The sequence below is a fragment of the Ursus arctos genome, unplaced genomic scaffold (genome assembly GCF_023065955.2).
Source record: "Ursus arctos isolate Adak ecotype North America unplaced genomic scaffold, UrsArc2.0 scaffold_22, whole genome shotgun sequence".
Taxonomy (NCBI): domain Eukaryota; kingdom Metazoa; phylum Chordata; class Mammalia; order Carnivora; family Ursidae; genus Ursus; species Ursus arctos.
In genome coordinates, this window is record NW_026622897.1 from 14,022,422 (window position 1) to 14,289,154 (window position 266,733).

At 48.5% G+C, this 266,733-nt stretch overlaps 7 protein-coding genes, 3 long non-coding RNA genes and 2 pseudogenes across 67 annotated transcripts; 7 read left to right on the forward strand and 5 right to left on the reverse strand.

The window, feature by feature from the left end:
• The first annotated feature begins 5,495 nt into the window (after positions 1-5,495).
• On the forward strand, positions 5,496-21,259 carry LOC130544596 (uncharacterized). The gene is made up of 3 exons (XR_008961007.1): positions 5,496-7,658; positions 13,043-13,148; positions 18,588-21,259. It is a non-coding gene; the product is annotated as an uncharacterized LOC130544596 (long non-coding RNA).
• Positions 21,260-23,014: 1,755 nt separating this feature from the next.
• Positions 23,015-102,746, forward strand: KMT2A (lysine methyltransferase 2A). Of its 8 annotated transcripts, XM_026505642.4 has the most exons (38): positions 23,016-23,497; positions 25,588-25,686; positions 48,872-48,941; positions 51,573-54,226; positions 55,832-56,009; positions 56,906-57,140; positions 58,907-58,971; positions 59,372-59,749; positions 60,100-60,173; positions 61,313-61,444; positions 62,002-62,115; positions 66,214-66,360; positions 67,094-67,189; positions 67,430-67,550; positions 68,628-68,750; positions 69,174-69,358; positions 70,251-70,424; positions 71,332-71,442; positions 71,748-71,821; positions 72,452-72,645; positions 72,975-73,081; positions 73,954-74,091; positions 75,100-75,258; positions 75,506-75,623; positions 75,746-75,824; positions 76,868-77,028; positions 77,218-77,400; positions 77,621-80,220; positions 81,019-81,863; positions 82,796-82,876; positions 83,668-83,726; positions 84,831-85,001; positions 86,746-86,820; positions 95,489-95,663; positions 95,831-95,938; positions 96,379-96,462; positions 96,879-97,008; positions 97,772-102,746. In XM_026505642.4, exons 1-38 carry the CDS (start codon positions 23,066-23,068, stop codon positions 98,045-98,047), a joined length of 11,205 nt encoding a protein of 3,734 aa, XP_026361427.3. In that variant the 5' UTR covers positions 23,016-23,065; the 3' UTR covers positions 98,048-102,746. The 8 variants fall into 8 exon arrangements, with proteins under 8 accessions (XP_044242539.3, XP_026361423.3, XP_044242537.3 ...); XM_044386604.3 differs by having other exon boundaries at positions 23,015-23,497; positions 77,621-81,863; positions 97,679-102,746; XM_026505638.4 differs by having other exon boundaries at positions 23,015-23,497; positions 77,621-81,863.
• Positions 102,747-103,365: 619 nt separating this feature from the next.
• Positions 103,366-107,818, forward strand: TTC36 (tetratricopeptide repeat domain 36). Its single transcript, XM_026505646.4, has 3 exons — positions 103,366-103,553; positions 104,913-105,101; positions 107,524-107,818. Exons 1-3 carry the CDS (start codon positions 103,436-103,438, stop codon positions 107,784-107,786), a joined length of 570 nt encoding a protein of 189 aa, XP_026361431.2. The 5' UTR covers positions 103,366-103,435; the 3' UTR covers positions 107,787-107,818.
• A 133-nt stretch (positions 107,819-107,951) lies between these two features.
• TMEM25 (transmembrane protein 25) lies at positions 107,952-139,562 on the forward strand. Of its 12 annotated transcripts, XR_006410245.3 has the most exons (15): positions 107,961-108,029; positions 108,550-108,637; positions 108,905-109,216; positions 109,649-109,939; positions 110,146-110,277; positions 110,605-110,635; positions 110,791-110,891; positions 111,027-111,113; positions 111,263-111,578; positions 113,472-113,670; positions 115,857-115,960; positions 116,441-116,533; positions 129,070-129,161; positions 132,418-132,537; positions 134,633-139,562. XR_006410245.3 is itself a non-coding variant. In XM_048217166.1 (9 exons), the coding sequence occupies exons 2-9, from the start codon at positions 108,574-108,576 to the stop codon at positions 111,334-111,336; spliced, it is 1,095 nt and encodes a 364-aa protein (XP_048073123.1). In that variant the 5' UTR covers positions 107,952-108,029; positions 108,550-108,573; the 3' UTR covers positions 111,337-112,615. The 12 variants fall into 12 exon arrangements, 5 of the variants coding, with proteins under 5 accessions (XP_048073123.1, XP_048073125.1, XP_057172966.1 ...); XR_006410240.3 differs by lacking the exon at positions 107,961-108,029 and having other exon boundaries at positions 108,433-108,637; positions 111,024-111,113; XR_006410241.3 differs by lacking the exon at positions 107,961-108,029 and having other exon boundaries at positions 108,433-108,637; positions 111,024-111,113; positions 113,478-113,670.
• On the reverse strand, positions 123,579-141,266 carry IFT46 (intraflagellar transport 46). 2 transcript variants are annotated; one of them, XM_057316984.1, is made up of 13 exons: positions 141,030-141,266; positions 140,228-140,324; positions 138,547-138,623; positions 137,377-137,456; positions 134,021-134,151; positions 131,074-131,148; positions 130,836-130,929; positions 130,288-130,416; positions 128,888-129,009; positions 128,481-128,547; positions 124,915-124,975; positions 124,535-124,620; positions 123,579-124,065 (listed from the first exon to the last, which is right to left on the reverse strand). In XM_057316984.1, the coding sequence occupies exons 4-13, from the start codon at positions 137,419-137,421 to the stop codon at positions 123,970-123,972; spliced, it is 906 nt and encodes a 301-aa protein (XP_057172967.1). In that variant the 5' UTR covers positions 137,422-137,456; positions 138,547-138,623; positions 140,228-140,324; positions 141,030-141,266; the 3' UTR covers positions 123,579-123,969. The 2 variants fall into 2 exon arrangements, with proteins under 2 accessions (XP_057172967.1, XP_026361430.1); XM_026505645.4 differs by lacking the exon at positions 138,547-138,623.
• Positions 141,267-142,378: 1,112 nt separating this feature from the next.
• On the reverse strand, positions 142,379-147,942 carry LOC113259990 (60S ribosomal protein L7a-like; annotated as a pseudogene).
• On the forward strand, positions 146,977-174,043 carry ARCN1 (archain 1). Its single transcript, XM_026505636.4, has 10 exons — positions 146,977-147,148; positions 157,088-157,351; positions 158,161-158,340; positions 158,469-158,674; positions 159,736-159,900; positions 163,471-163,636; positions 166,562-166,709; positions 167,042-167,150; positions 169,757-169,961; positions 172,249-174,043. The coding sequence occupies exons 1-10, from the start codon at positions 147,146-147,148 to the stop codon at positions 172,336-172,338; spliced, it is 1,536 nt and encodes a 511-aa protein (XP_026361421.1). The 5' UTR covers positions 146,977-147,145; the 3' UTR covers positions 172,339-174,043.
• Positions 154,744-155,511, reverse strand: LOC113259991 (60S ribosomal protein L17-like; annotated as a pseudogene).
• Positions 174,044-177,465: 3,422 nt separating the features above from the next.
• Positions 177,466-221,934, forward strand: PHLDB1 (pleckstrin homology like domain family B member 1). Of its 38 annotated transcripts, none has more exons than XM_057316995.1 (26): positions 177,466-177,679; positions 178,529-178,624; positions 184,032-184,112; positions 184,780-184,903; positions 185,861-186,031; positions 193,167-193,292; positions 194,855-196,203; positions 198,525-198,806; positions 199,216-199,356; positions 199,471-199,608; positions 202,213-202,341; positions 202,704-202,859; positions 206,178-206,288; positions 206,417-206,506; positions 207,102-207,245; positions 208,861-209,034; positions 209,461-209,601; positions 210,961-211,101; positions 211,256-211,358; positions 211,809-211,853; positions 212,445-212,739; positions 212,819-212,909; positions 214,169-214,315; positions 215,907-216,023; positions 216,283-216,385; positions 219,677-221,934. In XM_057316995.1, exons 3-26 carry the CDS (start codon positions 184,053-184,055, stop codon positions 219,937-219,939), a joined length of 4,641 nt encoding a protein of 1,546 aa, XP_057172978.1. In that variant the 5' UTR covers positions 177,466-177,679; positions 178,529-178,624; positions 184,032-184,052; the 3' UTR covers positions 219,940-221,934. The 38 variants fall into 38 exon arrangements, with proteins under 38 accessions (XP_057172978.1, XP_057172980.1, XP_057172979.1 ...); XM_057316997.1 differs by having other exon boundaries at positions 194,858-196,203; XM_044386597.3 differs by lacking the exons at positions 177,466-177,679; positions 178,529-178,624 and adding an exon at positions 180,771-180,879 and having other exon boundaries at positions 219,677-219,762; positions 220,635-221,934.
• A 180-nt stretch (positions 221,935-222,114) lies between these two features.
• Positions 222,115-236,914, reverse strand: TREH (trehalase). Of its 2 annotated transcripts, none has more exons than XM_026505634.4 (15): positions 236,738-236,914; positions 227,027-227,127; positions 226,750-226,894; positions 226,577-226,664; positions 225,749-225,849; positions 225,506-225,598; positions 225,275-225,391; positions 225,045-225,167; positions 224,785-224,834; positions 224,493-224,687; positions 223,711-223,928; positions 223,328-223,439; positions 222,865-222,977; positions 222,566-222,619; positions 222,115-222,318 (listed from the first exon to the last, which is right to left on the reverse strand). In XM_026505634.4, the coding sequence occupies exons 1-15, from the start codon at positions 236,818-236,820 to the stop codon at positions 222,166-222,168; spliced, it is 1,746 nt and encodes a 581-aa protein (XP_026361419.2). In that variant the 5' UTR covers positions 236,821-236,914; the 3' UTR covers positions 222,115-222,165. The 2 variants fall into 2 exon arrangements, with proteins under 2 accessions (XP_026361419.2, XP_057172990.1); XM_057317007.1 differs by having other exon boundaries at positions 225,749-226,206; positions 236,738-236,896.
• A 6,730-nt stretch (positions 236,915-243,644) lies between these two features.
• Positions 243,645-244,313, reverse strand: LOC113259787 (uncharacterized). The gene is made up of 3 exons (XR_006410198.2): positions 244,275-244,313; positions 243,976-244,029; positions 243,645-243,728 (listed from the first exon to the last, which is right to left on the reverse strand). It is a non-coding gene; the product is annotated as an uncharacterized LOC113259787 (long non-coding RNA).
• A 2,438-nt stretch (positions 244,314-246,751) lies between these two features.
• On the forward strand, positions 246,752-247,297 carry LOC125282443 (uncharacterized). The gene is made up of 3 exons (XR_007189574.2): positions 246,752-246,848; positions 246,998-247,090; positions 247,205-247,297. It is a non-coding gene; the product is annotated as an uncharacterized LOC125282443 (long non-coding RNA).
• Positions 247,298-266,733: the final 19,436 nt, after the last annotated feature.

The window sequence follows — 266,733 nt, forward strand, 5'->3', positions numbered from 1 at the left end:
ACTGTTACCTGTTTCAGTGTTTGGTCTGGTGAGACACGTAATTAAGCATGCAGTTACAACAACGTGAGAAGTGCTATAATGAGGGAAGTGGAAGGTATGCTTGAAAGAGTGTAACCCAGACTTGAGAAGGGGTTCAAGGGAGGCTGTCAGAGGAACCCATATCAAAAGTAAACCAGAAGAGTAAGAGGCAGCCAAGAATGGGGCATGGTATACTGGGCAGGTAGAACAGCCTTTGTGGAGGCTATTAAGTCAGGGGCGCCTGGGTGGCTCAGTCGGTGAAGCGCCTGCCTTTGGCTCAGGTCATGATACAGCCCTGCTTGTGCTCTCTTGCTCTCAAATAAATAAAATCTTTAATAAAAAAAAAAAAAGCTATCAAGTCAGAAAAAATCCCGCACATTGGAGGTTGTGAAAAAACGTACACGTGACTGAATCTCCAGGTAGAAGTAGCGATGTAAGATCAGAGAATGGGGACCAGATCATGAAGTGCCTTTTATGCCATACCAAGGATCAGGCTATCTTAAGGCCAGTGTGTGGAAAACCATCGAAGGATTTTGACAAGGCACAATTTCTGCCCTCCATTTGTCTGGTCTAACAGCAGCGGGCGTTTTCAATTCCAGGTAACAGAAGCCAGGACAGAAACCTGCATGGGGTGTATCTAAGAGCACAGGTGGCCAACCACTTTGCTCAGTAGGTAGGAGCCCAGACATTCTTAGCACAAGGCATCAGAGAAGAGGGGAGATGACAGCTGCTCAAGTTCAAGCCAATTACACATGTATGTCAGTGACTATGGTCTGAAGGTAGGATTTCTCAGGAAACCACTCTGTAAAACGTTTTTCCACATACATGTCAATAAATATCAGAGCCTTCAGGTGATGATCCCAGGGTCCTGGGATCGAGCCCCACATAGAGCTCTCTGCTCAGCAGGGAGCCTGCTTCTCCCTCTGCTGATCCCCCTGCTTGAACTGGCTCTTTCTCTCTCAAATACATAAAATCTTTTAAAAATAAATAAATATTAGAGCCTTTGATGAGGCTTTCATTTTAAGATCACATTGAAAGTGAAACTGTCCCCTATTGCAACTTAATTCTTTGTTCTATACACTACACACTCTCCTTGGATAACAGTTTCTCCTTTCTTTTCCACTCCTTTCTTATATACCTAAGTTTCTTCTACCCTGATTTCTGAGGATAGCTCAATGCAAGTTACTTTCTCCATATTTCATATTTGTACAGCACTTCACATCTTCAAAGCACTTGCACTGATTATCTCACTTCGCCCTCGACTTTCCCCTGAGGTACGTAGCTTAAATGACACCCATCTAACAGGAATTAAGCAGCAGAAACATTAAATGATTTGGCTAGGATCCCGAGTAGTAAGTGGCACCCCAAATTGGGCCCAGGTAATGAATGACCCCATGTTGTATTCTATCCCCTGACTTTAGGCCTGACCACCTGGCAGACCCTGTGTTGCACTTTCAGAGTTCCATTCTATATTAATGTTCCGTCTCTTCTCAGGCCTCTTTGGCCCTACTACCGGGCTACTTCAGCTTTAGTGCCCCATCCGATGTCATCCTACCTAATCTGAAGTGATACCTAACTTTGTGAGAATTATTTCCTAAGTAGTATAGTTTTTATTCCCACCAGAAATGCATTGGTCCAGTTGTGATCACCCAAGATAACTACAGTAGTAGTTCCTCCAGATGTTCCCTTAGCAGGGAACTCACACTGACCTACCTACCTCCTACTACGAAAATATTGCCATGGAAGACCCTTGATGATCTGCCTGCAGCCTTGCCTTAATCTCATGCTGCTACCAGTCTTTGCTTCAGCCGCACAATTTCCAAACAGTCCCCATAAAAGCCAGCTTTAAATCTGATCGTATTACGTACCTGCTATCCCTGATTGTTGCAGTTTATCAGTCACCAAACCATTCTTTCTTTTTTTATAAGATTTGATTTATTTGAGAGAGCATGCATAAGCAGTGGGTGGGGGTTGCGGCAGAGGGAGAGAATCTTCAAGCAGACTCCCCACTGAGCACGGAGCTCGACTTGAGGCTCCATCCCACGACCCAAGAGATCATGACCTAAGCCAAAACCAAGTGTTTGACACTAAACTGACTGAGCCACCCAGGCGCCCGCAGCCATTCTTCCTTTCCTCCTTCCCTCCCTCCCTCCTTTCCTCCTCCCCTCCTTCCCTCCCTTTATTAAGATTTTATTTATTTGTCAGAGAGAGAGGGAGAGCACAAGCAGGGGGAGCAGTAGGCAGAGGGAGAAGCAGGCTCCACACTGAGCAGGGAGCCCGATGTGGGACGCGATCCTAGAACCCCAGTACCGTGGCCTGAGCCAAAGGCAGACGCTTAACCGACTGAGCCACCCAGGCGCCCCCATTCTTTATTTCTTGACAATTTTTTTTCTCCTGGCTCACTGTCACTACAAAACTGCTTACATCTTAATAATTGGCAACTTCAACATTCACGTGGATCAGTAGTTTTCAAAGTGTGGTCCCTGGACCACAGCAGCAGCAATATCACCAGGAAACTTAGAAATGAAAATTCTCAGACTCAGACCTAGAAACTCCGGGGTAGGATCTAGCAACCTATGTTTTAACTGGTTCTCCATGTGATTCTGACACATGCCCAAGTTTGAAAACCACATGAATGAACCAACAAACCACATGAATGAACCAACAAACTAGCCTCTCGGCTCCTGTTAAAGTCCATTGATCGGATCTTTCACCTTCCTTGGGCACTCACTCCCAAGTCATTAGCAGTCTTTTCAACCACTCCACAGCTTGAATTTCATGCATCCCTCTCTGCCTGCCTGTATCTTGCCAGCCCATTTCCTCTAACATAGTAGTTTGGAGTCACTGTGACCATCAATAAATGGATGCTACCATCTCCCTCACCATCCTGATGTCTTCCTTTCTTTCCTTACCCGACTTACTATATTCCATGGTCAGTCACGATCACTCTCGTGAATATACCCCCAGCATCCTTGCCTCTCACTCACTTTGTTGTGCTCATTTGCCAAAAGCCACACCTCAGCTAAGTCTGTGTGCTCTGCACTTGCACCTGTGTAGCTGGAGAACAGCAAGTTGGCTAGTCTCACTGAAATAATATAAATTCCTTTTCAGAGCCTTAAGAAAGCATTTCATACTACCTGACAAGCATACTTTATTTCTTTGAGCCATAATTATTTCTGTCAACAGATGACCTTTCCTCCTACTTTACTAAGAAAATTGAAGCAATTGGAGAACTCCCGTTGACTCCCACAACATCATCTACTCACCACTATCCGCACTCATGCATATACTCCATCTTGCCTATACTGGGTTGTTCATGCTCCTTTTTTTAAAATTAATTAATTTATTTAAAGATTTTATTTTCAAGTAATCTCTACGCTTTAAAGATTTTATTTTCAAGTTATCTCTACACCCCATGTGAGGCTTGAACTCACAACTCCAAGATCACGACTCGCATGCTCCACGGACTGAGCCAGCCAGTCCCCCTTCATTCTCCTTTTTAAAGACATTCCCTCCACTCAATGTCTTTATGCCATGATTTCTCCCCTTTCCTACATCATTAATTTTCTTCCCTACTCTATCGTTCCTATGAGTGTATATACATGCTATTATCTAGCCCATCTTTTACTAAACCAGCTCCCTTTTGCAGCAAAACACCTCAAAAGTTACCAAGACTCGGGGTACCTGGCTGGTGGTTGGTTAAGTGTCCAACTCGTTTGGCTCAGGTTGTGATCTCAGGGTTGTGAGATGGAGCCCCAAGTCAGGCCCCTCACTCAGCACTGTCTACTTGGGATTCTCTCTCTCTCTCTCAAATAAATAAATAAAATCTCTTTAAAAACTAATAAAAATAAAATAAAATTTAAAAAGTTACCCATACTCACTCACTGTCTCCAATTCCTGTTCTCTCTTGAACCCCCTGCTGTCAGGTCCTCGTTCCCACCACTTCACTGGCCCAGCTCTCCTGACACATGGAATGCAGGAGTCCATTCTCAATCCTCATTTCATGTGAACTTTTCAGCAGTATTTGACTCCCCTGAATATCTCTTCCTGCTGGATGCGCTCTATGACACACTCGACTTCCAGAGCTTTCCTGTGGCCTTCCTTCTTCCTTACATTTTGCACTTCTCAGACGCCTGTTCTGGTTCCTCCTTTCTCTGGCTTCCTATCTTTGGAATATCAGAGATAAGGCTCAGTCCTTCCTCTATCTGTATTCATTCCACGGGTGATCTCATCCAGCCTCGTGGTTTTAAATAACATCTATGCGCTGATGACTCTCAGATTTCTCTCTAGTTCCTACCTCTCCCCTGAACTCTAAACATATATGCAACTGCCCCTTTGATATCTCCACAACCTGCACTTCTTCTTTTTTTTTTAAGATTTTATTTATTTATTTGAGAGTGAGAGAGCATGAGCAGGGGGGGAAGGGCAGAGGGAGAAGCAGACTCCCCACTGAGCAGGGAGCCCGATGGGGACTCGATCCCAGAACTCTGGGAGCGTGACCTGAACCGAAGGCAGACGCTTCACCAACTGAGCCCCCTGGGCAACCCCCCTGCACTTCTTTAATAGACATCTCAGACTCAACATGTCCAAAATTGAGCTGTTGATTTTCTTCCCCACTCCCACCAGAAACCCGTCCCACAGTTTTCTCCCTCTCAGCTGTTGGCAACTCCATCCTTCCAGTTGCTCAAGCTAAAAACCTTTGGAGTCATCCTTGACTCCTGTTCTCATATTCTCTATCAATCCATCAAGAGGTCTTGTTGGTTCTACCTTCAAAATATATCCAGAATCTGACCCTTTTTTTTTTTTTTTACCACCTCCCCTGCTAACACCAAGGCACTACCATCTCTCACCAGGATTGCTAGAATGATCTCTTAAAGGGCCTTTTGCTTCCCAGCTTGCCTGTCTACAGTCTATTCTTCATGCCAGAACGATCCCATCAAAATGTTAAGTCAGACCATGTTAGTCCTCTGCTCAGAACCCTTCAGTGGTTCTCACCTTACTCAAATTCAAAGCTAAAAATCCTCACAGCAGACTACAAGGCCTGCCAAGATCTGGCTTTCTAATTTGGGTCTAACCTCACCTTCCTGCGCTCTTCCCCTACCTTTCTCCTCCCCTTCATGGGTCTCCATGCTCTTCTTCAAACCCACCTGCCTCAGCACTGGCTGCTCCCTAGGCCTGAAATGCTCCTCCCTGACGTATCCCCAAGGGCTGGTCCTGCCCTTCATTCAGGGTTTTCACTGCGGGCTTTCCCAACCACCCTAACTGCGATTCTGAGAAACCTCTCTCCAAATACTTCTTTTTCTGCTTTTCCCCCCCAAATTTCCCAAAATCAACTTCTAACATTCTATATGATTTACTAATGTATTATGCTTATAGTTTAATTGTTTTACCTTACTAAAATAAATGCAAGGCCCCCAAAGGCAGAAATGTTTAAAAAATCTGTTTTGGGGGATGCCTGGGTGGCTCAGTCGGTGAAGCGTCTGCCTTCAGCTCAGGTCATGATCCCAGGGTCCTGGGATCGAGTCCCACATCGGGCTCCCTGCTCATCGGAGAGTCTGCTTCTTCCTCTCCCTCTGCCTGCCATGCCCCCTGCTTGTGCACTCTCTCTGACAAATAAATAAAATCTTTTTTAAAAAATCTGTTTTGTTCACTGATCTATTCCAAGCTCCAAGCCCATAGAAGTCGCTCAGTACAGATGTGATGAATACCCTGCCCTTTAGTGATTCCGTCCCTTTATAAACCGCTGCTCCCTCGGCCTTCATCCTGGCTCTGTCTACCTGGCACACCCCTGTTCCACTTGGAGAAGTCTCTTCCGATTTTCCCAAATTGCTTTCTTTTGCCCTCCCGTTGGGCCTCTTTTAACACCTGTCATTGTACTCTAATGATACATTTACATTCATTTATTTCCCTTACTAAACTGTAAGCTTTTTAAGGAAGGCACAATATCTAACTCACCTTTGGAATCCTAGCCTATCACATTATCTATCTGGCTTGTGTATAGTAGGTTTTCGAACAATGAAACAGCAAAGTGTCCTTACTGTGTTTGGTACGGGGTTGATAAACAGCAGAGTTGAGTTTGGTGGCAGTTTGCCACAGAGGGAGATGCAGGCCTAGGGGACTCATTTCCTGGAGGCCTGCAGGCTGGGACTGCTCTAGAGCTGATAGCAGCTGAGTCACTCCCGCATCTCAGCCTCTGACTCTGAAACACAGATTGGGATCCCTGATTAACAGCCCCTTCCTGGGCAAGGTGAGAGTGCAGGGCTGCCGTTGCGTAAGGCCTGGGAGGGAAGAGTGAGCCGGTGGGCGGCAGAAGATCTTTTATAGAAGACCTAGCTTGAAATCTGAAAACCCCAGAAATTCCTTAGGAACTGACCATCTTAACTCCTTTCCTTGCCAAGTCTGCATGTCTGGATTTATATCCTTAGTAGAACTGAAGGAAGCACATCATAGGCAGGTTTATAACCCTTGCTTTTCCTCCTTGGATTTACACATGCGACCTATGGATGGTTTTTATAAGAATTCTATGTTGGGGGGCGCCTGGGTGGTGCAGTCGTTAAGCGTCTGCCTTCAGCTCAGGGCGTGATCCCGGCGTTCTGGGATCAAGCCCCACATCAGGCTCCTCCGCTAGGAGCCTGCTTCTTCCTCTCCCACTCCCCTGCTTGTGTTCCCTCTCTCGCTGGCTGTCTCTCTCTCTCTGTTAAATAAATAAATAAAATCTTTAAAAAAAATTATATGTTGGATACTTACACAAAGCAGGAAAGGTTATCTTCAGAGGCTCTGAGTTTTAATGCATTCCAGTGTCGTCAAATCCAAAAGCAATGAAAACACTGTTGTGTGGTTTTGAATCATAGCCTCCTTGTTAAAATAGCTATTGTTTCTCCTAAAACAGCCTGCATTTCCACCTTGATGTCATCTCACTCTGGGCCTCGAGGGGGTACGGGACTTACTAGAACTAATGAATACATATAGTTCTGAGGTAACAGTGGATTCTAAGGTGATGATAGGCAATTAGTCACCAACTTTAGTGACCTTCAGGTGGAGTAGAATGAGAGCCACGTAAGCCCAGGATTGGTTAAACAAACAAACAAGTGATATCGGCCAAATAAAAATTAAGTCAGAAGTGGTGTTTTGATCATCACTGCTTGACCTTGGACCCTGTGAGCGTTTCGTCTGCCTTGACTATGCTGGTGGAAAGAAGTATGCTTTATTATGTGATGCTCACGTTACTAGGACATGGGGAAACTATCGTCCACTTCACCCAAGGCTCCAGATTTTACCCCCACTGCACTGAGGCTAAATACCGAAGCCAAATGGCCCCTGATTTCGGACCCTTGACTTGGTTTGCTCTCCCGTCACCATCTGACTCTTCATCCCAGAAGAAATCTGCCGATAAAGACTCAGTAATAACCTCGCAAAGTTATCAGTGCAAAGAACACAAATAGGTGACAAAACCCCTCTCTTATCTCTCTTAAGACGGTATCTGTCGCTGCATGTTTTCCTTATTTGTCCATCTCTATGACAGCAAAGACCTCTTGCAGGTTAACAACAGAAGCCACCCGTCCTAGAAGATTGGAAACAAAATGTTACTCTCCTCACTTTCCACCCGCAAAAATGAGATGAAGTGGAACCATTTGCCTGAGGTGAGTGAGTCAGGAGCAGAAGACTGGAATGCAGGGCTTGATTCCTGGTTTCCTGACCCTAACCACATCCTCCCTGCGCTGGGATATTTAAGTTGCTTTTTTGCACTGTGAGGGGCAGGGGTAGGGAAGGGGATGGTTTGCTTTTTATGTTTTTATTTAGAAATTTACTGACATCTGACCTCTAACCCACATGTAAGACACGCCAGTTAACCCTAGCAGGAGTCAGTGATGATTCCTAATGTATAATTTGCGTCAGAGCCTTGGACACGACCATTTTTCCTGGGTCTTAAGCAACAGAATTGGCGAGGTGTGAATAAGGCTCAAAATAGAGAAGAGAATAAGGCCAAAGAGGAGAGCCTAAAACCTAATCCTAAACATCTTAAAAGTTAAGTTAACCAGCAATCATAATTAATCATCCAGTCTCTACCCCTACCCATAATGTTTCAAAGTAAGTTCTCAGTTTTTAAACTTGATATCAGAAGCTCAGATGACTTCACATAGAAGAAATATTAATAAATGTAGCTTTTAGGGGCACCTGGGTGGCTCAGTCGGTTGGGCATCTGACTCTTAATTTCAGCTGGGTCATGGGATCCGGTTCCATGTAAGCCTCCACCCTCAGGGAGGGGTCAGCTTGAGATTCCCTCTCCCTCTCTCTCTGCCCCTCCCCCACCTCATGGTGTGAAAGCGCAGCGCACTCTTTTTTTTTTTTTTTTAGGATTTTATTTATTTATTTGAGAGAAAGCAAGTGAGAGAGAGAGAGAGCACAGCTGGGGGCGGGGTTAGCAGAGGGAAAGGGAGAATCAGACTCACCATGGAGCAGGGAGCCTAACGCCAGGCTCCATCCCAGGACACTGAGATCATGACCCCAGCAGAAGGCAGACGCCCAACTGACTGAGCCACCCAGGCACCCCATAAATAAAATCTTTAAAAAATAATAAATCTTTAAAATAATAATAAATAAATAAATAAATGTAGCTTTTAAATTAGGCTTGCATTTTGCATCAGAGATTATAAGATCTTTGCCTTGTGCAATGATGGTCATATTCTCATGGGTTTTGGGGATTTTTTTTTTTACTTTAGTTATCTACCAGAAGAGTCTAGGAATAAACAAGTAAACACAATGCATGCATTGTAATGTAGATTCTAAAACATGGCAAAGAAACCTTACCCAACTGGCCTTGGAAAATATAACCTTTGGGAAATCTTCCAGGCCGGTCATGATTGCTGTAGAGAAAATAACCAAATACTCATGGCTCAAAGGGCTTCTTCAACTGACAAGAAGTTCTAGTCTTTCAATACTAACACCTTCACTTGTGGAAATTCATCTCAGAATGCAGGAGCGGGTAGCATCTAGTTCCTCTGAGAATATTCTTCAATCAACAAGTTGTCCACTTAGCTAAGGGACAGCTTCCTGGAATTAAGACTGCAGAACCTAGGTTATAATTAACTCAGACTTCCTCCTCTTTTTGTACCTTGGCCATGACCTTAATCCTCACCTAGATTTTCCATCCCGTCTAGGGATAAAAATTTGTTCTAAATTAGATCAACTGAACTCTAGTCCTGTTAGCCTAAGATAAGTTGGTGTTGGTGGCCTAAACCAATTTTAGACCATTTAGTTAGACTTTAAGCGTGGCTCAAAAAAATCCTTAGATATCTCAGTGAGAGGACAATATTACCCTTTTTCTCCATTTAGGAAAGAGAGAAAGGAAGAAAGAGAGAGAGAGAGAGGGAGGGAAAGAAAAGAAAGAAGAAAGGGAACGAAAGAAAGGAAGGAACGAAAAGAAATCACTTGGTGTGTTAGGTCTAGTGAATTATTTCAGAGTAATTTGGAGGCAAGCAATGTCTCCAATTCTAGGAACTGCAGCATTGACAATACATAGAAAGAATGAAAAGGGGTGATAAAATGGGAGGAGCTTTGGAATTTAGCAGGTTTCACCTGCATGGATTTAAAGTCATATTTAAGTAATGATCATCAGGGGCGCCTGGGTGGCTCAGTCAGTTAAGCCTCTGCCTTCAGCTCAAGTCAGCTACCAGAGTCCTGGGATCAAGCCCTGCATCTGGCTCCTCGCTCAGCAGGGAGCCTGCTTCTCCCTCTCCCTCTGCCTGCTGTTCTCTCTGCTTGTGCTCTCTCTGTCAAATATATAAATAAATCTCAAAAAAAAAAAAGACAAAAAAAAAGTAATGATCATCAGTAGGTCCATTGCTACTGATCTAAAGAGTTCAAAGCCCAATCCTATATGAGCTCCTCCGTTCTTACAACTTTGCAAGAGATAATGTTTACAGAATACAGAATAGAATCAAGTGCTTTGCAGGTGTGAAAGGTGATATTCAAAGAAGCTGTTAGAAGCTTCACACATGCGCAAGTCTTCCAGAAAAGAGCTAGCTACACCTTACCTATTACATTAAGGAGAAAGTAGAAATTGTCCAGCATGGACTCCTTCAATTTCTTTCCCTTCACCTCAAACTGATCTGCTTCTAACTATCTCTTTCCTTCCTTTCTCTTGTCCTAGAGGGAGACATTTAGGACATTCTTTCCCAAACTGTCCTTCTTTTTTTTTTTTTTTAATATTTTATTTATTTATTCGACAGAGATAGAGACAGCCAGCGAGAGAGGGAACACAAGCAGGGGGAGTGGGAGAGGAAGAAGCAGGCTCATAGCAGAAGAGCCTGATGTGGGGCTCAATCCCAGATCGCCGGGATCACGCCCTGAGCCGAAGGCAGCCGCCTAACCGCTGTGCCACCCAGGCGCCCCCCAAACTGTCCTTCTATATTTGCTCTTGGTTCTCTTCCTTTCTACTCTTCAGTCATCTCTCCCTATCCATTCTCCATTTTCATGTGTTCATTTATTGGTTCAACACACAGTTATCATACTCTTGTTATAGGTCATATAGACATCTTTCCTACCTTTGCCGGACTCATAGTCTAGTGGAAGAGGTAGCAGGATAAATGATCACAAACCACACAATGACGATACAGCATGTAAATACCCACAACGGAAGTCTGCATATTATGCTACAGCAGTATACGCAGGAGAGGTGGAAGAAAGCTGGGGTGGAGGGCGTAACACATGAGGTGGGTCTTAGCCAACCGGACAAGAGGGGAAGGAAAGACATTTTAAGCAGAGGGAATAACATGCCCCAAAGTACGACCATACAAGAAAATTCAAGTTCGGTAAGGCAAGGACACAAGGAATCAGAGGGTGTGTTTGGAGGTAAGAGATGAGGGAGAGTTGGACCAAATAATAAAGGATGTTGGAGACGATAGGACTTATTAAAGTATTTTAAGTATTTATTTAAGTATGGTCTAATTTGCATTTTAGGAAGTTCAGTCTTGCAGCAGAGGCTGATCAGACTGGGAGCTATTACAGGAATCCTGAAGAGAAATGAGCAATTGGGGCTGCATGGTGGGGCCATTAGAAGAGCTGACAGGGAAAGAGGCAAACTTCACTGTAAAGAGGAATTCAGTTTAAGCACATACAAGTGCGGGGTGCCGGGGTGGCTCAGTCGGTTGGGTTGTGTGGGTTCGAGCCCCACGTCGGCTCTCTGCTCCACAGGGGCCTGCTTCTCCCTCTCCCTCTGCCTGCTGCTCCCCGTGCTTGTGCTCTCTCTGTCTCTGTCAAATAAATAAATAAAAATCTTTTAAAAAAGAACATTTAAAAAATAAGGTGGGTAGTGTGGAGGTGATGAGAAATGGTTAGATTCAGGAAATATTGTGAAGATTGAGTGATAATACAAACGAAGATGTGTCTGAAATTTTAAAATTACACTAATATTGCACTGCATGTTAAGTGGAGTTTAAATAAAAACTTTAAAAACAAATAAATAAATAAATAAAAACTTAAATACATACATACATACATACATACAAATTAAAAGTGGGTCCTGTCGGAGATGGACATTTGGGAGTCACAGGCACATGGAGGGTGGTTGGGGACTTGAGTAGGGGTGAGGCTGCTTGTGGGTGAGCTCCATGGGAGAAAGGCAGGCATTTTTTCATTGTTTATTCCTAATTCCCCAGCACCTAGAACTGTACCTGGAATTGAGTAAACAATCAGTAAGTTTCTTTTTTTTTTTTTTAAGTATAGTTGACATACAATGTGACATTAGCTTCAAGTGGCATACAGTAAGTATTTAAATAAATGAATGAAATACTGAAAAGAAAAGAGGGCTAAGAACATAACTCGGAGAGACACCAACATTGAGGGATGGACACGTGACAAGAAGCCAGTGCAGGGGTTTGAGATAGAAAGTCGAGAGAGGTAGGAGGAAAAGCAGGAAGGAAAGAGTGGGGTCACAGACACCGAGGCGGGAGAACTTCCAGAAGTTCAACTTCAAAGCCTCCACTAGTTTTAGCACCTGAGAGTCACCGGGTTTCTTTTGTGTCAGGAGTTTCGATGGGGGTGGCAGGCAGATGACGGTGGTTTGAAGCACAAAGGGATAATGGTAAGGAACCCGGGGCTGTGAATGTAGGTATTCTTTTCAGAAACTTGGCTGCACCATCATCAGGCAATATTTTCGATTTACTTATTCTCTGACTAGGCGGCCCTTGCAATCCATCACCGTATAATAAATGAATATGTAGATGACTATCCATCCAATTCGCTTATCCATTTACTTACCCATTCATCCTCACTTCTTCTCTTTCTCTCACGCCCCACACTTAATACACCAGCAAATTCTCACTCCATCTTCATAATAGACCCTGAATCTAACCATTTCGCATCACCGCCACACTGCCAACCAAGGTCAAGACTCCCTCATCTCGTCACCTCGACCAGTGTAGTAACCTTCCACAGATCTCCCTGCTTTCACCCTTTCCTCCCTCTTGTCGATTCTTCTTCTTTTTTTTAAAGATTTTATTTTTGAGTAATCTCTACACCCAACATGGGGTTCGAACACACAACCCCGACAAGAGTCACATGTTCCACCGGCTGAGCCAGCCAGATGCTCCTCCCTCTTGTCTATTCTTATACCAGCAGCCACAGTCATCCTTCCAAATACTAAGTCATACTTTGTCAGTCCTCTCTTTAGAACCCGCCAATGATCTGTCCTCTCATTTCAAGTCCCTGTTTCATCTGAAACGCTCCCCCCATTACTCTGCTCACCTCATCTCCAACCACTATTCCCCTCAGCCACACCGGCCCCCTTGTTGTGCCCTGAACGCACTCCACCTCAGGCCTCCTGCATTTGCTGGCTTGTGCTCGGAACACTCCTTCCTCAGACATCATCAGTCCTCCGGCACTCTGTTCAAATACCCAAAGGTCCTTTATAAACGATTGCACCTCGGCCTCTCCCAGCTCTCGCTTCTCTTTGTCCTGCTCAATAGCACTTGTCACCACCTGACCTATTATAGTCACTTATTTATTGTCTGTCTCCCTTCACTAGACTGTGAACACCTACAAAGGACGCCTTCCAAGAGCACCTCCTCTGGAGAAGCGGAGATAAAGATAACCAAGAAAACTATCCCGGCCCTTGAGGAACCCACACTTCAGTGAGTCATATAACCTAACAAGTAATTAGAATGGAAATGCTCAAAGCGGTTGGATGCGAGAGTCTGGGCCCCGGGGAGCAGTGCGGTTTGGGGCACTCTTCAGCCTGGGTAGTAGTTAAAACCATGAGTTCACCCAAAGAGAATGCAAGAAATGAAAAGCACTCAGGAGACACCCGTGTTTAAGGGTTGAAGGCCAGAGAAAGGAGACCAAGAAGGAATAATAGTAATCAAAGACGTGAAGAAGAGCTGGAAGAATGAGCCACTGACGTCAGCCCTCCTAGAGCCTTAATATTGCTAATAATCAAGCAAGGATCATTCCTCACAATTCGCTGCGTGTCAGCTACTGTTCTAAGCATGTTTCATATGTTCACACATTAAACCCAGGGAATGAGGCACTAGGATGACCCTTATCCTACAGAGAAAACGATTCACCCGCCCAAGGCCACACACCTACTAAGAAATAAAGAGCAGAATCCCAGCAGTCTTAATCACTGTGTTGTTATCTGTCATCCTATGTAGGCTGGCTCTCTCTATTTCTTTCCTATTTTATTGAGCACCTACTAAGGGTCAGGCATTCTAGGCCCTGGATGTAGAGTTAAGAGCAGGAAGGCAGACAGGGTCCCTCTCCTCATGGAGCTCATGTCCTTGTGGGGGAGACTGCCACTGAACAAGTCAGTGGATGCATGACAGACAATAAGTGCTTGGGGGGGCCTGGCTGGCTCATTGGTGGAGCACGCGACTCTTGATCTCAGGGTCATGAGTTCAAGCCCCACATTGGGCGTGGAGCGTACTTCTAAAAAATAAAATAAAAACAGACGATAAGTGCCGTGAAGACAAATGAAGTAGGGTATGGTTTCGTGAATGATAGGTGGTTGCCTCTCTGAGAAGGAGACATGTAAGTAGAGATCTGAAGGAAGTGAGAGAGGGAGCCAAGAGGATATCTGGAGGAAGGACATTCCAGGCAGAGGGAACGGCAGGTGCAGAAGCCTTAAGGTGTGAGTGTGCCCGGTGTGTTCCAGGAACTGCAAGGAGGTCAGTGCAGGGGGAGGACCGTGAACTAGGGAGAGAGAGGCAGGCGATAAATTCAGAAAGATATGGGAAGGTTTCCAGGACATAGAAGTGAAATATTTCACATAACTGAAATAAATGAAGGGGTCAGGCATATTAGCTTGTATGTTATAATCACATTGAGTAAAGGAATGTGTGTGTGTGTCCATATATAGAGATAGAGAATTTATATATGGATATATATATATGCTGTATATTCTGAAATATTAGATAAGAAACTTAACAGTGATTACCTTTTGAGGGAAGGAAGAGACATTATACTGTTCTACACTACTTGAAAAATTTCACCTTGCAAACATTACTTTTATAATAATCAAAAATTAGCTTAAAAAACAACCGCAAGTGACCTCCACTCGCTTCTCCTTTGTCCTTTTCGTTTCCTCCTCAACCAAGTCCAGTCTGACCTCGGACTTCGCCTTTGCCCTGCTACTGCTCCCACAGACTTCGCCTGTGACTTGCCTAGGACTCCCAGGGACACTCTGCAGTCCTTTTGCTTCTCAGTCTCTCAGCTACGTTTGACACTGCTTACAGCTCTTCTTTCTGAAATGCTTTCTCGTTTGGCTTCCCACTTGCCCACTTTGACCCCATGGAACCTTCTTCCTCTGATTGCTTTCATTGGCTACTTTTTATCAGCCCACCCAACAGACCTGGGTTTCTTCTGGTTCTGTCCTTCACTCCTTTGCCTCTATGTGCTACACACACTTTTCCCGTGTGGTCCGCGCTTTCAGAGACCCTCTCTATGCTGCCAAGTCCCAGATCTAGTCCAGCCTGTTCCTGAGCTCTAGACCTATATATCCGGCTGCCTCTTAAACAGCTCCACCTGCAGATCTCACAGGCATCTCAAACGTGACTGTTCCAGAACCCAGCTCATCATTGCCAAACAAGATCATCTTCCTCCTGTTGTCCTTATCGTGGTTGGTGGTATCAGCATCTGCTTGATTGACCCTAGCTGCAACCTGAGAAAAACCCCTCTTCTTCACCCTCCATATCTATTAAGATTTTATTTATTTATTTGACAGAGAGAGAGACAGCGAGAGAGGGAACACAAGCAGGGGGAGTGGGAGAGGGAGAAGCAGGCTTCCCGCTGAGCTGGGAGCTCGGTCCGGGGCTTGATCCCTGGACCCTGGGATCAAGACCTGAGCCGAAGGCAGAGGCTTAACAACTGAGCCACCCAGGCGCCCCCACCCTCCATATCTACATGGACACCAAAAGTCATTCTATCTGCTGAATATCTTTGGAATCTGTCCTCGTTCTTACATCCCCACCGCCATGGCGGGCACTTGTAGTCCGGACTATTGCATATGGATATGTGAGTCTAAAGTCCCAGGAAGAGCTCAGAGATATCCTCTGAGGCATATTCTGCCTCAGGTCTCACAATCAGCCTGCTTTCTTACACTCAGTTGTCACACTGATGTGGCACAAACTCCCGTCACGTCAGCCCCTCCTTGAAATCTTTCCTTTTCCGAACCTTTCTGGAATGAAATCCAAAATCCTTGGTATGATCTGCCCAGCCCTCTTTTGACACTTTGCCACACGTACCTTACATTCAAGCGACACTAAAATATTCTTTGTTTTTCAAAGGCCTCTTTCCTTTGCATGTTTCTGTGAAAGTTTTGTCACATGGCATCGTCATTTCTCTGGGTCTAAACTAGTACCTGGTACAAAGCGGGTGTTCAGTAACGGTTCTGTGAGTAAGTAAAGGAACAGAAAGTTGAGGGAAGGACACCTATCAGAAGACTATACGCATACACCTTAGGGGCGCCTGGGTGGCTCAGTCAGCTAAGCGGCGGACTCTTGATTTTGGCTCAGGTCGTGATCTCAGGGTCGTGGGATCCAGCCCCAAGTTGAGCCCCCTGCTGGGTTCTGCACTCAGTGGGGAGTCTATTTGGGACTCTCTCTCTCTTTCTCTCCCTCTGCCCTTACCCCCATTTGTGCTCTCTCTCAAATAAATAAATAAAATATTTTTTTGAAAAGGTGACATATAAGTAGAAATCTTTTTTTGAAAGTTTTAAAAAGATTTTTTAGGGGCGCCTGGGTGGCACAGCGGTTAAGCGTCTGCCTTCGGCTCAGGGCGTGATCCCGGCGTTCTGGGATCGAGCCCCACATCAGGCTCTTCCGCTATGAGCCTGCTTCCTCTCCCACTCCCCCTGCTTGTGTTCCCTCTCTCGCTGGCTGTCTCTATCTCTGTCGAATGAATAAATAAATAAAATCTTTAAAAAAAATAAAAATAAAAATAAAAAGATTTTTTAAATCCTTTTTTTTTAAGATTTTATTTATTTAAGAGAGAGAGAGATTGAAAGAACGAGTGGGAGGAGGGGCAGAAGGAGAAGCAGACTCCCTGTGGAGCAGGGAGCCCGACGTGGGACTCGATCCCAGGACCTGGAGATCATGACCTGAGCCCAAGGCAGATGCTTAACTGACTGAGCCACCCAGGTGCCCCAAATAAATAAATCTAAAAAAAAAAAAGAAAAAAGAGTACACTTTAGAGGTAACTAGGAAGAGAGAGAAAGGAAATGCTTTAGTGCCGCACTTGTGTCAGGCTTCTACAAGGTGAAATTGTAATAATCAAATAATAATTCTTCCTATCATTTTTCTCTCTTTGAGAGATATGAACTTTGGTCAACAGTACAAACATTTTTTTTTTTTTTTTGAGAAAAAGAGCACATGCACAGGGGGTGGGGAGGGACAGAGGGAGAGTGAGAGAGAGACTCTTAAGCAGGCTCCGAGCCCAGCATGGAGCCCGGTGTGGGTCTAGATCACACAACCCTGAGAGCGTGACCTGAGTCGAAATCAAGAGTTGGAGGCTTAACAGACTGAGACCCCAGGCATCCCATCATCGGTACAATTTCAAAGGAGACAATCAAACTAATTTTACATAAAATGTTTTTTTTTTTTAAACGAACAAATAGCACAGCACATGCTACTGCCAAAATCTTCTGATAAAACAAGGCCCTTTGGGTATAAATCCCAAGGTCTGAGAGTTCAGCTGGGAAGGGTCATTGATTCTGCAAACGTTAATTGGGCTGGTACAGACACTGCTTAGCACAGGGGATACGACCATAAGTAATACATGATTCCTGTTCTCAAAAAGTTCATGGCTTCTAAATCAGCTCGTCCTTGCCAGGACCAAACCTACTCCTTTACGGAAAGCCAGCTGTCCACACTGCAATCAGTATTTGAAGTCCTTTTAGTCATAGGCGTCGCTATACCTAATTTTTTGGAGCTCAGAAATGGAAACTCATGGATTCAGGGCAGTAGCAAAATGTAACCATCGCTTCCTTTATAATAAAACAGTGCCTGTGTAGAAGAGTAATGGACTTGGCCCCTTGCTTCCAGAAGACTGGAGCATTTAAAGATTCAGAACTGTCAGGGTGCCTGGCCGGCTCAGTCAGATGAGCGCCTGGCTCTTGATTTCTGATCAGGTCCTGACCTCAGGGTTCTCGGATTAAGCCCCCTCCATCGCCTCCGCGCTCAGCAGGGAGTCTGCTTGTCTCCCTTACCTCCCCTACCCCCTGCTTTCTCTCTCTCGAAATAAATAAGTAAAATCTTTTTTAAAAAGTATTAAGATTCTTAAAAAAAAACAAAGATTCTGAACTGTTTTCTGTTCAGTAATGATCAAGCTGTCCAATGGGCAAGCTTAAATGACTCAGGCACTGTTCCTTTCTTAGTCCGATGACCTTTAGGACTACTAAAGCAATGTTTTCCATTGGCGGCCTGTTTGGAGAAAGGACATTGCTGATTTGAGAGAGGGCATCTTCACCAATGCCTAAGGAAATCCCTGGGGGTAAAATGAGTCTATCTGAATGAGAGAGAAGACACTTTACCTAGATTATGTCATTCAGTCTTCATTATACTCTTGTGACATCACTATTAATATCCTTATTTTTGCAGATTAGGAAACAGGTGTAATAAGTATAGGCACCTGGTTTAAGAGCACATAGCTACAATTACTGCACCTGCAATTCAAGCCCAGATTGGTGACTCTGAGTCCACGGTAGTTCCACCACAATACTGGCTTGCAGTGAAAAGTCTTTCTAGAGAGGGGAAAGGGAGTGAAGATCTAGAGGTCCATTCAAGCCAGAAGTAATTCATAAGCTTGCAAAAAAGGGGCACAATTTGGGGTTCCTGTCTTAAATTTTCCCTTTTGTCATTTGGAGAAAAGGTCAAATAGGTGCATTTCCATTAGGTTGGCAAAGATCAAGAAGTTAAAAATCCCTTCTGGAAGTGTTGGGGGAAAGAGGCACTCTTAAACATTGCTGGTAGGAGTTATGAATTAGTATAATCTTTATGGGGGACAACTTGGCAACATCTAGCAAAATTACAAATATATGGTAATTTTTAAAAAATATTTATTTGTTTATTTATTTTTAGAGGGAGAGAGCCCATGAGTGGGAGGGAGAGACTGAAGAAGAGGGAGAGAGAGAATCTCAAGCAGCCTGCACTGAGTGCAGAGCCAATGTCAGGCTCCATCTCACGACCTTAAGATCATGACCTGAGCCAGAGTCAAGTGTCAGATGCTTAACCAACTGTGCCACACAGGCTCCCTGAAATGTACGTACCTTTTGGCTCAGTGATTCCACTTCTAGAAATTTATACTACAGAGATACTTGCACATTTGCAAAATTACAAATGGTCAAAGTAATGCACGGCAAAATTGTTTGAAATCACAAAAGTTTGGAAATAAGTGGCCACCTCTGGAGAACTGATGAAACAAACTATGCGAATACACATCTACTCCATGCAGCCCTAGGAATGAGGAAGTGCCATCGACTAATAGGAATTATTTCCAAGATATAGATTTCCAAGCAAGATCCAGGAAGCGTGGTCAACACTCTCTCATTTATGAGACAACTTCTATACGCACTTACTTGTCTAGGCACAAACTATCCCTGGAAGACTATTTGAGACACTGATAACGTTAGATAACAGTATCATACCTAAGAAAAGGTATGCTATGACAGGCGAGGGGAGTTCAGAACAAGAGTGAAGACTTTAATTCTTTAAAACTTTTTTTCTAAAGGGGGGGGGCGTCTGGGTGGCTTAGTTGTTAACCGTCTGCCTTTGGCTCAGGTCATGATCCCGGGGTCCTGGGATCGAGCCCAGCATTGGGCTCCCTGCTCTGCGGGAAGCCTGCTTCTTCCTCTCCCACTCCCCCTGCTTGTGTTCCCTCTCTCGCTGTCTGTCTCTCTCTGTCAAGTAAATAAATAAAATCTTAAAAAAAAATAAAAAAGAATATGGTGAGAGATAGCGTGAGCATGAGCTGGGGGAGGGGCAGAGAAAGAGAGGGAGAGAAGACTCTTAAGCAGACTCCACACCCAGCATGGAGCCCGTTGTGGGGCTCATCCCACAACCCTGAGATCACGACCTGAGACGAAATCAAGAGTGGGACCCTTACCCGTCACTTAACTGACTGAGCCACCCAGTCGCCCCTAACTCCTTTAAACCTTTAACCGTACGAATATATTAGGTATTCAAGAAAAAGGAACTGAATTAAAATTTAAATAAAGCACATGCATTTTTAAGACATTCACATTTTACAGTCGTCACCACTATCCATCCCCATAACTCTTTTCCTCTTGTAAATCTGAAACTTTATACCCATTAAACAGTAACTCCCCCTTCTCCCCTCCGCCTAGCCCCTGGCAACCACCATACTGTCTCTCTGATTTTGATTACTCTAAGTAACTGACACAAGTGGACTCATACAGTATTTGTCTTTTTGTGACTTGCTGATTTTACTTAGCGTGCTGTGCCCACAATTCATCTGTATTGTAGCACATTGCAGAATTTCCATTGTTTCCCCCCCCCTTCTTTTTTAAGGCTGAATAATATTCCAGTAAATGAGTATAACACGTTTCGGTAACCCATTCATCAGTTGATGGACACATGAGTTGTTTCCATGTTTTTGCTCTTGTGAAGAGTGCTGCGATGAACAAGGATCTGCAAACCCTTGAGACGCTGCTTTCCATCTTTTTGGGTATATATCCAGAAGTAGAATTGGTGGGTCACATGGTAATTCTATTTTAATTTTTTGAGGAACCATCATAATGTTTTGTGACTATTTTCCATAGCAGCGGTACCATTTTATATTCCCACCGACAAGGGTTACAATTTCTCTACATCCTCACCAGCACTTGTCTTCTGGTTTTCGTTTGTTTATAGTAGCCATCCTAATGGGTGTGAAGTGGCATAGTATGTCTTTGGGGATCAATAGTATGGTTAGTGGATACTGGTGTCGGACCCCCATGACTTTGAGTGCTGCTACTTACTAGCTGTGTGACCTTTGATATTGTCCTAGGCCTCAGTTTCCCCATTTGTAAAATCAGACTTATCTCAGAGGGTTGGGGAGCACTGAATGCACATAAAACACCCAGGTTACGGAAAGCACCCAGCAAATGTAATTATTTCTGCCTTAAAAGCTCCAACAATAAACCAAATTCTGATTTGCTCTGGCTCCTTTTGGGCTAGTGTGGAGGCAAAGTGACAAACTAGATTTCTTAAGGAGTTTCTCTACCTAGGGGCTTGAGTCTGGGGGACTTCATACATTCTTCACTGACATTCTTCCTTCCTGCTGCCCCAACCCGACCTGCAGACCTCCCACCTGTGCCAAATGACGTGTGCTTGAAGTGAGGTTACTCAGAATCCAGCCAGTTTATGTTTTCTCAGGCGTGGAGGACGGGAAGAAATCCTGTTGACACAGTTATGTAAAGCCTGTCACTCAGTCCCCTGCCTATTACCTCTGAAGACCGTTATGCATATTAAAGAAGGGGGGCGGCAAATACAAAAGAAAAATAAACGAGAAAGAGTGAGAGAGTGAACAAATCAGGATGCATGAGGGAATCCACGTGGTCGCCAATCTGTAACTGATCAGAGCAGCTACACTGAAGCAAAACCCGCAGCTCCTACCGCCAAATATATTGCAATGGAGAAACCGTCCACAATGGGGTGTCTATATCCTTAGCAGAGTCTTTGGGCTGCCGCTTAAGAGACTCCGCCGCTACTCCCACCCCTTTTGCACCCAGTAAACCACGCGATGTAACAACGGAATCTGGTTCTGTGTGTGCGCTGTGAGTGTGCGCTTTGCAAACCATCTGGGCTCCATCCTGCGCGGTTGGAACGACGATCGATCCCGGACGAGTTGGGGGAGTTGGAGCTTGCCTGTGTCTCCTCCCTTTCTCTGCTCCCCTCTAGCCCCCACCCCATCGTTCGCTCTGCCCTAACGTTTCGCTAGCGGAGGGACGTAGGTTTTCAGCACCAGGAGGCCGTGGACCTTCTCTGGAGGCGTGCAGGGCACCCTCCAGAGGGCCAGAGCTGATTGCAACCTGCTCACCACGACCCTCCCCCTCCTTCCCAAATTCGCCGCCCCAGGCTGTAATATTACAAGCAGCGTGCTCTGTACCCGTGCGGGAGTCCAGGAAGGCTGCGTGACCTTCCAGCGAACTCCACCACGGCTGGGGGGATGGAGGCTGCCCCGGGGCCTGCAGGCTGTGTATCGATCCCCCCAGCCTCAGCCAACACAAGTTCTCCCGGTACAAACCCCTCCCTCCCCTCTCTGCTTTCCCAGCCTTGTAGGCTTCTAACGCCTAGCTTGAGGCGCCCTCCCCTCTTTCCCGCAATAAAGTAAACCGGGTGGATATTCATCCCCCGCCTTCACCCTCCTCCTTCCTTCTCCCTCCCCCCTCAGCCTACTAACCCCGCGCCCAGAGCTCGCCGCCGGCGGGCCCCTTCCACCCAGTGTATCATAATGCCCAACGCTCTTCTCCTCCCCCTCTCTTAATCAGAAACGTGCTCGCGAGCCCCCCTCCCTCTGCATGCATACATTAGGGTCTGCTTTGCATGCAGCGGCAGGCGGAGAACTGAGGAAGAAGGGGCGGGGGCGCTTTTGCCCGCCTCTTCCCTCCAGGCCCCGTTAGCCATCCAGCTTCAGCTTCGTTGTAACACCGCCTCGTTAGCGGAGCACGCCGTGGCCCCAATGCCCGGGCTGGAGAAACACGACCCAACTCTCTGCAGAAGGGCATGAGAGCCAGAGGTTCCTCAGCCCCGAGTGCATAGTAGGGCGAGGAGGTGGCGGGAGACCTGCCACTTGGTGTGTGCATTTTGGAGAGAGCTCCGGCATGAAAATGGGAGGGGCTCTCTCTCTCTCTTTTTTTTTAAAGCGCGTTCATTGAGGGCCTTTCTATTTTGCTTATAGTAAACTGGGCAACGCTTCCGTTTTGCATATGGCACAATAAGGGCCCTTTTATTCTAGAAGCGTTAAATGAGGGCTAACCCATCTTGTAACCGTGCCTCGAGGCAGAGAAGGCTCACTCGTCCCCGACCCGGCAGCCGCGCTATACTGGAAGCCGCTCTCCCGGGCGGTTCGATTCCCAGCGCATCCCGGGAACGTGTGTAATCGGCCTCTCGGCTCTCGAGGCTGCAGGCGGCCGGGCTCCCTCCGCCTCCATCCTCCCTGTAGTCCTCGCCCCCTCCCCCTCTCCCCGGAACCCGCGCTCCGCGTCGGGCTCCTGGGCTTCCTTCCCCCCTCCTTTTCCCCAGCAATGCCGCTCCCGGAGGGCGGGGCATGCACTTATCCAGGTTGCGGGGCTGGCGGGCGGGCGGGCGGCGGCGGCCCGGGCCTCGGCCTGGCGGAGCCGCGGTGCGGCGTCGGGAGCGTAGGCCCGAGCCTGCTATACAGATTGCGGGGCGGGCGGGCGCGGCCCGGCGCTCTGCATAGCGGCCGTCCGGGTGCAGGCCGCCGGGCGGCGCCGAGTGGCTCAGGCAGGTTCCGGGGCCCTCGGCCCCCCCCTCCGCCTCCCCGCCCCCCTGTGTTGTCGCCTCTCCCTCTCGCTGCTTCACTTCACGGGGCGAACATGGCGCACAGCTGTCGGTGGCGCTTCCCCGCCCGACCCGGGACCACCGGGGGCGGCGGCGGCGGGGGGCGCCGGGGCCTGGGGGGCGCCCCGCGGCAACGCGTCCCGGCCCTGCTGCTTCCCCCCGGGCCCCCGGTCGGCGGCGGCGGCCCCGGGGCGCCCCCCTCCCCCCCGGCTGTGGCGGCCGCGGCGGCGGCGGCGGGAAGCAGCGGGGCTGGGGTTCCAGGGGGAGCGGCCGCCGCCTCAGCAGCCTCTTCGTCGTCCGCCTCGTCTTCGTCTTCGTCATCGTCCTCAGCCTCCTCTGGGCCGGCCCTGCTCCGGGTGGGCCCGGGCTTCGACGCGGCGCTGCAGGTCTCGGCCGCCATCGGCACCAACCTGCGCCGGTTCCGGGCTGTGTTTGGGGAGAGCGGCGGGGGAGGCGGCAGCGGAGAGGTAAGGGGGCGAGGAACCCCCAGGTCCGGGGTCTCGACCCTCTGCGGAGCCCCCTCCCCTCCCCCATCCGGGATTGTGGAGCATCCCAATTCCGGGACCCTCCTGGGGTCCCTGACCCGGGGCAAACGGCCCTCCCATCTTGGGACCCCCGTACATGGGTGCAGACCCCCAGGCGCCCCCACCCCGGGGTTTGGACCCATCTGGCTAAGGGCGTTTGCCCCCCCCTTCCTTCCCCTGACCCTTCCCCAAATCCCTTGGCACAGACCCCTCGCCGGGGTTTCCCATCCCGGGACTGAACCCCTCCTCCCTTTCACAGATTACCTCATCCGAGCAAGATTCCTCCCTCCCTCCCTCCTAGAGACCTGATCCCGCCACATCCCCGCCTCCCTCTCTGGGCAGATGTTTTACTCTTGGGGCAGTTTTCCTCTTGGGCATCTCTCGGGTGATGGCCTCATCTAGGGCCACGTTCTTCTCCTACCCCTTGGGGACCGATGTCCCTTCCAGCTCCTTGCTTCCGAAAACCTGATGAACCCTCGCCCCATCCCCGGGCCAGGTCCCTGCACTACCAGCCACTCCCCCTTCCTTCACCTCCACCCTCCATCCTCCACCCCCCACCCCACGCAGCTAGATCCTCCCTCCTCCTTCCCTACCCCGCCAGGAAAAATCTACTTTCCTCTCCACCTTGCCTCCCTTCCCCTCCTTTCCCTCTGGAGATAACGGTGATCTCCTCGTACAGCAGTCTGTATCCCCCATTTTACAGAGCTACAGTTTCTAGCCTACTGGTAGCAGGGAATTACTCTACCTTCACTCCACCCTTTCCCTCCTTTAGAATGAAGGATTAGTGGCATCTTTGAGAGGAAAATAGTCCACTGTCCCCTAGGCTCAGAGAGGAGCAGCTTTCCACCATTCCCCCTGGAGAGGAGGCAGGCTTTCCCTCCAGCTCTGGGGAAGGGGGCCCCTGCGAGGGGAGGTGTTTGTGGGGGGACTTGGGCAGCATCCTCCCAGGGGAAGCAGCTGCTCTCCTACCCCACCCACTGCGCCTGAGAGCACGCAGTCTCCAGCCCTAGCTCCCTCCCGCCCTTCTCTTCTCCGTCATTTCACTATTGATCCACCTTTTCCTAGGCCAATCCTGGGGCTTGGAAGGGGTGGGGGAAGCAGGGTTGGGGTGAGGAGAGTAGATAAGGGACAGTTTTACTTTATTACGCTGGTGGTGGTGGTTGCTTTTGGTTGGGAGAAAGGGGGGGGTGTGAAGCAAAGTTATTCCTTAGAAGGAGGAGTTAGGGTTATCTCTCTGATTCTTATAGGGGGACCCGAGGTGGATGAAGGGGTCAAGAGCTTTGCTCCTTCCCCATTAGTACTGGGTCAGGAATGGGGATGCCTTGATGAGCGTTATTCAGCCCCCTTCAGCAAAAAGGAAAGTTGCCCTGGGAAGGGAAGTTGAGTTCAGGTTCAGCCAGTGTTGTTGCGCATTTGTTTTCCATTGGATGCAGAAGGGGGAGTTTGAATTGTAGGGGAGGGGGGAGAATGAGATGGGGGATGCTAGGAGGAGGAAGAGCAGCTGCTAGGGGCTGAAGCGAAGGGGGGGTAGGGGGTTGCTGCTCTGGAGTGCTCTTGATTGAAACAGAAAGGGAAAGATAACAACCAGCCGTTTCCTGCGTGCTCTGCCGTTGGTCCCGGGCAAACCCCTTGTCCCCTATTGTGCCCTGCACCCCTCTAGATATACGGAAAGATCCTGGGAAGAAGGGGAGGGAGGAGGTCCCAGAGACCCTGGCCCCTCCTTTCAAGGAGCTGGCATTTTTTAGTTGTTAGTCTTCCTGCCTCCTTTTTAAAATCGTTTCTAAGGCAGCCTGATCAGGAGACTGACAACAACCCGCCTTCTGACAGAGCAAGGAGGACATGATGGGGGCGTGTTCCTTGCTGTGTAGCTAGCTAGCTGCAGCGTCCCTCTTCCCTGCCTCTCTCTGCTCTCTCTCCACCTCCTTTTCCCAGCCTTCAGAAGGCAGCTGCAGTCAGCAGGGTTGATTGAGACTATTTATTGGTTGCTGTAGATTATTATTTTTTTTTGAAAGGCCAATTCTGTATTTTTTAAGCTAACAACACAGATCCCATGTAGTTGGAGAACCAAAGGCCTCATACATGACAAAAAGACTGAACCGTTCAGGTTACTTGCATGGAGTTGGTGCTTAAATGTGAGTTGATTTTGCTTTTTTAAAAGATACAGCAGCAAAAAAAAAAAAAAAAAAGACTTACTGACATTTCATTTACCTGCTTATTTTCGAAATTGAGACTTGCCTGGTTATATGTAGAATTTTAGCCCCATGTGTATTTGAGTATAATAAGAAAGTCTGTATTAGGAGAAGTTAGTCTATTTTAAGGGGATCCTGAGACGTATTTTCTTCTTGTTTAGCATGCTTATGTATTTTCTATCGAGGGACGAAGTGTTCACATGCCAAATGTTGTTATCACATATTCAAAAGCAAAGTTTTATGCTGACAGCTTGCAATCGTAGCTTTTCAAGAGACTGGTTAGAAAGAGAGCCACCTGGATTCAGGGACCTAATGTCTGGGCACCAGAATATTTTATCTGTTGGTCTTTGACAAATCACCTTTAAAGTTTGAATCAGGTGCTAACACTTCCTTATCCACTGGCATTATTTTGCTGAGCAGTAGTATGTAGTGTCAGGCCTGTTAGGGAACTGCAGTTAATTCAAATAAGATTATATTAATATGTTGTTCTTGTTTTTTTCTTTTAAACTTTTGCCTGAACGTACTTTACTCTGAGAAGAGTGGTTGACTCCTTACATTCAACTTCAGTAATTTTTCTGAATTGGGTTTGAATGAGCTGTTGTTCCAGTGGTAAGCTTTTTATGTGGTAGTTGGAAGCAATTTGGTATGGGTTGATGGTATTCGTTGATTAGTGCTACCCCATAGTATGGCTGAGGACTAAATCACTTAGTAGTGATTAGATCCTTTGACCTGGTAGTTTTCAGTGTAGAAACCAAGCATTTTGTTACAGAGTCTCACAAATCAATGATAAGGTTCCAAAAGGGAAGTTCAGGGTTCCCCTGGGCTGGCATACTTACAGAATTCTAAAGATTGTTTCTTAGAATTCACTCACAGATCTGTATCAAGTCTTGTCTGGATTCATCAAGAAATGGTTTTGTGACCGAAAATGAGTCTAGCCTCTTTAAATTCTGGTTTGCTTTAAGTGAGTAATGACTGTAACTTGTTTATAACAAAATGTAAGTTAATACTTACAGAACTAGTAAGTTCAGGTAGTTGAAAGGGGGTAGAACTTCCAGATCACTTCCCTGTTTAAACTCCTTTAGCCATGGGAGACTTGTCCTTCATTGCCACCGGTCCCTAACTTCCCTTGGACTGAATATCTCTGGGTAACAGCTACATGTAAGAGTTCTTCAATGACCAAATTCTGTCAGAATGGAATTATTTTTAAAAATATGTAGGTGTTGCTGGTCTCCTCTATTTGGGCTTTTTGTGTGACAATCGAAGTAGAATTTAAGTTGGATTTTACTGAGTGCAGCAGGAAATCACAGAGGTCTGCTTCTTCATCTGCCCTTTCCCCTCCATATTGTCCCACTTTTCTGAGGATTGTCTCCGGTACTGTTAATGCCACCATACTTTGCCATCTAAATAAACATGGTACAGCATCCTCTCTGTTGACTAGAACTTGAGCTGTTTTTAATATAAACCCCACAAGTGGTTTATATATCAGCAACTAGTCTTTGTTTATTAATTCCGTAATCCACTTACCCTTCCTTACCACCTCACGAAATGTTAAAAGCAAAATTTCCACGCTGATCACAAAGTGGCACATTTTCAGTAGATATAAATGGAAACTGAATGGCAACCTTGGTCTCTCTTTGTTTTTATTTGAAATGGCAGTTTAGTTGAGGTGGACTAAGGCACACTCTTGGTTGGGCCTAGAAAAGATGATGTTCCTGTAGGCAGAGGGTAGTTGGAGAGTATCTGTGATTTTGTTTTTGGTTTGGTTTTGTTTTGTTTTGGATGTTCACTGGGCACATGTACCAAGAGGGGGGAGTTGTTCTTTCATGGCCTTCACAGCTAATCCTGAGCTTGACAGGGAAAATGAAGCAGAGAACACAAGGGGAGTAGAAGAAGGCTCAGAGTGGAAGTCAGTGGGCAAGGGCTCTCCTCGCGCTCATCTCCGTCACTGACCAGTCATGGGACCTTGGGCAATTCACTTTTAACCTTGAATATCTGACCTGTTAAATGAAAAGGTCGGGCTAAATATTAGCTCATGAATCTTTTCTGCTCCAGTATTCTGATTCTTTTCTATTAAGTAATTTTTTTTTGGTCAGGTCAGAACTTCATATTCTGAGTTTTTTTTAAGAGTCAGAGTCGGTGAGCCTATTCAGTAGTTTTTAATATTAGTTTGTACATTGCCCATTTAATTGGCATGATTGTTGGGAAGAGAACTTTCAACTTAGTGGGAAAGTTTTCATTGTATGGACAAAATATAATGACTGAAGTGTATGGAAAAAGTTCTTTGCTGGAGTTGACCGATGTCATTTATAAGAAAAGTGAAGATGAGATTTTAAATACAAATCATCTTGTGTTGAGAGGCCCTCTTGCTTGATTAAATTTGTTTCACGTTTTCCATGTCGTGGATTCCTGACTACAAAAGGGAAGTTATTTTCAGTCTAGGTGGTGTATTCCTTTAGGTGTGTGAGCTTTTAAATGGAAAGTTCTGTGCATTAATGAATTTATGAATCCAAAGTGACAGTACCTGTGTTGCAGGGAGCAGCTGTTAATAGGCTCTGAATGTAGGACTTTGGTTTATACTGAGCATCAGAAATGTAGTCTTCAGAACGCTTCTTCATTCTCACTGCGAACCATGTAACATGTCCCCATCTCTTCCTTCCATTCAATGATCTGAAGGCACAGTGCTCTTGTAGGAAATTACCATTCACAAAATAATGATTTGCCTTCTGATTACTAGTTGAGAAGAGAAAATGCTCCCATCTTGACTCCATTTCTGTATCTTTGCTCACCTTGAAGCTGTCCTTCCGTAGAGCACCTGTGTAGAGTCCCACTCCATACCCATTGCCTTCCTTGCCCTGTAGCTAGAGGGGGTGGCGAGGGTGCTTTGCTTGCTCTGAGGCATATAACACTCTGCAGTGCCTCTCTCTCTCCCTCTCTCTCTGTCTCTCTCTCGGAGGCTCACTGTTTTAATTGTAGGTCTCCTAATTAAGATCTCTTTGTGCCTGCCCACATTCCACTAGTGTTGGCACAGGACTTCAGTTTCCTTCTAGCACTTCACTTGAAGGCCTTCGGTAGGGCCTTTTGTGAATATCTTGTCTTTCCATTCTTCCTCTGCCAAGGTGGAGAGCCCAGTGGCATAGACCTTTGAGAAAGGGGGAAGCTATGTGACTGTCACTACTTTGGAAGGAATTTATTCCAGGATTGCCGGGATGGCAACTTCTGTTGTCTGCATATGTTATTTTCAGGGATTAAGGAAGGTTAAATTACTAATGAGTCTGACATAACCTACCTGTAATTTTTAATCAGATTTTTAACCCCTTGGGCACTAGTAGGAAAGAGCTCACTGTGAAAAAGTATTTGTTTGGGTCTTACCTAGATTGTTTTAAAGCTTGATAAGTATAGTTTTATCATGGAATAAATCACAGACTTGTGATTTTTGTGGACTGGTAGGTTGTGAAGATAATCAAATGAAATTATTGATTGCTCCTGAATTGTATCAGAATGAATGAACATTGACTTAGAGATTTGAATGAACTTTTTTCATTAGAAAAGACTTAGGGAGGTTCTAGAAATTATTGAGTTAATTAGGAATACTCCTATAGGGTCTAGTCTTTCTTGAGAAATTTGGCAATTGGCTAGGCTTCTACGGTAGTTTCAGAAGAAGGGAAAATAATTGGAAAATGTCATTTCACTTTAATTTCCATCATACTAGTGCTCAGAATGCAGCCTGTCGGGTACTGGATCTAAATGTGGTCTGCTAGAGGAAACGTAGTCTTTATTGGGAGAAAGGGATCTTGAATCCTTCACCTGGGCCCAAATGGTTTCATTGATCACATCAGTATGAGGCAGGCAGACAAAGGGCTACTTTTCTGTTGTTATTGTCATTTCACTGGTTGTGAAGAAGGCCTGAAAGAAGGAAGTACAGGATCTTTATGGCATGCATTAAATAAAGCTGGAGGCCCGCGCTCTTATACCTGAGTGGGTGGTTTTATGGCCTAATTCTCTAATTGCCGGCATTTATGACAGTGTGGATGCTACTGGCCCTGTGGCCAAGGTGGATTATGTTGGGAATAGGGAAAGAAAAGGGGTCCTTTTGTTGGCCTTTTCATTTCCCCCCTCAATAAGATCTCTGAGAAGGCCCCGAGGAAGTGCACAGACACTTGAACTGAGGGAATGACATCCCATAAAATGGTTCTTTATGTTTTTAAAAAGGATGAGCTGCTTTTCGTGACCTATCCAAAGAAATCCATACCACCACTGTTAAATATTTCAATGAGCTTTGTACCTTGTCAGGTTACACACCAGGGGAAGCCGGCCATGAGGCTGTAGCCACTGCCAGACGTTTGCCTTTTGAAGACTAAGACATTTGAAAGACGGATTTTGTCGTGTGATTTGTATTTGTTTGGGATGATAGAAGTCCCCTTGTGGGATTAGTACAAAACTTCTTAGGGGCCAAACTTGGCTTCACTTTTTAGATGTTGGACATCTTTAATGAGCTTTAGTTTTAAAGAAACAGAGATACAAATGCAGGAGTTAGTTGACAGTTTTCTGCACTGGCTGTGAAAATTCCCCTTCCTTTGAAATGAGTAGTTGTTTTTCTATTTGACAAATAGACCGAAGGGATTTCCCCAGAAAACTTACCTTTAATTATCACTGCAGCAATGCCTTGTGTCCCACCAGTGGGGCGGATCTCTTCCACTTGCATTTACCTCTAGAGCTGGAGTTTCTTTCATATATTTTATCTCTTTTCTTGCATTTTTGTCGTTGTGTTTGGTTGGAATGCTTGGGTGTAGATGTTTTGAGTCTTTCGGCGGCCAGAGCCATGAACTTGTCTGACATCGGAACTGTTGAAGCCAGATCCCACCCTGACGGTCTGTGCTTTGCTGAAGCATCATTGTTTCATTCTCCTTTTACAGCATCAAAGTAACTGTGGCTTTCTGTCTTGAGTTAGGAGAGTAGTATTACTTGTGAGGTGTGTTGTTGGAGAACATTTTTTTCAGCCAGCTCTCCTTTGTACTATCTCCGTTCTGAAAACGGAGGAGAAATTAATCACAAATATCTCTACAATAAATATCTACACCCAGAGGAATAAATATTTACACATGTCTACATTCAACTTCTGTCCATCCATGAGTATTGACTAATTTTTAGATCAAATGCAAACATACAACATTGTTCCTAGATTATTGCCTTTAATTATAAGCAGTAAAACCATGTGGATATCATCTCTTTAAGCCCAGCTAATGAGGAAATCCTTTTGTAATCTCTCCGGCTAGGATTTTTTATTTGTGCATATATAAATACCTTTATAAAGGATGGGGAGAATCTCATTATCTAATCTGTAATAGTGTGAGATAGTATAGCACAGTAATTAGAAGCTGTTAAGACCACGGGCTCTGGATTTAGACTGCCTGGGTTCAAATCTTTTGCTCCCTGGTTTATTAGCTGAATGACCTTGGAAAAGTTTCTTAACCTCTCCATGCTTCAGTTTCTTCATTTGTAAATTAGCAGTAATCAAGCTTTGTAAAATTATTGTGAGGCTTAATTGAAATTATGCATGCAAAGTACTTAGCAATTTGCCTGGTACATAAGAATCCCTAATTATTATTAGGACTCAAAGTTTGAAAGGCCACGAGGGCTATAATCTTATTTTTTTCCATCAAGATAACTGGGTTTTATTACTCTGATACATACATGTATATGTGTACACATACATACCTATTTGAGAGCTATAATCTTGACTTTAGAATGTTCTTGATTTGGGTCTGGATGTCAAGTTCATTAGTAAGCTAGGCGTAACTAAATTGAAGGCCAGCCACACATCTCAGCAACGGGGTACCACTGGTGTCCAATGAGAACATAATTAGAGATAAGGCAGAAAAGGGAGGAAAGAGAACAAGACAGTAAATAGGCAGGTGGGACACCGAGGAATTCAGTGTTTCCAGGAGTTGCATAGTTATCACAGCCAAGGCAGCTATGTTGGGGTTGCTACTCCTGGATCTCGATAACTAGTTTCCCTTACCTTTTTATGTATGAGTCTAAATACGCGGGGATCCTTTGCAACGATTCTGAGGCTCTTCATGGTCCTTAGCCCCCAGGTTCAGCTCCGTTCGTCTATACTTGGTAACTAGTTGACATTTGTTCTCAAGTGTCAGCACGGGGAGAATTAAGTGTTGGTCTACAGAGATCAACACAATTAATAATTTAATTATAGAAGAAATGCTAAGTTGTAGGTTACAGTTCCTGGGGGTTGGAACTTAGCTTGAGAAATAAAAAAGAACCACAAGTAGAATAGTCAAAAACACATACGGTTTAAGAATACCAGTAGAGGGTAGTTTGCTTGAGGAGGAGACATACAGTTCTGCTTTATCTCTCTTAAAAAAAAAAACGCCGAATACACCCCATCATTTACAGATGAAGAAACTGAGGCACAGGCAAGCTAGATAGTTTTCCTGAAGTCGTATGGCAAGTAAGCAGCAGAGCTGGAATTCGAATCTAAACCCGTATCCATCAGAAAGCTCGCTCAGTCATACTCTCTGTCACTATCTTCACCTCTTTTTTCTTTGCACCCCCTCCAGTCAGTTTGTGAGGCTTGTCCGTGATACTGTTGCAGTGTTTAATCTGTGCCTGCTGTTCTGTTTTTACCATCCTACTTGAAACTCCCAGTACCTTTGCATGGATTATTACCATAATCTACCCCGTCTCCCCGCCTGCCTTTTCACTATGTACACTGTTGCCAGTGGTTTTCTTAAATATAGATCTGATTATGTCACTTTATTCCTAAAACCCTTTGCCTCCCCACTGAATATAAAATAAGATTTAAAATTCTCAGCCCTTCATAATCTAGCTGGCCTACATTTCTGCATTTTGAACATTATCTCCTGAACACACATTCTCACTTACATGCTTCAACCATGTTGGGCTACCAGTCTATTAGATGTTCTCCATGGGCTGTGTGTACCTGCCTTTATAGCTTTGCTAATGCCTCTCCTTTGCCTTAAAGTCTTTCCCATCTTGCCCTGCCTCTGGCTCATTCATCTTTCATGGCTCAGCTCAGATCCCAGATCCCCTCTACCAAGAAGCTCTTACAGATGCCACTGCTAGTGGAAATTCAACTTCTCCTTTCCCGTTTTCTTATTGTACTTAATACCTACCTTTAAAAAAATTTACTCCAGGTTACCTTATAGTGTAAATACTTTTTTTTTTAAGTTTATTTTTAGAGAAAGCATGCATGCGAGCGGGAAGGGGCAGAGGGAGAGAGAGAGAATCCCTAGCAGGCTTCATGCCTAGCGAGGAGCCCGACATGAGGCTTGATCTCATGACCCTGAGATCATGACCTGAGCCAAAATCAAGAGTCGGATGCTTAACCGACTGAGCCTCTGATGTAAATACCTTTGAATGTGTCTGTCTTCCACCATTGGATTGTGATTTCCTTAAGACTTGGACCATTTCTAAGTCACCATTTGTGTTTTATATTGTTTATAGTGGTGACTTTCCGTGCAGAAGGTGATCAGTGAGTATCTGTTGAATTGAAAATCCGATACACGTACAACTTTTAGGAATATCTTGCAAGGACAGCGTTACAGAAGCTGTTATGTTGTACAAGACTTAGTAGCAGGAGAATTGTAAGTGATTTTTTTAAAATAGTGAACTGGGGCTCCTGGGTGGCTCAGTGGGTTAAGCATCCATCCGACTCTTGATTTTGGCCCGGGTCATAATCTCAGGATTGTGAGAGAGAGTCTTCCATCACCTCCTCACTGGGCATGGGGCCTGCTTGGGATTTTCTCTCTCCCTCTCCCTCTGTCCCACATCCCCCATCTCTAAAAAAAAAAACAAAAAAGGTAAACTAACTCAAGTGTAGCAGAGGAACATTTCTGTAATAGTACTGAGTGGGGTTTTACAAGTGGTGTTGAGGTGTCCTGACAGGATGCCATCATCTTTTATGTAGATAATGCCAGCGCTGACCATCCCCTTACTTGAGTGTTGTTTCCATTTCTAGGTTCCTCAACTTAAAGGGGATGAGGAGACGTTGGAGGCGGTTCTGAGGAGACTCAAAAGATGATTATATGATTGGAAGTCAGTCCTGTGAGGAAAGTTTGGGAGAATGAAAGGTTAAGAGGCAACTTAATAACTCTTCCAAAGACATGAAAGGGTCCATTCTTAGGAATGAATGGTAACCAGCTGTTTTCCAGCCCCACGGGTCCGAGAGTAAGAGAAGTAGGTCTACACTGAAGCAGAGGGTAGTTATATAAAGAACTTGTTACTAATGATGTTTGTCATAGTGATGGTTGAAAAGGTTACCAGAATAAGGTTACCATCTTCTCTGGAGGTGAATTTTTAAAGTACCGTCATCTTGCCTATATATGCATAGAATGACCTCTCCAACTACCCTCTCGTTCTGGGAATCAAAAAGTGTATTTTCATTCAGATCTAGAGGGTGTGGATCATGTTTTGTACTTCTTAATATTCCCCCAGGGGTCTTGGGGCCCTACTGGCTCCTTAAGTATTTGACTTGAATTGTCAATTTGTGGCAATAATTAACTTTCAGTAGTAAGCTCCAGAGAAATGGCTTTATGAAACGATATTATAGTAGTTTTATAGGAGAATAAAAACATAGTAAATGGAGCTAAGAGAGAAATCTTAACATCAAGAGAAACCAGGGAATAAGGTGTGGTCTTACTATCGGAAGCAAGTAAGTGTTTGTAGGTTTCATGTCCATTTTCAATTGTAGTTAAAGAGATGTGCTGCAGAATATCCTTTGGTAAGGTTATCACTCTTGGGGACGTAGTATAACAAGTGCTTTGTAAATCCTTTCCAATCTAATACAAGCTTGCTTCATGTGAATGAGGATTACAAAGGCCTCTGACCCTTGGCTTTTGAGGCTGTGTGGAGGGCTTGCATCACTCAGAATGAAACCTTTTTAGATATGTTGGGTTGCAGAAAGCATTTCCTGTACAGTCAGAATGAAAACTGTGAATTGGGATTATTCATATAGATTACCAAGAGTCTGGGCAGAGCTGATATTAACGCCAGCTCTTTTTCCTACCAAGTCGTAGTTCCAAAACCTTGATTGGGTTATTAACACTGAATTCAGTACTGGAATATATATAAATTCCTTCTTTTAGGTGAAGTGATATGAGATTTACTTAAGGTTATATATGTATAATGAACTTTCTAAGTTTCATATAGTAAATATGTCCACTCTTAACTAGACAGTCTCATTAAATGACTGGAGTTCAGCGGTGTAGCTGGATTCTTGCAGGAATTCTGCAAGTGGTGGCAAAGTCAAGGGCAGTTTGGATTCCCTAGTTGTAAAATTGGGTGTCACTTAAGAAACTCTGGGAATTGGAAATGTAAGAAATTCATGCTTTTCCTGGAACTTTTTTTTTAAGATTTTAATTTTATTTATTTATTAAGATATAGAGAGAGCGTGCACAAACAGGGGGTGGGGGGGACGATGGGACAGTGGGAGGAGCAGAAGGAGAGGGGGAGAGAGAATCCCTACGGAGCCTGATGCTCCGCTCAATCCCAGGACCCTGAGATCATGACCTGAACCGAAATCAGGAGTTGGATGCTTAACCGACTGAGCCACCCAGGCGCCCTTTTTCCTGGAACTTTTAATTATTAGTCATACAGATTTAAATTCAGAAAGCAAGCAATTATGAAGGCAAAGAGTAATTGTCATGATTCTTTGTTCTACTTGAGAGACTCTGGAGTTGGAGTAATAAAAAATAAAATGCCAGGGACTTTTTTTTTTTTTAATTGGTTAATGCCACATAATGCGGGCTTCTCAGAATGCGATGGCAAACTTGCAAATATAATGTGGTAGTCAGAGGGGAGTCCGTTGGTTTTTCAAGATACTGAGAACACACAATGAGAACACAAAACTTCCCTACTCCTACTTTGAACATTAATTCCCGAAAACTATGAGATCAAAGTGGTGCTGGCTGACTTGGTAGCTTTGTTGTCTTGCCGAGGAGAACGTTCACTTTTGTCGCCTACCTCCACACTGCTCCTTCAGAAAACGGACTTTACCGAGGGATAGTCCTATTTACCTTCAGAAAGAAGGAAGTTGTGAAAACCTCGTGTTACCGGAGTTGTTCTTGGTCATTCAGCAGCACATCTGGCCTCCCAGAAGGAGAGGTGCACCCTGCCCTTGGTACCAAGATAGGACCAACAAGCTGGAAGAAGAAAGTTGAAATTTTGTAGTAGAACCTTGTAATCGAATGAGCATATAACTCAGAACGAAGTTAACTACTTAAAGTTGGCATCTGGGGGATCCAAATCTCTTGTAATAAAAAGAACCGTCTCTGAAAACAACGTTGGTGTTTGTTGGCTTAATTTTTCCAGCCTATTCAAATGGATCTGGTCATGTGGTACTTTCCTGTGGTGCTAATTAGCTTAATTTCTACAGCATATCAGACTGACTTCTTCTGCTTCAGACTTGGAACCTAGGAGTCTGCAAATATACCTTTCTTGATTTGGTTTGGTTTGGTATTTTAAGATCCAGTGAAATAATTTTGGGCATTGCCAAGAATCTGTATAGTTTACTGTCTGATGTAGTGTGTTCATTTGCTGTCTTTTCTTTTTTCTTTTCTTTTCTTTTTTCCTTTCCTTTCCTTCCCTTCCCTTCCCTTTTCTTTCTTTCTCTCTCTATCTCTCTCTCTAGCTCTCCCTCTCTCTGTCTTTTTCCAAGACCAGTGCACCACTTAATGGCTGCTTTCTGAAGCAGGGTGGGTGGCGTTCACCTGTTGTCTCATTTGCTTGGCTGTTTTGAGCATCTCTGCTTCTTGCTCTTGTTGACATGGAATGAGGATGGAGGGTACTACTTCTTTCTCTAATGACAGAGTGGGTAATACTTCTGTTTGTCAGGTGGCAGTTGCTAGGTAGAATTGAGTTAAATATTTGAAAACTGAATTTCATTCTTGTGTGGGTGAAAATTTTACCACCTATTATTATTGAAGAAGAGTGTATTATTGGCTTTGCACTCTTTAATCCTAGGTGACTTTTTTGCGTTAACATTTCTCAATATCAGGCAGAGATCATATTTAAAATGGTTTATTTTTTTTCAAGATTTTATTTTTTGAGACAGGGAGAGCGTGAGAGAGAGAGTGGGAGAGCATGAGCAGTGGGGAGAGGCAGAGGGAGAAGAAGACTCCCCGCTGAGCCGGGAGCCTGAAGCGGGGCTCGATCCCGGGACCCTGGGACCATGACCCTGAGCTGAAGGCAGACAACCGACTGAGCTACCCGGGTGCCCCTAAAACAGTTTAAATCTCATCCTAGCTGTTATATATTCAAATTACCACTGTTGTCTTTAATGCATCAATAACCAGAGAAAATTTGGCCTTGGCCATACCCCTGACAATCTGTTGACAAGAGACTATGATGTTAGTTCAGTTAACTGCATGCATTTCTCGAGTAGTTGCTTTCAGAAGCAACCTTAGGAAGTTTGTCTCTTAATGTCTGTTCTCCCTTCTTTTAGAATCAACAGCATTATTGTTGTATTCCACTTTTTGGAAAAGAGTTACAGAAGTCACTATATTTTCTTCCATTACAAATGATGACAGTACTTGCAAGGAGGTTCCCCTTCCCCCTAAGTGGCATTCATTCATTAATATGTCACTGTACACATAAGAAATGGAGAGAGATGGGAAAATCTAATTCATTTTTTTAAAGATTTTATTTATTTATTTTACAGAAAGAGGGAGAGAGAGAGCACACATGCGAGCGAGTGCAGGAGCAGAGGAGGGAGAGGGAGAAAGAATCTGAAGCACACTCCTCACTGAGCTCGAGATCATGACCTGAGCCAAAACCAAAAGTCGGATGCTTAACCGACTTTGCCACCCAAGTGCCCCTCTTACTCATTTTTCAAAAAACATCTTTTATGTACCAGGCAAGATGACCAACTGCTGGGGCACTGGCATTGAACAAGTCCCATTTCTTGTGGAACTTACTATCTAACTTCTTTTTCCTGAGCTCTGCTTAAAATACAGCATGAACATAAGTACTAAAATGATAATACTTTGCAAGATACTTTGGAAATTGGTCATGTGAAGGTTGAAGCTCTCACAACTAATATTAACAGAATTGTCTGTGGGAGCAGTTCGAGGAGTATTCTTCATTTTCCGATTTACTGATTCTTGAGTTAGCTATACCAAGTGTACTACATGGATCAAGATAGTTTAAATATTCTCAAGGTATTTAATAGTTTCTCCCTTCCTGTTAAAAGGGAACTTAAGTGCTACCACGTCCTCTGGCACCTTCTACAATCAAAGAAGTACCACTCTCTTGTACTCTGAATTCCATCCCGCTTGTCTCCTCAAGGTTGTTCTGCAATTATCACCTCTTTCCTGCATCCACAGTTTTTCTCTCACATCTGGATTGGTCTCATCAACCTGTTAAACTATTTTTTTTAAGATTTTAATTAATTAATTTTAAGTAAACTCCATGCCCAATGTGGAGCTTGAACTTATAAATGCCGAGATCCAGAGTCCCATGCTCTACTGACTGAGCCAGCCAGGTGCCCACAAGTATCTTAATATAATCCTTCTTTAAAAAAAAGAAAAAGAAACCTTGACCTCATGTCATCCTCCAGCGACTGCCCAGTTCTCGGTTCCTTCTCATAGCAAAACTCCTTGAAAGTGCTGTGTGCCATTGCTGTCTCTACTTCCTCACCTCTCTCTCCTCCTTAGCCACTGCCGCTGAGTTTTTATCCCCCTGGTTCTACTGAAATAGTTCTTACCAGAGTCCTCAAGGAGCTCAGTCTTGCCAGATTGAGTAGATAATTCTTGGTCCTCTGGGCAGCATTGAATCGGCTGACCACTCCCTTCTTGAAACATTCTTTTCTTGGATTCTGTAACACCACGTTCCCCTGCTCTTTTCTTAAGTCATTGGTCTTAATTTTCAGTATTCTGTATGGCTTCCCTCCTCTGCTTCACTTTCCTGAGTGTTGGGGTCGTCTAGGAGGCCGCCTTTGGCTGCCTTCTCTGTCTACACCCTCTTCCTAGGTGATCTCATCCAGACCTCGTCTACATGCCCAGGGACTACTAAGTCTTTGTCTCGAACTCTGACTACTTCTCGGAGTCCCAGGGTTATATAACCAAATGCTTATTTGGCATTTCCACTTGGGTAGTAAAAATAGGAGTAGTTAGCATTTATTGAGTGTTTACTACGAGCTAGGCAGTCCCTTACAGATTCGGAGTACCTTACATTGGTCATTTTACCTAATCTTGACCACCTCTGAGGTAGCCGCTGCTATTCCCAGGCAAGAAAACAGGTACGCATTGAAGCCCTTGGATATCTAATGGGTGTCTTATACTTATCATAGCCAAAAAGTCTTGATGTTCTTCGTCTTTCTCTGTGTTTGGGAATGACTCTGCCATTTACCCAATTGCTCAGGCCTAAAATTGAGGAGTTACTTTGATTGCTCTCTTTTATGCATATCCCAAATAACCCACCAGCAAATTCTGCACCACCTCCAAAGTACGTGAAATCCAGCTTCTCATTTCCACCACCCGCACCCCTGACTTACCCGTTATAATCTTTCGGCCGGACTATTCTGTCATCTCCTTGCTTGTGTTCTTATCTCGCCAAAGTTTGTTCTTCACACAGCAACTATGTGCCCCAAGTGTAAACGAGTCAGATCTTAGTATTCCCTCTCTTTAGATCTGTCAGTGGCGCCCCCTCACCCTCCATCCCCCCACTGCCAGAATAAGTCCAGATTCCTTCCTGTGGCATCAAAACCGTACAGTCTCTGGCGTCTGGTCAGGTCTGCTTCCCTGACACCATCTCTTCTCATTCTCACTCATTTTGCTACAGAGCCAGGCTGGCCTTATTGTCTGCCGTCCATGCCAGGCTTACTGCTGTCTCTGGGGCTTTGCACTTTCTATCCAGCAAGAATACTGCTCCACCTAGATCTTTATACGTCTGTCTTTTCCTCATCATTTAGGGCGAAACCAGGGTTCAGCAAGTTTTTTCTACAAAGGGCCAGATGGTCTCTGTTGTAACACTCACTTCTGCTGTTGAAGTGCACAGGCAGCCACAGACAGCACAGAAACGGACGAGCGTGGAGATGTTCCAATAAAACTTTATGTCCACTGAAATCTGAGTTCCATATAATTTTCACATGTACAAAATACTCTTCTTTGATTTTTTTTTCAACCATCTAAAACACTAAAAACCATTCTTAGGGCATGGACTGAACAGAAACAGGTGGCAGACCAGATTTAGTCAGTGGCCCATAGTTTGCCGGTCCTCGGTGAACCATCACTTTGGAGAAGCCTTTCCTGACCACAGGAAATAACCCCCACAGCTAACTCCCACCATTGCCTTGGTCTCTTTACTTCTTTGTTTTACGATTATTTTCTCTCTCCACTAGGTTGTAGCCTCATGGGGCAGGAATTTTGTCAGTGTATCTTTAGAGTCTCAAACAGTGCCTAGCAGTTCTCAGTAAATACTTGCGGAGTGAATGGATCCTAGTCACATTCAAACCATGGCTGCAGACCGCGATCTGGTCTCCCTGTATTCAGTCTCTTTCCTCTCTCATTCTGTGTGTGTGTGTGTGTGTGTGTGTGTGTGTGTGTGTGTACGTACACCTTCTCCAGAGTAAACTTCAGAGTAATGCTTTTTCTACATTTGAGAACTAGTGGTAGCTCCCTGCTGTTCATTGTATCAGCTTTGACCCTACCATCCCAGACTTGACAAGGTTGATACTTCATTTGTCTCTTATCTTGACCCTGCTGTGGCTGCCCTTTCCTGCATCAGATTTTCTCCCCATTATTGTGCCCTCCCATTTATTCTTTTTTTTTTTTTAAGATTTATTTGAGAGAGAATGCATGTGTGAGTGGGGGGAGGGGCAGAGGGAGAGCATATTCAAGCAGACCCCACCCCCAACCCCCTACGAAGCGCGTAGCCTCGTGCAGGGGCCAACCCCATGACCCATGAGATCATGACCCCAGCTGAAACCAAGAGTCCCGACTCCCAACCGACTGAGCCACCCAGGTACCCCATCCCATTTATTAATTAGCCATTGTCCATGATGCGTGTCCTTCAGAACTGTGTTCTAAAAACTCCTATAGGTTATAAGCTTCTTTGAGAGAAGCTGGAGAAATCTGTTGTGTTTCTCACCTGACAGATGCCCATATAAACAAAGTTTTGCCTGTACTTTCAGAGAAATTCCTCAGCTTACTCCTGCCCATGAACTTCTTTGCAACTAAATCCTTGCTTAACCCCTTTCCTAAAAGAAGAGAATTTCCCTCCATTGTGCTTTGTATTCATTCTCTCCCAGTGCTGATGCCTTCTCCCAGTGCTTTTTCCATTTATTATCTCTTTGCTTTTGAGGATTTTTCAATCTCTTTCCTGCTGCTGTGTTCCCCTTTGGCATATAAACATATTCTCCTCAAGAAATAATCCTCCCAAGCTGGTCTCTCCCTTGCTTGTGCCCTATCTCTTGTTTCCCACATTGACTGAGTCTTTTCAAAAGACTAGGTTATACTTATTTCCATTATGTCACTTAAAAAAAAAAAAAAGATTTATTTATTTATTTTAGAGAGAGTGCGTGCATGTGTAAGCAGGGCAGGGGGGTGGGCAGAGGGGGAGGGAAAGAATCTCAAGCAGACTCCCCACTGAGCGCAGAGCCTGACACGGGCCTGATCTCATGACCCTGGGATCATGACCTGAGCCAAAACCAAGAGTTAGAGGCTCAACTGACAGCTACCCGGGCACCCCCCATTTTGTCACTTTCCAGTCACAGCTCTACCCACTGCAGTTGGCTCCTCCTGCCTCTAACACTGCATAAAAGTTGGCCGTGCTAAGGTTAGGGGTGATCTCCCAATATTGTTCTCCCGCTGTACAAGTCTCAGCCCTTACCCAGCTTGACCATCCCTTCCTTCCCTTGACTATTGTGTACCTACCACACGTGACCTTCCTCTTTGGCCATTCTATTTCCATCTCCATCCTTGGCTTTCACCTTTATGTTGTTAAGTGTAGGCATTCCATAGGCATCTGCCATTGACCCTCCTTTTCTCTCATTATTCTCTCCTTGGGTGGGATTTTTTTCCCCATAAAACCATATGTGTTTTCTCCAGATCATTTTCCTGTCTTACAACTTGGATGGACATTTCACATTCAAATATCTGAAGTGATCTCCCTCCCACTTCTATAAACCTTTCTTCCTTCTTGTATTCCCTATCTTGGTAAATATCGCCACAAACCTAATCAGCCCAGGCCAAACACCTGCAAGTTTTTATTCTTTCCATTCCCTTAACCCTTCATATCAAAACTTTGTCTGTTTGCCTCCTGTCTGCGGAATCTGCCCTTTTCCCTCAATCCCCAGTGGTACTGCTGTCATTTTACAACTGTTCTTCCTGCCTCTGGTTGTAAAGGCAGTCTCTGCTTACCCACTGCTGTCATAGTGATCTTTTGAAAATACAAATCTAATCATGCTTCTCTGCCCGCCTGAAATCACTGCTGACAAGCTGTAGAGCCTTCAGGATGAGGCCCACGCTTCCCTGAAGATGGGCTTCAAACTTATGAAGGCATTTAACACGTTTCATGACCTGCCTCTGCCTTTTTTACCTCCCTTCAGCATCTTACGCCCCTTGTCCGCATCAGCTAGGGCCTCAGCCATTCTACACTGTTGGTACTTTCACTCCACGCCACGTGCTCTTGTCCCTCCGTGCATTTGTATGTACTCTTCTCTCTTCCTGCAGTATCTCTCCCTGACCCTGATTTCTCATCCTTCAAAAGTTAGATTAAGTTTTCGTCCTTTCTTGTAATGGCTTTCCTGACCCTTTCTCCTTGATTGGGTTCGTCTTTCTGCTGAGCTGCTGTATTCATTCCATTAGCACGGGTATTCCTCTAGCATAGCAGGCAACCCACTGTATTCCATTAATTTAGTCATCTATTTTTTTTAAAGATTTTATTTATTTATTCATGAGAGGCAGGGGCAGAGAGAGAAGCAGGCTCTCTGCAGAGCGGGGAGCCTGATGTGGGACTCGATCCCAAGACCCCGGGATCATGACCTGAGCCAAAGGCAGACGCTTAACTGACTGAGCCACCCAGGCACCTCTCATCATCTGTTCTTAATAGGCTAGCAGGTCCTGGAAGGCAGAATCTGTCTTCTATGTTTAGGTGAGTTGTCCTCATCCCTTAACCCAGAAATGGGCTCACATATTTGAATGAATCAATGAATCAATGAATCAATGAATGAATTGGTTTAGTCTGTCCTGCTAGTCTGAGGACATTCTCCCATAGCATTCTTAAAAGGAAGAATCATTTTGTCTAATTATTTGGAGTCTACCAGTATTTTCTACTACAGTGCTATTATCACAGTAGCTACTTAATGTTTTATAAACAATTGTGTTTCTTTTATTTTCATTTTACATTTATTGAGTGCCAAGTTTGTGCCAGATACTGGGAATACAAAAATAAGTACACTGTCCCTATCCTCAAAGAGTAACACTCTAGAGAAGGAAATAAACATGTAAACACATTTTTAAAAATCCCTTATGCGAATTAAGTACTAGTAATTATGTGTACATGTCTTTAAAATGCAACATCAAGACCTTGGTGTTTTAGAGCTAGAAGCCGGAGACACAAAGGGAAATGTACCAGCAGAAGTGAGAGGTGACTGGAATAAACTCCCAAAGGAGCCATGTTACTCCTTTTTACCTAGAACTGAGATACACAGTATGCTTCTGCGATGTTCCTTCATCTTCTTTGGTTGTCCTTCGTGATCTTAGTTCTCCTGTGGCCTCCTCATATGATGAAGCCATATCTGATGATACCAAAACTTAGAAGCTTCAAATTTCAAAGAATTTCAAACAATTAAAGAGTATTGGGGTGATTTTGATACTGTCTGTGGTTATTGATGTTAATCTCCAGTTGATTCACTGATAAACCTTTGTAGTTGAAGAACTTTGATTATTCAAACTCTTAAGACTAAACATTTTGGAGACCGAATATGCGAAGATACGGTTGCTAAGGGGCATGTCTGAGAAACCTACCACTTATTCGGAGTCTCTTGCTAGAAAAGAAAGAATGTGAGCCGATTTATCCTAGACCTTATTCGTCTGAGGCTGGAAGTGGCTGAGCTTGTTTATTTAATAGAAAAGTTTTCAAATTAGCTTTGGAACCTCCACCTTAGCCTGGGAGGTGAAGAACTCCAGGTGAGTAATTTTTGCTCTGACTATGGTAAACTGGGAAGAATTTAAGGGAGGAACTAAAAATCTGTGTATTTTAGTTGGGGATAGGGAGGAAAAGGCATTGAGGTCGATCAGTTGAAAGTTTATCAGATCCCTGGTGTTACTAGGAACTGTGTCACGTCTAATCAGTACAGATGGTTTAGGTCTCGATTACCTAAACTCTGATTGCTAACGCTGGAGTGGTGCCTAGTTGCAGTACTGAGGGTTGGAAATACACATTGCCGTCCTTTGGAAGGATTTTGAAATTTGTTGAATGTTTCTCTATGAACCGAATACTAATATAAGAGGAAGAATGAACTGTTCCAAGATGTAAGCCAATTTTTTATTCCAGAATACGAGTTACATAGTAACTATCCTTCACTGGCATTGGTTTTTGAAAGGAAGAATGAAATTGTGCACCTGCCTGTCTGCCTTTAGATACTTTTTGGGAGCAGGAATCATGTCTTACTTATCTTTGCATCTGGAGTAGATACCATATAAATGGCAAGCATGTAAATGGTTTTTGAATGAACGAACAAGTAAAAGAACTGGCGCTTTGTTTGAAAAGTTGGCTCGGTAGTACATAATTCCTTGAAACAGAATTTCATGTATTTTTCTCACATGTCTTCTTTATATTCTATATGTAAACATTATTATCTGAATACTTATTTTGGGTTCACTTAGGTTCTCTTGTGCAAAAAAGTATATTCCTGTTGCCCCATCATTTACAAATAGAACCAGACACTAAAGAATTAAAATTCTTCCATTAAAATAAAAATCCTCAAATGTCAAGGTACTTATAAGTAAAGTAGAATGTAGTAGAGGTATACCTGGTCCAGGTATGCCAGAAGTTCTCAAGTAATTGGTTACCCTAGAGTTAGCGGTATGGGTTATAAAGACAGACATTCTACACATTTATTATTTTTTCAATTAGATTTGATTCAGGAAGTGACATCAGGTAGGTTTACTGCATTCTTGATATGACATAACAGTGTTTTACAGTGCTCAACTTGGCAAGGATATTTTTCTATGTTTGGGGGAAAGAGAGTGTTAAAATCTTGGCAATCTGGACTCCAAGGACATCACTGTTCAGAAGGCATTGGTTTGATGGCTCTTCCCTGTACTGTCTTGGAATGCTGTGCTCATCAGAGAAAGCCATACTGAAAGGAAAAGTATGTGTGACGAATGGCTGTTTGGGCCCAGTTCCCAGGAATACTTGATCATGTGTGGCCTGGTGTCTCCTGTCCTTTCTTTCTCCAGGGCTGTCCAGGCTTATGATGCTACAGTGCCAAACGTGGATTTAATTGTAGCTCCCTTTGTTGGCTTTTTTGGTAGACATTTTGCCTTAGTTTTTTGATTTTAGACAAGTCTAAATCCTTGGGAGGCCCGCACTGTTACCTGGTTGACCACATCTTCCAGGAACCCCACGTGTGAAAGACGGTGATGGGAGCGAGATGAGAGGGAGACAGGAAGGCCTTCCACTGAGCAAGCTCTCTTGTAGCAGCTCTTTCCCAGAGCGTTCTCGACTTGGCTTCCCTTAGATTTCTTTCCTTTTTTTTTTTTTTTTCTTTCTTCTTCTTCTTCTTCTTCTTCTTCTTCTTCTTCTTCTTCTTCTTTTTAATGGCTCTTACTTGGAAGTTCAGAGTCAGAAGGCTAGAGCTCTTTAACATAACAATGCAGGCTTTTGTTTTTGGCTTAACTGTCTGGATTATTTAAACAATGGGTAGTTATTTTTTTAAGCAAGCTTGAAGAAGTCAGCCTATATTTCAAGCGAAAAGAAAGTTCTTGGGGGAAGTGGAGTCTTTTTTGATTGCTCATTCTTTTCTTATTCCAACTACGAGATCATAAGGAAAGAGTTAACGCTTTTTGTCATGTTGGAAAGTACTCGTGAAATTTAAACATTGGCAGTTAGTTCAATTACCGCTTGACAGCTCAGTAGTACTCTGTTTTCCAGCGCATGGCAATTGGGATTGTATAGTTAACATTTTGTGAAAGTTTGAAATCCAGAAGTGACTCACTAAGGCTGATGGTGAACATAGCAGTGTGGATCTCTTCCATTTCTTTTAAGGATTAATGATCTTTCATTACCTAACCTGTTGGATACTTCACCTGTTAGTTATTATATGCATAGTTGCTAGAACTCTCCCTGCAGCCCTGGGAGCATCAAATTCGTGCATGTAGCAGTGTAGTTAGTCCCCGGGTGAAGTGTTGGGAAACCTCCAGGCGTCTTTGTGAAGTGTCTAGAATAGCATGTGGTTCCATGAGGATAATGCAGGAAAAGAATGAATTAAATCAAACTTTAAGGATCTGAAAATGGGCGTCATGTTAACTTTTGTGGTAGCTGAAAGAATAGCACATTTTGTACTGGAGATGATTTATTTGATTCCTTTAAATATTTATAATTTTACATTGTAGCGATTTTGGTAGGAAGTCTTTGTAACTAACTGTATAATCTTGGGCAAGTCATTTGGTCCCTCCAGAGTCAGTTTCTAAAACCACATCAATAATGAGAACTACAGTATGGATGTTGCCTTATAATTTCCTGAGTGATCTTACATAATTACATAATTTACATAAATTATTTCATTTACTCCTTACAACACTTCAGTAAATGAAGACATAGAGACATAAAAATAGTTAGTGACTTGTCTAATATCATATAGCCGGCAAGTGCTAGAACTGAGTCCTCAGTAAGGCCTGTGTGCTCCTTAGTCACGTGATGTGCCGACAAGCGAACTGGGCCCCTCTGAAATGCTAGGGTACTGTCATTTTTGTTGTTGTTGTTTTTGACTTTTTTTTCTTTTTTTCAGCATTTGAGGCAGCTTACCATGGGGCTATTTTCTTTGCCTGCTTTTTTTCTCAAAGTACATTGTAGGATTGCTATTTTAAATGTCCTTTTTTCCTGCCCAAAAGTATATTTTAAAAATTAACAGTCTGGGGGCGCCTGGGTGGCACAGCAGTTAAGTGTCTGCCTTCGGCTCAGGGCATGATCCCGGCGTTCTGGGTTCGAGCCCCACATCAGGCTCCTCTGCTATGAGCCTGCTTCTTCCTCTCCCACTCCCCCTGCTTGTGTTCCCTCTCTCGCTGGCTGTCTCTGTCGAATAAATAAATAAAATCTTAAAAAAAAAAAAAATTAACAGTCTGGGGGCGCCTCGCTGGCTCAGTCGATAGAACATGCGAGTCTTGATCTGGGGCTCAGGAGTTCAAGTCCTATGTTGGGCATAGAGCTTACTTAAAAAAAAAAAATTAACAGTATGGGAATTTCCATTATTGTGACAGGTTTTTGGATTAGTTGGGTCTTGTGAGTTTGGGCTTCTTTTTCTTTCATGTTGTCGTTTGCAAGTGTAAACTCTGAAAATCATTCCAGAAATTTATTTGGGGTTAAGCCTCACATGTATGAGGTTGTCCTAACTTGTTTTAAGACGAAGAGGTAGATTTATTCTTATTCACAAATAATATTCATAATAAGAATTTAAGTTTAATTTAATGATGAGAGAAGAGACTGTAAAAAGCACCCTACTCTGTATTCTTTAAATTTCGGTTTTACACATTCTTGGAATTATAGTGCTTTTCAGACAAATCTCTTTGAAGAGGGTAATTTCAGGTTTTTCTTAAATAGTTAAATGCTTTGATAATGTTAGCAACCTCAGAACAAAAACCTTAGATTCTAAGAACTGTCTCTCAGTTGTGTAGTTTGCAAGGTCTTGGACTCAACCGTTTTGCTCCTTAAAACATTTAAATTTAAGAGCTGAACCTGCTAATTTGTCTAGAAGGTTGCATGTATCTTTCCATATAGTCCTGACTAATAAGTGGTTGGACAGATTAGCACCTGACTCTAGCTTTACACTAACTGGGAAGACAACTTTCCAGAAAATTCACAGATGTTGTCCATATGCATGTGGTCTTTGCTCTTGAGAGGAAAATTTGGGGCTTTAATTGTTGGAACATAGTTTGGGGCTTGGCTTATCAGTCTAAATTGGAGGTTAAAGAAAATCTGTCTTTCAGTCTTTATTTTATTCTTGTTGTATGTGGCTTTTGTTTCAGGAATCTGAAATTCTGTCTCTCTCGTCTCTTTCTGGGGAGAGCTCAGTTTCTGAATCAGTGAATTTCTGTTCATCAGTTTGTTTAAATAGACTACCTTTCTTGAGAACTTGTCAAAATAAGTTAAATCCTTAAGGAATTTTTTGAAAGGGCAGGTTAAAAGTTAGATGTAAGGGGAAGTTTTTGCCTTTTGCCTTTTCCAAGTATAACAGAGAATAAGATGCTTCCCTGAGTTCTTCTTGAATGCATGATCTCATCCTGTATGCGGTCAGTTCCTGATCCCTTTCACAAACGCTGCTGCCCACCATTAAGTCTCTTATCACAGGGCATTTTAAAGTGACGCCATAAAATGCATGTTGAGAATCTTTGGATCTCAAATGTATAGAAATCACATCCAAATGTCAATTCCTGAGTTAAGGAACTGACAATTATGGCACTTTCAGTCTCTATTAATATTTAGTAGACAAGAGATTATGATATGGTTTATGTTATTCCTTATGTGTGTGTAAATTTATCTACTTGTTGAAAAGATTTGTTTGTTTTATTGGGGCTGTATATTTCTGCCATTGTACTGATTTGCTTACTTGAATTAAAGCCGTTCTTTAATTGTTTTGGGCTGTATCTATAGTTTGAAATTTAGGCCTGTCCCCTGTGTACTGTGCACCAAAGATAACATTTCAGTGCATTGTTCAATTACTACACAGCTCCTATTTGCCTGTAATGAAGCTGTATGACTGGGTCCATTGATTTCAATATTATTTGTTTTATATTATCCGTATAAATGATAACGATTAATATATAGAGTCTAATTTTCCAAATTCATTTGTTTCTCCTCTGGGCATTTCTTTGGGATATGTTCACACTTGTGTTTTTGTTTCTGATTTTAAAATAATTTTCCTTTGTTGTAGGATGAGCAGTTCTTAGGTTTTGGCTCAGATGAAGAAGTCCGAGTACGAAGCCCCACAAGGTCTCCTTCAGGTATGGCCACTTAAGTGCATGGTGCCTTTTGTTTGTTAAGAGACCATGGCTTCCCCTTTCCCCTTGCTTTCTTTGCCTGTAAAGGATCTTAAATACTGCTGGGGGGGGGGGGGGCGCTGTACATCCTTCCCTTTCTCTCACAGTAAGTAGAAGAAGGCTTATGAACTAGACCTCTTTACTGGGCTCTTCTTTGTCAGGCCACTTATGCTTTATTCTTTATTATGCTTCTCTGTGGGAACTACTTGAGGCATTGGGGGGGGTCGATTTCCATGGAATGACTAAAAGACCTGGTAGTTGAATTGAAGGTAACCTACTCAGAGCATCCCCAGATTCACAGATTTTGAATGATACAGTAGTATATACAACTTTGGGAATAATCTGACTGTTGTTTTTTACAGATGAAATTTGGTCTACTGTTGTCAAAGAACTAAAAACAAAATATTGGCACTGTATGAAACTATTTTATCTCATTCTCGAAAGGCTGTATTAAAATAAAGAAAATAGAAATGATATGGGGTTATTTCCATTTTTAAGCACTATTTGTCATTGTTCTCGCCAAGAAAATATCTAAATGTCTTGAAATTCTAGACTTTGAGAAGTTTCCTGAAAGACAATCAGTCCTCAGTGGAAATAGCATGCAATGGCTTGCAGAATTCTAGTCTGTATAGGAGAGGGACCTTCTGAGGAAAAAAACCATTCCCCATCTGTGCTGCTATTTTGACTTCTCCTATGGTTTTCTTTGCTCTGATTTGGATGGGCAGTCTAGTTAAATAGGATGTCGCCAGTGGTTTTGCTCTTCGACAGTGACTTCGTTCTTGATGTTTGTTAGCATCTGGCTTCCATTTAAGAGTCGTCGTTGTTTGTATAGTAATCTAACGCAAACACGTAGCAGTATCTTTTTTCCCAAGTGGCGGGAGTGTTGCCATCCTAGTTGGGAGGAGTTAGCCCGTAGTACCCCAGTGTCTGTGCCAGTTCGATGGTAGCCATGTTCTCTTGAAGATGCTATGAAATCCTGAAACCTCATATAGCAACATGATTTTAGAGATCATCCGGTCTGACCCTTCATTTCTAGATGACAAAATGAGGCCGGGAAAATACATGATGGGGTTACTCATAGTTGACTATTGAGTTCTCTGAATATGTTGTGGATTAACAGAGCTGGACTCTTCTCTGTTCTGGTTTTTCTCCTTGTCCACCAAAAAATTCTTTTAAAAATTGGATAGAAGAGGTTTTCCGGATTAATAAAACCCTATGAGTGGCCAGGTTCAAGTCTAGCATGATGATAAGGAATCTTGCGATATACTTCTGGGTAGGATTAATTCACAGCCCTTCCTTGAATGGTTATCACTCTACCTTGAATGTTGTCCTGTTGTTGTTTTTGTTTTTTAAACCATCTGGGTATGCTTCATTATTTAAGAAATGAAACTTAGTTTTCCTGCTGTCTCCTAATCCATTACTTTTGTTGTAATTAGTATATATTGAGAATGGATTTATGAATCCTTAATGTATTAAAGGAAGTTTCAAGTTAATTGGTGAGAAAAACATTTATATTTCGAAAGCTCAAGGGTAAGACCTTTGTTGATTTCTGTTCTGTTAGGAGGTTGGTTCCATAGTCTAAAATGTTCGTCATACTGGCATAAATCTCTTTTGATGCCTGTTAGGGGAGGTCTTAGTCTCTGAAGAATGTTGAGTCATAACCGACATTGGAAAGTCATGAGGGAAGAGAAGATGTGATAGACCAGGAACCTCTTAATCCATTTAGAAAATCCAGGTTTATGCAAAGAAATTTTGAAAACTTATCAAAGTCTCTTGATAAAGTAGCAAATTGAGCTGATTTATAAATGAGCAAATTCCTTTTATTTAGAATAGAAGAAGTCTGATTTAATAAATTGTTGATTCGCTCTTGACGTCAATTAGGGTTAAATTTTTTTTGTGACTTGGGACTAACTAGTTCAAGAACCTGTAAGTAGGGGAGTAGATTAACGGACACATCATCGTGTCACTTCACTGATGAGTTCACATGCCACTGAGTTCAGTGATCTTATTCTGATGTCTCACGAATGAACATTTTTCTATTCAATAAAGCTTTCTTAGTTTACTTTGACAAAACAGACTGAAACTGTAGGAAGCTGAGCTGCCCAGGTGCTTTCCCGACAAAAGGTGGTATGTTATTGATTGAAGAGCTCCTCGTTCAAATTTATTAAAGCCAAAGTTCCACCAAAAAGATGGGATGACTTACTATGAACATGTTCTCAAATATTAATCTTGGTGGCTAGGATATGGAAAAGGTGGCATAGATTTTTTTGTAAACCTATTTTTTTTCTTAATTCAAAAAATCCCCTCACTCACCTGAAATGGTAGGAAGATCAGTTTTGCTTATTAATCACTTGGTTGAAAATCTGTTATCATTATCTTAGTTGTTCTGTCCCAAAAGTTAGATGTTCTAGGTGAAATGTTATTTACTTGGTTTCTTTGAGGCAAGTTTTTGGTGAAATTAAGATGTTTTATTGACTCACTAGACCCAGGGAGAGGTCAGTACAAAATGGCTTGTGCTAAAGTATATTCAGCTTAGTCACGACCTGAACTACAAAGCTAAATGTATGCTCTTCATTGTTTAATTTTTATACACAGTTAAAACTAGCCCTCGAAAGCCTCGCGGGAGACCTAGAAGTGGCTCTGACCGAAATTCAGCTATCCTCTCAGATCCGTCAGTGTTTTCCCCTCTAAATAAATCAGAGACCAAATCTGGAGATAAGATCAAGAAGAAAGATTCTAAAAGCATAGAAAAGAAGAGAGGAAGACCCCCCACCTTCCCTGGAGTAAAAATCAAAATAACACACGGAAAAGACATTTCAGAGCTACCAAAGGGAAGCAAGGAAGATAGCTTGAAAAAGATTAAACGGACACCTTCTGCTACATTTCAGCAAGCCACAAAGATTAAAAAATTAAGAGCAGGTAAACTCTCTCCTCTCAAGTCTAAGTTTAAGACAGGGAAGCTTCAAATAGGAAGGAAGGGGGTACAAATTGTCCGACGGCGAGGACGGCCTCCATCGACAGAGAGGATAAAGACCCCTTCAGGCCTCCTCATTAACTCTGAACTGGAAAAGCCCCAGAAGGTCCGGAAGGACAAGGAAGGAACACCTCCACTCACAAAAGAAGATAAGACAGTAGTCAGACAAAGCCCTCGAAGGATTAAGCCGGTTAGGATTATTCCTTCTTCTAAAAGGACAGATGCAACAATTGCTAAGCAGCTCTTGCAGAGGGCAAAAAAGGGGGCTCAAAAGAAAATTGAGAAAGAAGCAGCTCAGCTGCAGGGAAGAAAGGTGAAGACACAGGTCAAAAATATTCGACAGTTCATTATGCCTGTTGTCAGTGCCATCTCCTCACGGATCATTAAAACCCCTCGGCGGTTTATAGAGGATGAGGATTATGACCCTCCAATTAAAATTGCCCGACTAGAGTCTACACCGAACAGTAGATTCAGTGCCACATCCTGTGGATCTTCTGAAAAATCAAGTGCAGCTTCTCAGCACTCCTCTCAAATGTCTTCAGACTCCTCCCGATCTAGTAGCCCCAGTGTTGATACCTCCACAGATTCTCAGGCCTCTGAGGAGATTCAGGTGCTTCCTGAAGAGCGGAGCGAGACCCCCGAAGTTCCTACTCCACTGCCTATTTCCCAGTCCCCAGAAAACGATAGTAATGATAGGAGAAGCAGAAGGTATTCCGTGTCAGAGAGAAGTTTTGGATCTAGAACAACGAAAAAACTATCGACTCTGCAAAGTGCCCCCCAGCAGCAGCCCTCGTCCTCCCCGCCTCCGCCTCTGCTCACTCCGCCCCCGCCGCTGCAGCCAGCCTCCAGCATCTCCGACCACACACCGTGGCTCATGCCTCCGACCATCCCCTTAGCATCACCGTTTCTGCCTGCTTCTGCTGCTCCCATGCAAGGGAAGCGCAAGTCTATTTTGCGAGAACCGACGTTTAGGTGGACTTCTTTAAAGCATTCTAGGTCAGAGCCACAGTACTTTTCCTCAGCAAAGTATGCCAAAGAAGGTCTTATTCGCAAACCAATATTTGATAATTTCCGACCCCCTCCACTGACTCCTGAGGATGTTGGCTTCGCGTCCGGTTTTTCTACATCCGGTACTGCTGCTTCAGCCCGATTGTTCTCACCACTCCACTCTGGAACAAGGTTCGATATGCACAAAAGGAGCCCTCTTCTGAGAGCTCCGAGATTTACTCCAAGTGAGGCTCACTCTAGAATATTTGAGTCTGTCACCTTGCCTAGTAATCGAACTTCTGCTGGGACATCTTCTTCAGGAGTATCCAACAGAAAAAGGAAAAGAAAAGTCTTTAGCCCTATTCGATCTGAACCAAGATCTCCTTCTCACTCCATGAGGACAAGAAGTGGAAGGCTTAGTACTGCTGAGCTGTCACCTCTCACCCCGCCGTCTTCTGTCTCTTCCTCGTTAAGCATATCTGTTAGTCCTCTTGCCACTAGTGCCTTAAACCCGACTTTTACTTTTCCTTCTCATTCCCTGACTCAGTCTGGGGAATCTGCAGAGAAAAGCCAGAGACCAAGGAAGCAGGCTAGTGCTCCAGCAGAGCCATTTTCATCTGGCAGCCCCACTCCTCTCTTCCCTTGGTTTACCCCAGGCTCTCAGACTGAAAGAGGGAGAAATAAAGACAAGGCCCCTGAGGAGCTGTCCAAAGATCGAGATGCTGACAAGAGCGTGGAGAAGGACAAGAGTAGAGAGAGAGACCGGGAGAGAGAAAAAGAGAATAAGCGGGAGTCAAGGAAAGAGAAAAGGAAAAAGGGATCAGAAATTCAGAGTAGTTCTGCTTTGTATCCTGTGGGTAGGGTTTCCAAAGACAAGGTTGTCGGTGAAGATGTTGCCACTTCATCTTCTGCCAAAAAAGCAACAGGGCGGAAGAAGTCTTCATCGCTTGATTCTGGGACTGATATTGCTTCTGTGACTCTTGGGGATACAACAGCTGTCAAAACCAAAATACTTATAAAGAAAGGGAGAGGAAATCTGGAAAAAAACAACTTGGACCTCGGCCCAACTGCCCCATCCCTGGAGAAGGAGAAAACCCTCTGCCTTTCCACTCCTTCATCTAGCACTGTTAAACATTCCACTTCCTCCATAGGCTCCATGTTGGCTCAGGCAGACAAGCTTCCTATGACGGACAAGAGGGTTGCCAGCCTCCTAAAAAAGGCCAAAGCCCAGCTCTGCAAGATTGAGAAGAGTAAGAGTCTAAAACAGACCGACCAGCCCAAAGCACAGGTACTTTTTCCCATCTTGCCTGTTAAACTCTACGTAGTTTATCGAGCCCTGTTTTAGGCGAAGTGTTTCCATGGTAGCTAGTTCTGGGAATCAGGGTCAGAGGAGGTGGTGGCATTTGCAGTGGTCCTTCAAGGACTGGTAGGATTTTGATAGGTAGGAAATGACAGGGGAGACTGTTCTTTTCCTTTTCTTTCTTTCTTTCTTTCTTTCTTTCTTTTTTTTGTTTTATTTTGAGAGAAAGCGTGCACACCCTCAAGGGGGCGGGGGCGGGGGGGGGGGGAGGGAGAGAGAGAATCTTAAACAGATTCCACGCCCAGCACAGAACCCAACGCAGCGCTGGACCTCACACCCTGAGATCATGACCTGAGCTGAAATCAAGAGTCAGACGCTTAACCAACTGAGCCAGCCAGTCGCCATAGGGGAGAGCATTCTAAACAGGGGGCCCAGTGTGGGTAGAGATGAAAAAGTGTGAGACATGTTTGAGAGGCACGGCGATCGCTGGACCGGGATGCACAGGGAGGTGGTGACTTAAGACTGAAAGGTAGTCTGTACTTCATGGGTTTGGTGAAGTGCAGTACTGTGACTTAATGTTGAAGGTGCATTTTTGCACCTGCATTTTGTAGTCAGATTGTTTTACTGTTGTTTACTATAGAAAACGGGTGGGAGGGCTTCTCTTCCTCTGAGTGGCAAGTGATTAGAGCAATAGATAATAGGCTTTTGCAGAACACAAATGAGAAGCACTTAGCCTTAAGTTCCAGGCAGAAAAGCTATAGGATTCAGTTCGTTAAGATGAAGACAAATTTTACAAAGAACAGCTTTTTTTTTTTTTTTTTTTTTTTAACATAGGTACCTAGGCACTGGCCTTTTCTGAGAAAACCTGATCTTTAGGCGCTTTTAAAAAATTGCCATGTAGTAGGTACATATTTACGCCAACACACCAAGTTAGGTTAAGGTGACCACACGTTTAGGTTTTTCATGTTATTCATCCTAGGGCCATATTTAGCTTTAGAATTTTGCCAGTTGAGAGTTCTAGTAGGAGTATGATGGGATTATTTCTGATACCATTTTGGATTTTTTTGGTTAGCCTCCTAGTGATAGGAGCATTGGCTCTTTAAAATGCGAGATGTTTCTGTGCAGAGCTGTGGCCTTTCATGCTTACATTTATAAGTTGTTTCCCCTACTCCCTCGATTGGGGAAATAGAAGAAATAGTCTGTGATTAGATAAGCCCTGTTAACTTCAGGCCAAACTTTTGGATAACGTAGACTGGCAGCTTGAGCTTTGAGGGGAATTTATTTGTTTGTTTGTTTATTTATTTATTTATTTATTTGAGGGGAATTTAAAGCACTAGTATAATGTGGAATAAAAACTTAGTTGATTTCTGGGTTTTTTTTATTAAAAGCCCTGCCCCCCTTTTTTGCTGCCAATTGTAGGATACAGAACTAGTCGATTTCTGTAGATTGTCATGGCTTATCAGCTGAGAATAGCTAGAGTTGTATGTGTTGATTCTAGATTGTAATAACCTACCAGCTGAACCTTGGCTTCATTTAATTACATTTTCAACATGTATGCTTGCTGTTGTTTGTTTTGACTTGCCTCTTATTCAGGGTCAAGAAAGTGATTCATCAGAGACCTCTGTGAGAGGACCCCGCATTAAACATGTCTGCAGAAGAGCTGCTGTTGCCCTTGGCCGAAAACGAGCTGTGTTTCCTGATGACATGCCCACCCTGAGTGCCTTACCATGGGAAGAACGAGAAAAGATTTTGTCTTCCATGGGGAATGATGGTAGGTCAGGGGTGTCAACCTCGAAGTCTGAACAGACATTTGATTTGTTTGCTGGTCATTCTGGGGATACCTAGTAGTCTCTTCATAGCACTATGTGTTAGTCTGGGTCCTCCAAAAAGCATATGGCAAGGGTGTATTAAGTGTGCAGGGATTACACTAGAGAAAAGGCCCGAGAGAGAAAATGGGAGGGAGCTGGGGAAGGCTAGGACAACGGTCAGGCTGTTGTGCAAGTCTGACCCCAAGAAGAGAGAGGGAGGGAGGGTTGGGCAGAATCTTCCCAGACTATTTTCCCAGAGAGTTTGGCAAGGCTGTCGGGGAGTCCTTGAGCAAAAGCCGACTGTCAGGGGAGTTTTGTGTCTCCCAGGAACAGGGTCGCCTTAGTTTCCCTGCCATGCTCAGTCACTGCCTAGGAGCAACCCCCATGGTAAGTGTGGCCTCGGTGTACCATTGGATTTCAGAGCACAGCTGTTGGGGCCCTTGGTCAGTTAGTTACGTTCCCTGTGGTTGGAGGTCTGTGAGGCACATTCTCATGGTTGCATTTAGGTGATGGGTGACTTAAATGCCAGGTGACTGCTCATACAAAATGTAGAGGTTTAGAGAATCTTAAGAAGCATTCAGTTCGCATTCTTGGTTTTAGGTTAGACTGCAGTGTCTGGATTTGTGCTTTCACCAAGCTGCAAGTTATAGGTGTTTTAAAACATTTAAAGAATTATTTAAAACAGGCTCTGACTTCTACATATGAACATTTTTATGATGACGTATTTCATTTTTGGAGCCCCAATTAAAATGAGGCTTGAATGTATATAATGATATAAATGGATTTTGGGGAATTCCGCCTCTGCTCCCGCGAAGGAATTAGATACTCCCTTAGAACTAACGACACGTTTCTTTAACAGACAAGTCATCAATTGCTGGCTCAGAAGATGCTGAACCTCTCGCTCCACCCATCAAACCAATTAAACCCGTTACCAGAAACAAGGCGCCTCAGGAACCTCCAGTAAAGAAAGGGCGACGATCCAGGCGGTGTGGGCAGTGTCCCGGCTGCCAGGTGCCTGAGGACTGTGGTGTTTGTACTAATTGCTTAGACAAACCCAAGTTTGGTGGCCGAAATATAAAGAAGCAGTGCTGCAAGTGAGTGGGTGTCTTACTCTGCGCGGTTGACCTCTCAGCCACGGAGGGTGTGTGTGTGCCTGGTCCGTTGCAGGGATGGATCCGAGAACAAAGTGGTTGTGTTGAGTCTCCTTGCGGTGCAAGCTTAGTTGCAGAGTTGGATTTTGCGATGTGGCTAGGTTTGGGCTGTCCTCTAATAAGAAGTACTCGAGGCAGTGCTCCCTGGTAGAAAGTCCTGCAGTGGCGGAACCGTTCTCTGTCTGCTAAGTCCATGTGGTAGCCATTAGCCGAACGTGGCTGTGGAACACTTGACGTGTGGTTAGTGGGACTGAGGAACTATATATTTAATTGCATTGCATTTCAATTAATTTAAATTTAAATGACTACATGTGCCTAGTGGCTACCGTATCAGTGCAGCTCTGGGGGGCGTCTACGTAAAAAACTGACGAATTTATATATTTATATTTTCCATATTATAGAAGTTATATATAAATCACATGTATGTATAATTTTTATATATAATTGAGCTATAATTTATATTGGATTTAACTATATATTATAATATCTATTCGTATTATAATTTTTCAGGTCAACTGAAATTAGTTAGTCTTTATGGCATTCAGGAAAAAGTGGTGATACCTTAGTGTAAGACCCTTGGCTTTCTAACTTCCAGAGTATTTTCATGCGTGTGGAGAGTTTTTGATCTGACAGTTTTGATTACTTGATCTTTTCTCCCTTTTTTTAGTCAGTTTGTGGAATCACTTTCTGCTCTTTGGGGTAATTTGTGTTAAATGGATCAAGAAAGTTGCACGAACAAATTTTAGTGACCGAGCATCTCATAACGTGCTTGGCAGCAGGAGTAGATATTAGCAATAGGTATTTGCTGAATGAATGGTAACGTGAAAGTCATTTATAGAAAATGTGGTTGGCGTGGGGGATGGGCTAGGCCGGTGATGGGTAGTAAGGAGGGCACGTATCGCATGGAGCACTGGGTGTTACACGCAAGTAATGAATCATGGAACACTACATCAAAAACTAAGGATGTACTGTATGGTGACTAACATAACATCATAAAAAATTATTATAAAAAATAAATTTAAAAAAAATGTGGTTGGGAGACTTTAGTTCAGGGGAGACAGTTTCTAGGAGACAGTAAGTAGTTCTGTGCTTTGGTTTAGTTTTGGCCTTAAGCAAGAATCTTGTCTCAGTCCCGTTAGTGGAAAGAAGTGAGACAATTCGCTGATCAGCAGAAAGGTACAGGATTGCAATATAGACCTGCACTATAATTTAGGGGTTGAAATGGATTTAGCTCAGTTTTAGACTTCAGAGTAAGTTTTAGTTTCATTAAATTGAGGGGTGAATATACATATCAAAGCCCTGAGATAGACCTGTAGCGATGTAGTATCAGACAAAGGACTTGTTGGTTAATTTTAGTCCATTTGTATTCAGATTACCATGTGAATATTAATCTCATAAGGGAGCAGAACCGATTTGACTACAGGAAACACCAGCTGGTCATTTTGTGTGTGCTGCTCGTTAGTGCTGGGTTATAAGAAATTTGAGTCCCATTTCAAAAATAATTTGATATTTACTCCTTTTAGACCCTAAAGGTAGGTAAAATTGCTGATCGAAGCATTCAGAGGCTCAGATTCAGTCTGAGTACTTTTTTCAGCTCTCAAGATGAATGCTAGTAAACGTTCACTGATTCTTGGCAGAGAAATTAACACTTGTTTCAATGGCTTTTCTTCTAAATGTAGTTTACTTTATGGTATCCCTTGTTATCCTAGGATGAGAAAATGTCAGAACCTACAGTGGATGCCTTCCAAAGCCTACCTTCAGAAGCAAGCAAAAGGTAGCGTTGTGAAAAGATCTTCCCCAAATGCTTCCTGCTCTGACGCCACACAGTCATGCATCTAGTGTGAATAGGCTGCTAGTTGTTCGTGTGTTTGCTTGTTTAACTGCTCTTCCCAGCGAGCTGGTGTTTGTTGAAGCTGGGTGGTAGTTACATGAGGGTTCATTTTACTACTCCCTTTACTATGAAATTTTCCATAATCAAAAACATTTTTAAATCCCTTAACAATTCCAGCCCGTTCCAACACAAGTATCCCTGTCTCCTGTGACCAACTTGCTCCTTCCAGTGTCAACTTTAGCCGCAGGGCACTGTGGATAAGATTGTGTTACATTCCTGTGCTTCTGCCTTAGAGAAAGTTTTTCTTACTTATAGATAAATCCTCTTGGTTCTTTCCCCTCAGCTGTGAAAAAGAAAGAGAAAAAGTCTAAAACCAGCGAAAAGAAAGAGAGCAAGGAGAGCAATGTTGGGAAGAGTGTGGTGGACTCTGGTCAGAAACCTGCCCCGTCAGCAAGAGAGGACCCTGCCCCCAAGAAAAGCAATAGCGAACCCCCGCCTCGAAAGCCCATCGAGGAAAAGAGCGAAGAAGGAAACGCCTCCGCCCCAGTTCCTGAATCTAAACAAGTTACCACTCCAGCTTCCAGGAAGTCCAGCAAGCAGGCCTCCCAGCCAGTGCCAGTCACCCCTCCACAGCCACCAAACACAGCACCGCCGAGAAAAGAAGTTCCCAAGACCACTCCTAGTGAGCCCAAGAAAAAGCAGCCTCCACCACCAGAATCAGGTGAGTGAGGAAGGCAAGAAGGAGTTGCTGAACCAGAAGTACCAGCAAAGAACACCATTGTCTTTCTTACACAGCATTTGGAGACTCGAAATGTATATTTTTAAGCCTTTAGTTAAGGAAAATTAGCTCTTTTAAGCTATTTATATGATAATAAAGAAATAGAAGCAAAAAACCAGTTAAGTTGGAGATACTGTCTTAATTTCCTATGTAAAGCCTAGAGTTTCAGTCGGTTTTTGTGTTTTCTGATGCCCCTTTCTTCCCAGGCCAGTAAGTCCTGAGGTGGTCATTGCTGTGTAGCGCGAACTCTGAGTTTAGTGGCGTCTGACTGCAATTTATTTTGAATTCTTTAGGTCCAGAGCAAAGCAAGCAGAAAAAAGTGGCTCCTCGCCCAAGTATTCCTGTAAAACAAAAACCAAAAGAAAAGGTGAGGAGAGATTTGTTTCTCTGCCATTGCTCAGGGATGTGTTCCACTCTGTAGGGACATAGTCTTATCCTTGACATTTACGTGATTGAGTGAATGAAACCGCGTATCTGCTTCCCTGTAGATGGCAGTGGACTTTCTTAGAATGAACAAACTGCAGGTTTAGACTTTAGATCATTTTGTTTTTTGTCTTTCCCTTGCTTTGTGGCCTTCTGTGCTTAGGCTGACACCACAGGCCGCTTACTGTGATTGTTTTTTGGCCCAGCATCCTTTAGCGACATTCGTCTACAGCAGGCCCCTTCCCTGTGTCCACTACGTTTACTATGTGGAGAGAGAGAGTCTTTAAGAATCTTTTGGCTTGGCGCACCTGGGTGTCTCAGTCAGTGGAGCGTCCGACTCTTGATTTTGGCTCCGGTCGTGATCTCAGGGTCGTGGGATCAAGCCCTGCATTGGGTAGCACAGTCTCCCTCCACATTTCCCTCTGTCCCTCTCTCTGTGCGCGCATGCACTCTTCCTCGTTCTCAAATAAGTAACCTTTAAAGAAAATGTTTAAAAAAAAGAATCTTCGGGTTCTTTCCGCTGTCTGTCTGTGTCCCCATAATGGTGTGCGTGAGCGTCCTGGCCGGTGCTCTCAAGACTGTCAGCAGTGCCAAAGAGAGGCAGGTGCCAGGGTCTTAACTGTCTGGCTTCTGACTGCGGTGCTAAAGCGTGGTAACACTGACAGATTGAAATCACTGATGGTCACAGAGCTGTGAACACTGTTGTGACCATCCTAGACAGCTTAAACACGAGTGGAATGATCAGCCCCACATTCGATGTGCAGCTCAAAGATGTAGAAAAACGGCAAAATAGACTATTCCCATGCTGTCACTTCAGTTTCATGGTGCCAACCACGTCAGCTGGCATCATGGACCACAAAGAAGCAAGACAAAAACCCACAGGAGGGAGAGTTCTGGAATTCTCCTAGGGCTGTCCTACATACATAAAAAGCCCCCATGGAAAAAAGGATCTGTGGGATACTTGTGTTGGAAACGTGTTCTCCAGAGCTATTAGTAAGGTTTGCTGTTTGCATTGTTACCTGTTGCAAGAGTGAAGGCAAGTAGGACGTGGTTTTGTTCTTTATCCATCTCCTGTCTCTGTAGGAAAAGCCACCTCCAGTCAGTAAGCAGGAGAACACAGGCACTTTGAACATCCTCAGCACTCTCTCCAATGGCAATAGTTCGAAGCAAAAAATCCCAGCAGACGGAGTCCACAGGATCAGAGTGGACTTTAAGGTAAAAGTGTTTCGTGACCATGGAGTGTGTCGCGCGTCATGGACTTCAGATCAAAAGTGATGTTGTCCGAGGTGTTGATGAAAGGGGGAGTTCAGCACCCAGTCAGGGAAAAGAACTACCGTCGGCAGGTGGGTTCAGGTGTGAGGGAGCTCTGGTCAGTGTCGTGAGGTCACCGTTTGTGAGCTGATGGACAAACACGGGCATCAGCCTAAGCGAGACAGTGCATGCGGATGAGAACAGCGTCTGAGGAAGTAAATCTTGCGCGTGGGAATTCTCCAACCATGATGCGTGCTTGAATCAGCAAAACTCTAAGGAAAAGTCGCTCCTGGGATATCTTTGCGTTCTCATTAACATGAATTAAACCAGTAGGTGAGCATTTTAACAGTTTGTGTCTGAGATGAAAATTTTTTAAAGCAGCCATTATTTTTGAACCCACTGAAACGAAGTCTTCGTGCCGCTCTGCTGTCACTCTGATTGTATGCTTGCCGGCCTTGCTCTCAATCCAAAGCTTGTGTCACTGGAACACTTTCATAAACGATCCGTCTCTCTCTCTACAGGAGGACTGTGAAGCAGAAAATGTGTGGGAGATGGGAGGCTTAGGAATCTTGACCTCTGTTCCTATAACACCCAGAGTGGTTTGCTTTCTCTGTGCCAGCAGTGGGCACGTAGAGGTAAGAGAAGCTGCTTCTTGGTACCCCAGACAGTTGAATGGTAGATGACTTTGCTGTGATGAAAGAAATAATTTCTTCTCTCTTGTTGGTGCGTAGCAGGTACTATCCCCTCTTTATTTTTTTATTTTTATTTTTTTAAAGATTTTATTTATTTATTTGACAGAGACAGCCAGCGAGAGGGGGAACACAGGCAGGGGGAGTGGGAGAGGAAGAAGAAGGCTCCTAGCGGAGGAGCCTGATGTGGGGCTTGATCCCAGAACGCTGGGATCGCACCCTGAGTCGAAGGCAGACGCTTAATGACTGCGCCACCCAGGCGCCCCAATTATTTATTTATTTATTTTTTGAAGTAATCTCTATGTCCAGTGTGGGGCTTGAACTCACAACCCAGAGAGCAACAAGAGTCGCAGTCTCCACCAACTGAGGCAGCCAGGCACCCCTACTGTCCTCACTTTAATCCAGCTAATGAAATGCTTTAGAAGTTTTTTTTTAGAGATTTCAGGAAGGAATCTGCTTCTTAGTAGAGGAGCAGAATTATTGGGTGTGAAAGGTTTAATGATCTCTTCTCTTAAATGCACTCTTTTTATTAGAGTTCTGATAGTTCTGCTAACTGTCCAAACATGGCAAAAATGATATAGTGTACTTCTGGACAAAGAGATGGCTATCTTACATTGACTGTCAGAATCCCCTTGTCTGTAAAGAGCTCTTAGCAATTAATAAGAAAAAGGAACAACACCCAGTAAAAAAATGGGCTACGGACAGGAATATGTAATTCATAAAATGAGAAATAAAAACATGGTGGGCGGGGATCATTAAGACTTCTGATGACCTTAAAGCATGATTATAAAGATCATGTGGGAAGGGGTGCTTGGCTGTCGCAGTCGGTGGAACATGCGACTCTTGGTTTCAGAGACTGTGAGTTCGAGCCCCTCGTTGGCCATAAAGATTGCTTAAAAAAAACAAAATCTTTAGGGGCGCCTGCGTAGCTCAGTCGGTTAAGCGTCTGACTCTTGATTTTGGCTCAGGTCATGATCTCAGGGTTGTGAGATCGAGCTCCCATCAGCTCCAAGTCTGCTGGAGATTCTCTCTCTCCCTCTCCTGCTCCCCTCTTCTCCATAAGTAAATTAATAAAATCTTAAAAATAAACTCTTTTAAAAAAATCATGTTGGGGGGAAAAAGATGCTGTGGAAATAGGACTTCCTGTTGGTGGAATCTAAGTTAGTTGTGATCTTTCTTTCTGAGGAGATTGTTCAGAAATATATATTTATCTTTAAAATGAGCATACTGTCTAACCCAGCAACGACACTCCAGGCATTTATCCTAAGGATATAATCGGAGAAATCGGCAAATAGGTATATTCGTAGGTATGTGTGTATACAATACATATATATGTAATAAACCCTTCTTTCTCTATATGTAAAATAAATAGAAGGGTTTATTTCAGTACTGTTTATGATAATGAAAAACAGGAAACAACCAGAAGTTTGTCAATAAGAGGCGGGAGTCTTTAATCATAGGACATGCATATAAGGGCAAATAGGAAGTCCTAGATAATAATATAGATTGATATTGACACGGGAAGGTGTCCATGACACGTCACTGAGTTAGAAGAGCAGGTTACAAGGGACACCTGGGTGGCCCAGTTGATTAAGCAGCTTCCTTCGGCTCAGGTCATGATCCTGGGGTCCTGGGATTGAGTCCCACATCGGGCTCCTCGCTCAGTGGGGAGCCTGCTTCTCTCTCTGCCTACCGTTTCCCCTGCTTGTGCTCTCTCTCTCTCTGACAAATAAATAAAATCTTTAAAAAAGAAAAAAAAAAGCATGTTACAAAGTAGTATGTAAAGCGTGATCCCATTTTGGTTTGGACATTTTTTTTTTTTAAAGATTTTATTTATTTATTTGACAGATAGAGACAGCCAGCGAGAGAGGGAGCACAAGCAGGGGGAGTGGGAGAGGAAGAAGCAGGCTCATAGCGGAGAAGCCTGATGTGGGGCTCGATCCCATAACACCGGGATCACGCCCTGAGCCGAAGGCAGACGCTTAACCGCTGTGCCACCCAGGCGCCCCTGGTTTGGACATTGTTTTAAAAACATATATGCCAAAAGAATTGTGGAAAGATTTACACCAAAATCTTAAAAAGTGTGATTGGATTATGGGTACCTTGTTTTCTCTTTATTTTTCTTTATCCTTTTGAGTCTTTTGCAGTGAGTATTTGCCACCTTTACAATAAGAAAGAAAAGCACAATTTTATTTATGTTATTTTTTTAAGATTTAATTTCTTCATTTGACAGAGAGAGAGCACAAGCAGGGGGAGCGGCAGAGGGAGAGGGAGAAGACGACTCAGGGAGCCTGAGGCAGGGCTCTATCCCAGGACTCTGGGATCATGACGTGAGCTGAAGGCAGACACTTAACCGACTGAACCACCCAGGCGCCCCAAAAGCACGATTTTAAATAGGAAGCAGTAGTGTGTCATTCATACAATTCTCAATTCCAGAATACCTCCTTAGCTTATTATTTTATCACATATGCATTTTAAGGTCATGAAGAAATTCCAAGGCCAGATTATAATGTACATATTGAGCAATCAGGGAGACTCACTCACCAGCTAAGAGATTCAGTCCTGCCCACTTGCTATGTTAAATTTTACAGTAGCAAAATTATAAATTATTGTCTGGTATTCATTCATTAAGCAAATATTTTAGTGCCCATTATGAATAATCATATTGTTCTAAGTGGCGGGGCTGCTTTAGATATACTGAGACTAAGAATATTCAGTTTGTAAGTGTCAGGGGTCTACCGCATCTCTTCTGCACATAAGCTTAATGCTTTACATGCACACATGCTCCACGCAGGAATAACTTACAGCACCAGTCCTGCAACTTCTGTGATAAAAATGGGGTTTTTTTCCCCGAGTATAATTGCTTTGATTTAAATTGTGTAGTTGTGCACAGCAATTCCACAGGATTCCTAAAAACTGAACTAGAGAATGAATAGCTCACTGTCTGCATTATACTCCTAAAGCATAACTAGTGTTTGATGAATTCTGACATTCAAGGTTTGGATTTTTTAGAAGAGTTACTTATTTATTTTATAGAGAGAGCAGGCAGTGGGGAGGGGCAGAGAGAGAGGGAGAGAATCTCAAGCAGACGCCCCATGGAGTGCAGAGCCTGATGCAGGCCTCAGTCCCATGACCACGAGATCACAACCTGAGCCAAAACCAAGAGTCGGATGCTTAACCATCTTTGCCATCTACAGACCCCCAGACATTCGAATTTTTAAAAACTTTTTATGTTGACATTATTTCGGATTTGCAGAAAAGTTATGAGAGAAGTACAAAGAATTCCCATATACCCTTCACCCAGATTTCCCAAATGTTCATATTTTTATTTGCTTTATCCTTTACTCGTGTGTCTGTATTTTACAAAGTGAGAAATATACATTTTATATATAACACATTTTTTTCCTAAAAATCTGGAAGTTGCAGACATGTCCTTTTACGTCTAAATATTTTAGTGCGTATTTCCTAAAACCAAGGACATTCTTTCCTATAATCACGGTATAGTTGTCAAAGTCTGGAAATTAACAGTGGTATATTAGTGTTATCTAACTGATAAGCCTTATTTAGGTTTGACCAGTTGTCCCAGTAATTCTGCTATGGCCAAAGAAAAGTCTGGGTCATCCTCATTCAAATTTTTAAAAACTCCGTACATGAAAATAACATTTCTACATTTAGAGATAGAAAGGACAAACCAGAGCTTACAACTGTCTTAATTGTAGGAAGCCTTTAAAACTCTCCCTTTCCCCCTTCCCATAGCTCTTGGTTGTACCTTGCTTTCGACACTTAGCGCATTGTGGTAAATCTGGGATTATATTTATTTTGTTACTTTTAATTTCTGCCATTATTACTTTAGGCCCCTGCATCTCCTGCAGTGCCTAATCTTGTGCTTTTTTTTCGTCATTGCTAAATGATTATGTATTACATTAAAAAATACACACACACACACACTCTCTCCATTGGACTCCTAAAGCCTGAAGTCTGTAAATAGCATTTGGTTGATGTCTCTACATGTTATTTGACAACTGTGTTCCTGTCTTACCCTAGTTTGTGTACTGCCAAGTCTGTTGTGAGCCCTTCCACAAGTTCTGTTTAGAGGAGAACGAGCGCCCCCTGGAGGACCAGCTGGAGAACTGGTGTTGTCGCCGCTGCAAGTTCTGTCATGTTTGTGGAAGGCAGCATCAGGCTACCAAGGTATAAAACGAAGTAACAGAACTGGTTTAGAGTATTACTCACTGTCTCCGCTTCTGCCTTTTGGTTTAGGTTTCTGCGCCTGTATTATTTCTCTGTTGGCATAGTCTGTTGTGACTATTTAATTGGGTATAATTCATTGCCTATTTTTATGGTTTAATTTGGGGAATATAGAAGAAAACATGGCATTCAATAAAATCCCCCCAATAATTCAAATCTATCTGATAAGAATATTCATCACTGAGTGCCTTTGGCAGGACATAAATCCCAATGCTTTCTTTGAGAGTAAAAAAGTTCATGAGAAAATTTAAGCTGTTCTAGTGATGTGCTGTACTTACTTGAGGGTAAATATGAAATGGGTACTAAATAAGAGGTACTTCAAGTGAGTTGATGTGATGCCCCTCTTTTTTCTTTTCTTTTTTTTTTTTTGATGTGATACCCACCATCTTGCTTTTATATTTTCTTTTCCTTCCTTCCTTCCTTCCTTCCTTCCTTATTTTTTATTAACGTATAGCTGACATACAATATGCTGTTTCAGGTGTACAACTCAGTGACCTTAGCACTTGTGTGCGTGACTCAGTGCTCAGCACGAGAAGCGCGGTCCCCACCTGCCATCCTACATTATTGCAGTCTCATGGACTGTAATCCCTCTGCCGTACTTTTCATCTCTGTGACTTATTTATTTCATAATTGGCAGCATGTACGTCTTCATCCCCTGCCTTTGTATTCCCTGCAGCAGCTGCTAGAGTGTAATAAGTGCCGAAACAGCTATCACCCTGAGTGCCTGGGACCAAACTACCCCACCAAGCCCACCAAGAAGAAGAAAGTTTGGGTGAGTACCCATATGACGCCGTTGCAGAGAGAACGGTCGTGGAGCTCTTGGGCTCGCACAGCCTGGAACAGGGATCCCCTTGATTGAGGATGTCCCTGTAACTATTTTGTGGTCTCATTACCAGGAAAAGCCATCCCAGGAAAGAGGTCAGCTTGAGAAACGGATTGCATCTGAGGTCTTTTGAAATGAGACAAGATATTATAAATAAGAAACTCCTGCTGAATTTCTTTTCTTTTCCAGATCTGCACCAAGTGTGTTCGCTGCAAGAGCTGTGGATCCACCACTCCAGGCAAAGGGTGGGATGCACAGTGGTCTCACGACTTCTCACTGTGCCATGACTGTGCCAAACTCTTTGCTAAAGGTACTTCCCGAAGGCCAGTTTCGTCGACTTTTAGAAGTTGGGTTTAGTGTTTTGAGGGTGAACTGGACGCTCCAGGGGAATGAAGTAAAAAGTTTTATACGTCTGGTCAAGGATACCACTTAGATCCATTTACTAAGTTCCTGATCTTGCTCTTTCCTTTACACAGAGTATTGCAGCAACTAGAAATGTTCTGCTAGCTTATATGGGAAGAATTAAGGGGACTTTTTGTAATAACTAACCACAAAGAAATGCTCTTAGCTAGTATTTCCAAAGTGAGGTCCATAGACATTTGATTGTTTCAGAAATGATTTTAGGTGGTACTGAGTCAAACGTTGTAATTGTTAAACTAGAAGAAAAATTATACCTGATACACTAAACTCATTTTATTGACTTAGGGTAGTAATGACACAAAGTTTACTACTGAACTTATTTAAAGTAATCAAATCAATGTTAAATCTATTAAGTAATGAATAATGGAGGGGGAGTGCTTGGGTGACTCAGTTGGTTGGATAAGCATCTGCCTTCGGCTCAGGTCATGATCTCAGGGTCCTGGGATTGAGCCCTGCATCGGGCTCCCTGCTCAGTGGAGAGCCTGCTTCTCCCTCTGCCTGTGCCCCTCCCCCTGCTTGTGCTCTCTCGTTCTCTCTGTCAAGTAAATAAAGTCTTTAAAAAAGAAGAAGAAGAATAGAGGGGGTGCGTGGATAAAGCAAATTGATGAAGGCTGTACTTTGTGTTGAATTTTAGGAAGTGCTGCTCTGAGCTCCAACTTACTAAAGCACTAGGAATGAGGAGAAGGTGTACATTAACTGCTTTTTTACTCCCGTATCTTTGCCTCTTTTCTTTGGAATGTGTAGGAGAGAACGTTCTCTCATTCTTTCTGTACTGTGTTCTTTGTCAGCTCTACCTCATGAGTCTTAGTAGAATCTTCTAAGAGGTCAGAAAAATCTGGACACTTTACAGATGTGTGAGCATTGCGTAATAGGTCCCCGCGGGCATGTGTGAGCAGGTCCAGAAGAGAGTTGGCACATGGAAGTCAGGGCCTGAGAGGCACTACTGAAAAGTGTGCTTTGCTTTCAGGGAACTTCTGCCCTCTCTGTGATAAGTGTTATGACGACGATGACTACGAGAGTAAGATGATGCAGTGTGGGAAGTGTGATCGCTGGGTCCATTCCAAATGTGAGAATCTTTCAGGTACAGAAGGTTGGAGTCTTTTTATTACAGTTTCCTTCTTGCTTGGTACATTTATAGCCCCCAAAGTTACCTGTAAACGTAAAATCATGGCTGTGTTGTTGCTTGAAGTCTTCTGAAATTTCCATTTCCGGTCCCTAGAATAAGCACCTTCGTGTCAGATTGTGCTCATTTATCGTGAACGTATCCCTTTAAAATATTTATTTGCTGTTTTTTGTGGGTACCTTAACCTGTTGATTCTCAGTAACCAAATCCTGGGCTAGCGTCCGTAGTGTCCCTTCAGAGATCAATGTGTGTTGGGTTCCTAGGGGACATTAGAGTCTTGCTTCTGTCCCCAGGGTACAGCTTGGTATTAAGTTCAGGGGAGTAGTGTCCTCCTCTCCCACTCTGCCGCTCTTTGGAGCACCTCAGCATGGTGGGGTTTTGTTTTTCTAGATGAGATGTATGAGATTCTGTCTAATCTGCCGGAGAGCGTGGCCTACACCTGCGTGAACTGCACTGAGCGGCACCCCGCAGAGTGGCGGCTGGCCCTGGAGAAGGAGCTGCAGAGCTCCCTGAAGCAGGTTCTGACAGCTCTGCTCAACTCTCGGACCACCAGCCACTTGCTTCGCTACCGACAGGTGGGCTCTGAGAGTTTGTGCTCAGGTGGGCTTTACCCAGCGAGGGAATGTTCGTTTGCTCCATTCTTCATTTAGTTTTGAGGAGTTACTTGCTTCGGCTTTCAACCATTAAGAAAATCTTGAGAACCAAGAGTAGGACCTTCTTTGGGGACTTTCTTTGCTGTTATGATAAGAAATGTGGACTTTATACTCTGAGGGCTCTGGGGGGCAGCAGTGAAAGGCTTCACCCAAGAGTAACCCGATCAGAGTTGCTTTTTAGGAAAAAAAAAAAAAAAAAAGATTCTGCCTCGAGACAGAGGAAGGAGTGGAGAGGACGGAGGCTAGAGGCAGGAATGGTGATTACGAGGCAGTCGGAGTAATCTGGGTGAGAGGGAGCGTGGTGGCCTGAGGTGGCAGTCATGTGGCTGTCACTCTGGGAAATCCCTAGGGCTCAGGGCACAATGTGTAAACCACTACTTTTTGTCCACTGAAGTTGTGAACTGTTCTTCTGTGGAGCTGTCATTGGAAACACAAGGTAAAGTGTTGGAAGAACCACACAGATAACTCTAACTCAGAGCTAGGCTGCTGCTTTAGCTCCTCAGAGCTCCATTTTTTGAATAGGACAATTTGCTATTTCTGTCTCCCTCAGGAGGAACTGGACAGTCTCTGTGTCTTCAGACTCCGTTTGGAAGTTATCAAGCCAAGCTCCTAAGTTCATCTCCTCAAACTATTAGAGAACCAGCTCATTCTAACTTTCTTTTTCTATTTATTTAAGAAATCTCTGATTATTTTTATATTCTTTAGGTTTTATAATATGAATCATTCAGTATCATCTTTATTAATTTTAATAGAATTTGCACAGATGCCTCGTTTTCAGTGTTAAATAAAAGAAACCTATCTTTCCTGGCAACAGGCTGCCAAGCCTCCAGACTTAAATCCCGAGACAGAGGAGAGTATACCTTCCCGCAGCTCCCCAGAAGGACCTGACCCACCAGTGCTTACTGAGGTCAGCAAACAGGAAGATCAGCAGCCCTTAGATCTGGAAGGAGTCAAGAGGAAGATGGACCAAGGGAACTACACATCTGTGGTATGTTTCTGCCTCAAACTACCAACATTTCAAATGCCAGTTTAGCTCCTTTGGGTCTTTGGGGGACGAGGCTGGGAGTAAGCACCAAGAGATGGTTTGTATTATATTTAGAAATGTCGGGTGGATTTAAATACCTAAAAATACATGAGTTCTTTTAGCTCTGTGTTTCAGAAGATGGGAAGGTAGTGTCTCAAAATAGTTTTTTAAATTTGGCTGTCTTCTGAGTTCTCTGAAAATTATTTTTTTATTAAAACTGTTTATGGAGGAGCGCCTGGGTGGCTCAGTCGATTAAGTGTCTGCCTTCTGCTTGGGTCATGATCCCAGGGTCCTGGGATCAAGCCCCACGTCGGGTTCCCTGCTCAGCAGGGAGTCTGCTCCTCCCTCTGCTCCCCTGCTGCTGCTCCCTCTCTATCTCAAATAAATAAATACAAATCTTAAAAAAAGCTATTTATGGAAAAATGCTAATGTGAAGTTACTTGGTTTGCCCCTCTTGAAATCACGTCCAAATAATGTGTCTTTCTCTGTGGGATATTCATTTATAGAGAGATGTCTTCAAGTTACGGTTTTAAGAATGTATGGGAATGATCATCTGTTATCTTGTGGTCCGTATTTGCTATTCAGTTGTTTATTTTAACCTAAATAAAAAATTATGACCCTCTTTGGGTAACTTACCGTGATATAGCCAGTTTATTTGGATTCTTGCCTTATTAGCCTGGCTTCCCTTGACTGCCACAAGTTAATTGTGAACTGATTTCCAGAGGTCTCCGCTAAAGAGAAATTACACTGCATTAAAATAGGGTGTCCATTTTCTGTTGGATCTCTGGGCTGCATGATTTAGGAGGGAAGAGGAAGTGGTTTTGAGAGCATACTGTTTTATGAATAATTAATACTGCGTTTTTGTATACAGTTGGAGTTCAGTGATGATATTGTGAAGATCATTCAAGCAGCCATTAATTCAGATGGAGGGCAGCCAGAGATCAAAAAAGCCAACAGCATGGTCAAGTCCTTCTTTATTCGGGTGAATGATATTAATAGTTCGTGTTTTTAATGCTTATCTATGGGTAATTACTCCATGAACAGAACGGATTTGTTCTCTTCTCCGTTTTGTTTTGCTATGTGTATAAAACATCTCTTGATTTAACTCATTCCTCTGATTCTTTGGGAGGAAGTTGGTGAGGTCACCATAGTAGATGGATCTTTCTCTTAGTGCCCTGAAATCATCCTCGTATTGACAGAGAAGCTGGTGTGAAGTTGTTTTTTATGTGGTTTCCAAATCAATGTTCACCTGCTTACATTTTGTTTGTTTGTTTGTTTTTCTGTTAGCAAATGGAACGTGTTTTTCCATGGTTCAGTGTCAAAAAGTCTAGGTTTTGGGAGCCAAATAAAGTATCGAGCAAGTAAGTAAATTCAGTATTACTTTTTTTTTTCCACCTCATCAGCTAGAAATCTGAGAGTTCTTATATTTCTAGATTAAGGTTTCTTTAGACTAGGTTTTAAGATTAAAAATTAATCAGTTGAAATGCCTTTACAGAAATGCTGATTTAGAGATAATACTTAATGTTTATTATAGTCTATTGCTGCCCTTTTTTTCTTTATATATTATGTTTTCTGCAACTTGGCTTAACTTGGGGCATATGTATAATACACGTGCTTATACACGTAGCTCAGTATTTGGACTTGTTATAATTGGGTTCTGTGTTACTCAGTTCAGATTGTGGTCTCTATTACTCTTGATTCTCCATATTTAACCTTAAGTTTTTATTCCAGTAAATCCTTTTGATTCTTTGGGAAAGTTATCACTTGCTTCTGGAAGTTTAACCAAGAGTCGTATGTCGAGAATATGTATATTTTTAAATAATAAAGTCCTATATATTTAGGCAGTTTTCAGATTCTGTGGCTTGTCCTTATATTTTGTGAATGGCTCATGCATGGGGCCGTGACCTGATGATATCAATAATTTGATGATTTTGTATAGTTCCAGGAATATTAGGACTTCAATAAATGCTTGTTGAATCAATTATTTTCAGCAGTGGGATGTTACCAAACGCAGTGCTTCCACCTTCACTTGACCATAATTATGCTCAGTGGCAGGAGCGAGAGGAAAACAGCCACACTGAGCAGCCTCCTCTAATGAAGAAAATCATTCCAGCTCCCAAAGCTAAAGGGCCTGGAGAACCAGACTCTCCAACCCCTCTCCATCCTCCTACGCCACCAATTTTGAGTAAGGCACCTAATGAGTCATTATCCATTTCTCTCTAGATGCAAATGATTAACTTCGTGAACCTAAATTTAATATACTTGCATATTGGAAGGAAATTTTCAGGTCATCCTTTAATGTAATAAAATCATTATTTTGGCTTAGCTTGGCCTGGTAACAAGAAACCGATATAAATACTCTAACAGATGGCGAGATGGCATAACTTTGAACACTTTCAAAAAGTGTTCATTTTATAAGCCACAGGCTATTTAAGCCGAATTGGTTTTTTTTTTTCTTCCTGGAAATCAGACCTAGTATTGCCACTTTTAACTGGATGTCTTTTGGGTCCCAAGGTACTGACAGGAGTCGAGAAGATAGTCCAGAACTGAACCCACCCCCAGGCGTAGAAGATAACAGACAGTGTGCATTGTGTTTGACGTATGGTGACGACAGCGCTAACGTAAGTACTTCGGCGGATGAGCAGACGCTCGTGTGAACTGTCGGTCCTTTGTGTCTAAATGCAATGACTGGGTGCCACCTAGCTTATGGCACTTGGGGGTTTCTTTCTATAACTGATTTAGTTGATTTAAAAGATGATTTGCCTTGGGGCACCTGGGTGGCTCAGTCGGTTAAGCGACCGACTCTTGATCTCAGCTCAGGTCTTGATCTCTGGGTGGTGAGTTCAAGCCTCACACTGGGCTCCATACTGCTTAAAAAAAAAAAAAAAGATGATTTGCCTTAAATTAACCTGTTGATGTCTAGTGATTTCTACAGGAAATTTCTCAAAAAGATTTTAGGGAAGTCAATAAAATATATAAGTTGTATATTAAAGGCTTGTGTTTAATATAGGAGGGCAGAATGGTTCTGGCAGGCTGCCTGAATTCATTTCTGTGCTCCGCTGCCTACTTGTTGACCTTGGCAAGGAGCTTAACCTCTCTGACTCTCAGTTTCATCTCTAAAATGAGGATACTTAACCTCAGAATGATTATGAGGATTAGAGGAAATAATGTTTATAAAGCTTGATTTAGTGCTTGGCACATAGTAAGGTTACAATAAAAAAGGTTTTTTAATGCAAGCTGAGAGGACTGGCTTTGAAATATGGTTTTAAAGAAATCAGTGCACACTTTAATAAACTATTTTCCGTCTATGGATTCTAGAAAGGTGAGACGTGGAAACAGAAAAACATTGAGAAATGAATTTTGATTTTTGTGTGCATCCCCCAGTTAAAGAATTATTATTGATGTTATCTTGTCTGAGGTAAAGCTAATGCCAAGGAAAACCTGCTTTGACATTATATTCTTTAAAGATAAAAGAAATCTCTTGATTTCATAGGATGCTGGCCGTTTGCTTTACATTGGCCAAAATGAGTGGACACATGTAAATTGCGCTTTGTGGTCAGCAGAAGTGTTTGAAGACGATGATGGATCACTAAAGAATGTGCACATGGCTGTGATCAGGGGCAAGCAGCTGGTAAGACCTTGTGTAAATGTTACGGAAAAGATTTCCCCTCAGGTTCCAGATGTTCTCTCGGTGGCTTCATGCTACTTCATTGAAGTTTCCACGGCGCCTTCAGAACGGTTAGCCAGCAACAAACACTGGTGTGTCCTGTAGGCAGATTGCTGCTCGGACCCCTGGGGAAAGCAAAGGAAATAGAAGACAACGTATTATCTAGTTTGGGAGATAATTTGAATGTGCAAGAAAGGTGTTAATTTATTAAGCGATTTAGACAAAATGATCTCAGAGGTCTCAGTTGAATCACCACTCTATGTATGGTTCCATAGGAAAAACCCACATAAATACATGAAGAGGGGCTGTGGAAATGATCAGTAGAAGCTGAGAGTAGTCAGAAAAGGCCATGAAGGAGTAACATTTTAAAAGCTATATTTTGAAGAAGGGGAGAAGATGAACAATTATCAGAAAGAAAGAGAAACAAACAAACAGCCCATGTAAATTCTGTGGAGAGCACAAACAAAAAGTCTTTTGTGGAGAGAGGAGCCCAGACTGTGACCGTGACAGAGGAGCGTGGTGACATGCAGGCTAGTTGAAGGAAATCTTTGAATCGTGTGATTAATTTAAGTCTAGTAATTAGAGAACCCTTCTGTTTCTGACTGGTATAATCTTTCTAGAACTGAGTTCTTTTGGATATACTAGCTTTCTAGTAAGATGTTTTTAGTCTTTGAAGTTTCAATCTTCGATAAATTAACCGTGCATCCTAGAAACAAAACTATGTTTTGGTTTAAGTTCTAAATCAAAGTGTAATATTTAAGTTTAATAGTTACAGGGCCCCAGGGACGATGGGAGAGAGAGGATCTGTAGAGGGGGCTTTAGGGTTCCTCTCAGTTCTCTGTAATTCGGCTGATTACCATTAAAAAAAATGACTTGCAGAAAACCCGGAATGGTAATTCTATAGAGGAGAAAGAAAATGGCTTAAAACATCTGAAAGTCTGACTTAGGCCTCTATTCTCTCTGGGTGGTTAGAGATGTGAGTTCTGCCAAAAGCCAGGAGCCACTGTGGGTTGCTGCCTAACATCCTGCACCAGCAACTATCACTTCATGTGTTCTCGCGCCAAGAACTGTGTCTTTCTGGATGATAAGAAAGTGTATTGCCAACGACATCGGGATCTGATCAAAGGCGAGGTGAGAGCTTCCGTTGCTTTTCCAAGTCTATAGGAGTTCGGGGAAAAGAGGCTGAAAACAAGGTGGTAAGCTTTGTTTTACCTTCTACTGTGTGTTCCTAGAATCACCTTCTTAGAAACACAGCAGTCCTCCTGTGAAACAGCAGGGTCATTTTGAGATATCCTCTGTACTTGCCCTCCAAGAGAGTCAGTATCACACGTATAATGTGTGAAGGGATAGCCTGTTAACAGCTGGGTTTTCGTTTCAGGTGGTTCCTGAGAATGGATTTGAAGTTTTCAGAAGAGTGTTTGTGGACTTTGAAGGAATCAGCTTGAGAAGAAAGTTTCTCAATGGCTTGGAACCAGAAAATATCCACATGATGATTGGTATGGCATGGGCCTCTGTTGTGGGGGAAGGCTCGATGTATCACTGGGGGACTTCCTGGTCTTTGGGTGTAAAGTGAGCCTTCTCATTACCTCCTCTGATCAGTTTTTCTTTCCTCGGTCAGGCTCCATGACAATTGACTGCTTAGGAATTCTGAATGATCTCTCTGACTGTGAAGATAAGCTTTTTCCTATTGGATATCAGTAAGTAGCACGGCAGAGCCAAGACACCAGCCCCCACAGCTTGAGCACCCCGAACAATGAGCAGTCGTTGAATGGAGAGCCATACTTGTTAGCTACTTTTAATCGCTACCAAAAATTAACTACTTTTTTTGCTACTTTTTATAGATTGGGACTAAAGTATCCTTTTATGTCCACTAAATCCAGTTATAAAAGGGAAGTATTATTGGCATACTTTCAGAATCCTTTCCAAATAAAACCTAAATTTAAAAAAACAACAACAACACAAGGTCAGTCTCTTAAGATTCCCGTGAGTTCCATCTGTCTGGATTTGAAAGTCCAGATTGTCGCAGTGGATCAAACACCTCATGCCTCTGTCCTCAATCTAAAAATATAACCCCCACAATAATAATCATATTGTCCAGTGAACACTTATCATCTTTCCTATGTGAAGCAAATGGCTTAAACTTTTAGCAGGCTGACAGTATAAATTTAAAACTCCCTTTCTGTCTCTCCCGTTTTGGAGTTTCATTTTGCTATCTATACTCCCAATTTTTTCTGCATTCCAAATCTGGCAACACGGTCTGTACATTTAGCTGGCAGCTCTTTGTGTAAACCAGGCTCCATCAGCATCCAGCGGATTTGAAGCCGTTACACTTCCCTTGTCTTGTGGGGTTTCTCTCCCAAAGGGGACACTTCAGGTTTGCTCTTTCCTCTTTGCGTACAGCAGGCAGGAGTCCCTTCCTGAAGGCCAATAACTCTTTCTTACAGTAGATGTTAGTATTTTCCTTCCTATGCATTTTAGGATATTTTACTATTTTTGTCTCCTGCTTACAGTACAATAAAAAAAGATTCGAAGCTATTTTCTGAGAGGCTAGGAAAAGCCAAGAACTTCAAAAAGCTTGGAACACCCTAGCCGGGGGATCTATAATAAGAATCCGTGAAGTAAAGCTAAATTCTGTAAATCCAGGAGACCAGGGAACCTAGGATGAGAAGAGGTTTTGGCAAACGTTGGTCTCTGCTTCTGTACTCTCACTCACGGGGATCTGTGTGGATCTGTTTGCCAGGTGTTCCAGGGTTTACTGGAGCACCACAGACGCTCGCAAGCGCTGTGTGTATACGTGCAAGATAGTAGAATGCCGTCCTCCAGTCATCGAGCCGGATATCAACAGCACTGTCGAGCACGACGAGAACAGGACCATCGCTCACAGTCCCACATCTTTTGCAGGTGAGTTTTAGTCAAGGTGGGACTCGAATTCGATTCGGGGAGTACTGTGACCAAAGGCGGGGAAAGTCGTCTCTCTAGAAGGCCTCATTTGTTTCTGTTTTGATCTTTACCTAATAGCTTGCTTTGTATTGGTTCGTTTGGAATTTTAATTGGACCTTTTTTCGTAAGAGTTTTTCTTTCCTGCCACAGAAATTTCATCTAAAGAAAGTCAAAACACAGCTGAAATTGTAAGTCCTCCCTCACCAGAGCGACCTCATTCGCAAACCTCCGGCTCCTGTTTTTATCATGTCATCTCAAAGGTCCCTAGGATTCGAACACCTAGTTATTCTCCAACACAGAGATCCCCTGGCTGTCGGCCGTTGCCTTCTGCAGGTAAAGGACCTACCTCATTGACTAACTTGACCCAAAAAGGTCAGCTCAGAGGTGAGCTTGTGATTCTTTCAGGCCACTCTACCTTAGTGGCTTTTGCTCATTGAAAATCTTGATCTGTAGTTTTCAGTTAGAAGCCATTGCCAAGTCATTGAAAGCAGTGGCCACCACACACATTCATTCCCTCTGTAATAGACTTTATTACTTTTTCTCTCTTGTTCAGGAAGTCCTACTCCAACCACTCATGAAATAGTCACAGTGGGTGATCCTTTACTCTCTTCTGGACTCCGAAGCATTGGCTCGAGGCGTCACAGCACTTCTTCCTTGTCACCCCAGCGGTCTAAACTCCGGATAATGTCTCCAATGAGAACTGGGGGTACTTACTCCAGGAATAGTGTTTCCTCAGTCTCCACCATCGGGACTGCCACAGATCTTGAGTCAAGTGCCAAAGCAGTTGATCATGTCTTAGGACCACTGAATTCAAATACTAATTTAGGGCAAAACACTCCCACCTCTTCGAATTTGCAAAGGACGGTGGTTACTATGGGCGCTAAAACCAGTCACTTGGATGGGTCTTCCTCCTCCGACATGAAGCATTCTAGCGCTTCCGACTTGGCATCCAAGAGCTCCTCTTTGAAGGGAGAGAAGACCAAAGTGCCAAGTTCCAAGAGTTCGGAGGGACCTGCACATACCGTGACTTATCCCGGCCTTCCCAAACTGGCCCCACAGGTTCCTAATACAGCGCCTGTAGAATTAAATGCTAGCAAGATCGGCGCTTTTGCTGAACTCTCTTCAGGGCCCTTTTCTTCTAAAGAGGCCCTCTCCTTCCCCCCACTCCATCTGAGAGGGCAGAGGAATGAGCGGGACCAACACTCAGATTCTAACCAAGCGGTAAACCCCCCTCCCGATGAAGACGCGGGAGTCAAAACCTTGAAACTATCTGGAGTGAGCAACAGATCATCCATCATCAATGAACACGTGGGATCTAGTTCCAGAGACCGGCGGCAGAAAGGAAAAAAGTCTTGTAAAGAAACTTTCAAAGAAAAACATTCCAGTAAATCTTTTTTGGAGCCTGGTCAGGTGACAACTGGTGAGGAAGGAAACCTAAAGCCGGAGTTTGTGGGTGAGGTTTTGACTCCCGAGTTTATGGGGCAACGACCATGTAATAACGTTTCTTCTGATAAGATTGGAGACAAAGTCCTTTCTATTCCAGGAGTCCCCAAAGCTCCATCCATGCAAGTAGAAGGATCTGCTAAGGAATTACAGACACCCCGGAAACGCACGGTCAAAGTAACACTGACCCCCCTCAAAATGGAAAGCGAGGGCCAGTCCAAGAATACCCTGAAAGAAGGTAGCCCTGTGTCCCCTTTGCAAATAGAGTCAGCATCTCCCACAGAACCAGTTGCAGCCTCTGAAAGTCCAGGAGATGGTCCAGTGGCCCAGCCAAGCCCCAATAATACCTCATCCCAGGATCCTCAGAGTAACAACTATCAGAATCTTCCGGTACAGGACAGAAACCTGATGCTTCCGGATGGTCCCAAACCTCAGGAGGATGGCTCTTTCAAGAGGAGATATCCCCGTCGCAGTGCCCGGGCGCGCTCTAACATGTTCTTCGGGCTCACCCCGCTCTATGGAGTAAGGTCCTACGGTGAAGAAGACATTCCATTCTACAGCAGCTCCACTGGGAAGAAACGGGGCAAGAGATCAGCCGAAGGACAGGTGGATGGGGCCGACGACCTGAGCACCTCCGACGAAGATGACCTGTACTACTACAATTTCACCAGAACAGTCATCTCCTCAGGTGGAGACGAGCGGCTGGCATCCCATAATTTATTTCGGGAGGAGGAGCAGTGTGACCTTCCCAAAATCTCACAGTTGGATGGCGTCGATGACGGCACGGAGAGCGATACTAGCGTCACAGCCACAACAAGGAAAAGCAGCCAGATTCCAAAAAGAAATGGGAAAGAAAACGGAACAGAGAACTTAAAGATGGAGCGGCCCGAAGATGCCGGTGAGAAAGAACATGTCATTAAGAGTTCCGTTGGCCACAAAAATGAGCCAAAGATGGATAACTGCCACTCCGTAAGCAGAGTTAAAGCCCAGGGACAGGATTCCTTGGAAGCTCAGCTCAGCTCTTTGGAGTCAAGCCGCAGAGTCCACACGAGCACCCCGTCGGACAAGAACCTGCTGGACACCTACAATGCCGAGCTCCTGAAGTCGGACTCGGATAACAACAACAGCGACGACTGTGGGAATATCCTGCCCTCGGACATCATGGACTTTGTACTGAAGAATACTCCCTCTATGCAGGCCTTGGGCGAGAGCCCGGAGTCCTCGTCGTCGGAACTCCTGAATCTGGGTGAGGGTTTGGGTCTTGACAGTAATCGGGAAAAGGACATGGGTCTCTTCGAGGTCTTTTCTCAGCAGTTGCCGACAGCAGAACCCGTGGACAGTAGTGTCTCCTCGTCTATCTCGGCAGAGGAGCAGTTTGAGCTGCCTCTAGAGCTACCGTCCGACCTGTCTGTGCTGACCACCCGGAGCCCCACTGTCCCTAGCCAGAATCCCAGTAGACTGGCTGTAATCTCCGACTCGGGAGAGAAGAGAGTAACCATCACGGAGAAGTCTGTGGCCTCCTCTGAAGGCGACTCGGCACTGCTGAGTCCAGGAGTGGATCCCACCCCCGAAGGCCACATGACTCCCGATCATTTTATCCAAGGACACATGGACGCAGACCACATCTCCAGCCCTCCTTGTGGTTCAGTGGAGCAAGGTCATGGCAACAATCAGGATTTAACTAGAAACAGTAGCACCCCCGGCCTCCAGGTACCTGTTTCCCCTACTGTTCCTATCCAGAACCAGAAATATGTGCCCAATTCTACTGAGAGTCCTGGCCCATCTCAGATTTCTAATGCAGCTGTCCAGACCACTCCACCCCACCTGAAACCAGCCACTGAGAAACTCATTGTGGTTAACCAGAACATGCAGCCACTTTATGTTCTCCAAACTCTTCCAAATGGAGTGACCCAAAAAATCCAGTTGACCTCTTCTGTTAGTTCTACACCCAATGTGATGGAGACAAATACTTCAGTTTTGGGGCCCATGGGAAGTGGTCTCACCCTAGCCACGGGACTAAATCCAAGCTTGCCAACTTCTCCATCTCTGTTCCCTCCTGCTAGCAAAGGATTGCTCCCCATGCCTCATCACCAGCACTTACATTCCTTCCCTGCAGCTGCTCAAAGTAGTTTCCCACCCAACATCAGCAGTCCTCCTTCAGGCCTACTTATTGGGGTTCAGCCTCCTCCAGATCCCCAACTTTTGGTTTCAGAAGCCAGCCAGAGGACAGACCTCAGTTCCACAGTAGCCACTCCATCCTCTGGACTCAAGAAAAGACCCATATCTCGTCTACAGACCCGAAAGAATAAAAAACTTGCTCCCTCTAGCACCCCTTCAACCATTGCCCCTTCCGATGTGGTCTCTAACATGACCCTGATTAACTTCACACCCTCCCAGCTGCCAAACCATCCCAATCTGTTAGATCTGGGGTCACTTAATACTTCATCTCACCGAACTGTCCCCAACATCATAAAAAGGTCTAAATCTGGCATCATGTATTTTGAACAGGCACCCCTGTTACCACAGAGTGTGGGCGGCACAGCTGCCGCGGCGGCGGGCACATCAACAATGAGCCAGGACACTGGCCACCTCACCGCGGGGCCTGTGTCTGGCCTGGCATCCGGCTCCTCCGTCTTGAATGTTGTATCCATGCAAACCACAACAACCCCTACAAGTAGCGCGTCCGTTCCGGGACATGTTGCGTTAACCAACCCCCGGTTGCTCGGTACCCCGGATATTGGCTCAATAAGCAACCTTTTAATCAAAGCTAGCCAGCAGAGCCTGGGGATGCAGGACCAGCCCGTGGCTTTACCCCCAAGTTCAGCAATGTTTCCACAGCTGGGGACATCACAGGCTCCGGCTGCTACAATGACAGCGGCGTCTAGCATCTGTGTGCTCCCCTCTGCACAGACTGCGGGCATAACAGCTGCTTCACCTTCTGGAGAAGCAGAAGAGCACTATCAGCTTCAGCACGTGAACCAGCTCCTTGCCAGCAAAACTGGGATTCTCCCTTCCCAGCGTGAACTTGATTCTGCTCCAGGGACCCAGGGATCCAACTTCACCCAGACGGTAGATGCTCCTAGTAGCATGGGGCTAGAGCAGAATAAGGCTTTATCCTCAGCTATGCAAGCCGGCTCGGCCTCTCCCGGGGGCTCGCCGTCGTCTGGACAGCAGTCCGCAAGCCCCTCGGTGCCGGCTCCCACTAAACCCAAACCAAAAATCAAACGGTTTCAGCTGCCTTTGGACAAAGGGAACGGCAAGAAGCACAAAGCTTCCCATTTGCGGACCAGTTCTTCTGAAGCACACATTCCAGACCAAGAAGCCAACACGACACCCCTGACTTCAGTCACAGGGTGAGAGATCCAAATACGAGCTGCGCTGGGTAGGGTGGGGTTGTTTTTGTTCTGGACGAGAGGCTGTTGAAGTGGCAGCTTCCTGGGAAGGAGGACACTCTTCTGTCCACATTGCATTACTCGGGGGAGTTCTGGGTTTTGACTTTGATTTTTCTTTTTTTTTTCCCCACAGTGGTGATTTATAGAGCAAAATTTAGTTCCATCCGTGGGCAGTTTGTCTCTTGGATAGAACCACATCTCTAATTACTCTTTGCTCTGATTTTTCTTTTCTTTTTTTTTTTTTTTAATGCAGGGTGGGGCGGGACAGAGGGACAGAGAGAATCCCAAGCAGGCTCCATGCCCCAAGTGGAGCCCAGCGTGGGGCTCAGTCTCACAACCCTGAGATCATGACGTGAGTCGAAATCAAGAGTCAGACGCTTAACTGACTGAGCCACTCAGGCCCCCGTTTGCTCTGATTTAAAACAATGCTGCTGTTTGCTCTTGGGTTTTTTGCATTTGGGGTTTTTTGCATTTGGTTGTTTTTGTTGTTTGGGGTTTTTTTTTGCTGAGTCTTAGGATCCTGAGGGACGATGATTATTCCCGGCTGGAGGGCAAAGCCTCCTGTTGTAGATCTTCGTGAAGTCCTTGTTGAAAACATTGGTATCGGGGTGTAACACGCATAGAGTACACAAGTTTTACTTAAGTATGCAGCCGTGTAGCCACCGTGCAGATCAAGATAGAAAACATTCCTAGTGTTCCAGAAGGCTCCTTGTGCCTTCTCTTAGTCAGAATGCCCTCAAGGTAACTACCGGCTAACCTGTTAGCACAGATTAGTTTTCCCAGCTCATAAATTTTATCAGATCCTGATAGGGTCATTTCTTTAGACTGACCTCCACGTTCAGTACATGTTTATGAGTGGTTTTTCTTGAAAAGATACACTGATTCTGTTCCAGGACTCCAGGAGCAGAGGCTGAGCAGCAGGACACAGCTAACGTGGAACAGTCATCACAAAAGGAATGCGGGCAGCCCACAGGGTAAATACAATCATCGTTTTTCTAAGGTTAAGCCCTCACTTCTGTCCACCTCATTTAAAAAATAATTCTTCATTTGTATTGTATTGTTGCCAAAGGTTTTTTTTTTAGTGAAAGTAATACATACTTGTAATTTTGATGCATAATTACTTAAATAATAGATAAATGGTTCCATGTTCGTCCTGCCTCCCCTCTTCCCCTTCTGTTCCCTGGTAATAACCATTGCTAATAATTTGTTTTCATCCATGCACACGATTCTTTACAAATACAGATATACACGGTGTATATATGAATATATATATATACACATTAAATGAATAATGCTGTACATACTGTTCTGTACTTGGATTTTTTTAACTTATTTAAACTGCCCTTTATTGATATGCATTTGCGTTGTTTGGAAGATTTATTTTTCGAAAATGAAAATTGGTGGTTGTTTACTGGCTCCTATAGCTTGCTTTTGTTTTTGGTTAAATCAGTTAATTTACTTAAGTAACTTCCAGAACTGCTTGTAACGAGTGTCTTTTTATTTTTTTCCTAATACTGAGGGTATCTACAAACTCCAAAAGCCCAAATTTAATGTCCGTATTTAGGAAAGAATCTCATAAAAGAGAGTTTTATGTTACATACCATACAGTATTGTGATGGTGTTTCTCCAGCACGTTATACACTAGACATCCCGTGGTCTGTTTCTACTAGTTGTGCTATGTAACCAATACAGCGCTACGGCCGACTGGACAGTTCTTATCTTTGAACTGATGTTACATCTCACATTGGGTTTTCTTCTCATTTAGGCAAGTTCTTCCTGAGATTCAGGCAACACAGAATCCAGCAAATGAGCAAGAAAGTACAGGTATGTGGGTGGGTAACAGGTTAGAATTAGAATTTCAAAGTCAAAAGTACTATAAAAATTGCCGACATTATCTGTGAATTTTCCAAATTAAAAAAAAAAAATCTAAGCTCCAAAGAAGTAAAGTGATTGGCCAGAGGTGTAGACTGACCCTCAGGGCATCTGTTCCCTGGCCCAGTGCCCTTCCACTCCGTAGTCTGTGACATAGTCTGTGACATCTGTCGACTGCTCTGCTCTACTTGCGTAACGACAGTGTGGCCTTAATAGCTAGTGGTTACCTGACCGCATCCCTTAGCTGTCGCTGAAGAAAACCACGCATCTGGTCGCAACCCCAGATACATCTCCATAGCACTTTCCATCTGTGCTACTGAATTTGATCAGTAACGAACTGGCCACTTCAGGATTAGAGAGATCGGGATATAAGGTTTGCCCATTTCCATCAAGGGAACTTCCCAGAAAAGAGGCAGGTAGAGAAAATGCTCAGGCATAACATTTGGGATGTAATCACATTCTAGTGGTTGGCTCATTCCTCAGTAGGACTGAGGCACCTCTTTCTGTCAGAACGCTGGGCAGGATGGTGACAGACTTTGGAGCCAAATGGGTTGAAATCTCAGCTTACCACTTGTTAATTGTATGAACTTGGGCTAGTTACTTACCATCTGTCTGCCTCGGGTGTCTCACCTTTGAAGTGTACGTAACAATAACACCTCACTGGGTCATTGCGAGGTTTATCTGCATTAATCTACAGGAAGTTCCTAGAAGAGTGCCTCATGTATAGTGCTCCATTCGTATTAATCATTATTATTTTTTAGCTTTGACCTTATTGAGGGCAATTGCTTATTGAAAAACTATCAAATTGTCATACCAGAAACTACCACAGAGACAGCATGACTTCAGGTAAAAAAAAAAAAATTCTAGTTTTAGTCACTTTCTAGCTATGACCCAGGGCAAGTTGCTCCACATCTTTGGGCCTCGGTTTTGTTATCTGTAAATGGGAGTAATCATACCAACTGTGGAATGTTGGTAGGCTTGGAGATAACGTATCAGTGCTCAGTAAGTGTTTGCTAACGCAACCAGTTTGGCCCCTATCCATTTTCTCCCTCGTAGAACCTAAAACAGTTGAAGAAGAAGAAAGTAATTTCAGCTCTCCGCTGATGCTTTGGCTCCAGCAAGAACAGAAGAGGAAGGAAAGCATTGCTGAGAAAAAGCCCAAGAAAGGACTTGTTTTTGAAATTTCAAGTGATGATGGATTTCAGATCTGTGCAGAAAGTATCGAAGGTGAGTGGCTTAAATGAGGTTGGCGGGCGCCCGGCTGGCTGTCAGTAGAGCTTCCGACTCTGCATCTCAGGGTCATGAGCTCGAGCCCCACATTCAGCGTAGAGATTACTTAAAAAAAAAAAATGAGGTTGTCTCACCAGCACAGACTCGGTCTCGGCCAGATCCACGCTTACTTACATTAGTACCGTTGATGTGGGCGGTTGTGTGCTAGGCATTACAGAGCGTACTTGACGGCATTACACATCTAACTTGTCCTTAAGAAGTTGGTGTTATTGGAGAAATAGTCCAGAATTTAGCAGAGCACGTGAGACGTCTTCTCTCTCCAGCCTTGTTTTCTACCACTTCTTTGTGTACTTCAAAGTCCATTCTCTCTCACCCTTGTGCCTTCACCCGTTTCTTCCCTCTGCCCAGAATGTTCTTTTACCCTTGCTTACCTGGTGAGCTCTACCTTGTCCTGTAGGGTTCAGCTTGGAAAGTCTTCCCTGACCTTCTGAGACAGATAAGCGCTCCCATTCCCTCTTTTCTGCTCCTTTTAGAATCTTAAATGCTTTTCTTAGAGCTTAAATTTTGTTTTTATAAATGTCTGTTTACTTTTACGTCTTACTCAACAGGGAACTTCCTAGAAAGGCTTGCATTTTATTTTCTTATTCCTCTTTGTATCCCAGCATATAGGTGCTCATTAGCTGTAAAGGACTAGTGAATGTTTTCTAGGAAGTAAGTCCTAGAGGAATTTGAAGGGAAGATCCGTGGGTGTCACTTAGTTTTGTCAAAACCAGGAAGAATGGTAGAATAGAAGATTCCGTTGAAGGAGATAATAGAATTTGTTTGGGAAAAGAGGAATGAGAAAGGCTTTCTAAAAAGTTAGCAAAGTTAGACAGGATTGCACGTGATGGGTTTAGAGCGTTCTCAGATAGGAGAGGACGTCAAAATCCCAGTGGGGTAGTAGAGAGAAAATTGCAAAAGTGGGTTGGGCACTGGTTTTGGAAGGGCCTTCAGTGCCAAACCATGAGGCCTTTGAAAATCTGGGGAAGTGGAATAAAAGCAGAATTTCAAGAAGCTTAATGTGGTAGCTCCCGTTAAGGTGGACTGAATTGGAGATATGAGGTGGCAAGAGGTCACTAATGAGGGCATAGCTACAGTAGAGATGTCAGGTAATAAAGCCCATTCCCAGCAGGGAAAGGGAGGAAAGAACAGACACTCCTCAGGACTGCTTGGATATGGACAGTAGAGTGAGAAGTCCAGCGTGACTCTGAAGATTCAGGCCTGGGTCACTAAACAAAGATACGTAAGGAGAACAAAAAGACTATGTTGAGTGTATGAGTTCCACGTACAGCACACTGAGAGTGAAGGGATTGTAAAGGTTTCTAATCACACCTCCTTAGTTTTAAGGAACAGAGGTTAAGGTCTCCCCACAGTCCAGGTTAAATCGTTAATGCTAGTATTGTTTCATTAGGGCCAGAGTAGAAGTGATATCCAGCACTCAGATTTGGGACCCAGACTACCATCAAGGGATGTGAATGTTCTGGGGACTCAGGGGTCGTTTTCAGAAGCTGTGAGCCTCCTGTCTGCCTGTTGGATAATGCATCTTCTCAGCCGCTTTCTTACGCAAGGAACTTGTTGAAACTAAGAAAACAACAAAAAGCCATTTTAGCGGGTGTTTTCACCCTGTAGGGAGTCTAAGCTCACTGCTTTTGCTTGCCACTGGTGTCAGAGATATCTGATGGACTATTTTATTTACTCACAGATGCCTGGAAGTCACTGACAGATAAAGTCCAGGAAGCTCGGTCAAATGCCCGTCTAAAGCAGCTCTCGTTTGCAGGTAACGGCCACAGAGGTCATTTTACTCCTGTCTCAGAGTATTCTGGTAACTTGTTGGTCTAAAGCTATAGAGTTGATTCTACAAAAGCATCAACCTTTTTTTTTTTTAATAATTTTTCACAACTTTATTGAGTTATAATTCTTATGCTATATAGTTAGTTGACCCATATAAAACATACAGTTTAGTGGTTTTTAGTCTATTGACAGAGAAGTGCAACCATCACTACTGTATAATTCCAGAACATTTTCATCATCCCTGCAAGAAACCCCAGACTCATTAGCAGTCATTCCTTAGCCCCAGAGCCTGGCCACCATTAAACTACTTTGTGTCTCTAGGGATTTGTATGGACTCATACAATGTATGGCCTTTTGTGACTGGATTCTTTAGCATAATGCTTTCACGCTTCCTATCTGCTGCAATATTGCATTGGGACTTTATTCTTTCTTTTTTCCTAAACAGATGAATTTTTTATTGAGGTAAAATAACATAAAATTGACCATCTTGGGGCACCTGGGGGACTCAGTCAGTTAAGCATCTGCCTTCAGCTCAGGTCATGATCCCAGGATCCTGGGATCGAGCCCCGTGTTGGGCTCCCTGCCCCGTGGGGAGCCTGCTTCTCCCTCTCCCTCTGCCTGCTGCTCCCCCTGCTTGTGCACTCTCTCTCTCTGTCAAATAAATAAAATCTTAAAAAAAAAAAAAAATTAGGGGTGCCTGGGTGACTCAGTCGTTAAGTGTCTGCCTTCAGCTCAGGGCGTGATCCCAGCGTTCTGGGATCGAGACCCACATCAGGGTCCTCTGTTGGGAGCCTGCTTCTTCCTCTCCCACTCCCCCTGCTTGTCTCTTTCTCACTGGCTGACTCTCTCACTAGCTATCTCTGTGTCAAATAAATAAATAAAATCTTAAAAAAAAAATTAACCATTTTAACCATTTTTAAGCGTACAGTTCAGTGGTGATAAATGCATTCACATTGCTCTGCAGCCATCCATCCATCCATCCCATAACTCTTGTTTTCTCTTGGAAAACTGAAGCTCCCCATTCCCCATTCTCTCCAGCCCCTGGCTACTACTATTATTCTTTCTGTCGTTATGATTTTGATTACCTTTGGTACCTCATGTAAGTGGACTAACAGAAGTGGACTGGCTCATCTCACTTAGCATAATGTCCCCAAGGTTTATCCATTTTGTAGCATATTGCAAAATTTCCTTCCTTTTTAAGGCTGAATAATATCCCATTGTATTTATATGCCGCAGTTTGCTTATTGATGGATTCATCAATGGGTACTTGGGTTGCTTCCACATTTTAGCTATTGTGAATATTCTGCTTTGTGAATATGAGTATACAGATATCTCTTCAAGACCCTGCTTTCCAGTTCTCAGGGGCAGATACCCAGAAGTGGAATTGCTGAATCATGTAGCAATTCCCTTTTTTTTTTTTTTTTTTTTAAGATTTTATTTATTTATTTGACAGAGACAGCCAGTGCGAGAGGGAACACAACCAGGGGGAGTGGGAGAGGAAGAAGCAGGCTCCTAGCAGAAGAGCCTGATGTGGGGCTCGATCCCAGAACACCGGGATCACGCCCTGAGCCGAAGGCAGACGCTTAACGACTGCGCCACCCAGGCGCCCCTCCCTTTTTTTTTTTTTTTTAATAGTAATTCCGTTTTTAATATTTTAAGGAACTGCCGTACTGATTTCCACGGTGGCTGCACCATTTTACATCCCCGCCAGCAGTGCCCAAGGGTTCCAGTTTCTAGAGATCCCGTGTTTTTTTGATAGAAGCCATAAAACGGGTGTGAGATAGTATTTCATTACAGTTTTAATTTACATTTCTCTAATGATTCGTGATGCTGAGCGTTTTTCCAAGTGCTTACTGGTCATTCATAGATCATTTCTGGAAAAATATCTATTCAAGGTCTTTGCCCGTTTCTTAATCAGGCTTTGTTGTTGTTGTTAAACAGTTGAGTTTTAGAAGTTCTCTCTATATGTTCTGGATATTAATCAGAGAGATGATTTGCAAATATTTCCCCCATTCTGTGGGCTGCCTTTTAACTTTGGATAGTGTATTTAGGGAACAAGAAAGTACAATTTGGTTTTTGGTTTTTAAAAAAATATATTTATTTATTTTAGAGAGAGAGAGAGAGAGAGAGAGCACACAAGAGAGGGGAGGGGGGAGGGAGAGAGAATCTCTCGCAGACTCCACGCTGAGAATGGAGCCAGATGTGGGGCTCAATCACATGACCCTGAGATCATGACCTGAGCCAACATCAAGAGTTGGATGCTTAACCGACTGAGCCACCCAGGCACCCCAGGAAAGGATAGTTAGTACATGGCCTCTCCCAGTAGTCACTTTGAACTGATTACTGATAACATGTGTAAAACCCTGCTCCTGGAGTAAGCCAGTGTTCTGAACTCTGTGTTCTCAGCCTCAAACTGAGTAGCCAGCCCTTTGTTTTTGGCAACAGGACAGAAACTCCTTTGATTTATCCATGCCCTTTACCGCTACATGGAATGGTGGTAAGAAATCATGAGCTCTGGAGGCAGAAAAAACAGTACAAGCTACATTTCTGCCCTTTTGCGATCAATATTACATTGAGTGCAAGCTAATTGACTTCTCTGAGTCTCAATCTCCTTATCTAAAAAGGAATATAAATATGACCTTCAAAATGTGTGGTGATAATTAATTAAATAATGAACCTGTTGTGTCATCTATACTCAAAATAAAGTATTTTTTTAAAAAAATGAACCTAACAGGGGCGCCTGGGTGTCTCAGTTGGTTAAGCGTCTACCTTCTACTTGGGTCGTGATCCTGGGGTCCTGGGATCGAGCCCCACATCGGGCTCCCGCTTGACGGGGAGTCTCTCGTCCCTCTGCCACTCCTCTGCCTGTGTGTGTGTGCTTGCTCTCTCTCTTCAAATGAATAAAATCTTTGGGGGAAAAAAGTATTTTAAAATTAATCAGTCAGGGGCGCCTGGGTGGCACAGTCATTAAGCGTCTGCCTTCGGCTCAGGGCGTGATCCCAGCGTTCTGGGATCGAGCCCCACATCAGGCTCCTCTGCTAGGAGCCTGCTTCTTCCTCTCCCACTCCCCCTGCTTGTGTTCCCTCTCTCGCTGGCTGCCTCTCTCTCTGTCAAATAAATAAATAAAATCTTTAAAAAAAATTAATCAGTTAATTGATTAATGAACCTGACAATATTGGCTATTTATTTATATGCATGTAGATAAATATGGTTATTTATATGTACATAAGTAATGTTATTTATATATCTTAATTTACCTAACATGCCAAACTGACGTTTATCCTGACCGGAAGGATTTGAAACAGAATTCTGAGAAATCATCGAATACTAGCTTTCTGGCAGAGGGGATGGTGATAGTGTCTTTTGATGGACAAAATTTTTTAATTGCCATGAAGTCCAGTCTATTTTTTCCTTTGTTACTTGTGCCTTTGCTGTCATATTCAGGAAGTCATTGCCAAATCCAGTGTCATGAGGGTTTTGTCCCATGTTTTCTTCTAAGAGTTCTGTAGCTTTGGGTCTTTTACACTAGCGTCTTGATCCATTCTGAGTTAATTTTCATATATGGTGTGAGGTAAGGGTCAACTTCATTCTTTTGCATGTGGATATCTGGTTTTCCTTTTTTTTTTTTAAAGATTTTATTTATTTATTCGACAGAGATAGAGACAGCCAGAGAGAGAGGGAACACAAGCAGGGGGAGTGGGAGAGGAAGAAGCAGGCTCACAGCGGAGGAGCCCGATGTGGGGCTCGATCCCATAACGCTGGGATCACTCCCTGAGCCGAAGGCAGACGCTTAACCGCTCTGCCACCCAGGCGCCCCTGATATCTGGTTTTCCTAGCACTGTTTGTTGAAAAGACTCTTTTCCGCCAGTAAATTATCTTGGCACCGTAGTTAAAAATCATGCACCCAGGGGTGCCTAGTGGGCTTAGTCTGTGGAGTATGTGACTCTTGATCTTGGGGTTGTGAGTTCGAGCCCCATGTTGGATGTAGAGATTACTTTAAAATAAAATCTTAAAAAAAATCATGTGACCAAATATGCAAGGATTTGTTACTAGACTCAGTTCTATTCCTCTGTCTTCATGCCAGTACCACACTGTTTTGATTAATTACTGTAGATTTGTGGTAAGCTTTGAAATCGGGCAGTTTGAATCCTCCAGTTTTGTTCTTAGGATTGTTTTGGCTATTCAAGATCCCTTCAGATTCCATATGAATTTTTTTTTAAGGTTTATTTATTGAGAGAGAGAGCATGAGTGGGAGGAGTGGCAGAGAGAATCTTAAGCAGACTCGCTGCTGGGTGCAGAGCCTGAGGCAGGGCTCAGTCAACAACCCTGAGATCAGGACCTGAGCTAAAACCAAGAGTTGGACACTCAACCGACTGAGCCAGGCCTGCCCTCCTGTTGTATCTTCTTTTTAAAGTTGAAATAGAAAAAGTAAAGTTGAAATAGTTTCTCATTGTCATTAGATTTCAAATTAAATTTAGGCAGTTTAAAACCATATCATTGATACAGTTGTTTCGAGCAAACATTAAAGATTTTAATTACTTTAATGTAGAAACCTCCCACTGACTGTTTTTTCCATATCTGTTTATCTCTCTAACCTTTGATTGGTCCTGGGAAGGGAAACAATGAGTACTTAGAGGAATTTAACTTTATACGGTTTGTTTTTGTTTTTATTTTAAGAAATAAGGGAGGGAAGATATTTGAAGTATGTAATAGAAAATATTAACATTGGAATGCCTGGGTGGCTCAGTCAGCTAAGCGTCTGCCTTTGGCTCAGGTCATGATCCTGGGGTCTGGGGATCAAGTCCCACATCAGGCTCCTTGCTCAGTGGGAAGCCTGCTTCTCCCCCTGCCTGCCGTTCCCCCTGCTTGTGCTCTCTCTCTCTGACAAATAAATAAATAAAATCTTAGAAAGAAAGAAAGAAAGAAAGAAAGAAAGAAAGAAAGAAAGAAAGAAAGAAAGAAAGAGAAAGAGAGAGAGAAAGAAAGGAAGGATTTGTCTTAGAAAGAAAGAAAATATTAACATTTTAAGTGGCAGGTACATGTGTAGTTGTTGTAATAGTCTTTGTATTTTTCTGTATTTTAAATTCCTCAGAGTTTGTTTTTAGTTTTGTTTTTGATATTTATTTATTTATTTATTTATTTATTTATTTATTTGAGAGGAAGGAGGGTGTGCGGAGGGAGAGAGAGAATCCTAAGCAGGCTCCATGCCCAACACGGAGGCTGACTCGGGGCTCAGTCTCACAACCCTGAGATTGTGACCTGAGCCACCCAGGTGCCCCACTCATAATTTTTAGAATGCATATTAAAACATGATTAACTGTTTTATTCATAGATTTATTAGCAAAGCTTTTATTAACGATTCAGAATTTGGAGATAATTTAGATACAGATGGAAGACACAGGTTCTCCCTTACATTAATGGCAGATACATAAATTACTAATACACGTATTTGGAGGAGTAGTTAAGCAATAGCTATGAAAATTTTCAAGTCATGTACCCTTCCATCCAACAATTGCACTTCTAGGAACTTATCCTATAGGTATATCAGTCAAGTCATAAAAAAATGTATGAGGGTGTTCACTCCAACATGTGTTAGCAAAAAACTGGAAGCAACCCAAATACTCCTCAACAGGGGAATTTAGAAAGAGGTCCAAAGTAAATTAATTGCAAAGGGTCGGTTGTAACAGTATATATCTGGTGTGATCGTGGTTCTCTTCAGATACTCTTATATATACATTCACCAAACAATGTATCTAAATATAGAGGATGGTTGTCTCAGAGGCGAGAAGCCTGGGGCGTTAGTATAGGCAGCTTTTACTTTCTATACTATTTCACTTTATTTCCATGAGTTGATACTATTATAAATTTTTTAAAGGTTAATTCAGAGACGCCTGGGTGGCTCCATTGGTTAAGTGTCTGCCTTCGGCTCGGGTCCCGCATCGGGCTCCCTGTGCGGCGGGGAGCCTGCTTCTCCCTCTGCCTCTGCCTGCCGCTCCCCCTGCTTATGCTCTCTCTCCCTCTCTGACAAATAAATAAAACCTTTATTAAAAAAAAGAGTTAATTCAAATATATTTATAATGTTTTTTTTTTAAGATTTTATGTATTTATTTGACAGTGAGAGAGCACAGACAGAGGGAGCAGCAGAGGGGTATGCCCAAAGCTAATATAACACTGTATGTTGAAAGAAAAAAAGAAAGGGGAGAGAAAAGTTAAGATTCTCTTGGGTTCTCAGCCTCTGCCCCTCACTCTGCCCCCGTGCTGGGCTTGTGCAGCTCTCGACACGCCAGCTCTCGCACTGCACTCCTGTGATTCTTTCAGCACTCCTACCATCCCCCAGAGCTCAGGTCAAAGAAGTCCAGTAAATCTTGACTTCCTTCCGTTCCCTCGTCATTCACATCCAGTTGGTCGCCACTATTGATTCTCCCCTCAGAAGTATGAGTCATATTCTTCTCTCCGTTTCCTTCTTCAGAAATAGCCTCTATCATTGTCTTACAATAATATCAAAAAGCCGTCTAACTGGTCCCTGAGTCTCCCATCTCCTTCTGCTAGTGAATCCTCCGTGTCACCAGAAGTACCTCAAAAGCGTCTTATTGTTGCCTACCAATTATAGAATAAAATCTTCAACCCTTAAATGTTCGTTACTAAACAACACTGTTGAACCCCTGTAGTGTGCCCGGCAGCATGGTGGCCACTTAGGATGGAAGCCAAGTAGAATGGGCTTCGGCGAGTAGAAGCAGACTCAGGCCTGCGCTCCAAGGTCCAGTGCATCAGCCCCTTCACAACAGGTCCCCGCCCCACAGCTTTATATTCTGGTGGCAGAGATAAGTGTTCCAAAGGATGAAATCGATTGACACAAAGGTGGGGCATTAGTGGCAGGGCGCCTCCTCCAGATGGAGTGGTCAGGAAAGGAGTCTGTTGAAGAGGTGACAGTAAAGGTGAGACCTGAGTGATGACAAGAGGGAGCCAGTCCTTCAACAATTAGAGTAAAAGTCCTCCATGCCGAAGAAACAGCCGATGAAAAAGCCCTAAAGTGGGAATACCTTTGGTGGGTTTATCGTCTGTCTCTTCCCTGAATAAAAGCTGCATCCATTCAGGTGCCTTGCCTGTCTTGTTCACCTCTGTATTCCCAGGCTCTGTCTGGCACAGCGGAGAGATGGAAAGAAGGTGTGGGGTATAGTAGGTGCTCAGTACATGTTGAATGAGTAAATGTACCCTCTACAACAGAGATCGCTCCCTCTTGAGAGCTCCCACAGTACTCTGTGCCGTACCTTTGTTTGGATACATGCACAGTGTGTCATGGTTTGTGTGCCTGTCTGCCTCCCTCTGCCAAGAGCTCCTCGAGATGGGGGCCATGTGTAATTCATGTATGTTTTCCCATTATTGACACGGTACCTAATCTCGATATAAGCCCTCCAGTGCAAGTAGAGTTGATCACTCAGCTAAACATAAAAATGAACTTTTTGGGGGCGCCTGGGTGGCACAGTGGTTAAGCGTCTGCCTTCGGCTCAGGGCGTGATCCCGGCGTTATGGGATCGAGCCCCACATCAGGCTCCTCCGCTATGAGCCTGCTTCTTCCTCTCCCACTCCCCCTGCTTGTGTTCCCTCTCTCGCTGGCTGTCTCTATCTCTGTCAAATAAATAAATCTTTAAAAAAAAAAAATGAACTTTTTGTAAAAATAAGTATTTTTTTTTTAGATTTTATTCATTTATTTGAGAGAGAGCACGTACAAGCAGGGGGAGGGGCAGAGGGAGAGAGAGAAGCAGATTCCTGTTGAGCAGGGACCCCGATGCAGGACTCGATCCCAGGACCCTGGGATCATGACCTGAGCCAAAGGTAGATGCTTAACTGACTGAACCAGCCAGGTGCCCCACACATTGCTGTTTCTAGTGTCAAAGTGCGGTGGCAGTTGTCGCGGTGCCCCATCCCTTTAATGAAAGAAGCTGGTCATTTCAGAAAGCCTTTCACCATCGGTGCCAGCAACTTACATAAATTGATTTTTATAAAGTAAAAAGAAATCAGAAATGCTCATTAATGGCTTGAGATTGAGTAAAACAAAGCATCTTTCGAGTGTATCATTCCATACATTCACTATAACAACACAAAAGAAAGTTCTGTGTTAGGGTGTTATTACTAACGATTCTTTAAATTTTAGTGAGGTACCTGTGTGAGTATGAAGTTACAGAGTCCAGATACCCCATCACCCTATAAACAAAATGGGATCATGGTTGGAGCCCCACAGCCCAAGGCTCAAACCTTGTCACACCAGTTGTGTGACCTTGGGTGTGGTATTTAAATTCTCTGAGCCTAGCTTGACCGACCTGAAAATGAAGCTGGTAATTCCTGCCTCATGTGGGCATTAGGACCATGAGATGAACTAATACGTATAGCCTATCTGTGTACATACAGAACGTAGAAAATAGCTTGGTGGCGTGACTTGTTTGGTTTTTTTTCAATCCACCATGAACATTTTCCAGATTGATAGACCTGTGTCTGCATCATCTTAATGGTTCGCTAATGCTAATTCTTGGCTAGTCTTTAATGCGGTTCACCCATGAGCAGCCTCTGGCAGAATTCTCTCGCTCAGACGTTTCTTTAGTACCAGGCAGTTTCCTGTTGGCTATACCCTTGCTACCCTGGTGCCTTCTGCCCGACAGGTGTTAACGGTTTGAGGATGCTGGGGATTCTTCACGATGCAGTCGTGTTCCTGATTGAGCAGCTCTCTGGTGCCAAGCACTGTAGGAATTACAAATTCCGTTTCCACAAACCAGAGGAGGCCAACGAACCCCCCCTGAATCCTCATGGCTCAGCCAGGGCTGAAGTTCACCTGAGGCAAGTTCCATTCTCTTTCCTAAGCAGCTTTGGGTCCCAGTTTTATTATCTAATGATACAGTCATTTTCCCCACCGTCACCTTTGAGATTTCCAGTGTCAAAGCTGTCCTTCGCTGATTCTGTTCAAAGCGTTTCTATTAAAGCATGTTTTCATCTTTTGGCTCCAGGAAATCAGCATTTGACATGTTTAACTTCCTGGCTTCCAAGCACCGGCAGCCTCCTGAATACAACCCCAACGATGAGGAAGAGGAGGAAGTGCAGCTGAAGTCAGCTCGGTAAGTCTTGAGTGGAGGGGGTCGTTAGGAACACTCTTTGCTCCCCTCTCCTCTGGCTGTTCAGGGCACTGTGTGGTTTTGCTTGGATCAGAATTTCCCGGATCACATTTTAGAAGACCGAACTGTAGTTTGTATTCAAGTAGCAGTAGCCGGCTGGCAGAGGAGAGGAGAAATTCAGATAACTATAAGATGCATATTATATTTTCTTTAACCAAAGTCAACTCTGTCAGCTTTGGCCGTACCACTACCACCATAGTTACCATGGTCAGAAAGGACTGTGTGTAGCTATTATTGGCCTCATTTTACAAGACACTTGTTATTATGCTTGGCATTGAACAAAGGGAATAATGTGGTCATACTCTCTAGAAACCTTTGATCCAAGACTCAAAACTGATTATTTCCTGAAGAGAATTCATTAATAATATGCCTTGTCTCTTTAGGAGGGCAACTAGTATGGATCTGCCAATGCCCATGCGTTTCCGGCACTTAAAAAAGACTTCTAAGGAGGCAGTTGGTGTCTACAGGTATGGCTAAAATTGCAGAAGGAATTGCAGAAAACTTATCGTTTTCCAAAATTAAAGTGGCCCAAATGCTGGAGTGACCTCTCTCAGTAAGTGAGGTTTTTCTAGCTCCTTTAATGGAACCTGATGTTCTGGGATCCTGCCCCTCCTTGGGTCGAACAAGGAGTTTAACGTAGTAAACGTTAAAATATTGCTACTTCTGGTGGGATCCCGAATGGAGAAATCTTTCATTTTTGGCCATTTGTTAGAATAAATAATATACTCGAATCAAGTGGGTCCAGATTTTTTTCTTCTTTCCAGGGGAAAAGGTCCTTCCTGGGGACCTGACAGAGCGGTTTGATTCATTGATTTGTGTATTCACACAGTGAGCCTGATGTGCGAAATTGGTGACCAAGCTCCTTTCCGTCTTTATGTCCCAGGTCTCCCATCCACGGCCGGGGTCTTTTCTGTAAGAGAAACATTGATGCAGGAGAGATGGTGATTGAGTATGCTGGTAACGTGATCCGCTCCATCCAGACCGACAAGCGAGAGAAGTATTACGACAGCAAGGTGAGTCCCTCGCTTTCACTGTCCCGGTTCTGGCGTTGTTTGCAGAAAGGGGCCAGCAACTGAAAATAGGATTCCTACAGCCCAAAAGAAATAGTATATTTTATAATTCAGACATACTTTTTTTTTTTTAAAAAAAAACAACCTTTTCTGGGTTGTTTTTCAAGGGGATCTTCTACCTTTTTTTTTTTTTTTTTAAAGATTTTATTTATTTATTTGACAGAGAGAGAGACAGCCAGCCAGAGAGGGAACACAAGCAGGGGGAGTGGGAGAGGAAGAAGCAGGCTCCCAGCAGAGGTGCCTGATGTGGGGCTCGATCTCATAACGCTGGGATCACTCCCTGAGCCGAAGGCAGATGCTTAATGACTGAGCCACCCAGGCGCCCCCAGACATACTTTTTTTTTTAAAACATTCTGACATCTTTACAATGTGTGGTGGACTCAGGAGAAGCTCAGAACCCACCCTAAGGTTTAGTATACAACGATACTCTTCGAAAGGTTTGTGTGAGTGGATCCGAGGCTCAAAAGCACCGATGTTTTAGGTTTCTCTTTCCTGTGGAGGCACTGAGAAACCTCTGGTCTAGTAGCTGTAATGTAGGAATTTGCGATGGAAGCATCTTGAAAGATGGGAGAAATCTGCCCGTTTTACTGGAAGAAACTTTTTTCACCCGCAGCTGGAAGCCACCTCAGGACAAGGCTGGGACATGTTCTCCAGCCCGAGCGGTGCTGAGTGATAAGGTGTCCCTTCCTCTCTCCCTCGCGTGTAGGGCATCGGCTGCTACATGTTCCGAATTGATGACTCGGAGGTCGTGGACGCCACCATGCATGGAAACGCCGCACGCTTCATCAACCACTCGTGTGAGCCCAACTGCTACTCCCGGGTCATCAATATCGACGGGCAGAAGCACATCGTCATCTTTGCCATGCGCAAGATCTACCGCGGGGAGGAGCTCACGTATGACTACAAGTTCCCCATCGAGGACGCCAGCAACAAGCTGCCCTGCAACTGCGGCGCCAAGAAGTGCCGGAAGTTCCTGAACTAACGCTGCTCCTCCCCCCGTTGTCGGAGCGCGAGGACCCGGGGCCATCCAAAGCCGTGCCGAAGGCCTTTGCCAGCCGCTGCGCGTTCCAGGATTGAGTGGGCACCGTCGAGGGGCCTCCATGATGGCTGGGCTCCCTTACGTCCCAGATTCACATGATACATGTGATCCTAGTCCTGGAGAGAGAGGAGGTCTCGAAGAAAAGATCCGCGACCGGCTTTCTACTGGGGCCCCTCTGATTGTATGCCGTGAAAGAGTGGGACATGGGGTCGCTAGCAGACTTGCCTGGAAAGAGCCTCTGGAGGGTTAGTTGTGTTGCGAGATTGGGCCTGAGCGTCTCCTCAGAGAGAAGTTGCCATCCTCACCTTGGCCCTTTCCCAAGCACTACAAGCGAGGGGTCAGCCAGGGCCCCCGATGTAGAGTTGGTTGGATACCTGATAGTTTGCCAGCCGGGCCCAGCCTGTAGCCGTCTGTTGAACAAACAGAGAAGGTCTGGTGGTTTTCCCTACTCTCCTCCCACTTGAGAGTTCACTTCTGGTTGGGAGACAGGATTCTTAGCACCTTTGGTGTCAAAAGGCTGTCTTGGGGTTGTGCCAATGAATCACCAAACATGGAGCCTGTGGGCTTTAAGTGGGAGTGTTAGCCCCGTGAGCCTTATCTCAGCCAATTACCTTTCTTGACAATAGGAGCGGTGTCCCTCTCATTTCTCCCCTCCTCCCTCCACTTTCTTCGTTCTCCCGTTTCATCCCACTGCTTTCCCGTTCTTTCTGGGTGGTAGAGGGGAGTGACTCCCTGCTCAAGGACACTCCCTGTCGGGCATCGTATATGCCTACAAAACGACCCCTGAGCCTGTAAGCACGCCCAGTGGGGAAGTGGACAGGAGCCATTGGCCATAACCAGACGGAATTTGGAGTTTTCATAAAGCTCCACGGAGAGTTTTAAAGAAATATATGTAGCATGATTTTTCAGAAGAGGAGAAAGATTATTTAAATAGGATCTGAATCATGCAACAACCAGAGTATCACAACCAGGATGACCCTGGGCCCCATTCCTAGGGCATGGTAATTTTATTTTCCCCTTGTTAAGACATAGGAAGACTTCATTTTTAAATGGTCGGTGTCCAGTTGAAGGCAGAACACTAATCAGATTTGAAGGCCCAAAACTTGGGGACTAGACCACCTTGTATCGAGGGACCTCTGCCACCTGTGCAAAACCCACAGGTTAAGTAGATTAAATGACACTACTGCCCTGATTACTCCTTAGGATGTGGTCAAAACAGCATCAAATGTTTCTTCTCTTCCTTTCCCCAAGACGGTGTCCTGAACCTGTTAAATTAAGTCATTGGATTTTACTCTGTTCTGTTTACAGTTTGCTATTTAAGGTTTTATAAATGTAAATATATTTTGTATATTTTTCTATGAGAAGCACTTCATAGGGAGAAGCACTTATGACAAGGCTATTTTTTAAACCGCGGTATTATCCTAATTTAAAAGAAGATCGGTTTTTAATAATTTTTTATTTTCATAGGATGAAGTTAGAGAAAAATATTCAGCTGTACACACAAAGTCTGGTTTTTCCTGCCCAACTTCCCCCTGGAAGGTGTACTTTTGTTGTTTAATGTGTAGCTTGTTTGTGCCCTGTTGACATACACGTGTCCTGGGTTTGCTCTTTGACAATAAATGGACAAGGAAGGTCACCCTACTCCATTGGGCCACTCCCCTCCTTCCCGTGTGGAAGCTCCTCAGAAGGCTGTGGTAGTACCCGACACGGCAGTGCCCCCTCTCCTTCCCCGCACGCTCTCTCCCTTCGGGGACCAGCTCGGAGTGGTGAGAGGGGTCACCTCCATTTCCCTCATCCTGCCCTACTTCCGAGATAGCAACCAAGTTGAATGGCACCCTGACATTTTCCTCACCATCTGCCTCATCGGTCACCTCATCCCCTTTCCTCTGCCCCCCAAGTCCTCATACCTGCGAAGAACCCACGGACCCCCGTGCCCTCGTGTGGGGCAGCCCGTTGAAACCGAAGCACAGTCTGACCACTCATGCTAGCGCAGGTCCTCCTCTGCCTCCTCGGCCACTGGGTTTCAGAGCAGTGCAGTCCGGTAGAGGGCAGGGCGCCCTTCTCTCCCGCAAGAAGCCCATTCCTATGGAAGTCTAGCAAAGCAATACGACTCAGCCCTGCGCTCTCTGCCCCAGGACTCATGGCTCTGCTGTGCCTTCCACCCTGGGCTTCCTGTTCTTCCGTGACCTTAAGAACTGTGTCTGGTGGCTTTGCTGGAACATTGTCACTGTTTTCGCTGTCATGCAGGGAGCCCAGCACTGTGGCCAGGATGGCAGAGACTTCCTTGTCATCGTGGAGAAGTGCCAGCAGGGGACTGGGGAAAAACACTCTACCCAGACCTCGCCTCCCTTCCTCCTTTGCCCGTGAACAAGATACAGTGGCCCTAGGGCTCCACTAGTGTCTGCTCTCCTTTATTGCACTGTGTGGGGGTTTTTTGTAAATCCTTTATTCCCTTTTTTTTTTTTTTAAAGAAAAAAAAACCTTAAGCTGCATTTGTTACTGAAATGATTAATGCACTGATGGGTCATGAATTCACCTTGAGAAAGACCCAAAGGCCAGTCAGGGGGTGGGGGAAACTCAGCTAAATAGACCTAGTTACTGCCCTGCTAGGCCATGCTGTACTGTGAGCCCCCTCCTCATTCTCTTTCTACCAATCCCGAACCCCGAGGCCAGGGGAGGGACTCACATCTCTCCTCCTCTTGCCAGCTGCAGACGGTTTGCCTTGCCTTTCCACTCCCTAACTGTCAACCATAGAAGTGAGGAGTTCCTCTTCTAGCTCAGCCTTGAGTCCATTGCCAAAATTCAGCATACCTGCCAGCAACTTGGGGAATAAGCTAAGGTTTCCCTACAAGAGGGAGAGAAGGCAAAACAAACAAAAACAAACCGGCATATCTGTCTCCAAAACACCTGAGTTTGTTTTGAAAGTGACCAAGGGAATCTCCGCACAAAAGTGCAGACCGAGGAACTGTGGTGGGTCACTCCCAGGAATCCCCCAAGGGGCATCCCGAATCCCTAAGGAGTCACAGCTGCGAGCCCGGTCAGTTCTCAGTGAGAGAGCCAGCTCACGTAGAGCTTTGCTGCTAGAGCCTGTTGTGGCTGCACTTCCTGGTGGCCAGTGACAACTGTGTAACCGGAACAGCTGCATGGCGCTGACCCTACGGCCGGAACTTGGTCCCTTGGCTCCCTCTGTTACCGTCCACCACCTCCAGCACAGCGCCTCCGGTTTTTAGTCCAATCACCAGAAATAAGGGGGAAGCCCTGGCAGCTATAATATATATAAGTTTTCAACCAGACTCCTTTGCCGGGATACAGTCCGCCACCCCGCTTGCCTCTGTCAACCCCCCCGGCCAATGCAGTGAGCACCATGCAGCTCCCTTGATCTAAAATATACAACAACAACATTAAGAAAAAAAAAAAAACAAAAAAACAAAAAAAAAAAATATCTTTTAATGAATGTATCTTTCTAAAGGACTGACGTTCAATCAAATATCTGAAAATACTAAAGGTCAAAACCTTATCAGATGTTAACTTTTAAGTTTGATTTGGGATTTTTTTAACTAGAAATCAAGTTTGGGGGTTTTTTGTTTTTTCTTTTTTCTTTTTAAAGGAAAAGCGGGTCATTGCAAAGGGCTGGGTGTAATTTTATGTTTCATTTCCTTCATTTTAAAGCAATACAAGGTTATTGAGCAGATGGGTTTGTGCCGAATCATGAATACCAGGCAAGTCTCACACTCTGAAAACTTGCAACATTTTTGTTTTGTTTTTCAAATAAATATAAATATGATATATATAGGAACTAATATAGTAATGCACCATGTAACAAAGCCTAGTTCAGTCCATGGCTTTTAATTCTCTTAACACTATAGATAAGGATTGTGTTACAGTTGCTAGTAGTGGCAGGAAAACGTCAGTCTGGCGCTCCTCTGATCCTCCGAAGTTGGGGGGGGACCCAAACCGCAAAGGGACGGTGACGCGGTCCGTTCCCAGGGTCAGAGAGGAACGCAGAAATGGTGTCACCCGGATTTTTTCTGCCCATGAATGTTGCCAGTCAGTACCTGTACTCCTTGTTTCTCTATTTTTGGTTATGAATGTTGGGGTTACCACCTGCATTTAGGGGAAAATTGTGTTCTGTGCTTTCCTGGTATCTTGTTCCGAGGTACTCTAGTTCTGTCTTTCAACCAAGAAAATAGACTTGTGGTGTTTCTTTTATTGAACTTTTAACAGTCTCTTTAGTAAATACAGGTAGTTGAATAATTGTTTCAAAAGCTCAACAGATGACAAGCTTCTTTTCTAGAAATAAGACATTTCTTGACAACTTTATCATGTATAACAGATCTTTTGGTTTTTTTCCTTGTGTTCTTCCAAGCTTCTGGTTAGAGAAAAAGAGAAAAAAAAAAAAAAAAAGGAAAAAAATGTGTCTAAAGTCCATCAGTGTTAACTCCCTGTGACAGGGATGAAGGAAAATACTTTAATAGTTCAAAAAATAATAATGCTGAAAGCTCTCTACGAAAGACTGAATGTAAAAGTAAAAAGTGTACATAGTTGTAAAAAAAAAAGGAGTTTTTAAACATGTTTATTTTCTATGCACTTTTTTTTATTTAAGTGATAGTTTAATTAATAAACATGTCAAGTTTATTGCTGCACACGATCAAGCTTTCTTTTGGCTTTGGGTGGGGTGCAGAAGGGGGGAGGGGGAGCAGCAGCGAGTGGCCTGTGGCCTGATTTCAAAGTACCAGCCACAGTCCTTTCTTTGAAGGTGGAATCATTAAATCACTCTGCCTCGCCTTCTCCAGGCCCCACTTCACACTGACTCTCCAAACTGTTTCTTCCTCCCCGGCTCATCAGTGGTTTGTGTTCAGGACCTAATTAATGCTGGGTATGAGGAAGGGGTCAGGAGGACAAAGAGCTTAACCTCCCGCATATCCCCCATTTTTATCTGTGGGCAGTCAAGAGGCCTTCAACCAATTTCCTGCCAGTCTAGGAATATATTAAAGCAAAAGCATTTCAGGGAGAACCCGAACAGCACCGTCTCTGCTTCACTCCACCTTAAGGCAGAAATCGGATTCATTTACTGCTCCCCCTAAAACTGGGGTGGGGGTGAGAAGGCAGTTGAGAACTATTTGTAAATATTCTGCCAAGCCAGAGTTGCTAACTCCAGGCCAAATGAGGTTGAGTTTACACTACAGCCAAGGAATGGAAGACACTCCTCATGGGGGATGGACCTCAAACAGAACCTCTGCCCTCTAGATCAGCTGGCCACCAGGCTCAGCCCCCACCCCTTCCTCCCTCCTCTGTCCTGAGTCACCTTTTGGGACTTGGGAGTTGAGCACCATGGGGACTCCAAATGACCAGGCAGTGTTGCAGGCCATCTTCAACCCTGACACCCCATTTGGAGACCTTGTTGGGTTGGACGTGGGAGAGGAAGTGGAGAAGGCAGAAGTAGGTGAAGGTAAGTTTGACCTTGGACTACAGTGCTCCACACTGGCTGGCCTCACTGCGGTGGTGCGACAGTGGTCTCACAAGACCCCTTGTTCCATGACCCTTGGACGATGAGGTTGGAATGCGAGAGGTCGGCTGATCCTTAGTGCACTGGCGGAGGCTTGGCAAGAGTTCCTCTGCCAAGAGGAGCTCAAGTCGTGGTTTGTCTGTCCTTCAGCCCTCATGCCTCTGAACTTAACCTCAGCCCTTAACTCACCCCGTAATCCATAATCCAGGCTCAGCTGTGCTGGGGGAAAGGGTGGAGAGCTGCTCGACTCGCATCTTTGTCATGACAGGGCATTTCACTCCACACATAATGGAAGGGCAGGGGCGGCTCAGTTGAAAAGTTCCGACCTCAGCATGAAGCACCTAAGCAAATGCTCAGCGTTACACACCTTTACAGACGCAGCCCTGAGCGAATCCCGCCGGAGTGGAGGCACTCACTGGCCCTTCCTTCAGTCGCTAATGGGGCGAAGTTCTATCCCCATCAGGAGTTTTTTGGTTTTTGTTTTAATTAAGTAGGCTCTATGCCCAACATGAGGCTTGAACTCATGACCCCGAGATCAAGAGTTACATGCTTGGGGCGCCTGGGTGGCTCAGTCATTAAGCGTCTGCCTTCGGCTCAGGGCATGATCCTGGCGTTCTGGGATCGAGCCCCACATCAGGCTCCCTGCCCCGCTGGGAGCCTGCTTCTTCCTCTCCCACTCCCTCTGCTTGTGTTCCCTCTCTCGCTGGCTGTCTTTCTCTCTGTGTCAAATGAATAAATAAAATCTTTAAAAAAGAGTTACATGCTCTACTGAGCCAGCCAGGCGCCACCCCCTCCCCCGTTAGTTTTCGATGACCTTTGTTTCTAAAGGAGTGAAGCCTAGGTCTTAGGGAAGCTTCAGTCTGAAAAGCTGAGGGATAGGTCGGACGTAATTTTCATTGCCTGAGTATGTCTTGGTGGTCTTCGGGTTGGAGGCAGTATAATAGAACAAAATGGGGACGGAATAAGGAGCCAGGAAGACATGGGTTCAAATCCAAGCTGTGCATTTAGGAGCTGTGTGACCTTGAGTAAGTCCTTTAGCTACCGGGCTGAGTTTGGGCTTCATTCTCTTGGCAATGAGCCGACAAAGTCCCTTTCCCAGGTCCCTTTGGAACTCAGTGCTAGCTCTCAGCCTTGGTGACCTCAGCTCCCCCTGCCCACTCACTGCATCTTGACCCCTGCCGTGACCTACATCCCTGCCCCCTCAGCTCCTGCTCAGGCCCCAGCTTTCTAAAGCCCAAGGGGGCTTTTCCTTCCTGCTCCCAACTGTATACCTGTCCCCTCCTGGCTCCCTCCCTCACACAGATAGCCTTTTCCCGAGAGCCCAGCTGGAGCAGTCCAAGGCCCTGGAGCTGCAGGGGGTGATGGCCGCCGAGGCTGGCGACCTCAGCACAGCCCTGGAGAGGTTTGGCCAAGCCATCAACCTGCTGCCGGAGAGGGCATCTGCCTACAACAACCGGGCCCAGGCCCGCCGACTCCAAGGAGATGTGGCAGGTGAGGGGGGCGCCCCAGAGCTTCTGCAGGGGGGCCCTGGAGTCCACAGACCAGAGATGAAGTGCTTGTGGGGCTGCGGAGTCACTAAACTCTTCCGGAACCTGTGTTCTTACTTGTAAGCCATACCTTACGGGCCCTGCTAATCTCAGGGCGATTGTGAAAATCAGAAGAGATTGCGTTCCATTCCTTTATTTAACAAACATGTAATGAGAGTCTACCGTTGTAGCAGTGGGCTAGGCGCTGAGGACAGACATGCGAGACAGACTACTTACAGCGATTACCCTGTGCCAGACATCCAGCACTTTCCACGTGAGCTACAGTAACTCACTTAATCCTTACTACAACCCCAAAAGGTGTGTGCTGTTGTAACCTCCATTTTACAGACGAAGGAACTAGAGCAGAGCTGGGATTTGAACGAGGTGGCAGGGCTCCCAAGTCTGTGCTCCGAATGCCCCTGGGATAGTGCTTCTGAAGCTCACAGTTCGTGGGGGAAGGACAGACACTAACTCTGATCATGTGTCTAACAAGTTGGGAGGGCTCAGCGTGGTATCTGCCCCGAGGGGTAAGATTGATTTATTTTTTAATTTTTTAAAAATATTTTATTTATTTGAGAGAGAGCGAGCAGGGAAAGGGGCAGAGGGAGAATGAGAAGCAGACTCCCCACTGAGCAGGGAGCCCCATGTGGGGCTGGACCCCAGGATCACGACCTGAAGGCAGAGGCCTGACTGAGACACCCAGGTGCCCCAGGGGTGAGTTTTAAAGACTGAGTAGGAGGTAGCTGGATGGAGGGGAGGGAGCGGGAGAAGGCATAGCCCGTAGGTGTCCAGAGGCATGAAAAGGTAGAGGAAACTTCAGATCTCTGGGCTAGCTGGAAGGAGGAGGGATGGAAGGGTAGAGTAGAGCCTGGAGAAGTAAATAGGGGCCTGATGGTGAAGAACCGGGAATGTGAGGAAGAGGTTGACTGTCTTAAAAACATGGGGAATCATTAAAGGATTTTAACTGGGGAGACTAGGGAGTGACTGGATCAAACCCGCTGTACTTGGGTTCTTCTACAGTGGGGACAATGGGACACAGAAGGCCTTGCTAGGGACCAGAGGGCAGACTGATGTGAAGGAATGCCAGCCTGGGGACTTTGGACTCCACTCTGGGAACAGTGGGGAACCGAGGGCCCCTTTTCCGGGCTTTGTTACCTGGCTGTGGCAGGACCGGGCAGGGCTGGGCCAGGCTGTAAAAGCAGCCAAGGACAGGCTGCAGACCAAAACTCCAGAGAGGAACAGAGGCGATTGATGCTGCCTGGAGAAAGGCAATTCCTCCAGACCAGCTCCTTGGAGGGAAACCCAGAAACGCTGTGATCAGAGAGCTTCTTAACTGTCTGGGTGGCCTGGGGAGCATAGCCCCTGCTGGGTTCTGGGCTCAAAACACACAGAAACAGGACAGAGATGGGCCTGTCTGTAGGATGATGCTGGAGTTCATTAAGCACCCTGACAGCCCTTCTGACTAGAGAGCATGAGTGAACTGAGGCAGAGCCCAGAAAAACTGCAGCTGGGCCCTAAGGTACATACCAGCGGGCTGCCTGAGGTTGAGTTCAGAGTTCTAATGCCTAATCCGAGTATTTTATGAGAATGATGAACATAAAAATGCCCATGTCCGCGGCCAGCTCTTGGTCCAAGATCTCCTTTACTGAAAATAGATACAAAATAATGAAGATCATGGAGATGGAGAATGAGGAAAGGCAGTCAGAGGGAGAACAGGTTTAAAGCAAACAATGGGGGCGCCTGGGTGGCTCAGTCCTTAAGCGTCTGCCTTCGGCTCAGGGCATGATCCTGGAGTTCTGGGATGAGCCTGAGCCCCACGTCGGACTCTTCCACTGGGAGCCTGCTTCTTCCTCTCCCACTCCCCCTGCTTGTGTTCCTTCTCTCGCGCTGGCTGTCTCTCTCTGTGTCAAATAAATAAATAAAAATCTTTGGGAAAAAAAAAAGCATACAATGAATGAGAGGAGAGAAACGCCTTCAGAAGGAAAAGAAAGAGAAAGGAATTTTATTGCATTTGTAAGAAATGGTTTTCAGTACAATTTTTTTAGACTCGGAGACTCAGAGTCAGTCACCCGGCACAGGATAGACGCTTAATAGCGTACGAGCAGAATAGACTGCCTGCTACCGCTGGACCACGGGCCAGATTCATGAACCTAGTGACCATTCAAAAGCGTCCCAGCACGCTTCGTGTTTTGGTGTATTGGATAGTGAAAGGTAATAGGGACTCCCGTAGACGGGCTGTGCACCCCGGGCAAGTCTTGCCAGCTTCTCCAGTCTGCATCTATGCGGTGGGAAGAACGATACACAGCTGAGGAGCAAGAGCAGGCGGGCCGTGGGGTGGCCGAGCCCCAGAGCCGCGGTTCTGACCCTCGCGCCCGCCCTCCCCGCAGGCGCCCTGGAGGACCTGGAGCGCGCCGTGACGCTGAGCGGCGGCCGGGGCCGCGCCGCCCGCCAGGGCTTCGTGCAGCGCGGGCTCCTGGCGCGGCTGCAGGGCCGGGACGACGACGCCCGCAGGGACTTCGAGCGAGCTGCGCGGCTGGGGAGCTCGTTCGCGCGGCGCCAGCTGGTGCTGCTCAATCCCTACGCCGCGCTGTGCAACCGCATGCTGGCCGACGTGATGAGGCAGCTGCGCGGGCCCTGCAACGGCCGCTGAGCCGACCCAATAAAGCTGCTGGCTCTCCCCAACTCTCGCCGGTGTCTGAATCCAGCCGCCGGCCCCCGTGCTGCAGGGCATTCGGCGGTCAGCCGCGGTGGGGGCGGGGGGCGGGGAGGGCGGGGCCGGCCGGCCGGGCTCGAGCGTTGATTGGCCCTGCCTGGCACCGCCCGGCCCCGCTGCGGACTGCAGCGCCCCGCAGACCTGAGCAGTCGCTCGTCCTGAGCGCGGGGAGGGCGTCAGGTGAGCCGCCCTGGGGGGTGGGGGCGGGGCGGGGCTGCCTCGCGACCCCCGCCGCCCGGACCCCTGCCCCTCCGGCCCACTTCCGCCTAGTCCCCGGAGGGTGGAAAGCGGGCGTGGGGAGACAGATGGCAGGAGGAAGGGGCTAGAGAGAGACGGGCGAGGGGACGGTCCCTTTGGGGGAGGGGCACTGCGCCGCGAGCCTGCGTGTGCGCGTGCGCGCGCGTGGGTCGGATCCGGTGCGGGCTGCGCGGGTGCGAGCGGTCTCTGCGCTTGCGGGCCGGCGCCTGTTTGTCCCCGGGAGGCTGCGCCGCGTTCTGCGCCGGCCCGGTGGGCGGCTGTGTGCGGGCTGCACTCGGGCCTTCGCGCTGGGCGTCCTTGCCTTCGCCACTGCGGGTCAGTCTCCATTTGTGTGTCGGTGCACCGTTTATTTTTGTTTCTGGAGAGTAAACTCCTGGAGGAATTACGGAGCCTGCCTGCGGTCACCTGGCTTACATCGAGGCCCGCCCCCTTCTCTCGGCAGCCTAGGGCCTCGGCCTGAGCCGCCATGGCGCAGCCCCCAGCCACCCTCCCGCACACACTGCTGCTCCTGCCAGCCCTTCTGAGCTCAGGTACACCCCCGTTCACCCCTTGGCCAAGCACTTGGAGGGCAAGCCCACCTCCCTCCTCGCACCTTGGGTTTGGGTACCCGCTTCAGGCCCCAGAGCACCAGAGCTGGGTGCCCTTCACCCACCTACTCACGGTGCAGCCAGTTCCTGGTGAGCGAATCTAGGTGCTCCTGCTCTTGTTCTGCTGCCCCTTTGTAACTGGATGTCCTGCTGGTCTCAGACCAGTTCCACCTCCCCCAGCCCTCCCTAGAACCCCCTGCTGTGTTCCAGGTTGGGGGGAATTGGCACCAGAAATTGACGGTCAGACCTGGGCTGAGATGGCACTTCGGGAGAACGAACGGCACGCCTTCACCTGCCGGGTGACAGGGGGGCTTGGAACCCCCCGATTGGCCTGGTACCTGGATGGACAGCTGCAGGAGGCCAGCACCTCGAGATTGCTGAGCGTGGGCGGGGAAGCCTTCTCTGGCGGCACCAGCACCTTCACTGTTACTGCCCAGAGGGCCCAGCATGAGCTTAACTGCTCCTTGCAGGACCCCCGCAGTGGCCAGTCAGCCAATGCCTCCGTCATCCTCAATGTGCAATGTGAGTGCCCCTGAGGTGGGCAGGGAGAGAGGTTCTCTGCCCAAGGACCCCCAGCAGCCTGATAGACTCGTTAACAAACACTTAAGCACTTTGCAAATATTAGCTCACATTATCCTCAGGATAATCATATGAAGTAATTATTGTTAGCCCCATTTTATGAATGAGAAAACTGAGCCATAGATTGCTTAAGTAATATGTCTGCAGTCCTACAGGTAGTAAGCAGAGCCAGGATTCAAATCCAGACGTTTTGGTTCTAGTGTTTTTACCGTTAATCACTACGAAATGCTGCCTCGAGGGGAGACCCAGCCATCCTGCTTCCCTCTGCCCCCTTGAGGAGAGGTCCAAGTTCCTGGCTCCCTTCTGGGTTTGGGACGAAAGGGCAAGGAGTATGAGGGGTGTGGTGAGAGTATATTGGCTTCTGCTTTGCACCAGTTAAACCAGAGATTGCCCAGGTCGGGGCCAAGTACCAGGAAGCTCAGGGTCCAGGCCTCCTGGTTGTCCTTTTTGCCCTGGTGCGTGCCAACCCACCTGCCAATGTGACCTGGATCGACCAGGATGGGCCAGTGACTGTCAACGCCTCCGACTTCCTGGTGCTGGATGCCCAGAACTACCCTTGGCTCACCAACCACACCGTGCAGCTGCAGCTCCGCAGCCTGGCACACAACCTCTCCGTGGTAGCCACCAACGACGTGGGTGTCACCAGCGCCTCGCTTCCGGCCCCGGGTGAGCACTGCCAGCAACTGGCCCAGCAAAGCCTCAGGTGGGTGCAGGATCACAGTACAGAAATGGGAAGAGTAGCTGCCCTCTGGGTGAGTCTTGCGAATGAGCTGAGCCGACCACCTGGGCCAAGGAAGACAGAGTAGTACCTATGGCCTCTCAGAGTTGGGGGGCCCTGCCCACTTAGAACCTAACCAGAGGACACCTTGCAGGGCTTCTGGCCACCCGAGTGGAAGTGCCACTGCTGGGCATCATTGTGGCTGGAGGGCTTGCCCTGGGCACCCTGGTGGGGTTCAGCACCTTGGTGGCCTGCCTGGTCTGCAGGAAAGAGAAGACGACGAAAGGTAGGGCCAAAGCAGTTGGGGGGGGCGGTGAGGGTGGCTGAGGAGCAGGGAGAAGGAGCGGGAGGAGCAGCAAGGGCAGCACGGGGGACTAGACAGGACAGGTCACCTCTGACGAGTGGCAGAACAGGTCTTCCTGGGCATGCGCGTGGGTAAAACCGGATGCACCTCAGGTAGCAGGGCTGGGTGCTGGGAGCTCAGGCTGTCCCAGAGCCCAAGCTGGGTGTCGGAGAGACCCCTTGCGTGAGGGCCCTGGGTCTGAAAGGGCGTAGGGGCAGAGCCCAGAGTGGGTGGGCTGCCTGAGAAAGTGTGTGGTTTCTTTCTCCCCAGGCCCCTCCCGGCGCCCATCTCTGATCTCTAGGTAACTCTTCCTGGGGCTGGCTGGATGGGCCGACTGGAGATGCAGCGTGGGGACCACTGGAAACCGGGGGTCTCCCTAGTTCTGGAATGGGCCCCACAGCAGGAATCTGGGCCTGCTGGAGCTAGGGCGTATCCCCAGCTGTGTCTGCCCCGTAGTGACTCCAACAACCTGAAACTCAACAACGTGCGGCTGCCACGGGAGAACATGTCCCTCCCGTCCAACCTTCAGCTCAATGACCTCACTCCGGATTCCAGAGGTACACGCTCTGTCTGCCCCTACTTGATCTTCAGAGGTTCTTCTGAGGAAAAGAGAGACCCTGGTACTTAGGAGGGGCTAGGCCCCTTCAGGCCCCTTCCTCATCCTGGGCTCCACCCCCTTTGTCACCCAGCAGGGAAGCCAGCAGACCGGCAGATGGCTCAGAATAACAGCCGCCCAGAGCTGCTGGACCCGGAGCCCGGTGGCCTCCTCACCAGCCGAGGTACTGGGACATGGGCCCAACCCTCCTCCCCCGCCGTCCCCAGCCCTTGTGCTTCTGCCAAGGCCTCTGAGTCTCCACGGGCAGAGAGGGCTCTCCCAGCTTCCAGGCAGTGAGGCTTACTGCGTCTCGTGACATCTTTGCCCCTGCAGGTTTCATCCGGCTCCCCATGCTGGGCTATATCTATCGAGTGTCCAGTGTGAGCAGTGATGAGATCTGGCTCTGAGCAGGGTGAGATGGGGGAGTGCCCTCTTGGCTCCCGGGCCCCCTCCTCCTCCTCCGAGGCTATCTCTGCCTGGCCCCATGGCCGTTGTGAAGAGGTCATGCCCCTGCTACTTTTGCTTGCCCTCCTGGCTGGGGCGCCCTCTGTGTCATCCACATGACGTCTTTCACTGGGATCTGACCCTCGGGGGCACAGGCGTCTTGGCAGAGCCACCAGCTGGACCTCAGCCCCTTGTTCTAACTCAGGTAGGGGGCCTTCACTGTCGTGCGTGCCCCGGCAGGTGGCACCCTTTGTGCAGGTGTGTTTGCAGGTCATCGGGCAGCTGAGTGTGCTAGGGCCCTGCTGGCCTGGGCCTGCTCTACCAGCACTCTTCGCGCTTCGTACGGCAGGCACGGGGGCGTGCCCGGTTGGGGGGACAGGGAGGGCCCTGCATGTCTTCAGTTTCCTCCCCATGCTGTGCAGCTTTGTTCCCTCAGGGAAAATTTAGGACCCTGATAGCTGTATCGAACCAAACTGCCCTTTGCACGGGAACCAACCTCCGGCCCAGGGGCAGTGGCCAAGCACAAACCAGTCCCTTTTGCTACGTGTCTCTCTGCCCTTCTTTGTCTCCGCCTCCTCTTGGGCATCATACATTATACATGGGACCTTCTCCATTTCTCCACGGGGCACTAGACTTCCCCATTGACCTGGCGCTGGCAGTCCAGGGCCTGGTGTTAGCACAAGTCAGGAGGAAAAGAGGGAGGCGGGAATTCCAGTGGCACCCATGCAGCATGTAGCTATGCATCTTTTTCTTACAGTGTTAGCACTTTAAGAACCCCCTGGGGAGGGGTGAGTGAGGGCCCCAGAGCCCTCTCTGTGGCTTCCCCAAGTCTGGCCTTCCTCTGATTCACTGTGAGTGCCCTGAGCCCTCGGGGTTGAGAGTTTCCCTCTCAACCTGTCTCCCTCCTCCCCACCATGGGACCCCATGACCAGTCCCTGACTGCCTCATCCGCAGGAAGCCGCTCTTCCTGTCCCACCCTCGGTTCTTCAGGGGATGGTCATAGTGGCACGTTATTTGACAGGAATAGAAGCTTTTAGGGGAACATGGAGAAAGGGGGGGACCACATACCCCAAAACAACCTAAGAACTCTTTGGAAAGCAATATGGAAATGATAGCAAATTATTATAGTGCAGAGTATATTTTTCCCTTGTTGATACCTTGTTTTATAATTTTTCTCATGTTACTGCCTAGGACAGTGCTGAGCACACAGTAAATTTAATAAACTTGACTGAGTGAATGTTACATGTCTGTTTCATTTCTTCATTTATGGTTTTAAAACGAAATCTTTAAATTGTACAGAATAGAGGAAACATCTGTGTACCCTGTGTACTACTCAGTTCTGTTGAATCTTCTCTCTTTACCTTGTTTGCTTCAGATCTTCTATTTTTTTAAATAAATAATGTTATTTCTTCAATTACACTGTTCTCAATGGCACTTTCCATTTCGGTAGTGCCAGAGCAGAGATCCTAGCTCTCCACCCAGCGTCTGAGTCTCACTTGGCAACACCCCATCTCTCAGGAGTGTGGCTAAGCCAGACTGAGCTCTTTTGTCCTGGTTAGAGGCACAGAAGGCTCAGACTAGGCTGTGATTCCTACCTGCCCCCCCCCCCAAATTCTGGAGAATCGTAAGGGGAAAAAAAAACCCTTAGAAATGAGAGGAGTTTTTTGAGGGCAAATTTATATTCTTTTCTGAACAACAGATCCGCTTGGATTGCATAGCTCTGGGTTTGCCGCCCACCTCCCTTGCTTCTCTCTTGTTCAGTAGGGCATTTTGCTCCATGGGAGTGGGTGACGCTGCCCCAGCGTCTACTGGTTTTGCATGTAAGCTGCTTTGTGGCCCCAGAACGTTTAGAAGCCAGGGTGCCTCGCTCTGGTGACTGTCGTCCACTGTTTCCTTTGGGAGGTCCTGGAACCCCCCTTCGATGGTTCTTTGGCAAGGCTACAAGCCCTGTGCTCCTCAGCTGCCCTCAAGGTCTTACTTCAGCAGAAAGATGGGTTCTTCCTGGCAAATCCGTCTTCGCAAGCGTTTGCAAAGGGCTGGACTTTGAAACTAGTATTCCAGTTCTCCCTTAGATCAGATTCCTTATTCCTTTGTTGAGTTCCAGACCCCTTGGAGAACGTGATGAAAGAAATGCAGATGAAGCAGCCCTGGCTCATTATGTAGGTCAAAACCTACCAAATTACAACTTGGGCGAATCTTGAAAACATGCTGAATGAAAGAAGCCAAATCCAGAAGACCATCTGTGACTCCATTTATATGAAATGCCCAAAATGGGCAAATCTGCAGAGACAGAATAGGTTAGTGGTTGCCAGGTACTGGAGGGAGGGAAGAATGGGGAATGGCTGCTTGTGAATATGGGGTTTCTTTTGGGGTGATGAAAATGTTCTGGAATTAGTGGTGATCGTTGCACAATGTTGTGAACAGACCAAAAGCCACTGAACTGTACACTTTACAAGGGTGAACTTTATGAAGTACAAATTATATATCAATAAAGCTGTATTTTTTAAAAAAAAACTCTACCCCAAGGTGGGGTTTGAACTCACAACCCCGAGATCAAGAATTTCACGTTCTACCAACTGAGCCAGCCAGGCACCCCAATAAAGCTGTAGTTATAAACATTATCAGACAGTAGGGGCACCCGATTGGCTCAGTTGGTTAAGCATCTGCCCCGGGACTCCCTGCGCAGAAGGGAGTCTGCTTCTCCCTCTGCCTCTCCATTCCCCCCCGCCCCAGTTGTGCTCTCTTCCTCACTCTCAAAATCTTTTTTAATTCTTTTTTTTTAAGATTTTATTTATTTGGCAGAGAGAGAACACAAGCAGGCAGAGCAGCAGGCAGAGGGAGAAGCAGGCTCCCCGCAGAGCAGGGAGCCCAATGTGGGGCTCGATCGCAGGACCTGGGATCATGACCTGAGCCAAAGGCAGATGCTTAACAACTGAGCCACTCAGGCACCCCATAAATAAAATATTTTAAAATGGTAATTTGATTGTACATTTCACTACAAATTTCACCTGACAAAAGAACCATAAATAAATATTGAACTTCAGTTAATTATATGCATCACAAAGTGTTTAGAAGTGCAGTGTATTGATGTCTGCAACTTCCTTTGAGATGTATCAAAAAACAAGATGGGTAAGGGCACCTGTGTGGCTCAGTTAGTTAAGCTTCTGCCTTCAGCTCAGATCATGATCTCAGGGTCCCGGGATCAAACCCCACATGAGGCTTCCTGCCGAGCGGGGAGTCTGTTTCTCCCTTTCCCTCTGCCCCTCCTCACCCCCCCACTTGTGTTCCCTTTCTCACTCTGAAAGTAAAAAAGTAAAACAAAACAAAAACCCAAGATGGATTGATGAATGGATAGAGGGATGGATATCTGAGAAAACAAATTTAAAGATTTTATTTATGGGGTGCCTGGGTGGCTCAGCCAGTTAAGCATCTGCCTTCAGCTCAGGTCATGATCCCAGAGTCCTGGGATCGAGCCGCACATTGGGCTCCTTGCTCGCGGGGAGCCTCCTTCGCCCTCTGCCTGCCACCCCCCCCCCCGATTGTGCACTCGCTCTCTCTCTGACAAATAAAATATTTTAAGAAATAAAAAAAGTTGCAAACTAAAGATTGTATTTATTTGTCAGAGACAGAGAGCACAAGCAGGGGGAGCAGCAGGCAGAGAGAGAAGCAGGCTCCCCGCTGAGCAAGGATGCAGGACTCGATCCCAGGACCCTGGGATCATGACCTGAACTGAAGGCAGACGCTTAAGAGACTGAGCCACATAGGCATCCCTGAGAAAACAAATTTAGCAGAAGGTTAGTTGTAGGATTTAGGTGGTAGGTATATAGGGTTCACTGTATAATTCTTCCAAAACTATTTGATAATTTTCATAATAAAATATTGAGAGGGGATTGCTGATCTAGTTCCTTCTCTGATATTTCTGAAATCCTTTTGCTCTAAGGATCATGAAATTTTCAAGCATTTCATATGCACCTGACATGACAGTTCTCTTTCCTAGAAAAGAATACCAATTTTTAATATACTTCAGTCACCTAATCTTTAATCTTCACCTTCCAATAATAATACGTCACTTGTTACCTTGACCTTGAATATACAGCAGCCCAACATTTGGGGAGGCCCAGCTCAGGTTGCATTTTCCCACCTGGACTTTGTTTCCTCGAGATGCAGTTTTGATAAGGACTTGTAAAAATTAATGCTCTGCTTTGTGCATTGCTGATGGGAAGGTAAAAAGGTGCAGCCACCGTGGAAGACAGTGTGGCAGCTCCTCAAGAAGTTAAACACGGAGTTACCAGCAATTGCACTTCTAGGTGTATTCACCAAAGAATCAAAACAGGGACTCAAAACAGTTCTTTGTAGATAGCCCCAACTGGGAACACCCCGAATGCCCATTAACAGATGCATGGATAAAGAAAATGTGGTATATATACACAATGGAATATTATTCACCCTTTTATTTATTTTATTATTATTTTTTATTATTCAGTGTTTTAAAAAAGGAAGGAAATTGTTTGCCACATGCTACATTGGAGATGAACCTTGAGAACATCATGCTGAGTGAAATAAACCAGACACAAAAGGACACATTCGGTATGATTCCGCCTGCCTGGTACCTAGCGTAGGCAAATTCATAGAGACAGATTCAAACATTGGGGACGGCGGTGTGGGGCGGGGAAGGCTGGAGTTACTGTTTGATGGGAACAAAGTTTCAATCGGAGGTGATGAACAAGTTCTGAAGCCAGCTGGTGGTGACTCGATGCCACTGACTGTACACGTCAAAATGGTTAAAATGACAATTGACAAGCTTCATGCTCTGTACCTTTTACTTTTTAGAAAATTCAATTTATTTAAACTAAAAAAAAAGTTCATTTCTCCCCCCCCCCATTCCCTGCCTCTTGGCAACCAGCAACCTGTTTTACTTTGATTTAAAAATTTTGACTACTGATTCAATCTCATTAGCTCTCAGTTTTTCAGACTTTCTACTCTGTCAGTCTTGGTACGTTTTATGTTTCTAAATATTTGTTCATTTCATCTGGGTTAACCAATTTGTTGTTGTTTTTCACCTTCCAGGGCAAGTCACGTGGTCCAACCCACAATCAAAAGATAAGGAAGCATCCTGGGCTTATCATGAAGCCATGACAGGAGGGGCTGCATACCTTCCACGTGAGTGAGGAGTTATTGCCAGTAATAACCTTCCTTTCTTTCTTTTTTTTTTAATCTGTTCAACTTTCTTATTGCCTGGGAGGCCCTGCATGATCTGACCTTAGCTACTTTTTTTTTTTTTTTAAGCAACCTCTACTCCACTGTGGGGCTCAAACGAACGACCCCAAGAGCAAGAGTCTCATAGTATACTGACTTGAGCCAGCCAGGTACCCCCCCTTAGGTACTTTTTAAAAAATTGAAGTATAGTTAACACACAGTTGTATATTAGTTTCTGTGTACACATATTGACTTAACAATTATATATTACTCAATGGTTATCCAATTTGTTGGCATATAGTTGTTCATAATACTCTCTACTTTTTATTTCTGCAGAATTCGTAGTATTATCCCCACATTCATTTCTGATTTTAGTTATTTGAATCTTCTTCTTCTTTTTAGACAATTTGGCTACAGCCTTTTCCATTTTTTTAAACACGTTTTTATTTTTGTCTTTTTCTTTTTTTCTTTTAAAAAGATTTTATATATTTGAGAGAGCTAAAGAGATCACAGAGGGAGAGAGAGAAGCAGACTCGCTGCTGAGCAGGGAACCCAACGTGGGGCTCAGTCAACCTGAGCTGAAAGCAGACACTTAACCGACTGAGCCACCCAGGTGCCCCTCTTTTTCTTTTTTATAGAAGTGATCTCTACAGGGACCCCTGGGTGGCTCAGTCAGTTAAGCGTCTGCCTTCGGCTCAGGTCATGATCCCAGCATCCTGGGATCGAGCCCCACATCGCATTCCCTGCTCAGGAGCAAGTCTGCTTCTCCCTCTGCCTGCAGCTGCCTGTTTGTTCGCACTCTCTCTCTCTCTGACAAATAAATAAATAAAATCTTAAAAAAAAAAAGAAGAAATCTCTACACCCAATATGGGGCTTGAACTCACAACCCCAAGATCAAAATTTTTTTTTAAAGATTTTATTTATTTATTTGACGGAGAGAGAGACAGCCAGCGAGAGAGGGAACACAAGCAGGGGGAGTGGGAGAGGAAGAAGCAGGCTCCCAGCGGAGGAGCCTGATGTGGGGCTCGATCCCAGAACGCCGGGATGACACCCTGAGCCGAAGGCAGACGCTTAACCGCTGTGCCACCCAGGCGCCCCCAAGATCAAAATTTTTAAATCAATATCAGCCCCTCTTCTGACTTAGCCAGCCAGCCAGCCAGGCACCTACCCCATGGCTTTTTAATTTTGTTAATCTTTTTGAAGAATCAGTTCCGGATTTTGTTGGTTTTCTTTTTCTTTTTCTTTTCTATACTTTATTTCTGTTCTAATCTTTATCATTTCCTTCCTTCTGCCAGCTTTGGGGTTAGTTTGTTCTTCTTTTTCTAGTTCCTCAGTTTATAAAGTTAGATTGTTTATGTGAGATCTTTATTTTTATTCATTCATTCATTCATTCATTCATTTATATTAAATATTTATTTGAGAGAGAGTGCCTGCCCAGTGGGGGAGGGGCAGAGGGAGAGAGTCCTCAAGCAGACTTCTCACTGAGCCTGATACGATTTGGGGCTCCATCTCAGGACCCTGAGATCATGACTTGAGCTGAAACCAAGAGGCAATGCTCAGCCAACTGAGCCCCTATTTGCGATCTTTTTTTAATGTAAATTCCCCTCTGAACACTGCTTTTCCTGTATCCTGTACGTTTTGGTATGTTCTGTTTTCATTTTCATTTGTGTTTAAATACTTGCTAATTTCCCTTGTGATTTCTTATTTGACCCATTGGTTAACACTGTATTGTTTGATTTCCCCAAATTTGTGGGTTTTTCAGTTTTGCTTCTGTTACTGATTTCTGACTTCATCTCATTGTGGTCAGGGAAGATACTTTGTATGATATCTACCTTTTAAAATCTATTGAGACTTTAATTTGTGGCCTAACATATCACCTGTCCTGAAAAATGTCCCATGTGCCCCTGAGAAGTGTGCTGTTGCTGTTGGACAGGGTGCTCTGCCCATGTCTATCAGAGCTGTTTGGTTCACTGTGTTGTTTAAGCCCTTTGTTTCCTTACTTATCTTCTGTCTCATTGTTCTATCCATTATTGACAGTGAGGTATTAAAGTTTCCAGCTATTATCGTAAAACTGTCTATTTCTCCCTTCAATTGTGTCAACTTTTGCTTTATATATTCTCAGGGTCTGTTATTAGGTGTGTAAGTGTTTATACTTGTTATAGCTTCTTGCTGTGTTCATGTTCCTTTTGTAGGTTTCCTGATTTCATGGATGTGGAATCTGCCCGTCTCTCTGTAACAGCAGTTCTCAAATTTGTCTGCATATTGAAATAATCTGAGAGGTTAGAAAAATATCGGTTTCTGTATCCTACCTGCAGAGATTGTGATTTAATTAGTTTGGTGTATTGTCTGCAAGAGGAAACTTTTCCTTCTTTTTTTTTTTAAAGATTTTATTTATTTATTTGACAGAGAGAGAGAACAAGCTGGGGGAGCGGTAGAGGGAGAGGGAGAAGCAGGGTCCCCGATGAGCAACAGCCCGATGAGGGACTCAATCCTGGGACCCTGAGATCATGACCTGAGCAGAAGGCAGATGCTTAACTGACTGAGCCACCCAGGCGACCCAAGAGAAGAAACTTTTCTTTAAAAGATCTCCAGTTGGGGCACCTGGCTGGCTTAGTTGGTGGAGCATATGACTCTTGATCTCAGGTTTGTGAGTTCAAGCCCCATATTGGGTGTAGAGCTCACTGAAAAAATTAAAAAGCATAATAAATAAAACAGAAAATCTCCAGTTGGGGGCACCTGGGTGGCTCAGTCAGTTAAGTGTCCAATTCTTGATTTTGACTCAGGTCATGATCTCAGGGTCTTGAGATCAAGCCCTGTATTGGGCTCTGTGCTGGGCACGGAGCCTGCTTAAGATTCTCCCTCTCCCTCTGGTTCTCCCCGCCACCCCTACTCCTGCTTGCGCACACGCTCTTTTAAAAAAAAAGAAAAAAAAAGAACTCCAGTTGATTCTAATGTGCAACCAAGTTTGAGAACTGGTTTATGAATATTACTAATTTTTTTCCCCTTAGCTTACCTGCTTTGTTTCTTTTTCTTTTTTTTTTTTTTTTTAAAGATTTTATTTATTTATTTGACAGAGATAGAGACAGCCAGCGAGAGAGGGAACACAAGCAGGGGGAGTGGGAGAGGAAGAAGCAGGCTCATAGTGGAGGAGCCTGATGTGGGGCTCGATCCCGGAACGCCGGGATCACGCCCTGAGCCGAAGGCAGACGCTTAACCGCTGTGCCACCCAGGCGCCCCCCTGCTTTGTTTCTATGATTTGCTTTGTTCTGCCAGTTTTAGTCTCTATTTTTCTGGCTTTCTTCAAAGTCTGGTGATCTCTGACTGTACATTCGTATTTAAAATGAGAGTTGCAAACAGGTGTACACACACAAGAATGAGATAACCGGAAAGCTGATTGGAAGCTGATGGAGAGGTAGGGACCTGGACCTGTGCTTAAAGACTCCATGTCAGTATCTAAAGGTCTTTTCTCTTTGGCTGATCAGTTTGCTGAGAGGACTCATCCAATATTCTGCTTTGGAGGTAAAATAAGTATGGGAAAGGGCTGAGGGTCTCATTGCTCACTCCTATTTTATCCACTTTTAAATATGGCCCCTTACTGCTGTCCTCGTAGTTGCATAGGTGTTCTCATGTCCAGAGCCTCCCTGGTTCAAAGGTAACTATCTTCTGTGGGGATAGGAAGGTAGGCGGCACAGATGGGGACATTTCTGGGGATCTAAGCCTTCTACACACCTTCAACCAATTCTCCTGTTTTCAGCCCCACCGTGCATGCATGCCACCAGAAATATCTGGCAGTTTCAATCCCTGATCCTTCCCCGGGTTCTGCAGTGTGATGTTTCTCACTTCTTTTTTTTTTTTTTTTTTTTTAAAGATTTTATTTATTTATTTGACAGAGATAGAGACAGCCAGCGAGAGAGGGAACACAAGCAGGGGGAGTGGGAGAGGAAGAAGCAGGCTCATAGCGGAAGAGCCTGATGTGGGGCTCGATCTCGTAACGCCAGGATCACGCCCTGAGCCGAAGGCAGACGCTTTAACTGCTGTGCCACCCAGGCGCCCCCGATGTTTCTCACTTCTTACCGGTTTCTCTGTCTCTCCTCTGTAGGCACATCAGGCTCCCCCCACCCCACTAAATCAGTTAGCACTTATCCAGCTTCCAAAATTGTTGCTGCCTAGTCTTCCGTCATTTTCTTTCCTATTAGCTATCCATGCTGGTCTATATCTTTTTCAAAATTATTATTCTTTTACTGTCATTGTATAGGGTTAAAGGAGGGAGTGATATGTAAATATGGCATTCAGTGTTTATTTCCAAATGTTGAGAGCCTAGGATCAGCAGAGAAGGTGAGGGACACTTCCAGCAAGGAAAATAGTCTGCATAAAAGTTTAGTTAGAAGAGGGACTTCCTGAATCATGGGTAGAGCACAGCAAGCAGATTGGTTTTGCAGTTTGCCTTGGGGGATACGGAAACTGAGGATCTCCGGGTAGGGAGAAAGTAGCCAAATGCAGTCTTAAGAGGCCTAGTTGAAAATTTATACTTAGTAACATTAATTACTACCTATTACATTTTGGGGCACTTAATCTTTTCACATAATTTTACCCACAGGACAAGCCTAACAGTTAATTAGTGTTTATTGTAACTGTTTCATAGCTTGGTTAACTGAGGAATAGAAGTTACTGGATTTTTTCTAGGGCCACAGAGCAAGGAGATAGAAGGGAGTAAGCACAGGTGTTGAGGCAGAGAGAGGGGCACAGGGCGAGCAGTGTTGGTGAGGGTCACCGGACGGCCGCTCTGCGTGCGCTGGGGCAGCGAGATGGGCTAAGGCCGCTGGTTAGAGGTGACTTGGGCAGGAAGTATCCTTGTTCCGTGCTATTTGCAGATTCTGCCTTTGCGAATCCACTTCCTCACTGAGATATGTTTGCTATCCCAAATCAGTACTTGCAGTGTTTTCACAGTCCTTTGCAGACATGCTCAGAGCAGTGAAAAATTTAAGTCACCCGACACTTACCTTCCCTGCGGAGGCTGAAAAGGGGACATTCTGCCTTCTGGTTTCAGCTCTCCTACTGTAAACAAGTTCTACGTATTGCTCCGTTTTCTGCTTCTTGCTGGTGATTTTGCTATTTAAAATGAGCCCCAAGCAGAGCGTTGACGTGCTCTCTAGCACTCGTACGTGTAAGAAGGCCGTGATGGGTCTCACAGAGAAAGCGCGTTGGATAAGCTTCAGTACAGCATGGTGTATGGTGCTGGTGGCTGTGCCTCCCGTGAGTCCGCGGTTGGTTGATGAACACGGTACGGCCAGGGCCACATAGAAGCCTAACCTGGTATTTCCCCGAGGAGCGATGGTTCAGTATTTGCTGATTGGGTGTTTGTCGTGCCTTTTGAAACATAACTACTGTGAATAACGGGGAGCCTGGCTGGCTCAGTCGTTAGAGGATGCAACCCTCGATCTCAGGGTTGTGCGTTCAAGCCCCATGTTAGGCGTGGAGCCTGGTTAAGACAAAACAAAACAACACAAAACAAAAACCAGCAGTGGATCACAAGACTCAACGGTATTTATTAGTGCTGAGTCTCAGCTCGAGCAAAGAAGGCAATCTGAGTGTTCCCCGAAAAAGCAGTGGGGGATTTGAGTTCCTGGCATGCTTTGCCTGACTTTTCCCGTGAGTGAAATGTGAGCATTGCTGGTATCCGTTTGCGAGCAGAGCACCTGGTTCCAGTGGGATGTCCCGGTGAGGCCTGAGCACGGACGTTCCTGCTCCCCACATCGAAGCATGATGCGAACCTCACACCTGGTGGAAGCGTCTGTCAGAAACAACTGCCCTCCCATCTGTGTGTTTGCTGTGTAGAGATGAGGCTGACAGTGTAGCACTTGAATGTAATTCTCCCTTCCAGTCAATTCTGGCCCCTCTTCGCCCCACATCCGTACGTGGCTCCTTTACCCCTTCAGCTGCTCAAGCCAAAACACCTGGGTGTCATCCCTGATTCCTTTCCTTCTGTCTCCCACATCGGTCTACCAGCAAGGTCTGGGGTTCTGCCTCTCCTGGTTCTCTATCTGTTGCCTCTCAGCCCCACACCCTCTCTTCCGTTCTGTTTTCTGCTGCTGGGTTTTCCAGATCCCTTGCCAGCTAGCTGTTGATTTCTGCCAGTGGGAGGCACCAGCCGGATCTGAGGCGGGAGAAAGGAAGTAGCAGCCATTCCTCCCAGTTGCTATGGTAGTGGGGTGAGGGCGTGTGGACTCTGGTGCCTCAGGGTGGAGCCCCCTCAGCCACTCAAGACGCCGGCAGCACCCCTTCAGCCTCCGGCACCTGCGGCAGATACCTCCCCTTGAACCTCTCCTTCCTGCAGCACACCTTCCCTTCTCCCTTTTGCTCTGTCGGCCCTTCCAAGGCTTTGTGACCGATTTCCCATATTTAACACCCTGTGTTGGAATAACTGGCATGGGGGCGCCTGGGCGGCATGGTCATTTGAGTGTCCAACTCTTCATTTTGGCAGAGGTCATGATCTCAGGGTGGTGAGATTGGGCTCCACGCTGGGTATGGAGCTGCTTCAGAGTCTCTCTCTCTCTGCCCCTCCCCTCCCTCTAAAAAACAGAAAGAAAGAACTAGCTTGCTTTCTGACTTCCTGACTGCAGCTTAGCTGATAGAGCCTCCAAATTATTTCCTGAACCCGCCCGTCTCTACTTCCACCACTATTTCCTCCCTCATCCAGGGCACGATCACCGCTCATCCGGATACAACAGCTGGGCTCTCTGGAGACCACAGGCCAACAGGTCTGGAGCTAGACAGGCAGGTAACCTGTAAGGCAGCAGCAGTAACTGGTGACCCCTAGGAAAAGTCAGCTCCGGGAGAAGACAATCGGCCTCTACTGCCAACCCAGGAGGCGGGAGGGGATGCTCTTTCACAAAGCTGATCTGCTAAAACTGCCCTTCAGTCAGTTAATGCCATTATGGGCCCGATCCTTATCTCCGCCTCATGCTCAGTCTGTCTTTTCTCTTTCCTATTATAGAACAGCAGGACAACCTGAAAGATAGAGCATTTTATTTGCAAAATCTTTGCCAGTAACATTAAGAATGAAAGAAAATAATTCCATCGCTGTCTCAAAAAATACATCTTTGAAACTTTCCTCCCAACCTGAGCACCCTGGAATCCCAGACATTCCAGTCCTTCTGTTCTTCTAACTCAAGTCCCCACAGTGGTGTAGATGCATGATTCCCACGGGAAGAAAACCGAAGACAGGAAGAAGCCATTTAAGGAACACGCGCAGTACTTTCTGGCAGAGAGGGCAGCAGGACGTCCGCGTCCCTGCGTCCGGCTGTGTGCAGGCGCGGATGCCACATGGCTGATGACCGTCTCTCCTCAGCCAGGGCAGAGGCGCCAGCTCAGCCTCGGAGCAGAGAGACCTGGGGGGTGTCTCAGCTGAAGGTCAATGTCTCTGCATCTCCAGCTTGGGAAGCGGAGTTGGATGGAGGGGTGAATGCTTTCTTGCCTTCAGCTAGAGCTTTAAAATGCTGTGAGGAAAGAGGAGAGGGTATGTGGAGTATTTGGTACACTGGCTGCTATATCTGAGCAAGAACTAACCTCTTTACAACCCATTAAGCTCCAATTTTTTGCCAGTTCTACCTTCAGAACAATTCCTTGGTGCTGTCTTTGAAAAACAGTTAGAAATTTTGCCCCACCTCCTTCAGAGATGAACCCCTTTTTTCCTTTTGTCCTGCGTCCGTTCATTAAGCCCCGTGGTGTGTGTCCCTGGTAGACCCTCACAGGCGTGGCTGCGCCAAAGGCCTGCAGTTCTTCTGCTTCCCTTCCTGTGAAAGCCCGACTCTTCCTGCTTGCTGTTCTTTGAATGACGGGGAAGGGTGATGGTAACTCTTGCAGAAACATCCTTCCTTGTCCAAGGACAAATCCCAACCAACTGGGAAGGGTGGAGACTGGAGCACTCCTCACCACAGTGGAAGACACTCTCTACACTAGTCTTACCTGTGAGTTCTTGAATTCCGAGTAGAGGGAGAAGAGCAGATGCAGGGACTGAATCCGACTCTTGTAGATAGGGATGTCTAGGATGGCTGAAATCAAGAGTTCCCATGAGCAGAACCAAACGCAATGGGAATTATGGGGCATTTACGTTTAGGATAGCCATGCCCCTCCCAGATGGGATGTGTCGTTGTAACTCTGGGGGGTGATACCTGGCGGGGAGTCACATAAGCCCAAATTCCACCTTCAGTGCTGCCAAACAGCAAACTGGCTTAGAGTGAGGGCTGTAACTCAAGATGCTATCTTCCCAGAGCAAACGAGCCTTTTCAAAAGCCTACAATATATTAGTCCAGAGACGGGGACAAGGAAGGGATGGCGGAGCTTACCACAGATCATGTCGATGTACTCGGCCAGGCTGCAGTCGATCTCTGCGGTGGGCAGGCTCACCTAGGAGCAGCATGGGACAGACCAAAGTCGGAAGGCTCAGGTTTCAGTGGGGCCAGCACCTCTCTTTTTCTCTCAATCTCTCACTCTTTTTTTTTTTTTTTTAAGATTTTATTTATTCATTTGTCAGAGAGAGAAAAAGAGAACACAAGCAGGGGGAGCAGCAGGCAGAGGGAGAAGCAGGCTCCCTGCTGAGCAAGGAGTAGGGCTCAATCCCAGGACTCTGCAATCATGACCTAAGCCGAAGGCAGATGCTTAACCGACTGAGCCACCCAGGCGTCCCAAAAGAGATAATTTTTTAAATATTTTATTTATTTATTTGAGAGGGAGAGAAAGAGAGCACAAGCAGGGGGAGTGGCAGGCAGAGGAAGAGGGAGAAGCAGACTCCCTGCTGAGCAGGGAGCCCGATGTGGGGCTCGGATTCCAGGACCCTGGGATCATGACCTGAACTGAAAGCAGATGCTTAACCATCTGAGCTACCCAGGCGCCCCTTGAAAGGGATAATTAAGTGAAATGAGGTCATTAGGGTGGACCCTAATCCAGTATGACTGGTGTCTTCATAAGAGGAGGAAATCAGGACACAGACACACACACAGGGAAGACCATGTGAGGACACCGAGAGAAGACGGCCAGGAGAAAGGCCCTGGAAGAAATCAACTCTGTCGACAACCTGACCTCAGACTTCTAGTGTCCAGATGTGTGAGAAAATAAATATCTGTTGTTTAAGCCACCCAGTGTGTGCTACTTTGTCATGGAAGCCCCAGCAAATAATATGCTTTTGTTTTTCTTGGATCAGTAAAAAGGAATTGGTCACATTCATTAACCACGAAAGTAGCAGATGATCTAACAGGACCAAAAAAAATAAAATTATAAGTACGATATGCTGCTGTGCTGTCTGCCGGTGTGTATTTGTGAAGAAGCCGACCCCAGGCTATGTCCAGGCATTTATGGGTACTTGCTGCTGTGATGCCTAATGGGCCTGGGACAGTATAGGAACAGACAAAATGGACATGACGTATCAGGTGACAGGCTCGGGATCTAAACAAGTCATACTGTAAGTTTAAAAACCAGTGGCTTTGTAAACAATTTTTGTTCTCTTTTTACAAAAATCAGAGCATATGTCGTTCTGCAGTTTCCTCTTTTCACCTAAAATGTCATTGATATTTGTTCGTATCAGAGCAAAATAAGGCCAAATAATATGCTATTGTAGGAGTACTTCACCAAGTGAACGTACTACAATCTGTTCAACTCCCTTATCATTTTCCCTCAGCTACAGCTTTAAAATGTTTTGAGGAAAGAGACTGTTTTCAAATTCTTTGCTTTTACGACGATTCCTCAATTAAATAAACAGGTACCAAAACCTCTGTCTTGGGGCGGCTGGGTGGCTCAGTCGTTAAGCGTCTGCCTTCGGCTCAGGGCGTGATCCCAGCCTTATGGGATCGAGCCCCACATCGGGCTCCTCCGCTGTGAGCCTGCTTCTTCCTCTCCCACTCCCCCTGCTTGTGTTCCCTCTCTCGCTGGCTGTCTCTCTCTCTGTCAAATAAATAAAAACTCTTAAAAAAAAAAAAACAAGAACAAAAATCTCTGTCTTCACAGAGCTTATATTTTAATAGAGAGAAACAAAAACCAAAATAAGTAAAGTATAGGGTATGTCAGGAGCTAAGTGTTAGAAGAAGCAGGGAAAGGGGGTGAAGAATATGGTGTGGCTGTGGTAGAAATTTTAAATATGATGACCAATGACCTGCTAATCATGTTTGCTCAGTTTCCTCCCCCCCTTTGTTTTTTAAGATTTTATTTATTTATTTATTTGTCAGAGAGAGAGAGAGAGAGCATGTGCGCACAAGCAGAGCGAGTGGCAGGCAGAGGAAGGAGCAAGGAGCTCGACTCAGGACTCGATTCCAGGACCGTGGATCATGACCTGAGCCAAAGGCAGATGCTTAACCGACTAAGCCACCCAGACATCCCATCAATTTCCTTTCCTTGATATGGAAGAGCTCTGTGCTTGGACCGTAATCTTACCATATATATACATATATGTAAATAATTTTTTTCAGTCCATCACTCTTTTAACTTTAATGGTAACTATTGGTACTTAGAACTCTTTAATTCTAAACTGTCATATTTTCCCCATTATGACTTTTAACTTTTTTTTTTTAATTTTATTATTTGAGAGAACAAGCAAGAGAGAACACACACGAGTGGGATAGGAGCAGCGGAAGAGGGAGAAGCAGGCTCCCTGCTGAGCAGAGAGACCAGTGCAGGACTCGATCCCAGGAGCACAGGATCATGACCTGAGCCAAAGGCAGATGCTTAACTGACTGAGCCACCCAGGTGCCCCAACTTTTAACTTTCTTAACAGCAAAAGGAATAAGACACAAAAGAGGATGATTAGATTTAGACAGCATACAAAATAGGCAAGTTGGTCTATGCTGTTAGAAATCAGGACAGTGGGGGCGCCTGGGTGGCACAGCGGTTAAGCGCCTGCCTTCGGCTTAGGGCGTGATCTCGGCGTTATGGGATCGAGCCCCACATCAGGCTCTTCAGCTATGAGCCTGCTTCTTCTCTCCCACTCCCCCTGCTTGTGTTCCCTCTCTCGCTGGCTGTCTCTATCTCTGTCAAATAAATAAATAAAATCTTTAAAAAAAAAAAAAAAAAAAAAGAAATCAGGACAGTGGGGCGCCTGGGTGGCTCAGTGGTTAAGCGTCTGCCTTCAGCTCAGGTCATGATCCCAGGGTCCTGGGATGGAGTCCTGAATCAGGCTCCTTACTCAGCAGGGAGACTGCTTCTCCCTCTCCCAGCCCCCTGCTTGAGTTCCCTCTCCCACTCTCTGTCAAATAAATAAATAAATAAAATATTATTTAAAAGAGAAAGCAATCAGGCAGTGATTAGTTGGGAGGTGGAAGCATGACTGGGCTTCCAGGATGCTAGTGACGTTCTGTGTTTTGATCTGATGTGCTCATTCCACAAAGATGTTCAGTTGCTGAAAATTAACGTGTGTATGTCTCTGTGAATTATACTCCAGTTAAAAAGCGAATGATAATAAAATACAAAAAGAGAGGAGCACCTGGCTAGTTTAGTTGGTAGAGCATGCGACTCTTGATCTCAGGGTTGTAAGTTCAAGCCCCTATGTTGGGTATAGAGAGTACTTAAAAATAAAATCTTAAAAAAAGAAAAACTTAAGGGGCACCTGGGTGGCTCAGCTGGTTAAGTGTCCGACTCTTGATTTCAGCTCTGGTCATGATCTCAGGGTCATGGGATCTAGCACCCCCCCCCCCCACCGCCCCATCAGGCTCCCTGCTCAGTGGGGAGTCTGCTTCTCTCCTTCTCCCTCTGCCCCTCCCCCCATTTGCATGATGGTGCTCCCACTCTCTCTCTCAAATAAATAAATAAAAATACTTAAAGTTGGTCAATTAAGAAAAAAAGACTGAAAAAAAAATACAGGAAGAGAGCAAACACCAGGCCTTCAAGTAAATGCCACAGTTTTGTAGCTCTTGCTCCCTCCACTTACCTTGCCCAAAAGCTCTTCAAACTCTGGGGACCATTCCTGCATCAGTGTGTCAATATCAGGCATGGGCCTGCATGGACAGAGATAAATATGAACAAGAAAGTGGACCAATGACACCAGCAACCTCTGGTCAGGAGATTCTAGGATGAAGGGAGGTGGGCAGTCTGCCACATGAGGATTTCAGGAGAACACAGACTGGGCAGACTTATCTGGGGTCTGGAAGAATGGCTAAGCAATACCAGATAAATCACAATCTTTATGTCTGCAATCTCAGCCAGTAGTTATCAGGATCCACAGGACCTCGGTTAATTCAATATGTCCTCTGCCTGTGGGCCCTCCTCTCAGAAGCAATGGGTCTGCAGGTGGTGTCGGTTACCAGGGGTTACTGTGGGGAGGGTAGTATTTCTTACCTGGTATAGTGCACAGTCGCAGGGGGCTTAGAACGGTGTAACTCCGAGATGCTCTCGATCCATGTGTCAATGGCTTTGGGATTCTTCTCTGCATCTTCTAGGCTCTTTACTTTCATATGTTGCTAGAAAAAATAAGAGGAACCCTGGCTGATGGTATTAAAGTAGCTCTCCTATTTTAACAGGATGGCTCATCATTGCTGCTGTTTCGTATACAGCAGGTAGCTGATGGATGGGGAAGCCTGACAGCAGCCAATGAAGATGAGAGGAAACTCTGGTAAAATTTTCTGGAGCCATGCAAGGGGGGGGGGCGCAGCTCAACAGGATAGGACTGACCACAGTGAGATGGTGTTTCACACCACTAGGACGGCTGGAATAAACGAGACAGGCAGTAACACGTGTTGGCGAGGATGTGGAGAAACTGCAACTCTTATTCGTTGCTGGTGAGATTATAAAATGGTTCAGCTCCTTTGGCAAACAGTTTGGCAGTTCCTCAAAATGTTAGCACACAGCCCAGCGATCCACTCCAATATATACATATATCTCCAAGAGAAATAATAGTATATGCCCACGCAAAAACTTGTACGTACATACAAGTTCACAGCAGCATGTTAAAAAGAGTGGAAACTGGAGAATGGATAACCACAATGGGGTATGTCCATACAACGGTACAGGATTCAGCCATAAACAAAGGAGTAAAGTATGACTTTACTTATATGGGGAATATTAAAAAATAAGTAAACAAACAAAAAGCAGAATCAGACCTATAAACACAGGGAACAAACTGGTGTGTGCTGGAGGGTAGGGGGTGGGAGGGACGGGCAAAATGGGTGAAGGGGAGTGAGAGATAACAGGCTTCCGGCTACGGAATGAGTCACAGGAATAAAAGGCACGCCACGAGGAATACGGCTAGTGGTACTGTAACAGCGCTGTGTGGTGACAGATGGCAGCTACGCTTGTGGTGGGCACAGCATAGTGTATAAACTCGTCCAATCACTGTGTTGTACACCTGAAACTACCGTAACATTGTATGTCAAGTCTACTCAAATAGAAAAAAGGAAGGAATTGAAGTACTTAGCAGGTCTAGGAGGAGTGGGGAATGAGGAATGACAGCTAACGGGTATGAGGTTTCTTTCTGGAATAATGAAAGTGTTCTTAAATTAGGTAGCAGTGATGTTTGTACAGCTAATGAATACACTAAAAATCACTAAACTGTACAATCCAAAAGGGAAAACTTCATGGCAAGTAAATTATATCTCAATGAAACTGTTTTTAAAAAAAATAGGGTTGGCCTGAAACCATAGCCATCCCTTTTGATGGGCAGCAAGTCAACTGCATGGAATCCAGCACGGCCTCTGCTCTTGGCCCTCTCCAGCTGGGGCCTGTACTCGGCAGTGTCTTACTGTGATGTTGTGCTGTTTAGAATTCTCAGTTAACCAGAGTGAGAGCACCGTGGGGTCTGACTGCTTTGTGGAAGGCTCGTCCAATACCAACAGGCCAAGGTTGTCAGGCTTCCCATCAGGACGTGGGACCTGGTTAAGAGAACGGAAGAAAGGAAAAAATGAGAGGGGGCATATAAAAAGGTCGTACCTGTTGTTTCCAATAAGTTGAAGAGGAAGAACTCTTCCCATTCATCATTATTGCTCGTAGTAAAAGGCATGCTTGTGTTATCCTGTTGTACTAAAACACTATCTGTAAAAAAAAGATCTACAGCGCCTTAAATGGAAAGCTGCTAACTCGGAGGTAAATGAGTGATAAATTGTTAATATATTATGATGCAATCAAGGATTACCTAAATAGCAATGAGTAGAATTTGGAAAGCAAGATTAAGAATTCCAATGAAATGAAGACTATCTATCAACATAGCCAATGCTAGCCAAGGAAAGTAGTTGAATTGTTAACAGTAATAGAGAGGTCAGAAGAAGTCATTTTTGGGATGTGCCAACTGTACCTTTAAGAATGCATCAATATCCCCAACAGCAGGGATAAAATCAGGAATGAAAGGTTTCAGTTTGTGGTCCAGGTCAATCAACTGAGGTGTGTACCTAGGAGACATTGGCAAGGGAAGGTAGATAAAGTCAGAGAAATGGACTTTACTGTTCAGGCTAAAAAAATCTAGGAAGAATGGGCCTGTTTCAGACTAGAGGTGGGAAAGGGGCGGGGTCATGGGAGGAGGGCCTAGTGCTCACCTGCTGATATACTGGAAGAGTTCCTTAATCTCAGCCGAAACTGGCAAATGCTCATAATCTGCAGGATCATAGGCCCTGGGGAAAGGAAAACAGGGTTCAAGGTGGCTGGAGAAGAGATGTGCCTGAGCCCTAGATCAGCACCAGCTCCTTATCACCACCATCTCCCGCTGCCGTCACTTTGACCCCAGACCGTGACTCTGAACCTGGTTTGTGCCCCACCCACATCAGCCTTTCCTGGGTGGTTCGAAAGACAACTTTATTTTTATTGTTTAATTTTTAAAAAATATTTTATTTATTTATTTGACAGACAGCCAGAGAGAGAGGGAACACAGGCAGGGGGACTGGGAGAGGAAGAAGCAGGCTCCCAGCAGAGGAGCCTGATGTGGGCTTGATCCCAGGAACCTGGGATCACACCCTGAGCCAAAGGCAAACGCTTAACAACTGAGCCACCCAGGTGCCCCGAAAGACAACTTTAAAATGGATTATAATTAGCTTAGTTATCTCTGATGAAGAAGAAAAGAGCTGCAGAAAATCTAAAACAATTTTTAAACATTTTAGAATGTAACATAAATTGTTTCCCTTTTTTTGAATAAAAGGGATGAAGAGAACGTACGGTATGAGATTTTAATTTCTTTTTTTTAAATTGAGGTGTAATTGACATAACACGAGACTTTCATTTCTGACATGAAAATAGTTTGCCCCAAGAAAAATAAGAATTTTTACAAAGATGTTTTTAACAGTGTTATTTATAAAAGTAAAAAATTAGAAACAAATATCTAATACTTGAGAGATGGTTAGGTATATTAAGTTGAATTTTGTATAGTTGTTATTATTTTTAATTTTTAAGTAAGCTCTACGCCCAACATGAGACTTGAACTCACAACCCAGAGGTTAAGAGTTGCACGCTCTACTGATGAGCCAGCCAGGAGCCCAAAATAGTGCATAGTTATTAAAAAGTACTTGTATTGGGGCGCCTGGGTAGCGCAGTCGTTAAAGCGTCTGCCTTCGCTCAGGGCGTGATCCTGGCATTCCGGGATCGAGTCCCACATAGGGCTTCTCCGCTGGGAGCCTGCTTCTTCCTCTCCCACTCCCCCTGCTGTGTTCCCTCTCTCGCTGGCTGTCTCTCTGTCACATAAATAAATAAAATCTTTAAAAAAAAAAAAAAGTACTTGTATTGATACAGGAAGTGTATACAGTAAAAAAAATAATAATTATAATTAAGTAAAATGTAATGAACATTGGCAAAGTACATAAATGGCTTAGAAAGTTATTAATAAGTCCTTCTGGGAAGAGTAGCTTTAAAAATTTAAATATATTATTGATATGAAGTTTCCATTTCCCCAGATTATAATTTATGAAAACAGGATCTGATCATGAAGGAAATTGGGAAGCATGAAAAGTCAGTCTGGAATTAAACCTTTGTCTCATTTACTTGGTGTCTACCTGCAGGTGGATAATCCACAGGTAACTTATTTTTATTAAACTATTTAATAAGTGATACATACAGATGATATAAAGGAAAAGGTACACATGTATACAGTGAGAAGTTATGGCTCACTTCCACCCTGGTCCCCTTGCCACCAAGTCCCTCCTCCAAAGTAATCACTATTATTAGTCTCTACTGTTTCCTAGTCTCTGTAGTATTTGTTTTATACCCATGGTAGCACGGCATAAACACGCTTTATACCTTTTTAAAATTTAACACTCTCTCTTGGAGATTGTTCTTTACAGTGTATAGAGTGCTGCCTTATACTTTTTAATGGCCAGATGGAATTCTACTGATGGGGTACACCATGGTCACTTTGTTTAACCAGTAATAGTATTTGAAATGGATGGGCCTTAGAATCCACTTTGATTAAAACCTCAGGGGTGTGTCATGACTCATCTAGCATGAGGGCTGGAACAGGTAAGGAGATTTTTTTTTTTAAGATTATTTATTTATTTGAGAGAGAGAGAGAACACAGGCACGAGCAGGGGGGAGAGGGAGAAGCAGGCTCCCCCGCTGAGCAGGGAGCCCGATGTGGGGTCGTGACCGGGCTGAGGGCAGGCGCTTGAGCCACCCAGGTGCCCAAGAGACTTTTTTAAAAAGATTTTATTTTATTTATTTGAGAGAGAGAGAGTGCACACGACTGGGGGAGGGTAGGCTTTCAATCCCAGGACTCCAGGATCATGACCTGAACTGAAGGCAGACGCTTAACCAGCTGAGCCACCCAGGTGCCCCTGGGTAAGTTTTTTTTTTAAACTGATTTTTAATTTATTTTTTATTTTTTAAAAACATTTTATTTATTTATTTGACAGAGAGAGAGGCAGCGAGAGAGGGAACACAAGCAGGGGGAGTGGGAGAGGGAGAAGCAGGCTTCCCGCCGAGCAGGGAGCCTGATGCAGGGCTCGATCCCAGAACGCTGGGATCATGACCTGAGCCGAAGGCAGACGCTTAAGGACTAAGCCACCCAGGCGCCCCGCCCCTGGGTAAGATTTTTTACTGAAGCATCACCCAAGAACATCTGCCTCTATGTGGGGCTCCTATAGCACTTCCCCACCCCTCCAAAAAGGAGCTGAGCCTAAAGCAAAATGCTCCTGTACATTATGTTTTCCTTGCCAAATAGAATTGCTTGGGTATATATATATATATATATATAAATTTTATTTTCCCTTTCCCAAAATGAGAGCTCCTTGGGGGCAGGGACCACCTTTTAGATTTACTCAGAAGATTCTCATGAACCCCCTGAGCCCACAAATGTTTCGGATAATGCGAGTGATATCATAGGACTCAGGGAGGCAGTGTACCCAGAAAAGAAGGAAAATTCATTCTGTTGGTTTCTGAGACATCTGAAAATCCTAAGTAGAGGAGATCAAAAGAGATGCTAGAATTTCACTCCCAACTGATCTCCCAGGCCAGTGTTTTCCTGCCCTGCTTGGGGGTCCTTGGCTAGGGGGCTTTCCTCACCCTTCCAGGGGGGCCCCGTGCTCTTCATCATCATCATCTTCATCAGAATCTGTCTCAGATGAGTCACCATCATCATCATCATTTTCACTGAAGCCCCGTTGAGGTGTCAGCTGCGAGGTCTTCTTCTTCTCCTGAGATAGGGCAGGGCAGGCATGGAAGGCACCACGTGAAGAGAAGCTTAGTGGACCCATGCCCCAATCCCTCCTGGTGCTCCACAGATGCCCTCCCACCTGGCATCGATTCACCAGAAAAAGAAGCCGGCGTGCCCCAGAAAGGCTGCCAAGGACCTTCGTCTACTCCTGCTTAGCTACAAACTGGGTCTTCACTTTCTTTTTCTTTGTTATTAAAGACTTTATTTATTTACTTGTCAGAGAGCACAAGCAGGGGGAGCAGCAGGCAGAGAGAGAAGCAGGCTCCCCACTGAGCAGGGAGCCCCATGTGGGACTTGATCCCATGGACCCTGGGATCATGACCTGAGCCAAAGGCAGACGCTTAACCAATTGAGCCACCCAAGCATCCCGGTCCTCACTTTCTATAACCATATTGCATTTTTCTCCTTGAGGCTTCGTTATAAATTTTATCCAAAAATTGTCTATTTTGTCTATTACTTAGGAGACCCCAAGAACTGTGCATAAACTTATCCAGTCAGCTTCAACTCTAAAAGTTAGGGGCTTTTGAAGAGGAAGGCACCTGTGATGAGTTATTTTGGAAGGAAATGGGGGAACATGAAGTTGGAAGACAACTTTAGGGGATCTTCATACTCACAAGGATCACAGGAAGTCTAGCATTTAATTTGCAAGACGGCCCAGCGTAAGCTGCTTGTAACTATCGGAAGAAGGTTCATAATCAACCCTGTGCCTGAATTCTGACCAGCAGTTCCAGGGACTGGGAGTCTTCTACTTCCATTCAGTGACGCTTCTCTCCGGTGGGTACCTGACCTGCCCATATTTCCCTTCCCTGCCCCATCAGTGAAAGGCAATGACTACATGTTCTCTCAAGAGACTCTTCCCTTCTTGGCATTACAACCTACATTCCTGAGCTTCTGGTTCTCTAAGTACCATCCTACCCTCTCAAGCGTATGAGGAGGAGTCTGGTTTGGGGACCTGCAGGGGCATTTGAGACAGGGTCCATGTCTTTGCCTCTGTGGCCACCCTTAGGACCTGAAGGATAGCCAGTTGGCCCCCTTTAAAAGCAGGTTTTGAGGGGCCCCTGGCTGGCCCAGTTGGTAGGGCATGTGACTCTTGATCTCGGGGTTGTGAGTTCAACCCTCTCATTGGGCATGGGGCTTACTTAAAAAAAAAAAAAAAAAATTAAAAAAATAAAAATAGGTTTTGAAAGCTTGGTTTCCATATGCCATATGGCTTATATTGAGGTTAACAGATGTTTGGCTCTAGTTTTAAAAATGATTTAATGTTTCTCTTACAGTAAAGCAACTATTGACATATAAAAAAATGTGACATAGTACAGGACATCAGAAATGCTTTTGGTCACATGTTCTTCTAAGCATAACACAGATTTATTATACATGGATAAAAATATATTTTAACTAATCTGTAATATGTGGGTGACAAATGACACAGTTGCACAATTTATTTAGTGACTATGACCTATTTGGTATATATTGATAAGAATCTCTTAGTGTGTTCTTTCTTTTTTTTTTCCTAGAGAGGGAGAGTGGGGAGGAGCAGAGGGAGAATCTTAAGCAGGCTCCATGCCCAGCACCAAGCCCAATGCAGGGCGGCAGTGGGGGCTGCGTTGGGGGGGTTCCGATCTCACACCCTGAGATCATGACCTGAGCCAAAAATCAAGAGTCAGACGCTTAACCAACTGAACCAACCAGGTGCTCCAAATTGTTCTTTCTCAATTCAAAATCTGCCAAAGCTATCCTTGTTTGGCAAAGGGAGCTTTTTACGAATACTGATGGTCAGGGGCGCCTGGGTGGCTCAGGTGGTTAAGCGTCTGCCTTCGGCTCGGGACATGATCTCAGGGTCCTGGAATCGAGCCCCTCATCAGGTTCCCAGCTCAGCGGGGAGCCTGCTTCTCCCTCTCCCTCAACTGTTACCCCTGCTTATGCTCTCTCACTCTCTCTGTCAAATAAACAAATAAAATCTTAAAAAAAAAAATTAAAAAAGAATACTGATTGTCAATTTAAAGGTCATTCAAAAATATATCCTTTCTGCTGATTCTGGTTGCACAGTGAATTAGGAAGATAAATTGGCCACAGCATGATGGAAACTAGAAAAATTTAGGGTGAATATGCAAAATTAGGTCAATTTAGGAAAACTCACTTTTTTTTTTTTCTTTTGGTTTGCTTCTTCAAAGCTGTGCTTTGCAAAATCTCTGATCTAAAGGTAGAGGGCTTTATATGCCACAGAAAAATGCCTAAAAAATTACTTTGTGGGTAAGATGTTAAAACAGCACACTAGTCACAAAGTGGGACTACTTTATTTACTTTTAAAAAAAGATTTTATTTATTTATTTGAGAGACAGAGATAGTGAGTGAGAGAGAGTGAGCACAAGCAGGGGGAGCAGGAAGGGGAGAAGCAGGCTCTCCACTGAGCAGGGAGCCCAAGGTGGGGCTGGATCCCAGGACCCTGGGATCATGACCTGAGCCAAAGGCAGATGCTTAACCGACTGAGCCACCCAGGTGTCCCATCAAATAAATAAATCTTAAAAAAAAAAAAAAAAAAGTCACCCCTGGATTACGTGCTAAGCCCGGGCACAGTGACAGTTTAGCAGAGCATGTGCACGGGTGCAAGTCCTGCCTAGAGCTGTAGGCATCCTTCCATCTTTGATTCAGAAACAGAGTAATCCTCTGGATTCACAGAACAACAGCAAAGTGACATCTGGGTCTTAAAACTTCAAAATTAAAGTCTCTTTCACAAGATTTTGGCAGTATCCCAAATGTTGATAATGAACAGATGGCTAGACCAATAATTCCAAACTTGATTTATCTTAAGAATTATTCGGAGTGCTTGCTAAAAATATAAATTCTCAGGCTTTTACCTTCGAGATTCTGATTCAGTGGTTCTAGGTGTGAACTACTGGGAAAATGTATTGTTAAAGACAAGTATCCTACTTGAGTCTTATGATCAGTAAAGTTTGCAAAACACTGGCCTGTATTATATGAAATTCCTCACCAAAAAGTCAGCTGTAATAGTAGGCTTTACTCCTGAAAGAATCTAAATCTTAAGACTCTTTGCTCCTGATTTTCCTACATGAGCTCAAAGGTACCCAACCCAAGCCCTGGAGGTGAGTAGTCAAGAAATGTTTACTGCTGAACTACTGTCACCTCAAACTGACCACCAACAGCTCAAAGCAAGAAAGTCTGCGAGTAGCTGTGGGTTGTACACTACCTTGTTGTTTTCCTCTTCATACTCATCACTGCTGTTGTCAGCCATAGTCTTGTTAGAAAGATGGGCGGAATGAAGAAGTCCTTAGAAGAAAAGTTTTCCCTTTAGATTACTAAGATGATTTTTAAAAACAAATATTTTTAGTTTATAATATTTTATGTTCTGTTTTATGGAACAGGATCTGTAAGAACATCTAGTTGAAGGACTGAATTCTAGCCAGGCTCTGTTGACTCAATTCAGGATATATTCATTAAGCATTACTGTGTGTAAGGCATTAGGTTAGACATGATACTAGTCGATTATCTGCCATTACATAAATCATATAAAATCTGCCCTTAGTTTACACATTGGCAAAATGAGATTAGTAAAGTGACAAGAGGGTTGGGTTGATAGAAGACTGGAATTAAAAAACAACTCTCTGACATGGACAAAATGACTTAGGCTGAGTTTCAGTATTCCCATGTCTGAAGGAAGGCAGTAATATTTATCACTCAGAACTGTTGTAAGGATCAAATGACAAAACTCAAGTGAAAGGAACTAACCCAGCTCCTGTCAAATAATAGTCACAAATATAAATCTGAATCAGCGTCCATGTGATAAGAGCAATAAAAATATTCTGAACAATTAAAAGTATAATCAGATGTAAGAGTAACTTGCATGAAAACCATGTTCAATGATCGCTTTTTTAAAAAGACTTATTTATTAATTTTAGGTGGGGGCAGAGGGAAAGGGAGAGAGAATCCCAAGCAGACTCCACGCTGAGCGTGGAGCCCAACATGGGGCTCAATCTCATGACCCCAAGATTATGACCTGAGCCAAAACCAAGAGGCAGACGCTCAACTGACTGTGCCACCCAGGTGCCCCATGTCCAATGATTTCTACATCAAATTAATGCCAGTTAAACACCATTTTTCAGCCTATTACATTCCCCAAACTGAAAACAAACGATAATGTCCATGGCCGGCAAGATTATATGCACACTCAAATCAAAAACCTTGTCTAGGTGTGTGTGTATATATATACACACACACACACCCAAAAGATTGAAAGCAGGAACTCAAATAGATATTTGTACACCCATGTTCATAGCAGCAGAGTCACAATAGCCAAAGGTGGAGAAACCCAAATATCCATCAGCAGACAAGTGGATAAACAAAATGAGGTTATACGTACAATGGAATATTATTCAGCCACAAAAGGGAGGGAGAGGAACACAGGCTATGGCGTGGATGAACCTCGAAAACATGACGCTAAGTGAGATAAGCCAGACACAAATGGACAACTGTTGTATGATCCCACTGTTGTAGAGCACAGAATGGGTGAAGTCACAGACACCACGTAGACTAGAGGTTACCAGGGGCTGCCAGCGACAGGGGAATGGGGAGTTATTGTTGAACGAGTGGTTTCTGTTCAGGATGATGAAAAATCTCTAGAAATAGTAGAGATAGTTACACAACAATATCAGTGCACTTAATGCCACTGAATTATACATTTAAAAATGATTAAAATGGTAAATTTTATGTTTGGTATATTTACCGCAATAAACAAGCAACCCCAGATGTCATCCTTGATTCCTAACTCAAGAGCCAAACCCAATCCATCAGCAATTATCTTGTATTTGCCTCCTCTCTCTATTCTTCCCTGCCTCGCCACATCCAAGGCACTGGTATCTCAACTCAGCTATTGCAACAGTCCTCCCAGCTGGCTCCTGACTTTCATCATTGCACCTTTCAATCCAAGACACGCATACCCGCAACATGACCTTGAAAGTTCCTCCTGTTAGGCCTCCTGCCTACCTCTGCCTCCCTCTGGCCTGCCTTTTTTTTTTTTTTTAAAAGATTTTTTTCATTTATTTGACAGAGATAGAAAGCACAAGTAGGCAGAGCAGCAGGCAGAGGGAGAGGGAGAAGCAGGCTCCCTGCAGAGCAGGGACCCCAAAGCAGGGCTCGATCCCAGGACCCCGGGATCACGACCTGAGCCGAAGGAAGACACCTTAACCGACTGAGACACCCGGGTGCCCTGCCTGCCTTTAATACCACTCCTTCCTACCATATGCTGGTCTCTTTCAAGTCCTCAAATGAACCCAAGTTCTTTCTGGCCTGAGGTCCTTTTCACATTTCACTGCTGCTCCCTTTTCCTGGCCCACTTCTCCTCAATGTCTGTCTGGATCCTTCTTGTCTTTTGGTCTCAAATGTCACCTCCTCAGGTCTTCCCTGACCACCCCATCAAAAGTAGACCCCACTCCTCCCCATTACTCTTCATCACATCATTTGCACTTACCACATTTGTACTTATGTCTGTTTACTCATTTGTCATCGATCTCCCATGGTTACAAGCATCAGGATGGCAGGATCAGTGTCTCTTTTAAAACCGTATACCTAGTGCCACACATAAGGCTGACACATAGTGGGCATTCAAAAAATCTTTGTTAAATAAATGACTCTGTCAAGTCCTGTTAAAAGATTCCACTGAGAGTTTCATCGGGATTGCAAGTTAAGGGCGGGTTACTGAAGCATCTTCAAAACTGAGCAGAACAGTTTTGGTAAGTTCAAACAAACAAATCAACCAACCATGAACCCCTGGCAAATCCTAAGCAGAGCAGTATCATGATGCAAACGGTGGTCATGCTGGAGGAAACTGGTCAGGTTGGAGGAAAACCCTCAGTCTGGGGGGCTGTGTTTTCTTCCCCCTCAACTAATTAGGAAACACAAACAATGGCAAGTGCTTGCCAAACTTGACTCTGAAAGCCAACATCTGCTATTATAAAATGGGAACTTCCTGGAGACCATCCTGGATCCATCCTGCTCTTTGTTCTGAGAACCATTTCTCTTCTTTCCTCCTATTCCTATCTTACCTTTGGGTCTTGGGGTTGGAGTATGAATACTTGCAACCTCTTCAGAGTCGTTAATCTCTAGACGCTCATCATATGTCTGGTTTTCAACAATCTTGGTCTAAGTGAAAGGAGACATGATTACATAGCTCATAGCACAGGATACGAGCTGATTCCAAGCCAGCATTGGTTCCTCCTCCCTACCCAAGTCACTGGTTTTACATGTAACCTTCACCCCCATTCAAATTTTCCTTAGGGCTTCTTGGCCCCAGGTCAAGCGGTTAAATCATTCTGCCGCAGCTCTTATTTACGAACTGCCGCTGGCTGAGGAAGGAGGGAATCGTTGGAGGGAAACGACAGCTAACTTAGCTCCCCAAAGCTGTAGATACACGCGCACGGGCAGAACAGTATTCGTCCTAGACGGCAACTCTCTCCTTAGTTTCGGTCAGTTTCCTCAAAGCTGTTGGGGTTTCTCGGGGCGGGAGGGGGGCGGAGGGGGGTGCTGCAGAGGCTCTAGAAAGACTTCTGTCTCCGGAGTCACCTTGTTTACCTGAAGAGAAGGTAAACTCCAGTCTTTCGGTCCCATCCAATAATCCCAAGAACATCACCCCCATCTCCACCCCCTTGTCTTGCAGGTCGGATCCCACTTAAGTTTCTTGGGGAGTGAAGGAAGCAGAATGCTTGCTGGTGGCGTGAGGGACGAGAAGGAACGGTTGTCAAGGAGATGGGAAGAGATGGGGGGAGCTGGAGGGAAGGGGAGTCCTCTTAGATTCCTCTTGGGAGGGAGAAAGGCGGTGCTCTTTCTGCTAGGGTGAGTACGAATTACCTGTAGCCCCTCTGAATCCGTCTCCTCTGTATGGAAAGAACCCCAGCCTAGGGCCGGGGTCTCACTCCAATATTAGGCCAGGCCACTTGAAGGGCTTCGACGTGGAGCTACCAGCCTTGTTGCCAGTCGCTAGGCAAAAAAAAAAATCGCGAGACTTGCTTTCAGTCTCGTGAGACCTTCTCCACTCGCGCTTTGCGTCCCTTCCAGCAGCAAAGGGATCCGAGGAGGATCTAGTGGCGTTTGGATAAAGCCTCTCTGGGCAGTCTAGTCCTGTTTTTCTATGGTTTCAGTAAATGCGTTTGTGGCGGCATCTAGCGACCACGGCTTGGCAGAGCCGGCTGATGAATATCCGTTGTTTTAGTTAGCCCTCCAATCTGGAGATAGAGTGTACGTTTCTCCCCCTAGGACGGGCAGTTCTTCCTAAATCAGTCTAATCAGAATTTAGGCGGACTCTCGAGGGAGTATTCTCACAGCATTTTGTATGTCCTTTTATAGCATTTGTATTACATTGCAGCCCGTCCCTTCCACTCTGTCTCATTGCATGGGACATGCTTATACCAAGAAATTATTCGTTATTGGAGGTTTAAATTTAACGTAGTTTCCTATAGTTTTATTTGCTGAAGAAGACAGCTTCTTTAGACAGGGTCAGTGTCTAATTTTTAAGCTCTTTATAGCAGCAGTGTCTTGCATAAATTAGGCACTTTAAAAATGCTCGTTGGATGGGTGAATGCAGGAATGAGTGAGGATGTAAAGAACAAGTATTTCAAAACTATAGACCGTTAATTCGGGGAGTCAGAGAGAGAAACAAAAAAATGTATTGAAATTTGATCCTGAAAACCTGCCAGAGGAAAACGGATGTGGCTTTCAAAAGGGAAATGAGAGACACCTCTTCTGAGACACTTGGGGTTAAAACTGCAGAACATTTAAAAATTGTTGTGTTGTCTGTTATTTCTAATAATAATGCATATGTATTGTGGAGCACTTCCTACATAGGAGCACTTAGAGTATATAATCTTACGCATTAATATATTATCTAACTTCACAACCTTATGAGATAGATGTTCCTGCCAGTTGACAAATTAGATAAGTTACTTGCTTAGAATCACTCAGCTAGTAAGTGGTCAAAATGGGAGTCGAACACAGGTCAAATTCCCAAGTCTCGGCTTCTAATCATTATGACATAATGGCTCTCCTCAGGAAGCAGGGGTGCTTATGCAGTGTAATTTAGCTAATGTCATATTTCCAAAGAATCAGCATCTATTGGTCTTGGCTGAGCTTTGGTGGTCCATATCGAAGGCCCCTGGAAGCTGCCACAATAAAACAATAATTCCAGGCGAGATTTTGGCTTTTTTAAAATTAAGAGTTTGTCTTTTTTACAATATATTTTTTAATGTGTTTATTAGAGAGAGAGCATGAGAGAGAGATCACTAGCAGGGGGGAGTGGTAGAGGAAGAAACTGACTTCCCACTGATCAGGGAGCAGGATGTGGGACTCGATCTCAGGACTCCAGGATCATGACCTGAGCCAAAGGCAAATGCTTAACCAACTGAGCCATCCAGGCACCCTACAATATGTTTTTATACCAAAAATTAAAAATACAGTTTGACATATATTCTCCCAGACATGCAAAGTTTTAAAATCTGTGAGCTCGAGTCCTGGCTTAGCTACTCTCTAGCCCTGACATCTGTGATAGAATAGTTTTCCTCTTTGTGTTTTTGTTTTTGTTTTGTTTTAAGTAGGCTCTGGCCTAGTGCGGAGCCCAACTCAGGGCTTGAACTCATGACCCTGAGATCAAGACCTGAGCTGAGATCAAGAGTTGGATGCTTACCCAACTGAGCCACCCAGGTGCCCCTAGGTTTCCTCTTTATACCTTGGTTTCCCCACCTGTAAAATAGAGATATCAGTGGTACCTATTTCAGAGAATTCTTGTGAGGATTATTTTTTTTTTTTTGACACTCACTGGAAGAGAACTTTTTGTTACTTTTATGTACAGAAAATTCACTAAGCATCCACCTTAGCCCAATTTTGTGGCCAGTTCTTTAACCTTTGCCTTTTCTAACTTGGCAATGCAAGCCACCAACTTTGCACCCTGGACAGTGCCTCGCCAGTGTCAGCGGATCTCATCCTGTCATTGTCATTGGTCCTGATGGCTTCCACCAGCTTAGCCAGAGCTCCTTTGTCTTCTGAGTTAACCTGTGAAGGCAGCAGTGGTGCAGGTCTTCCTGTGGACCAGATGCCCCAGCCTGGCCTTCCCCTTGATAATGCTAGTAGGGAACCCCCATCCGACGACACAGGGTGGGCAGGAAGACAACAAGCTCCGTGGGATCCACATCATATGCAACCATTACCAGCTGAGACTTCTTGTTTTCCACCAAGGTGGTGACAGTGTTAACCCCAGCTCAAAGGACAGCAGCCTTTTAGTGGGGACATTCCCTTTGCTGACAGCTTTCTTCTCAGCCCCGGCTAACAATCTCTGCTTCTTCCCTTGTTTTGTCTCTGGTCCGCATTTGTGGGCCAGTGTAAGCAGTTGAGTAGCTGCAGGTCTAAGGCCTGGGTGAACTGGTTAATTGCAGGAGGCGCTTGTAGACATGTATAGAGAATAGCCCTCTGCCGTGGCAGCCGGATGTAGCGAGGCCATCTGACAAGGCGGGTGAGGTCCTTTTGGACTGGATGTCCTGTCTGATGCCAAAATTCTTGGGCCTTTTCTCAAACAGGGGATTGACCACCTTCTTGGCCTCCTGCTTCTTCACAACAGTAGGGGCCGGGGCCACCTTGTTCCCCTTCACCTCCTTTTCTTTTGTCATCTGGAATGGCTGCAGGAGAGAGAGTTTTGTGGGGAATAAATGAGATAATCTGTGTGAAGAATTTAGAGTAATGCCTGGCTCATTGTAAGTGTTCAGTAAGCATTAAGGAATATACAAGAGATAAAAAGAGTGTCATCATGAGAAAAGCTAGCTTTGAATCCTGGCTCTACCATTTATAGGCTCTTTCAGTTGGGAGAAGTGTTTAACTTCTTTGATCCTCTGTGTCCTTATCTGGATTGTTGTAAAGGATTAGAGATAACGTGTAACGTACCTGACACAAAATAAACACTCAATAAAAGAATGCTATTTATCCATTTCGGCCCTGGATGAGTGCTGTAGAGTTGAGCCAGTGATATGGGATAAAATTATATAGGATGTAGGGAAGAAATGCTTAATCAGGTCTACTCAAAGTCTGACTTTTGGCATGGGAGAACTGCCAACAGAATCAGAAGACTGGATTTGAGGGGCGCCTGGGTGGCTCAGTCATTAAGTGTCTGCCTTTGGCTCAGGGCGTGATCCCAGAGTCCTGGGATCGAGCCCCGCATCAGGCTCTCTGCTCCGCTATGAGCCTGCTTCTTCCTCTCCCATTCCCCCTGCTTGTGTTCCCTCTCTCGCTGGCTGTCTCTATCTCTGTCAAATAAATAAATAAAAACTTTAAAAAAAAAAGGCTGGATTTGAGTTTTATTTCCATTATACACTGGCTTAGAACTTTGTGTGAATTTCTGGTTTTTTTTAAAGATTTTATTTATTTGAGAGAGAGAGAGAGAGTGAGGAAGAGAGAGAGAGCATGAGCAGGACAGAGGGAAAGGGAGAAGCAGCCTCCCCACTGAGCAGGGAGTACATTTCTTAAACTTGTCATCATTTTCTTCATCTATAAAATAGGCATAAGCCCTGCTTCCTGCACACTTTTTTTAAGTAGGTTCCAGGGCCACCTGGATGGCTTAGTTGGTTAAGCATCTGCCTTTGGCTTAGGTCATGATCCCAGGGTCCTGAGATTGAGCGCCATGAGGTTCCTGCTCAGCGGGGAGTCTGCTTCTCCCTTTCCCTCTGCCGCTCCCCCTGCTTGTGCTCTCTCACTCTCTCTCTGTCAAATAAATAAAATCATAAAAAAAAAAAATAAAGTAGTCTCCACACCCAGTGTGGAGCCCAACAGGGACCTTGAACTCAGGGCCCTGAGATCAAGACTCGAGCTGAAATCAAGAGTCAGACACTTAACCGACTGAGCCACCTGGGGGCCCCTCCTGCACACTTTTTAAAAGGATATAATTTTGGAGCACCTAGCTGGCTCAGTCAGTAGAGCATATGACTCTTGATTTCGGGATTGTGAGTTCAAGCCCCACGTTTATTTAAAAATAAAATCTTAAAAAAAAAAAGATACAGACCATAAAAATGTACCCTTTTAAAGTGTACAATCTGTGGTTTTTGGTATAGTCACAAAGTTGTGCAACCACCACCTCTAATTCCAGAACATTTTCATCACTTCAAAAAACAAACCTCACTCCCCATTCCTTCCCTCTCCCAGTCCCTTGCAGCCCTACTTCCTGTCTCTATGGATTTGCCTACTCTGGACATTTCATATAAATGAAATGAACAGGTTCAGAGCAAGTATTCCCATATAAGATACGGTCTTTCATGACTGGCTTCCTTCACTTAATATTTTCAAGGATCATCCATGTTGTATCACGTATCAGTATCTTTTCATGACTGATATTCCGCTGTACAGCTATACCACGTTTTGTCTTCCATTGATCTATTGATGAACATTTGCATTGTTTTCACTTTTTGGCTATTATGAATAATGTTTCTAGGAACATCATTTTAAACATTTTGCATGAACATATGTTTTTTAAAGTTTATTTATTTATAAGTCATCTCTACACAAAACATGGGCTCAAACTCGCCACCCGGAGATCAAGAGTCACATACTTTTCTGACTGAGTCAGCCAGGCGCCCCTGTATGAACATATGTTTTTAATTCTCTTGGATATATACCAAGGAGTGAAATTGATAGGTCATATGGAAACGATGTTTAATTTTTGAGAAACTGCCCAACTGTTTTTCCAAAGCATCTGCAGTACTTTACATTTCCACCAGCGCTGTGAGAGGGTTTTAATTTCCCTGAATTCTCACCAACACTTATTATTATAGCCATCCTATTGGGTGTAATGTGGTATCTCATTGTGGTTTTGATTTGCAATTCCCAAAGAACTAAGGATGTTGAGCATCTTTCTATATGCTTTTTGGTTATTTGTATACTTGCTTTGAAGACACGTCTACTTTGCCCATTTATTCATTTATTTATTTAATATGTATATATGTGTGTATGTATGTAATGTCCACACCCACATGGGGCTTGTACTCATGACCATGAGATCAAGAGTCACATGCACCACAGACTCAGCCAGCCAGGCACTCCTATTTTACCCATTTTCAAATTAAAAAAAAATTTTTTTTTAAGATGTTACTTATTTATTTGAGACAGAGAATGTGCAGGGGAAGGGCAGAGGGAGAGAGACAAGCAGATACCCTGCTCAGTGGGGACCCCACACTGGGCTCTCATTATGGCCTGAGCCGGAGTCAGACGCTTAACCCCTTAACTGACTGAGCCACCTAGTCACCCTAAAATTACCTTACCTTTTTATTGTTGAGTTCTTTTTTTTTTTTTTTTAGGATTTTATTTATTTATTCAACAGAGATAGAGACAGCCAGCGAGAGAGGGAGGGAACACAAGCAGGGGGAGTGGGAGAGGAAGAAGCAGGCTCATAGCAGAGGAGCCTGATGTGGGGCTCGATCCCATAACGCCGGGATCACGCCCTTAGCCGAAGGCAGACACTTAACCGCTGTGCCATCCAGGCGCCCCTTTATTGTTGAGTTCTAAGAGTTCTTTATATATTCTGGATACTAGTCCTTATGCACATCAGTTAGTTTGTATATTAAATGATATAGTGGCTATGAGAGCTTTATAAACTGTAAGAGGTGTCGCTAATTAAACGAAGGTGCTGACAATCAGTGAAAGGACAGAAACAGTAGGTTCCACGGCTATAGAGCGAACCCCCATGCCTCCTTGGCGAAAACCTGTCCGGCAGCCGGGTACCAGCACATTCCCCACCCCACGGCGCCCCGCCTTCCGCCCTTTGACCCGCGCCATTTCCGGTTGGAGACGTGGCTCGAGGCCGCCATCTTGGCAAGAGGCAAAGCGGTAGCGGCTCCTGACAGGGGGGCAGCAGGTCCAGAGCGGCCGGTGCTCCCCTTCCCCTGACCCCAGCCCCAGTGGAGCGGGAAGCGCGGGTGAACCCCCCACCGTCCTCAACCATGGTAAGATTCGAGCTGGGCCGAATGCCCAGGGTCCGGCTTCGGTCGGCCGTTCTGCCTGCGGACGGCCTGCTGCTGGGGTCGAGGAGTCCCGCCCCGAGGGCCCGGAGCCGGGCGCTTCCCTCGGGGCTCCGCAGCAGTGTGGCCTTCCCCGCCCTGTGCCCGGCCTCCCGGGAGATCCGAGGGACCTGCCGGCAGTCCCTCTCCCGTTGCGCCCACACCCCATCCCCCCACCCAGCTGGGCACCCACCTCTTCTGGGCCCGGGGTGTTTGCTGTTCGAGAACCTCGTAGTGGTGTGGCTTGGACCCTCGCGCTGCAGACGTCGCACCTCGGCGCTAGTGCCCGGCGGGTTTCATGGGCGCCGGTTCGGCCGGTTGGGCTTCTGTTGGGGGGCTCCCTTTCATAGGGAATCAGCTCTCCTCTCATCCCCGGTGTTTGGTAGCCCGTGATACTCGAAATCCAAATCCATTGGTGTTCAGGGCTTCTTTTGTTTGTTCGGAAGGGGGAAATAGAGGAAAGTTCGAAAGGAGGCATAGAACAGGAAGGAGTAACTTCTAACACTAATTTGTAGGACCCAAGTGTCCCTGAAACCTTCCACGACTTCTACAGAATTTAGGTGTGTCCATTTGTCAGTGTTAGTATATGCGGTGTACGGAGCATTGGGAAAAGGTGAGCGAGTAATAGAGAACACAGGCTTTGTGTTTTCAAGGAACTTACTGTTTGGGTGAAGTCAGATGGTGTTGGTGGCATATCGTAATCAGAAGTCTCACAAGAGGAGGAGTAAGAAGGGGTTATATCCGGGGACCTGTTACTTGCCTTCAGATGCGTTATCTTTGTGTTTTCATCTGTGGTAGAGATGGAGAAAATTAATCTGTATAAGGATGGGACAGACTAAACAACAGTGCTGATTCCACTAAATCTTGCTTTATCACTACAGTTTGGATATTTATGAACGAGGAGAAATTCTTTGGTTCCAAATGAGCTAGTAATTTATTTTTAGTGTACTTTCTGCCTTTCCGTTTTTTGAAGGTTTTTTTTTAATTCTGTAGTTAATAGATTACTAGTTGGTTTAAAGCATCTTCCTGCACACTTGAGATGACAGTATAATTTGGTGCCAATCATACTAAGTTCTGACAACCTTTTTCGATAAGAACTTGGATGGGGGGGGGTGGGGGGGTTCATGCTTGGTCTTTAAACCACTGAAAGCTTTTGTTTTCCGCTTCAGGCAAATAAATTGCATCCAGACTGTTTGCTCACAAAACTTTACTGTTGGTCATAAACTTTCCAAAAACTTCTTTGTTCATTTCCACTAGGAGGCTCAGTATTTGGATAGTGATTTTTTAACTCCTTTTCCGTTTACATCCTGGTTGTATTTGTAGTGCATTTTGGAGTGTATTATGATTTTAATAGCAAAATTAAAGCCTTGTATTATATAAACCAAATATAGGGAATTACAAAAATCTTGTTTGTTGAAAGTTCTTGGAACTTAATGTTTTCAATTCTTTGATAACCGAGAGATGGTAAAGCCCTAGGCATTGAGTGATAAGCGTAAAGTATGTTTTGCTTGTCATTTGGACATGTATGCATATATATATATACAGTTGTGTCATGTATAAATATGTATGTTTTTTAAATTATATGGGACTTGGCATGATCCAGATACCCAGATTGGTGTACTCTGGAGAAAAATTCAGTACATTCTGATCTGTTTAGTCTGTTTTATTCCTTTACAAAGAGATCCCTGGACAGTAGAATTGTCCAAATAGGGGACATTTTGTAAGATTTCTTGGATCTAAAAGTTGTATGAAAACTTCTGAAAGTTGGGGTGCCTGCCTAGCTCAGTTGGTAGAGCATGTGACTCTTGATCTCGGGGTAGTGAATTTAAGCCCCACATTGGGCGTGGAGCCTACCTAAAACAATATAATAAAAAAAATAATAAAATAAAACTTCTGAAAGTTGATTTTTCCTGAACATTTTATTATAAACTTCTCAAACATCTAAAAAAGTTGGAACAACTTCACAGTGAATACCCATATGAACAGTAGCTAAATTCTGTTAACATTTCACTATAGTGTTTTATCACTCATTTAATCGGCCAGCCAGCCTTCTCTTCAGCTTTTTTTTAATGCATTTCAGAGTAAATTGCACATATCAGTACATAAATGCTATTTATTTTTTTGTAGGTATATCATTTTCCTTTATTTCAAAATTTTAAAGTTGGCACACAATGTTAACATTAGTATCAGGTAGGGGGCACCTAGGTGGTGCAGTCAGTTAAGTGTCCAACCCTTGGTTTCTGCTTGGGTCGTGATTTCGGTGTCCTGAGATTGAGCCCTGAGTCAGGCTCTGTGCTCAGTGTGGAGTCCGCTTGGGACTCGCCCCCTCTCCCTCTGCTCCTCCCCACCATGTGCACGTGCTCTTTCTCTCAAATAAATAAATCTTTTTTTTTTTTTAAAGATTTAATTTATTTATTCGACAGAGATAGAGACAGCCAGCGAGAGAGGGAACACAAGCAGGGGGAGTGGGAGAGGAAGAAGCAGGCTTATAGCGGAGGAGCCTGATGTGGGGCTCGATCCCATAAGGCCGGGATCACGCCCTGAGCCGAAGGCAGACGCCCAACCTCTGTGCCACCCAGGCGCCCCTCAAATAAATAAATCTTAAAAAAAACAAAACAAAAACATTAGTTTCAGGTGTAATAAATGTTGATTTTTGAAAAATAAATTTCCTTTGGCTTTAGCTACTGAAGTTAGCACAAAATGTCCTATATTAGGAAGTCCTAGTAGAGGAAGTAAATGAACAAATGCAAAAACAAATGGCTTAAAATGAAGGACAAAAAAGGGCATCTTTAGATTTGACCTTTTTCTGGTTTTCTGCAAATTAATGACTTTCTTTTTCTAATTTCTTTCTTTTCTTTCTTTATTTTTAATTTTTAAAGGTTTTATTTTTAAGCAATCTCTACACACAGTGTGGGGCTCGAACCCACAACCCTGAGATCAAGAGTCACACATTCCACCAACTGAGCCAGCCAGGTTCCCCCATGTTCTTAGTTTCTTAACATTTGTTAGGTATTATAATCGGTTCTCTGTCTTAATAAATTTAAATGTGTGTGTGTTTTAAGATTTATTTATTTGAGAGAGAGGGGGGAGGGGAGGGGCAGGGGTAGAGAAAGAATCTGAAGTAGGCACCATGCCCAGCACAGAGCTGGACATGAGGCAGGATCTCACAACCCTGAGATCACGACCTGAGCCGAAATCAAGAGTCAGACACTTAACCGACTGAGCCACCCAGGTGCCCCAATAAATTTCAACTTGAATAAACAATATGAAGTCTCATGGTAGCAACAATCTATAAGATCTTTGCTTACCTACAGAATGCTGTTCTTATTCACTCAGTATAGCAATGAATAAACTAGAGCGGACACATTCAATATAAATGATGATATTCAGTTCCAGAAGTCATTAGTTATTAGAAAGCTAGGTTTGGGTTTGTGTGGATGAGCTGTACATACAGAGAGAGAAAACTGAAATCCTGCACAGTAATGTCAGTCCCCAGCTAGGGGGTTATTATTGCTTTTATTTTCTTTTGTATATAATGCAGCAGCTGCACAGCTTTTGTTTTCTTTATGTATCTTTTTGATTGTTGTTTGAGAGAACAGCAAAGAATGAAAATGATTTTCTTGAGTTTTCATTGACTTGCCATCTATTTGTTCTCCGAATAGAAAGTTTACTGCAGAAACCAAGAACAATGTCCTTTTATTTTTATACTCTACAAGAAGCTTGTGATGAGCTTAAAACTCTCACTAACTTTCCAAGTTTTAGGTTTTGTATGTGATCTAGATTTTATTGTAATCTTCCCTCTGATTCTCATGCAAACAGGAAAGACAAAATGGTCCTCTATGACAGTTGTAGAAACTACCCTTAATATGATCATGAATCATGTATATATGAATATACGTATATATGACAATGTATATCTTCATTACAGTAAATTACAAAGGAGAAAGTACTGCCTAGATCTGGAAGTGAGAAACATGAAAGCATTTTAGAGGTTCGAGGAAATCTTTGGCTTTTTTTCTTTAGAGAATTATGCATGTTTATACTGAATTACTACCTGTTATTCTTGGACCTCTGTCACTAGTGGGGATGAAGGGATGGTACAGCAGCTTATCTCACACACATACCGTGTGCACACGTGATTTGTTTTGATAAGTAAGGTACTTGCCTTTTAGCAGCTCAGTGTTAATGTAAGATACTGTTCTGAAGTAGTTGCTACTGGAGCAGTGGGTGTAAAGTGGAGGTACTGTACATTTTTAGTTGCTGTAAAGTTTTCAAATGCTTAACTTGTAGAATCATAAAGATGCAAAGGCACTTTAGATTTCATATAAACTAACCTCTATTTTGGGGAAGCAGTTAAGTGACTTATGCAATACATAATTAGTGACAGAGACAGAACAGAAACCTAATTCTTTAGGTTTCTTTACTCAAAGAACTTTCTGACTCATGTAGTTAAATCTGGGTAGAAGAGAGTTGTTATTTAATCCATACATATGATGGAATATTCAAACCGTTATAAATGTTATTAAAAGAAGAGTTGTTTGACAAAGCTCAACTTAACGGGGATTTTTTTTTTTTTTTTTTTTTTTTTTTAACAATCCTGGAGAGATTGTCTAACTTTTGGGCCCTCAGTATCTATGTCTATAAAAACAATCAAGGGCTCTTGAAGGGTCCTGTTAGGTCTAAATGTTCTTTTCCAAAAATGTAAAGAATAAGTAAATAAAACAACTTGTAGAGAATCATACATATTCATTCTTCCCCAAAGAAAATCAAATTACAGTTGGAAAAATTAACTTACCTTTTAGTGTATACTGTATTTTAATAATTGTTAAACATTGGTAAACACTGATGTGAAAGGAAGCTTTATTATTTCAAGGCATTTAAGAAAATGAATATTAATGTAGAATAGGTTAAATTTATCTTGTTTAGAGGTGACCATATGTTCCAGAGGTGACATGAAGAACGTAGTGGATAGAAACCTGTGTGAACTTAATGGACCCTCTGATTGTGATGTCTTGGGTATTCCAGAGGTGACATGAATAACATAGTGAATAGAAACCTGTGTGAGCTTAATGGACCCTCTGATTGTGGTGTCTTGGGTATTTCGAGGTTTAGAGCCATACTGAATGTGGGGCACTGTGGTCCTATTTTGGGAGCCTTATTTTGCTTGTACCTGAATGACTCAAACAGAGTCTCAGAGTTTTCCTGCTTGGGTCCTTCTATTTTACCCCACTGTTTCTTCGTCTTTACATACTCAAATCCCCCAGTTGATCAAAGCATAATTTTTTTTTATAGGAGGGGCAGAGGGAGAGGGAGAAGCAGACTTCCCACTGAGCAGGGAGCCCAGCACAGGGCTCGATCCCAGGACCCTGAGATCATTACCTGAGCCAAAGACAGACACTCAACCGACTGAGCTACCCATGCGCCCCAGTGTTGTGACCAAGAGTCATAAGCTTTACCGAATGAGCCAGCCAGGTGCCCCTGCCCTCCTTTTTATTTTTAATTGAGATATAATTCACATACCATAAAATTTAGCCTTTTAAATTATATGATTCAGTAGATGTTTTAGTATATTCACAAAGTTTTATGACCATCACCACTATCTAAGCTTAGAACATTTTCATAACCCCCAAAGAGATACCCCATACTCAAGCAGGCACGCCTCATTTCCCCTTTTCCAGCCTCTGGCAACCACTAATGTACTTTCTTTTCTGGGTTTGCCTATTTTGGATATTTCATATAAATGGAATCATGTGAGATGTGGCCTTTTGTGTCTCGTTTCTTTCACTTAGCACAATATTTTCAAAGTTCATCCATGTTCTTCATTTATTTTTATGACTGAATAATATTCCATTGTATGGGTAGACCACATTTTGTTTACCCATTCATCAGTCAGTGGACTTTGGGTTTTTACTTTTTAGCTTATTTTCATTATTGTGAATAATGCTGCTATGAACAAGTTTTTATGCAGTACAGCTGTTTTCTGAGGGATAATTTTGGGGCAGAAATCTTACTTATTTGGACATATGTGGCATGTAAGCCTTCATTGACCAGTACAGAGACTTACCTGCTTGGCATGAGTAAGCTGAAACAGTGGTGACATTTTTATTTAAAAAAATTTTTTTGCCAGAAATATGTAGATGGTTGAAACATGAATCTCCTATGATAAAAATTAATGTGAAATTGAATTTCTTGAGTACATTTGGTTTTAGCCTTCTTTTTTTTTTTTTTTTTTTTTAAGATTTTATTTATTTATTTGACAGAGAGACAGCCAGCAAGAGAGGGAACACAAGCAGGGGGAGTGGGAGAGGAGGAAGCAGGCTCCCAACAGAGGAGCCTGATGTGGGGCTCGATCCCAGGACTCCGGGATCACACCCCGAGCCGAAGGCAGACGCTTAACAACTGTGCCACCCAGGTGCCCCGTGGTTTTAGCCTTCTGAACAAATAACTCAGCCTGGTAATAATTTTAGGTCAATTTCATCTCCTTAGTGATTAAAATATTACCATTATTTATGTATCAGAAATTACCCTTCCCTTATTTGAAGAAACTTGATTTCATATTATTAATTTAAAGACAGGGAATTGCCACATTGTATGCTTTAAATATCTTAACAATTATATATGTCATTTATGTCTTAATAAAACCAAATTAAAAAATAAAAATCTATAGCCAAGATAAAAATAAGTTAAAGACATGGAATGGAGGATTTCTTTTGAGAGATATGTGTTATAACCATTTCGTATTTTTTTTCTTTTTCTGGTATCCTTTACCATCCTCAGTATATCCTCTTGCCTCATACGTAGGTGATGACAAAAACCTCCCAAGTAGTCAGTGATGGCAGAAGTACATTTCTTGAGTACAAAACTATTTATTTTAAATATATATAAATATCTGGGGGAAAGTGACTGGTTTTGGACTTTCAAACTAGCTTATTTGCTATCCTTAAAGTAATCAACTGGTAATTTTTATACTCTGTACCTCTCTAAATGCCTAAAATATTTTCTGCTCTTTTTAAAAGTAACTAATTTACAAAACAAGATTCTCCCTAAGAGTATTTATGATTTAGGACATTTTTTAAAAAGATTTTACTTATTGGGGCACCTGGGTGGCTCAGCCATTAAGCGTCTGCCTTCGGCTCAGGTCATGATCTCAGGGTCCTGGGATCGAGACCCACATTGGGCTCCCTGCTTGGCGGGAAGCCTGCTTCTCCCTCTCCCACTCCCCTTGCTTGTGTTCCCTCTCTTGCTGTCTCTCGCTGTCTCTCTCTGTCAAATAAATAAATAAAATCCTTAAAGATTTTATTTATTTATTTGACAGAGAGAGCACAGGCAGGGGGGAGTGGCGGGGAGAGGGAGAAGCAGACTCCCTGCTGGGCAGGTCTCCATCCCGGGACTGTGGGATCATGACCTGAGCCAAAGGCAGATGCTTAACCAACGGAGTCACCCAGGCGACCCTGATTTAAGACATTTTTTAAAAGCTTTTCCCTGCTTTTAATTTTTTTCTCCCTGCTTTTAGTTTTATTTGCATTTATTTTATGCAGAATTTAGTCCCAGGCCATAAGTCTTTGTTTCTTCAGTTTCTTCTGGGATATCTTTTTCTTCTGTGAAACCTCCTCTTCTGGTTTAGGAACAGTCTCCTCTTTTTCAGTACGGATCCTCTCAATGGGGCAGAGAGAGCTCATGTCTGGGTAAATCTGACCACGAGCTCTGTACGTTCTTGTTGCATCTTGAGGGCTTCATTCACCTGGATGTGCTCAGTGACCAGAGAATCTACGTCTAAACCCCTAAGTTCAGCATTACTCTCTGCATTTTTAAGCATTTGCAGTAAAAATTCAGCAGTCCTGGGGCGCCTGGGTGGCACAGCGGTTAAGCGTCTGCCTTCGGCTCAGGGCGTGATCCTGGCGTTATGGGATCGAGCCCCACATCAGGCTCCTCCACTGGGAGCCTGCTTCTTCCTCTCCCACTCCCCCTGCTTGTGTTCCCTCTCTCGCTGGCTGTCTCTATCTCTGTCGAATAAATAAATAAAATCTTTAAAAAAAAAAAAAAATTCAGCAGTCCTTTGGGTCACCGAACTTGTGTCCAGCCCCACTTCTTGGCTTGGGCACACCTACCACCTCCACCATTATAGTGGCAGGATGGCACATATTGCTTCTGTCAAGTGACATCCTTCAGATACGTGGTGGCTTTCACATATACATACCCTTGACGGCCTGGAAGGTTTCACATGTGTTCTTAAAGTGAACACGAAGATTTGAACCTCTTAATTTGCATGATTTTGTAGGGTTGTATGGGTCAAGTGAATAGTGAACCATTTTCAGAGATCACCTCAGGCTGCTTATGGGAACAGCTAAAAACTTTTTAATTCTGTGCAGCATAAAAGTAACTTTAAGCTGGGATAATTAAATTTCAGTGTAGAGTTGATAGTAGTAAAAATAAAAATCCATTTGAGAGGGAAATTATCTGTACAAGATACAGATCACTTTTCCAATATAAATTGTTTTTACCTAGCTGCTTGGAAATAAACATGATGGTAATTATCTCCCAAATACCTAATTACCAATTCTTGATGGATAAGGACATTGTGTTCTATAATTATTATAGAACTCTTCTGATGTACTTAGACTGTAAGAATATTTGAATTGACTAACTTGTTTTTTCTTCAAGTTGTTCACTTGTAGAGGACAGGTTTCTATAAAGCTGAGAAGCCTGACCCGTGGGATGTTGGTAATTCAGAGGTTGTATTGAAGCTTTGAGGCTTCCAAAATATTACTAGTATTTGTGAATTCTTGGGATCCTGCGCTTCAGAGACAATGAACACTGTACTTAATTTTCTTACTCCCCTGCTAATAGCATTTGAGGCCTCTTGTTCTTCCTTTGGTCCTTGGTTGTTTGTTTTGTTTTGTTTTGTTTTTTTTAAGATTTTATTTATTTGACAGAGAGACACCACGAGAGAGGGAACATAAGCAGGGGGAGTGGGGGAGGAGAAGCAGGCCTCCCGCTGAGCGGGGAGCCCAATGCAGGGGCTCGATCCCAGGACCCCAGGATCATGACCTGAAGTGAAGGCAGATGCTTAACGACTGAGCCACCCAGGCGCCCCTTAAGATTTTATTTCTTTACTTAAGAGAGAGAGTGCACAAGCAGGGGGAGCAACAGAGGGAGAGACAGGTTCCCTGTCAAACAGGGAGCCCAAATCAGGGCTAGGGGATCATGACCTGAGCCAAGGGCAGATGCTTAACTGACTGAGCCACCCCGGCACCCCTGGTGCTTGGTTTTGTTTAAAGAATGCCAGACTAGGAAAAAAGGGCTGTTGCTCTTGATCATTGACGGGTGTCAAAACCTGTGTGAAACATTGAGTCATTTAGTTTTTCATTTTACAGATTGTTTACTTATGTAGAGGTGTGGGATGGGGTTATTAGTCAAAGAACAAAAGATAAAAGAAAGGAAAGATCAGGGGCTTCTTCTATATAAACCTTTAATCTGCCGGGTCAGACCTCTCTTTTCTCTGTGGAGATTTCTGTTCTTAGAAAAAGTTTGAACTATTCTTTATGGGTCTGCCAAAGCAGAAAGCAACCCATTTCTGAGTCATAGGAAATCTTCTAACAAATGTATTTGTAGACTTGGCAAAAGTTTTTTTTTTCCTTAACTAAGCTATTCTTAAGGTAGGTTATTGAAAAATAGGACTGATAGGTCCATTTTGCTCCACTGTAGCTGTATTTTATGAATTATGTACTAGAATTAAAAGAGCAATGAAGTAGAGTTTGAAAGTCAACATTCTAATAGTCACGTCACTGAGTAACTGAGTGTGTCATTCTGTGGAAGATCTGCGGATGCTAAGAAAACAGATGTGAAGAGGTAATTAGTACTTACTTATGTGTATGTTCCTGGCAGGTGCTGTTGGCAGCAGCAGTCTGCACGAAAGCAGGAAAGGCTATTGTTTCCCGACAATTTGTGGAGATGACCCGCACTCGAATTGAGGGCTTGTTAGCAGCTTTTCCAAAGCTCATGAACACTGGAAAACAACATACGTTTGTTGAAACAGAGAGTGTAAGATATGTCTACCAGCCTATGGAGAAGCTGTACATGGTGCTGATCACTACCAAAAACAGTAACATCTTAGAAGATCTGGAGACCCTGAGGCTTTTCTCAAGAGTGGTAAGAGTCCTTTTGTAATAGTGGGTCATAGTTGTCTGCTTTAAATTTTCACTGTGAAACTATTTTTTCCCCAAAGCAGCCGATGCTTGTCAGTTTGCGTGCTGCATGCCCCCCAACCCAGCAGTTCATTGTTAACAGCCCCTTATTCATTCAGCAGACACTGTGTGTCCTCCTAGACTATAAGTATCCCACAAGAGAATGTGCAAACTGACCTTCTGTTTCCTAGTTCTTCAGTGGTTGCTTCAGTCTGTTTTTGTGGTTCTGACACTTGTTTGTCCATATTTTTAGATAATATTCGTTAGATAAGGCTTACTGATATAGACACCACACACACACACACACACACACACACACACACACACACACACACACACAGACTTTATGCCAAAGTCTTACTTAAAAAAAAGAGTAGAGGGGCTACAAAGGGATTCAGGTTTTGTTGAAAAAAAAATTTTTTTTTAAGATTTTATTTATTTAGTTGACAGAGATAGAGACAGCTAGCGAGAGAGGGAACACAAGCAGGAGGAGTGGGAGAGGAAGAAGCAGGCTCATAGCAGAGGAGCCTGATGTGGGGCTCGATCCCATAACGCTGGGATCACGGCCTGAGCCGAAGGCAGACGCTTAACAACTGCACCACCCACGCGCCCCTGTTGAAATTATTTTATTTTATTTTATTTTATTTTATATTTATTTTATTTATTTTATTTTATTTTATATTTTGAAATGTGTGTATTTTAAAGCATAAGACTTGGGAAACATAAATGCTGATAAATTTTAAATCTTTCTTTTCCATTGCTGCCCACGATTAGATCCCTGAGTATTGCCGAGCCTTAGAGGAGAATGAGATATCAGAGCACTGTTTTGATTTAATTTTTGCTTTTGATGAAATTGTTGCCCTGGGATACCGGGAGAATGTGAACCTGGCACAAATCAGAACCTTCACGGAAATGGATTCTCATGAGGAAAAGGTGTTCAGAGCAGTTAGAGAGGTAAATAAATAGGGTCGTCTTCGGGACTTCTTGTTTGTTTGTCTTTCTTTTAGGCTTTACTGTTTTCCCGTTCTCATTTGCTAGTATAGACTGTACTCAGCCACATCCACGGATGTCTCTTTTTGTAGACTCAAGAACGTGAAGCCAAGGCTGAGATGCGGCGTAAAGCAAAGGAATTACAACAGGCCCGAAGAGATGCAGAGAGACAGGGCAAAAAAGCCCCAGGATTTGGAGGATTTGGAAGCTCTGCAGTATCTGGAGGCGGCACAGCTGCCATGATCACAGAGACCATCATCGAAACCGATAAACCAAAAGTGGCACCTGCACCAGCCAGGTATGACTCAGTGTGTCACCACCAACCCTAGAATGGCAGATGAAGGCTGAATGTGTATATTTTGGAGTGATATCTGATTTCTGGGCAAGTTGAAAATAATGAGTGACTTGATGAAGTAAGAGGTAATATTAAATTTGGCTACATAATAATAAAGGAGAAATCCGAATGTGGTGGGGGATTCTTTGTGTAAAAGAGGTTTCTTTTACAAATTATACCATGAGAGTTGCCTTATTTTGGGAGAAGAGGGGATATTTAACTGTTTATGAAGCATGGATTTTTTAATCTTGGTGTGAATGGATTTCTGGGAGAATCTGTGAACTACCTGAAAGTATATGCAAGAGTTTGTTTATGCACAGGTGTATTTATCAGGATGCAAAGTACAAAGTTTTTATCTGATCATGCATGCATATGTAAATGTACCTTTGGTCTTTAGGTCCTTGAAGCTTATGTATTGTTTTAAAATTTTATTTATTTATTAGAAGGAGAGAGAGAGGGGCGCCTGGGTGGTGCAGTCGTTAAGCGTCTGCCTTCGGCTCAGGGCGTGATCCCAGGGTTCTGGGATCGAGCCCCACATCAGGCTCCTCCGCTAGGAGCCTGCTTCTTCCTCTCCCACTCCCCCTGCTTGTGCTCCCTCTCTCGCTGGCTGTCTCTGTCAAATAAATAAATAAAATCTTTAAAAAAAAGAGAGAGAGAGAGAGAGGAAGAGAGAGAACAAGCAGGGGGAGGCGGAGAGGGAGAAGCAGACTTCCCCCTGAGCAGGGAGCCCAATGCGGGACTCGATCCCAGGCCCCTGGGATCATGATCTGAGCTGAAGGCAGATGCTTAACTGACTGAGCCACCCAGGCACCTGAAACTTACATATTAATAGTGACTCAGCTGCCAGTTTCCACGGGAAATAGTCTAGTGCTCCACTGAACCCTAGGATGCTTGGGTTTTTCCCTTGAGATCTTCACATTCTTCTTAAAGAACAGTTTCAGGGAAAGCTTGGATGCTATGGGGTTATTAATGTTTTTTAGTCGTGATGTTTTTCTTATTTTGTTATTTCTTATTCTTCCACTTAGGCCTTCAGGCCCCAGCAAGGCTTTGAAACTTGGAGCCAAAGGGAAGGAAGTAGATAATTTTGTGGACAAATTGAAATCTGAAGGTGAAACTATCATGTCCTCAAATATGGGCAAACGTACTTCTGAAGCAACCAAAGTGCATGCTCCACCCATTAATATGGAAAGGTAAGCAGTAACTTTTTCAGTAAAAATGTTACAAATCACATAATGTGTAAAAATGTTTATTTCAATGCATTACAGTTTTTTTGTGTATCTTTTAATTTTTCCAGATTTAAAAGAGTTACAGTATATCCTAGATTTTAACATGGGGTCTTTTTATTTCCCTGTTACCCATGATTGGGGCTCTCAACTATTTATTTTCTGTGGAGTTTAGAACTTACCTTTTATTAACTCTGCTAGGTTTATGTTTTTGTTTTTAGAGCGTGTATGCGTGGAGGGGTGCTAAGGGAGAGGGATTTTTTTTTCCCCCAAGATTTTATGAGCGAGAGAGTGCATGCGCACAAGCATGGGGAAGGGCAGAGGGAGAAGGAGAGATTTTCAAGCAGATTCCCATCTTAGTGCAGAGTCCCACATGGGGTCACTTGGGGCTCTGTCTCATGACCCTGAGATCATGCCCTGAGCTGAAATCAAGAGTCAGATACTTAGCCATTTGAGCCACCCAGGCACCCCAGTGTGCTGGCTAGATTTAAAAGTAACTTGTCTTGGGGCACCTGGCTGGCTCAGTTGGTGGAGCAGCGACTCTTGATCTCGGGGTTGTGAGTTTGAGCCCCATGTGGGATGTAGAGAGTACTTAAATAAAACTTTATTTAAATAAAAATTTGAAATAAAAAAATAATAAAACTTAAAAAAAATGAAAGTAACTTGTCTTTATGCCTAGTGTGTGCCTGTTCTCTTAAACTGAACTTGAATTAGAGGGTTAGAGCTGTGGTGGCCCCTGTGCTGTATTTTGGCAAGTCTTCTTTTAATTAAACTTTAGGGGGACCCAATCTTTAATACAAAATTTATAACATAAATATCTATAACAGCAAATTAACATAATATCTTTTGCCTTTTCATTACTCGAACCCAGTATAGATTTTTTTTTTTAAGATTTTATTTATTTGTCAGAGAGAGAGAGAGAAAGCACAAGCAGGAGGAGCGGCAGGCAGAGGGAGAAGCAGGATCCCTGCTGAACAAGGAGCCCAATGTGAGCCTCGATCCCAGGACCCTGGGATTATGACCTGAGTCGAAGGCAGGTGCTTAACTGACTGAGCCACCCAGGCGTCCCGAGTATATAGAATATTTTAATTTGTCTCTTATCTCAGAACTGGTTTGTAATATTTTTAGTTACCAAGTTCACATATTCATGACTCAGATTTCTTGTCTTGCAGCCCAGACTTCCACTGTTTTTGATAGTTTTGGGGTCAAGTGAAAGATGAGTCTGAGAGGATACTTTTATCAGGTGTGCATAGCAGTATTTTGTATGTGCTGTTCTGTATGAGATGAGCAGGGTTACATTGAGATAAATCTCTGAAATCACTGAAGCCCCTGTGCTATTCCTAGTGGTTGCTTTCAGTGAGACAGTCTTAGCACTATTTTAAAAAGATGTTGGAAACCATTATGTATTAGGGAGGGCTTGAGACTCTTTTCTAAATGATGAAATACTTCTTGAGCATGGAGCAAACGTGTGAAAGTAAATGGGACCCTGTGTGGGCATGACCAGGAGAGGGGACAGAGGCAGAGGGGGAGAATCCTAAGCAGACATTCCCTGCTCAGTGTGGAGCCCAGTGTGGGGCTCGATCTCACGACCTTGAGATCATGACCTGAGCCAAAGCCAAGAGTTGGAGGCTCAATGGACTGAACCACTCAGGTGCCCCAACCGTGCGTTGTTGTAAGATACACTCCTTTCTGGTCTTGTGTATCATGCCTTTGTTTCTGGGTAGACTTACATGTTGGAACAAAGTAGGATGCCAGAATATTCTTTTAGTGTCTGCAGTTCACCCATTTAAAAATAGTTTTAGTAAAAAAATATGGATAGATTGTACTTAGTAATTGCCCAGAGCAGTAGCACTTTTTATTTTACTTATTTTTTTATTAGGTTATACATTCATGTAGTTCAAAATTTTAAAGGTTCAAAAAGTATTACAGGGGCCCCTGGGTGGCTGAGTCCGTTAAGTGTCCAACTCTTGATTTTGGCTCAGGTTGTGATCTCAGGGTCGTGAGATTGAGTGCTGTGTCAGGCTTGTGCTCAGTTGTGGAGTCTGCTTGTCCCTCTCCCTCTGCTCCTCACCTGTCCCTACTTAAATAAATAAATTAATTTAATTAAATCTAAGGGGAAAAAAGTATTAAAATAAGAAGTCTTTCTACCACTCAGCCAGGCAAGTTTCTCTTTTTGGAGGCAACTAGTATTAACTAGTTTTTTGGTGTGTATTCTTCTGAGAAGTATAGTCCATATGTAGGTGAATAAAAACATACATGTCTAATTTTTCATTTTTTAATACATAAGTGGTAGCATGCTAGACACATTTTCCAATTACTTTTTTCACTCTTATTTTGGAGATGAGAACATCCCTATTTGAAGCTATAAAGACATGACATCTAAATGTAATACTTTATCCTAGACTGGATCTTGTACTACTTTATTTTTTTCTGTTTTAAAGATTTTATTCATTAATTTATTTCATAGAGACACTGAATGTGCGTGAGTTGGGGGAGGAGCAGAGGGAGAGAGAGAATCCCAAGCAGACTCTGCACTGAGCACAGAGCCCAACCCAGGGCTCGATTCCAGGACCCAGATCATGGATCTGAAGTTCAGATCATGACCTGAACTGAAATCAAGAGTCTGAGCCGCCCAGGCGCCCTGGGATCTTGTACTACTTTAAAGGACATTACTAGGTCAACTGACAGAATTGGCATATGGATGGTAGAGTAGAGAAAGTATCGGTGTCAGTTTGCAAAGTTAATAACAGTACTGTGGTTATGTTATGTAAGAGAATATCCCTGTTCTCATAAGACATACTCTGAAGTGTTTAGGGGTAAAGGGCCATGATGTGTATAATCTGCCTCTAAGTGGATCAGGAAAAAAAAAATCAAATAATAGTTGTAGGGAGTATGCAAATGATGGATAAAATGTTAACAGTGTTTTAAAAAGGTATAAATGTATTCCTGGTATAATTTTAATTTTTTTATTTTTGAAATTATTTTCTTTTTTTTTTTTTTTTTTTTAAAGATTTTATTTATTTATTTGACAGAGAGAGACAGCCAGCGAGAGAGGGAACACAAGCAGGGGGAGTGGGAGAGGAAGAAGCAGGCTCATAGCGGAGGAGCCTGATGTGGGGCTCGATCCCAGAACGCCGGGATCACGCCCTGAGCCGAAGGCAGACGCTTAACCGCTGTGCCACCCAGGCGCCCCTGAAATTATTTTCAAATGAAAAGCATTTTCAGTTTTACCTCTTGTTTCACAACTGCTTAGTATTAATTTTTGTGGATATACTTTTATGTTTTTAAGCAGTTCCCTACTGATGGACATGTAAGTTATTTCCAAACTGCTGTTGTAAACAGTTCTTCAGTGAATAATTACTATACTGTTTGCACAGGTGGGAACTTGTCTGTAGGATAAAAGGGTATAATGCTTTATCTGTACATACAGCAACAGCACCTTAAAATAAGTCGTTGATGGCTAATCACCATTAAACCCTGGAGAAAGGAATTCTGGTTTCTACCTTTATGAACAAATTGATTACTTTTTCTCTACAGTGTGCACATGAAGATTGAGGAAAAGATCACACTGACTTGTGGACGGGATGGAGGATTGCAGAATATGGAATTACATGGCATGATCATGCTTAGGATCTCAGATGATAAATTTGGCCGAATTCGTCTTCATGTGGAAAATGAAGATAAGAAAGGGGTGCAGCTACAGGTGTGTAAAGGCTTCGGATAAGGGAGTATTAGGACTTCGGTTTGTTTGGGGCTCCTGGGTGGCTCAGGCTGTTAAGTGTTTGCCTTCAGCTCAGGTCATGATCTCAGCGTCCTGGGATCGAGCCCAGTGTCAGGTTTCCTGCTCAGCAGGGAGTCTGCCTCCCCTTCTCCCTCTGCCCCTCCCACCTGCTTGTGGTCTCTCTTGCTGTCTCTCTCTCTCTCAAATAAATAAATAAAATCTTTAAAAAAACGACTTCGGTTTGTCTGCCTAGCATAGTCTTTCTCAGCTGAAGTTTCTCACATGAACCACAGAACATAGAAAGTTAAAACTAGTGCCATTCTAGATGCCTAGGAAAGAAGTTAAGTTATTACATACAGTGGATACCTTGAGGCAGTAAATCTCTTACCAGGTGGGTTGAGAGCAACTGACAGCAGTTGTATTATAATAGACTTTTTTTTTTTTTAAGATTTTATTTATTTATTCAACAGAGACAGCCAGCGAGAGAGGGAACACAAGCAGGGGGAGTGGGAGAGGAAGAAGCAGGTTCATAGCGGAGGAGCCTGATGTGGGACTCGATCCCAGAAGGCCGGGATCACGCCCTGAGCCGAAGGCAGACGCTTAACCGCTGTGCCACCCAGGCGCCCCATAATAGACTTTTAATAGTGGAATTGAATGAAAGGTCATTTTGAAATCGAATTATGACTTCATACTCATTAACAAAGATAGAGATAGATGCTTACTTGTTTCTGTTATGCAAAGAGTGATTCAGGATATCGCTTAAAATACAGTTTTTTCAAAATGGCAAAGATTTTTTAAAGATTTATTTATTTTGGGGCACCTGGGTGGCTCAATCGGTTGGGCATCTGCCTTCGTCTCGGCTCATGATCCCAGGGTCCTGGGATTGAGTCCCATGTTGGGCTCCCTGCTCAGTGAGGAGCCTGCTTCTCCCTCTCCCCCTGCTTGTGCGCGCGCTCTCTGTCAAATAAATAAATAAAATCTTAAAAAAAAAAAAAACTTTAAAAAGATTTATTTATTTACTGAGTGAGAGAGAGAGCAGGAGTGTGCGTGAGAGTGGGGGTGGGGGGCAGAGGAAGAGGGAGAGAAACAGACTCCCCACTGAGTGCAGAGCCAGCCATGGGTCTCAAGCTTGGGAACCTGAGATCATGCCCTGAGCTGACGTCAGAAACTTAATCAACTGAGCCACCCAGGTGCCCCTGAAGGGCAATATCTGGTGGTATTTTTGAAAAGTTAGTAACACTAAATCTGTATGTTACCCCTACCTGGATATGTATGAAACTTCTTTGTATTATTATAGTTGTTTTCTCACATTTTATTTAAATGGTTGATCTTGTATTTCTTGTCACAAGAACAAAGCATTTTCAGGGAAGAATGTGGTTATTTTGGTCCGTTTTTGCCCCATAATCAGCACAGAGTTGTCTTTTGGAAGTAGTGCTTACAGTTTGTTTTGTTTTTTAAAATATTTTATTTATTTATTTGACAGACAGCCAGTGAGGGAGAGAGAGAGGAGGGAGCCCAATGCGGGGCTCGATCCCAGGACCCCGGGATCACACCCTGAGCCACCCAGGCACCCCAGTGCTTACACTTTTGAGACAACAGCTTTGCTGGCTCTTAAGTATATGTAGGCTACTGTTCAGGAGTTCTTTCTTTTCTCTTTTCTCTCTCTCTCTTTTTTTTAAAGATTTTATTTATGTGAGAGAACGAGTGGGGTGAGGGGCAGAGGAAGAGTGGGACCCCATCACTGGGCTTGATTCTGGGACTCCAGGATCATAACCTGAGCCGAAGGCAGATGCTTAACCGACTGAGCCACCCAGGCGCTCCCTCCCTTTTCTCTCTTAATATTACTTCTTTTTAAAGATTAGTCCATCTTAGTTGGCCTGAGTTTGAACAACTTTAGTGTTCTGGGCAAAATTGCAACTTAACTTTCCACAAAGCTCTTCCCTCTCCTGCCTTCTGACTGTAAGGCCAGGACTGCTACATGACCCAGGCGTCTGATCAGTAGTCTTCTACTTGGCTTGCTTGGCCCTACCATGATGTTTCCTGTGAAGTATTTTTAGAAAGAACTTGGTTAAAGGTCTTCAGCTTTTTCAGTTAAAAAATTATTAACTTATTCAATTACAAACAAAATGCCTTAGAGTTGAAGTTACTTTTTTCGATTACTATTTTTTAAAAAGCTTTATATATTTATTTAGTTTATTTTTTAAAAGATTTTATTTATTTGAGATAGTTGAGAGAGAGCACGAGTTAGGGGGCAGTGGGAGAGGGAGAAGCAGGCTCCCCACTAATGTGGGGCTTGATCCCAGGACCCTGGGATCATGACCTGAGCCAAAGGCAAACGCTTAACCAACTGAGCCACCCAGATGCCCCAAAAGATTTATTTATTTATTTTAGAGAGATCTCACGTGCACAAGTGTGGGGCGGGCGAGGGACAGAGGGAGACAGAGAATCTCAAGCAGACTCCCTGTCGAACACAGAGCCCCATGTGGGGCCTGATCCCATGACCCCAAGATGATGACCAGAGCTGAAATCAAGAGTCAGCCACTCAACAAACTGAACCACTCTGGTGCCCCCATTTCCTATTTTTAAAATGTCTTAAATCTTTTTAAAAGTCTTTAAAGAAGGGACATCATTCTTCAAATCAAAAGGAATTGGCATTCTTTTAGGTACTCTATTTCATTTTTATTTTTTTAAGGATTTTATTTTTATGTAATCTCCACCCAACATGGACCTTGAACTCAGAGCCCCGAGATCAACAGTTGCCTGCTCCACCGCCAGCAGAGCCAGCCAGGCACCCCATGGTACTCTATCTCAGATGTTTAGAATATGGACCATGTAAGACCAAAGGGAATTTATTTCCTATCTTACCATGCCTGAACCTCAGAAGTTTTCTTTTGCTTTTCATTTCAGACCCATCCAAATGTGGATAAAAAACTTTTCACTGCAGAATCTCTCATTGGCCTGAAGAATCCAGAGAAGTCATTTCCAGTGAACAGTGACGTAGGGGTGCTAAAGTGGAGACTCCAAACCACAGAAGAGTCTTTTATTCCACTGACAAGTAAGTGCTTCTGGCCAGTCCCGCTAAGCTAGTGTGCACTGAGAACTAGAACCAGCCCTGCCTTGTACGTGCTTGTCTTCAGTGCCAGAGCAAAATTCTTTTTGACAAAATGACTTTCTTTCAAAATGGGCTCGGTGCTGCGTTTTGTGTATTTTAATCACGAGCTTTCATTTTTTTAATAGCTTTAATTTTGAAACAGTTAGTTAGAATAGTTTAATTATATTAGGATGTTTAAGGCCTGCGGCTAGCTGTCAGCTTTGATTTGCGGTCTAAACTTTTCTCTACTCGTTTTCTAATATTTAAGAGTATTCCCGCTTTGCTTTGCTTCTCAGTTAATTGCTGGCCCTCAGAGAGTGGACATGGCTGTGATGTGAACATAGAATACGAGCTACAAGAGGAGAATTTAGAACTGAGTGATGTGATTATCACCATCCCGCTCCCGTAAGTGGTGTCCCCCACGTCGTCATTTTTTTTTTTACTGGGCTTATAGCAGTAGTCTTTTGGAACTTGTTTTGGAGGCAGCACTTAGGTGGCCATCCATTCTAAGATACTCTGCTTCTTAAAAAGGCCAGTTGTAAACGAAACCAGTTATAAAAGTCCACAATACTGTATGCACGTACGACATTGGGGAAACGTAATACTCTTGGAACAGAAATCAGGAGATGGAGAAGAAGGCAGTTGACTGCAACGGGGCACCAGAGAACTTTCGAGGACAGTGGAAATGTTCTGTGACTTGACTGGTGGTGTTTACAAGATTACATACGTTTGTCAAAGGGTGGTGAGCTGTACACGCTAAAAGGAATGGATTTTACTGTTTTTAAAACCAACTCAAAGCCTGTTGTAGTTCTAGAGCTGTGTTTCCAGATGTTGGGCCTGTGTGTGTTCTTGTAGTAATGAAGACTTCCAGAAGGAGGAGCCACTTCTCAGTCAAAAAAAAAAAAGGTCTTGGTTTTGTTTTGCAACTCAGAAATTGAATCTGTCAGACTGAATTTTTTCTTTCACTTGGCTCTCTAAACTTTCAGCTAAAGATGAGAGTATGTTTTCAAGGGAACTAGTGATTCTTGCCGGAGCACGTTTACATTAGTTTTCATAAATTTTCTAACAGTTTTATTAAGTATAACTGACATACAGTAAACTACACATATTTAAGTAGTACAGTTTGATACATCTTGACACGTATATACCTGTGAAACTGTCACCGCAATTAAGATAATGAAAATGTCCAACACCCCCAGAAGATTAGTTCCAGTAAGGTACTTATTTAGTTCGTTCGTTCCAGTAAGTTTTTAATGTGTGCTTAAATGGTCTATTTTCTGGGATCATCTGGAAATACTCTTTCCCTTAACTTTATTTCACTAGCACTTCCAGTGAGTGTGCCCTATTATTATTATCACCAATGAATCCAGCTCCTCTCCTCTACCTCTCAGTACCTGCCCCCCATGATTAAGTACAGGGTGTAATTATGAACACCCAATAAGTATATTCTTAGTGTATCTTTACTGTCATATCACTCAGTTAATTGTAGTTTTGTTTCCTTTGTGATAATTCAGATGTTTACATGGCCAGGTCTGGTTTTTTGTCTTTCCCATTTTTCCATTTTAAAAAAGAAGCTTTATTATCAATCTCTGCTTTATTGGAGTAACTGTCTTATTCTTCACAGCTTAGTTATTCTTTCAGAACAATAGACGGCTGCCTTGAACCATTGTAGGAACCTGGGTGTTGGTGACAGGTGTGGTTATTATTTTGTCAAGATTTATTTTACTAGGCTATTTTTAGGATGCCACAATTTTTAGGCCTCTCCATCTACCCTATAATTGTGGTTATGTTGGTTTCCTGTGTCTTAGTTCACTTTTGCAAGAGTCTCCAAAAGAGACCCTTCCTTACACAACATTTTACCCTATTGTCTAGAACTGATCAAATTTGAGAGATCAGAATTGGAAGAAGAGCAGAGAGAAGAAACATATATACAACTGGGACCATAGAATTGATAGGGAAGAGCTGATCATGTTTATCACCATTAAATTCTTTTCTTTGTCTGCCTTATTTACTCTGCCCCTAATGCAAGCATTGAATGGCACTGGTGAATGAAAAGATGGTAAATTTGCAGTGCATAGGAGTGGGTGACTCCGCCTATCAGCCATGTGTGGGGGTGCAAAGTTCATCCTAACTCTAGCCCTGGTTCTCTGGCAGATTAAGGACAGCTATGTGTCTCTTTCTCCCATCATGTTCACATTCTGGGCAGGGGTGATTGTGTTTTCACTTATCATAAAAGTCCACTTACTGGGACACTGGGTGGCTTAGTCGATGAAGCATCTGCCTCTGGCTCAGGTCACAATCCCCAGGGTCCTGGGATTGAGCTCTGAGTTGGGCTCCCTGATCAGCGGGGAGCCTGCTTCTGAACCCTCTCCTCCCAGCTCCTCTGTCTCGCTATCTCTGTCTCTCTCTCAGATAAATAAATAAAATCTTTAAAAAGAAGTCCACTTACTGGATTGTAAATCAGACCCACCAGCATCAGGTACAGGTTTTGAAACATTCTAAAATCTTTTGAAGACATCTTCTCAAAGGCCCAAATTCATCTCCATTCTAAATAACCACATAATGGTGTATAAGGTTTTGCACCACTACAGTCAACCTGTTTCCCCCCATTGTCACCTATAAAGAGAGCTGCAGTTTGTTCAAATTCCTTCTTGACAAGGCAACAAACCCTTGGTGCAGAATTTTTGGAAATATATCCTACTTCACATATTTGTCAGTCTCAGTCCCCTGCTAGGTCCAGATCTAATCCGCAAGCTGGAGCAGCCCGTGGATATCTCTGCCAGTTACCTGTGGTTGCATGTAATCTGTATCTATAAAGGCAGTGAGTGAGACCCTTGGCCAAGGTGCTAGGACTTTGATCCTTGAAGTTACTAGAAAGGCTCATTTTTTTTCTAGGACCATAAAAAAGTGGGCAGAATTTGAGGAGCATAATCAAATTTGGGACTGGTTTTCCTTGGCAGAGTTCTTCCAGCTCTGGACTGCTAAGGTGACATAGGTGTTTGTCATGACAGATCTGGCGTGGGTGCACCGGTGATTGGGGAGATCGATGGCGAGTATCGACATGACAGCCGACGAAATACCTTGGAGTGGTGCCTGCCAGTGATTGATGCCAAAAATAAGAGTGGCAGCCTCGAGTTCAGCATTGCTGGGCAGCCCAACGACTTCTTCCCTGTTCAAGTCTCCTTCGTCTCCAAAAGAAACTACTGTAACATACAGGTATCCCCTTTTAATCGAGAGCACATATGGAGAAAGTGGTAGGATGGATGCCAGATAAACAGCATGGCATCAAAAGTCAGAAAAGCTGGGAGGCTTGGCTGGCTCAGTCCATAGAGCATGTGACTCTTGGTCTTTGGGGTCATGTGTTCAAGTCCTGTGTTGGGCCTAGAGCTTACTTGAAAAGAAAAAATCAGAAAAGCTGGTATTCCCTGTGGATTCCGTTATTAACTCTAAGCGTATGATCTTGGTCAAATTCCTCTCCTCTCTAACTCAGTTTTCCTCTATAGATCAGACAAGGTAAAGAAATTGAATATGAATACATATAAAAGTATGTATGAATTGTGCAAGATTTATATCTTTTAGTTGCCTAATTTTTTAAAATAATCTCATACATTTTAAAAGCCATTTACCAAAACAGCCAACCCATGGTTTTATAATGCCTTTTATTTTTTAATGTTTGAAGTTTTTTAGTTTTTGTGTGTGTGTATGTTTGTTTTGTAATGCATTTTATATGTCACTTGGTTTGAACCCAAGGATGGAAAGTTTTGTTTTTATTTTTATTTATTTATTTTTATATTTTAAAGATTTATTTATTTATTTGAGAGAGAGGAAAAGGGAGAGAAAGAGCACGAGTGGGGGTGAGGGGCAAAGGGAGAGGGAGAAGAAGACTTCCCACTGAGCAGGGAGCCTGATCTGGGCCTCGATCCCAGGACCCTGACATTACGACCTGAGCTGAAGGCAGAAGCTCAACCACCTGAGCCACCAGGCGCCCCAGGAGAGTTTTTTATTTGGAAAGCAAGACTTCCCTGCAGAAGTGATTCTAATACAAACGGATACAATATTTGGATTATTCAGGGCGCCTGGGTGGCTTAGTTGGTTAAGTACTGACTCTCGATTTCAGCTCATGTCATGGTGTCGGTCCTGGGATTGAGCCCCGAGTCAGGCTCCATGATCAGCATGAAGTCTGCTTGTCCCTCTCCCTCTGCTCCTCCCCCCGCTCGTGTGCACGCATAGTCTCTCTCAGATAAATAAGTAAATAAATAAATAAATAAAATCTTCTTAAAAACCCCACAATATTTGGACTATGTTACAGCTTCCCTTCATTAATACAGGTCATCACGAGCCAGTTCTTTTACAGACCTTGTCCTTTAGATAAAATAATAGATATTTGTGAACTATTTCTTTAGATCATTATTTTTAACTCATTGTTCCTCTTGTTTTTGAAGTTGCATTATAAGGACCCAGTTTATATTGTCGTTTTCCCCTTTGGCTTGTTGATTTGCTTGTTATTGTGGCACTATCTTATCTTCCCAGATGGTCTCTATCTCTCCTATAAGTGCTGGGGAGGTTACAGTTTCCTTCCTCTGTAGGATAATTCCAAAAAGCACTCTCTCTCCACTCTCAGTTATTGGCATTAAGCCCAACAATATTGGAGTACAGGCTTGAAACCAAGACATGAGATAGAAATGGGTACATGTTCCTGTTCGGGACAATTCGAAGAGTAGGACTGTCTGAAAACCTCATTAGAAAATATAACCAGTGGTGGGATGCCTGGGTGGCTCAGTCGGTTGGGCGTCTGCCTTCTGCTTGGGTCATGATCTCAGGGTCCTGGGATCGAGTCCCGCATCGGGCTCCTTGCTCAGCGGGGAGTCTGCTTCTCCCTCTGCCTGCCGCTCCCCCTGCTTGTGCCCCGCCCCACAAATACATAAATAAAATCTTTTTAAAAAAAGAAAAAGAAAAAATATAACCAGTGGTTCAAGCATTGTATTGATGCCATTAGAGGCACTAGTGTTATAGGTAATTCATTAAACTAGACATTTATAATTAAAAAGATCAGATCTCATAGAAGGCCCCAGCCATATCTAGAGAATAAATGGGGTAGAGCAGCTTAATGAGACTTGGAGAGCAAATCAGGCAAATGAAGTTGAAGAGTTAGAATATTGCATTTTGGGTCGATATTAATTGATCAGCCTAATAAAATGTCTGTGAACTTCATAGTTTTTATGGGACAGGATCTGGGTAGTGGCCACTCATTCTAGATCTTTTACTTGATACCACTGTACGTCTCATGCCAACAGTTGTCTTTTCTATCTAGAAAGCAAGTTAATCGTGTTGGTGGGGAAGAGCGATGCTGTAAGCCACAGTTGTGAATTGAACTTTTTTAGTGTTTTTTTGAGTTATTTTTAATACTGCTTTAAGGTAATTTGATCTGTTCTGTCCTGAGAATTTAGTCAGCACCTTGGAGACTCACTCTCTGCTTTACCTCACTCTTTGTTTGTTTCCCTAGGTTACCAAAGTGACCCAGGTAGATGGAAACAGTCCCGTACGGTTTTCCACAGAGACCACTTTCCTAGTGGATAAGTATGAAATCCTGTAATACCAACAAGAGGGAACCAGAAAGGAAATTTTTCAAATTAATAAAGAAGAAGCCAACAGTGGCTGAAGAGTTTTTTCCAAATCTACAAGCCATTGGAGACCCATTTTTTCTGGTACAATGCACGATTCTCTGCGCGCAAGGACCCTCAACTCACCCTCAGTGTTCAAGTGTCACAGAGACATTATTTGGCAAAGAAAGACACAAACACAAAGGGAAAGGCTGCTGATTTCTTTGGCAGATTTTACTGGCCAGCAGGAAAGCACGCTCTCCAGAGAATGCCCCCCAGTTAAACAGCTTCTCTGCCTTTGCCTCATTGTTGCTTCTTTGTTTTAATCCCTAAATATGGTTACATTTCATACTTCGTTTTTTAAGTTTTCTGTGCAAATTTTCTTTTTTTCTTTTCTCTTTTTCTCTGCAAATTTCAATCACTTGTACTCCTTTCCTTTACCTTTAGTTTTTCTCTTTCTGTACCTTCAGTCAAGTGCCGGGGTCTTCCGTATACAGGCGTTGTATCTGTTCGGCACTCCTGGGACCTGGTTGATGTTATCCATCCTCGATCTTTGGACTGTACAGATGAACTGCTTAAGGGGTATGAGGTCTAGAAGTTAACAGATAAGGATGTACTTTGTCCTTTTCCTGTGTCCCCTCATCCCTCCATTCCTTTGCATGTTGTTTTCCTTCAGTTGTGCCCTTCTGGTTTCGAACAGTACTGTGAATCCCACTTGTGCCAGTAGTAAGACCACTGAGAAGCAGCTTTCAGATGGCACAGCCCCCACTTGCAAGATGCCTGAGAGGCGAATGGTTATGTCCAGCGAGGGCTTTCACATCCACAGGTAATCCTGTCTGCTGCTGGTGCTACCCAGGCTTCTCGTTCCCTGCACTTTGGGTACTTCAGCTAAAGCATAAGAGCTCATGGTCGTTGTGGTCCATTCACATGTCCTTGAATTCACCACCTCCTTCTTCCTGGCTCTTCTCTGTGTTCTCAGTCCTTTCCTGTCTTTCCTGTCTCTGAAGTCCTTCCTTTTTGTCCCTTAAGCCCTTTTTGTCGAGTGTCCTCATGCCCCCTCTCATCCACTACTTGTGCAATGGAGGAGGCTACATCAGCCAGCCCAGCGTTGGCTTTCTAACTCAGTGTTGCACTTGGTAGGGTTGTGGGGCTGCTGCTGCTAGGCCGCAGCCGCGGGGAGGTGGGGGGGAGAGGCAGATGTCGACGTGACCTGCTGCACTTCCAGCTGGCTCAAGAGGACCACTCCCCCTTGGGACAACATCAGGCCTCCCCTGCAAAGAGTGTACTGTCCTCGAGGCAAAGCAGTCACACACAGATGGCCATGGATGGAATTGTTTGCCAAAGAAATTTCTGGCCTTTCCCTTTCCCTTAACTGCATCAGGGAAGAATCCTTATCTCTGGCTTGGGTTCCACATGAGGTTTTTTTTGAGGAAGGGGACTGGGACAAGAAATCTGTCATGTAGTTAAGTAGGCAAGAAATCTTATTAATCCAGTTTTGTTTGAAAGTTGCTTGTCCATATGATTTTTTTAAAGTTGTTTAGGTTCACAACTTTTTTTTTTTTTTCTGAAATTACTTTTGGGGTAATATTTAAAATGAGAGACGTTTTGTAACCCTGTAAAATACATAGGGAATATAACATTCCAGTGTACACAAAGAAGGAAAATTCTTTAATCAAATAAAGAGTATTATAAAATGAATGTTTATATTAGACTCTTGACTCTCATACTTTGGTGTCTCCTTGCTGATTCGAGATAATGTAACAGGATCTAAGTTTAAAAATTAATGATATGTTTTTTTTAAGAGAAAACAATCTCTATCCGAGAGTACTGTTGCCTTCCCCCACATTACAGGTGCCGTGCCTCCGTGTGTATTCTCTGTCAGTGTGCGCGCGCGTGCACGCACACACACACGTGTACTCCGGTCGGTGGAGCTTTTGAATCTGATGCTACTTAAGGATTTTTGGTCTTAATTTTGTCAGAGGCAGTTGGAGAGTCAGAAACATGGGGCTGTATCTGTAAAGAATAACAGCGATTGGTGGTATCTCAGAGCATTCCCTTCCCCATTAGAGCAACGGCGGGCAGTAAGAAGTAAGTGATGACGGGGTGAAGGATGGGTGCGTGGGGAGTTCTGATAATTCCCTCAGAAAAGGTTTCCTCCCTAGTTTCTTTTTTCTTTTTTTTTTTTTTTTAAGATTTTATTTATTTATTTGACAGAGAGACAGCTAGTGAGACAGGGAACACAAGCAGGGGGAGTGGGAGAGGAAGAAGCAGGCTCATAGCAGAGGAGCCTGATGTGGGGCTCGATCCCATAAGGCCGGGATCACGCCCTGAGCCGAAGGCAGACGCTTAACCGCTGTGCCACCCAGGCGCCCCCTTAGTTCCTTTTTATTTAACTTAAACAGCTATTGACTGTCGTCAAATTGTTTGGAAGACAAATGACTCTCTGTATTGAATAATGAGTGAGAATGATAAAGTTTTTATCTTCATGGCGAAAGCTAAGAAGATAACCCCTGTTGGGGTTTTTTTTTTCTCCTTAAGAGAAACACAGCGTCTGGTCGGGGCGCTGGAGTGTGGCCTGGCGCTCAGACCGTCACCTAGTCCCGCGGAGCGCACAGCGCCAGGCCCCGCCCCCGCCTGCCGCCGGCCGCCGCCTCAGGTGGGCTTTTTGTTGGCCTCATGAGGGAGACTAACAAAATAATTAGATCTGACTGAGCATTCTGTTTAATGTAGGAGGTTTGTGGTTCCTGCCTTGAATTAATTAATTCCACACAGAGGAGGTAGGGAACACACCTCGTGGTCAGGAATTCCTTTCTAAAAAGATCTGTAATTCATCCACTCACAGTAGTTTCAAACCCCCAGATCTATCAACCCATGCATCTCTGACTCAGGAAGCTTTGCCCTCCAATTAATGTGAAGTTGTTCACGCCGAGTCGTGTCTGAGAGATTTCCAGGCTCAATACAGAGTAGCTTTTTTAAAAAGTTCACATCTGGTCGAGCTCATTGGAGGAAGACAGAAAAACAAAAAGCCCCCATCCTCAAGAAGATGAAAGTCTAACTAGAAGCAATGGCTGTACCTACTTATAAAGCCTTTTCCTCTAAGGTAGACAAGTGTGAACTACAGCTGGTGATATGCAGTGAGGGTGAGAAATAGGTAGGGGTCCTGCTTGTAGGCTGCAGAGGAATCTCTCAAAGCAAAAACTGACTTAACCCCCTTTACTATACATGTCTCATTGCAACCGTTCTCTCCCTCCATTCCCTCTTCTTGCCCCCTTTGGTAAATCTATTTGCAGCTATAGAGCTTTGAAACCCCTAGAGGCCCCACAAGTAATTGGGTGCTGTACATTGCTCTTACCCAAGGTTAGAAAGCCTCCCCACAAGTGTCAGTCTCCCATCTTACCCTCGGCAGTTGGGGGTTTACGGGAGCCAGACCTTTAGGAAGGCTATACCTTTCCAAATTAAGCTGTTGCCCACTCTCGAACACAAGAGATCAAGCGACCAAGCAGTTTGCAGAAGCAGGGGTCACTTCCCACTCCCCCACCCCTTACAGACAGGTTTTTTTGCCTTGCTGTTCATAGGACAGGGGCTAAATGGTTATTGAGGGCTTAGTCCAATTCTGGAAAGCTCCCATAAGCGTACCCTGTGTGATCAGGTTGACAACCAAACGGGCCAGTTGAAAAAGAGGCGTTACAATTTCAAGGCAATGAGGGAGGTGGAAATAGGTTTTGTTTCCCATTCTTTTGCCCAAATCAGTGCTTGTTCTTTTCAGCTCATAGGAAGGTCCTGAGCCTACACGGATGTAGACGAGACCAATCTTCCCCCACTTCCCAAACTGCCCACTCAGCTTCGGTGTCTCTTAGCTTCGGGTCTAAGCGTGGATTGTGCAATTTCTAGGACAAGCTGAGGAGAGCCCTCCTGCTGAAGAAAGGTTTGAACTTCTTCCCAAGTTGGATGCAGGGAGGAGTTACTTGGCGTCATTGCTGTCACCACACCTACACTAATGATGCCTGAGCTCAGGATCCACAGAGGGCCAGAAGGGATAGCTTTAGAAGATGTGACTCTCTGGGGTTCGCTTGCTGTGGTAAGCAGTAATCACCCCCTTCTGGGGCTGGAGGGAGCACAGTTGGAGAGGAGGGACAGGGGTGGGAAGAGGACCTAGGCAAAGGCAGGAGGGATGTGGAAATAGACTCCTGACATTCATAGCCAAGTGCAGAGGGCTTTCAAAAAGCCACTCTTCCTTCCACACCCAGCCTTTGCCCTCTCCCCCCTGCTTCCACTTCGGAAAGTCTGAAGCATGCTTGGAAAGCTGTTTTCTGCTTTCTTCTCTCTTCCTCCCCCTTTCCTGAGCTCCCAGCTGCTCGACCTCTTGCGTAATTGTGAGAGAGCACTGAGTTTTTTGATGGGCTCCAGATGTGCAGCGGGTGGGGGTGGAGGGTGGGGGTGGTAGGTCTGTAGTCCCCCGAGTGCTTTAACTGTGGGAACATAGGAACAGCAGGAGTGAGGACACATTGCACAGAGCCTTTATCATGGGGTCAGCTGGTCCCTGGGTGGGAGGACGGAGAGAAGTTGGGTGCTGTTTCAATCCCCTGCCTCAGCATCAGCTGCCTTGTGGCAGGCTCGATTATTCCCTGAAATTCCTCCTGACCAGGACGGTAAAGAAGATCTGGGAGTCGTGAAACAGTTATGTGAAAAGACTCTGAGGTACCCCAATCAGAGCCCCTTCCCTCAAATGCTAGGTCTTGGCACGGAGGATACCATGGCTTGGGTTTTGTTTCTTTTTCTTTTACCAGAATAGTCTGAAAATTACTGTTGTGATCTGCCTCATGAAAGGTGGCCAGAGTCAAAATACTTTCATGAGCCTCAAACAGTATGAAGAGAGGAAGAATAAGAGGCTTCCTCCCCATCCCCCAAATCCTGAGGCTTCCTGGTACCCCCATGCCTGGCTGGAGCCTTGCTTGTTTGACCTCTCTTAGCCACAGCTGGTAACTGCAAAGTGTCTTTCCCCTCCCCCCTCTTGTCCACTGCCTGGCTCCAGTCAGCCCCAGCCTCCAGCCGTGGGGGGCCCCCCTGCTAATGCTGGCCCTGTCAATGAGTGACCAAAGATTGCTACAGTTCAGCCTCCTGCTGTTCCAGGGTTAGGGAAAGAGAGCACAAACTAAAGCCACTGACTCAGAACAAGATATGTTCATCCCAAAGAAGGCAAATCGGTTTCTCTCTGCCCCAGCTGGAAGCCCTCAGGGATCCCTCTAGGACAGGTTAAAGAGGTCCAGCCTGGCTGAGGTCAGCTCCCTAGGGCCTCCCCTGTCAGTCTCCTGGGGCAAGAGCTGGCTTTGCAAGGTAAGGATCCACTGTCCGCGTTGGATTTCGGGGTGGGGTTGAGATGAAGAAAGACTTTACCCAGGCGCAGTTTCTAGACTCCTCTTAGGTTTTTAGTCCCTCCTTTTCTTCATTAACCCCCTACTCCTACAGAGATCCAAACTGCTCTAGGATGGTGTGCTCAATTGTCTTGTCTGTAGCTCGCAGGTGGTGGGAGGGCGGAGCTACCTGGATGGGGGCGAGATGATGATTCAGTTCAGGTTTCTGTGCTTTACACTTTGCCTGGCACTTTATGCCCCTTCTACCTCTCCTTAGAAAAGTCTGTGAAGCCTGATATGCAGGGTTATCAACCCTGTTTACAGCTCTTCATGGTAGGGCTTGGAATTGGCTGAGGAGGAGGAGGGGTGATGGGGTAAACCTGGGTCCCTTCAGCAGATATTTTCTGGAGGGCTCTGTGACCAAGAGATTGACTGGGAGCCACGGAGGACTCAGGCACCTCAGGTTTTAAAAGAGCGGGCGGGGGGAGAGAGTGAGAAATTATCAAAAACACCCTTTCAGAAGAGCCTTAAGGCCTAGGGGTGGAGGGTGGTCTAGGGGAGTCCGGAGGGGAGGGGAGGAGGGGAGGGGGGTGTGCGTGTGTTGATGGTAGCGGAGAGCCCAGCTGCAGAGAGGAACAAAGCGGGCGCTGTGCAGTCGGGGTGGGGGTGGAGGTGGGGGTGGGGGGGGAGGTGCTGCTATGGGAAAGGGTGGGTGGGGGGACCTTGGGCTCCAGCTTCACAAGGGCGTCTTCTCTGGCTGGCCTGGCAGGACAGGACGGGGGACGGGGGCGGGGACTGGGGGGCGGGACCTTCTCGCTCTCCTCCCACTCAGCGGGCTCCCAGGGAAAAGCAACAGTGTCCTCCAGAGCCTGAGGCCGCGGCGGCCGAGCGGGGCGAAGGAACCGGTGACCCACTCTCTCCGCGCGAGGTAAGGACGCTCTCTCCCACTAGGTCCGTGGGTCTTGCTGGCTGCGCGGCTGGGACTGGATAAGGGGAAGTCCCAGGGCCTGGCGGGAGCCCTCAGATCAGCTCTGGGCTGGGGGGCCCAGAAGAAACCGTGGGGGAGTTGGGGGCGCCCCAGGTGAGTGCAGTGGGGTGGGGGGCGGCCGAAAGGGGCTTTATGGGGGACCGGCTCCGCTGCTTTTCTGCCAGCTGCTTGCTGTTGCCCTCCCGAGCCTCTGTCCGCGCAGCCGCCAGAGGGGGCCCTCGCGCTCCTCCCCGGGAGGGACGCCGGTCCTTGCCCCATCCAGACTCTCCCGCGGGCCCCCAGACGGACTGCCCGGCGGACACTTGCGGGGGGCTCGGCCGCCCGCGCCGCACTCCTCCCACTCTCCGGCCGAACGCAGGACTGAGAGCCCTGCCCTGGGCGAGGGGGCTTCCCCGCGCCATCTCCGCTCCTGTCCCCGGCCAGGCCGCCTGGATGGACGAGGAGTGTGTGCGGAGTCCAGCCCGGAGGCAGTGGGAATCCGGGAGGGACTCTGGGGTGTGTTCAGGAGATGGGAGGCGCGTCAGGGGCCTCCCGAGCCCTCCTCCGAGGCCCCGCGTGTTTAGGGGTCCGGGAGGCCGGATGGGGCACCCTTAGAGGAGTGAGTCCCAGGCTCTTGCCACGCCCGCCGGGTCTGGATTCGTATCCCTAACGGAGTTCCCCGAGGCGGGGGCTGAGCCAGCCATCCGGGTTCCTCCGGGATGGGGAAGTGCGGGCGGGCGGGGGCGGTGGGGCCTGGGAGGGGCCGCTGGGCGCGGGGTTGCCGAGGCGCCCGCGGACGCTTCCGCCGGGGCTGGGGCGAGCGGGGGCCTGGCCGGGTGACCGCGCGGCCCGGCGGGGGACCCAGGGAGCGAGGGCGGGGCTGCATTCTGGGCCCGTTAGCTCAGCCGTCCCGGAGGCTCCCGGGCTGACTCATCGGACCGCTCGCACACAAACACAAGCTCCCCACCACGTCAGGCATCCCACGCAGCAGACACGCACCGCGCCCCAGCCCGCGTCACCCACGCGCCCGCCCGGCGCGGTGCAGCCCGAGTCTCGGCCGCCGTCGCACGTGGGGCAGCCTTCCGCACGCCTGGACCCGCGGTCCGCACGCGCTGCGCTCGCTGCACTCCTGGACCCGCCGTTCACCCGCGCGGCCCGCCGCGCTCACGCGGTTCCCGCCCGCACAGCCCGCCGCTGACAACCGCAGCCCTGCGCTCACACTCGCATCTCCCGTGCACCCTCGGCCCCCCTTCCCGCAGCGGCCCCGCGGGGAGCGGGCGGTGTCGCTGCGGCCGCCCCTTTCCCGGGCTGCGCAAACAAGCGGCTCCTTCTCCCTGCCCGGCCAAAGAAAGGCCGCTTGTCCGGCGTCCGCGGCGGGCGGGGCGGCCCAACACTGCGGCCTTGTCCCACCTGGGGGCCCCGGGCAGCATAGGCCCAGGGCCAGCGAGGAGCCGCGCCCTGGCGGCAGTCCCACCCCGCCCGCAACCTCGGAGAGGGGCGCTTTCCAGCTCCCCCATGAGAACCAGAGCCCCACTCTGCACTCCCGCCTCTCGCCGGCTCTGCCCCTCGAGCCTCCGCCGCCTGCCTGCGGTCCTGTCCTAACTTCTGGGCCGCGGCCTGCCCTCAGTCTCCCCTTTTCTTCCTTTGCCCTGGCTCCCCGCCCCTCGGTTTCCCCCCTCCATTTCCCTCTGAGCCTTCTAGGGCTGCCCCTGGCTGTCGTCCCCTTTACTCGACGACCTCTCTGTCCTCAGTCTCCCCAACTTCTTGTCCCCAGGCCCTCCACCTCGCTGTCCCTCCGTCTCCTCCCAGCTCTGCGTCCCCGGGACTGTTTCCCCGTCTTCTTCCCCTCCTGTCCATCTCCCCAGCTCTCATTTTCCCTCATCCCTCCGTCTCCGTCTTTCATCCCACCCCGGCATCCCTGCGTCTCCCCTTCCCCACCCGGCCCCGCCGCTGACCCCTCATTCCCCCCCTTCTCAAGTTCTCTCCGCCCTGGCCTTTCCACACCCCTCCCCGGCCCCCGCCCTCCGGGCTCCCAGCCTCAGTTTCCTTCCCGTCCCGACTCCTTCCCCTGCCGGCGGCCCTTCCTCGAGGGCGGATGTGCGTCGAGAAAGCGAAGGCGGCGGCGGGCGGAGAGGGTCTCAGCTCGGCCCCGCAGGCCTCGGCCGGCGGCCATGCGACGCCCTGGGCGAGGCCTCAGCTGGCCCCCCCGGCCACAGGTGAGGGCTGGAGCGGCCCGCGGGACCCCGGGGAGCGCCGGAGCAGGGCGCGGCGGAGGGCCGGGCTGGCGCTGGGGGGACTCGCCTGGGACCTTTGGCCGGGGGCCCGGTTTGGAGCCTGGACTTCCTCCAGTGCCTGTTGGTTGCAGCCCTTGTCGGCCCTCCCCGGGCCTCCCTTCACCCTAATTCGGTGCCAAGACCCCCAAGCGGTGACTCTGGACACCCACTCGGCGTAGAGGGCTGGGGACGGGCTGATCCCGCGTGGCCTGGATGCCCGCGCGTCCCCGCTGGGCGAGGGGGCCGGAGGGGCCTGGCCTGAGCGGGGTCACCCGCGGGAGCCGCAGCCTCGCCCACCACGGGGTCCCCTCCCGGCTCCCAGGCCTCTGCCGCGCTGCGCCCCAGGAGGTGCGCGAGGGCTACGGAGAGCGGAGGCTGAGCGCGGCGCCCCCTCGCCTCCCTCCTTCCCGGGAGCCGGCCCCGCACCGCAGGGGCCTTTTTTTGGCAGCGGGACCGGGCGGGGCGCTGGGAGTGGGTAATTACTGCCTGGGGTAGTGGGTAGCCGTGTCCACGGAAGCGGGTTGGCGGGGGAGGGCGCCCCGGCGCAGCGCCGCTTGGCCACCCGGGCCCGGGGAGGGGTCCGAGGAGCGCGCGCCCCCAGGCGGCCGCGGGGCAGCCCCTTAGTCGTAGCGCCGCCTGAGGGCCGCGGGGACGCGTCGGTCTCGTGTGGCTTCCACTTCCCCCGGGTTAGGTTTCTGAGCTGGGGCCACAGCCTCGAACCTGCTGATTGCTACCTCTTCTCTTTCTTCTCTTCTCGGTCTCTGCCCACACCTCCCTCCTCATCTCCCCTGTCCTTTCACTTCTCCTTTCCTCACTCTTGCTCCCCATCAGCCTTTTTCCTTTACAATCTTTACCTGCACTTGAAGTTCTTCGGTGTAAATAAACGAACGCGCCCAAAATCGGCCTAACGGGGATGGTGACGAATTTGACGGATAAAGGTGAAGCGACTGAATCGTTCTCATCTTGACGCGCATACTAACCACTGGCAGGTTTATGGTGCTTTGCGCGTCACAGAGTGTCATTTACTGTGATACCTGACTCTCCAGTCTTTTTTAAAAAACCGTTTTGTCGGGGCACCTGGGTGGCTCAGTGGGTGAGCCGTCTGCCTTCCGCTGGGGTTGTGATCCGGAGTTGGGCTCCCTGCTTGGCGGGGGGGTCTGCTTCTCCCTCTGCCCCCCCCACCCCACTCATGCTCTCTTTTGCTTGCATGCTCTCTCTCAAGTAAATAAATACAATCTTTAAAAAAAAAGTTTTATTGAGAATAACATATATATCATAAAATTCACTTAATTGAAGTACGTGTTCACTGATTTTAGAGTATATTTACAGAGCCGTGCCACCGCCACCACAGTTTCGTTTTTGAACAATTCCATCACCCCCAAAAGAAACCTTGTGCCCATTTATAGTCACTCTCCATCCTACCCTTAGCCACGGGCAAGCACTAATCCAGACAATCTTTTGTGAAAAAGTCATTATTCCACTTTTATAGGGAATGACTTGACACTCAGAGAATTTGAGTAACTTGTCCAAGATCTCACAGCTAATAAATAATAAAGTCAGGGTGAGAATTTAAGGCCCTTGCCTCCCAGTCTAAAGCTCTTTCCACTAAACGATGATGCCTTTCCTTCACCGTTATTGTTTTATTTTCTTACTCCCTCTTTTGTGTAAACTCCCCATTCCCAGCCCACTGTCTCACCTCTCTTCCCTCGGAGAAGGCTGCGGGATTTCCCTGAGTGGAAGGAAACAGTATTGCCGGCTCTGACCCTGGAAATTCTTCCTCATGGCCAGACCTCCTGGGGAGGTGCCAGGCCAGCTTGGAGCTTGGTGTAGGTTAACGGCCTGTCCCTTCCCTCTTCCCAGGCAGAGTTGGGGTGGGCCCCAGGCCCTATTCCGGTTTCTCTTCCGCCAGCTTGGGTGGACACAGTGACGGACGTGATGCCGTCCAGGTCCGGAAGGGTGGAAGCTGGGAGAGTAAAATTAGTAACTCTCTATGGCTGAGGCCCTTGGGCCCCACTGCCAGGGTTAGACACTCCTTGGAATGCTGGCTTCTGCCCCCACTTCCTCTCCAAGTCACCCAGCCCTGTGGCCCTGTTCGAGGGCAGGAAGAGAAAGCAGAGGGAAACCCTGCCTTCCCAGGTCTCCCTCCTACCTTGAGCCACACTTTCTTGGCTGTCCCCAGCCCCATGTCAGCAGCAAATGGGAAGCTTCTCACCTTAGCAAGATGGTCAAGGGATGGGCATGCAGGCACATGTTAGTTCCCAAAGGTCCCTCGCATTTCTCAGGTACCAAAACTGTGAGCCAGGGAGAACGGGATGGGTGGGAAGAGTTCAAGTTCTGGCTCTGGGATCTACTTTACCCTTAGTTCTGAAGCCCTAAGCTTCCTACAATACCAGATCAGATAAAGAACCCTAGAAAGCTGTATTCCTGTTATTAGTCACCACTGAGGGATTTTTCCCGATTGTCCGGGGGTGAGACTGCTTTCTGGGGAAGAGAGGGTGTAGGAGTTGAGACATATAGAAAGCAGGAATGGTTGAGTTTTTCCCGTGGTGTCTCCTTTAAGCAGACACCCTGTTGAGACCCCTGGGGAAAAGAGACAAAGGGAGAGGTGGAGAGGGGAAGGGTGCAGGAGGGCGCTTCTCCTCAGCCCTGCCACCCACCTGGGCGGGGGGTGTCTCTGGCTACCAGTGTCCCTGAGGGAGTTCCTCAGACCCCCGGCTTCCCTCACGGAGGCAGATTTTCCCCACACTACATCTGGCTCCAGGTGTCTGGGGGTCCTCTGCCTCCGAAGCCTGGCTCCTGGGTGTTGGAGGCAAGAAAGCCTAGAAGTGCAGGCTGGGCCTCTAGGGGTCCTTGGGCTTATGGTGGCAGGGGTCAGGGCGGGTGTGCACGGTGTCTGTGTGTGGCCGTAGACAAGGCACTGCCTTCCCCCCCCAGAAGCTCCTGAGCTGCCTCCACTTTCTCTTCTGCATGAGCCTGCTGGGAATGAGGGTGACTGGTACCGCCCCCCCACCCTGAGAGCCTGGCCACAGAGCCTACTCCTTTCCCTTTCTTCCCCTGGCCTCCCCACCAACACCTGCCTTCTGCTGTGCCCCCAGGCCCTCTGGAACCCCAGGACCATGGACGCTCTCAATAGGAACCAGGTCGGTGCGGGATGCAAGACCCAAGCAATGGTAAAGGTGAGTGGGGTCAAGGCCAAGGGGCAAGAGGGCTGTCGGAGAGGGTGGGTTTGGCTCCTCTCCCCACCCGTGGCCCCAGCCCTGGGATGAGAGCAGCAGCTCCTGTCTGCCCTTCCCCAGGTCCCAAGCCTATTAACAGCTAAGTCTTTATCTGAATCAGGTTAATTGGTTCACCCAGAATATACCCTTTGGAAGTCAGGAAGCGGTTTACAGATTGACCCTGGGCTGTGTCCCTCTCCTCGATCTGGGATCCTGTCCTCCATTGTGATTTAGTTTCACGGAGGCAAGCCATGGCCAAGGGGATGGCCACGGACAAGTCTGCAGGGACAAGTCTGCACCGGCCCTCCTCTGCAGCACCCCCTTCTGTCCCCAGCGCCCGCCTGCTCCCCTCGCTTTCTCCTTGTTTCTGTCTTCATAGACAAAGGGGCAGTTAAGCCAAGACTTGAGATAAATCCAGGGGGACGAGTTAGTGCCCTAGATTCAGATCTCATTACAATTTAGTGTAATACTGCTCCGTGCAAGGTTTTGTGCTGAGCCTTTCGACACCCTCAGAGCCCTTTGGAGAGGGCAAGCGCTGGAGAGGGTGCCGGTGTGACTGGGACGCGAGTGCTCAGGTTCTGGCCTGGAGGCTCTCACCATGCTCATCCCCCACCCCCACTACCTGCAGAAAGGGCCCTTGGACCTGATCGAGACAGGCAAAGGGCTGAAGGTGCAGACGGACAAACCGCATCTGGTGAGCCTGGGCAGTGGGCGGCTCAGCACGGCTATCACCCTTCTGCCTCTGGAGGAAGGTAGGTCCTGGGGGGCCCCCTGCCATCCCTCCGTCCTTACAGACATTCCTGCCCCGGATTCCAGGCACATGGTGGGGCCCTTCTGCCCTTTGTCCGCCACGTTCGCCTCCCCCAGATGTGGGGCCGTGCCACCCCACTCCACCAGCTTGCTTGCCTTGTCTCGGCCTCCCTGGACTGCCTGGCCCTCTTCGGTAGATAATCTAGCTCCGTTACTGGGATTAAAGATCAGTTTAGAAACAAGGAGGAGAGCACGGAAACAGGAGAGCCCACTGCTCTTAGCAACCAGTGTGGCCAAGAAGAAAGGGGCCCCACTGCCGGGCGATGCCTAGCATGGGAGCAGGGACCTGTGGAGCTTGGAGGGACGGAGGGACGGGAGTAGGGGAGGCCTCCCAAGATAAGGCCCTGGCACGGCCCCCCTCCTGCTCGCTTCTGCCTGGCCTCGCTTCTCCCCTGGCTGCACTTGTTGCCCTGGCGATTCCACATTCCCCACATTCTCCAAATACCAGTCCCGGGGGCTCTGCCAGGGGGAGCTGTGCGAGCTGCAGCACGGAGGGGAGCGAGGGAGGGCGAGGGTTGCAGGTGCAGAAGGTGGGGGGAGAGAAGAAGGAGAGATGGCAGATTTGGAGGAACAGAGTGGGGAGCGGGATGGAGGAAGAGGACTTGGGGACAAGGAGCTGGAGGTACTAAAGGAAGGTCTGCAGAAAAGAAGTGCCCCTTCTCTGCCTGAGCAGCCTGGACCCTCTGTGCCCTCTGGGTCTCCCCATCTGTGAGCCAGAGTTTTCTCTGCCTGCCCCGAGCTTCTACCACGGACTATCTCCACCAGGCTCGGGGACCCAAAAGGGGCGGCCAGTGGTAGGCAGCGATCCTTCGTGAAGGAGGAGGTGGACTTCCATTTCCTTTGCCGTCCTCCCTGCCCTGCCGCCTCAGCCTCTGACTCAGTTTGCCTTCTGTCTTCAGGGAAGACAGTGATTGGCTCGGCGGCCAGGGACATCTCACTGCAGGGTCCGGGCCTGGCTCCAGAGCACTGCTACATCGAGAACGTGCGGGGCACCCTCACTCTCTACCCTTGTGGCAACGTCTGCAGTATCGATGGGCTCCCTGTCCGGCAACCCACCCGGCTCACTCAGGGTAAGGTTTGCCACCCCTCAGCCAGAGGCGTGGGTCTCTGTTTAAAAGCCTAGGCTAGGGGCGGGGGAAGCCTGCTGCCGCGGTTGCCATGGTAACCGCCTGCCGGCCACAGAGCCGATGGGGTGCTAAGCTGCCTCTGGATGTGCCTCAGGAACATCCCAGACTCCTTTAGCATCCAGATGTGTCTTCAACCTGCTTCTCTGGTCACCTCCCCGGTGGGGGCGGGGGGGGGGAGGTTCTGATGACCGCATTCAAAGGGCAGGGGGAACGGTGGGGTGGCCATTAGTGATGGTTAAGGGGCAGCGGCGGAAGCAACAGTGAGGACAACTGTAGCTGGCGTGTTGTTTCAGGGTGCCAAGAGGGAGTCGCTGTGAAAAGACGCAGGGGTGGGGAGGGAGGCCGGTACCCCCTGATGGGGCCGGAGCAGAGGGGAGATCTGAGGACATGCTCCCTCCTGTTAAAATACCGTCCACAGTAGCTTTGGGGTCATGAATATGGTTACCATCCTGTTCCCCAAAGCAACAGGCCCTTCTGTTGTGTCAGGTGGCTCTGAAAACCGGGCCCCTAATTCCTATGGTGACCGGGCAGTTCAGTGGTCGGCCCGGGCGGCACTTTGACAGACCAGGTGCGTCTGCCCTGGGCATCCATTTATACAATGAATCGTCACATCAAGGGAGTGAGGAAAGCAGACTTGGGGTGGGGGGTAGGGATGGCATGACGCAAGGATGGGAGCTGTAGGCCAAGCCTGGCTCTGAGCAGGAGGACTGATGTCCTGCCATTGTTTTCTGGAGACCCTTGCCTCTTAAAGGCTGGAAACTCCTTGGCAGTGGAAATCCCAGTCATTCCTGTTTCCCTCTGTCCTTCTGTTCACATCCCTTAGGCTCTCCTTAGATGCTATGCCCTTCCCAGCTGACCCAGGAGACCCAACCTTGCCCTACTCCTTTCTTCCTGCCCTTGGGAGTGTGAGGGGGACACCTGGCTTCAGGGACACAGGTCCGCCAGCGGCAGAAGCAGGCAGGCCTTGGCCTCTTCTGGGGCTTCGAGTTCTCTGACTCCAGATGAGAGGCGGAACCCCCATAAACTGGGGCTTTGGCTGTGATGCCGTCTGGTTCCTGACAGCCCTGTTCAACCTCCAAGAGAACATCTTCCCCAAGATTTGGGTGTGTGGAGGCTCGCTAGTAGAGTAGCAAGGAGAGGGAGGGGCAGAGTTCAAAGAAGGCTAGAGAAGGAGCCCAGCCCTGCCTCGCCAGCCCCAGATCCCTCGCGTTGTGTGCTGTGAGCAGGGTGGAGGGACGGGTGCTCTCTATGGCCGCCTTGCTCATCTTCCCAGAGCATCACTAGCTCCCTGAGAAGAGGGCGGGCCTGGGTCAAGATGGGAATTCTTAGGCATTTCCTGTGGCCCCAGTGACCCCTAACTCTTCCCCAGCCAAGGGCCCACCCTGCCAAATATGTACCTCTTCTGACCCTAAACCCCCTTCCCTTTGGCTCCCTCCCACTCCCATAGCCTCCTTGTCTGGGCTTGCCTGTCTCAGGAGCTTGGCAGCCTGGGGAGGGGTAGGCAGAGGCACAAAGGAACGGGTGTTCTTCTCCCTAGCACTCCCCCTCCCCTGGGCTCCCGGGAGCTGAGGCTTTCCTTGTCTCATCTCTGGAGCACGGCACCAAGCCCAGCCCTGCCTGGCCCCACTCCGGACATTCTTGGGAGTGCGTTTCCCTGGAAACTGGGTGGCTCGGGGGTGCATGTGCTATCTCTGTGTGTCTGTGTAACTGGAGTGTGTTTATATCTCTCCGGATGTGTTTGTGACTCTGGGCTTGTGTATCGCTGTTTGTGTCTTTCCTCGTGTTTATGGACCAGCATGTTCACGTGGGGGATGGGGGTGCACGGAGGACTGACGGTGCCAGATTGTCCATGTGTGCAGTCCCGGGTGGATCTGAGAACTCGCCACGTGCCTATCTGTGGGCACAGGTACAAGAGAATCGTGTTCCCTGTCTTGTTCCCCTGACCCAGCCTTAGAGGAGGACCTCCTTTTTGAAAACAGAGGGCTACCCTACAGAGAACAAGGAGCCCGTTCTGGCTGGGCCGGGCCGTCCATAGATGCAACACGCTGGGCACTGCGCCCAGCCAGAGGCAACTTGGACAGGCGCATGTCATGAGGAGTAGAGATGGCAGTGACAGGCTCTTCCAGGAGGACCGCGCCTGGGCCGGGGGTGGGGGTGGGGGGCAGGCAGAAAGCAGATGCCAGCCTTTAGCTTTTGCTAAAGCTGTGGACACGGCAGCGTGCCATGAGGGAGCCGAGGGCGAGCCCGATTCCACCTCCATAGCCCGGTGTCCTGGCACATCTCACGCTGCCCTCTTCTCTACGGAGCAAGAGGTGGAGCTGGGAATGTGACCAAGGAAGTAAGAAGGAATCTCAATCGAGCCGAGGCTGCCCCACCCTGGGACCACAGCACCAGACCACATGAAAGCTCCGGGAGGGGACGGACCAGGGGAGGACCCAGAAAGCCACACAGCTCAGGGCCCAGGCTGTCTAGACAGTAGGTCCCCATCCACTCCCAGCATTTGCTGCCAGCCCAGTCTCCACGTCTCCTTCACTCTCTGAGCCCCTCATTGGTTGGTAGGGGCTTGTGTGAAGGCCAGAAGAGGGGGGCTCCCTGGAATGTGGCCGGGAAGCTGGGATTCCTGGGTAATCCAGCTGTCTCCCTCTGGGATCCAGGACACTGAGCCTCTTCCTTGCCCGCCCAATTATCAGTTGTTCCTTCTGTAAAATGGGAGTGAAGCTTCCAGCTGTCCTCTGGTATAAGATAAAGATCAAAAGAAGGAGAGAAAAAGCAAAGGCTCCTAGCTGCTCCCTTCTTTGTGCCTGCCTCCTGCCCTATTTCTCACTGGCGGGCATCCTCCGTGTCTGTCTGGGTCTGTCCAGCTGGCTGTCACAGTTTCCAGACCGATGAATCATTCTTCCTGAGGAGATTTTTTTTTTTTAAGCTTCCCCCTAGTTTGCATTTAACCCTAAATGGTTCTTCCATTTTCCTTCAGAAGGGGAGTGAGGTACAAGTGTGCGTGTGAGAGCGTGTGTGGAGTATGGCAGTGTGGGTAGGTGTTTAGCAAGGGTGGAGAAATCCTTTCTTTCTCTAAGGAGGTTGGCTTTTGATTTCAGAGTCTCTCCAGGGACTGAGTGGAAGGATGTCTGTGCCTGAATGAGTGTGTAACTAAGAGGAGTATTATGTGGGTGAGAATAAGCATGTGTGAGAGACAGGGTGTGTTCAGCCAGGGTGTTCGTGTGACTCAGTGTGCACGGCCAAGGTGGTGGCTGTGTGACTGGGGAAGTGTCGGTGTGTACCAGAGAGCGTGTGTGGGGCCTGTGAGCTCTGAGCAGATAGAATGCGTCTGAGAGAACACAGTGTGTCCCTTAAGGTTCTGGTGTCCAGAGGGTAGGTCTCTTCTGGAACAAGAGGAACTGTCTGGGGCCTGGGCTGGGTGGTAGGTACTCGCCTGGCCCAGAAGCCCAGCTGGCCCCTGGGGGCTCCAGAGACGGGTAGCACTGTGTGTTGCAGATGGGAAGGTGCCTCAGTGGGGCGGGAGAGGTCTGCACGAGGCCAGTGAGGCACAACTGGCCCTGGTGGTTGGGAGGAGGTGGGGTTGGCTTCCGGAGCCCCAGGGGAGTGGGCCGGCTTGGAAGGGGCGGTGCCTTGGTCCAGCCTGGGTGGTGGGGGAGCTGAGCTGAGCGGCTGGAGGTGTGGGGGAGCAGGGTGGTGTTTAGGATGGAGACCCGAGCTGGGCTCAGTGCTCCTCACATTACACAGAGTACCACCTAGACCTGAACTCCCAGCCCAGGAGTGACCTTGTCACAGTGGCACAGGGAGGGCTGGAACTGGACCTAGTGACCCAGCTGGAGCCCTGGGAGCCATGGAATGTCAGAGCTTAACCTTTGCTGTCAACGGGGACAACCTCCTCATTCTGTAGATAAGGGATCTGAGGCCAGAGGGTGTGACTGGCCCAAGGTGACCAGCCAGCCGGTTCGGGGCTGGCCCCTTCCCGGGCCTCGTGGGAGGCCAGCCACAGAGGGCTCTCAGTGAGACCCTGCTTCTCCTCTCTCCTGCCTCCCGACGCCTCACCCTCTGGCCTCTACTTACCTCTTACCTTTCCTTCCATCGCCTCCCCCGCACCTTTCCTCCGGGTCTCGCTTCTCCTCCTGCGCCCCCGACTCGGAGTCCCCGGTCCGCCCGCATCCTCCCGCCCCGCCCTCTCCATCCCGCTCCCCTCTCCTCTCCTCCATCACTTCCTCTTCCCCTCCTCCTCTCCTTTGTCCCTCCCTCCCTGGCTCCCTTCCCCCCGCCGGTGGCCGGCCCGCCCCTCCCCGGGCCCTGGCGGCTGCTGGCTGCCTGGCGGCTAGCCGCTCCGAGCCCGGAGCCCGCGGCGCGGGAGGTCGGCCCGCCCCCTCGCCGGCCCGGGGCGGGCGGGGAGCCTGCGGGGCCCGAGCGAGCGGGGGCCGGCGCTGCGGAGGTCCGGGCTCGGCGGTGAGTCCCCCGCCCGGCCGGCCGCCGCTCCCGGGCAGCGGGCGCCGAGGGGCTGGGGCGGGGGGCTGGGAGGGGCGTCTGGGGGGTGCGGTGGGGGGTGGGGGCTCGACCGCGGGGGGTAGGGGGGGAGCTGGGGGCTGTGAGACTCGGTGGTGTGCGTGCCCTGAACACGTGTGAGTGGGAGGTCGGGGCGCGGGGCCACTCCTCGGCCGGCCAGACCTCATCTTCCCCCCGCGCTCGGAAGTCCCCTCCGTGGACCCGCCTCCGGAAGGGGTTGAGGGGTGCTGATGAGGAGGGGGGAAGCCCGTGCTGGGTTGGAGAGGGGTCTCTGATGGAAGGGCGGGGGCCCTTCCTCGCGTCTTGCCCTCACCGCGGCCTCCCTTTGGCCAGTCCATTCTGTTTGTGTGGCCCCTGAGCAGGGACTGTCCGGCGGCGAGCGTGGGAGCAGGTACGCCTCTGTGTGTTTCTAGGAGCGGGTGTGTGTGTGTGAGCTTGCAGGAGAGTGTGTTTGTGTGCGGTGTTTCCCCTCTGTGTCTCTCAGAGATAGGATCCGCCCTCTCCTTTGCCCTGTTTTTCCCCTCCAGATGTGCTTCTCCACCCACCTGCTCGCACACAGCTGGGCCCTGGGCCCCTTTGGGGATGGGGGGCACGGACCACAACTTTGCCTGGACGAGAAGAGGTTTTGGATTTTCTGAGTGGGCTGACCTATGGAGGTGTGGGGCAGGACTGGACCGAGAGGAGGTTTCCTCCCAGAAATAGGGTAGCCAGGCCCTTGGGGGAGTAGGGACCGGAGTTGGGGCAATGCCTGGGGCCCCTGAGTGCAAATAGAAAGTTAATTTGGGCAGGACTGAGCTGCTCCGAGTCCTGTTGCCCTCCTGCCCGCTCTATTAATACAGACCCAGCTCTGCTGCCCGGCATCACCTATTTATAGCCCAGAGGCAGCAAGGCCACACCCCCCTGTGGAGGAGGCTGAGGGGCAGAAGAGGGGGCGGGGAGCTCTCAGCTCTAGAAGCCAGGGCTGAGGGTCCTTGGGTGGGCCTGGCACGATGGGCTGGAATCCACTCAGACTCCCCACCTCCGACCCAGACTGGGCTGTGTGATCAGGCTCCCCCCGACCCCCATCAATCTAGAATTGAGTGGGTCTGTCTAGACCCTGCGAACTCATCATTAATTAGCTTGTTAAAGGGCTGAAAGGAGGGGGAGGGGCCAGCAGGGCTCTTTCTGAAACAGCTGTGGTTGTAATTAGGTGGAAGTGTGGTTGGCTATTATTTATTCCGGTTATGATTACTCTGGGATCAGCTCCTCTGATTGGCGGCTTGGCGGGGAAGGCTCACCTCTCTCCTAACCACCCATCAGTCTTTAGAATTGTTGGTGCCCGTCCACTGGGGAGGGCCTCTGGGTGTGGCTTTGTCCACCCTGGTTATCTGCTATGGGCTGCTCGGTTCGTTAGCCCCTTCCCCGCCAGCCACGGCGACGCCTAAGGTCCCAGCAACGGGCTCCTGAGCTGCTCAGTGGGGGGCCTGCCACGGTATCCACGTGGCCTGGATGCCCCTTGCCCTTGTGGCTTGCCTGAGCTGAACTGTCTCAGCGTCCAGGAATGTAGACTTCCCTGCCAGTCTGAGCTTAGACTGGCATGAAGCTTAGGGGTGCCAAGTGGTACCAGATTGGGTCAATGGGCTGGGGGCAGGGTCGTGGACAAATTGGGAGGGTGGTTCTAGGGCGCACCAGTGCTCCGGCGTCTGAGGCACGGCAGGCGTGTAGTGTGGCCAGGCGGGGCAGTGCTGTGAGCCGGGCTCAGGCGCACGTGGGCACTCCTGCGGCTCTGCACACTCCTGGTGCCCCTGGCTACATTTCTGGCTCCCACATACCCTGCCCTCTCCATGTAGTCATGCTTACTGGGCAGGACTGGGCTTGCGCCTACTGCCTGGGAATGTGCTTGGCTGAGTAGGGCCCATTGGCCCTAGGCTTGGCTGGATTCCAGAGAAGACCAAGGAGCAGGAGGATGTCAGGCCAGAGGGTGCTTTGTCAGAAAAGGGTGATGGCTCTCCCTAGGCCACACAATGATAAGGAGGATGATAAGGAGCCGGAGCCAGGAAGCAAAATCTGATTCCTCCGGGGGCATCTAACTGATTCCTGGTTTCCCCCTGTCCCCTCTCTCAGAGCTTTTTTTGATCCTGGAAATTGCTGCCTCTCAAACTGACTTTTCCACCCAGGGGGCAGATAGATGGATCATTGGTACGGGTTGAAGGGACATGGGTGTCCGTGTTCTCTGAAGAACCTCCCTTCATAGGAAGCCCTCACATACGTCGTCTTATTCCCTCTGCAAGGTCCATGGTATTGTCCTCATTTCTCTCCTGAGAGAACTGAGCTCAGAGGGGAAGTGATCGCACCTGGAGATCTCACCACTAGTAACAAGAGTCGGGACGGGGAGTCGGGTCTTGGGACTCACAAACCAGTGCTCTTTCCACGCTGCCCTGTCTCAAGCGCAGGCAGCGTCAGGCGGGGTCCGCGTAGACACTGAGTGCGGGGTGGGGGGTGCAGGGCTCTTTGGAGCCCGCTAGCGCTTTGGGGTGAGGGCTGCCTCAGTGGCACCTGCCCTTCTCAGCGTTCGCTTTCTCCGTAGGCTGTATGTTGTGCCTGGGCCAGTCCACCTTCCTCCGCTTTAACCACCCCGCCGAAGCCAAGTGGATGAAGAGCATGATCCCGGCAGGAGGCCGGGCCCCAGGGCCCCCCTACAGTCCTGGCTCAGGTAGATGCCCAGCTGGGGCCGGGGGTTGGGTTGGTGGTCCTCCTGGACAGTCCTCCTCCCTGCCCATCCCAGCCATGCTTGCCATGTCAGGGCAGGACAATACCCATGATCTGGGCTTGCTGCCACCTGCCATTGGGCCACTGGTGGAGAATGCCAGGCAGTCTGGCTCCTGGGAGAGTTCCAAGAAGTGCTGCTTGGCTGGAATTGGGGAATCATGTGCCCAAGGGACAGAGAGGGCTCTGCCAGCCCCACTGCCCTGGAAGATGCCACCCCAGTGTCTGGGACCCTAACCACTAGGTGCCTCTTGTGTCACCTCCAGCAAACCTTACCCTTGATGGTGGCCTAAGGGGGCAGAAGGAAGCCTTAGGTTGAACCCCTGCAGGCGCTGGTGAGTCCCACCTGCTGGTGATTAGGTCCTCGGGCCCTGCCCCTCCCCCCAGACCATGCCCGCCGATTCCGCAGCGGAACAGCTGCAGTTTGTGTGTGAATTGTTGAACCCCAGAGGAGAGTTGGTGATTGTTGTAGGGAACCAGCACAGCCCCCCTCAACCCAGCTGCCTAGGGGGTGGGGAAGGTGGAGACCGCAAGGCTGCCAGGGAGCCCACCACCCGAGACTCTGCACGGCATTCGGAGGGCTGTGGGATGACAGGTGTCAGTGTGGTACTGGGACAGGTGGATGTGGATGTCAGGTGAGCCTCTCAGGAGCCTGGGTGCCCAACCCACTCCCTGGCTGGCTTCACCCTGCTCTCACCCTCGCCTCGTCATGCCATTCCCGAAGCTGTCCAGGGCAGTGGTTCCAGGGACTTCTGGTTGGTTGGCGAAGCCCTGGGGTAGGGCAAGGGCAGGCTCTTGCTGGCGTGGCTTAATGGGCTAATAATTGGAGGCACTGAGCTGCACTGAGTTGCCGGCCAGCCTGGCTTCCGGGGGCAACCCGACAGCGCCCGGCCCTCCCTGCCTCCGGCCGCACGGAGTGGCGCGGGCATGCCTCTTGGCCAGCGCTAGAGGTTTGGTTTGTGCTTTTTCCCGGGTTTCCGTGGCTGTGCTGGGAGGCCCTCATGTCCTATTAGACTGGACCCCCCCACCCCAAACTTCTGGCCAGCTCCACAGCATGCCCCCGGCCCCTTTACAGAATGTCCATCTGTCCTTCCTGAAGGAGAGGGATAGGAGGTTGGGGAAACCAAGGCAGGGAGGAACCTCGTCTTGGGGTGAGCCCACAACCACTAGGCCTAGAAGTGCCTGGCATCGTTAGCAACCCTGCCCTAAGTCCGAAAACGTCAGAGCCAGCAGAGTAGCACCCGTCCCCTTCCTTTATAGAAAGGGGAACCGAGGGCAAGTGATTTAAGGTTGCCCAGCGGGTCAGTGGCAGAGCTGGCACTGGAACCCAGATCACCTGGCTGCTTCAGAGCCTTCTCCTAGCCTCTGCTAGCCTCAGCTAGTCCTAGCGTCTGCTAGCGTCTGCTAGCCTCTGCTAGGAGAAAGTCGGAGAGTGCCCTCATTCTTGTGCATATCCAGCTCCCCAGAGTTGAAGACCAGGGCCTGAGGCATCTTTGCATTTCCCACCAGCAGAGTCAGAAAGCCTGGTGAATGGGAACCACACCCCGCAGCCTGCAACGCGGGGACCCCCCGCCTGCGCCAGCCACAGTTCCCTTGTGAGCTCTATTGAGAAGGACCTGCAGGAAATCATGGATTCACTGGTGCTAGAGGAGCCTGGTGCTGCCGGCAAGAAGCCTGCCGCGACTTCCCCGCTGTCGCCCATGGCTAATGGTGGGCGCTACTTGCTGTCCCCCCCGACCAGCCCTGGTGCCATGTCTGTGGGCTCCAGCTATGAGAACACCTCTCCAGCCTTCTCGCCGCTCTCCTCACCAGCCAGCAGTGGAAGCTGTGCCAGCCACTCACCCGGCGGGCAGGAGCCAGCGCCTTCCATGCCCCCGCTGGTGCCTGCCCGCTCCTCTAGCTACCATCTGGCCCTGCAGCCCCCACAGTCCCGACCGAGCGGTGCCCGCGCCTCTGAGAGCCCCCGCTTGGGCAGGAAAGGGGGTCATGAGAGGCCTCCCAGTCCTGGCCTCCGAGGTCTGCTGACAGACAGCCCTGCAGCCACTGTCTTGGCGGAGGCCCGCAGAGCCACTGAGAGCCCCCGGCTGGGTGGACAGCTGCCCGTGGTGGCTATCAGCCTGAGCGAGTACCCAGCTTCCGGGGCCCGGAGCCAACCCACCAACATTCCTGGCAGCCCCAAGTTCCAGCCGCCAGTCCCTGCTCCCCGAAACAAGATCAGCACGCTCCAGGACCGGCCCCCCAGCCCTTTCCGTGAGCTGCCGGGCACCGAGCGCGTGTTGACAACCAGCCCCTCACGCCAGCTGGTGGGCCGAACATTTTCAGATGGGTCAGCCACCCGCACCCTGCAGCGTCCCGAGAGTCCCCGCCTGGGCCGGCGGGGCCCGGACAGTATGCGGGAGCTCCCTCCACTGAGCCCGTCTCTGTCCCGGCGGGCGCTCTCCCCCATGCCCACAAGGACTGCGCCAGACCCCAAGCTCGCCAGAGAAGTGGCAGAGAGCCCCCGGCCCCGGCGCTGGGCCGCCCACGGGGCCTCAGCAGAGGACTTCTCACTGACCCTGGGGGCTCGGGGCCGGAGGACACGGAGCCCCTCACCCACGCTTGGGGAGTCCCTGGCGCCCCGCAAGGGCAGCTTCAGTGGCAGGCTGAGCCCGGCCTACAGTCTGGGCTCTCTGACTGGGGCTTCGCCGCGCCAGAGCCCCCGCGCCCAGAGGAAGCTGTCCAGTGGGGACTTGCGGGTGCCCATCACTCGGGAGCGGAAAAATAGCATCACGGAGATCAGTGACAATGAGGACGACCTCCTGGAGTACCACCGGCGGCAGCGCCAAGAACGGCTCTGGGAGCAGGAGATGGAAAGGCTGGTGAGCGCAGGCCGGGAGGGCGTGGGCAGGCCAGCTGGCCGAGTGGGACGGGCCCTCGGAAGGGCCTGGGCGTCTCAAGCTTTTCTGCTTCCAGGAGGCACCTTAGTGACCTGTGTCTCACGGGTCTGGTGCCCTGAGGAACTTTGCTTGAAATCTCTAAGGTTTTATTTTAAGTTCATGTTAATTTTGCTTTTCTTCTATAACATGGCATTTGTTTTAATGTATAGATTAAATTTTGTGTTATTTACCTGAATATAACATAGCTCTAGGGAAACACACCACGTTTCCGGTGAGGCCTCGCACCTCTCTGTTTGGGAAGCGGGTCTGAATGCTGAGGAGGCTGAGGCCCAGAGAGGGGAATGGGCGTGTCCAAGGTCACACAGCAAGTTCTGGCAGAGCTGGAATTGGAATCCAAGTCTCCTGTCTTTCCAAGTCTTGTTTTTTAGAAAAGCCTCTTGTTCTTTACAAAAGTTGCTTCCTTCTTTCTTCTTTTTGGTCTTTTGTGCATGGGCGGGAGCTGGGAAGGTGGGTGGCAGGGAACCCGACCCTGGGCCGGACCGTCTGATGGGGATTGGGTGCAGCAGGGATTGGGTGCAGCAGCGTGTGCATGCGTGCATGTGGCTGCATTTGGGAGCCGGGTGTGGCTCTGGGCAGCTGTCCTGGAGATGGCATCTGAGCTGGGTGGGGGCCAGGATTCCCCAGATAACGCAGGGAGCTCGTGGGGCTCCGGCTGGCGTGCGGACCCTCGAGCACACGGACAGGAGAATGGATTGTGAGCAGCGCGGGGTTGCTGGGGCGCCCAGGGACTGTGGGATTGGTTCGAGGAGGAGAACCAGAAATGAGGACGTTTGTCTGGAGAGCTTTTGAGAAGAGGTTGGGACAGCTTTGGGTGAGGTGAGGGTGCGGGCCAGTGTGTTTGTGTCCTGTAGGGGGAGAGATAAGGCAGGATCCTCGGTGTTTTCTGTCGCTGCATTCTCTCTTCACTGTTGCTGCCTTGGCCTCCAGGAGCATGCTCGGACCACCCTGGGGGCTCACCCTGGAAAGGGAGCAGTGAGGCGGGCTCAGGCAGAGTGGTGGCCCAGCCTCCCCACCCCCAGGCACGAGCACGCACCTCCCCGCCAGCCCTGACCTGCCCCACCTGCCACTTTAAATCTTGGAGGCTGCCCGCCCTGCCCCTCCCACCTCCAGCAGGCTGCTTATCTGGGTCCTGGGGCAGGGGCGGGGGCACTGGCCCAGCCTCCTGGGTGCTGAGGCTCGGTTCCTGGTTTTGTTTTTGACGTGGAACTGGGCAGGCAGCAGGAGGGAAGCTGGGTACGTGTCTGTGCAGTGAGAGACACCCGAGGTCGAGGTCCCCTGCAGAGCCGTGGGTGCCTGGGGAGGGGGCGGTGCTTCAAGGCTGGGGTGCTGTGGATGAGAGGGGGGCCACGATTGCACCATCCCTCCTTCACCTCATGGGCCCCTGAGCGGTATCTGGCTGGGGCTGTTTGTGGGGAGGGGGTGGATGAAGTGGCAGTCACTGGGAGCGCTCACAGCGGGGCCTGGGGGTGCAAGGGCCGGCAGCAGCTCACCTGCCAGGAAAGACGCGGGGCGGGCGGGGGTGGCTGCCTGAGAGCGCCCGGAGCTGGGGCGGGCCTCGAGGAGGACCGTGTCCCAGGTCCGTCTGGCCTGGTGTACAGACACAGGCCAAATGCAGCTTTGCGGGAACCTGGGATCCCTAGCTGCCTGTGGGTCTGCTTTCCAGCCCCGTCTAGGTCAGGGCCCACCTGTCTGCACGCTAGGCTGTGTTTATCTGTGCGAGTGTGTGCCCGCGTGCATCCGTGCATGCCAGGGCCGGTGTCTGTGTGCACCTGCCTGTTAATGTAAGCGCAGAGCACGGGTTGTGTCCTTGTGGGTCAGGGCTGGTGGGGGGGGGGGTGTCTGTGTACCCTTATGTGTAGATCGCTGTGGGTCCGGGTCCGCATGAGCACCTGAGTGTTACCTGTGTCTCGTCGTGGTCTTTAGCCTGCTCACCAGTTTGTGTCGCTGGGTGTCCACAAGGAAGCCCCTGGGGACAGAAGGAGAGGGAAAGGAAACAGGAAGATGGGAGGGGCCAGCCATGTGGGCAGGTGGCACAGTGGCCTGGTTCCTCCCGCCTACTCCTGGGACACCCTCCTTCCCTTTGCTTCCTCAGGCCTTGGGTTTGGGGCTCTCCTGACTTCCTTCTGAACCCCTAGTACCTAGTGTCCTAGTTCTCTCATCCTGATAGTGTGCCGTGCCTGGCTCCAGCCCCGCTAGGGCCCGGCCTCCCTCCCTCTCATGCCCTGCTCTGTGCCCGTCCCCAGGAACGCCAGCGCCTGGAGACCATCCTGAACTTGTGTGCTGAGTACAGCCGGGCCGACGGGGGGCCCGAGGCCGGGGAGCTGCCCAGCATTGGGGAAGCCACCGCAGCGTTGGCCCTGGCAGGCCGGAGGCCCTCACGGGGCCTTTCAGGCACCGCTGGGGCCTCTGGGCGGAGCACTGAGGAGCCTGGAGGTGCCCCCCAACGCCTGTGGGAGTGTATGGAACGCTCAGACGAGGAGAATCTCAAGGAGGAGTGCAGCAGCACGGAGAGCACGCAGCAGGAGGTGAGGCGGAGGGGTGTCTGGTGAGAGGGGCTGGGTCTGACCCCAGGGGGGCGGGTGCAGAGGAGGCCGTGGTGGAGGTCAAGGTTGGGGGGGGGAGTCAGCGAAGGGGCAGGTTTGGGAAGGGCCTGGGGCTGAGAGGTGTGGAAGTGAGGAGGTGTTGATGAGTGTCCTGGGCTATAGATCCGCTTTCTGACCGGCCTTCCCTCGGGCCTCCTCCCAGCCTGGCGCTGGGGTGACCTCCATCGCCTTTCGCTGAGCTGATCTCGCTTCCCTTGTGGGAAGGGCAGTTGGCCTCTTCTCTCAGTGTAGCCCCCCCCCTTCTGAGCGCTCTGAGGAAGGGGCTCCCTTCTCCGAGTCTGGGCGTGGAGGGCTCCAGGCTGCCACGGCTGACTGTGTCTCTGCTCTGCAGCATGAGGACACACCTGGCGCCAAGCTGCAGGGGGAGGTGCTGGCCCTGGAAGAGGAGCGCGCTCAGGTGCTGGGGCGCGTGGAGCAGCTCAAGGTCCGCGTGAAGGAGCTGGAGCAGCAGCTGCAGGAGTCGGCCCGAGAGGTGAGCTGGCAGGGCCTCGGCGGTGCTCTTCGCCCCGCGGAGGGAAGGCCCCCAGAGCGGCCTGCGTCCACCTGCCTTGACCGGCTCTGACGTGGACCTGGGTGTCGCCCGCAGGCTGAAATGGAGCGGGCGTTGCTGCAGGGGGAGAGGGAGGCAGAGCGGGCGCTGCTGCAGAAGGAGCAGAAGGCGGTGGACCAGCTGCAGGAGAAGTTGGTGGCCTTGGAGACCGGCATCCAGAAGGAGAGGGACAAGGTAACGCACAGCTGGCCTGGCCCGGGGCTGGCTACCGGTGGCCTGGGAAAGGGGCAGTGCCGCCTCTAGGCCTCTGACCCCTTCCTTCATCAGCCATCCTGCAGACCTGGTGGTCTCTGTGTCCCCCAGGGGCAGGAGGCCTTGTCTTCTGTGGAAGGTACCAGCGTGAAGGGCACTGTCAGGGGCCGGGCTGGAGTCTGGGATCTCCTCTGGGTCTCTGTGCTGCCTCTGGGTGCCTGCTGTTCCCGGTCATTCATGGCCCTTGTAGGCAGTGCCAAAGACGCTTCTTGGGCAGTGAGCACAGCCTGAGGGATTGGTGCTAGGAAGTGGTTCATGACTGGGGCCCTCCATCGAGAGAACGGTTCCCTCCCGGCATGCCTCAGGTGCTCAGGACGTGACCTCTGGGAGATGGCCCTCACCGTCTCTGCTTCCCCTGAGCCTTCAGGATCTGCAGCCTCCCCTCCCAGGTGGTCCCAGCTCCCACCCCCGCCCCTTTCAGATCCCGTGCCAGCCTGCAGGGGTCGCTCCGTCCCGCAGGGGCCGTGCCAGCCAGGCCCGAGATGCCCAACAGCGTGCCAAAAGCTCTGGAGTGTGGAGAGGGGCCACCTCTTTCTGGACTTGACAGTATTTTTTCCAAGAATTAATTTTCCTTCTGAGTTTTTTGAGAGCGTCTTCCTCCTGTCCCAATTTTGAGAGTATGGACATCCCCCCCCCCTTTTTTTTCTTTTGGAGCTTTGGCTCTGGCCCCCAAAACCACACTCCCGAATTCTGTGCCAAATTAACTCCACGCTTACCAACCAGGCCTGCACTAACGCCCCCTCTAATCACTGTCCTGGGCTCTCCGCATGCCCCTAACTGCCAGTGCCACCCAGGCAGGGCTGAGCCACGCCTGCTTTTTTACTAACTCCCGGGGCACTTTCATGCCCTTGACCTCTCCCCGTCTCATTCTGCCTCCTTCCTTTCTTGGTGTGGGACTCCAGGGTTTTGATCAGAAAAGACCGGACAGGGGGCACAGCTCAACTTTACTCAGTGTTGCATTGGCAGGAGGGGTCAAGGTTGGGGTAAATGCCTAGCTGAGGGGCTTCTCGGCCTGAAGAGTGTCCCGCATTTGGAAAAGCCCTGGGCTCTGCCTCCATAGGCTGTTGGCCGTTTCCTACACAGCAGGGAGAAGCTGCTATCCTCCAGCCATCCGCCTCCCTTCCCTCTCTTCCTGCTAGAGCGGGGGGTCTGGAGGTGCAGCTGGGCTGGCGTATGGCCTGTGGGGGGCTCGGACAGTATCTCTCTGCCACACGGTGGCTGCCCTTCCTAGCTTCCCCCCTGGGGTTTCCCAAATTCAGATACCCCAGCCAGAGGGTGGGAATGAGTAGGCCTCTGCCCTTCTCCCACCCCTGAGCCATCTGGAATAGGGTGCTGTAAGGGCTGAGTCCAAGGAGGGGGAAGTGCTTGGACCCCAGGAACCGGCCTGATTGGGTCCTCCTCTCCCTAGATGGGGAAGGGGGGAGGGTGGGTTGGGGAGGGCGGGCAGGATTCAGCACAGGGACTGACTTCAAGTAAGCTCAGCATTTCAGAGGGAATTGCCTGACTTCATTTCTCACTGACCTGGCATCGCCTGGAGGCCAGGATTTTGCCTTTTCTCTGGGCCCAGTTATTTGAGGTGGCGGTGGGCGGCAGGGGGGAGGTGGTGGCCGTGGGGAAGGTTCACTCGGCTTTCTTCCCCAGCCCATGGCCCCACTCTGGTTTTGGAATCAGTAATCATAGTTTCTCCTCTGCTGTCCTTCGGAGGGGTGACTCACCAGCTCCTCCCCTCGTCCCCCTTCCCGCCCTCAGGGGTGTCATCTCACCCCAGACGGCGCTATCCACCTCCTCTCTGTACCCACTCCTGGGGCTCCTGTTGCCATGGCAACGGCCGAACTAATTGCAACCCTCATCCTGCTGGAGTTCAGCCTGCAGCACCAGCCCCCCCACCTCCACCCTGGGCAGGAGGGAGGGAGGCCCAGGGAGTGGGGCTGGGGTCCCCTCCGCTGCACTGCCCGAGCTTTAACATCTCCAGCCTTGAGTCACGCCCAGCCCTTGGACTTAACCCTCGCCGGCTCTACCGTCTGCCCCAGGGTGAAATTTTGGTCTCCAGGCAACGGAAGGGGGGGGAGAAGCCGGATCCAGAAGCACCATGTTGGGGATGGGGAAACAGCTTTGGCCTTGACTGTTGGGAGAGAAAACAGAGGGCTTTTCTTAGGACCTCCCCAAACAGTTTCTAGTCCTGGGGACTCCAAGAGACCAAAATTTCTGCCTGAGACCTGCCCCTCTGGCTGTCTCACACTGCCCCCTGCACTTGCGAGTGTCCTGTCTTACACGGCAGCTCCTAGCCTCTCCCGCTCTTCACCTCTTCCACGTGCCTTCCCTCTGTCTCTTCCTCTCTTCTCTCCCGCTTATCTGCTTCTGTGCTTCCTCGGCTTCTTCCCCCCACTCCCCTCCCGCTCCCTGGCTCTCTCTCTCCTGCCCTGGCCGCGCCCCCCCACGGCCGCCGCTGCCCGCGGGCCCGGAGTTGAGGAGTGTGTGTTCTGTTTCTCCCCTGTGCCCGCCCTCCCCCCCCCTCCCGCCGACCAGGAGAGGGCGGAGCTGGCCGCGGGACGGAGGCACCTGGAGGCCCGCCAGGCGCTCTACGCCGAGCTCCAGACGCAGCTCGATAACTGCCCCGAGTCAGTGCGGGAACAGTTACAGGAGCAGCTGAGAAGGGTCAGTTTCACCAGCCCCCCTTCCCTGGCCCCCGAGGGCCACCCACCCAGAAGAGAGGAGAGCGGTGGGACGGGACCACCTGGGCCCTGCAGTACCTGCCGGACACCAGGGTCGGTGCTGTGACTTGGAGGGGACTGGGAAGGATGGGGGGAGCGATTTTCTGCTACTTTCTGCTATTCCAGGCGCTGATGCCCCGTGCAATGGGTAAAGCCAAGCAGAGGAAAGGGGGTTGGGTGGGGGCAGGTCCCTTCCCCGATTTCCCTGGGGCCGGCCCTCAGAACGCCCACCTCTGTGGCCTGGCCTTCCAGGCCCGGAGTGGTATCCCGAGCACCACCCGACCCTCTCTGTCACTGTCGTTCAAGGAGGCCGAGGCCCTGGAGACGGAGACAAAGCTGTTTGAGGACTTGGAGTTCCAGCAGCTGGAGAGGGAGAGCCGCGTGGAGGAGGAGCGGGAGCTGGCGGGCCAGGGGCTGCTCCGGAGCCAGGCCGAGCTGCTCCGAAGCATCACCAAGAGGAAGGTGTGGCCCCCTCCTCCCCGCCTCCCACGGGGGCTCAGGGCCAGGTGGGGGTCGGAGGCCACTGAATTGGATCCTAGCTGGGTTTAGATCCCAGCTGATGACCCCATAAAAGCTAACTTGACCTTTCTGAGCCTCAGTTTCCCTCTCTGTGAAACAAGAACGGGTGTCGAGCGAATGCAGCAGGACGGTGTGTGTGAGGACAGCATGGGCTCTGAGGGTGGTCAGCGCTGGGCAGACAGCAGCGGCCGCTAGCGAGCGCGGGCTCCCAGTGGAGAGTGGACGGGGCTCCCGTCCGGATTGGCCCTGGCCAGGCAGAGAAAGGGGAAGATGGGGGAGGAGGCGCTGGGGAGGCTTGCTGCTGCCCTTGTAGAGCTCTCTGTCTGGTGGGCGTGCCAGGAAACATATAGGGCCCTGAGATGTGGATATTTGAGCCAGGCACAGGTCCTAGAAAGGGCATCCCCTAGGTTCCAGCTGGGGTCAGCCTTAGCTCAGCTGAGCCCGAACACAAGGTCATTGTGTATGGTGTCCTCACTGGTTCTGGGTCTCCAAGGGCTGTGATCCTCTGCTCCTGATCTCAGCCAGACCAGGACAGGGTGATGGGGCAGGCGTGTGTGTGTGTGTGTGTGTGTGTGTATAGTACATTTGGGAGGAGGCTTGTGTTAAGGCGGGGAGGAGAATGGGGAGGACGGGCAGCAGCTCCCATGCCTGTCACCAAGGCTGGCGTGCCGTCTGCCTGGCTGGAATGAGCGGGTGGGAGATGAGGGCAGTGAGATCAGGGGAGGGGTGTCAGAAAGTGGTGGCTGGGGTCTCGAGGGCTAGCCTGAGTCTAGTGGGATGTGGGGAGCTGCTGGACCTCCCCCTGTGTCTGGATCCCTTGCCTCTCTCCCTGAGTTTCTCTGCCTTACAAATACATCCGCTTCCCGACGCGAGACAGGTGGAAGAAAGGGAGCAAGCTAGCATTTCCCAAGCACGTGGGTATGGGTGTGTGCCGGGAGGCTTTCTTGGGTTATCTTACGCCAGCCTTACAATGGTCTCACAGGCCAGTGCTCTTATCCTCATTTTATAGACAAGGAAACGGGGCTCAGAGAAACTACGTATCTGCCCCACATCTCTCAGCTTCAGAGTCAGCCCTGGACCCCAGGCCTCCCTGGCCCCAAAGTATCTGGTCCTTATACTGTACTGCCCTGGGGCCAGAGGCTGGCACTTCTCCAGCCTCTTCCTCTTCCCATTGGAGAGAATGCATCGGGGAGCCCTAGATCGGCTAATCCCATCCCTTTGAGGTCCGGGTGGGTGTAAGCGCCAGGGAGTTTGGGAGAGGTCAGCAGGATCGGACTCCTGTTCTCTCTTCCCCAACCCCACCCTGGCTCCTAGGAACCGAGCTCAGCTACTGGGACCCTGGGGGGTCACATTCTTCCCCTTGCCTTCTCCTGAGTCTTGCTCAGCCTCCCTTCCTCCCTCAGCTCCCAGTGTCCCACCCATCCCAGGCTCCATCTGCCCCAGTACTGGCTTTGGCGTCCCAACAGATTTGGTTCTAATCCCAGCTCTAGCATTTATTAACTCTGAATATGTCAGTGTTTTTTTTTGTTTTGTTTTGTTTTTTTAAGATTTTGAGAGCGCCTGTGCGTGCACAAGTGGGGGGAGGGGCAGAGGGAGAGGGAGAAGCAGGCTCCACACTAAGCAGGGAGCCCCACACGGGGCTCGATCCCAGGACCCTGAGATCATGACCTGAGCCGAAGTCAGATGCTTAACCCACTGAGCCACACAGGTGCCCCTATGTCAACGTTCTTATCTGTAAAATGGGCATAAAGGCACCTGCCTCAAAAGAGGTTTAATTGAGGTAACCAGGGGCGCCTGGGTGGCTCAGTCGTTAAGTGTCTGCCTTTGGCTCAGGTCATGGTCTCAGGGTCCTGGGATCAAGGCCTCATTGGGCTCCCTGCTCAGCAGGAAGCCTGCTTCTCCCTCTCCCACTCCCCCTGCTTGTGCTCTCTCTTTCACTGTGTGTCTCTGTCAAATAAATAGAATCTTTAAAAAAATAATAAAATTAAAATCAATGCATTTAAACAAAAAAAATAATGAGGTAACAAATGCAAAGCGTTTAGCAGAGTTCTTGGGTTCTAACAGGTTCTCAATAACCAGCAGATCTTGCTGTGGGGATTACCCTTTGGGCTGACCCCAGATTTAGGACAGCTCCCTTCTTCCCTCCCTCCTTGCTCATGTCTTACTCTTAATGGTGGTGGTTTAAGGCCACTTCTTTCAGGAAGCCCTCCTGGCATTAACCCAGCCCATTTTTCCCCCCATCTCCCGTTCTTCTCTCTCACGTTATTCTCTTTTCATTTCCTTTTAGCACATGGTTGTTGAGCCAGGCATTGTGCTAATAAGCCCTACTGGGCATATGGAGACAGAAAAGACACTGACCCTGCCCTTGGATCGGACAGCCTGGGCAGGGTGGTGATGGAGAAACGTGTTCACAAGTACCAGTAGTATGAGACAGAGGGCGCTCCAGAGTCATCTGAGCACAGAGGAAGGAGCAGGGAGATTGAGTGGTGATTGAGGAAGGTGTTGGGAGAGAAGGTGGTGCTTGGTCTGGTCTTGGAGAAGTGAGCTCTCGCTGGTGGAAACGGGGCGCTCTCCCGGGCTAAGGGGAGCAATGTCAGGCCTGAGAGCATGCAGCTGCACAGCTTACTGTACCCCGTGGCCAGGCTGGGGGGTTCGGGGGCGGGGGAGGGAGGGGGGCTGCAGAGTGTAGGCCCAGTTCCAGGAGCCCTCGAATGGTGGCTTGGGAGTCCCCGCTGTCACCTGTGAGTGGTGAGGCATCACTCGGAGATTTTGAGGAGAGGAGTGATCTAACCTTACTGGTGGATTTTTTAAAAATTACGCAATACGTATATGTTTTTAGAAGTTTGAAAATTCAGATAAGCAAACACAAAGCTCCAAGGCCATTTTGAGAAGGCATCTGTGGCAGCGTGGGGCGCAGCAGACAGTTGCGAGAGTGGGAGCAGGAGGCTGGGGCAGAGGTCCGGGCCGGGAGGTGGCGGGCCTGGACTTGGGGGTGGCAGTGGGGGTGGGGTAGGTGGCGAACTCTTCAGCACGGCCGGGGTTCTGGACTCGCTGAAGGCGGGGCGGGGGCGTCTGATGGCACAGGCGTCGCTGGGTGAGGGAGGGCTGGGGGGACGAGCCGACCGTAGTTGCCTGTTTGCCGGGCGTGAGTCGAAGCCGAGCAGAAGGGCTGGTTGAGGCCTTCCACCCAAGCCAAGAGTCTCACCGTGGGCTCAGCCCTGTTGTCTCCCAGGCCTGACCGACCACCCCCTTCTCCTCCAGGAGCGCCTGGCAGTGCTGGACAGCCAGGCGGGGCAGATCCGGGCGCAGGCCGTGCAGGAGTCCGAGCGCCTGGCGCGGGACAAGAACGCGTCCCTGCAGCTGCTGCAGAAGGTAGGTCGGCCGGGCGGGCTGGGGGTCCGGCTCGGGGCGGGCCGGTGGCAGACGGGTGCAGAGGGGCCGGCCGGGCCAGCGCTCTGGTCTCCCCCGCCCCGTGGTGACCCTGCCGCTGGGGCTTGCAGGAGAAGGAGAGACTGGCCGCGCTGGAGGGGAGGCACCGCGCGCTCACAGGAGGCAGACCCTTCCCGAAGACCACATCCACCCTCAAAGAGGTAACGTGCTGGGCTCAGCCCTAGCTTCAGCTGCAGTGGGTCTCTCGGGAGGCTGTAGAGCCCCATGGGGCACCTCGCCCCGGTAGCTGAGGTTGACTCTGGGGACATTGGCCCCGAACTGGAGAGGTTTGTGTGGCAGTGGCCCTGACGTCTGGGGTTTGATCCTCTGTGGCTACCAGCTGCTGCTCTCCAGATACCTTCCTGGCTCGGAGGAGCTTGCCGATGTTGCCATTTGGGGTGATTGAATACATCTGGGGGATTCAGGTGGCACGAGTGGGGAGGGTGGGCAGCTCAGAGGTTCGGTAAGGGCCAGGGCTGGGCAGACGTCCCTCGAAGGGGGCAGTACAGGAATCTAGGGGTCCTGAGCTTGGAGCTCCTCGGGCTTCAGTCTAGAGCTGGGCTCTTGTCTGAGAAGTGGGCATGGACGTCCCTTAAGCCGTTCTTTCTCGAGTCCTGGCAGGGGTGTAAGGTCCAACCAGGGTGCACCCCGGTTCCCGAGCTCTTTCCCTGCCTCGCTGCACAAGCAACTGAGGCCCGGGGTGGGGTGGCGGGCTGCGTGAGGGGTGGGGCCCCTCACCGTGTACCCTCTCTGTAGGCTGAGCTGCTCATCTCCGAGTCCTCAGAGATGGGGCTGGGGTCTGCGACTCTGGTCCCTTTCCCAGGGTCTTCTGAGCCTGGGGCCTCTTCTGTCCCCCTAACCCCACCTGCTTCCACTCAGCTCTGCCCCAAAGCACAAGAGGTAATCACAGCTAACGGCCTGCTCTGCTGTGCCCACTGCCTGTCTGCCTGCTTGCCGAGCTCCTGCCGACAGCTTCTCCCCCGGGCCCAGTTGAAGGGCGTGTGCCCATGACCCTTTGGCTAGAGTTTGTGAGGGTCTGAGTGAGTGTGCCATCCCGCTGTTCTGGAGAGGGCCGGCGCAGCCCATGAAAACCAGAGCACCGATTTGCATATTAATTTGCACGTATGCTGCATGCCATTCATCAGTTCTCACAACCCACTGGATCCTCCAGCTCATTTTCCTTCTCCCTGACCCCCGGAGGACAGCGGCGCTCTGGAGCTAGGCCAGGCTGGGGCTCCCTCTGGGTAGGGCAGGCTGGGCTCCTGTGCCCTCGGCGTGCATTTCGGATGCCTGCCGTGCCCGCAACACCTGGATAAGCTCGGGGGCCTAAGGGTGTGCTCAGGGACTAGCCGGGCCCTGTCCTCCCCCCACAAAGCTAGTGTGCCAGTATCTCTCTAAGTACTAACCCATGGGCACTGGGCCTGTTTTTTTACTTGGGCTTTGAGCTGTTCCCTGCTAAGCTCGCTGTCTCTGAGCCCGTCTAGCCAGCCACCACCACCACCACCGCCCCCCGCCGGAGTGTCTCCATCCCACCCCTTCCAGCTTCTGTCCCAGCAGATGGGGTATGAGGAGACACTCGGGGACGGTGGCTGGTGCTCCGTGCTGTGTGCGCCCCACTGGGGATGCCCAAGGTGTCAGAGACAGAAGGGTTCTCTGGGAGCTCGGTCCCGATCCTCAGTGGGCTCTCGGAAGGCCTTTCCTCGGCTTCTCCTGTCCCCAGTCCAGAGCAAACCCAGGGGTGGGCCTTCAGGGTCTACCTGGGGCAGGGCCTGGGTGCTAAACCAGCTTCAAAAGGTAGAGGTCAAGAAGAGTCTTCGGACTATTCTGCCTGCCCTTTTCTGGTTCCCCCTCCTCCCCCCACCCCCCCCACAGCTGTCTCCGGCCACAGGAGGCAGCCGAGCTCCCCACCCCTGCCCTGGATCTTGTATTGAATGGAGTGACGGCCCTTGTATTGAATGGAGTGACCCCCAGTTGGGTACCTGGTTGTACCCTGTTAACCTCTTCTCTGCCCATCCCTCCCCCTCCCACCGGGTGCCCTAGGAGTATGTGAGCCTGGCTGAGGTTCTCCAGCTGTGCTTCTGCTCGGACCCCCATGCTTCTGCCACCTCCCCCAGCGTGCTCGCCCAGCCCCTGCCTGACAGTGAGGTACCAGCCACGGAGGGAGCCCACCTGTGCCTCCTGGCGGACGGCCAGATGGTGCCCTAGGCCTGGGTGGGGCTGGGGGGAGCAACAGGTCTGTCTTCGCCAGAAAGGGAGAAGGGCAGCTGGCCTAAGGGGGGTTGGGAGTGGTTCCCTCTCTTCCCCGGGACCTCGGGAGCTTCAGCTCCTGAGGGCTCAAGGAAGGGCAGGCCTTCTGCCTGGGGTGAGGGCGCCCCACTGCAAGGACTCGCCTTCCCGGGCTGCTGCTCTGTGCTCCCTGTGATTACCCTTCCCTTGCCCATGGGCAGGGCCGTCTCTTGCGTAGCAGTTCCATTAACCTCTTGTATTCCCTCCCGCATCCTGGCCTTCCCCCAAGTACGTGACGCTTGAGCAGCTAAAGGCGATGTGGGGCACCTCGCCCATGCCCACAGCCCCTGCGCCAGGCCTGCCCTTCTGGGCCTCTGCCTCCCGGGACCTGGTTCCCACCACCTGCCTTCCTCCCGCGCTGCCCTCTTCCTCCTCCTTCGCTTCTCTCACGCCTTCACCCAAGGTTGGTGGTCTGTGTGTTTCTGCAGCCCCCAGCGTGCTGCTGGTGTGGCTGTGTGTGTGTGTGTGTGTGTGTGTGTGTGTGTGTGTGTTCTGCCCCGGCTTCCCAGCTTCGGAGCTCCAGGCCAGCCCCCGGGGAGTGCTCAGTGCCTGTGGGCGCTGGCCGGCTAGCATCGCGGTTGGCATAGCACGAGTCTCTGGTCTGGGAGTTGTGTCCTGACTGTTCCTCTTTGCCCTTGGTGTGTTCACAGCGACTGTTCTCTCACTGTTTTTCTCCTCCTCTTCATGCTGTCCTTTCTCCCTTCCTTCCTTCCCTTCTCCCTCGCCTTCCTGTTTCCCGATCGTGGCCTTCCTTTGCTCTTCCTCCAACCTTCCCCTTCCTTCCCCTCCTCGCCTGTTCTCCGCGCCCCATCCCCACGTCCCACTCCAGATGGAGGAGCTGCTGCTCCCTGCCGTAGACTTAGAGCAGTGGTACCAGGAGCTGATGGCCGGGCTGGGGACCGGCCCCGCTGCAGCCTCCCCGCGCTCCTCTCCCCCGCCTCTGCCCGCCAAAGCTTCCCGGCAGCTGCAGGTAACCCCCTCTTGCCCTGCCCATCCCTCCCCCGAGCCCTGCTTCTCTGTGCTCTGGGTACCTCCTGCTGGTCCAGCAGCCCCATGGTGGCACCTTAGATGGGGGGCGGGGGGCAGTCGAGTCAGGGCAGCAAGGGGCCCCTGGGCCCTTTGGGCAGCAGGAGGGCCAGCCTCGGGGTCCAGGGATGGCATACAGGCTTGCCGGTCCAGCTGAAGCGCCCTCAGGAGCAGCGGTCAGGTCGGGGCGGGTTGGGTGCCTCGCGCTACGGCAGACTGCGGCTCTGCTCTGTGCCCGGCAGCCCTCAGGCCCGGACTCTCTCACTCGGTCTGGGGGGCCTGACGCCCTCTTGGGCGTCTTGCAGCTGGAACTCGTGGGGCTGGCACTTTGCTCTCCGGGTCTCCCCGGGGGTGACACTCGGGGGCAGGACTGGTGGGACAGAGACTTTGAAGTAACAGCCCTGAGGACGTGCAAGGTACAGGCCTGCCCGTAGCCAGCTGCTGACCGTGGCGTGGGGAAGGGGGTCAGGGCGCACTCCACTGACCTGCGGTTGTGCCCAGGACCCCAGTGCTCAAGATCACCTCCTGGGGTGCAGGCCCCACGCCTCTACGTTTGCGGTCTCCTCTCGGATTCCGTGTTCCCTTTGGGAGGAGTCAGATTCTTCTAGCACGTGAGGCAGCCCTACTTCGTGTCCAGCTGCTTAGAGATTCGTACGTGTTTTGAGTCATGTGATCAGCAGTTCACTCTCTGCCTTTGCAGAGCAAACACTGGGGCCCAGAGAAGATAAGTCATCTCCCTAAAGCCCCACGACTAGGAAGAAGTAGAGCCTATGCCAGGAGTCGGGGTTCTTGACTCCAGACCCCGTATTCAGCAAACGTGAGGCCTGGGAGGGAGGTGAAAGTTCCTTCTTCTAGTCCCGCTCCCTCCTTCTGCAGATAAGGAAGCGGGGGCCCAGAGCTGGGAGGTCCACGGCCCCGAGGTCGCACAGCCTGTTAGTGGCCAAGGCGGGACCAGAAGGAAGCCCGGCTTCCCTCCCCTTGGTCTCCCACACCGCTCTGCCCGACCGATGTGAACGCTGCCTCGCATGGGCTGATTTACAGGTCTTTTTCTGAGACCTTTTCTGGGATCTGGGACCAGGGATTGGCCCAGAGGGGAGCTGCCTGGAAAAGAGGCTTGGTGGCTGCCAGGAACACACGTCCATTGGGCTGGTGGCCCAGGAAGTTCAAAGCTGTTGTCCGCTAGAAACGACCAGGGAGGCCTGGTACCAGGGCAGGACCTGGATCACAGGCAGCCTAGGTGACATGGGGGTTGTGGCCAGCGGGGGAGCCGGACCTCTCACCAGGCAGCATCTCTTCCCTCCAGGTTTACCGCTCCAAGATGGATGGTGAGGCTACCAGCCCCCTGCCCCGGACCCGCAGCGGCCCTCTCCCCTCTTCCTCTGGTTCTTCTTCCTCTTCCTCCCAGCTCAGCGTGGCTACCCTGGGCCGGAGCCCCTCCCCAAAGGTCTGAGGACAGGGAGTGGCCTGTGTGTGTGGCATGGCGGGGGTAGGGACGCGGAGGCTGTGCCGCTGGAGAGAGGTCAAAGCTGCCCAGGAAAGCCTTGGGAGGGGGGTCTTCTGAGCCCTGGGTCCCAGTGTTCCATTCTCCCCCTCCCCAGAGCGCTCTACTCACCCAGAACGGGACAGGCAGCCTTCCTCGCAACCTGGCGGCCACGCTGCAGGACATCGAGACCAAGCGCCAGCTGGCCCTGCAGCAGAAGGGTGAGTGGCTGCAGGACCAGCCCCCCTGCTCTCCCTGGGGGGCCCTGGATATCTGCCCCCCCGCCACGCCACCCCTTTCGCAGGGTGTCTTTGCTTTAATGGAGTTCTAGGCAAGCACAGAAAGCGTTCAGATTCAATATCTGAAGAAGAGCTTGCTGGAAATTTATCAAGAGACTAAGGGTTGGGGCCCATGCAGTCCTTCCCAGAGAGCCCAGCAAAGAAGGGAGTGCTTGTTGGCCTGAGCCGGGATGGCCATTGCCCTGTCTGGAGGCAGGGGGATGCACTTGATGGCCTCTGGAGGTGGTTCCCTGAGACAGCGGCTCTGGGGCCCAGGAGTCCTTGTTGCCTGTGTGCATTTTGGTTGTTTTGAAGCCCATGTCTGTGCCTCTCCCGCGTCTCATCCCCTCTGTGTCTCTCTACCCTACCCTCTGCCCGGGGCCCCCACACCAGGCGAGTCGCTTCCTGCCGAGCCCCCCCCAGCCGACAACCCAGCAGGTAGAGCGTTGGTCACTGGGGCATTGCTTTGGTCAGGCAGCCCCGCCTGGGCCTCTGCATGACTATCCTGCGCAGGTCCTCGCGCCCCCCCCCACCCCCGCTGGCTCCCCGGCTGAGCTGGGATGGCCTGTACGGCTGGCTCCTGCCCCAGCTGTGCTCTGCCTCGTCTCTCCGTCTTCCCTGCTGGTGTTGCTCTTGCTTCTGTGTCACTGCTGGGGCTGCATGGACACCTGCTTGCGGACCTCGCCGCCCCTTCCCCTCCCCAGCAGGCGGGGTGGTGCGTGCGCCCTGCCCTGCCCTTCAGGCTACGGTTGTGAGCCAGAGGCACCGCTGGGCAGGGTCAGTGCCCCGTGGGGCGCAGGATGCTGAGGGAGCGCTGAAGCCAGACGACGTGGCGGTGGCCAGGCCTGCAGGCGCCCGCAGCGCTGGCAGGGCGGCTGGACCTGTGGCTGGCGGGGGGTGGCTTTAGGGGAGCTGGTGGGGGGCTGAGGGGTGGGCCCTGTGCTGACCTCTCCCTGCTCTCCTCTTGCCTCTGTGATGCTGCCCGTGTCCCCCAGAGGCCCCGCCGTGACTGCTCGGTCCCTCCCGCAGGACAGCAGGTGATCGAGGAGCAACGGCGGCGCCTGGCCGAGCTGAAGCAGAAGGCTGCGGCCGAGGCGCAGTGCCAGTGGGATGCCCTGCACGGGGCGGCCCCCTTCCCGCCGGGCCCCTCCGGCTTCCCCCCGCTCGTGCACCACTCCATCCTGCACCACCTGCCGGTCGGCCGGGAGCGCGGGGAGGACGGCGAGCACGCCTACGACACGCTGAGCCTGGAGAGCTCGGACAGCATGGAGACCAGCATCTCCACGGGCGGCACCTCGGCCTGCTCGCCGGACAACATGTCCAGGTACGCGCCCCGGGGGCCGGCCCTGCCTCTGCCCGCTGCCCGCCGGGCCCTTGATGCGCCCACTCTCCCCCTCCCCCAGCGCCAGCGGCCTGGACGTGGGCAAGATCGAGGAGATGGAGAAGCTGCTGAAAGAAGCGCACGCGGAGAAGAGCCGGCTCATGGAGTCCCGGGTGAGGCGGCCGCCCCCGCCCCGGGAGCCTCGACAGCTTCCCTTGAGGAAAAGAGCGTTCTGCGGTTTGCCTTCCTCGAGGGGAGGGGGCCTGGCCACGTGGCAGGTGTCACGGCAGTAACCGCCATCCAGCAAGAATCCGGCGAAGGGCGGCTTCCGGCCTTGTGTGTTTGCCTCTGCGGGTGTTCTGGCCCCGGGGAGCTCTGATTCTGGTCGCCCCCAGTGGCAGTTCCTTCCCCGGGGATGGGGCGGAAAGGCGGGAACGGGGGGCTCAAGGGGGTAGGGCTAGAAGAGCAGGCAGGTGTCCAGGCCAGAGCAGGGGTGTTGGCGGAGGGTCCGCAGGGAGCGCTGGGGGTGGAGGGAGGCACGCGGGCCTGCAGGTGGGACCGGGGGCGTCCCGGGCACAGCCTGGGGAGGCGGAAGGGGGTCCGGTTGCACCCTCCGGGCGTGCTGCGTCTCTGGAGGGGAGAGTGGGAGCTGAGGAGGCAGCCGCTAGGCCAGCCAGAGAAGAAGGCCCCCTAGTCGTCATCGAAGGAGGGCGCATTGACCAGCAGCTCTTGGCGAAGGGACAGAAAGGAGACTCTGCTCAGTTTTGAGCTGGGAAGAAGCGGCAAACAGTTGTTACTGTTGATGAGGACATAAAACGTCACTGACGTGCCTTGTGTTTGATGATTTGTTTTAATGGCTTTAAACTCTTTAAAGGATGGCTTTTGTAAGTTCATGTTTTTCCCCGTAAAATCGGAAGTTCAGCCACGCGTGTTTGGTATTCGGTTTCCAAGGGCCTTAGTGATGAGGGAAGGACTGCTGAACATTCAGTGCAGGGGAGGTCACTTCGGTGATGCGTGTGGTAGGAATTCAGGGAAAAGTGTTAAGAACCCTGTTTATTTATTCGGTGCTTCCGTGTTGCTGCCGTCCGTGCGGGGCGTTTCTGTACATGACCTCGTTTAATTTTCACTATCATCCCTGAAGGCCGGTGCTCTCAGCCCCATTTTACAGAGGAGACGGTGGGGTGGGGTGGGGTGTGTGTGAATGATTTTGTCAGGCTCACAGTCCTGGCGGCAGAGCCCGGATCCGACGCCGGGATGGCTTCACTTCAGAGCATGTGCCCGTCCCCGCAAGGTGCTTGCAGAGGGTGGGTTTTGGGGCTGAAGCTCGTGCCAGACCGCCCCCCCGAGGTGGGTGCCTCCTGCAGCTCCGCCCCAGCCTGAGGAGGGGCGGAAGAGGGCAGCGGCGGGCGCTGACCCCTGGCTTTGGGGGCAGGAGCGGGAGATGGAGCTCCGGCGGCAGGCCCTGGAGGAAGAGCGGAGGCGGCGCGAGCAGGTGGAACGGAGGCTGCAGAGCGAGAGCGCCAGGAGGCAGCAGCTGGTGGAGAAGGAGGTCAAGATGCGGGAGAAACAGTTTTCCCAGGTAAGTGGGCTCTGGGGTGTGCTGGGCAGTTGGCTTGTGGGGGGGCTATGGAGGGCTAGGGGTACCCCAGGGTAGCCCTGTGGGGCTGTAGAGCCTCTTCTCCAGAAAAGACTGCTATTGGCTCAGGACAAGCAGGATTCTGTTTGGGACTCGTTCAACCCCCAGGAACAGAGAGCTGGGTGTATGTGCGTGCGTGTGTTTCGTGGCTGTCCTGGCCCTCACTGCACCAGGCATGGCAGCTCCAGGCCCCCCTCCAGCAGATGGTGTCACACTGACGTTTGGTTTACATCTCCAAGAGAGAACTGTACTCGTGCTGGGATGGGAACCCTGAGCGTTTTCTTTACGCAGAAGATTTGAGCAGAACGGTTGAAGGTGGAAGGAGAAGCTAGGTTGTATAGGGCGCTCTATCCATGTCTCCGGTCTCAGATCCTGGCCCCCCGCCGTGAGAGCCTGTGGGACTCAGGCTAGTCCTTCCTCCTGAGTCTTAGAGCAACCCCCCCCCCCAGGCTGGGGGTCCTGTGGGATCTTCCCCAGCAGTGACCACAGCTCCCTGACGTCCTGGGAGGTAACAACATGAATTTTAAGGGGTAGGCCACCTGGATTGGGTTTGGGGATTAAGAAATAACCAGGGGGCGCCGGGGTGGCTCCATCAGTTGAGTGTCTCTCGATTTCAGCTCAGGTCATGATCTCGGGGTCATGAGATCGAGCCCCACGTCGGGCTCCTCGCTGAGTGTGGAGCCTGCTTGGGATTCTCCCTCTGCCCCTGCACGCTCACTGTCTCGTTCTCTTTCTAAAAAATACGAAGAAAAACATAATCAGAAACTCATGAGTTTTACCTCTGAGCTTGGGACCTCTGTCAGGCGTCCAGTCCCCCTTTCCTGCCTCAGTCAGTGGCCACTTTGCGTCTGGCCCCCCCGTAGCCCCCTGCCCTGGAGCTCAGGCATTGCTGCTGTGACTCCGCTGTCTGCTGTGGGAGTGGGTGCAGCCAGCCCATCTGGGCACCTCCTGGAAGGTGCGCGTTTTGTTTTTCTCTAAATAATTTATGATGTTTCCTTTTCTGGCTATTCTAATGTAGAGGTTGCAGGAGAAACATTGCAGTTGACTGAGAGTTCTAGTTGGTATCAGAATTTTTGAGATGGGACGGACCTTAGTGATTATCTTGTTTTACATAGGAGGAAACGGAGGCCCAGAGGGCACGTGATCCAAAAGATCCCATGAGAAGTCAGAGGCCGGATTGCTTAGTGGGCTTTGCTCCCCAGAGCGTGCTTACCTGTGGCCTCTTGCTTTATTCCGTTCAGCCCAGGAGGGAGACGAGGGGCAGGGACAAGACAGGGATGGCTGTGTCTTGGTCCTAGGTGGGGAAATGGAGGCATGGAGCCACTCAGCCCTTTGCCCAGGCCAGGGTTGCATCGATGCAGGCCTGCTAGGTCTCTGCTTTTGCCACAAGCGCTGTGGAACCAGAGCGACAGCCCCGGGGGGCAGGAGGGAGTGATGGCAGCAGTGGGAGTTCGGGCCTGAAGCCAAGGGACCTGGACAGGGGAGTGAGGCGGGGAAGAGAGGAGACTCTGCTGACACTGTCCTCTGCTCCCAGGCACGACCTCTGACCCGCTACCTGCCAATCCGGAAGGAGGACTTTGACTTGAAGACCCACATTGAGTCGTCGGGCCACGGCGTCGATACCTGCCTGCACGTGGTTCTCAGCAGCAAGGTGCGAGGCCCGTGCGGCCCCGGGGCGCTGGGGTGAGGACCCCGTCGCCTGGGCACCTCCTGGGCCCTCGGAATAGTGGCCCCAGTTCCTGCACTAACACCAGAGGTCTCCGTCCCAGGACCTGGGGTGCGGGCCTGAAGAGGTGTGGGGCACAGCCCCCCGAAGCCCGGGCATAGGCGATGGCTTTGATCGTGCGGCTCCAGGGAGCGCGTCTGGGGGCTACGCCTGTGGGTCCTTCCTCACTCCTGCTTCTCGCCAGGTCTGCCGCGGCTACTTGGTCAAGATGGGCGGCAAGATCAAATCGTGGAAGAAGCGCTGGTTTGTCTTCGACCGGCTCAAGCGCACCCTTTCCTATTACGTGGGTGAGTTCCTGTGACACCGTCTCGGAGCCTGGCCCCTTGGGCTGTCACCTAGGACGGCTGGCCTTCTGGAAGGAGGCCGGGCTTGCCAGTGGGGCGTGGGGGCTTGAGCTGGGGCTTGTCTGCCCCTCCCTGACGGCGTGCAGGCCGTACTTGGGCCGCCTTCGGTTTTTGTTCGTTCACGTACGTGGCAACATCAGCGAGCCTGGGGTGAGTTCTGGGCACTGTTCGAGGCCTTGGTGACGAGCAGGGTGGCTGCAGCTCTGTCCCTGTGGAGCTTGCCGTCGGGGAGGCAGACGGTGGGAACCCAGGCAGCATGGCTGTGCTGTAGGGACGCCCGGGCTCCGTGGGCGTGTGGAGTCCCGTGGATTCTGCCTTGGGCGCGTTCCCCCAAAGACTCTGAGACAAGCGGCTGAGCAGTGCCGGGGAGTGCTCGGGACAGCCCTGGGGACAGGCCCCCTGGCGCATCGTGCTCCCTCTGTGCTCTCCATCCTGCCTCCGGCGTAGTTGCCCATCCCTGCAGTTCCCTCGGGACGGTTCCCACGCTGAGCACAGCATGCTGTGTGGCGCACAGGTCGGGAGAGGCCAGGGTGTGCCGCGAGACAACCAGGCCTGAGATGCCAGTGTCTCAAAACCGCAAGGTTTCCTTTCTTACCCGAGACGGGGCTGTGTACCTTTGGGTTGGTGGGGGCTCTGCTCCCCTCTGCATCAGTGTGCCCTTTGTTGGAGAGCATGCGTTTTTAGAACCTTGCTGGCCACAGTGGCAGAGAGTAAAGAGAAGCCTGGTGACGCCTTGCGTGGGCATTAAATGCCCTGGCTGAGGTCTGTCCTCAGGTTACTAGTGGGGCTGCTCAGCCAGTCACCCAGCCCTACCCAACCGTAAAGCCGGGAAGAGCAATCTTGGTCAGAGCCTGGTAGGAGAGTGCTTAAGTGTCTGGTGCCAGAGACACCGAGGCCTGGAGTGCCTGCCTTCCCTCTAATCTGGTCCCTAACCAAGTGCCACCCTCTCCAAGAAGCCTTCCTTGATTGCCTGGGCCCTGGCTGTGGGAGGCAGGAGAGGCAGAGGCACACGTGTCTCCCTGTTTCCACCCGGGCTGGGAACGGAGTCTGTGGGCATTTGAGAGAAACAGGCCTGGTGTAGAAGAGCTCCATGTTAGGCATGTTGAGGTTGAAGTGCCCCGAAGTTTGGGAGAAAGGTCAGGGTTAAAGTTGAATGTGCTGGAGTGAGAGTAATAGCAGGTCATACTGAGCGCTGCACGAACCGGGGGCTGTGCTGAGCACTCTGCACGTATCATCTCGTTGACTTTTCTTCATCATCTTGTGTGGGAAGCACCGTTTTATACCCATTTTACAGATGAGGAACATAGGTTCAGAGAGGTTAAGTAAATTGCCCAAAGTCTCACAGCTCCTAAGCTGTGGAGCTAAAACTGAACCCAGGCATTTGGACTACAGAGAAGAGGGAAGGGCTGTACCCTAGGAAGGAGGAAGAGGAAGGAGGCAAAGAGGGAAAGGCAGGAAAGCGGGAAGCCACAGGCCAGGTGCTGGGCTGGCGCTGGCCATTCATGACCTTCCTGAATGTCTGTGAAGTGAAGGAAGATCCCGTTCTGATGAGGGGCGGAAACGGGGAGGGAAGCCAGCCAAAGGAGCAGACATTCGCAGGCAGGGAGTGTGGCCAGCGATGAGGGACACTGCAGAAAGGCCAAGAATAACGTGGACCCAGAGGCCCTTCCATTTAGGGCGGGAGCCAGATTGCACAAGATGAGGAGAGGTGGGTGGTAAGGAAGGGGGGGCGCCGGAGCTCATACTGTTTCCCATGAAGGAAGAGGTGGAAAGGTGCTGCTGTTGGAGGGATGGCCAGGCTTGGAGGCCAGGGAGGGGCTGCATCCTCGTCCCAAGGGGAAGTGTCTGATGGAGATGGGCCTGGGCCTGATCAGGGCCCTGGGTGTGACTTGCCTGCTCCTGCCTTGAACTTGCCCTTCTCCCTACCTGGCTCCTCCTCCCACTAACTCGGTGGACTCCCTCTATTCTATGGGGTCCAGATCAGATACAGCCTCCGTGGAGCCTTCCCTGGCCCCGCCTTACCGGGAGCGGGCCCCGCCCTCCCGGGAACAAGCCCCGCCCGCCGCTGTGTGGAACCCTTGCCTTACACAGGCTCCATCTGCCCTGTGATCAGAGAGGCCACGGCCCGTGCCAGACACGGTGCCGACCACCTAGGACTCAGGACGGCCTCCGACGTGTAGATGCGCTCTCGCTGTTCCCAGCCAAGCCCAAGGTCGCGTAGCTCATAAATGCCCACGTCTGTGCTTTCCTCCCCACTAGAGTATAGGTTCCCAAAAGAAGGTTCTCTGATTTCTGGTGATGCCAGTGCCTGGGACTCATTTATTCCACACTGAGCACCTACTGTGTGCTAGGCACATAGTCGTTGGTGTTGGAGGAGGCAGACCTGGGCACAGGTAGAGGAGGGTGGGTTCAGCAGGGCAAGTGCTGGGGAGGAATGTCCGTGCTATGGGAGCACCGGGTACCGGAGCGGTCACATTTGCAGTGGGTCTCGAAGACCACTTAGGGGTCTGCCAAGGGAATGGGCTGCAGACCATTCCAGTGTACCCAGAGCCTACGGTGAAGGGCCCGGGAGCAGCTCTGGCAGGCTGGATGGAACTCGCAGTCGGTGCAGGGGACGGGGGTGTGGGCAGAGCCAAGGCGGCGGCGGGTCCCAGCGAGGGAAGCAGCAGAGAGGCTGGCGGGCTGAGGCAGCAGCATGCGATTTGCTTGAGAACACTGCTGGCCACGAGATGTTTCTGTATCATTTAACAGAGGTCCAGGATCCCGTGAATCCCATCATGTGCTAAACTCTAATGTACTGACCAGTCTCTACCCGATGGACACTCGGGTTGTTTCCAGACTACACATACTGTTGTGGTGAACAGTCACGTTTGCTTTTGTAAGGTCAGTGGTCGTAAGCGTAGTCATTGGCTCGGAGGGCAAACCGTCGGCATCCTGGTATTTGGCCACGTCCGCCCGGAGGGGTCACCACTGTGTGCTCCGCCTGTCGTCTGTTAGGCCACCTGTTTCTCCACAAACTTGCCCGAGTGTGCTGTTTGTTGTGTGTTTTTGCCCTTCTGATAGGTGCGAGGTGGTATCTCGGTGAAGTTCTAACGTGCATTCTCTAATTCTGAGCAAGGCTGAGCGAGCACTGTCGGGCTGTTTGGGAGTCCTGGGAATCCACCCGTCTCCCAGGCGGGAAGCTTCGCCTGAGGCATGGCAGGCCGCCTCAGCCCGGCCCTGTTTTCTTGGCAGACAAGCATGAGACGAAGCTGAAGGGGGTCATCTACTTCCAGGCCATCGAGGAAGTGTACTATGACCACCTGCGCAGCGCGGCCAAGGTGAGAGTGGGCTGCAGGGCAGGGGTGGGCCCAGCCGCCTCCGGCCTGTGTTCTCGAGTCCCGGACCCACTCCTGTCTCTCTGTAAACTCTCTCTTCCTCTCTCCCTCTCCCCTTCCCAGAAGAGGTTTTTCAGCTTCACTGTGGTGACTGAGGTACCCCTCCCCACCTACCTGTAACCACAACTACTGCCCATTAATGCCTCCTGTCCCCTACTGGTCCCTGACCTTTTACTCTCCCCTCCAGCCCCCCCTTCCCCGGGCCAGAGGGAGGACCAGCGGGGGCTGCAGGGAGCCCCTGTGGGCCCAAGGTGCTTGCTGCCCCCTCCTCTGAGATGACAACAGGCCCTGCCCCTGGGGGGAGGCAGGCGGTGGCTCCGAAGGGATGGCTGAGAGGGAAGGAAGGGGTTCTCAGGGACGGGGTTGGGCTGAGGGGACTAATAAAGGGGACATGTTTGAGGCCTGGGCCCTCTGCCCTCATGCAAATCAGCCTCCCCGCAAGCCTCTGGTGCTGCCTCAGCCCTGACGTCTGCTCCTCTGGGGGTCCTGGGCCCAGCATCCCACTCGCAGCTTTTTCCCTCTGCCCCTCTGGTGCCGAGAGGAGGCTCGGGTCCTCATGGGAACAGCCCTCTGGTGCTGTTGCTACTCCCTTTTCTGCCCACGGGTGCCCAGAAACAGGGCCCCTGTGTGGCCGCGTATGGCCCTGCCAGGTTCCAAGGACAGCCCAGGTGTGAGGAGGGGAACATCGTGGCCCGGGGCCCCCGTGACTGGTGGGGACTAGGTCTGGGGCCTATTTGGGACTCCGTCTCGAGTTCCAGGGCAGATGGAACGTCAGAGGTGAGCCCTGCCTTAGCCCGTCCTCTCTCCCTGGGCAGAGCCCGAACCCAGCCCTCACCTTCTGTGTGAAGACCCACGACCGGCTGTACTACATGGTGGCCCCGTCCGCGGAGGCCATGCGCATCTGGATGGACGTCATTGTCACCGGAGCGGAGGGCTACACTCAGTTCATGAACTGAGCGCCTGCTGCGCTGCTCTGCCCCTGGAGACGGCGGCACTCTCGGCCCCGAGCCCCGCAGGAGCGCTCCCAGAGGCCCTGGAGGGCGGCGCGCCACCGGGGCTTTTGTACAAGACTTCGTACTGTTCTGTAAGGAGCCAGTCCTGTGAACGTGAGCTCAGGCCCCCTAAAGAACCAGCCAGCAGAGAGAAAGTGGGGCGGCTCCTGGGAACTCAGACTTTGCAATAACCCTTCAGGGTCCCGCCCCAGGGCCGCCGGGGCCACGGAGCTAGCACAGAGTGGGCCTCGGGCTCAGACCGGGCACCTGTGCTCCCCAGCCTGTGTTCTCTTTCGCAAAGGACAAATTATGGTACCAGAATCTGCCAAAGATCCCCTCTTGCCTCAGCCCCCCCGTTGCAGGGGCCTTGGGGGCTGAGGAGAGCCACATCCAGAGTGGGGTGACAGCTCAGGCGCTGTACTTCTCAAACCCCGCTCTACCCTGCTCTCCTGCAGTTTTATTACTTTGTTCAAGGGCCAGAGACCTCAAGTGCCATCCTTGAGGTCCCAACCCCATCCCCTTTTTGCAGACCCCAAACCCTGATCTCCATAGTGACTGCTTCATTGTCACGGTCACACACTCATGGCTGTGGCTCTGTGGCTCCGCCCATGCTTCAACCCTAGGCCCGTCTGAGGGTACGTACCGCCATCTCTCCAGGCCAAGACCCTGTACATCTCTGGGGGGGAAGGGACCAAACACCCCCCACCTGCCCGCCCCCCAGTCCAGCCCTCTCCCTTCCACTCGTGCCTTGCTTAGAGCCAGAAGGGACGAAGCTCGGACATCCAGAGACTGGAGGAGGAGGGAAGCAGAGGGGAGAGGCAGCTAGACGGGTTCTGACAGAGATGGAGGACTGCTCAGAGGCCCCAGGGGAGGAATCCGAGTAGGAGAGGAGGCGGCAGAGGGAGATGACCCTGAGGTCAGGCTGCCCTCCCTTCAGCCTCGGAAGGGGGGCAGAAATGGAGAGCAGAGGACCAGGCCACCAGCTGTCTGGCCTCGGCCCTTCACGCCTTAACACTAAGCCCACCTCCCTGCCCACCACTGGGCCACGGCTGCTGGGCCCTGGGCGGGGGGATTTGCAGTATTTGTAAGCATCTCAACAGAACAATAAAGCATTTGGAGTATGTGTTTGGGAAGCCAGGTTACGGGGGGTATGAGGGTGGGAGGACTAAGTGTCCCCACAAAACAGGATTTCCTCTTACTGATGTTCCAGGAGGGACAAGGGCCCAACCCATGACTTCTAGGTCCCTACCCTGACCCCACTCCAAGGACTGGCTGGGGCATGGAGGATGAAGAGGCAGGAGAAGGCAGGGACTCACGCAGAAGTTTAATGAGGCAGATGGGGCAGGGAGGCCCATCACTGTGGCAGGAGGCTGGGGAGGAGGCTGAGCAGAAGGGCAGCGGAGAGGCAGTGGGGCTCCAGGAAAGCTGTCTGGGTCCCCGAGCTCAGCCGGTCACCATAGCGGTCTAAGAGCATCAGGACCACTCCATTGGTCCAGCCAAAGCCCTCCTGGAGAGGGACAGGACCAGTGAGGCAAGATCTCTGGGGAAGGCCCCACATCCTTTCAGGGGCTGTGGGATCCCCACACAGAGACTCTAGAACTGCCTAACCCCAGGGGTACAAAGAAGCTCCAGTCAGCCTCCTCCCTGTGGACCCACATACATGGGAGGAGATAGAGGCCCAGACAGGGGAGGTCCTAGCCGGTTGTGGGGACAACAGAACCCTGCAGCTCCCAGTAGGATGTGGGCTCACTCACCTGAACTTCATACTCCCCTCCACCACCTGGCTGACCACCATTGCTGATGTCATACTGGAAACAAAAGAATAGGCTCTAAGGGTGGGCACTACCCCAAGGCTCCCCACCTCAGCTCTCCAGGGGGAGCAAGAAATGGGAGCCCCTTTGGGAGAAGCTGCTCTGGCCTGCAGCTCTGACCCCTGCAGTGCCCAACAATGGCCACTGGGCGTCACCACTGTCCCTGGGCTTGGCAAAGCCTGGCAACCCCCATCCCCACCCACCCAGCTCACCAGGAGGCTCGGGGCTCAGAAGCAGCTCACCTTCTCAAACATGGCTGACTTTTGGGAGTAGACCTCAAAGTTGGTTCGGATCCAATTCTGAGCTAGCTGGAAAGCCACTTCCTGGGCCCGAGGTGAAGGAGACTTGGCCAGACCTAGACCCCACCCCAGGTAGGACCCTGAATCTCCTGAGTCCCCGTCCCAGGGGGAGCAGAGGCCTGAGCCTCACTCTCCTCAAGGAGGGAGAGAGGCCCGGGCCCTAAGACCTCCATCGTGAGCCACGTGAAAAGCCAATGTGCTCCTTCCCCAGGGTCCAGGTTTGGAGGAAGAAAGGAGGGCTGGTTCCATCAAAGGTCTGCCGAGTGGGAAGCCAAGAGAACAGAAGAGCCAGAGAAAGACCCCACGTGCTTTGTTCACACCTTCCCAGCCCCAGAAGGCTGGCCCTTCAGATGCAAGGGGGGGAAGGCCCTGGGATATGCCCCATCCCTGCCTCCCTACTCCCTACCTCTGATGACCAGGTCCTGAAGGGGGGCCCAGGCATTGGGGAAGTCCCACTGCTGGCCTGTGTTCTGGAGAGAGGTCGGGATCCCGTACTGGTAGGTCAAGATCTGGCTGTCCTAGAAGGTTCCAGACATTTCTAGGACTGTGGACGGGGGCTGGATGAGGCGCCAAGAGGCTGGGCCCTCCTCAAGCCAGATGTCCCCCTTCCTGGGCTTTCTCTTCTTGGCTCACAGCTGCCCCCTGGTGGCTGCAGCAGGACCTGCAGGCTCAGGCCCAGGGTTGGAACAGGAGGGGGTGGCTGCCAGTTGCCAGAGGTCCCTAGCTCAGACTCAGGGAGAGGGCAGGTAGTGCTACCCCAATATACCAGCCCTGCTGCCCCCCCCTCACCTCCAGATATTTCAGGGCCTTGTCCACGGCGTCTAGGTCAGAGAAACAGCCGGACCAGAGAGGAGTGAGGTTGGATGGGTAAAACTCTAGGTTCTTCTTTCCTTTCTCAAGGTCATAGTCAAACCAGGCACCTTTCTCTTCATCCCACAGGATGGCTCTCATGGCAGCTATGCGCTGTTGCCGCAGATCTCTGTACTTTGCGGCTTGGATGTCGTTCCCTAGGGTGACACTATCTTTAGGTTGAGCACCCAGGGTACCTGACACCTTGGGTCCCATGCCTTCAAGAAAGAGGTCTACTTTGGCCTCCTGTTGTTGTCCCCCTCCCCGAGGGCTAGAAGTCCTGACATCAGGGGACATGCAGACCTGGAGCCAACACTTCTGGCCTCCAGGAGCTAGGAGTTCCTGAGCCACAGCCCTTGTAGGGCCCTCAGGACCTGCACTGGCCCGCTCCCGGGTCTGTCCTGGGAGGGCACTGGCCGTGCATATTTCCCTAGCTCCAACAGGTCCATGGGCAATTGTTTGGGGAGAGAGAATGGAGGGAGTTGGAATGTGTGGACACAGGTGTCCTCTCACAGACCCTAGTAGTCCCTCCCAGTAAGAAAGCGAGGGCGAGAGGAGAGTGCGCTCCATCTGTACTCCTGCCCTAGCGGTGAGGTATGGAGCCGGCCAGGAGGCTGGAGGCCCTTCACTCGGGGTCCTACTTCCAGCTCCACAGCCAAGGCTGAGGTAGGACGCAAGCTGGGCGAGCACCCCTTCCCCACCCCTCCCGCTGGTGCACTCACCCAGTCTGGAGTAGAAGTTGCTCATCAGCTCCTCTGCCTGGCATAGGAAGGCATTGAGGTCAACAGGCACGAATTTGCTGGTCCGGATGCTGCTGAGCAATGTGGGGTCTGGGCCTCCGACGAGCCACCGTGAAGAGAAGTCCCAGCCAGACTCAGCCCCAGCCTTGAGCTCAGCCCACAGAGCCTCCCGGTCCCCTGTGAGGACAAGGCAGCAGGGGATGGGGGACCAGGGCCTGACACCCAACACCAGGCTCCCAGCCCCACCCCAATCCCTAACCTTGCTGCCGCTCACCTTCCGGCAATGTGTCTGCCAGCTCGGCATCTTTGCTGTAGGACTCCGGCCTGGAAGAGGAAAGTGGGCATCCCGGCACTAGGAGGGTCTAAGCCCAAGCTGGAGGCTGAGCCATGTTGCTTCAACCGCCCTTGGATTGACCTTCGTGGGCCCTGGATTGCCCAGGGCTTTCGGTATCAGCATCCAAGAGGCAGGGCTAAGTCATGGCCCTCAGAGCAGAGTGAGTAACAAGAGACAGAGGCTGGCAGGCGGCTCCTTACCTGGGTCCCCCATAAGGGACAGCATAGTGATTCAGGACGTAGCTCTTTCCCCCCGAGCTCACAGAGATGGTCCTGTTCTCCGTCCAGAAGTCCAATTCCAAGGCTAGGGTCCCGATGTTGTCCCTGGGGTGGAGCCAGGCACCGCTTCAGCCCAGGCACGGCCCCTCATTCCCGCCCTGGGAGGTCCCAGGCAGGGGGCCTGCGGGGCAGCAGGGGGACCGGGTGCCCACCGGAGGAAGGCGGTGTCGTTGGTGTGGGTCAGGTAGCGGTCCATCATGAGCGTCAGGAGCGGGGGCTGGCTCCGCTGCAGGTAGTACACGCGGGCCCCGTTGGGGACGTGGCCGTAGCTGCCGAGAAGGACACCGGCTGAGGTGCATCCGCCCAGCGGCTAAGGCCAAGGCCAATCTAGCGCCAAGCCCATGGCTTCTCCGCCCCAGCCTTGAGGGGCCCGCCCCCCTTACATCCGCACCAGGTCCAGGAAGTTCTGCAGCATGCCCTTCACCGTCCCGGGCATCTCAGAGAGCAGCAGCCCCTCCATCACCCAGTAGGAGTCCCTGGGGACAAGGACAGCTCAGGCACCCCCCACGCCGCACTCCCCCCCCTCGCCCTGCACACCCGGGGCCAGTCAGGGTGCCCCTCTCTGCTCGGGACAGCCCGCTGGCCCCAGGCTCCCCGACCCCCGCCCTGCAGCCCTGGCCGCTCACCAGTAGTAGAATTCGAGGAAGCGCCCGCCAGGCACGATGAAGGGGTGGGCCGAGTAGATCAGCGAGAACTGCTCCGGGTGGCTGAGGACCTCTGGCTTCACCTGCAGTCGGGACAGAGGGCACAGAGAGCCCGCGGGCCCCGCCGTGTGGAGGCCCTGGCGGCCGGTGCAGGAGTGCTGGCTCTGCTGCAGGTCAGCCGTGTGGCTTTGGGCAAGGCCGGAGCCGCCGAAGTCGGGTCTGCTCGGCCCCCACATGCCGGCCTCTGGAGTCCCTGCTAACTCAGCCCGGCCCTGGCAGGTGCTCACCAGGCAGCGACTAGTATTAGGACCAGGACCGTTTCCTCCACTCCCCTTCCCCTGTCTCTGCTGCCACCGCCAAGCCAGGCCCAGAGACCCAGGGCTCCCATCCTCTGGGACAGGTGCTGTGCAGCCTTGAGCAAACCACTGCCCTCTCTGAGCCTCGAGGAAGAGAAAGCATCTAAGAATATGCTGACCACAGCCCACAGTCAGCAGTGGCAACTGTTCCTGAGCACAGTCCTGACCTGATTAGTTTGGGAAAGAGAGAGCCTAGGTGGCAGCCTGGAAGTGGCAGGACAGGCTAGTTTTGCTGGGGGTGGGGGGAGGATGGTGAGGGCTTCAGGGAGGAGGTGAGAAGTTAGAAATAGACGTTCCCTTCTCCCCCTCTAGAAATTCCTTCTAGAGAGCTCCATTCAAGGGCTCAGTGGCTGGGGGACTGTCTTAGTCTGTGCTCTAAGGGCAGTGTGGGCCCCAAGCTGGCAGCCCCCTCTCCCAGCTCCATCCCCCTGGCCGAGACCCAGGACATGGATACCTTCTTTCCTAGTTTCTTCCAGAGCTGGTGGAGCTGTTCTCCCCAGGCTCGCAGCTTGGGGTCAGAGATCTTCTGCAGGAACCGGGGGCTGGAAGACCACCAACCCCACAGGGTTCAGATAGGCAGGTAGGCCTGTCCAAAGGGCCCCCTCCCGTCTTCTGTCCAGGCGGTACCTGTCCTTCCAGTCCTCAGGAGTCCAGGACTGCAGTTCCTGCCCCACGGACTGGAAGTGCTCTTGGATGAATGCCTGCAGCTGCTGCTGGGGAATGCTGTGGTTGTAGGCGGCGGCCAGCTCACCGAAGCGCTGCAGGACCTGGTCTGGGGTCCAGGCGGCAAAGAGGGGTCAGGTGGGCCCCAGGAGCCCCTCCCGGATGGAGGCCCCTCTCTGCCTGGTCTTGCCCTCTGTCATCTTTGGTGTCGAAGCTTCAGGAGGTGGCCCCGGTACCTCACCTGGAGCCAAGGACAGCGGCATGTCCACGAACTGCTTGTCATCCTGGTAGAGCTTGGCCATCTGCACGTGGTGCAGGAGCTCCCCGTGGCAGTAAATCTGGCTGCGGACAGTGTCGGGGAGGGGGGGAGGTCAGGTCACCACCATTAGGGGAGAAGGAAGGCTCGACTCTGGGCATGTTCCCTGGATTGGCCCGGGGCTCTGTGTGAGTGTGCCCGGGGGGGGGGGGAACGTGTGTGCACCACGTGTGGTGGGGGTTTGTGGGTGGTGGGGACAGAGCCCGCTGAGAGAATGAGGAGCGCCCTCTGCAGTAAAGGACCTAAACAAGGGCCCAGGCCCACACTGGTTGGTAATTTGGCCTACTGCACACACAGTGGACAAAAGGAGATGACCACTTGACTCAGTGACATGTCAGAAGGCGCGGGACCGACTCTGTACAGCGGCCCTGGGTGACACTGACCAGAGGGCTTAAGGCAAAAGCCTGTAAGTTACACGCAGTGGCAACTGCTGAGACCTCGGGCCAGAAAATTTGCGGATGTGGTGTTTGCTATACATCATTAGGGAGACAGTTACTAGCCTGTGTTGGGTGTTTATGGAAACCATCTCTGCGCCTGGAGGAGAGCAGCTATTCCTGTGACCAGAAGTACCCACGGTGTCCTGGGTGATGTCCTTCATACGTGGAAGGGGTTTACACAGGAACATGCTACATGGGGACCGCACGGGCAGGTGGCCTCTTTCCCACGGGGCTGCGGGAAGCAGCGGGGGAGCCGCGGGAGGAGCCCTGCGGCGGCTCCTCTCTCCCCGACCCGCAGAATGCTGCTTGGCTGCCGATGGCAGCGCCAAGACCGACAGGCTACCTCGTTAGGAAGGCTACTGCACTCTGACCGACTGATGGGAATCTTTGAAGTAAGAACAAATCAGCTCAGTGGGCGAAACTGCATGCTCTTTCCCTTGCAGTGATGGAAAAAGTGAATGTGAAAAGCTCCTGTGTTAAGTAGACTGCATGCCCAGCCTGGAATCCAACACGGGGCTTAAACCCACAACCCTGAGAGCATGACCGGAGCTGAGATCAAGAGTCGGATGCTTAACCGACTGAGCCACCCAGCCACCCCTATGCTGGGTTTTGATGGACTCGGGGCTGCGAAGACTGGACTAGGAAAGGGGGTGCTCGCACAGGGCTGGAGCCTCGGGAAAGCACTTCGGAAACTCCAGGGGCCCACTCAGCTCTGCATTCCTGACTATAGACGAGTATGCTTAAAATACTGTGTTGGAACAGAAGATACTGTGCCAATTGGGTCGATGGGCCAAGAGACGTGTCAAATGGACCCAGCGTGTTACATGCCACCTCAGAGCACGGGCTTGACAGGGAACCCCAACAGGCAACTGACCCACCTGTGGCCTGAAATGGGGAGAGAGGAGAGCATGAAGGGTGGGCTTACACAGCATCAAAAGTGTGTGCTCATACCCAGTATGGGGCGGGGGCCAAAGGAGGGTCCCCATTGGATTGACTGGTCTGCTTTTCTGGGGGATATGAGGAGAGGCTGATGGCAGGACTATGCAATCCTTTCCCACATCATCTCCACTTACCTTGAGCCTATAGGACCTGACCTGCCACTACGGTGTCAGAAGCATGAATGACCCCTAAGCAAGAGACTGTAGCTCTCTTTCCAAAGCTTGATGCTAGAGTTCCCAAGGGCCGGATGGGGTGGGCTGTGCCCACGCCCCATGGGGCTAAGTGGGGGCTCATAGTGAACGCGGCTGTGTTGCCCAGGGGCAGGAACAGCCCCTCATTCCGGGCCATGTAGCTCTACCCTCTATGGCTTTGCAAGACTGGCCAGGCTGTCGGCGATCTGGATGAGAACAGTGGCTGAACCCGACACCCCTTCCAAAGGGGGAAGGGTGGAGTGAAAATCAATGCCACATGGAGAGGAGAAATGGCAGCTGAGGGCAAAGAGATGAATACGTGGGTATTCAAGGAAAATGGGAAATCTGGCGCGCCACGAGTGCCTGGAGAGAGAGGTTACGGCGGTCCTTAGCACGGCCGTATGGGATGCCTGAAACGGTCAGGCCCTGTGCCTGCCATGCCCAGCCTGACTTTGGAACCTGACAACGTTGATGGAAGCCTGCAAACAGGGCTGCCGTCGCTCTGGGAGACATTCTGGTCTCAGGATATGCTGAGCTGCGCTGCTGACGACTGAAGGCGACCTAGTGACAGGCCAGTGTCTTCCAATGTCAAGTTTTTAGATTACACCTACTACGGAGGGTGTCACTTGGGAAGGCATTTCCTCGAACTACTCCCCACTGGGTGGTCTACAACTCTTGGCAGATTTATTGCCCTGTAACTACAAACCTTGAAAATCAAATACTTAGGCCCCTCATTTTGGGCTGCCTGGGTGGCTCAGCCAGCTGAACATCTGACTATTTTTTGAGAGAGAGAGAGAATGTGAGTGCAGGGAGGGGGCGGAGGGAGAGGGAGAAAGAACCTCAAGCAGACTCCACGCTGAGCACGGAGCCCGACGGGGGGCTCAATCTCATGATCACCCAACTGAGCCACCCAGGTACCCCAAGCATCTGACTCTTGATCTCAGCTCAGGTCTTGATCTCAGGGTCGTGAGACAGAGCCCTGCATTGGGCTCTGCACTGAGCCTGGAGCCCGCTTAAGATTCTCTCTTCCTCTGCCTCTGCCTTTCCCCCCATGTGCTCTCTCTCTCAAAAAAAAAAAAAAAAAAAATGGGGGGGCTTTGGGGGCAATAGGTCCCTCATTGTGGACCAAACTGAATTTGCTTTTAATGAGGAGAGGCATTCAGAGGAAAACTATTTATTAGCTAGAATAAGCAGATTAGGAGTTCTCTTCCAGGAAGAAAGCAAAGGCTGGGAATCAGGCTGGATAGACGATGAGCCTCTAGTGAAAGGGGAGAGGCCAAGGCAACAGATAAGGCTGGGTAATGCCAGGTCCAGCACTGGGAGAGAGCCTGAGCCCTCAGCCAACAGAGCCTCTTGACTATTTTACTGCTGACTGAAGCCAAAGTGAGACTCAAGAGCCGTGCCTGTGGAATCTTCTAGACCTGCAAACCTAGTTCTGCGGACACGTGTACTTGAGCCTGATGTGCTACGATTGCCCTTGCTCCAGGGACAGATCAGAAGAAGACACTCCCTGTCTACAATCAGCGGGGACAGGAACTATTCTGAATAGCACCTGTGTCCTCCCCTAGGAAGGAGGTGGGCCCTGCTATGTAACAGCACACAATGACACAATGGAGACCAGTCTCAGTGCCAGCCTGTGAGCTGAGACAGGGTGACTAGCTTTGCCTCCAACGGACTCAGAACCCGGAAATAACTAATAATTTGTTATAATAAATAATAAAATCATGGCTACTTTTAATGATGCCCGTCCATAATAATATTTGGTACAAGGGCAAGGTCCACGGAGAAGGCACGAAGGATACCTCTGTAACTCTCTCAGTTTGCTCTGTAATGGAACCCCAATGTACTATGACCACACCAGGATCTGGTCTAATACTGGTATTATCGATATGATTCTAGCACTTTATGTAAATAAGCCACGTGATAATACTGATACTGATGCCTGCATATGTTCCGAGATGGAGTTAAAGTCTCCTAAACATAATACCAATGGGAAAGGACTGGCCCGAGGAAGAACTGGATTTAGCTCATTTCTGTGCTAAGCAGTTTTTTTTTTTTTTTAAAGATTTTATTTATTTATTTGACAGAGATAGAGATAGCCAGAGAGAGAGGGAACACAAGCAGGGGGAGTGGGAGAGGAAGAAGCAGGCTCATAGCGGAGGAGCCTGATGTGGGGCTCGATCCCACAACGCTGGGATCACGCCCTGAGCCGAAGGCAGACGCTCAACCGCTGTGCCACCCAGGTGCCCCTGTGCTAAGCAGTTCTGCACAAGTTTATCATTAAGATACAAACAGTGGCGGCACCTCGGTGGCTCAGTCGGTTGAGTGTCCGACTCTTGATTTTGGCTCAGGTCATGATCTCGGGGCCCTGGGATCGAGTCCTGCATCCGGCTCCTTGACCAGCGGGGACCCTGCTTCTCCCTCTGCCTCCCACTCCCCCAGCTTGTGCGCTCTCTGACAAACAAATAAAATCTTTAAAAAACAATGACTACCTAAGAAACAGTGCCAGTGTATTACCACCTCGCACTACGGCAGACATAACGTGCAAAAGGAGAGTCAGAACTACTAGAGTCTCACACAGTCACGATTAGTCTAGTCCAGCATCACAGGACCAGAACGTCTCCTGACGAGGCCACTCAGGTTTGCAGGCTTCTGTTTGCTCTTGTCAGGTTCCAAAGCAGGAGAGGGCTTGGAAATACATACATTCACCCTTTCAGGCATCTGAAACCAAGAGGCAGCACCCCTTCTCCCACTATATTATTATCACTCCATGTATTCATTCCTTTACCTTCAGCTACTAGTTCTCCTTCTCTCCATTGATATCCAAACTCCTCTAGTTTTGGAAAGGACGCTGGGTTCGGCCGCTGGTCCAGACCGCAGGCAGCGATGCTGGTCCAGGGAGTGCCTCCCCGCGGCCCCCTCCCGCTCACATGGAGTGGTGTCATGTGGGTTCACTTCGAGTGGCCCATTCCTACCCCTAGGCCTGAGTGAGGCCTGAAAACAGCCGCTTTCAGTGGCCCCCATTTAGCCAGATGGGGTGAAGGCACAACACACCGCATTAGGCTCTCAGGAATTCACACATAGTGGCTTAAGGGTAGGGGTCCATCTTCTTACCAAGGAACCATCCCTGCTTCTGACGCGTGTGGCTGCTGCCTCGGGCCTGGCACCTCTGCATCGGGGAGAAAAGGAAGGTTGAAGTGATGCGGGGGAGAAAGAAAAAAGTGCAGTCGGACCATCGTCTTCCTCCCACGTGGGAAGGATCGCATGGGCACACCAGCCTCTTCTCCACCCCCTCCTGCCTGGATTCCCCCAGAAAAGTGGAGCGATCGATCCCGGGAGTCCCTCACGGCAAGTGTGAGCGCACGGCCCTTCATATCTGTATCTCCGTGTATCAGACAGCCAACGTTCTAATGGTCCCTCCCAGCTCTCTCTCGAACCATTGCTCGGAGGATGAAAGTGTGTTCCCTGGTCTGAAAAACTGTAACTCAGTGGTCCAAACTGGCGTGGCATCTTCTGGTCTGGTCCTTTGACGGTATTCTGAGCATTTACAGCGACACCTAGTGCAGTGCGTCTGTTCCGGCCGGTGAGACTGCCGGGGTCTCACCGGCCAGCTCCATGCGTGTCCTTTCCCCAGGGAACCTGTCCGGTAGCCCGTCTCTTCTGTTGACAGAACAGCTCTTACTGGCATTTTGTGCCTCAGGGGGTGCAGGGGCCATGCATGTAGACCCGGCCCACCTCTGCATGGCTGCAACCTCCCAACGTCCCATCGGGTCATGACCCCACATGGCACCTCACGTGAACACACTGGGATACCCACTTGCTGGCTCTAATTACTTTCCGATCTAGAACGGGGCTTCTTCTGACGGCACCAAGGTGTTCTACTCTAATGAGCTCCTCCCATTCCCAGCGACTTCAACAGGACCGTGCCACACACGGGCGAGGTTTCTATAGACCACTTTCCCATTGCCCTTCTGCCTGAACATATGGCTAGGATGGTGGCCACTAAGAGTACATAAAAACCCAAACACAGTGGCAAATAGTATGCAGTTCAGACCACCAAGCTGATTTGGTAGTTTTGTTTTTGTTTTTTTTTAGATTTTATTTATTTATTTGAGAGAGAAAGTGTGAGTGAGCACGAGCAGGGGGAGAAGTAGAGGGAGGAACAAGCAGACTCCAGCTGAGCCTCACTCGGGGCTCGATCTCCAGACCCTGAGATCATGACCTGGGCCGAAATCAAGAGTTGGACACTTAACCTACTGAGCCACCCAGGCTCCCCTGGTATTATCATCTCTGGTCACAGCAGCAGCCTTTCAGGGCTGTCTGTTCACCTTGGAACGACCATCCATGAACCAAGCAGCCCTTTGTTGGTCCATCAAGAGGTGTTTGGCCCCGTCCAAGGGGCAACAGAATCCAGCGCTCCTGAGGTGGTTCTGAAGTCAGTTCTAGGGGAAAAGAGTCCACCTGCTCTCGAACTCATGCAGTAAACTCTACGTTCCCCCAGCAGCATGCTCCTGCATAAACCATGCATCATGGAACTCTCCCGGGCACTGCCCTACCTCTTAGATCATCACTTCTCCACCCAAGATAATACTGGTGTTTCAGGTTTTAGGATTATCTTATGTCTGGGGGCGCCTGGGTGGCTCAGTCGGTTAAGCATGTGACTTCGGCTCAGGTTCTGATCTCAGGGTCATGGGATTGAGCCCCGAGTAGGGCTCCTTACTCAGCGCAGAGCCTGCTTCTCCCTCTCCTTCTGTCCCTCCCAACCCCCCAGCTTGTGCTCTCTCAAATAAATAAAATCTTTAAAAAAAAAAAAAGGTTATCTTATGTCCTTCAGAAGGGCAGTCTCAATATCTGACAAGCTACTAATGGCCTCCCAATGGACATTTTTCTAGTCCAAAGTCTGGCAGGCGTGCTGGGAGGGGCCCCAAGGCTTCTGCCGTAAGCCGCCCTCCTCGCCCCACGGAAGGACGTGATCTGTGTGACCTCAGGCAATCTTACCGGCGCCCACTTGGCATGCCCAATACAAGAAGCAACAGTGTGACGGGCGGGTGCACAGCCTCTTGTTTTGTTAATACCAGAGACTGGAAACGTTCCTCGCTCAGACACAATGTCCACTCCTGTAACGCGTTCAGGCACAACAGAGGCAATCACTTCATATGAAAAGTGTTCAAACACCAAAGAAACTTTCACCTTAGTCCCTTTGATCCTGGTTCCCACCCGCGGCTTCGCGGACAGGTTTGGTTTTACAATACTGGGTATTACGGGTAAGCGTTCCCACCAGCCACCAGCCGTGACAGCCACTCCCAAAACACGTTCGGGGGAAGGGGAAACCAGCCCTCGACAGCAGGTCTGTCTAAACATTCCAACTTCCATCCCAACATTCACCTTAATCCCACCCACTCTTGCATTTCTCCGTCCTCTCATCCGACTAGCCCCTTTTAAGGCTTCACACGTGCTTCTTGCACCACAGTGCATGGGACCCCACGGCACAGAGTCCAGAATCTTCTCTACCCTCTGACCATTTTGCCCACTCATATGCGTAACACTTTGAGTCCCCAGCAGGGGACAGAGCTAAGGGACCCTAAGCTTTTCACCAATCTTTATCTTGATTAAATTGTGGGACCTCTGCCTCAAGAGATGGGAGGTCAGGTTTCTCCTCATTACCATCTTTGCCTTGCAAAGTTTTTTCCTAATTCCTCCAAAGTAGGGTGAACAAAACAGATTTGTTCAGGTCCCTTGCATTTTGGGGGGCCTACAGGCGCTCCCATTGGTCCACTCAATTTCTAAGAAGTGCTGCATGAACACCTTTGTTTTGACCCTACCCGCAGCTGCTTTATTCACCCCATTTCTCAATGACTGTTTAAAAATTCCACATGCTGGGATGGGTCCATTGGCTCACTCCCTGTCCATTCTATTCTCCTGGAAATCAGTCTAGCCCTCTTCATTATTTGTTTTTTTAGAATCATTTTTTTTCCTTTGGAAATGGCTCTGAGGCTAGTGGCCACACCTCAGGCCAGCCAGAAATGGGATCCTCCCCCCCACATTCCTTAGGCAGGGGCCCTGAGACGAGAGGCTGAGGTTTGGACTGGCCAGAACCGAAGCTCGGCCCATCTCTCACTTCCGTTTTTGCTATTATAGGATAATAATGACCCACGGATTGCATTTTTAAATTTTTTCTTATTATTCCGCATTTTCTTAGACGCTCTGGGCGTTAGACCTGTCATCTCCATGCTTCATTGGTAACTTTCACCTCCAGGAACCGATCACAACACAGCTGCTGTTCCAAACCACGGGTGACCCTGCAGCCATCCAGGAACCAAAGGGTGCTCATTCCCTGTCCTTTCATCCTGCTTTCCCTGAGCCCCACGACCCAGCCAGGCAAGGTCCTTCCAGCAAATCACACATTTTCTGACACCAACTGCAGTACTACAGTCCAATCTTGGTACTAACCAATGAGCTCAGGCCAGAGGCACAGTCCCCCACAAGACAGCCCTTGCTCCAGCTAACAAGGGGCCCCAAGCTACATCCACTTCCGACCAACTGGCTACAAATTGGAGGCTCCCCCAAACCCATCGAGTTCAATAATGTGCTGACTCACAGAAGGGCCAAGGGCCGCCCAGTATCACTTGGACTTAGAAACCTGGAGATGGAGTAATTAAGATTGGCCATGCAGATACTCCACGCCTCTGTCCCAAGCCCCAGTGAAAACCCTGAACGTGAGGCTCAGGTGAGCCTCCTGGTTGGCCATATTTCATGCGTGTTGTCACACATGTTGCTGGAAAAGGTGAGTGCTATTCATACAAATCCACGGGAAGAGGACAACTGGAGCTTGTGTTTCTTCTCTCCTAGACCCTGCCCTATGTGCCATTTACCCTCCCTGATTTTAATCCGCATCCCTTCACCAGAATACACGTAACCACGGACAGAACTATTTGGTGAGCAGTCAATCACCGGATCTGTAGGCGGTCTTACCAACCCCGGGCACAGTCTTCTTTCCATACTTTTGGCAACCCACCTCATGCTCGACAAAACTCCATCACACAGCCTCTCTGAAACCCTTATTACAATCGCTCAGAACAAAATCTATGAATCATCCCAGGTAGTCCCCTTTCGTTTACAGTCCACCATCATCAGCGAGTCCTATCAGCTCCCCTACAAGATATATCCCATCCTGAGCCACTTCTCACCTTTCTGGTCCTACCACTGGCACCCGAGCCCTGGTCTTCCTCTCCCCTGGCCTGTTCCCACCTCTGTCCTGGCCACAGAGGCCTTCTTGAGTCATGACCTCAGAGTCTTTGCACGGCCGTTTCCCTGCCTGGACGGTCTTCCAGATCTGCACAGAGACGGTTGCTTCCACGGTTCCGCTCGCACGTCTCCGCCGCAGACACCGTCCACTCCAGCCCACCTGAGACACCCTCTGTGCACCCCGAGCGGCTCCCTCACTGCAGCTGACGTTTAGCTGCGCTTCTATCAGTACTCTCCTTGCTAATTACGTCAGGTCCACGAAGACGGGGACCTTGTTTCTCTTGTTGGCTGCTGCAGCCCAAGAGACACAGCGAGAGCTCAAGAAACCCATTTAAATGAGAAATGGATGCCCTGTGAGCCTAGGAGGCAGGACAGGGTCACTTATCGGTCTTATTTGGGGATGGGAACTATGGCTCTGGAAAGAGGTTTGACTTGGCTCTTGGTCACCGAGGTCAGAGGTTAAACTTAGGAGCGCTTTTTGGGCCCTGACGTTGCCTCTCCCCTCCAGGCTGGGGAAACCGGAAAATCGGCAGAAACTTGTTCCCCAGAACAACCCGAGGAGAGCCCTGCACAGTCTGAGGAGGAGCTTGGAGCCAGGGGCAGAGGGCGGGAGGACACTGGGCAGCTGGCGCCTGCATCAGGAGGCAGCCCCTGTCCCCAGCACTGGAGGTCTGGTGGTGGCCAGCACAGAGCCTGCTGCACCAGGGAAGCTAATTTCCTTCCTTCCCCTTCCCTCCCGAGGGCTGACCCCCCCCAGTGCCTGAGATCTCATCCCAACCTCCTGACCCTGGCCTTCCTGCCCCAGCTGCCTTCTCCACTCCTACCTGTCACAGGGTGGGGGCAGGGCGCCCTGGGACCCCAGTCCCAACAAAAGCAAGAGACACAGCTCCCGGGTCTTCGCCTGCATGGTGGCTGTGGCCGTGGTCCCGGAGTCAGCCCTGGCACCTCTCACTCGCTGGGGTGCATTCGCCTGCCTACCTGGGGCAGCCAAAGTCCACGTTTGGGGCGTGGCCTCCTGAGGGGCTGGATGCCAGGTCTGTGCACTGCAGCTTGCCACGGAGGCCAACCCCTGACCCCCACCTGGTACTTGTTCTCCTCTTGTCTCAGTCTCCGCAGGGGCTGCCTGCATGGCCCCTTCCCTGAGTCATGTGGTGGGGTGGCAGTGGGGCAGTGGGTACAGAGTGTCAGGGGTACAATTAGGTCACACATCTGTGACCCAGATGCCCAGTGGCTCGGGTGGCCCCAAGGCGACCACGGCAGAGAGTTACCTTTTCCTTTAACATTTCAAACAGAATGGTTCAAGCTTCTGTCCCAGGTGTGGCGTGAGGCCGGGGCATGCGAGGAGGCCGCAGCAGTGCTCTCCGATTGATGGCTCAGGCCTGAAATGACACAGGGGTGGGGGTTGGGGGAGTGTGCACGGCAAGGTATGTGCTGTGACCTGGTCACCACCTGAGATTAGTGACTGTGTGACATTTCCTTTAGGACTCAGGCTTGCTGTCCACACCCGAGCAGCGTCTGCCATGAACTGGCCCTGTCCCTCCCCACCAGAAGGGTCACCTCTGCCCTGTTAGCTTGCCCCGCTCCTTCTGGCCACCCCTGTCTCCAGAGGTTACACACTTCCTTCTTTTCTTTTCCTTTGGGTATTTTTTTAAATTTAAATCCAATTAATTAACATATATTCAGGGACAGAGTTCAGTGATTCACCAGTTGCACGTAACACCCAGTGCTCATTACATCACGTGCCCTCCTGCATGTCCATCACCCAGTTACCCCATTCCTCCCACCAACCTCCCCTCCAGCAACCCTGTTTCCTAGAGTTAAGAATCTCTAATCGTTTACCTCCCTATTTTCATCTTATTTTTCCCTCTCTTCCATGATCCTGTTTTGTTTCTTAAAATCCACAAATGGGTGAAATCATATAATTGTCTTTCTGTGATTGACTTATTTTGTTTAGAATACCCTCTAGTTCCATCCACATTGTTGCAAATGGTAAGATTTCATTTTTTTTGATGGCTGCAAAATATTCAAAAGTGTGTATATGTATGTATATTGTGTATGTGTGTGTACATATATCACACCTTCTTTATCCATCATCTGTGGATAGACATCTGGGTTCTTGCCACAGTTTGGCTATTGCGGACATTGCTGCTACAAACGTTGGGGTGCAGGTGCCCCTTTGAGCCACTATGTTTGTATCCCTTGGGTAAATACCCAGTAGTGCAATGGCAGGGTCAAAGGGTAGCTCTGTTTTTACTTTCTGAGGACCCTCCATACTGTTTTCCAGAGCAGCTGCACCAGCTTGCGTTCCCACCAAGAGTGTGAGAGGTTCCCCTTTCTCCTCATCCTCGCCAACATCTGTCGTTTCCTGACTTGTTAATTTGAGCCATTCTGACCGGTGTGAGGTAGCTCGTTGTGGGTTTGATTCGTATTTCCCGGAGGCCGAGTGACGTGGAGAATTTTTCCGTGTGTCTGTTGGCCATTTGGATGTCGTCTTTCGAGAAATGTCTGTCCACGTCTTCTGCCCACTTCTTGACTGGACTTATTTTTTGGGTGTTGAGTTTGATAAGTTCTTCATAGATCTTGGACACTAGCCCTTTATCTAATATGTCATTTGAAAATACTTCTCCCATTCTGTAGGTTGTCTTTCGGTTTTGTCAACTGTTTCCTTTGCTGTGCAAAAGCTTTTTATCTTGATGAAGTCCCACTAGTTCATTTTTATTTTTGTTTCCCTTGCCTTCGGAGACGTGTCTAGCCAGAAGTTGCTGTGTCCAAGGTAGAAGAGGTTGCTGCTGTGTTCTCCCCAAGGATTTTGGTGGAGTCCTGTCTCACATTTAGGTCTTTCATCCATTTTGAGTCTATTTTTGTGTATGGTGTAAGGAAATGGTCCAGTTTCGTTCTTCTGCACACAGCTGTCCAATTTTCCCAACACTGTTTGTTGAAGAGACGGTCTTTTTCCATTGGATATTCTTTCCTGCTTTGTCAAAGATTAGTTGACCGTAGAGTTGAGGGTCCATTTCTGGGTTCTCTGTTCTGTTCCATTGATCTATGTGTCTGTTTTTGTGCCAGTACCATGCTGTCTTGGTGATCACAGCTTTGTAACAGAGCTTGAAGTCCGGCATTGTGATGCTACCAGCCTTGGTTTTCTTTTTCAACATTCCGCTGGCTATTCGGGGTCTTTTCTGATCCCATACAAATTTTAGGATTATTTGTTCCAGCTCTGTGAAAACTGTTGGTGGTGTTCTGATAGGGCTTGCATTGAACGTGCAGATCGCTCTGGGTAATACAGACACTTCAACAATATTTGTTCTTCTAAGACATGAGGAGCGCCCTTCTTTTCTTTTTAAAAATATTTTTCTTGCGGTTAAATAGATATCACATAACATCTGCCAATTCAACCATTTAAAGTATTATATTCACAGTATTTCCCAACTATCACCACTATTTATTTTCAAAACCTTTTTTTTTTTTTAAGATTTATTTTAGAGGGAGGGAGGGAGAGAGAGAGAGAGCAAGCACACACAAGCAGGAGGGGCAGAGGGAGGAGAGAGAATCCCAAGAAGGCTCTGCTGAACACGGAGCCTGATGAGGGGCTCAATCTTCTTACCCTGAGATCATGACCTGAGCCAAAACCAAGAGTCAGATGGACGCTTAACCAACTGCAGCATCCAGGCACCCCATCAAAACTTTTATGTCATCCCAAAGACACATTCTATAACATCAAGCAGCAAGTCCTCAGTCCTCTCTCCCCATGGCCCCTGGAAACCACTATTTTATCTTCTGCGTCTATGAATTTACCTGTCTAGACACTTCATGTAAGTGGAATCATACAATTCGCGTCCTCCTGTGACTTCTGCAGTATTCCTTGTAGAAGTCTTTCATCTCCTTGGGTAAGTTTATTCCTAGGTATTTTTTTTAGATGTTTGCACATGTGATGGCTTCTTAAATTTCCTTTTCAGATTGTTCTTGGCAGATGTATAGAAATACAACTGATTTTTGAGTATTAATCTTTTTTTTTTTAAAGATTTTATTTATTTATTTGACAGAGAGACAGCCAGCGAGAGATGGAACACAAGCAGGGGGAGTGGGAGAGGAAGAAGCAGGCTCCCAGCGGAGGAGCCTGATGTGGGGCTCGATCCCAGAATGCCGGGATCACGCCCTGAGCCGAAGGCAGACACTTAACGACTGCACCACCCAGGCGCCCCTGAGTATTAATCTTCTGCCTGTGGCATTGCTGAATCTGTTTATCAGACCCAGCAGCCTTCCTGCGGATCTTCTGGGATTTTCTATATAATCATGTCATCTGTGGAAAAACTCTTCCTTTCCAATTTGAACACCTTTTCTTTTTCTTGTCCTGTTGCTTTGGCTAGAACTTCTGGTACAGTGTTGTATAGCAGAGGTGAAAGTAGACATCTTGTCTCAATCCTGATTTTAAGGAGACTTCCAGTCTTTGACCATTGAGTGTGACACTACGTGTGAGTTTTTCATGAATTCCCTGTATTGTTCTGTAGAACTTCCCTTTTATTCCTAGTTTTTAGAATGTTTTTATCATGGAAGCGTGTTGGGTTTAGTCGAATAACTTTTACGCATCGATAATCACGTAGAGTTTTTTCCTTTATTCTATTAATGCAGTACATTACATTGATTTTCTTACGTTGAATGATCCTTGCATTCTTAGGATAACTCTCACTTGCATGGCATATAATCCTTTTAATATACTATTGGATTTGGTTTGTTAGTATTCTGTTGAGGATTTTCGCATCCCATACATAAAAGGTACAGGCTGTAATTTTCTTGCGAGATCTTTATATAGCATAAGCATCAGGTATTGCCGGCCTCGTAGGAATTAGGAAGTGTTTCATCCTATTTCGGAAGAGTTTGAGAAGGGTTGGTGTTACCGCTTCTTTGTTTTTGTTACTTTTTATCTTATTTGAGAAAGAGAACAAATGGAGGGGAGAGGCAGAGTGAAAGGGAGAAACAGGCTCCCCACTGAGCAGGGAGCCTGATGTGGGGCTTGATCCCAGGGCCCTGAGCCGAAGGCAGATGCTAAACCAACTGAGCCACCCAGGCGCCCCTTGACTCTTATTTAGATGTATGGTAGAGTTGGCCAATGAAGACCTTGGTCTTGGAATGTATTAGGATTCTCCAGAGAAACAGAAACAATAGAATGTGTGGAATGTGTGTGTGTGGAAAGAGAGACAGAGTTTTCTTTAAATTTTTGCTTACATGATTGTGGAGGCTCGCCAAGTCCAAAATCTGCAAGCTAGGTCAGCAGGCTGGAGACCCAGAGAAGTCTAAAGGCAGTCTGGTGGGCAGAATTCCCTCGTCTTCCGGGGAAGTCAGTGTTTTTCTATTAAGGCCTTCGAGTGATCGGATGAGGTCCATTCATAATATGGAGGGTATGAAACGAATAAAGGAAAATCTCATTTCAAAATATAGTTGGGAAGTCCTGAAGGGGGCATACTTACAGAGGTGCCACTCTTCAAAGCTAACTTTCTATATTCCAGCAGGAAGAAAGGTTTTTTTCTTTGCCCAGCAACCCAGCCAATGAGAACCACCACAGCTCAGCCAATGAAAAGTCACTACAACTATGAATTCTTGCTCTTTGGAATGGAGTTTCACTCTAAACTGCCCCTCCCAACTTCCTTCTTTCCTCTGTTAAAGAACACTCCTCCTCTCCTTTGTTGTCTGGACTTGCCTGTGGTTTGCAAGCCCTGAATTGCAATTCCTCTGCTATTTCCAAATAAACTCATTTTCCTGTAAGCTAATTGGCTATTTTATTAAGGTTGACAAGGCTAATTTACTCAAGCCTCCTGATTTAAAGGTTAATCTCATCTAAAAATACCTTTCTAGAAACATCTAGAATAATTTTTAACTCAATACTGTGGTACCTTGGCTTAGACAAGCTGATACATAAAATTAACCATCACGTGGAGTGTTCATTGTCAGGGTTTTATTATAATCTCTTTACTTTTATAAATCTGTGGAGATTTTCTATTTCTTCTTGCATCGGTTTGGATAATTTGTGTGTTTCTAGGAATTTGTCCATTTTGTAGTGGTTATCCAATTGTTGGCAGACAATGTTCACAGTTTTCTCCATTTTTGTAAGATCCATAGTGGTGTCTCCATTTTCATTTCTGATTTTAGTTATTTGTATCTTCTTTTTGTCTTTGTCACTTTTTTCCATAGTTAAAGATCTATTTTCTTGGGGCGCCTGGTGGCTCAGTTGGTTTAGCATCTGCCTTCCACTCAGGTCATGATGTCAGGGTCCTGGTATTGAGCCCCGCATCCGGCTCCCTGCTCAGTGCGGAGTCTGCTTCTCCCTCTCTCTCTGCTTGTGCTCTCTTTCGGTCAGATAAGTAAATAAAATCTAAAAAAAAAAACAAAAAAAACAAAAAAAAACAAACCACACAACTTAAAAAAGATCTATTTTCTTGATTCTTTTTTTTTTTTTTTCAAAGAAACAACTTCAGGTTTGATTTTCTCTCTTGATTTTCTATTCTCTGTATTATTTCCTTACATTCAATCTTTATTTACTCTTGATAGCTTTGGGTTTAGCTTGCTTCTAATTCCTCAAGGTATAAGACAGGTTATTGATTTAAGATCTTTTGTAATGTAGACACTTGCTCCCGTAAATTTCCCTCGGAGAACTGCCTTTGCGGCATCCCATAAATTTTGGTATGTTGTCTCCTTGTTTCGTTCATCTCTAAGTCTTTTCTAATTTCTAAGTCTAGAAATGTCTGGAACCTTCTAGGACAGCCAGATCTTGACCTTTGTGATTTCTTCTTTGACTTTTTGGTTGTTTAAAAGTGCGTCAATTTCCACATTTTCCAGTTTTCCTTCTGTTACTCACTACCAGCTTCATTCCATTATGGTCGGAGAAGATACTAGCTATAATGTCCATCTTCTAAAATTTACTGGGGCTTGTTTTGTGGCCTAACATATGATCTATCCTAGAGAATGTTCCATGTACACTTGAAAAGAATGTGTATCCTACTGTTGTTGGGTACGGAGTTCTGTCTACACTAGGTCTATGTTTTACAGTGCTGCTCTTCAATTTCCTTTATGATCCTCTCTCTAGATGTTCTACCCATTAAAGTGGCACTGACGGCTTCAACTATTAACATAGAACTCCTAATCCCTCAATTCTGTCAACTTTTACACTCTCACCCTGGGATGCCAGTGGTCTTGGCAGGGCTCCCTTCCTCTCTGAGCACACAAAGCTTACAAAATAAGTGTCAGTATTCCTGTACTGTTTTCAAAAGTGCCCAGGGGCATAAACTGATCTAGACTAATACATTCAAATTTGGACTCTTTTGAAAGGATAGTTCAGGGAGGCAGTGTTTGAACCCACCTCCCTGCCTTCCTTCACAGCACTTTGGGCCCACTGTATCTGAGAAACCAGGGCTGGGTGATTTTCAGTATTTGTATGCCATTGAATAGAACAATAAAGCATTTGGAGTACATGTTTGGGAGGCCAGGTTGCATGGGGTATGGGACTGTGTCCTCACAAAAGAGGATTTCCTCCTTACTGATGTTCCAGGAGGGACAAGGGCCCAACCCATGACTTCTGGGTCCTTACCCTGACCCCACCCCAAGGACTGGCTGGGGCATGGAGGATGAAGAGGCAGGAGAAGGCAGGGACTCACGCAGAAGTTTAATGAGGCAGATGGGGCAGGGAGGCCCATCACTGTGGCAGGAGGCTGGGGAGAAGGGCAGCTGCGAGGCAGTGGGGCTCCAGGAAAGCTGTCTGGGTCCCCGAGCTCAGCCAGTCACCAGGAGCATCAGGACCACTCCATTGGTCCAGCCAAAGCCCTCCTAGAGAGGGACAGGACCAGTGAGGCAAGATCTCTGGGGAAGGCCCCACATCCTTTTAGGGGCTGTGGGATCCCCACACAGAGACTCTAGAACTGCCTAGCCCCAGCGGTACAAAGGAGCTCCAGTCAGCCTCCTCCCTGTGGACCCACATACATGGGAGGAGATAGAGGCCCAGAGAGGGGAGGTCATAACCAGTTGTGGGGACAACAGAACCCTGCAGCTCCCAGTAGGATGTGGGCTCACTCACCTGAACTTCATACTCCCCTCCACCACCTGGCTGACCACCATTGCTGATGTCATACTGGAAACAAAAGAACAGGCTCTAAGGGTGGGCACTACCCCAAGGCTCCCCACCTCAGCTCTCCAGGGGGAGCAAGAAATGGGAGCCCCTTTGGGAGAAGCTGCTCTGGCCTGCAGCTCTGACCCCTGCAGTGCCCAACAATGGCCACTGGGCGTCACCACTGTCCCTGGGCTTGGCAAAGCCTGGCAACCCCCATCCCCACCCGCCCAGCTCACCAGGAGGCTCGGGGCTCAGAAGCAGCTCACCTTCTCAAACATGGCTGACTTTTGGGAGTAGACCTCAAATTCTGAGCCAGCTGGAAAGCCACTTCCTGGGCCTGAGGTGAAGGAGACTTGGCCAGACCTAGACCCCACCCCAGGTAGGACCCTGAATCTCCTGAGTCCCCGTCCCAGGGGGAGCAGAGGCCTGAGCCTCACTCTCCTCAAGGAGGGAGAGAGTCCCGGGCCCTAAGACCTCCATCGTGAGCCACATGAAAAGCCAATGTGCTCCTTCCCCAGGGTCCAGGTTTGGAGGGAGAAAGGAGGGCTGGTTCTCTCTATCAAAGGTCTGCCGAGTGGGAAGCCAAGAGAACAGAAGAGCCAGAGAAAGACCCCACGTGCTTTGTTCACACCTCCCCAGCCCCAGGAGGCTGGCCCTTCAGATGCAAGGGGGGAAGGCCCTGGGATATGCCCCATCCCTGCCTCCCTACTCCTTACCTCTGATGACCAAGTCCTGCAGGGGGGCCCAAGCATTGGGGAAGTCCCATTGCTGGCCTGTGTTCTGGAGAGAAGTCGGGATCCCGTACTGGTAGGTCAAGATCTGGCTGTCCTAGAAGGTTCCAGACATTTCTAGGACTGTGGACGGGGGCTGGATGAGGAGCCAAGAGGCTGGGCCCTCCTCAAGCCAGATGTCCCCCTTCCTGGGCTTTCTCTTCTTGGCTCACAGCTTCCCCCTGGTGGCTGCAGCAGGACCTGCAGGCTCAGGCCCAGGGTTGGAACAGGAGGGGGTGGCTGCCAGTTGCCAGAGGTCCCTAGCTCAGACTCAGGGAGACGGCAGGTGGTGCTACCCCAATATACCAGCCCTGCTGCCCCCGTCACCTCCAGATATTTCAGGGCCTTGTCCACAACACCCAGAACAGAGTAGCAGCTGTCTCCAAAAGAGGTGTGGCTGAATGGGTCAAAGTCCCAGGTCTTCCCATGTTCAAGGTGATAGTCAAACCAGGCACCTTTCTCATTTCATAGGATACCTTCAAAACAGCCCAGTGCTATTTCTGCAAATTTCAGTAATTCATGGCTTTGGAGGCATAGTCTGGGGTGAAACTAGTTTTAGACACAAGTCCCCAACTCAGTACCCTCCTGCAGCTCTCTAGAAAGAAATTCAGGGGGGTGGGGGCAGGAGGATTAATAAGGGGAGAGTACTTATAATTCTTCACCTCTTCCCTGAAGCCTCTCCCCAGGACCCAGGACCAGCCTCTCCCCAGGCAAACCTAGCCCGTCCTGCCACCTGTAGGCTACCCAGACCTGCCTCTTACACCAGTGGTAACTGTTCACTCCCCAGGTGGGCTCTCCCTTCCCTGGGCTATCCGGGCCAAGCTTCCGCTCGGGAATAACTGCCACTGCTGATTACGGCCTGTGGTCAGCACAGTCCGTTAGACACTTTCTCTCCTTTGTCTGAGGCTCAGCGAGGGCAGTGGTTTGCCCAAGGCTGCACAGCATCTGTCCTCCCAGCCAGGCCCCAGGGCCCTGGTACCGGCTGGCATAGAGTGGTGCTCCAGGCTCCTTCCTCACCCAGCCCCACAGGAATAAACACAGGCTCTGTTCCACTACTCCTCAAAATAACTGACAGCTGACCCCTCTCCCACCTGTACAGAACCAGGAGGCAACAAACAGAGAAAGTACCTGGCAGAAGCATCCAGCGAGCTCCACTCGGGTCCTACAGTCGCTCTCCCGACACCACGATCATGCACATCCGTCTCACTGGGGAAACGGTTCGGGGTTTCCTCCTCTCGAATAAAACTGCCAGTTATTTCGCCAGCAAAAACAGGTTAACTTAGGAACAGCAAAGATCTGCAATACGGGAAAACGACGCTACAGCAAAACCACGGACAACACTGCAGAGTCGCGCCCTTTTATGGAGGTAAAAGGGGCTGTCGGGAAGGCTGTTATAAAGAAAAAGTCCATTGGAGTAAACTGGGAGATCTGAGTATAGCAGCTTTTCATTGGCTGAGCTGTGGCTGTCTCTCATTGGCTGGGCTGTTGCTGGGGAGGAAGAAACCTCCCCCTCTTGCTGGGACGGTAAGGTAACCTCCACCTGCAAGTTCCGGTCTGCAATTGACAGAGCGGTGGGGCGGGAGAGTTTCACCTGCGGGCTCCCGACTCCATTCTAAATGAGGGTTCCTTTCATTCATTCTCACACTCCACACCTGGGCTGGAGGATGGGGCTCTGCGTCTCTGGACCTGGCTTGGCGGTGGCAGCAGAGACAGGGGAAGGGGAGTGGAGGAAACGGTCCTGGTCCTAATACTAGTCGCTGCCTGGTGAGCACCTGCCAGGGCCGGGCTGAGTTAGCAGGGACTCCAGAGGCCAGCATGTGGGGGCCGAGCAGACCCGACTTCCGGCGGCTCCGGCCTTGCCCAAAGCCACACGGCTGACCTGCAGCAGAGCCAGCACTCCTGCACCGGCCGCCAGGGCCTCCACACGGCGGGGCTCGCGGGCTCTCTGTGCCCTCTGTCCCGACTGCAGGTGAAGCCAGAGGTCCTCAGCCACCCGGAGCAGTTCTCGCTGATCTACTCGGCCCACCCCTTCATCGTGCCTGGCGGGCGCTTCGTCGAATTCTACTACTGGTGAGCGGCCAGGGCTGCAGGGCGGGGGTCGGGGAGCCTGGGGCCAGCGGGCTGTCCCGAGCAGAGGGGGGCACCCTGACTGGCCCCGGGTGTGCAGGGCGAGGGGGGGAGTGCGGCGTGGGGGGTGCCTGAGCTGTCCTTGTCCCCAGGGACTCCTACTGGGTGATGGAGGGGCTGCTGCTCTCTGAGATGCCCGGGATGGTGAAGGGCATGCTGCAGAACTTCCTGGACCTGGTGCGGATGTAAGGGGGGCGGGCCCCTCAAGGCTGGGGCGGAGAAGCCATGGGCTTGGCGCTAGATTGGCCTTGGCCTTAGCCGCTGGGCGGATGCACCTCAGCCGGTGTCCTTCGCGGCAGCTACGGCCACGTCCCCAACGGGGCCCGCGTGTACTACCTGCAGCGGAGCCAGCCCCCGCTCCTGACGCTCATGATGGACCGCTACCTGACCCACACCAATAACACCGCCTACCTCCGGTGGGCACCCGGTCCCCCTCCTGCCCTGCAGGCCCCCTGCCTGGGACCTCCCAGGGCGGGAATGAGGGGCCGTGCCTGGGCTGAAGCAGTGCCTGGCTCCACCCCAGGGACAACATCGGGACCCTAGCCTTGGAATTGGACTTCTGGACGGAGAACAGGACCATCTCTGTGAGCTCGGGGGGGAAAGAGCTACGTCCTGAATCACTATGCTGTCCCTTATGGGGGACCCAGGTAGGGAGCCGCCTGCCAGCCTCTGTCTCTTGTTACTCACTCTGCTCTGAGGGCCATGACAGCCCCACCTCTCGGATGCTGACACTGAGGGGGTGGGTGCCTGTGTTGTCAGAAAAGGGGTGCCAGTGGGAGCCAGGAGGGCAATGTGGCCCCACGCTGGCACAGGTGTCTCCCTGCTCCCTCCTCCCCTAGGCTGCTTACCAACCACAGGAAGGCTGCAGAGGAAACCTGCCCCAACGTATTGGGGACACAGTGGCTGCATCCCTACTCTCTTGGGCCATCCCTGGGGCAGCAGAGGCCCCAGAGGACGAAGACAGCAGGCAGAACCCCCCCAGGACTGCGGGCTGGGGCCTGTAGAGAGGGCCGCTGTGGGAGAGCTCTGTCCTGGCAAGAGGAGAGGGGGAGCTGGCAGAGTGAGGACACGGAGGAGGCTTTGCTTCTTTACAGCTTGGCCACCAGCCTGCACCGCAGCGCCCCCCTGGCCTCCCAAGGTGAGACCCACGTGCTGGCCAAGGCCTGGAGCAAGATCAGGAGCCTCAAGGCTCCTCCCCCTCCTCCCGCTCAAACCACAGCCATCTGGGGATCAAAAACACCTCTCTCTCTCTGTCTCTCTCTCTCTTTTTTTTTTAAACCCTGAGTTGCCTGAGAGATGTGCATGGTTGGGCTGGGGCTGAGTCACGAGGGCTGCCTGCATACCCGGGAGGGTGGGGCCGACTCCTGAGCGCTGGCTCTCAGACTTTGCACGTTTCTCTATTTCCGCACAGGGCAGCAGTTTTTGCAGAAGGGGTTAAGAGGGTGCATGTGGGCCAGGCACCAGCCCGCTGCAGCTGCCTGTGGCTGCCTCTGCCCACCCAGGGCAGCCTCACGTTCTCACCTCAACCGCTGGGGCTTCCGCTCCCCGTGGGAACAGGGCACAGGGTCAGGGGCTCCCGCCGCACCCAGCCGACTGGGCACCTCCCTGCCCGGCCAGGAGTTCCACAGACACAGCCCGGTGTTGGCAACATTCAGATGCTCCCAGGTGGCCCCAACTCACGGCCCTGTGAGCAATGGAGTTGGCAATGTTTGTACATGTCCATGAGAGAGGTTTTCAGTCAGAACTGGGTCCCAGGAGATCCTGACTGCAGACTCGACTATTCCATGACAGGCTCTGTGTTCTGGACAACTCTTTCATCCGAGGCCGCTGGTATAGAAATTGAAGGCTCTGTTCTCCATTAGGGGTTGCAAACTCAAACTCTAGTAACACAAACGTGCAGAAACATGTGGGGCTAAGGGAACAACAGTACAAGAGCACTATCTTGGGGAGTGAGGAGGGCTAGGGTGAGTTGGACGCGCTTTCCTGTGTGAATGAGGTCGCCATCCACTGTACAAGATGGTTGACCCAAGGCTATGCAGGCTCCTTATTTGCTAGACCTCCTGATTTTTCCAAAGGTGGAAACCCACATTTTGATGCGAAATATCCCAATTTTTAAATGCCTCAGTGTCCCAAATTCTGCCTGGGAGTGGTTCCTTGTGGGAGTGAGGAGTTGTGAGGAGAAGACCTGACCCCACTACAGGGGGGCCCCCCTGTTCTCCCTGAAGCATTCAGGGCCCTTCCCTCCTTAACCTTCTTGGGTGCCCTCACTCAAGTCTTACCACTCAGCTTGTCTTTTTTTTTTTTTTTTAAGATTTTATTTATTTGACAGTGAGAAAGAGCACAAGCAGGGGGAGGGGCAGAGGGAGAGGGAGACACAGGCTCCCCACTGAGCAGCGAGCCCCATGTGGGGCTTGACCCCAGGACCCTGGGATCATGACCTGAACCGAAGGCAGACGCCCCGCCGCTTAGCTCGTCTTAACGCGTTTATAAGCTGGTGCGTCACTGGTAGGGAAACAACACTTTAAAATATTTATTCGGCTTTGATTTTGCAGTGAGGTTGCAGGCTGTGTGTGAGAAGGGGCCCTGGGAGACTGCTTAGCCTTTCTTAGTCCTCTGTAATCCAGCTCTGTGCCCAGACTCACAGCGCCACTGAACAGAAGCCCTGTTGCCTCTTACTGGACCCACCAAACTTGGGAGCCAGCTGGCCGAGGGGGGCGGGTGGTTCTCACTGCCCCAACTCCAAAATATTTCTTTGAGGAAGAACACTCTGAGTTCCCCTCTCTGTATCTATCCTCGGGTCAGTGGTGTGACCAGCTCTCTTTTTAAAAAGTTGCTTTCCCAGGCTCTTCTACAGTTAGGGGTGGCCAGGGATGCGGTTCTGACAAGTAAGAGGCGCGTGGAGGTCACTGGAAGACCCTCCTCGAAAGGGGAAAGACTCAGCGGGCTTTGCCCTTTGCCCTTCCCCTTCCTGCCCGCCTGCCTTGAGCACAGATGAAGTCCTAGGAACGGGAGAAGCCTCCTTGCAACGATGAGGCCATGAACCTGAGGCTGAAAACCACATGCTTGAGATGGCAGAGCAGAAAGTTGGAGACAGACTGGGTTGTCAGTGGCACCTTTGAGTCATGACAGCCCCGGGCCCCCGTTATATGAGGAAAACAAACCCCTTCGTGGTTTAAGCCACTGGTTTTCAGTTTTATGTCACTTCTGGCTGGATAAAGTCTCAACCAGGTCCTTCTGCTGAGGCCTTCCGGTCAGGACACATTCCTTCATTCCCATCACATGTCCAGCCTTGTCCTAATGGCCCAGCAGTCCTGTGGGGCTCTGTCTGCCTGGCCACAATCCAGGTGTGAGGAGCAGACAGATCCATCCATCCGTCTGTCTGTCTGTCTCCCTGCCTGCCTACCTGGATCCATATAGCCATACATATCAGGTGATGCTGAACAGACGCAATGACCCCCTTCCTCCCAGCCTTGTCTCCTGGAAATCAGCTCCAGACCCCTGGACTTCTCATCAGCCTGCGTGCAAATGATTCCTGGAGTTTCCGAGAATGGGGAGGCCAGCATGGGTGTGACTGCTGGCTGGAAACTAACACATCCAGGGGCTGGGGTGCTGGTGAGGTTCCATTTCATGACCCAATGACCAGCTGTTTGCTCTACAATGACCTGTACGCTGCCGGAGGCATTTTAGGCACTTTCCTCTATTGTGTGTTAGTTCATAATAAAATCGTTTGGAAGCTTAAACAAGAGGCCATCAGCCTGCTTAGTGTGGCCCACTGGGTTACAGGAGGGGAAAGGGCCCGTGGTGACCGGTGCTGGGACCGTGGCAGCGGCAATGCGGCCTCGGGCCAGCGCAGGCGGACGGGTGGCAGCGGGGCTGACTGATCCGCCGCCGGGACTCGCAGCCGCCCCGCGTCCGAGCTCCCAGAATAGTGGCCCACCTGCACATGAGCAGTTTCTGTTGTGGCGAGGAGTTAAGAAAACAAAAGCGCAGGCGAGGCGCACGCTGGTGTGTAACACGACAGCCCTTCCCAGCTGTGCACCACTCCGCCGCCTCGAACACCGCCCACTCCCGGGCTCGCTGGCCGCCACTGCCAGCCGGGGCCTCGGGCACCTGCGCCCCAGGCACCGAGCCCGGTGCTGAGGGGGAGCCCCCACCCCCGCCCCCGGCCTCCCGGCCCGCCTGGGTCCGCAGACTCTGAGCCTGGTTCTGCCACACCTGGTGTCCAGGAGTGCAGGCGACTCGTGTCAACTCTTTGAGCCCCGTTTTCTTCGTTTGTCAAGTGGGGATGGTATCTTGGAGAGGCTGCTGTAAGAATTAGGATGTGTTTGAGGCATGCAGGTGGACAGCTGAGGATCCTGCCTGTTTTGTTCACGGGTGGAGATGCCCCCAGTTAACCCCATCCCAGCAGCTCAACGCCAGGAGGATGACCGCTCCCTTCACTCCATCCTGCAGGCCTGATGGGGCAGAGTCCACAGACATTCCCCAGCGCTCCAGAGAAGGTGGTTCAAGGCCAGGCCTCCCCTGCAGGAGCTGCCTGTCGCCAGTCACCCCTGCTGGAACCCTGTGTGACACCCATCTGTGGCCTGAGGTAGGACAGCCGGCAACCACCTGAGCCTTGCTTCCAAGGATAACGGGGGGTCAGAGAAGCCAAGATCAGCGTCAAGGCAGGCCTCCCAGCCACAGAGTAGGACTGTGGTTGGGCTGGAGTCCGGCTGAGCCTCCTGGCTCTGCCATCTGCATGGCAGTGAAGAGGGACAAGAAGGACAGCTCAGCACACACCCATCCGCAGAGGCCTTCAGCTCAGCACAGCCACGAGACCCTTGTCAGAAACCTGGGGGTTCAGCAGAGTCTCCATGTGTGTCTCAGGCTCCCAGCCTTCCTCATGGGGCAGGAGTGGTCTTTGGCAGGCGACGTTGAATAGCCTTGTCAGTGTGGAAATCAACTGCAGACCCCCTGACTTGCTCCCCACCAGCCCCTCACTCAGTGAGGCTGCCCTGACGTGAGACGGCCCGCTGGAGAGTATCACTTCCCCACTTCCCCAGCAAGGCGGCCTCTCGCGCCCTTAGCTCACACACAAGGCTTGGCTGTAGCTCGATTCCTCAGGTGGTTTCTCTGTCCTCCCACTCCTGGGGCTTCTTGCAAGAAGGATGTGCTTTGGTCAGCCTGAAGGGGGGGGCCTGGAACTTCCAGGCTCTGCTCCAGACTCGGCAAATAGGTGGAGGCTGCTCAGGGGACGTGAGGAGGGTGGGTGCTTATTCTCAGGGTCGGGTCTTCCAAGAGGCCACTGCCGCACGTGGCGTGGACAGGGCTGCGGTGTGACTCCACTTGCCAGGCGTACATGGTATCTTGCTCCTTCAGATTATGAAAAACTCAAAGCATATTAAAAATTTTAGAGTAGGGGGCGCCTGGGTGGCTCAGACAGTTAAGTGTCTGCCTTCGGCTCAGGTCATGATTCCAGGGTCCTGGGATCGAGTCTCACATCCTGCTGCCTGATCAGTGGGGAGCCTGCTTCTCCCTGTCCTCCCCACTCGTGCTTTCTCTCGCTGTCTCCCTCTCTCTCAAATAAATAAACAAAATCTTGGGACGCCTGGGTGGCACAGCTGGTTAAGCAACTGCCCTCGGTTCAGGTCACGATTCCAGGGTCCTGGGATCAAGCCCCACGTCGGGCTCCCTGCTCTGTGGGGAGTCTGCTTCTCCCTCTCCCTCTGCCTGCCGCTCCCCCTGCTCGTGCTCGCTCTCTGTCAAATAAATAAAATCGTTAAAAAAATAAAATTAAAAAAATTTAGAGTATATTGGGGTGCCTGGGTGGCTTCATCAGTTGATGTCTGACTCTTGGTTTCGGCTCAGGTCATGATCTCAGGGTCGTGGGACTGAGCTCCAGGCAGGGCGTGGCGCTCAGCGGGGAGTCAGCTTGATGATTCTCTCTCTCCCCCTGCTCCTCCCCCCACCTCTCAAAAATAAATAAAATAAACCTTTAAAATATTTTAGAGTATAATGATGAGAAACACATATGCCTACCACCTAGCTTTGTCCTATTTTCTTCATAATTTGTTTTCAGAATGGAAACACCCAGGTGCAAGTACAGCACCCTGCCTACTCGTGCCAGCATTCCTGCCCCCCTCGGGGTAACTGCTCTCCTGATGGGGCAGTTTACCATTCTCGTACCTGTCTGTATGCTTTTGCTGTATACACCTACGAACTATGTATAGGATTGCTTTGCATGCTATTTTTATTGTGGTAAAAAATACATAACACAAAGTTTAGCATTTTCACCATTTTTTTAAAAGATTTTATTTATTTATTAGACACAGAGAGACAGCCAGCAAGAGAGAGAACACAAGCAGGGGAGTGGGAGAGGAAGAAGCAGGCTCCCAGCAGAGGAGCCCGATGTGGGACTCGATCCCGGAATGCCGGGATCACGCCCTGAGCCGAAGGCAGACGCCTAATGACTGCGCTACCCAGGCGCCCCCATTTTCACCATTTTTAAGCACACGGTTCAGTGGTATCGAGTTACATTCAGTGTGGTGCAACCATCGCCACCATCCATCCATAGGACTTTCTCATCTTCCGAAACTGAAACTCTGTGCCCATTAATAACTCCACTCCTCCTCCCCACAGCCCCTCACAACCATCATTCTATTCTACTTTCTGTCTCTGGGAATTCATGGTTCTTTTTTTTTTTTTTTAATGACTTATTTATTAGAGACAGAGAGAGAGAGAATGCAAGTGGGGGTTGGGGGAGAGGAAGAGAGAGAATCTCAAGCAGACCCCACGCCGAGCTTTGAGACCAACGTGGGGCTCGATCTCACAACCCTGAGATCATGACCTGAGCCAAAACCAAGAGTAACTGACTGAGCCACCCATGTGCCCCTATAGTCCTTCATACAAATGGAATTACACGATATTTGTCTTTTTGTGTCTGGCTTATTTCATTGAGCAAAATACCCTCTAGGTCCATCCAGGTTGTCACAAATGGCAAGATTTCATTCTTTCTTTCTTTTTTTTTTTTTTAAGACTTTATTTTATTTATTTGACAGAGATAGAGACAGCCAGCGAGAGAGGGAACACAAGCAGGGGGAGTGGGAGAGGGAGAAGCAGGCTCATAGCGGAGGAGCCTGATGTGGGGCTCCATCCCATAACGCCGGGATCACGCCCTGAGCCGAAGGCAGACGCTTAACGACTGCGCCACCCAGGCGCCCCAGATTTCATTCTTTCTTATGGCTAAGATTCCTAGGCATGGAATCACAAGGTCAGAGGATTCACAGATATTAGGCTTTTGATACAAATTAGATGACAGTCTTTTGAATAACAAAGGGTGGAGGCCTTTGGCCTTGGCAATGTGTAGCTGAGGACAATTCTCCTGCCGGAAAGTAAAGCAGCAGTGGCCAGAGGTCATGGGTAATGGTTGTCGTGATGGACCAAGTGCTCCCGGGGAGATCAGGTCACAGCAGGTGCTCTGGGAGGTGTGTGCCTGAGGCCCCCGGAGCTGCCCCTGGACACAAGTCTGTAATCCCACATGTTCTGGATTGTGGGGGAAGCGGAGAGGCAGTGGGTGCTTGTGTGCCTGGCTGCGGCCTTGCCCGTCACACGGCATGGCGCACATCTGCCGGAAGCCCCTATTTTGTTTGGATTCCTGCAGAACACACGTGACTTCTATTGGCGTGAGCTGGCAGACAAGAAGGCCTCTAGTGTGTCCCAACAGCATTTCACTGTGCCCTGGAGAAGCCACCGAATATAATAACTTCCCCGCAGGGCGGATCGCCAGGTTTTGTGGGGCCTGAAGCTTAAACAATTGGGGGGGGCTCTCTTTAAGAAAAAGAAGCAAATTAAGAATGTGAAGTTAGGTATGGGACTGTCGAGGGGCCTTGCATGCAAGAGGGGCCCTGGGGCTGAAGTGCCATTAACTTTGTGGGCAATCTGCCCCTGCTCCCCTGCCGGGACTGGGTCTGCCCTGCCTAGGAGTCTACTTTTGTTTGTTTCCAAATGCTTTAAATTATGTATTTTCCCTTCTTGCCTTTTGCATGTGTATGAAAATTTAAGAATTGAGCAATAAAATAGTTATTTGATAAAATAGTCATTTTGGGCCAAATTTCTCTAGTTTAACCCTTCCTACCCAAATTGCTAAGATGTATGACAGGTCACAAAAGATGTCTGCAGTGTGGAGCCTGGTACACTGAGGATGGTGATGGGGCAGTGGGAGGTGGGGGGATCCTTCTAGCATTTACTGAGACTGTACAGGCCCTGTGCTGGGGGCTTACATAGTCTTAGTTCACCCTTTTGCCTGGCATGGGGTAGACCCTCCTAGGGGGCTCAAACAGCTTCCATGTAAGGGGGCAGGGGGAAATGCCAGGACACCACAAATTGAAGTTTAAATATGAAACTGTTAGCAGAGTAATTTTGGCATCAAACCCACTGCCTCAGTCAGTCTCCCAACAGGAAACAGATGGCACATTCAAAATAGGATAATGAGGAGGGTTTATTTACAAAAACGATGTGGGTGTCAGGGAACCACAAGGGATAGGGCAGCCACCCAAGTTCAGTAGCGGCCAAGCATTGCCACCGCGAGGCTGGAAGGAATGAGGTAGGGAATGGCCACTGGCCTCCACAGGGAGAGAACTGCACCATAAGGCCCGTGAGAGAAGAGGTGACCTTGGTTGAGGGACACAGCCTGTCCATGGGGAGGAAGCAAATGACCTGACCTCTCCCCTCTCTCTCCCATCTCCTGTGGGGCTCTCCCAGGACACAGGAGACATTAGATGTGGCCCACATGGGTTGGCCTCCTGGGGCAGAGGGCAGAGTGGAAAAGGTGACAGGGGTCAGGATGTATCTAAAGGGCAAAGAAAAGGTCAATGGCACAGTCTACCCCTTTGGCTCCTCAGCATCCACCCTAGACCCCTTTCCAGGTGAAAATCTCGTCTCTCCAACACAGGGGACCCACAAGGTCCCACCAGCTATCATATCATCATGGGGTAGTTAACTGGTCATACTCCCGGCTGAAATCACTGGTGTTCCTCAGACAAAGTAACAGGTGAAAGGGAGAAAAAGAAATATGGCCGCGACAATCCACCTACGGCTGGCCCCAAGGCCACGGTAATCCTAGATGCCTTCTTACAGCTCCCATTCTTTGTTCTCTTTCACCTCTGCGGGCACTTTTTTGGACAGGATTCGTAACCAACTAGAGTGACTTGAACCTTCATTCTTGCAGGATCTGAGTCCTTGGTTGCCTTATTTTTGGGGTTACCCCAGTTTTCCATTGACTAGGACTATTGGATGCAGGGGTGCTCCAGCAATGCCAATGCCCCTCATTTCAGACACTGTCCTCCCTGCCCCCATTCAGTAGCAGCAACCCTGTTTCACCCTGGTGGCCCGGGCCAATCACTCCACCCAGTACTGTGAACCCCTTTTTTGCCTGTTGGTTCAGTGGCATGTGGAACCCCAAATGAGCTAGGGCCATCTCAGATTTTGATTCATCAGAATCATGACCGTGTTCCCTGGTAACAAGTTTTCTTCTTTGGGTACCAGGACCTCCAACTCATCAAACTTAAGGTTGTGGGGAGACAGGAGGTGAACATTTTTCTAGTGGGTTGTTAGGAATAGTGAAAGAGGCCATTCTTACTTCCACCTCATGGTCCTTGGACCTATGTAGGGCACCATATATTGGCCACTGGTTTAAGGCACATCCTGTGGCTCATAGGACAGCACCCCAATCTTGCAGAAGGTTGTCTCTCAGCAGATAATTCCACCACCCCATCCAGTTAGAGTGTCTCAGGGGTCTCAATGAGATCAAGTGCAAATAATGAATCTCACTGTAATCAAAAAGCAATGCTAACCACCAGTAGAAACCTCCCTGAAAGTCATGAGCGCCATGGTTATAAAGCAACACTATTAATCATTTTTCATGCCACGACCAAGGGCGGTGCCCTACAAATACTTTAGCTAAACAAACAGCTCAGGCCAATTCCAGGCCTCCTCCATTACCTGGTCACAAGGAACACCCTGAGGCCATAGGTGTCTTAGTAGAGACCGTGTTGTCATCTAGCCACGGTCACAGATCCATATGTTTCAAAACACTCCATGGCCATTGTTGACCTCAATAAAGAGGTAAACAGAGGTAAGCCGGAAAAACAAGTTTATTCGGGACGAGCAGAGGAACTGTAATTCAGCACAAGCAAACTGTAGCAAGCTACTGATGAGTTTGTTGAGGTTTTGGGGTAGGTTGTCTTTATGGGCAGGGAATGTAAAGAGGGGCGAGATCAGTTTGAGCCAGTTCAAATAAAAAACAAATGGGGACCGGCCTTGAAAATTTTCCTAAGCAGACAGAATCGGTCAGTCACATAACCAAACCTCAATTCAGCCCACTTGGCAAGACCAGCCCAACCTGGATCATCTCCTGTTCGTGCCTCTGGCAACACGTCCCAAGATTGAAATGAAACAACCTCTAATCAACCTGCCATCACCCAAGAAAATTCCAACACTATCTACTTTCTTCAAATCAGACATTTACTGGGGCGCCTGGATGGCTCAATGGGGTAGGCGGCCGACTCTTGATCTCAGTTCAGGTCTTGATCTCAGGGTCATGGGTTCAAGGCACCCCCCCTCCCTCCACCCAAAAAAAGCAGACATTTACAGGAAATCAATCCTTTAGTCCCTAAGTTTTGTCTTTCTGAGGGCATGTGAGATTCTCCATATTACACCCTCTAGTTTTATTGTATTTTTATTTAGTTTTATTTTTTTAAAGATTTTGTTTTATTTATTTGTCAGAGAGAGAGCACGTGCACAAGCAGGGAGCAGCAGGCAGAGGGAGAAGCAGGCTCCCCACTGAGCAAGGAGACCAACGCAGGGCTCAATCCCAGGACCCCAGGATCACGACCTGAGCCAAAGGCAGACGCTTCACTGACAGAGCCACCCAGGTGTCCCTGTTTACTTAGTTTTAAAGACAACCTGCTAATGTATTCAAATTGTTTAACCTGGTGGTTATGGGCTTAAGATAAAGTTGTATGTTGGTTTGAGAGTGATGGGTGGTGATAAAAATTACCCAAAATAATGAGTCACGAGATACTTGAGCTTTAAAAAGATACTACGCTCCTAAAAATAACCAATTTTTATCTTTTGGGAATTGATCAAGTCTTAATACAAGTTTTACATTATATGTTTCAGTCTATCTAGTCTATTGCTCATAATAGTTTTTGAAAAACTATCACCATTACAGGGCTTCCTTCACAGAGGGACTTACCCAGTGGAACCACAGCCATCAAACATCACACACAGAAGTCATCGCGCTGGACCTTACACGGGCTCTCTGTCGCCCCATCTGATTGCCACACTCTCCACCCTTAAGAAGATTGTCATTTTCATAACCACTCCCCAGACTATGGGGTCTGTCAAACATCAGCACTCTTCCTGCTCCATCCACAGCTCCCCACCACACATACCCTTCATTACAAATTGGCACCTGCATCAAGCAACCTCAAGGAACTTTAATCTGTCCTTCTAAGATCGAGTAGCTCTTTAAGAACTTTAGTAAGCGTAAAGTCACACCAGAGAACTTGGTGCTGAAGGCAGATTTCCATGCCTACTTTCAGAGCTTTTAATTTCCTAGTTCTAGGTGAGGAACCAGCATATTTATCTTGAATCTTTGACATTTTAATTATTATGCGTCATGGTGGGGACCTCCTTGGCTTCACCTTGTTTGGGACTCTCCGTGCTTCCTGGACCTGGATGTCCGTTTCCTTCCCCAGGTTAGGCAAGTTCTCAGCTATTGTTTCTTCAGACAAGTTTTCTTTCTTTCTTTCTTTCTTTCTTTCTTTCTTTCTTTCTTTCTTTCTTTCTTCCTCTCTCTCTCTCTCTCTCTCTCTCTCTCCCCCTTCTGGGACCCCTATGAAGCGAATGTTTGTTTGCTTGATGTCGACCAAGACATCCCTTAACCTATCTTCATTTAAAATTTCTTTTTTCTTTTTGCTGTTCAGCTTGGGGTGCTTTCCATGACCGTGTCTTCTGGATCACTCATCTGTTCTTTTGCACCCTCTAATCTGTTAATTCCCTCTTGTATATTTTTCATTTTATTGTATTCTTCAGCTCTGGTTGGTTCTTTTTCATATTTTCTATCTTCTTGTTGAAGTTCTCACTGAGTTCATCCACTCTTTTCTCCAGTCTGCTGAGACTCTTTATGACGGGTACTTTGACCCCTTTATCAGGTAGATTGCTTATATCTGTTTCATTTACATCTTTTTCTGAAGTTTTATCTTGTTCCTTTAGAGCATATTCTTCCAAATTTGGCTCGACTCCTCATTTGGTGTGACTTTGTGCGTTTGTGTCTATGAATTAGGTGGGTACAGATACTCCTCCTAAACTTGAACGGATAATCTTGTGTATGCTTGCCCCTGTGGAGACCGCATGTGCTTGGTGACTTTGGCTGGTTGGCTAGAGCTGCGGCTGGCATGCGCTGGGGGTCCTGGGGGCCATGCTGGTGGGACAGCTGAAGCTGAAGTGGGTGCAAGCTGGGGGACCCTAGGGTCCTCCATGCAGGGGTGCCCTGGCAGGGCAGCTGGAGCCAAGGTGGGTGTAGGCTGGGAGTCCCAGAGTGCTCTGCTCCAGGGGTGCCATGGCAAGACATCTGGAGCTGAAGAGATGTGAGCCTGGAGTGTTCTGGGATGTTTTGCACCTGTGTCACCTTGGGGAGATGGCTGGACCTGCAGTGAGCCCTGACTGGGGGTGGCCCGGTGTACTGAGCTAGGGCCGCCTTGGTGGGATGGTGTGGCCCAGGGGCCCCCTGGGCTCACTGAGAAGGCAAGCGAGCTTTGGTGTCCAAACCCTGCCTCCACATGTGTGATCAAGGTAAACAGTGGCACTCACTTAGCCCCTCCAACCCAGAGAAAGTTCTAGCAGCTCCCCCATCTCTTGACAGGGTCCTAGGGCTAGTTCTTGTATATTCTAGTTGCCCTTTTAAACCAAGGCTTTTATCTATGCCCCAGGGCAGGTCCCTCAGTCCTGTTCCGCCCTGCTGTGGTTCACAGCTCAGTGTAGGGTTCCCTTACCTTGTCTCCTGCTCTCTTGTCCTTCTCTGTGAGGTCTCTCTACCTTTTGTTGTGCAGAAGCTGTTCAGTCAACCCTCAGGTCTTCTTTGGGAGGATTTGCTTACTAAGTAAGTGTAAATTGGCCTGTCCGTGAAGGAGGTGAGTTCAGGGCCTGCCTACGTCGCCATCTTGCTCTGGAACTAAGCCCTCCTCCAGTTCTGTTAGACTGAGACTCTCTCATACCATGTAGGCTTTGTGGCTTACTGTGGTAACTACGCTTACCCGTCTGCTGGTTAAGCACCTGGCCTCCATTATTCCCACTGAAATTAGGGAACCAATTCCAGCATCCCGCTGTCACCTCCAGTGGCTATGACAGAGTTCTTCAGGGAGCTGGTCCTCGCCTCACCAGTTGAAATGTTAGTAAAGGGTGAGTCTTTCAGTTCTCCTAGAGAGTAGAGGCAGGGGACGCTTAGCAGGTTGCATATAATGGATCCATTCCAATATACTCATTACCTGGAGCCTTAGGAATTCTTTCTTGATGACCTTATATTGGGGAACACCTGGCATTTTGACCTCACTGATTGTAGGCCGGTGGTTCTCACAACTCAGTGTCTATCACAATCACCTGAAGGGTACTTGTAACCCAGATTGCTGGGCCCTTCCCCCCCGCGGTGTCAGATTTGGGAGGTCTGGGTTGGGGTCAGTGAATCTGCATTTCTAACAGCTTCCAAGGTATTGCTGGTACTGCTAGTCCAGGAACCCCACTTCAAAGCTCTTAAGAGCCACGGCTGTAGGCCACTAATTGGTCCAGGCTTTCACTAGCCAGTTGAGCAAATTACAAATGACTCAGGGTTGCTCCAGCCAAACCACTGGAGGTCTGCACCCATATCAGTGAACTGGCTGGATCAAGTCTTATATTCCATCCACTTTAGTCTGATATGCTGAGAAGTTCCTCCCACATGTAACCCCCCAGATTCTTGCTAATACAGATTAGCAAGACCTTGTACCTCTCTGAATGAGTTAGGTTGGGGTCTGACGGTCATCGGTCATCATGGGCCTAGAGGCAATGAGAGGCGGAGCCTGAGGAGAGTCATATCTGCTTGTGAGATAATCAGCTATCGCAACGTGGCCATTTAAAAGCTTTTATGTAGAGAAAAGTTTACTCCTTGGCAGGTGGGGTTCAGGAAGGTTGAGAAAGTGTGTGTGTGTGGGGGGGGTATTTTAGGGGAATTTGGAGGCCCAGGAATTTGTTTAAGACTTTGAGAGATTTTTATTGGCCTTATACCATTAGAATCTGAAAGCGTCCCCACCCCTACCTAATTCCAAGAGAGAGCCATTTATGAGGTTTTTCAATTAAAAAAAAATACGCTTAATTTGGGGCGTCTGCATGGCCGAGTCAGTTAAGTACCCGACTCTTGGTTTCAGGTCAGGGTCATGACATCAAGCCCAGCATCAGATTCTGTGCGCAGCACAGAGTCTGCTTGAGCTTCTCTCTCTCCCTCGTCCTCCACCCCTCCCCCCTCAAATAAATAATCTTAAAAAGAATTTTTTTTAGAATAGTTTTAGGCTTACAGAGAAGTTGCCAAGATAGTACAGAGACTTTCTAGGTACCTTACACTCAGTTCCCTTGTCACTAACACCTCACATTCATACGACGTATTTGTCACCATTCACGAACCAATATTGAAACATGATTAGTAACTCAAGTCCACACTTTACTCAGATTTCCTCAGTTTTTCACTTATGCCTTGTGCTTAGGTTTTATTGAGATTCTTGGATTTGTGGGTTTATAGTTTTAATCAAATTTTAAAAATTTGGGCCATTATTTCTTCAAAAATTTTTTCAGTCCCTTCTTTCTCCCTTCCTTTGAGGACACATATTACACAGATAGTAGGCCATTTGAAATTGTTCTGTAGCTCACTGATACTCTGTTCATTAAGCAAAAGAATTTTTTTTTTTCATTTTGGATACTTTCTATTGCTATGTCTTCACGGTTATTCATCTTTTTTCCTGCAGTGTCTAATCTGCTGTCAAAATCTGCTCCAGTATATTTTTCATCTCAGACATTGTAGTTTTCATCTCTAGAAGTCTGAGGGTTGTTTTGTTTTAACATCTTTTCTTTTCTTTTTTTTTTTTTTTTTAAGATTTTATTTATTTATTCGACAGAGAGAGAGACAGCCAGCGAGAGAGGGAACACAAGCAGGGGGAGTGGGAGAGGAAGAAGCAGGCCCATAGCAGAAAAGCCTGATGTGGGGCTCGATCCCGTAATGCCGGGATCACGCCCTGAGCCGAAGGCAGAGGCTTAACCGCTGTGCCACCCAGGCGCCCCTTAACATCTTTTCTTTACTTAACTTTTGGACTATCTGGGACAGTTATAATTGTTTTAATGTCCTTGTCTGGTAATTCTAATATCTGGGTCAGTTCTGAGTGACAGATTATTCGCCTCATTCTGGGTCATACTTTCTGCATGCTTTTTAAAAAAACAGCTGCCAGATATTATGAATTTCATCTTGTTGGGTGCTGCAGTTTTTATACTCCTATCAATATTCTTTTTTTTTTTTAAAGATTTTATTTATTTATGTGACAGAGAGACAGCCAGTGAGAGAGGGAACACAGCAGGGGAGTGGGAGAGGAAGAAGCAGGCTCCCAGCAGAGGAGCCCAATGTGGGGCTCGATCCTGAAACGCTGGGATCACGCCCTGAGCCGAAGGCAGACGCTTAACGACTGCGCTACCCAGGCGCCCCCTCCTATCAATATTCTTGAACTTTGTTTTGGGATAAGTTGTTTGGAAAGTGTTTGATTCTGTCAGGTACTGCTCTTTAAAATTTGATAAATGGGACCATATCCATGCTCACTCGATTTTCCACCACTGAGGCAAGACCTTTCTGAGTACTCTATCCCATGCCCCATAAATCATGAGGTTTTCCAGTCTGCCTGGTGGAAGAGGCCACTATTCCCAACCCCATGTGAGCGCTGAGCACTCTTCCCCCTAATTCTTTTGAGTGGTTCTTTCTTCTGCCTCAAGTAGTTGCTGCACATGCTTGGGCTGGTCAGTACTCAGCCAAATACTCAAGAGGACCCTCTGTACATCTCTGGAGTTCTTTTTCTGTGCACTACTCTCTCCTCTCTGGCACTCTGTCCTGCAAACTCCATCTGCTTCATCTTCTCAGAATCAGCTCTGTTTCCTCAACTCAGTTTGCTAGTTGTCACTTGGGTTGCCTTTCCTCCATCATGGCTGGGAAACTCTTCAGGGCAGTAAGCTTGGTAATCATCACCATAGGGCTCATCTCATTTTTCTCATCTTGAGGTTTCACTGCCTTTCATTGGCTGGTGTCCACTGTCTTGAAAACTATTGCTTCATATATTGTTTGTCATTGGTTGTTTCAGGAAAGGAAGTAGATCTGGTCACTGTTACTTCATCCTGGCAGGAAGTGGAAGGCGGTAATCCTCCTCCCCAGCCTCCACTGGCATGTTCCTAATTGTACATTTATAGTTTTAAGATTTTATTCACATTTATAGTTTTTAATTTATTTTCTTCTCCTATATCCTCTAGGGCTCTGTATTGGCCAGAATTAAATCAAGGAAAGAGAACTACAATGGACATTACAAAGAATTTATTACAGGAATTAGATTTTACTTCAATGGTTCTCAAAATGTGGTCCCTAAACCAACAACATCAATTATCAGTATTACCTGAGATTTTTGTTAGAAATGTAAATATCTAGGCCCCAACACAGACCTACTGATCAGAAGCTCTGGAAGGTGAGACTCAGCAAACTGGTGTTAATAAGCCCTCTAGGAGATTCAGATGTATGTTGAAGTTTGAGAGTCACTGCTTTACATAATTGGAGGAGAGACTGGGGAAGTAATGGTCCAAACGAGGGTGTCGGAAAACCAGGGGAAAAATCACTCATCAGCCCTCTTGAACACTACCCTGGGTGAACAAGTTAGTGCTTTCAGGGAAATCTGGGGGTGAGGCACATCAGCTGCTGGAATAGGATCTCAGAGGGGACTGGAGTAGATAATCGAAAGCTGTTGTCTCTTCATAGCTACACTCTGTGAATTTCACAGCCAAGTGGTATGGCAATAGGTCTGGGGTTGTTCAGCAGAACAACAGTAAGGAAAAAGCTGGGCATGGAGCAAGAACAAGGATGCACAACAAGGAAAAAGAGCAAGAGGAAACTGGAAGTTTCTGGCACCTTTCTGTCACCTCTGCCCATGATGATCTTGCTGCTTTAGTCCCACCTCCCAAATCTTGTGCAAATTTTCTTTGGGTCAACTCTGATCCCTACCCAAACAGGGAATGGGATTCTGAGAAATGTAGGTCTAGGTTAGCTCTGTAGACAAATTACAAAACCACAAAGTTCCATCCTATGTTAACCTGACATTTGGTCACACCTCTTTTAACCATATTTAACTTCCAAATGAATAGCAAAGTCATGCTTCTGATTAACACACTTCATGGTTCATCAAAAGAATCAAAACCAGGGGCATCTGGTTGGCTAAGTTGGTAGAGCATGCAACTCTCGATATTGAGGTTGTGAATTCAAGCCCCACGTTGGGCATAGAGCCTACTAAAAAAAAAAAAAAAAAAAAAAAAAGATTAAGAACATGCTAACCCTCTCCCCCAAAGAGAATACAAATTCTTAGTTCACATTATCTTCAGGTGACATTCAAGCCTTTTCTAAAGTAGGTCGATATCCACTCTGATCTCTATTAATACTTGTTAGATGGTAGAATGAGAGGAGAGAAAAAGAATTAGTTGATTGTTTTATAACAAGAGATATTCATAACTATTATACTCATTTCTACAACTGGTCATGTGGTCATAAATGGTATCTGTAACTTCTTCCTTCTTCCACCACCCATTCCGTATTTCCTTTGCCCTGTGCAAGTACCTGGGATAGTCCTGATTCCTTGCCTGGTGGAATGACCCAAACCTTCATTCCTGAAGGGTCTGGGCTCTTACTAGTACGACCTGCACTGAGTTGTAGTTTTCCACTAGCTTTTATCACATTATATGGTAAAAGTAAGAGTAGCCCCAGGAGATCTGCTGCATTCCAGGCATATTCTCCTTTACCCTCTTTGTGTGATCACAACCCAATTTCTCCTTTTCAAATCTGGATCAATCACCAGAGAGCAGCCCGATGGTTCATTACCATAAGCCCAATGTGGCAATCTCAATTTCCAGTTTAATGGAACTTCTGCTGAGTTCTCTGGAGGAGGCATTCCTTTCCTGGGAGCTAAGGCCCCTGGACCAGCAGAACCCAAAGTTGCCTTATGACTTGATGAGTCAGGCAACATCCAATTCATGATGGGCAATTCAGGTAATTTGATAATGCTTAGTGGTCAAGCATTTGGTCCTTTCTAAAGGCCCAATAGCAAGCTAGAAACGTTCTCGAAAGGAGGAATATTTTTTCTTCAGAGGATGAAAAATCCTAAAGGACTCTGCTCTGCTGTCATTCACTGAAAGGGGCCCGCCAAAGGCTCTATACAAGCATCCCTACCTGCCATAGATAACTTCAAGATCGTTGGATCTGCTAGATCGTAAGGCCTAAGAGGCAGAGCAACCTGTACTGTAGCTTGGACCTGTTGCAGAGCCTTCTCTTGCTCTGGGCCACCCTTAAAAATGGCAACAATTCTGATTTCTCAGCAAATGATTTAGAGTGACACATCCAAAGTATATATTGCCTTCAAAAATCCAGAGGCCCACTAAGCCTTAGGTTTCTTTGTGATAGGAGAGGCCAGATTTAGCAATTTGTCCTTCACCTAGAAAGGGATATTGCAACATGCCCTGGTCCATTGGATCCCTAAAATCTCACTGAGGCAGGTCTGTGATTTTTTGTGAAATTGATTTCCTATCCTCTAGCACGCTTGAGTTTTACCAAAGTATCCAGGTAGATACTATTTCCTGCTCACCATGTCCATAATATTGTGGGCCAGCATGATATCCTGTAGAATTCAGAGGTGATCAAAGTCTCTCCGGACCAGCTAGAAGGGTAATAAGAGTCTTGACATATAACAATGAAGTTGTATTGTTGGTCCTGACAGCTAGCTAATAGCAAACGGTTTGTCATTGCTGAGGTCTAGAGGGGGGAGAAAAGCACTCAATACATCAATAGCTACATTCCGGGTGGCAAAGAATTTTTACAGCAGTTGCAATGGAAGTCATCACCTGGTTAAGTTTATGATAATCCACTATCACTCTCTATAATCCATTTGTCTTCTACACAAATATGCGTGTGTTGAATGAATATATGGTAAGAACAACCAATGTCTCATCTTTCAAGTGTCAGTGGCACTAACCTCTGCAATCTCTGCTCTTTAGATGGAAAGGTTGAAGTCATGTTCCCGTTTCTTCATAGACAATGTAGTGTAGTGAAAGAACTGTTTACAACTTTGCTGTAGCTGAGTCTTGAAATCAGGTTAATAAGCCCTTCCATCTTTTCAAAATTACGGCATTGCAATCCACGAACGTGGCACCTCTCAATTTCTTTCATCAGTGTTATTTTGCAGCTTTCAGTATGTTAAGTGTTGTGAACATTTTGCTAGTTATACCTAAGTATTTCTTTTGGGGTTAGAGCAAAGGGGGCTGTGTTTAGCTTTAAGTGTCTGGATTTCTCACTTAGGTCTTTAGATTTCATCAGTATTTTATACTTCTTAGCACACAAATTCTGTTCATATTATTAGATTCATTGCTAAATACCTTTCGTGGGCATATTCAATTTACTGAAACATTTGGACAGTTCTGGGAGGTGATTCCTTGTAACGTCTCTCCAAATGATTATCTCGGTTCTCTGTTCAGGCAATGACAA

What these genes read in the sequence shown, in the direction of transcription:
- IFT46 (XM_026505645.4), bottom strand. Translation starts at nt 137,421, where the DNA reads ATGGCTGACAACAGCAGTGATGAGTATGAAGAGGAAAACAACAAG. An exon ending in CTAAACAGCACAACATCACA is followed by an intron (nt 129,010 to 130,287) that starts GTAAGACACTGC and finishes TATTTTTTCTAG; the next exon opens with CAACATATGAAAGTAAAGAG. An exon ending in CGGAATTCAAGAACTCACAG is followed by an intron (nt 124,066 to 124,534) that starts GTAAGACTAGTG and finishes CTTTCCTCACAG; the next exon opens with CATTTTAAAGCTCTAGCTGA.
- TMEM25 (XM_057316983.1), top strand. Translation starts at nt 108,574, where the DNA reads ATGGCGCAGCCCCCAGCCACCCTCCCGCACACACTGCTGCTCCTGCCA. An exon ending in GCCAGCCCTTCTGAGCTCAG is followed by an intron (nt 108,638 to 108,904) that starts GTACACCCCCGT and finishes GCTGTGTTCCAG; the next exon opens with GTTGGGGGGAATTGGCACCA. An exon ending in CGCCCATCTCTGATCTCTAG is followed by an intron (nt 110,636 to 110,790) that starts GTAACTCTTCCT and finishes TCTGCCCCGTAG; the next exon opens with TGACTCCAACAACCTGAAAC.
- ARCN1 (XM_026505636.4), top strand. An exon ending in CCACCCATTAATATGGAAAG is followed by an intron (nt 159,901 to 163,470) that starts GTAAGCAGTAAC and finishes TTTTCTCTACAG; the next exon opens with TGTGCACATGAAGATTGAGG. An exon ending in ATTATCACCATCCCGCTCCC is followed by an intron (nt 167,151 to 169,756) that starts GTAAGTGGTGTC and finishes TTGTCATGACAG; the next exon opens with ATCTGGCGTGGGTGCACCGG.
- KMT2A (XM_026505638.4), top strand. Translation starts at nt 23,066, where the DNA reads ATGGCGCACAGCTGTCGGTGGCGCTTCCCCGCCCGACCCGGGACCACC. An exon ending in CCAAGAAGAAGAAAGTTTGG is followed by an intron (nt 67,190 to 67,429) that starts GTGAGTACCCAT and finishes TTTCTTTTCCAG; the next exon opens with ATCTGCACCAAGTGTGTTCG. An exon ending in CTGTGCAGAAAGTATCGAAG is followed by an intron (nt 85,002 to 86,745) that starts GTGAGTGGCTTA and finishes ATTTACTCACAG; the next exon opens with ATGCCTGGAAGTCACTGACA.
- TTC36 (XM_026505646.4), top strand. Translation starts at nt 103,436, where the DNA reads ATGGGGACTCCAAATGACCAGGCAGTGTTGCAGGCCATCTTCAACCCT. An exon ending in GAAGGCAGAAGTAGGTGAAG is followed by an intron (nt 103,554 to 104,912) that starts GTAAGTTTGACC and finishes TCCCTCACACAG; the next exon opens with ATAGCCTTTTCCCGAGAGCC. An exon ending in ACTCCAAGGAGATGTGGCAG is followed by an intron (nt 105,102 to 107,523) that starts GTGAGGGGGGCG and finishes CCCTCCCCGCAG; the next exon opens with GCGCCCTGGAGGACCTGGAG.
- PHLDB1 (XM_057316985.1), top strand. Translation starts at nt 180,835, where the DNA reads ATGCGACGCCCTGGGCGAGGCCTCAGCTGGCCCCCCCGGCCACAG. An exon ending in GAAGCATCACCAAGAGGAAG is followed by an intron (nt 202,860 to 206,177) that starts GTGTGGCCCCCT and finishes CTTCTCCTCCAG; the next exon opens with GAGCGCCTGGCAGTGCTGGA. An exon ending in CACCCTTTCCTATTACGTGG is followed by an intron (nt 216,386 to 219,676) that starts GTGAGTTCCTGT and finishes TTTTCTTGGCAG; the next exon opens with ACAAGCATGAGACGAAGCTG.
- TREH (XM_057317007.1), bottom strand. Translation starts at nt 236,820, where the DNA reads ATGCAGGCGAAGACCCGGGAGCTGTGTCTCTTGCTTTTGTTGGGACTG. An exon ending in AACGACACCGCCTTCCTCCG is followed by an intron (nt 225,168 to 225,274) that starts GTGGGCACCCGG and finishes GCTCCACCCCAG; the next exon opens with GGACAACATCGGGACCCTAG. An exon ending in AGTCAGCCATGTTTGAGAAG is followed by an intron (nt 222,620 to 222,864) that starts GTGAGCTGCTTC and finishes TTTTGTTTCCAG; the next exon opens with TATGACATCAGCAATGGTGG.